General features: G+C 51.6%; 72 protein-coding genes across 72 annotated transcripts; 37 read left to right on the top strand and 35 right to left on the bottom strand.

The window, feature by feature from the left end:
* Positions 1-3771: 3771 nt before the first annotated feature.
* On the top strand, positions 3772-5175 carry PG985_005753 (uncharacterized protein; the record flags this gene model as incomplete). The annotated part of the gene is made up of 3 exons (XM_066825522.1): positions 3772-4126; positions 4192-4598; positions 4678-5175. 3 exons carry the CDS (start codon positions 3772-3774, stop codon positions 5173-5175), a joined length of 1260 nt encoding a protein of 419 aa, XP_066688682.1.
* A 1733-nt stretch (positions 5176-6908) lies between these two features.
* PG985_005752 (uncharacterized protein) lies at positions 6909-7570 on the top strand (the record flags this gene model as incomplete). Its single annotated transcript, XM_066825521.1, has 3 exons — positions 6909-7106; positions 7160-7243; positions 7294-7570. Coding segments are annotated over 3 exons (369 nt in total), but the record flags the coding sequence as incomplete, so codon positions are not given.
* Positions 7571-10974: 3404 nt separating this feature from the next.
* PG985_005751 (Chitinase) lies at positions 10975-12382 on the top strand (the record flags this gene model as incomplete). The annotated part of the gene is made up of 4 exons (XM_066825520.1): positions 10975-11093; positions 11147-11245; positions 11290-11339; positions 11394-12382. The coding sequence occupies 4 exons, from the start codon at positions 10975-10977 to the stop codon at positions 12380-12382; spliced, it is 1257 nt and encodes a 418-aa protein (XP_066688680.1).
* A 150-nt stretch (positions 12383-12532) lies between these two features.
* Positions 12533-15743, bottom strand: PG985_005750 (uncharacterized protein; the record flags this gene model as incomplete). The annotated part of the gene is made up of 5 exons (XM_066825519.1): positions 12533-13275; positions 13331-13522; positions 14299-15007; positions 15097-15593; positions 15698-15743. The coding sequence occupies 5 exons, from the start codon at positions 15741-15743 to the stop codon at positions 12533-12535; spliced, it is 2187 nt and encodes a 728-aa protein (XP_066688679.1).
* A 1325-nt stretch (positions 15744-17068) lies between these two features.
* On the bottom strand, positions 17069-19871 carry PG985_005749 (uncharacterized protein; the record flags this gene model as incomplete). Its single annotated transcript, XM_066825518.1, has 7 exons — positions 17069-17957; positions 18008-18034; positions 18080-18134; positions 18181-18531; positions 18586-18624; positions 18928-19146; positions 19193-19871. The coding sequence occupies 7 exons, from the start codon at positions 19869-19871 to the stop codon at positions 17069-17071; spliced, it is 2259 nt and encodes a 752-aa protein (XP_066688678.1).
* A 2992-nt stretch (positions 19872-22863) lies between these two features.
* PG985_005748 (uncharacterized protein) lies at positions 22864-24552 on the top strand (the record flags this gene model as incomplete). Its single annotated transcript, XM_066825517.1, has 3 exons — positions 22864-22938; positions 22995-23549; positions 23641-24552. 3 exons carry the CDS (start codon positions 22864-22866, stop codon positions 24550-24552), a joined length of 1542 nt encoding a protein of 513 aa, XP_066688677.1.
* A 7175-nt stretch (positions 24553-31727) lies between these two features.
* On the bottom strand, positions 31728-33313 carry PG985_005747 (uncharacterized protein; the record flags this gene model as incomplete). Its single annotated transcript, XM_066825516.1, has 2 exons — positions 31728-31853; positions 32561-33313. The coding sequence occupies 2 exons, from the start codon at positions 33311-33313 to the stop codon at positions 31728-31730; spliced, it is 879 nt and encodes a 292-aa protein (XP_066688676.1).
* A 2672-nt stretch (positions 33314-35985) lies between these two features.
* PG985_005746 (uncharacterized protein) lies at positions 35986-37862 on the bottom strand (the record flags this gene model as incomplete). Its single annotated transcript, XM_066825515.1, has 3 exons — positions 35986-36984; positions 37037-37723; positions 37776-37862. 3 exons carry the CDS (start codon positions 37860-37862, stop codon positions 35986-35988), a joined length of 1773 nt encoding a protein of 590 aa, XP_066688675.1.
* Positions 37863-42117: 4255 nt separating this feature from the next.
* On the top strand, positions 42118-43988 carry PG985_005745 (uncharacterized protein; the record flags this gene model as incomplete). The annotated part of the gene is made up of 4 exons (XM_066825514.1): positions 42118-42638; positions 43479-43612; positions 43725-43804; positions 43863-43988. The coding sequence occupies 4 exons, from the start codon at positions 42118-42120 to the stop codon at positions 43986-43988; spliced, it is 861 nt and encodes a 286-aa protein (XP_066688674.1).
* Positions 43989-44119: 131 nt separating this feature from the next.
* Positions 44120-44698, top strand: PG985_005744 (uncharacterized protein; the record flags this gene model as incomplete). Its single annotated transcript, XM_066825513.1, has 2 exons — positions 44120-44347; positions 44420-44698. The coding sequence occupies 2 exons, from the start codon at positions 44120-44122 to the stop codon at positions 44696-44698; spliced, it is 507 nt and encodes a 168-aa protein (XP_066688673.1).
* A 496-nt stretch (positions 44699-45194) lies between these two features.
* PG985_005743 (uncharacterized protein) lies at positions 45195-45706 on the top strand (the record flags this gene model as incomplete). Its single annotated transcript, XM_066825512.1, has 2 exons — positions 45195-45358; positions 45541-45706. 2 exons carry the CDS (start codon positions 45195-45197, stop codon positions 45704-45706), a joined length of 330 nt encoding a protein of 109 aa, XP_066688672.1.
* A 17-nt stretch (positions 45707-45723) lies between these two features.
* Positions 45724-45909, top strand: PG985_005742 (uncharacterized protein; the record flags this gene model as incomplete). Its single annotated transcript, XM_066825511.1, has 1 exon — positions 45724-45909. The coding sequence occupies one exon, from the start codon at positions 45724-45726 to the stop codon at positions 45907-45909; it is 186 nt and encodes a 61-aa protein (XP_066688671.1).
* Positions 45910-45971: 62 nt separating this feature from the next.
* Positions 45972-46394, bottom strand: PG985_005741 (orotidine 5'-phosphate decarboxylase; the record flags this gene model as incomplete). Its single annotated transcript, XM_066825510.1, has 1 exon — positions 45972-46394. One exon carries the CDS (start codon positions 46392-46394, stop codon positions 45972-45974), a length of 423 nt encoding a protein of 140 aa, XP_066688670.1.
* Positions 46395-47313: 919 nt separating this feature from the next.
* On the top strand, positions 47314-49000 carry PG985_005740 (uncharacterized protein; the record flags this gene model as incomplete). The annotated part of the gene is made up of 3 exons (XM_066825509.1): positions 47314-47430; positions 47689-48321; positions 48827-49000. 3 exons carry the CDS (start codon positions 47314-47316, stop codon positions 48998-49000), a joined length of 924 nt encoding a protein of 307 aa, XP_066688669.1.
* A 589-nt stretch (positions 49001-49589) lies between these two features.
* PG985_005739 (uncharacterized protein) lies at positions 49590-50967 on the bottom strand (the record flags this gene model as incomplete). The annotated part of the gene is made up of 5 exons (XM_066825508.1): positions 49590-50051; positions 50103-50289; positions 50340-50425; positions 50499-50619; positions 50750-50967. The coding sequence occupies 5 exons, from the start codon at positions 50965-50967 to the stop codon at positions 49590-49592; spliced, it is 1074 nt and encodes a 357-aa protein (XP_066688668.1).
* Positions 50968-54031: 3064 nt separating this feature from the next.
* Positions 54032-54781, top strand: PG985_005738 (uncharacterized protein; the record flags this gene model as incomplete). Its single annotated transcript, XM_066825507.1, has 4 exons — positions 54032-54107; positions 54161-54384; positions 54454-54727; positions 54777-54781. The coding sequence occupies 4 exons, from the start codon at positions 54032-54034 to the stop codon at positions 54779-54781; spliced, it is 579 nt and encodes a 192-aa protein (XP_066688667.1).
* Positions 54782-59534: 4753 nt separating this feature from the next.
* On the top strand, positions 59535-61483 carry PG985_005737 (uncharacterized protein; the record flags this gene model as incomplete). The annotated part of the gene is made up of 6 exons (XM_066825506.1): positions 59535-59634; positions 59700-59843; positions 59905-60080; positions 60162-60198; positions 60254-60321; positions 60386-61483. The coding sequence occupies 6 exons, from the start codon at positions 59535-59537 to the stop codon at positions 61481-61483; spliced, it is 1623 nt and encodes a 540-aa protein (XP_066688666.1).
* Positions 61484-64346: 2863 nt separating this feature from the next.
* On the top strand, positions 64347-64916 carry PG985_005736 (uncharacterized protein; the record flags this gene model as incomplete). Its single annotated transcript, XM_066825505.1, has 2 exons — positions 64347-64562; positions 64680-64916. Coding segments are annotated over 2 exons (453 nt in total), but the record flags the coding sequence as incomplete, so codon positions are not given.
* A 416-nt stretch (positions 64917-65332) lies between these two features.
* PG985_005735 (uncharacterized protein) lies at positions 65333-65949 on the bottom strand (the record flags this gene model as incomplete). The annotated part of the gene is made up of 5 exons (XM_066825504.1): positions 65333-65441; positions 65494-65514; positions 65569-65580; positions 65636-65734; positions 65786-65949. The coding sequence occupies 5 exons, from the start codon at positions 65947-65949 to the stop codon at positions 65333-65335; spliced, it is 405 nt and encodes a 134-aa protein (XP_066688664.1).
* Positions 65950-72308: 6359 nt separating this feature from the next.
* On the top strand, positions 72309-74173 carry PG985_005734 (uncharacterized protein; the record flags this gene model as incomplete). Its single annotated transcript, XM_066825503.1, has 5 exons — positions 72309-72424; positions 72492-72746; positions 72792-73668; positions 73720-74041; positions 74097-74173. 5 exons carry the CDS (start codon positions 72309-72311, stop codon positions 74171-74173), a joined length of 1647 nt encoding a protein of 548 aa, XP_066688663.1.
* Positions 74174-79305: 5132 nt separating this feature from the next.
* On the top strand, positions 79306-80523 carry PG985_005733 (alpha/beta-hydrolase; the record flags this gene model as incomplete). Its single annotated transcript, XM_066825502.1, has 1 exon — positions 79306-80523. One exon carries the CDS (start codon positions 79306-79308, stop codon positions 80521-80523), a length of 1218 nt encoding a protein of 405 aa, XP_066688662.1.
* A 1804-nt stretch (positions 80524-82327) lies between these two features.
* On the bottom strand, positions 82328-83902 carry PG985_005732 (uncharacterized protein; the record flags this gene model as incomplete). Its single annotated transcript, XM_066825501.1, has 2 exons — positions 82328-82755; positions 82819-83902. The coding sequence occupies 2 exons, from the start codon at positions 83900-83902 to the stop codon at positions 82328-82330; spliced, it is 1512 nt and encodes a 503-aa protein (XP_066688661.1).
* An 8872-nt stretch (positions 83903-92774) lies between these two features.
* PG985_005731 (phosphatase DCR2) lies at positions 92775-94471 on the top strand (the record flags this gene model as incomplete). Its single annotated transcript, XM_066825500.1, has 2 exons — positions 92775-93609; positions 93741-94471. 2 exons carry the CDS (start codon positions 92775-92777, stop codon positions 94469-94471), a joined length of 1566 nt encoding a protein of 521 aa, XP_066688660.1.
* Positions 94472-94603: 132 nt separating this feature from the next.
* Positions 94604-96433, bottom strand: PG985_005730 (tc5 transposase DNA-binding domain-containing protein; the record flags this gene model as incomplete). The annotated part of the gene is made up of 1 exon (XM_066825499.1): positions 94604-96433. The coding sequence occupies one exon, from the start codon at positions 96431-96433 to the stop codon at positions 94604-94606; it is 1830 nt and encodes a 609-aa protein (XP_066688659.1).
* A 2386-nt stretch (positions 96434-98819) lies between these two features.
* Positions 98820-100945, bottom strand: PG985_005729 (uncharacterized protein; the record flags this gene model as incomplete). Its single annotated transcript, XM_066825498.1, has 5 exons — positions 98820-99140; positions 99191-100019; positions 100071-100276; positions 100334-100804; positions 100856-100945. 5 exons carry the CDS (start codon positions 100943-100945, stop codon positions 98820-98822), a joined length of 1917 nt encoding a protein of 638 aa, XP_066688658.1.
* Positions 100946-102504: 1559 nt separating this feature from the next.
* PG985_005728 (uncharacterized protein) lies at positions 102505-103241 on the top strand (the record flags this gene model as incomplete). The annotated part of the gene is made up of 2 exons (XM_066825497.1): positions 102505-102591; positions 102636-103241. 2 exons carry the CDS (start codon positions 102505-102507, stop codon positions 103239-103241), a joined length of 693 nt encoding a protein of 230 aa, XP_066688657.1.
* Positions 103242-105851: 2610 nt separating this feature from the next.
* PG985_005727 (uncharacterized protein) lies at positions 105852-107500 on the top strand (the record flags this gene model as incomplete). Its single annotated transcript, XM_066825496.1, has 2 exons — positions 105852-106578; positions 106632-107500. 2 exons carry the CDS (start codon positions 105852-105854, stop codon positions 107498-107500), a joined length of 1596 nt encoding a protein of 531 aa, XP_066688656.1.
* A 1051-nt stretch (positions 107501-108551) lies between these two features.
* On the top strand, positions 108552-109733 carry PG985_005726 (uncharacterized protein; the record flags this gene model as incomplete). Its single annotated transcript, XM_066825495.1, has 2 exons — positions 108552-109481; positions 109635-109733. 2 exons carry the CDS (start codon positions 108552-108554, stop codon positions 109731-109733), a joined length of 1029 nt encoding a protein of 342 aa, XP_066688655.1.
* A 1989-nt stretch (positions 109734-111722) lies between these two features.
* PG985_005725 (uncharacterized protein) lies at positions 111723-112247 on the bottom strand (the record flags this gene model as incomplete). The annotated part of the gene is made up of 1 exon (XM_066825494.1): positions 111723-112247. One exon carries the CDS (start codon positions 112245-112247, stop codon positions 111723-111725), a length of 525 nt encoding a protein of 174 aa, XP_066688654.1.
* Positions 112248-113015: 768 nt separating this feature from the next.
* On the top strand, positions 113016-113474 carry PG985_005724 (uncharacterized protein; the record flags this gene model as incomplete). Its single annotated transcript, XM_066825493.1, has 1 exon — positions 113016-113474. One exon carries the CDS (start codon positions 113016-113018, stop codon positions 113472-113474), a length of 459 nt encoding a protein of 152 aa, XP_066688653.1.
* Positions 113475-115448: 1974 nt separating this feature from the next.
* On the top strand, positions 115449-116213 carry PG985_005723 (uncharacterized protein; the record flags this gene model as incomplete). Its single annotated transcript, XM_066825492.1, has 3 exons — positions 115449-115455; positions 115530-115657; positions 115740-116213. 3 exons carry the CDS (start codon positions 115449-115451, stop codon positions 116211-116213), a joined length of 609 nt encoding a protein of 202 aa, XP_066688652.1.
* Positions 116214-116219: 6 nt separating this feature from the next.
* PG985_005722 (uncharacterized protein) lies at positions 116220-118157 on the top strand (the record flags this gene model as incomplete). The annotated part of the gene is made up of 2 exons (XM_066825491.1): positions 116220-116486; positions 118143-118157. The coding sequence occupies 2 exons, from the start codon at positions 116220-116222 to the stop codon at positions 118155-118157; spliced, it is 282 nt and encodes a 93-aa protein (XP_066688651.1).
* Positions 118137-118863, bottom strand: PG985_005721 (uncharacterized protein; the record flags this gene model as incomplete). The annotated part of the gene is made up of 3 exons (XM_066825490.1): positions 118137-118244; positions 118303-118600; positions 118703-118863. 3 exons carry the CDS (start codon positions 118861-118863, stop codon positions 118137-118139), a joined length of 567 nt encoding a protein of 188 aa, XP_066688650.1.
* Positions 118864-128603: 9740 nt separating this feature from the next.
* PG985_005720 (uncharacterized protein) lies at positions 128604-128942 on the top strand (the record flags this gene model as incomplete). Its single annotated transcript, XM_066825489.1, has 1 exon — positions 128604-128942. One exon carries the CDS (start codon positions 128604-128606, stop codon positions 128940-128942), a length of 339 nt encoding a protein of 112 aa, XP_066688649.1.
* A 157-nt stretch (positions 128943-129099) lies between these two features.
* PG985_005719 (uncharacterized protein) lies at positions 129100-129393 on the bottom strand (the record flags this gene model as incomplete). The annotated part of the gene is made up of 1 exon (XM_066825488.1): positions 129100-129393. One exon carries the CDS (start codon positions 129391-129393, stop codon positions 129100-129102), a length of 294 nt encoding a protein of 97 aa, XP_066688648.1.
* A 2555-nt stretch (positions 129394-131948) lies between these two features.
* Positions 131949-133508, bottom strand: PG985_005718 (ankyrin repeat protein; the record flags this gene model as incomplete). Its single annotated transcript, XM_066825487.1, has 3 exons — positions 131949-132806; positions 132866-133384; positions 133440-133508. The coding sequence occupies 3 exons, from the start codon at positions 133506-133508 to the stop codon at positions 131949-131951; spliced, it is 1446 nt and encodes a 481-aa protein (XP_066688647.1).
* Positions 133509-135740: 2232 nt separating this feature from the next.
* Positions 135741-136142, top strand: PG985_005717 (uncharacterized protein; the record flags this gene model as incomplete). Its single annotated transcript, XM_066825486.1, has 1 exon — positions 135741-136142. One exon carries the CDS (start codon positions 135741-135743, stop codon positions 136140-136142), a length of 402 nt encoding a protein of 133 aa, XP_066688646.1.
* A 433-nt stretch (positions 136143-136575) lies between these two features.
* PG985_005716 (uncharacterized protein) lies at positions 136576-138033 on the bottom strand (the record flags this gene model as incomplete). The annotated part of the gene is made up of 1 exon (XM_066825485.1): positions 136576-138033. The coding sequence occupies one exon, from the start codon at positions 138031-138033 to the stop codon at positions 136576-136578; it is 1458 nt and encodes a 485-aa protein (XP_066688645.1).
* A 12-nt stretch (positions 138034-138045) lies between these two features.
* On the bottom strand, positions 138046-138453 carry PG985_005715 (uncharacterized protein; the record flags this gene model as incomplete). Its single annotated transcript, XM_066825484.1, has 1 exon — positions 138046-138453. The coding sequence occupies one exon, from the start codon at positions 138451-138453 to the stop codon at positions 138046-138048; it is 408 nt and encodes a 135-aa protein (XP_066688644.1).
* A 1231-nt stretch (positions 138454-139684) lies between these two features.
* PG985_005714 (uncharacterized protein) lies at positions 139685-141074 on the bottom strand (the record flags this gene model as incomplete). The annotated part of the gene is made up of 4 exons (XM_066825483.1): positions 139685-139845; positions 140437-140600; positions 140662-140826; positions 140878-141074. 4 exons carry the CDS (start codon positions 141072-141074, stop codon positions 139685-139687), a joined length of 687 nt encoding a protein of 228 aa, XP_066688643.1.
* Positions 141075-147383: 6309 nt separating this feature from the next.
* PG985_005713 (Conidiophore development regulator abaA) lies at positions 147384-150878 on the bottom strand (the record flags this gene model as incomplete). Its single annotated transcript, XM_066825482.1, has 3 exons — positions 147384-147791; positions 149035-150575; positions 150641-150878. 3 exons carry the CDS (start codon positions 150876-150878, stop codon positions 147384-147386), a joined length of 2187 nt encoding a protein of 728 aa, XP_066688642.1.
* A 2717-nt stretch (positions 150879-153595) lies between these two features.
* PG985_005712 (uncharacterized protein) lies at positions 153596-154135 on the top strand (the record flags this gene model as incomplete). The annotated part of the gene is made up of 1 exon (XM_066825481.1): positions 153596-154135. One exon carries the CDS (start codon positions 153596-153598, stop codon positions 154133-154135), a length of 540 nt encoding a protein of 179 aa, XP_066688641.1.
* Positions 154136-161897: 7762 nt separating this feature from the next.
* On the top strand, positions 161898-164174 carry PG985_005711 (Transcription factor; the record flags this gene model as incomplete). Its single annotated transcript, XM_066825480.1, has 3 exons — positions 161898-162057; positions 162126-162383; positions 162499-164174. The coding sequence occupies 3 exons, from the start codon at positions 161898-161900 to the stop codon at positions 164172-164174; spliced, it is 2094 nt and encodes a 697-aa protein (XP_066688640.1).
* A 5832-nt stretch (positions 164175-170006) lies between these two features.
* On the bottom strand, positions 170007-170955 carry PG985_005710 (uncharacterized protein; the record flags this gene model as incomplete). Its single annotated transcript, XM_066825479.1, has 3 exons — positions 170007-170591; positions 170649-170697; positions 170747-170955. The coding sequence occupies 3 exons, from the start codon at positions 170953-170955 to the stop codon at positions 170007-170009; spliced, it is 843 nt and encodes a 280-aa protein (XP_066688639.1).
* A 4723-nt stretch (positions 170956-175678) lies between these two features.
* On the top strand, positions 175679-176134 carry PG985_005709 (uncharacterized protein; the record flags this gene model as incomplete). The annotated part of the gene is made up of 2 exons (XM_066825478.1): positions 175679-175812; positions 175864-176134. 2 exons carry the CDS (start codon positions 175679-175681, stop codon positions 176132-176134), a joined length of 405 nt encoding a protein of 134 aa, XP_066688638.1.
* Positions 176135-176831: 697 nt separating this feature from the next.
* On the bottom strand, positions 176832-177098 carry PG985_005708 (uncharacterized protein; the record flags this gene model as incomplete). The annotated part of the gene is made up of 1 exon (XM_066825477.1): positions 176832-177098. One exon carries the CDS (start codon positions 177096-177098, stop codon positions 176832-176834), a length of 267 nt encoding a protein of 88 aa, XP_066688637.1.
* A 793-nt stretch (positions 177099-177891) lies between these two features.
* On the top strand, positions 177892-178353 carry PG985_005707 (uncharacterized protein; the record flags this gene model as incomplete). Its single annotated transcript, XM_066825476.1, has 1 exon — positions 177892-178353. The coding sequence occupies one exon, from the start codon at positions 177892-177894 to the stop codon at positions 178351-178353; it is 462 nt and encodes a 153-aa protein (XP_066688636.1).
* Positions 178354-179826: 1473 nt separating this feature from the next.
* Positions 179827-180413, top strand: PG985_005706 (uncharacterized protein; the record flags this gene model as incomplete). The annotated part of the gene is made up of 2 exons (XM_066825475.1): positions 179827-180330; positions 180390-180413. 2 exons carry the CDS (start codon positions 179827-179829, stop codon positions 180411-180413), a joined length of 528 nt encoding a protein of 175 aa, XP_066688635.1.
* A 1133-nt stretch (positions 180414-181546) lies between these two features.
* On the bottom strand, positions 181547-183206 carry PG985_005705 (uncharacterized protein; the record flags this gene model as incomplete). Its single annotated transcript, XM_066825474.1, has 4 exons — positions 181547-182197; positions 182260-182305; positions 182498-182561; positions 182612-183206. 4 exons carry the CDS (start codon positions 183204-183206, stop codon positions 181547-181549), a joined length of 1356 nt encoding a protein of 451 aa, XP_066688634.1.
* A 1025-nt stretch (positions 183207-184231) lies between these two features.
* Positions 184232-184555, bottom strand: PG985_005704 (uncharacterized protein; the record flags this gene model as incomplete). The annotated part of the gene is made up of 2 exons (XM_066825473.1): positions 184232-184516; positions 184550-184555. 2 exons carry the CDS (start codon positions 184553-184555, stop codon positions 184232-184234), a joined length of 291 nt encoding a protein of 96 aa, XP_066688633.1.
* A 2498-nt stretch (positions 184556-187053) lies between these two features.
* On the bottom strand, positions 187054-187668 carry PG985_005703 (uncharacterized protein; the record flags this gene model as incomplete). The annotated part of the gene is made up of 1 exon (XM_066825472.1): positions 187054-187668. One exon carries the CDS (start codon positions 187666-187668, stop codon positions 187054-187056), a length of 615 nt encoding a protein of 204 aa, XP_066688632.1.
* A 637-nt stretch (positions 187669-188305) lies between these two features.
* PG985_005702 (uncharacterized protein) lies at positions 188306-189957 on the top strand (the record flags this gene model as incomplete). The annotated part of the gene is made up of 2 exons (XM_066825471.1): positions 188306-188380; positions 189340-189957. The coding sequence occupies 2 exons, from the start codon at positions 188306-188308 to the stop codon at positions 189955-189957; spliced, it is 693 nt and encodes a 230-aa protein (XP_066688631.1).
* Positions 189958-189992: 35 nt separating this feature from the next.
* PG985_005701 (HET-domain-containing protein) lies at positions 189993-191561 on the bottom strand (the record flags this gene model as incomplete). Its single annotated transcript, XM_066825470.1, has 1 exon — positions 189993-191561. The coding sequence occupies one exon, from the start codon at positions 191559-191561 to the stop codon at positions 189993-189995; it is 1569 nt and encodes a 522-aa protein (XP_066688630.1).
* Positions 191562-195084: 3523 nt separating this feature from the next.
* On the top strand, positions 195085-195912 carry PG985_005700 (uncharacterized protein; the record flags this gene model as incomplete). Its single annotated transcript, XM_066825469.1, has 3 exons — positions 195085-195345; positions 195426-195685; positions 195744-195912. 3 exons carry the CDS (start codon positions 195085-195087, stop codon positions 195910-195912), a joined length of 690 nt encoding a protein of 229 aa, XP_066688629.1.
* A 378-nt stretch (positions 195913-196290) lies between these two features.
* On the bottom strand, positions 196291-196910 carry PG985_005699 (uncharacterized protein; the record flags this gene model as incomplete). Its single annotated transcript, XM_066825468.1, has 2 exons — positions 196291-196586; positions 196694-196910. 2 exons carry the CDS (start codon positions 196908-196910, stop codon positions 196291-196293), a joined length of 513 nt encoding a protein of 170 aa, XP_066688628.1.
* A 3902-nt stretch (positions 196911-200812) lies between these two features.
* Positions 200813-201166, top strand: PG985_005698 (P450 monooxygenase; the record flags this gene model as incomplete). Its single annotated transcript, XM_066825467.1, has 1 exon — positions 200813-201166. One exon carries the CDS (start codon positions 200813-200815, stop codon positions 201164-201166), a length of 354 nt encoding a protein of 117 aa, XP_066688627.1.
* Positions 201167-202295: 1129 nt separating this feature from the next.
* Positions 202296-203131, bottom strand: PG985_005697 (uncharacterized protein; the record flags this gene model as incomplete). Its single annotated transcript, XM_066825466.1, has 2 exons — positions 202296-202526; positions 202589-203131. 2 exons carry the CDS (start codon positions 203129-203131, stop codon positions 202296-202298), a joined length of 774 nt encoding a protein of 257 aa, XP_066688626.1.
* A 1933-nt stretch (positions 203132-205064) lies between these two features.
* PG985_005696 (uncharacterized protein) lies at positions 205065-206123 on the top strand (the record flags this gene model as incomplete). The annotated part of the gene is made up of 2 exons (XM_066825465.1): positions 205065-205335; positions 205432-206123. 2 exons carry the CDS (start codon positions 205065-205067, stop codon positions 206121-206123), a joined length of 963 nt encoding a protein of 320 aa, XP_066688625.1.
* A 1966-nt stretch (positions 206124-208089) lies between these two features.
* PG985_005695 (uncharacterized protein) lies at positions 208090-210361 on the bottom strand (the record flags this gene model as incomplete). Its single annotated transcript, XM_066825464.1, has 7 exons — positions 208090-208426; positions 208471-208881; positions 208945-209377; positions 209429-209471; positions 209523-209580; positions 209629-209752; positions 209812-210361. Coding segments are annotated over 7 exons (1956 nt in total), but the record flags the coding sequence as incomplete, so codon positions are not given.
* An 823-nt stretch (positions 210362-211184) lies between these two features.
* PG985_005694 (uncharacterized protein) lies at positions 211185-211637 on the bottom strand (the record flags this gene model as incomplete). The annotated part of the gene is made up of 1 exon (XM_066825463.1): positions 211185-211637. The coding sequence occupies one exon, from the start codon at positions 211635-211637 to the stop codon at positions 211185-211187; it is 453 nt and encodes a 150-aa protein (XP_066688623.1).
* A 1364-nt stretch (positions 211638-213001) lies between these two features.
* Positions 213002-222890, bottom strand: PG985_005693 (uncharacterized protein; the record flags this gene model as incomplete). The annotated part of the gene is given in 7 exon segments (XM_066825462.1): positions 213002-215430; positions 215534-216935; positions 216966-219117; positions 219175-219349; positions 219399-219498; positions 219562-220616; positions 220631-222890. The coding sequence occupies 7 exon segments, from the start codon at positions 222888-222890 to the stop codon at positions 213002-213004; spliced, it is 9573 nt and encodes a 3190-aa protein (XP_066688622.1).
* Positions 222891-226566: 3676 nt separating this feature from the next.
* PG985_005692 (uncharacterized protein) lies at positions 226567-226955 on the bottom strand (the record flags this gene model as incomplete). Its single annotated transcript, XM_066825461.1, has 4 exons — positions 226567-226675; positions 226728-226748; positions 226806-226817; positions 226879-226955. The coding sequence occupies 4 exons, from the start codon at positions 226953-226955 to the stop codon at positions 226567-226569; spliced, it is 219 nt and encodes a 72-aa protein (XP_066688621.1).
* Positions 226956-229341: 2386 nt separating this feature from the next.
* PG985_005691 (uncharacterized protein) lies at positions 229342-229625 on the top strand (the record flags this gene model as incomplete). Its single annotated transcript, XM_066825460.1, has 2 exons — positions 229342-229355; positions 229409-229625. 2 exons carry the CDS (start codon positions 229342-229344, stop codon positions 229623-229625), a joined length of 231 nt encoding a protein of 76 aa, XP_066688620.1.
* A 1927-nt stretch (positions 229626-231552) lies between these two features.
* PG985_005690 (uncharacterized protein) lies at positions 231553-233363 on the bottom strand (the record flags this gene model as incomplete). The annotated part of the gene is made up of 6 exons (XM_066825459.1): positions 231553-231842; positions 231950-232115; positions 232333-232479; positions 232536-232849; positions 232891-232945; positions 233184-233363. The coding sequence occupies 6 exons, from the start codon at positions 233361-233363 to the stop codon at positions 231553-231555; spliced, it is 1152 nt and encodes a 383-aa protein (XP_066688619.1).
* Positions 233364-234165: 802 nt separating this feature from the next.
* Positions 234166-234855, bottom strand: PG985_005689 (uncharacterized protein; the record flags this gene model as incomplete). Its single annotated transcript, XM_066825458.1, has 1 exon — positions 234166-234855. One exon carries the CDS (start codon positions 234853-234855, stop codon positions 234166-234168), a length of 690 nt encoding a protein of 229 aa, XP_066688618.1.
* A 1075-nt stretch (positions 234856-235930) lies between these two features.
* On the top strand, positions 235931-236386 carry PG985_005688 (uncharacterized protein; the record flags this gene model as incomplete). Its single annotated transcript, XM_066825457.1, has 1 exon — positions 235931-236386. The coding sequence occupies one exon, from the start codon at positions 235931-235933 to the stop codon at positions 236384-236386; it is 456 nt and encodes a 151-aa protein (XP_066688617.1).
* Positions 236387-238492: 2106 nt separating this feature from the next.
* Positions 238493-238804, bottom strand: PG985_005687 (uncharacterized protein; the record flags this gene model as incomplete). The annotated part of the gene is made up of 1 exon (XM_066825456.1): positions 238493-238804. One exon carries the CDS (start codon positions 238802-238804, stop codon positions 238493-238495), a length of 312 nt encoding a protein of 103 aa, XP_066688616.1.
* Positions 238805-239811: 1007 nt separating this feature from the next.
* On the top strand, positions 239812-241756 carry PG985_005686 (uncharacterized protein; the record flags this gene model as incomplete). Its single annotated transcript, XM_066825455.1, has 2 exons — positions 239812-240525; positions 240693-241756. The coding sequence occupies exons 1-2, from the start codon at positions 239937-239939 to the stop codon at positions 241754-241756; spliced, it is 1653 nt and encodes a 550-aa protein (XP_066688615.1). The 5' UTR covers positions 239812-239936.
* Positions 241757-243593: 1837 nt separating this feature from the next.
* PG985_005685 (uncharacterized protein) lies at positions 243594-244803 on the bottom strand (the record flags this gene model as incomplete). The annotated part of the gene is made up of 3 exons (XM_066825454.1): positions 243594-244379; positions 244548-244672; positions 244728-244803. 3 exons carry the CDS (start codon positions 244801-244803, stop codon positions 243594-243596), a joined length of 987 nt encoding a protein of 328 aa, XP_066688614.1.
* Positions 244804-245804: 1001 nt separating this feature from the next.
* Positions 245805-246179, top strand: PG985_005684 (uncharacterized protein; the record flags this gene model as incomplete). The annotated part of the gene is made up of 1 exon (XM_066825453.1): positions 245805-246179. One exon carries the CDS (start codon positions 245805-245807, stop codon positions 246177-246179), a length of 375 nt encoding a protein of 124 aa, XP_066688613.1.
* A 2846-nt stretch (positions 246180-249025) lies between these two features.
* On the bottom strand, positions 249026-249289 carry PG985_005683 (uncharacterized protein; the record flags this gene model as incomplete). Its single annotated transcript, XM_066825452.1, has 2 exons — positions 249026-249119; positions 249168-249289. 2 exons carry the CDS (start codon positions 249287-249289, stop codon positions 249026-249028), a joined length of 216 nt encoding a protein of 71 aa, XP_066688612.1.
* Positions 249290-254388: 5099 nt separating this feature from the next.
* Positions 254389-257205, top strand: PG985_005682 (insulin-degrading enzyme; the record flags this gene model as incomplete). Its single annotated transcript, XM_066825451.1, has 3 exons — positions 254389-255358; positions 256311-256790; positions 256886-257205. 3 exons carry the CDS (start codon positions 254389-254391, stop codon positions 257203-257205), a joined length of 1770 nt encoding a protein of 589 aa, XP_066688611.1.
* Positions 257206-264275: the final 7070 nt, after the last annotated feature.

Genomic DNA, 264275 nt, shown 5'->3' with positions numbered 1-264275 from the left:
TCGACCTTCTGTGTGCCGTTCGAGCACCTGTGGTCATATGTATACCTCGTTGCGACAGCGGGGGAGACCTACAAAGTCGTGACACTGGCGAGACGTGGGCGTGCGTGAGTAGAAGAGCCATGCCGTACGAGGGCAAAGGTAGACTTACTTCTTATTGTGTTGGGCCAGCTCGGACTGGACGGCGTTGAACTTTTCCAGCAGCTCATTCACTTTATGCAGCAATTCATGGGTATCGCCCGACGTTCTTCGTTTTCAGTACAACGCGCGGACTGGATGTGGAGGGGCCTACGGTGACGGGGAGCTGAAAGGGCCTGGGTCGAGGTCTTGTTGGTCATCAAAGAAGTTGGGAACGTCTGGAAAGGACAGTGGTTGTTGGCTCTGAGGCTGGAGCTTCGTTGCAGAGGGGGCGACGGTCTTGGGCGCAGTCGCAGGCGCGGTGGTGGCATGGCCTGCTGAAGGTCAGCCCTGCCGTGGTTGGCGCGAACGCTGCATACCGTGTCGTTGTGAAGGAAACATGCTGGTAGATGGAAGCGACGGTGAATAGAGGAAGTTGCAGGGGGGGGAGAGCACGACGGACGAAGGGTAATGGGATATGCAACCAACTGAGAGAGCCTCGACCCCACAACTGGTATTTATGTGGCCAAATTCGTGCGGTGCTGTAATGAAGCAGAAACATGGATGCCAGCCCGGCATGGTTGGTAGGCTGGCCTGTCAGACACGGAATTGGGCTTCACAGTTGGGAAGTACTGATCCATCACTTACACTTCTGGGTAGAGGCGAAGTTCTGGACGAAGCATGACTTGCCAAGCATAGCCATGCGTGGGTGAGCCGAGTTGGCAGCATCCGACTCAGAGCAGATGTGGCGGAGGGCCGAAGTGAGCCTACACCGAATATGTCAGCAGTATAAATTTGGGGGCTACTCTTGAGCAAGCGGCCCATCTGCAGCTGCCGTCAGTTCTAGACTCTATGTGTGGGACGTACTACCGTGTTCTGGTGTGGATTCTGACTCAGAGGCATTCTGCGTCCTACGGTCCTCCATTCGAGAGCCAGATCAGCAGAACGAGGTTGACCAAGGCTAGGATCAAGTTCTGTATTAGCACTGCTCCCCAGCCCTGAACTGTTCCAGCAGCGCTTCCGCCCTCGCGCGTGAACAGCCTAACACGCTCCAGGAGGCCACCGACGAGAGCACCAAGCTTGCCCAGAAGAAGGATAAGGGACGAGAAGGTGGTGGCCTCGATGGCGCCCTAGGGGGTGTAGGCAAGGCTGTCGGCAGTGTCACAGGTCCCAAGGACGCTACAGACAAGGTTGGTAACCCCTCAAGGGTACCATCGACACCACGGGTGGTGCTATCAAGATGCACAGCCTGTTCGTTCTAGTTAGCAAAAGGGAAGTTTTGTTTCCCTTAGAATCAAGATCAAAGCTCCCCGTCCGCGCATGGCCGTGAATAGAAAGGGTGTCATAAGAGGGAGCCCCATGAACTGCCTCCGTACCTGCTATCGCTGTCTACTGAAGTGCCGACAGTAGAGTAGGAGATGTCTTGTCGTCTGTCTCGTTCTGCCGCAATATCCACAAGCGAGACATCTTGCTGGCCGATGATGCGCGAGTCAATGGCATACTCCTGTCGATTGCGACATAACGTAACGTTACTCATAGTATGTTGTATCGCTCGAAACATGTGAGTGCATGAGCTATGACGGGAACGACTCCAGCAGAGTACATTCCATTACACGGCCAGCCCTCCTCTCCGTCTTTCAAACAAGACGTCAACCAAAGCTCACGGTCCCGCTTTTTGTGTTCATCATATGCTCCACATGAATCGCCAGGCCTATACATAAAGTGGTCGCATGTGCTTGTAAGCATATGGCTAGCACCCGAGTTGCGAGTGGCGTGGGGAGAGTTTGGTCAATTGGTGGAGAGCTTGGGCCGTATGGCAGCGACACTCGGACCCGGGGGAGGTCCTCAGCCAGAATGAATGACCTCGTCGCTATCGTGGCTTAGGGCCCAGGCAGGCAAAGGCCTGATATCGGGTGGGGGCCTCCTTCATGGACACCTTTCGCTAGAAGATTCACCCCTCATTATCATGATCACGGTCGATGTAGTTGATCTGCTGATGTTAACATCCTAGCCAAACCACCACGAGGGCCTCATGGGTTGACTCGCCGCCGGTGATATCGAGATGCGCGGACCTGGCCAATAGCTATTCACCGACAAGGCGGATTGGCAACACGGTAAAGTCCGTAGTGCTTGCCTCTAAGCTTCACTGAGCCAAGGCTTGGTTGCAACCTCGCGGGCGCCCGTGATTTATGTTCCTACTCAGGAGCATGTACTTTCACCTGCAAGACCAATGCCTAGGGCCATATTGTACATAATTTATGCCCTAACGGCAATGGATCCCGGCCCTCTGGGTGCGTGCTACACCTCCACGCTGAGCGCTTCTAGGCCATCATCGACCAACAGGGCCTGATCGAAGTCAAAGCGGCCGCCGGTGAACCTATCCTAGAATCTGCTGAATAAGGTGTAGCTTTTCTTGGGAGATCACAGACAGTCTGTTGTTTACCAGCGAGAACCCAGTGAGAACTAGCTCATAATTGGTTGGTGCAGGCCCATCTAGAAGCCGGCAGCTGTATTGCATTGAATGGAGCGAAATTGCGCATTCGCAAATGCCATACCGTTCTGGTGGGCCTTTTAACCCAACGGGATTTGAATCAGAGCATTAGTGAGAAGGCCGATGTTGAGCCCCGTTGCAACCTCTGATTCAGCACCCAAGGCGGAGGGTGGGGGTCGGACAGAGGCCGACCGCGTGGGCTCTCGAAGGCGTGACTTGTATAGAGTCACTACGTGCCAGATCTGGCCTACTGCAGTTAAACTCCTAAATTTGAAGGGTTAGTAGATAAGCGCCTCACACGTAACGTTAAAGGAATCCGGCGAATTGAACCAGTCATTTTGAGTAAACGAATGCACCGGCTCCTAGAGGTGCTGCAACATCTTCGGTGCATTGACGCATGGAAGCCCGGCTCTGCAATGCGTAGATAGGTTTGCGCGTATGCTGGCCAGCTGCCACTCTGCCGCCGTCCACGTAAGGCCTGCCTGACTGCAGAAGGCACGTGGCGCTATTTCGCAGCGAAATGGTTGCACCAGGCTGGCCATGAACGAAAAATAACCATTGCCGAGGTGATACTTCCATTCAAATCCGATGCAGAGATAGATCCGCTCCGTGTAAATTGTGACGGTTCAACGTCATTGTTCGTGAATGTCTCCAAGTCTTAGACCGCCCCGGAAGCCAATTAGCCTTCTGGTTGTCAGACACCATCCTAGCTCGGCCAGTCTGCAACCATAAATGATATTACTCTGGTGCAATAGCTGAGACAGGCCCCTTGTGTAACAAAACACATCCCAGCCTTGTGAAACATAATTCATCCTCGCAAGGGTACCGCGATTCATGAATCCCCATGGGGTTGCAAAGTCGAAGCTGACTCGCCATTGGTAGCGAATTCTGCCCTACTGGGCAAGCCCGTCCCGCAGCAAACTTAAGTAAATCTTAGGTATTCACGCGGAAGCGGGTGGGTATCAGAGGCCACTAATGGGGCGGACCAGCACTTGAATTCGTGAGCAGAAGGATGAAGATCTTTTGGTGGAGGTAAATAATTGCATCTATTCGATGACAAGAGCTGACTGTTATAAATATACTGCCAGTTGTTGGGCTCTGGAGCTGACCTACTTGTTAATCTTCGTCGTGCAACTGCGAAGTGACAGCCTTTTACAGAATCGAACATGAGCTTCGCGGCGCTTGACTATCCTCCCAAGCAGGTCACGACGGATCAATATGTCATTGCATCCGTGGTATTGGGTTTCACGCTCGGCTTCGTGTGGCTCACATCACGGGCCGCAGTACGACATACCTGGCACGTTTATAAGGAGCATGGTGTGGTTCGAAGCCCTTATGTATGGATGGTATGGGGCCAAATACTGACATGTGTGGGCTCGGCTATCCTATATTTCCTTTACTTGCGAAGTCTCGTTGTACCCTCGTTAGTACTCCCACCGTTTCCTGGGACTCTACCGGTCTTAATCTGTGAAGTAGCTGACATCAGCTTCGAACGAAGTTTTGCCTTTTATTTCTGCATCTGTACGTGACTACAACTTCTTCCACATCGAATCTTCTATCCTAACTAACGGCTGGTGCATTCTTAGTTACTCTATGGGCCCTACAGGTTCAATTTTTGCTTCAGATCATCGTTAGCCGGTGCTCTATACTCATGCACACCCAGCGGGCATTGCAGCTCACAATATCCGTGGCAGTGTTTATAACACTCGTACAACTAGTGGTATATGCCATTTGGATCCCCGCGAATCTCCGAATTTCGGAGCACTACATATGGATTAGCACCTGGTGGGATCGCTGCGAGAAATGCCTCTACTTTCTTACAGACGCGGCGCTTAACATCTACTTCATTGTGCTCGTCCAGCGCGAGCGGCAGCTTGTCGCTAACGAGATCGCCACACACAAACCCCTTGTGCGGTTCAATATCTTCATTATCGGCCTATCGCTGAGTATGGATTTACTCATTATTTGTTTGATGAATTCAAAAACCATGGTCGTGTGAGCTGCCTTGTCTACTACCTAGACGGACTAAAATTAATATTGCCTGCGCGCCGCGTATATCTAGCTACATACAGTTCCTACCTCTCGCATACATAGTGAAGCTCGACATCGAGATCTCCATGGCCAAGCTCATGGTCAAGATGGCCAGGCAGCGGCTGCGGGAGGTCGGACAGGGGGGTAACGAGGCCCTGTTCAATAGCTCGGCGCTTGGCAATCTGACATACGCAACGACGACCAATAGGTCGGACGAACGGTCTGACGCCTCACGGAACCGCGGTCTTAGACTCGTGCGCAAAGCGGTAGAATCAACGCTGCAGCGGACCAGGACCAGCAGCAGCCGCGATAGCGCTTGCTGGACCACGGAGCTTCCGAGTGGGGACCCGCGCCCACAGCAGGCCCCGCGCGCGATCATCTACCCGCGGCACTACTCCGGAGGGGGCGGCGATGGCAACGGCGGGCAAGAACGTGTGGGTGTTCATACGAGCCGAGAGTTTCGTGTTGAGTACGAGGCGAACCCTATGTACGCCGTGGCCCCGTGGACGGACCCGGCTTCTGACTGGCTCGTTTCCTAGGACGGAAAAGGTCAGCGAAAACGACCGTATCCGTAGAAAATGCCTTGGCCTTCCACTCCTACGCCCGACAACAGGCGGAAACTTTATAGACCGGATAGAAGTGGAGGCCATAGCTATAAGAGTTTATATACATCTGGAGTCTGGCAGACTTGTAGAGAAGTGCAGAGGGGCATCTCCCAACATAATGAGACACCCTTGGCTGATGAAAGCTTGTTTTGTTTTGTGCTTTAATTGAAGTAGTTGGAGGGAACTAAGACCACTAACGTTATCAGATGGTAAATCCATTGAGCATTCAGGGTTCCTTCCACCTGTCGTTACGATAAGCACATTCTCCACGTGCACTGCTATTGGCGTACAAGGGCAGGCAACGGGGAACCCAGTTACTAGCGCACTAACGGAACCAGCGGGCCAGGTCTGGAACCCACCGTTATTAGCATAGAGCTGTTTCCGCGAGCCCGCGTCATTTTAGAATCAATGAGTCGGCCCAGTAGACTTCCGCTAGAAAGCAGCGAAGACCGCTAGAATGACAGTGGAGTACTTTACGTTTCAATCCGTCCCATCTGGGGCCGTCCAGAAGATTAGGAGTTGTTACACAGACGAGAGTTGCGAACCGACTTTACGCTAATAATGATCCTTCTAGGGGGCCTGGTCCTGCTAGGTCTCGCTAGTGCGCCATTGCTACACTCCAACCAACAGGTCTGCAGGCAACTACGGAAGCCAGGACCGAAAACAGCCTGTGGGTATATTCGAGCTGATGCAGCAGAGAGACAGTACTGTATTTTACAGGGAAGGCAGCTGGCCATGTGGGGGCGGGCTTCTAGTTCAATTGCAGGCAGAGCTCAACACGGCGCCCGACTTCGACACTAGGGACGATGCTGTCGAGACGATGCTGTCGAGACGATGCTGTCGATGGAGACTCTTGCGACGGAGTGCACTGCTCAGCCCAGTCCTGCTGATAGATACTGATGTGGTTCCGAAGCCCATGTTGGCAAGATGGATTTCGGTCCTGCTTCTCTTCGGCGTGTCTTGAGAGGATAAGTTTTTGCGCAGCAGGAAGATTGGGCGGTTGGCACTAATGGCGCGGGGTCGCGAACCGGCTCCACGCTAATGGAGTTCAAGGGACCTGACCTGCTAGTCGCACTAGTGCGCTATTGCTACTCAGTAGGCGAGCAAGTGCGAGCAACTATGGAAGCCAGGACCAGAAACGGCTTGAGACTCTTGGAGCTGATGCAGAAAAAAGACAGTACTGTATGTTACTGAATGACTCTGGTTCCATTCGGAATCGGCGCACTTTGAAAAGGGTACAATGGCTATTATCATTTCTGCATACTACTCGGTGGGAATTGGAGACCTCAAAATGCCTCCTGTGAGCCAGCAAGTGCGTCACGGTCAACAACGGAACACAACAATATCGGCGCTGCTGTTCGCTGGCTTTGCTCATTTGGACCGGCGACCCCATCAGCAGCTCGGCACCCTGAGGTCGACATCTGCCCTACCGCAGCTTAACCAGTCTAGACTCTGTACGCCAGAAAGGCACATCAGAAAGAGTGCACACATGTCGCCCATGATCCAAATGTAGAGCTTGCTGAGATACCCTAGAACGGCTACGAAGTAGCATTTCCTACTCACGAGTTATCCTACTTTGCAAGGTTGAGCTGCGTGTATGTCGCACCGTACAGCCCGGCCCAGTGGCATTCTACATGGCCAAAGCTCCAAAAGCGCATACGGCAAAGACGTTCGACGGCGACGGCGACGTCTGGTTCAAGATTGCTCAGGAACAGCCAAACTTTGGCATCTCACAGCTGACGTGGCCGTCGGAGGGACGAACCGAACTGTCTGTCCGAATCCCCCAGTGTATAGTCGCTGGAGACTACTTGCTTCGAGTAGAGCACCTCGGTCTACATGGCGCCTACAATATTGGCGGTGCACAAGTAAGAACATTGTCTGTATCTTGCGGTGGCCTCTGCTTATAACTATGAGACAGTTCTTCCAAGCATGCGCTCAGCTCTCTGTGTCTGGGTCGGGCACTAGGGAGTTCCCTGGAGTCCATCTTCCTGGTGCCTATTCAGTAAGCAGAAGAAAATTGGTAGCATATCGTGATACCTAACGTGCTTGCAGGAGAATGACCCCGGTATCCATGTGAACTTGTGGTGGCCGGTACCTACAAACTACACGAATCCAGGTCCTGTGCCCATACAATGTTGATAGGTTCTTCAGCAAGAAAGATTCCACGCAATTTCTCGTAAGGCAGGGGAATGAAGCTTTTCGTTTCGCATACCGGTCATCATGAGTGAGGTTTTGGCGTTAAACTTGAATGGAAGGCGTGGAAGGAAGCTTTGTGTCTTGACGCTGTCTTGTTAGCATAACAATTACACGGGTGTTAGGGGAATAGCACACTATAAATACTCTACTCCTGTTATCTCCCAGTGATCTCTTTCTGTTCTTCCCATGCCGTTTGCTCTATTCCATTCAACAGCTTCCCTGCATATAAACAACCTCAAAGCATACCTTTACTCTAGTTTCTCTAGCTAGTACGCACCATGTCAACCATCAATACGACTATTTCGACTTCTCAGTCGATACTGGATTCAACAAAATCAATAGACTCTATTGCGCTCGCAGCAAGGAACGCCACCTACCTACCACCATTTCCAACCCCACCGTGTTCGAGAATGCCATCAAGTTTGACGCCACTTGGGAGCCAGTGTGGGTAGGTGCATACGAAATCAGCGGGGAGGGGGCTCCATATTTCTACGAGGCACAAAGACAGAGATGCGCATGACCACTGCTCTCGACAAGCTAAGCTGTTCCATTGATGAATCTATAGTATCTCGCTCTCCTAGAAATAACGAAACGCAGGATGCGTCTGTGGTGAAAGGTATATCCAGACCTGCATAGCCCTCTATGCGCTTCGTATGCTTTACCTGCTCCTATCCTCCGCCAAAATTGGCGACGCTGTCTGCTGTAGTACTAGCTCTTCCACGACCCCCATCGACTTCTGAAGCAGGATAAGTGCTTTATGTAGATTTGCAAGTAGCCTGTATAGATGTCCAACATCGGAGAACGATCGTTCCTCTGGAGGGGATCTCGGCGTGCTTGACTCACCCTCGTCATCGGTCGAGGGGCTGTGCTGCTCTGATATAGCGAAACTGCTTTCGTTTGAGGACGAGTCATCGATGAAGTCCTTGAGACTGCCTGGGCTGTCTAGCACGTCACTAGAGAGATTACTGCTGGTTCCTACATCAATTAGTTAATGAAAAGCCATCTTTTGCTTAACCATCGACTTACCTATGTCGTCTTCCGCTTCCGAATCATCAAGGAATGTGTTGCAGTGAGCTGACATTGCCGTGGCTGTCCTTCTCGATATGCTGTCTATATATACCAATTTCGTTTGCAAAGATGTTTTGAATGAGTAAAAAAAGCTCGGTTTCAATACGAAGGCTGATAGGAAGGTGAGGTGGAGTGATAGAAGCCTTATGAAGTTCTAATATACACACACACACACAATAGGTAATGCAATAGTCTGATCGAGTTATGGATTCGCAAGAAGATAACAAAGCCAAAAGTCCAGCTCTGTACCTGCGAGCATGGCGGGGTACATGTTGTCAGCAGCTACCCCTGCAAAGCCGGTTCGGAACGAGAACGATCAAAGAGTGGAAAGAGGACGTAGGTTTCGCTAGTGACTGTATTGAAGCCGAACTGTATGATGGCCAAAATGGAAGCGCAGTGTCATCAATCGTTCAGTTTCATGCTCTTGTCTCTTCGCTTAGGGAAATATGATCCTGCTCCAGAAGAAACTGATCCTCACTTTGCATCGGATGCCCTTTGCTTGCATACCTACAGCATTGTAGAATACATGGGCTACACGGTAGGTAGATATAGACTTCGGGAAGTGAAGAGTTGCTGATCCGCCGTTCACAGTAGAACCGGGGCTGACGATAACACTATACAGGCGCCAGTTCTTCAGAAGCGTGGACTGTGAAACACGTAACGTACGGCTTGTCTGGTGCAGCCCATGCCCGCCTGTTCCGGTTCCCGGAAGTACACCCAGAGGCAGCACACCTGAAGTGAAAGGAACGCATCAACTGCCTCCATCGTTCAGTGACGTCTTATTCGGGCTTACGGTCCTGAGTCACAACCGGTTATCACTTTTCGCCTCTTCAAATTGCAGCGAATAATATCTGTCTTGCTCAACGCTGTCCAACTTATCCCCGTTCTGGCTTCAGTTGCGATCCAACGCTAGCCACAATAATCGACGGCCACGACTTTCCGTTTCATCCTCGGCCCCCTTTGGCGTTTTCACTACTATAGAAACCTCTCCTATGCTCCCTTGTACCCAGCTGTATACCGAAACGAAGCAATGGTATAAAGTCTGTTTCCAATGTTTGTTGAATATTTGTCTGTGGTTATGCGCTAACTCCAGCGGATGTTATTACGATGCTATTTTGGGGGATAGAAATATAGAGAGTCGCTTCGTACGACATCTTGCACTTAGCATACGGAAAAGAAATATACAGTCCTACATACAATAAAGGCCGTATAAATGCGTGTCTAATACGATGGTTCATTGAATTGCTAGTCTTTTTTTGTGAAACAGGCGCCCTCTGATGTGTGAATTGGTAGTGATACTTGGATGCATCAAACTGCTTTCGAAACGAATCGTGGCCTCCTCTTTTGGTTCTGATGAGGCAATCAGAATTGCGGTTGAGCAGTCTACAGGGCTTTAATGAAGAAGTACGCAAATCATGCATGTTCTAACGGCGGCATACAATACGTTTGATGCATCTCCCTTAAGATCCTTCTCTAAAGATGATCCTCGTCTATACGCCTTATTGGCCCCTGTACCTTTGCCGGTTCGCCTAGGACTTGTCCATGCCTCTATGCGAAAGCTAACGAACCGCAAAACCCTCATCCCTATCTTTCGGACCATACTGCCAAGTGTCCACATGTGATGGTGGCAGCCGACTCTCAGCTTCTGTGGGTGCCCATCGACCGGGAGTTAGGTCGCGAGGCACTTCCCTGGGTCCGGTGACTTTGTTTGTGGAGTTACCGTTCAGTCCTTGTATTTGTAATGGGTGTACGTTGTTGGGCATCCACTGAACTGGCATTGGATCCTGTACATTTTGCGTTTTTCTCTGAGGTCTATCGATGGAATGATCGTTATTACCACCGTCTTTCTTAGCCAGCGGGTCTTCTAAGTTGCATGCGTTTGTATCGTTTTGACGCTTGGCATTCTTCAGAATAACAGAGACCAGAATTGCGCCTGTTAACAGAACTAGGGTAGTGACTCCAACGAGGAGACCTACCAACAGCCCAATTATGATGTTATCATTGGTTCCGCTGGCCTGGACTGTCAAAGGATAGTAAGAAACGTCTATTGGTGTAGATTCGTTCCCCATGGTGTAGTTGATACAACTCACCTGCGTGGAGTTATTCTAAACGCCAAATATCACAAACACAGAATGCTGGACCTATATATTTGACGCATTATAATACTCCCTTTTTGGACGAAGCATATAATCTACTAACTCTCTTTGTGGGCAGGTTCTTAGATCTCTTAACCGCGACTGAAGCCAATGTTGCTCTTGTTAGCCCGAGCCAAAAGAGCAGTTCCTGCGATTCTACATATGCTTCCATTTATGGACCTTTGTTACCAACGTTCGATCTGTTTCTGCCTTACGCTCTTTCCTTTATAGGTCCGTATCGTATAAAGCATTGTACCCTGTCGAAGATGGCCAAATGCTAGCTTTCTCATTGGGCCATTCACATCAATTTGTTCATCATCCTGAGGTTCTCAAGATGTTGGCAAACCTACTCAAGTACTTACTGGCGTGCTCCATTCTGCGCACTTCACTTAGCATTTCTCCTTTGGACAAACGGGTAGATGGCTACGAAAATTCTGCCTATTTTGCGAATTGGTTGGTACTATGATTCTCATTCAAAGTTTTCCCGCTAACGGATACTGGAATAGGGGTATCTATGCAAGGAATTATCGTCCTCAGCAGTTGCCCGCCGATGTTGTGACAAACATATACTATGCATTCGCAAACTTTCAAGACGACGGGACAGTGTAAGTAAGGTACATTCTAAGTCGCCTTCTCTAATGCGCTTCAGGTTCTCTTCCGATCCCTGGGCGGACACCCAGATACACTGGTCTAATGCTTGTAAGCTCATATAGTACCTAGCTGCCTCTTAAGGAACATACTGAGCCCCCCAAGCGACGCCAACCTCTGCAAGACATGCCTACGGCTGCGTCCAACAGCTTTATCTCCTCAAAAAGGCCCACCGGAATGCCAAAGTTCATCTATCAATTGGAGGGTGGACATATAGTCTGAACGGGCGGTTCGCCTCAGCTGTATCCACAGAGCCGAAGCGCATTCAGTTTGCTAAATCTTCGGTATCACTGATGAAGGATTGGGGCTTTGATGGGATTGATATTGATTGGGAATATCCTGCGAACGCCAACGAGGCGGCAGACTTTCTAGCATTGTTGAAGGCAATAAGAGCCGAACTGGACGACTACGCCGCCCGGTCCGTGCCGGGGTACCATTTTCACCTGACGGCTGCGATGCCGGCTGGCCCTGACAAGTACACGAAGCTGCCGCTGTTCGAAATGGCTGAGATAGTGGATGCGTTCAACCTCATGGCTTACGATTACGCAGGCTCTTTTTCTCCTGTGAGTGCGCACCAGGCCAATCTTTACCCCAACCCACAGAACCTGGGCTCGACTCCCTTCTCAACAGATGCAGCGATTACGGATTACCTTGCGGTCGGCGTCCCGAGATCGAAGATCATGCTTGGCATGCCCTTATACGGCCGGGCGTTTGAAAATACCTCTGGCCTTGGAAACCCTTATTTTGGTGTAGGTAAGGGGCCTTGGGAGAACGGAGTATGGGACTACAAAGTCTTGCCCCTTTCTCATCTAGACCAACAGAAGGATATCATCGCCGGGGCAACATACACACACGACAAAAATAGCCAGCAGCTGATATCTTACGACACACCTGGTATGGTCAAGGCGAAGATAGACTACTTGAGGTCCAAAGGTTTAGGAGGAGCCATGTTTTGGGAGGCTAGTGGGGACCGGAACGACGCTGAGAGCCTCATTCGAACAAGCTATTTGTCACTCGGTGCGCTTAGACAGAGCCAGAACAATCTGCAGTATCCGGACAGTACATATGCAAATATTGCTGCTGGCATGCCCTGATCGGGAGAAGCCAAGATACACGTGGTAGACTGCTACATACCAACCCCAAAGATTTATGACACTTAAATGACAGTTAAATTTTGTTGAATAATAATCAAGGTATTATCCTATCAAGAGCCCCATCAAAATAGAACCGCTAGCATAAGAGTGTTAGAATTCTCGGGCCGTGAGCCGTTTACACCATTCCCTCCAGTAGCTTCCCACTAAATTTACAGCTTCGATGCTCTCTTCCGGCTCCCAGGTGTATCTCTGCTCGAGAGGCCAGTCGCCTGCCCACATAACTAGGTATTCAGTGGATTCGTCACCGGAGTCGTCAATAATGCGGTGAGATACTAACAACTCTACGTCGTATGTTTCGCCGTTAGCATTAGGAGGGAGCCTCTCAGCTTGCGGTCGTAGCTTTACGCCGAGAATGTTAGCTTCCTGAAGTGTGGCCGGCATATGCCTTTTTCGTTTTGCGGGCCTCGGTCCAGGTCGAGGTAGTTGTGGAGGTTTCCTTTTGGGGGACTCGGCCTTATCCTTCCATTGGTAGGTAGTGATCGTAGGCATAGAGGTTCCGTGCTTTGCATTCCGCGAAGGTCTATGTCCAGTTGAAGTGTTTGCACCGCCAAGCAGGGGCAAAGCAGCAGCTTTCTTGTTGTTTTGGACGTTGATCATCTTATACAGTCCGTGTACGGTTGGGCCGCCTTCTTCAACCGTGCCGGTCATAGTGTTAGCCAAAGTATTGAAACTAGGCTTTGCTAATGGGGTTTCCGTAGCGTGTGTAGAAATTGCAACATCAAGATGAGCCAAGCTTCTGTTGAGATCTGAGCCGATGACGTGGTGGTGCTTTGTGTCTTGACTCGATGATGGCTTGGACCTATGAGGAGTTCTTTTGGCCGGTGAAAGATCGGCTGATATTGTGAAGGCATATCAGCAGGTTGCACAAAATCGTAAGAAGAGCCTTACATTGATATGGTTGCGTGCTATCAAAAGTATGGTTCGATTGTTTCATACCGTAGGCAGGGTCTGCGTGTTCTCCGTCGGCTTTTGGTCTGTAGAAAGGACCGTTAGGGGGGTTACGAAGGTATGTAACCTGTGGACCCGTTGGGCTTCTATTCCCAATCCCAGCGAAGGCGGTCTTAAATGCTTCTTTGTTAGCTTTTGCCATTTTATAGGTCTCTGGGCCTTTGGGCGGCTGGAATTGAAAGCTCGTCATGGAGTGTTGCGAGACCTGGAAGCAAATAAAAAAAGGTAAAGAAAATGTTAACGGGACGCGCGAGGGAGGGACCTTTTTATATTGAATATCCGTTTCAATTTGTAGACTACCCTTGTCGAGGGCTGACCGCAGTTGTTACCAGCAACTTTTAGTGGATCGAGGTAACCCATGTTTCTTTGTGGCGAGTAAACGTTTTGGAAGACTGTTAATTGGTTTGTGCTAACGCTGATCCGCGGTTTCCACCTCCAATATGTTGTATTATAAAGCACGGAAAGCGCTGAGGGAAGCATACGACCATGCGAACACCAGCTCGTACATAATTTATACTTTGCCATCGAGCGAGTGAGGTATCAAATTGAACAACAACATCGATTACTAGACAATAATACTGTGTACCGCTTCATTAATAAACTTTTATACTGTCTTCCAAATTAGTGTAGTTGGTGGTCTTAGTTGCATCCTACCCAAGTCGTTTGACCCAGCTCCGTATCCCACGATCGCAGCTTCGCACGTAATCGATATTCTTCAACGACCAAATAAAGTTAAGCAGAAAATTGTTAATCAATACCATTGTTCATTTCGCCATCCACAGTGGAATCAAGTTGGAGTGCAAATTTTAATTTTTGAAACACCTTGTCACCATTCAGTACCCTGGAATATTGGCTTCCATGCCTGTGTTTTATCCATCAGGACCTGCTAAACTCGTCCACCAACTTACTAAGCACAGTTGCATTCAAGTATAAACCCCTGCCTTCCCATGATGCACCGTTTCGTGCTAATACACGGGCGACGGCGAACCTTCCTTCTTTGATTGCCCACCAGATTGCACTATGTCCTTCCATCGGATGGTTGATGTCCTTGGAGGCTGTGTAAATTAGTTCGAGGACATCTTCCCAGTTTGATTCGCGGCTTGCGTTGCTCAAGAACCATGCTGTGGCTATCGCGAGGATGGGGGGGATCTGAGTGCCGCCGGGTAACGCATCCACCCGTGCGCCGGCTTTCAACAAGCGCCGTGCTATCTCGGGCCTATTGCTATTGATCGCCTCTGTCAGCAGAAGGTAGGTTTCGGTAGTTCCGTGTACCGTTCGTGTTGGGTTCGGGTCGGCCCCAGCGTCTAAAAGCGCCTCCACAATCTTGATATGGCCAAAGCGAATGGCAAAAGCAAGAGGAGAAATTTGTGGATCCTTGAGTGGCGAAGACACAGCGGCTCCTTCATCAATCAGGTATTGTATTGTAGAAAAGAGGTCTGGAATAATAACCCGTGGCCAGGCATCCCGCCACCCTCTATCATTGGGCGACGCAACTCGAAGACTTGCTACGGGCTGATATGACGCGTCAGCATCACATATCAAATTCACGAGGGGCCCGCTTCCATTATATTTCATGTTCCCGTTGACATCGGCTCCCAGTTGGACGAGAATGCGAGCCTAAATGCACGTTAGAATAAATTTGGATAAGCGAAGATCGAACCAAAAGAGTCACTTGACTTATGCCGCTAAGTCGAGGAGAGGCTTACAACAGAGTCGTTGACTGCGTAATGTATTGGAGTCCTTCCCAGCCCATCTAGGGAGTCCACATCAACACCATCCTCTTCCATCAGGAGCCCAGCAATATGAGTATTGGCACGGAAAGCGCAGATATGCATTAGAGTATAACGATTATTCCTGAGATGATAGTAGGGCACCGTCGAGCAAAGATGGCTTCGCGCCGGACATGCTCGGGAAACGAACAGTTGCAGTTTGCTGTTATCGAACAACTGGTTCAATACCTGTGGCGCGTTTTGTCCAGTATTTCGAATCGCAGCTATGGCCATCTCGTAGGTCTTCTGCATGCCGTACCAACAACTGAATTGAAGTGCAAACGGTACACTGTTCTGAGGGCAGCTAACGACGTCCTGTATATAGAACCGAGGTAAGATTCTTTCGCACATCATGCGACAAGTAGTAGCGAGTCTGATGCCATCTTGGGGGGATGCTTCGTCCAAGATGGAACCGAGCAGTTCGTTCGGGAGTTCTGTGATTGTGGTTTAGCATTTTGGAAGTCATAGTTAGTGGAGTGGTGTCTTGAGAAGTTGGGCTCGGAGAAAACACTACAGCACTATTCTCCCCATATCTCACCTTTTAACCAGCACTTTCCGATCGCATCTTGAGCAGTATGCGCCATACTGACTTTGATGCCACGGGAGCCAGTACTATATGCTATCAGACTGTTTAGTGAAGTAAGTTTCCAAACATCCCAAAAATGCTTTCCAATCTGTTGGACGTCGAACAAGGCGGAAGCGAATAGTGTATTTATAATTCACGCCACGCGGCCGTACATAAACTACGAGCATCCTGTTTTGGTTTTGCTGATTGTTGATGAACTTCAACACCACGCAGAAATTGAGTCCACTATGGAGGCTGGAGAAATGGGTCTTGATATGGCGCCGTTTTAGCTCTTGAACGTAAGTTATGGGTCTTAAAGGCCTTTGCTGTAGAGCTTGTTCCGTATATTGAACAGTCTGTCTGGAACAGTATCTCAATTTACCGTAATAATCAAGTCTAGTAGGGTAGGGTCTGCAATTCGAACTCAAAGGGCGAAAAACAACTTTTAGGCTCAGGGGGAGTTTTATCTGGGCTCATCGAGTTGTCGCTGCTGTTTTCAGGTGATGCAAGTTCAGTTCTGGTACAGCGTTTTCTTCACATTACTCACTTGAACTATGATCGCCCGGCGCCGGTTAGTGTTTCGACGCAAATACATTACCATAGAATACTGTCTAAGTGGAGCAGCTGAAGTACATATTAGCACGAAGGCAGTCACTTCCGCTGAATATGATCGGTATGAGAAGGAACTGAAGTTACGTCCGTATAACCTACCGCCTGAAACGAAAGCGCAAGATGTGCATCCACCACTCAAGGAAGAAGGAAAGGGAGGGAAAGGACACAAAGACATATATGAGAGGGGCTTTATATTCAAGTGGCCATAGCCGTGAATATACCAGGAAGTAAGGCATATATGGGATACAGTTCGTCATCGCACATCAGACCATGAAGATTACCAAAGTCAGCAACCGGAAAAGACAAGGTTGGCAGTTTAAGTGCAAGGCGATGCTCGCTAATTACATCAGTTCGTCAAGTAAAGTTCCTGTTAGGCATTGATTACTAACATTTTCAGCCTAGCACATTGGTGACAGATTAATCTACCCCAACTTCTTTTGATCACCACGGAAAAGGAGGCAACCGCTTGGAAACGCTTACCCGAGGGAGGATACCTCTTTGCAAAATCTAACCAACCTTGGAGCGTGAGCATGCAAAGATAAATACCGGATGCTTCTTGGAAGCTGTGCATTCACTGTACAGTGGTGAGGGAACCAGCCGTGTTGCAAGAGAATTATTATTATGCTTGAAGTACGAAGTAAACAGCTTTGCATTACAAAGGTCTTGTAGGATTTGCGATCTATTGCCACGCAGGACAACCCTTAGCCAATTGAAAATCTACAGTATTTTAATTCAATAACACGTCCTACGCCTTTTCGCAGGATTCGGGCTAGCCTTCTGGGCTTCTTCTCCTTCTTCTACAGGTCTTTTCCTGTGGTCAGCAGTCCCGAAGACGGCGTTAAGTTTCTGCAGTTCAGCAAGACCTTCCAGAGTGAAAGGTGATCCGCTAATATGACTGTGATAGTCACCGACAGCCAGGGATATGGAGAAAGGCCGGTCGCGGCTTTTAATCTGGAAGCTGACTTCCTGGTGGAATTGCTCTTGTGTGTTCAAAGTTGGGCTCCCCCAGACTCCCTTGATGGTGCGCTGATGGGCTACGTGAAGTGAGGCCGAGGATTGAGCAAGCTGGCACATAAATGCGCTATATTCTGGTGTTTTCGGCTGTAAGCGGCACAGAATCCTGCCCGCACAGAGATAGACCCCATTCTGAAATCGGAAAGGGGCATCTGGACTGAGCTCGAAGACAAACAGCTCCGCCTTGATACGGTGTATCAATGGTTCTAGGGATGGTGAATGAAGAATTTCGTCCCGGGCGAGCTTGGCCACATTTTGCATCCCTGCCACATCGTCGAGAGCGGGTACTGGGCCTTCAAACTCAATATCAAACCGGAAAAGGTTACTTTGGCTATCAGACTTGGTGTGGCGGAGTAGCTGTTGCCAGCTACTGCCTTGCCAAAATGCACGGAAAATACGCATCGGAAATGAGTCTTGCAGGAGCCGACGCGAGTCCCCAAGTACGGGGCTGCGTGTCTTCGCCGCGCCTGTCCCGAGCGACACGATGATACTAGGTTCAGCCCCTGACGCAAAGGCTTCTTGAACTGCTATCGCAGCAGGGTTGTTGAATGCAAGCCCGCCGTCTTGAAATGTGCCTAGCCCATCGATGCGCCTCGGCTTGAAATAGCTTAACATGCGTCAGTATATACATCGGCTGTGCGATCCTACAGTACTTACTAAGGTGCTGCGGTACTGCAGCGTATACTACAATTAGGTTAGCGATAGCCTCGCAGAGCGACATCAACTTACATTTCCCACAACGGAATCTGGCCAGTACTGCTTTGAGGCTTGAACACATGGTACTCTGCCTTAGGTTAGAATCATTGCATCCAAGGCGACTTTTCACATACCGGAATCTGCTCGTCGGTGTCCAACACCGTTATAAGTAGTGAAGATACATGCACTTGCATCCTGCGTCGTAGTTACTGTGATTCCGACTTTGGCTCCAAGTTCAGTAGCTGGAGAACAAGCCTGTATACTCTTCTCACCGAACACCTGGAGCAGCACGGCCTCTAGCGGTTTGTTCGAATACTGGCTGTCTAGTACCAGGGTAGCCAGGAGCTTGAAAATGGGCAACAGGATCGGTAAACGTGGCCACCACCATCGGGGTTGAAAGGCAACTTTGGCAAGATTTTCGAAGCTCGCAATGCATTCACCGGGAGACCACCCATTTATCCACAATGCTGCAGCCGTTATTGCACCTACACAGCCGTATATTAGTATAAAGAATCAGCTAAGCCTCCAACCCAACTTACCAGAGCTGGTCCCATAGATAAGGTCGAAATGTCGCTGGACTGGACAAGGTAACCCAATGCACTCTTGTAGAGTTTCAATGAATACAAGAGGGGCTATACCCCTAGTACCACCGCCGTCAATGCTCAAAACACGTACGCTCGCGGTGTCAGGCCTCATGCCAATTTCAATATCTCCTACGCTCTTACCGCAAAGTATGCAGGCTTTTAGACAAAACCCCCACGGGTTTTTTGTGCCTTGACCAAAGACCCTTACACAATTCTCACAGATCATGTGGCCGCAAGGGAGGCTGAACTGAGGCGGACGTCTAACGCAGCTGAAACAAGTGACATCTGAGAACAAACCAGAATACTCTTTGCGAAATTGGCTCAGATTGCTCCTGTGAAGCTCAGCAGCAGACTTGACACGTCGGAAATGTCTGTATTGTTCAAGGACATTGTTCTCCAGCAGGCTCAAGAAGGAAGCAGGCAACCGGAAACTAGTCTCATGTTGTGGCCATTCATCATAAATTCGTTCACTTGTACGTCGGTATAACGTGATGAAGACAGTTCGAGGATTGAAATCTGGAGATTATTAGCGGCTGTTACCTCGCAGGTGTCCGACACTTACGATGCATGCCAGGTGGGTAGTGGTCCAATATAAAACTTGATGTTATAATAGGGATTCCCAACGTCGTCACGGTCTCAGTGCTTCGCATACTTTTCAAAAAGGTAATGAGATGCGTTTCAAGGTCTGCTGCAACGGGCGTCTTTAGACGTGATGCCTCAACAACCTCGAGCGGTCGTTTTCCTGGATCTACGAACCGGTCGACAGCAGAACGAATAAAGCTAGAGAAGTGCGGGACCGAGAACAGCAAACCCTCACGTCTCCGACGTGAAGTGCTCGACAGAGACCAAATCTTGGCTTGGAGTCTGTTCCATGGCCTACTCTCGCATTTCTTAGTCGCTCTTGTTTCGCGCACGCTCTCTGCGATATTGAAAACTTGGTATCCGCGGAAGCGGGGTTTGATACCACCTTGCGTCCGAACAAGTTCACGTAGCATCAGTTGTTCGTCTACCTCCAGGTCTTTGCTTACGACGATAAGAAGCCATGGTTGAATTCCGGTCAAGGCAAATTGCTGATCCGGGTGTAGCCAACTTCGAAGGTGCTCGGTAACCTTCGCCATACCTCCGAGATCGTCGACAAAAAGACAGACTAGGTCGGAAAATGGAAGAAGCAACTGGTTGTATAGCCGAGTAACGGAATTTTCCATGCTCTCGAAGCCGAGAGACGACTGTACTTGGTACATGCTATTCTCATGGCATCTTGGATTTCCCCAAGCCTTGTTGAACTTCTCACGAGAGAAGAGGTCCCCATCAGCTACTAGCAGAGGATGGGTTACGGTGCCAGGAGCAGAAAATAGATGGATGTCCCCGGATGCCCTTTTCTCGCTAGAACCTGGGGGATTGATTCCGAGGCTTCTCAGCGCCAATGATTTATGCCGGGTGCCCAATAAAATGGCAAACCCGGGAAAACGATGGCTTGCAATTTGTTGACCATGTAGTCTCTCAAGTCTATCAGACACCTCCAGGTTTGCACCCTCATTGTTTCGTGATAGCTGAAGCCAGTGAGAATGGTTGCACTGCCGCATGTTTTCATGCTTGTATCACTCTCATCATCAGTATTAAGGATTCATGGCAACTTATATACGTTATCTTTTGGAGCCGTCTTTTGCGCACGAGGAAGTATGGCCGCCAGATCCATTTCTGACTAGAGTTATTCCTTTTTTGGACATTGTACCGTACTAGATTGCTTAAAGAAAACATAGGGCTGTTTGTCTAGTACTGGTCTTCCGCGATGTACTTTCGGATAGGTCTTTTTCGAGCTCTCAAACCGGTGTCTAATCGTTTCAAGCGGCCGCACGTGCTTCTACGTCAGACACGGTCCAATCCCAAACACTTTGTTTGCTATTTAACCTTCGTATACCCTTACCAAACTTCTGTTTGCTCTTTTGTCGCGTTAGCACCATCTGTTGTATACATCGTTGGAAGTCACACGTCACACTGCTAGTGCTTTGATGTCCATTATCGTGTCACTACGAAGCACCTACGAAGGCACAAACGACCATTTGCCATATCCGATAAATTATACTGCATGCGCTGCCGGGCCCCTACGGCCAACGTCTCAGGTAGTCCAGCCAATTAGCAACTGGAGCACCAACACAGCCTTATATCCTTCACAGCCAGTTGTCGGGCCTGCAGCTGGCAGCTCGTACCGAAATACCTCTTACGCTTATCATTCTCCAACACCAACAACAATCCCTGTCTTCACTAGCACTTGTTCGCGAACTCGCGCGGCATCACTAGCCATCGTTCTCGCTCTGCTCTGTTTACAATTTCTATGGGCTTTTCCCTGGCGAGTTCACATGCGATCTCAACATCTCGCTCGCGGTCCAATTAGGCCGCTATCCTACTATGTGCACAACGCCGAGAAGAGCGTCTAGTGTCTACTCTGAGGATGGTGCTTTCAGCCTGGAAGGAACGTTATTCCGTCTATCTTTACAAACGTCATTACAAGAAGGACGCGAAATATCTTTGCTGACAGAAGAAAACGAAAAACTCCGGCGGGAAATTACACATCTACGTTATGTCTGGAAATATATTTACAGAATTATGAAGGAGAGTAATGATGCATATCTGTATTTCACTCGGATCTTCCAAGAGGGCGAGATACGGATGGAGAAAGAACGTCAGAAATGGGTGGTGAACTGCACGGTGATATGAAGCTGGCATCATCTCTGGCAGAAGTGGGGGTGGCAGTGGTAACAGTCTTTATTGTTAGTTAGGTCATTAGAATCAAGACGCTGCGGACCGGACATGAGTCAATGCTAGAAAAGGTGTCCCACGATAAGCTGAAAGGCTACATCTACATTATGAAGCGCGTGGAATTTAAGAGTCACTCTTGTTCAGCTAGTGTCTAGCTGTAGCAGACACTGTTTAACAGTATAGTTATGACCCTGATGCGTACTGATTTGGAAAGGTGAAGAGCACAAGTCTGGTAACCAGGTAGATTTTAGCCCACTGCTTGTGAGATTGACAGCCAACAAAGTAAAGCTCCTTCCCACGGATTTTGTGAAGAGCTAGAGTATGTCCTATTCACCAGTGGTCGTGGAAAATGGCTCCCGTGAGAGAGTGGCTTATGAGCAGTGTCCGTAAATGCTGTCGCTATCCGGCAAAGCGTGGACAACATGGTAGGACATAGATTTGGCCATCTATACAGCTGGCAAAGGTCAAATTCAAGCCTAACACCGGCTGTACTCCAAAGACACCCATTACGTGTAGTACAGATACTTGGCACTACCTTGTTATCAAGAATCTCGGATTTAAATACGGACGCAAAACCTTGTTTTCGCAGTACTGTCAAATCCCATGTCCAGCGTCCGGATTCCACTCAAGAGTTCTTGTCATTGAGGTAGAGCGGGGTATTTGTACAGCGCGCAAAGGCTAAATCCTGTCCCACCACTAGCTGTACCTCAAAAACAGCTGTTACGCGCTGTACAGATACACCGCATTAGCTCGTTGTCAAGAATCTCAGATTGAATTGTGGACGCTTAACCTGGGTTTCACAGTACTAGGTTGGACGTTGTTTGAAACTCCTCGAGATACACTTGCGACCCTAAAGCATAACGGATAATCATTCGCTATAAGTCATATTCAGCTGAATCCGGCTTTGTCAAGTCGGAGTACAGCTAGTGTTGGGAGACAATTTGGCCTTTATCCGTTGTACTGATACCCCGCCCTGCCTCATTGACAAGAATCCTAGATTGGAATCCGGAAGCTGAACCTGGTTTTTACAGTATGGGGTTTAATACGACATTGGAATTGCTCGACTGAAAGATGAGTTTAGTCGAACAAACGAAATTTGAGCTACGGTATAACCGCAGCTTTTCGCATTGCCGATAAGTGCCATACTGTACCTCCTACCACAGTGCACGGTTTGACGAATGTTCAGGGGCCGTATTACTTTCGTCGCTGGGCCTTATGGATGGCTGGAATAGCAGCAGACCGGTAGCTTGAATAACTCAATGCACCGCGTCATTTGGATGCTTCTGGACTCAACTGAAACCTTTGCGATCCCACATTTCAATCCAACGAGCTGGAGAGGTATTTTCAGTAATAAATAGAGCCTTTTCCATATTAAGCCCTAATCCTAGCCAGCCGGCCTCGACTCCAACGTCATATCACTTGATACGGTGTCGTCCACTTGGTCAAACGTATACAGCTCGTAAATCATCTCACACCATGTTCACGCTACAGCCCCGCGACAACGACCCCGAGGACTTCCTTCAGTACATCCAGAGTCCATTCAATACACAGGTAGATATACTATCTCCTAAAAAAGATATTATTCCTAACTTTACCTCCTGTGACAGTTAACGACTAAAGCGTTCTGGTCGTCCTTCGGTTATTCAATAAGTGGCGCGTTGCTTTGCGCCGTGCTCTTCTGTATTCTACGACCTCACAATAAAGCAATATATGGACCTCGACTGAAGCATATCTCGGATGGAAAACGTGTCCCTCCAGCAATTTCAGATGGAGTATTTGACTGGGTCCAACCTGTGGTCAAGACCAGGGATCAGGCGCTTGTCGAAAAGATTGGCCAGGATGCAACTGTCTTTCTACGCTTCACCACAATGTGCCGCAACATCACGATTTTCCTATCTATCATTGGTTGTGGCGTATTTATACCGCTTAACATCGTCGAGAACAGCAAGAACCGCTCCTCTGATGGTTCCAATACGTTCATGAAATTCGCCCCCTATTCTGTCGGCGGGAGGGCATGTTGGGCATATGTCGCCACCTCGCATGCCTTCGACATTGTGATTTGCTATTTCTTGTGGACAAGCTCTAGGATCGTAGCAGGTATCAGGTGCGAGTATTTCGAGAGCTTTGAGTACCAAAACAAGGCGTTTTCTCGAACGCTCATGGTATGCAATATCTCGCTATATCCCCCCTTTCGACAAAGAATGCGTCGCTCCTCGGAGACCTAAAGGTGTTCCAATACTAAGCGTTGGTCAGGTGACTGACATTCCAGACCGATATCGCACCGATGCAGGCATTGTCGAACTTGTCCGTCCGTTTGCTACATCAAGGGATCTATCTGGTACCATTGCACATAGTCTCAAAGAACTCCCAGAGCTCATTGCAACGTACGAGGGAGCCGTTCGGGAACTAGAAACAGTGCTCTCAAAGTACTCGGGGCACCCGAAAAGGCTGCCAGCAAAACGCCCTACTTGCAAGGCTCGGGAAGGCGATGACACGTCGTTCGCCCCAGGTTCCAAAGTTGATGCTATTGAGTACTTAGTTTCGCGTACCGACAGGCTATCAGTCAAAATCCACGAAATGAGAAACGCGACAGTGGATAAGGAAGTGCTTCCGTACGGCTTTGCCACATGTCCAAATATGGAGCAGGCTCACGAGCTGGCGTATGCTGCGAGGAAGCAGCATCCTCGTGGGAGCAAAATCCAGCTTGCTCCCGGACCGAACGATGTGATCTGGAAGAACCTCTCGTTGCCTAAGGAAACTCGGCGCTGGCGAGTCTTTATGGGTCACGTCGCGGTATCTGCTCTGGTCGCCGTTTGGACGGTCCCTAATGCTCTTATTGCCGTCTTCCTAGCCGACTTGTCGAAACTTGGTGCTATATGGCCCACCTTTCAGGCCGAGCTCGAACGCCATCCACGAACATGGGGTGCAATACAAGGTATCCTCGCGCCCTTGGTTACAACGCTGTTCTACTTACTCCTGCCGACCATCTTCCGGCGTCTCTCCATCTATGCTGGCGATTTCTCCAAAACGGAACGCGAGAGAGGTGTAGCTCGCAAGCTCTATGTCTTCTTCATCTTTAACAACCTTATTGTCTTCTCGTTCTTTTCGGCCGGTTGGAAGTATGCCGCTGCGGTCATCCGAGCCCAGTCGAATCAGAATCTGTGATCGGCCATCAAGGATACTCAGCCATTCGAGAATCTCATGGGAGCTTTTTGCGATGTGTCACCCTTTTGGCTCAACTACTTGTTGCAGCGTAATCTCGGTGCGGCGCTGGACGTCTCACAGCTTGTCAAACTAGGAAGAGACTGGTTGTTGCGCAGGCTTTTGAATCTAACACCGCGGGAATTGCTCGACCTCACGGCGCCGCCTCCTTTCGATTACGCATCTCATTATAACAATTTCCTTTTTTACGTTACTATTGCATTGGTATTTGCTCCATTCCAGCCCTTGGTGCTTCCGGTAACCGCGTTTTACTTTACTACGGATAGCTACCTGAAAAAGTATCTGTTGATGTAATTTCGATATCTTTTACCTTGTTAGCGTGTCCACCGCTTACGTTCGGTTTTAGGTACGTATTTGCGACAAAACACGAATCCGGCGGCGGTTTCTGGGGGTTCATCGTTAATCGTGTCCTTACCGCGACGTTGCTCAGCAACGTCGTGGTGGCGATCTTTGTGATCGCTAGGAGGGAGTCGTATGTCCAGGTAATCCTCATGGCACCGCTATTTGCCATCCTTGGAGGATTCAAATATTTCTGCATCAAGACTTTCGACGATGATGAGTTGTTCTATAGTAAGAGGGGTAAAAAGGTAAGCGATGATGTAGTGATGGAGAAACGAAACGACGAAAGTGTGGACGTTCGGTTTGGACACCCCACTCTCTACAGCAAGTTGATTGTTCCAATGGTAAGCACCAGGGCGCAGGACATACTAAGGGATGCGCATGGGAACCGCTTAGATACTGGCCTAGGCAACATCCCTCAACAAAGAAGATAGCAACAACGTGAACGACATGTTGGAGCTGTAATTGGTCCAGGTATAACCACGATAGTGTTGGTTCATCTGCATATGAATATAGTTCAGCAGTACACCCGCTTCGTAGCCAGTCTAGTTCGCCAACACGTAGTACTGGAAGGTCTCGTTTGTTATATCCCTCCTTTGAGATAGAATCCTTGCCACTATTTATATATTCAATACTGCCTATTATATCCCATTTGATTCTTCGACATATGATAGGTGGTAGTGTGGTTCTATCTAAGACTACAGCTACGGGGGGTAGCAGACGGAACGAAGGTGCTTTGTGCTATTAGGCAAGCTTTTGGGGTGTTAGCGGTGGTAAGAATAAGGGTCGTCATTGCGTAGCATGTGATTTGAGACTGTTGAGTAATCGATTCCAGACAAAAATCACTTGCTGGCCTTATTACATAACACACACACTACAAGTGTACTAAGTTTCCATGTCATTTTGTTATTGCTGATAGACCTATGTACGATCCAACTACCGTCCCCATTTGGTCATGTACGTTAATAAGTGGCGCCACCTGCAACCAAATGCATCACCCCAAAAAGCTGCGCAAATGGCCTGATCCCGTTATACGGTAACTAGCATCTGCAGCCATGACCTATGACGGCCGGGATGTAACATCCGCTTACTGCTCTTCCAAGAGGAAACCGACGCCTAATTGGCTGTATTAGGACTCGACGTTTGGCTATAAGGGGCGCCGATGCCTCATTTAATTCCAGCGTGCCCTTGAGTCCTAATCCCAAGTCGACCCACATGTGCAACCTGTATACATACAACGGATTTGTGCCTGCATTTGGTTCGCTCCTCTAGAGCCGCGGAAGTCTTACGAGCTCTTGAAGTGCGACCAGTTATTGTGACTTCCAGCCAGAAATGCACAAAGGTTCTTCCTCGAGTACGCCGCTGTGTCATTGGGCCACAGCGCCGCATAGAACCCTCCGCCCCTCCCCCTAGAAACGAACATTTGGGTGTGGATGGAGGATCCAGAGTAGGCCTTGGATCATTGGGAAATCGCCTTGTCCACATTTGATGCAATCAAGCGTCAATTTCCATCAGCATTTACTGCAGTAGAGAAAAGAAGACTTAAGCATGTCACAGTAGCGTTAGGCCAAGATCAGTCTGGCATGGTCATAAGTAAAGTACGACAGAACCGGCGCCTAATAATGCGGGTCGCGAACCGACTCTCTAAGGGATCTGGCCCGCTAGTGGCGCTAGTGCGGCATAGCTACTCTTCTATCTCTACACAACAACTATGGACGCCAGGACAGAACTCAGCCCACGAAAATCTTCGAGCTCTCCACGGATGCAGCAGAAAAAGACTAACGTCGCCGGATTATTCTGAATCCAATATGACCCGGCCGTGTACGCCGAAATGGTACAAGCAGAGCGGTGGGAATATCAGACTTATAGCCCTAAACAGGTATGGACCACAAGTTGTATGTCCAGCGTCCATTTCCATCTCCTTATTTGACCGGTGTGATCAGCAAATCTTTACACCGCTAATCATACAGAAAATACGCGGCATAAATGAAGTTAACTAAATATCGAAGATTTCTAGTTTGCCGTACATACATGTTGCTTGTATGTATTGTTGAACCCAGGTCCAGCGTCCAGGTTCCAATCAAGGATTCTTGTTAATGAGTAGAGCGGGGTATCTGTACAACGGACAGATTCTGTCCCAACACTAGCTGTACTCCAGGAACGACCGTTACGCGCTGTACAGATACCCCGCACTACCTCGTTGTCAAGAATCTCAGATTGAAATGCGGACGCTGACCTGGTTTGCACCGTACAGATATCACTGTGCATGCAATATACACCTGCAACATACTGTAAACAAGAGTCAACAATGAACAATACGAACGCAGGATCGTTTTTTGGCTACCAAGGTGAATCGGCATCGGAAGCTCAACGTGATTTCAACAAAAAAAATCATTCCCTTCCCTCTAACGTGAAACCGAAGCAACGAGTGGCAGGGCAAACAATGTTAGCATACGTGCAACGCTAGCTGGCAACAAAAAGAAGCTAAAATTCTGTAACTGCACGAACACCCGATAAAGTAACGTTGACGGTAATCCACGGTCCAACTGAACACTTTCTTTCAACTCCATACAGTCTACATTTTATTCTTTATACTTCCACCACCTACGATGGTAGGCCAATGGAAAGAGAGCGATATTCAATTAGCGCTCTAAGTGCTTCGAAAAGACCCTAAATTAAGCGTACGATCCGCAGCACGAATATGCGATGTCTCCCATACAACCTTACGTCACCGGTATCGCGGTGGTATTTCACGACAGGATACGCAGTCGCCAACGCGAAGGCTTACGAATTCCGAAGAGCAATCAATCATACGATATATAATCGACTTAGATTCGCGATCGTTTCCTCCTTGGATAAGTGGTGTTAAAGATATAGCGAATCGACTGCTCAGTCTACGCGACGCGGAACGCGTCGGCGTCAACTGGGCCTCCAGCTTCGTACGACGACAACCAGTACCTCCAGACGCGTTTTAGTCGAAGAATCGACTATCAGAGAGTCCTCTGCGAAGATCCCGAGGCGTATCGCCCATGGTCTACCCTCGTACGGAATACAATTGATAAGTATAAGATTCAAGAGGAGGATATCTATAATTTCGACGAGACCGGCTTTCTAATGGGTCGAATCTCGTCCGAAACGGTCGTGACAACCTCCGATCGACGCGGAAGGCCTAGGGCAGTTCAGCAAGGGAACCAGGAATAGGTTACAGTTATCCGGGGCGTCGGGTTATGCACCGACTCGCTCTCTTAGAGGGTGAGGTAAGCGTACTACTAGGTGAGTAAGATGCTAAGCCGACGCCGCCGTACGAAAAAGAAACGGCTGCAGGATAGAGGATCACTTCGTATACAAGCTGGGGAAGACCTGCAGACTCAGAGGGACGTTAATGGGCAGTTACAGGATGAATCGCGCCGGAGCAATGGACGTACGAGGTGGCGTGAGACGCGCCCGCGACGCTATAGAATCTGCGGAGAGTCCGGGCGTAATGTGCGCACCTGTCAGAATGATATAGAAGCATCTAAAGATGATAATTCCGCTTGATTCTAATAAATTATATACGTGGTAGAATTAACTTCTACGTTATTGTACAAGGTCGTAGGAAGTGTTCAGTTGGACCGTAGAGTCCGTTATCAGGATACTGGAACATGGGACAGACTTTTACGTGAAGTCCCAAGTTGAATTTAGAACGCGACAAGTAACATCCAATCTATGCACATGCTTCTTCCAATATAGAGGTATAATAAGAATTTGAATTATTCTTATCAGAAAGCTTCGAAAGAACACTCCCACCATACCTATTCTAAACTTAAGAACTCCTCTTCAAGTAACTCATCCGCATTTTTGCCCATAGAGTCCTGCTCGATGACATCATCTAGCTTCGTCAACCAATCATCCATCTTTCTGTTGATATCTTCAAATCTATGAACCGGTTGAGTGTGTGCCTTGCGCAGAATATTTAGGACTGCCTACCCATTGTCGACTACCTGCTTGCTGTCGCAGAAACTCAGTGCTAGCCACAAGAAATAGGCATAAGCTACTTACAGGGTGTCAATACTGAATGGTTGATTAGTAAGAGTAAAGACTTGGTATCACGTAGCGTGAGCGAACTTTACCTTTGACCAAGCTGTTTCACTTGGATAGACTGTTCGTCAAGCTCGGATGATAGCCGGACTATAGCATCGGCAAGGGCTTTGGGATGGTCGGGTATACTAAGAGTATGTGGCAATTAGTAACAAGCCTGGCTGTGGCAGATATGCAGACCGTGTTGACTTGCTCTGGTAAATGGAAGTCACTTTGTGGATGTGTCTGTACAGTGGGGGCTGGCTGGAAGTTCGCTGCAGCTTGGAAGGTAAGGTTACGTTGCACAGGAGGCACTCGCACCTGGCGAGGTCTCCGAACAACAGGCGCTATCGGTTGCCGAGCCTTGTGCCTGGCTTGAAACATGGTGGGTAGCGTGGTAAGAATGATGGTATTTTGCTGGAAACAAGGCCTTATTTGTAGGTCACTCTCGTGTGTCAGACATCGCTGGCTCCTTGCCTTGGAAGATCAGTAAATAGCCGAAACTCTTTCGTACCGGAACTGGAGCTTGCTATGGATGCGAGAATACGTCCTAGGGCGTCTTTCGACAGACAGCAGATATTGGATAAACCTCGTACATACTTTGGAGGGATGAGGTGAAGAGGCTAAAGCAGCTTTCATGCCATGGTTCAGATAAATAGGCTCTATAGCCCATAGTGCAGCCCCTGCTCTACAACTCACTCAACTAGTTTGGACTATCATTCTTTAGCCAGGATATCATGGATTGCACTCAATCCTCTCATATATCAACACTGATGTTGCCTTTAAGCGTTTTAAGCGCCGCAGTCCAAGAGTTCGCGTTGCAACTTCAGAATAGTCAAGCCCATATCCAGAGACTATACGCAGACAGGTCTCAAATGCAGATGAGAGTAGCGGAACTCGTAAAGGAAATTGAAGAGATGCAGGCGGTTTACGATCTTCAAGAGCAGACGGTGCAGAGCCAGACAGAACTTATCCGGGCTTTGGAAAGCGAACAGATCTGTCCTAGCCCCTTCCTCAAACCAGCTGATGCATATTTGCCCCGACAAGCTACGCTGGAGCCTGCTTCCCCAACACAAGAGTATTTTATGAACAATACGAACGAAGCTCTTCAGCCGATACCAGGCATGTCGGAGGTGAACACAGCAGAATGAGCCGGAAGGGGAACAGAGCTTTTACTTGACTGGCAGTGAACAGTCAAGTCCCGATATGCTGTGGCGGGAAGATGAAGACGCCCTCAAACGTGAGAGAGAACTAGAGATACATATATCGATAGACTACGGTTTTGTTTGACACCGAAAACATGCATCTATTTCTTGCAACCTCGGTGAGCCGATCATGAGACCAATCTACTGTTTCAACTGTTAATACTTTTAGATTCATGTTCTTGACACCAACACAAATATATCAGTTCTACAGGCTCGACGGGAAAAGATGATTGACCGAATTAGCATAGATCAACAAGATGATTGCTTTTTGAACATCCGTCCATATGGCGAGAGCTGTGTGTTAATGAAGACTTCGCGTATCTAGGCATCTTTTGGGGGCTAGGTAAAATAAATCGTCCATAACATAACTACTAATTATGGAGGTTTCAATTTCAAATCGCATGGTCGCGGAACACCCCTTCCAATCCCAATAACAAAGACAGATATCCAGGGATCGAGCGTCAATCGATGCGTGGAGCCCGTATACTAACGTGTGACGGATTTAACCCTTGCATATATTGTGGTTGACTCTCTACCGGGGTCTAGTAGCCTGAAGTAGAGTATGAAAAGTACAGGACCAGCCTTGTCCATGGTATTGATCTGGCCTCTGGCCTCGCAATAGACGGAGTTGGGCGTATTGGCTACAAAGGCGTACTGCGCCAGTAGCAACTCAGCCTCTATTCTATCTCCATGATGTAGCTCTATTTAAATTATACCATTTTTCCCCATCGATTCTGCCTTGGCACCTGGGGACGTAACTTGACCATGGTTTTATACCCTCCGCTTCACATCCAAGCAAGTACTGTATAGTGCAATATGTGCAGAAGTACAGCATTGTACTGTACCTGAATTGGTCTTTGAGTAGGAATCAGAATATCCATGCGAGCCAATAATAAACTGTTGGGAGATACCTCTCCTCCCTTCTCTGCAAGTCTACCAGACTTGCAGAGAAGAAAGGAGAGGTATGTATCTAGATTCTTCTATAGACACTCTGTCTATTTTTGACTAGGTCTATAAAGACCTAGCCTGCAACCAGGCTTCAGGAGTGGAAGCCCAAGGCATTAGACAATACACTCCTTCACCCCCACTTACATAAACTGTACCACTGTTAAAGTAACGTTGCTGTGTGGTAGAGCCTCCTCTGGATCTGAATAACACAGTAGTTCAACATTGCATCCGCGTCCCCAGTTCGCCTGTTCCATTATAGTCTCAGTCGCAGCTATATTAGGTCGTCTTATATGTCTATCTGGTTAACTTAGCGCTTAGTTTAACTGCTATATGGGATAGGTCCAGAGCACCTGCCGGTCGATTTACTGTGTTAGAATCCCCAATCCATTGCCCATGCATTCTATCCAAGTTAATAAACCTAGGACCAAAGTTAACTTCCCGATATTGTGCTCTACTTGCAAGCAGCTACAAGCACAAGCAGCCGAGATCGAGGGACTTCGACAGCTGTGTTGGCGATTGGAGGTTGAGAAAGACGATTTGGGACTTCGCCTCTCTCAACTAGAGGAACAATTAGAAGAACAGAAATTGCGCCAGGAGATCACCGAGATAGAGCTTGACCAACACAAAGACGCCCTTGCGGAAAAGGTCAGAGCTCTCGACGAGAGAGACGACCTTGTCAGGGCCCAAGAGATTATTCTACACTGTTCCCAGGGCATGGAAAGGGACCTTTGTACGAGGGAGCGGGAGGAGAGGCCAATTGATGCATGTAACTCGCCCATTTAACATCACGATGAAAGAGGATCCTTAGCACTCTCATTGGAAAAGACACTATTACACTTCTTTGTACCTTCTCTATATAGCCTATCAATGGTCACGGTCGGATCCTCATATCACTATCTAAAATCATCGTAAGGCTTTTCCCATAGCCATCAAGCCACCCCATGACCTCCCACGAATATTTGCAGCAGACGAGGATCTTTCCCCGCCACCACACCGGCTACATTGTCTGGAGCTGGACTCACATCATCATAAGGAAACGAATACCCTTTCCCGTCGAGTTGGCATTGGTGTACGGCTCGGCTGTAGTGATTGGTTATTTTGCCCGGATAATATCTTGTACGGTCAACTGCAGGCTGGGTTTCGCCACCTTCGATGAGCAGGGTGGATCTTGTGAATGCAGCGCATAATCTAGGCACAACTGAGCGGTGCACGGCATTATCGTCGGCGAGGATCGCAAAAGGTCCAGTACTACAACTCCATATATCTGACGCGCTTGGCCGTGCGTATCCCCGATTGTCCCCGTCGCAAGAAAGAAGCCCGTCTCGACCAACGCGGCAAGTAACGGAACCCATGCTTGACTGCGTATCTATCACAAGATCACGAGACGTATACTTTGACCATACTTGATTGACATAGGGCGCGTAGTACCCCTGCGTGGCCCCCGGATGTACGCTCTCATAGAGGTTCGGCGAAAGAACACGCAATGGTCGACCGCTAGGTGCTGTGACGCACAGTTGGCCCCATGGTAGCCCGTCTAATCGACTTTGTTGTCGCAGCTGCTCGCAGACACTATAGACACCGTCACTTGCGAGACCAATAACCTTCTGCGCATCTCCTTGCTCGAGGGTCAGAGTGAGACTAAGGATCAAGCCGACAAAGTCCACGAAGGATAAGTTGGCATACAGCCCGTCTCTATCAGTGTGCGTAAGCTCGACAAATCCCCAGTCCACCGTGTTTGAAGTATTTGTGCTATCTAAAACGGAAGGCGGAACGAGATAAGGCGAGCCGCCGTCCGACGCCGCAACATGAAAGGGAAGGTGGCCCAAAGAAATCCAGATCCGTCCTGAAACAACACAGTCTTGAATCGTGACGGCGAAGACGTTGGGCTGCTCTGCAATTGGGATTGAGATCAAGGCCTGATCGATTGGCGAAAAACCTGCATCCTCTGCTACTGCGGGATAAAACCAAGTGCCCGATCTGGTGAGGAACTTCGTGGCCCCAACTTGATCGACGCCTGTTATATAGACAAACGGTTGGCTCCCTTTGATGTTGTTGATGACTTCGACTTTCAATGGCTTCAGCGCCATACAGTTATTGGAAATACCGGCGTTGATGCCGGAAGGATTCGTCACAATCGCTCCCTTGCTAGCTGTCATTGCAGCAATTTGTTGTCTTAGCTGAATGAAAAGAAATACACCAACAAAAGCAACGAATGATCGCACTGGCTGGAGAAAGAACATTCCCGATTGATGCTACGCAAGATTCATGGAGCGGTACTATAATCCCGACAGTGCTTGCGCCGTAAAACTGTGAAACGTGAGAGAAAAGTGAGCAGGCCGAAGAATACTTATTTGATCACGGTGACAAAAAGGGCCAATTCCTCCCGTAGGAATCTAATCTAGCACATCCTCCCAGAGATGCCCTGAGCCGCAACTCGACGCGCCAGAAATCCCCAATTGGGTACCACCCCATTTCGCAACCCCTTCAATGCACAAGAGATGCAAGCGGCGCATGTTGTTGTTGTTGATTTTGTTCCATTGTTTGACGTCTAGGAAAAGGTAGAGCCGCTTCGACCCCCCTGAGGGTAGGGGATTACAGTATCCGTCTACCATTCCCTAATAGTATTGCTGAATCCAAGTCTAGCGTCTAGATTCTAATCAATGATTTTTATCGTTGAGGTAGAGCGGGGTATCCGTACAGCGGACAAAGGCTAAATTCTGTCCCAACATGGGCTGTACTCCAGAAGGAGCCGTTACGTGCTGTACAGATACCCGCACTACCTCGTTGCCAAGAGTTGGTTTTCACGGTCTGCTGGGAATACTACTAACGGGACCCTACACAGGCACGTATTGACAGAGAGGAGCGACCGACAGAGAAATAGGGTATGGTCACAAGCGAAACCTACGTTCTCTTTCCACTCTTTGATAGGGACCCCCTTTGGCGGGGTAGCTGCTGACAACATGTACCCCGCCATGCTCGGAGGTACAGAGCTGGATTTTTGGCTTTGTTATCTTTTTCTTGTGTGTCCATAACTCGATCAGACTATTGCATTATCTTATCCCCGACGAAAAAGCTGCCGACAGGTGGTATACGAAACAGTTTTTTTGTCAGAATTTGCTCAGCGTTACAGTAATAACTCAACGCCGAAAACGACGTTGACCGGATTCTGTCAAAATATCTGTTTGTAGACGATTACAAGAACGATTGTAGTGCCATAAGGAGAGCATACGAATGCCAACAGCATCTAACTTTAGCTCTCATTGAGCATAAGTAACCCAAGAGTATAGTAATCGATTTATGGATGTACATGGGAAAGAGACGCAGAGGCAGAGATTGGCTCTGTACCTGGGAGCATGGCGGGGTACATAATGTCAACAGCTACCCCTGCAAAAAGGGTCTAAAACGGAAACTATCAAAGAGTGAAGAGAGGCGTAGGTTTCGCTAGTGGTTGTAACTGACTTCAATGATCTTCATCCACTCCGTTTGGGCCAGCTTAAGCAGCGCAATTTCGGAGTGCCGAAAAGCTTTTTCCTGCTGCTCGTTGTCGGCATGCAACTAGCTCCAATAGGTGTCCTTCTGGATTCACGTACGTTCGTCATTCTTGGGTAAAGGCGCTGCTTTCGTGCCCCTGTTAACCAAACCTTGAAGGCAGCTCCGCACAGCTCAGGCAGCCCAGGCGTGGCTCAGGCAACTCAGCTATTGCTTAGAAAGCTCACGTGAAGCTCAGGTAAGATCATCCGGCTACTCGTTTAAAGATATGAAATCCATGTAAAGACTACTGGACACCCATGCAACGATGGTATTTGTGATTGGTCTTGCATCTCACTCCCTCTTCTATTGGCTATTGTCAATACTAAAATCAGTAAGGCTCTGATGCTCGGCTCGAGGTCGCTGCTAGGTGTGCAATGCTAGCTAGTAAAGCTCCCAGACAGTCAGTTGAAGGAGGGCCATATTCCAGTGAATGTAGCTTCATACCCCTACGCGAATCTATATACTCTCTTGCCCGAATTTGCCAGTCGTATAATAGCAAGTGGACAGAAATGGTAGCTGATTGGGTCCAAATTTCGTAAAGTCTATCCAACTAGAATAAACTAGTCACTCGTGTGTTTCCCTTGCACGTAAAGAGGTCTAAGCATAGGACAGGAACGATACAAGCTTCAAACGTCAAGTAAACAACAACAGAGGAAAGAGGGTGCCCGGGCTTACATGTAATGAATGACGAAGACGGGATCGAACTGAGCCACGACATCAGAGGTTTACATGCAGGCGGAAGATGCAGAGATGTACTTCAAAAATGGATGCAAAAGTGTGATGCTCGTCGGCTTTGGGGCACAGGCAGCGGGATCGTAAGCACACAGATCGAAATCAGCCGCTACTTTTTACATGGAGGGTGTGATAGAAGGGTCAAACAATGAAGAAGGCGGTCAGAAGCATGAGGGAATAAGGAAGGCGGTCAGAAGCATAAGAGGATAGGGAAGGCGGTGAGCACTATGGGCGAAGATTGCGGGGTCTGGCTGCTCCTAGCATCATATCATAATTTGACGTGGAAGACTGCCCGAGAGGAAAAAAGAAACATTGAATTCAGACTTCACAAAGTGTTAGGTTGGCGATGCACTCCGCGAATCACCGGGCGCCAGATAAGTCAATCAAAGCACCGTGTTCAGAGCTAGCGACGGGCTGCGTGCTATGCTATTGCAATTCTGATTAGGCTAGCTAGCCCCGTTCTCAGCAAAGGTCATATTCAAGTAATCTCGTATCTTCAACCAACACCCGCCCTTGACCCTCAATGTGACACCTTCAAGCATCTTCGCCAAAGAAAGTAATCTATCTACAAGAGGATAGACGGCGAAAACTCAATGCCATGTCCGCGAGCCATGTGAGCTGTGAAATGTTCTGTCCCCCACAGAATAGCATTGCAATCATCATAAGGACAATCAAAAGATTCAGGCTGCTTAGCCAAATGCTGGCCACGAATATGCCTGGCCAGGCTATCTATCCGCCAAACCTTTTGCCGTTGGGCGTTGCCCACCTCATGATCGGCCCATTTGCAAAAGGGGCAAAATAGCATCGAGCGCGCGGCTGGGTGGCTGGGGCTTGTACCTATCCTGCTGGACTCCATATCCTCGGGTGGAGTCGGTATCATAGGACTTCCGGGAGGCTTTGTTGCTCCCTTTCTGTCCCCAGATTTGGGTTTCGCTTTCCGGCAAGGGCTCTCTCGTCGCTTCGAGAGCAGGGCTAGCGTATTAATAAGTCTTATACGTAGCTGATGTAGGCTGTCCCTGTTAGACACTTCGGCGGCCAGGGAAAACAAGCGAGCGACTTCGGCACGCTCAGGCAGATCATATTCAATAGACGGCGGAGCCAGCAGCGTGGATGGGCGGATACCATGGAGCTGTCTGGCAACCTCGTCCGAGTGGAATGTTTCGTGAAACTCCCTAATTGCGGTTTGAAACCGGTTGTGACGCAACTTCTTTGTCAAATTGTCAATCTCATTTTGAAGTACTTTCCGACGGCTATGCAGCTCCGGGATCTCAGCGTCCGGGGCGGCCTTGATACGATTGTTGATACCATCTCTTTCTGAGCGCAATTTGGCGAGCTGATGATCCTTATTGACTTCATACATCTGCTGATCGGTGAGCTTTGTCGGAGCGTGACTATTCCGGACGAGTCGGCCCATGAGATGCACGAAATCTGACTGCAGGTCGCCTCCAAACACAATAGCTTGTGTGTCTGCATCAATAAAGTGAGTCATGTAATATCGGGTGTAGGTTGACGAGTCTCCAAGTTTGTGTCCCATGGCCTTGTTCCTCTCTTCGGGGCTGAGCGCCTCTGCAGTGTGTCAGCAGCACATTCGTTTGAGCTTTGACGGAGGGTCTTACTGTGCAGTTTTTGCCAGATCCACGTCGAATGTCGTAGAACTCCAACCTTTTGGCATATCCCAGAGCGATCCCAAGCCGGACTAGATGATCGCGAACTTTCTTATACTTAAGAGCCTTTGTGAGTGATATCTTGACGCCGTTAGCTAACTCCACATCTCGGAAGATGGGGCGGTCTAGCCACTCCTCTTTCCACCGCAATTTAAGCCGATCGGACTCTGGCGGGACGACCAAATCGTAAATCCCCCCCACAAATCCGAACTGGTTGAAGAATGCATCGTCTGCAAAGGCTAACGACAGAATGTGAAGGACTGGATCATGCAGTAGCGTGTCTTCCTCGTGGAACCCAAACTTCTTAGGATCACGCGAGCCTCCTGTCTTCTTAACATTCACAAAGTCCACGACTAACCCCAGGCGAGACCGCTTTCCCCCGTCACCAGGGGGAAAGAGCTGGAAGAGTACATCTCTGTAACGCAGATTCCCAATCAATGCCTCAGGCCTAGTAGAAGTTGCACCGGCGATGATAAGAATGGCCGCCAGCTGGACACGTAATCGTTCGTGGGCATACACCTCTTCGTCTGTGACCCAGTGGTGATGCAGGATCAAATCCAAGTCAGAAACATAAAGACCTGCCTTCTCCTTTTTTGACGTGTCCAGATCGAACATGGGCGTAAGTTTGGCATGTACCCACTAAAGCTATGTTAGCAGTGGCGGATGAATAAGACAATAGCGATACGCTCACATTGTTGATATCATAAAGGATTCCACCGTCCATGTAACGTTTCGCCTCTCTCGCATAGAACATGCAGAGATTGTTCCAGTAGGTCATGATGGACGATTCTTTCTTGATCCCGCCTTTCGAGGATTTGACCCTCCAATGGAGATACCCCTTGAAGATAGCAGCATCGCAGGCTTCTAAGGTAGCTTTGGGTTCATGTCGGCCGCAACAATACGCCAGAGCAGGCGATTCTCTGCTATCACCGTTCGAAGACTCGACTTGGAGGCGAAAGGCATCCAAGAGATCATATGTCCCAAGATGAATCCGGCCTTGTACGAGAGCGGCCAGTTGGTCCGGCTACTACCTGGAGAGGAGTGGAGATGAGGCTAGGTGAGAGGTGCAAGTCTGGAAGGATGAGTATGAGAGCGTGCATATAAGTACGCGGCTAGGTGCGCTGCAGCGATCTGCAATACAGATGACGGATGGATGGATGAAAAGATGCGTTATAACACAAGGATGCTTCTTAATATCACTGGCAGAGTTGACTATCCGGTTGATGATCGTCAATAGTGTTTTGGACCAGTCTTCATTCTTCCGCGCTGGCCGACGCCCCTCATATAGCCAGGCCCGATCATGTCTCCTCTTCCCGTCTCTTCCCGTCTCTTCCCGCGCTCCTCGGGTCGCCTGGCGGATCCAGTCCAGTTATCTGGGCTTGTCCTTCCGGCAATGAACTCGACCGGCCGCTCCAAGCATTGTTCGTCCAATGACGACGCCGTTTGGAGATCGAAGGAAGAAGTAAAAACCCTGGGAAACACCAAAAGCGACTCAGTTCTTCAGTGACGTGACTGTCTGTTGGTCGACCCCTCCCCTGAGAGGAAAGCATACACAATAATTATGAAAAGGGAACGAGGACGAGAGGGAGCCTGGGAGTTTTGGAAAGGCGGAAAGCCCCGTCCATGCAGAGGCGAAGACTTCACGCTGCGCCCTACTCAAGACATTTACTCGGGGCTGAAGGGTGTTCGTTCATCCAGAATCCATCTCCCGCCCCTGTTCAACCCCAAAGGTTTCGATCAAGCATGACTGTGTCGAACGCGAGATGCGTGCTTTTCACGTGGTGGCCGTCAGCCCACATGGCTCTCACGAGGTGGGTAAACAGGCTCTGCGATGATGTGTGTGACTTGTCTTTTGATACAGTCAGAGAGAACAAGGGCACGAACCCCTGGACATGTGATAGTGGCACACGGAATCATCGAGAGACGGCTGGCGGAGGCGAATCCGACCAGAAATGGCTGGGTGCATGTCGTTAGTCTTTCTAGGCTGTGGTACTGTCGTTTCGCTTACTATTTTGGCCTTCTAAGCCCCATCGCTTGATGGGAGGGACCTACACAGTTGCAATGTGGACATCAATCTGAACCGAAGTCTCGATCAAGCACGACCGGAGGTCACAGCCAGCCATAGGAAGAAGCTGACTTGAACTTCAACCTGGCGCGAACAGATAGAGCGAGAAAGGTTGCAGTAGGTCGACGGGCATGGCGTTTGTGAAGGTCTGTGTAATTTCTCTGGAATAGGAGATCGAAGTTCTAGACTAGAGCATCGGTAGAGCGTCGGCCGGTAGAGGCTCGAGCTTGGTCGGCGAGGACCAAAGGTCTGAGTCCATGTCGCGCGCAATTCTCAACGAGTGCTGCTAGCAATCCTAGGGAAATGTTGACTGGTAATGTCCTAGCGCATTGCTTTGATTTCACCAACCTTAACCTACCAGCTCATGTTTGGAAGCTCAAGTCTTGACCCTATGGCTTGCCCTGACCAGTCTCGAATAGCGGACTTGCAGGTCATGATCTTTGCCCACTCATGTTGTGTTACTTGGAACTCACATCGGTCTTCGGCAGAACCAGAGCCACGGGATTTCATCGTTGATCGCCAAGGTGAAATGCGAATGCAAGGCTCGCTTTTTTGGGAAGCAATCTATCGAGGCTGGCAGATGAAAAGGCACTAAGGACGACTCCTCATTAGTTGGGCTGATACCTGATCTGACATATCGTTCGAGAGGCGTCCGAGATGACACACGGTGGCTCATTTATCGCCAACAGGCCCAATCACGACCGTTTCGACATGATAGCTGGCGAGTGCGCCCCCCTAAGACCTGCATGATATGGTGGTTTTGGCAAGCGATCGGCTCTTCAAGGTACATTGGGTTCCTAGGACCTTCGGATAATGCTCTACGATAATAGGTCGTCCGCTATTGAGTACTATTGATCTCGGTATGCACGATCATCACTTTCCGGCAACTTTGGACTAGAACCTGAGGATAACATCAGTCCATACATGCACGCTACTTGCTGATCGACTGGGCGACTCGAATCCGCCAGATATGTTGACAGTGCGCAGCCGTATGACGCAATGTGATGCCAGCCCTAGAAGGCACATACGTTGTTCCTCGAGAAAGAGAATCACGGGTTCTATGGTTGCGCTATCTTGGTAAACGTCAGAGAAGGCCAGCCAAGTTCAGATTCTTGTTTGTTGAGCTGCTGAAGCTTGCAGTCGATTACAATGTAGATTAGCCTGGCCTTCTGGATCGGCTTCGGGTCATCGATGCGAGTGGGGAATAAGGTAGCAACTGCCGCTGGGTCATGAGATCCAGATCAGTGTCGGGGACGAAGCGAAGAACAGTATCCGTCCGCATATGCGTCAATACCAGTGGGGATCGAACCGAAGTCGAGAATACAGAAGCATCATGTCGCATGCATAAATTTACATGTCTTTGTCACGAACAAAGTGACTGGGAGCCTTAACGGAAAGTAACCAGAGGCGGATTGACACCGGATGGGTCCGACGGTCAACGGGCGGGCGGAATTTCAGTGATGGTTGATGGATGGCATCGCCTTGTTAATCCTGGTGAGTTATTAATGCCGCCGAGTCGGCTGTATCATAACCGTAGGCAGAATTGCATATAGCGTAGTCAGGCGTAACGGCGCAGTGGTTAGTATGTAGTCCTACTGTACGCGTATTCTCGGTAACGTTCTGTTAGTTTCTATCAAAATTAACCAATCCTTCAGAATATTGGACTACCCTGTTTTGATGATGCTGGAGCGGGGGTTGCGGGTGATTGTGCAGACGGTACCGGCGATTCTGGGCGAGGCCTCCATGACATTCCAGTCATCTGGCCCCTCGAGTAAGCCTGGAGACAATGCATTATCGTAATAAGCGAGGGGACTTCCCCTTGGGGGCTAGCGGGCTGCTAACCTAATTGCAGACGGGTGACCGCAGCGCCCGCTGCCTGTTGCCTAGCCTTTTCCCTGGCCTTTTGACATTGCTAAGAGGCAGCTTTCAGGTTTCTTTGGTAGTCCTCTTCTGCCAGTTCCAGCTTTCTCTTCTCTCGATCGTCAGCATCACACTAGCGCTCTATCGTGTCTAACTCGGCCTGCCTCTAGGTAGCAGCTTCCCGTTTTTCGTCCCCCCCCCCCCACCTCTTTTTTAACATGCTCTCCTCACTACCTGCAATTCGTTGCATCGTATCCATTGGTCTGTGACGCAACCAATTGAAACGCTTTGACTATGAGCGAAGAAGAAAAGCAGGATGAAGAGTGCAGAAAAAGGGCGACGAAAAACCGAACCAGGCCGCACTCATGGCCGAGCTCGTTCGATGCAAGCAGCCGCTGCCTTGGGGATCAGCATCAAACGAATAGACATGTGGTCAGGCCTCCTAGTCGGTCTTCCTCTGGGCAGCCTGTTGCCGAAGTCCCAGTGGACCGACTGGTTTTGCGCACTTGGCACTGCTGCCACCCTGTACCCATCACTCCCGGCTCTTTGGCGACATTGCATTCCTCTCCCAGTCTCATTACTTGTTGACGACCACCATCCGTCACTATCGATAATGCGGCGCCGACGTTGACGGCGACAACCATTGCCCACCAAGACCCCGCGGCCGTGGCCCCACGACGACCGCACAAACCACGCTACGACGTTCGACGATCGACCCCACCGAGCTTTACGCAACGTGAAGAATATGGGAGCCTCTACCACGAGTCCCACGATTAAGCGTGATTCTCCGTATCGACTACCTGCTTCCGCCCCCGCATTGGCGTCCCCCAATTACTTCCACGAGCCGAGACGAATGGTGTAGAGTGTCAATACTAGTCATACTGCTATCAATAAACTTCAATTGGTTCGCGGCTCCAGATGAAAGGCATATAATCTCAACACTAGTTTTCACTGCTGCAGATCCCCACCTGCGAGCACAGATTAACTTCTACTGGAGTTCCGATTGACCCTCACTCTGTGCAGCCGATGGTCCTGCCGCGAGCCGTGATGGCCTCTATCTCCCCTCCTCCCCGACGGCGAGCAGAAGCACCATTACGACGGCCAACCCATGACCGATGTGGTCCTGCCTCAAGGCTTCCGGCAACCCCGCTACTGGCCCCAACGTGATGGACTTCCAATGACGTACCGTCTGTCCATATTACACAACGCCCATGTCAAGAAGCCCACCGCCTTCGAGTTTATGATAGAGTTTACGGTTCCGTACCCCAGCGTTGAAAGCAACAAGACATCTCCCCTTGAGTGGCAGCACTGTGTGGCTTCGAAAATGTGGAATCGTTTCTCTTTTTGTGGACTGTCACGGCAAGTGCGCTCGCGACTTCTGCCTCGCTACGGTTCTGACACACTTTCCCGAGCAGTGTCGACTGTGCTACAGCCTTGGTTCCAGCAGCTTCTCGAGGCCCGCGACCAGCAGCTCGCCCCCACCTGCATTAAGCACAAGGACGGAAGGAGATTTCAACCTATTGACATGACTCGGCTTGCTGCGCGTCACATAATGAATGACGCTGTAGGTGAAAGAGAGGAAAAGGCCGTTCTGCCCCCACCCCGGGGTCTACACCGCCGCCCTAATTCGTAAGCGCATTCCTCATCATACCTCAATGGCGGCGTGGTAGCTGATGGGGATATTTCTTATCTACTATTTTCCATGCGCGCGATTTAGAGCCACGCCAGTTCTATGCTAACCACCCATGCTCCGAAGAGCATGGTTTTGACAAAGAGCATCTGGGCTTCCTGCCCAAGAACTCGGCTCAAGTCTGTCTTATCATGGAACAATACGTCGAGCGTTGGTTCATTCAACCTTAGGACTACCACTTGGTTTCACTCGGGCGGTTGAACCCATCTTTCAACAGATATTCTCATGTCCATGAGCGTGGAAATAGAAGCACGCTCTAAGAAACAACCGCCAAAGCGTCGGCCCCTGCTACCCGTAACCCCGGCCCCCGGTGCTATCCAATCAGCGCAGCCCCCCCCCCCCAGTCGGAATCGTCCAGCGGCAAGACCAAGGGTAAGACCGAGCGCCCGGGCATGTGGATATCGAAGCGGAGGACACCGACGAGGCCACTACCCGAGAGGAGGCGCAACTCGAGGCACAGGTCGAGGCACAGGTCGAGGCACAGAGTGGAACCATCGAGCAGCTCCCCGGCCGCCTTCCCTCTCAGCGAGGGCGACAAAACATACCTTCTCAAGTATCCCCGAAACATCGCAGATGATACAACGCACATTCCCTGTCCCTGTTCCCGGCTGCCAGCGAGAAGAAAACGCCGGTAGGATCTAAAGACGCCTAGTTCCGCAGGGACAACCCTTTCTCAGCGCGAGGCATCGAGGGATTCGAGAACGAAGAGGACGAAGAGATGGACGTCAAGAAGAGCACCTAGCGAGTCGCCCAGGACAAGCGAACTGTCAACATCATAGCCATCTTGGGCTCCGGGCTACGCGATACAGATCCCTCGAAGATGCCGCCAAAGCCCTGGGCGTCGACGTGGAAGCAACCTTCGTTTGCAAATCCAATAAGCGGACCGGCCAACTCAAGCCGCATCGTCTCATTGGTAAAGCCTGCCCACAGCCTGGCGCGGATTTTTAGTGAAGTTGTATCCTTCTGTGAACTTATATTGGCAATATGGGTTCGTGCTGTTGCTTTTAAGATTGACACCTCTGCAGACGTGGACGCCGCGGCTACACTTGTACACGAGCATCTTAAAACCATGATCTTGACCAACGGATGCGGCACGGGCAAGACCGTAACTTACGGCGCCGCCATCGTCCACAGCTTCAAGCGCCTTGAAACCGAGCATCAAGGTGACTGGAAACCCCAAGTACCGGCCTATTGTCGAGCTCACCTTCGCCCAGCTGGCCATCAACACCTTCAAGGAGCTCCACGGACGGTTTGGAGCAGAGCTTGAAGTTTACGTGTTGCAGGCCTAGAAGAATGAAGACCATGACATTACACTTCACCGGGGCTGCAGGAACTGAAGCGAAAAGCTGCGGCGTTTGGACTCGTCGAACCCCGATGTGTATATGACCCTGGCTTTTTGGTGGAGGCGTAGGCCGGGCAAATGGTGTTCGTCTCCGCTTCCTCCACCTCCCACGCAACGTTCGTCAAGAACAGGAAGAGGATGCATGCCCGGGAGCTCACCGCGGTGCAGCGCTGGCAGGTCGAGTTACCGCTTTTCAAGGCTAGGGGCCAAGACGACAACCAGCTTTTCGAGGTGCTTGACCTCGATGGGGACTTCTCCCTGCTCATTTGCGACGAGTGCCACGTGCTGAAGAACGAGAACGGCGAAGTTCATCATATGGTCGCCCGTCTGCCCTGAGAGCCGCTTGCCATTGTCTCGGTCATGCCGATGCTCAACTAGCCACGGAATCTGAAGGCGGTCCTGTCGCTCGGCTTTCGCGACGTCATCGTGCCGCACATTCCCGCCAACATTGATCCCTTGTACCTGTACACCTACGAGATCCCGGTTCGGCTCCACAAGCCAAACCGGAAGGTTACCCTGCATCGCGGACTAGAACAAGCTCTGCTTCTCGCGAGACGCCCGTCCTTGTGCGACCCGGAGTCGCACGACCCCGGCGTGCGGTTTCTGGTAGAAGCTTCCAACGCGGATATACAACTCTGGAAGCTCTCTCACCCTTAACAAGGCCGTCGTCGACCGCCACCCGTCGGATTACAAGCGGTGTAAGATTGCCATCCAGAACATCCTGTGGCTTATCTACATGCGGCGGTCCATGGACACGCCGCTAAGAGAGGTGCGTAGCCGGCCTGGATGGCCCATGTTAATCCCGGCGTCATGCGGTTACTGGGCGTCCTGGCGTACAACTAAGGTCTCGCCAAGGGCCTCAACGTGCCGCAGGTGCTACTCAACCTGGCTTGCAGCATTGACCGGCGCCAAAACAAGACCGCGGAAAAACTGACCCTGGAAGAGCTTGATGTCTATCATCAGACACTATACCACTCCGAGCCCCGAGAGCCCTAACGGCTTTGCCCTTCTCTGGTCACGGGGGATAAGACCGGTAGCTTGGGCGTGGAGCAGTCGGAGAGAGCCTGCAGGAACCTGATTGGGGCTCGCAGCTTTCCGGCGCACGATAAGGGTCGACTCCCGCGTGCTTTCGTCGACTAACCGCCTTGCTACGATGAAGAACACCGCCTCTCGCAGTAGTCCGCTCGCCGTCGCCCTGCTGGAGACGTACGAGCGGTGCGACGAGCTCCCCGAGGCGGACCATGCCAACCGCGCCGTGACCATGGTGGACAGCTGTGGATCCATATGGAAGCCTCTCGCCGAATCCAATACAAGCTTGTAACTTTACTGGACTTCCGAACCCCCCAATTACCGACGCTTCTGTAGGCCGCAATGAATCGCTACTAGCGTGACCGTAAGGAGCTCAACATGGCCATCCAGCTCGCCGGCTTCGGCGTGATGAACCTCTGCGCTGCGTAGTCCGACACTGACCGAGCCAAGCTCGTGCATGACTTCAATAGGCCCCAGTCGAACAGCGACATGCTCAACAATATCCGGTGGCCGACTTCGGCTTCAGTCTACACCACTGCTGCCGCCGTGGCATACTGCTGGCGTGCCCTTCGAGCACTCATGTGGTGCTGCAGATCTTCGACCGTCTCACGCGGATTGACCAGCAGGGCGAGGTAATCTGAATCACTTTCACCATGCCTGGCACCATCTACGAAAAGTTCGAGGACACCTGGTGGGGCAAACACGCCATACAGTTCGCCAGCGAGACCACCGTCGGCAACATGAAGGGGCCGTGGGGAAACGCCGTCATGTTCGAGATCAATCGAATGCGATTAAGTCGGCCTTTTATCCGCTTCTTCTTCCACGGCAAAACTGGCTGAATACAGGCAAGCGATTCTGTATGCGATTTTCACCATCAGGTCAATGGTAATCCAATTGAATTTTATACCCTGCCAGGTATCATGTTCACGTTGATAATGTGGGCCCAGTCAATGATACGGGCGCTGCCGGCAGTGTACTGCATTTGCACCGTGTGTCCAATGTCGCAAAACTTGCGGTCTTCGAAAATGAGAAAGCCATGCTTCCTGGCTAAGGAGCCCAGCTTGGCACCGGTGCCGGTTTGAGGATCATAGTCCCATCCAACCAAGATATCATAGTGTGTCTTGAGGATAACGATCGAGGGGCCAATTTTGTCAACCAAGTGCAACAATTTGCGGGCGGACGTGACATCGGCGCTGAGGCACAGATTGGACTGCTTCAGTTCCATCAAGCGCAGGAGGTAGTTGGATAGAGGGTGCGAGGCGCCATTCGCTCTTTCGGCAAAGGTCGCCTTCAGCATTGGGTGTTTAGGACGATCGGCGCACATGGCGACGAGCTCGATCGTATTGGGGTTGTTTTGATGCGACAAAGAGCAGCTGAAGATTGGAGGTTAAGTCGTGCGAGCAACAGTTATAGCGGTAGAGGAGTTCGGAGTAAGTAGGACAGGACGATCTCGCCAACAACCTATGGGCTTGTATGTGATGCATCTTTGGTTTTAATAGGTACATGTTGTTATTGGGGACCATGGAAATATAATTCTTAATTTTCTGAGGCGGACGGTTCAAGAAACAAAGTTGCAGGGAGCTGGAGTGTAGTGTCATGCTAATGGGCTATATGCCAATGCGATCAATAAATTGGATTAGGGCAGGGATGGTCTACAGGGGAGCCAGTGCGGCAATGCTGATGGATAATATATAATAATAGGAAAGGAGCAGAAAAGGGGGTGTCGCCTGGCGGTGGGAATCCAGGGCTGAAAAGGGACAAGAGAGGCCGATAAGTCGCATCATGCCCTGCAGCAAGCAGACCGTTGTACCTGCCTACTGCACCTGCAAGCAGAGGCGAGTAGGGAGATAAGTGGGCCTCGGGTAAACGCCTCTTGAGCTATTCAAGGTGTTCATTCATTCTTGGCAATGAGGTAAAGCGGGAACCCGAATTCACTTTACATCGTGACCGGAGGGTAACAAGGTAAATAAATGTTCTAGTGGTAACTTATTCAACAGAAGCAGGTGCGGGATCTCAACAGAATTGTCTGTCTCATCTCCCCGTCACCGTTGCGTCGAGTTCATCCAACACCCTTGCTGACAGCAGTAGTTTCATTAATCGGTCGCCTACCATGCGAGACCGAGCCACGGTCAAGCGACACGATCTGTTTAATCGCCTCTTCTTGATATGTTCCTCTTAGTCGGAATCGGCCGTGGCGGCGCGGGAACCGGTGGTTGTGTCAGTGTCGGATTTGATTGTTGGGGATGAGGGCTACATCGAGTGTAGCGACGCCTGCGGCTTTTGTTTCTGGGTGGCGCGTCGGGGATGGCCTTGATCTTCATTGCTGGTTGAAGCTCGATGCTGGCGTAGAAGCCATACTCGTAAGTAGTTCTTAGAAAAGGTGTGGATGGCACAGTAAGTTGTAACAAAAACAAGAAAATGAACATATCAACAGATCAATAGACAAGAACTGGTCTCGCCGTGCTGGCATTCGTTTTCCAACTGCGAAAGCTCTCGTTTAGGATACAGTGGGGTCTTCACCCTGTGCACAGCTGGTCCATGTCGCACATTACAACAATCCACTTCATTGAGCTACACACGGGCCACCAAATCGGAGCACACTTTACCCACTGGCGCAGCCCAGCCCACATTTGATGTTCTCCATCACTGAACGCAGCTTCCTGGCACGGTGGTTCTCGACCCCACTTCAAACTCAGCAGCAAGCGATTAAAGTTATGGCCGGCGTTCTCGAAGTGATTTATCTCGGTACCCGAAAGATTGACAAACGAAGCTCAAGTCCTGTCCCACATCTGCCAACTGCCAACGAACAGACACCGCCGGTCGCTGAACGGAGTGTGCTTTCTTTGGGCGCTCGATCCACTCACGCGGCGCCCTCACGGAGCTCATCGCATCGCCCTACGCACCGCGCTGTTCGTGCCAGAGCAGAGACGGGTCGTACCCAAGCTCGACGCAAGACGGCGATACCTGGAGGAACGCCGATACCCCCCGAAATCGTGGATAAACTGGTCAAAGTAGGTTGTTCTCGGGGCTCGGCACGCACTCGACAGGGACAAGCGGCCTACGCCTATTTTAATCGTCGAGGTCGTTTCTACCATCAAGTCGGTCTCGATGTCATATCATCGCGCGACAAGATATCGTCGGACCATGTCGAATATACTTCGCGCCTTCGTGGGCTTCCGCGACGCCGAATCCGTACCACCGTCCTTGATATCTTGAAGAGGAGGTTTGGGCTATTCCTAGACGAAGATGAAGTGTGAAAACGAACACTGAAGTGGGGAGATACCTTCATGGGATGTCCATTGAGCAAGATGAGAACAGCCTCAGTGATGCATTCGTCGTTCACGAGGGCGCCAGCATGCCGCTAGACCTCCGTCTCCCCAGATATGACTCGCGCAACTTCAGCCTGTGCAGGTCATGTCGAAGGCCGCTCCGAACGATCGACTATCCTATGATGAAATACCAGGTCGGAGTCGGCTCATAGCTGTATTATATCATGACGGAAACGAAGGGGAATGAACTTTGTTTTACAGAGCGCCAAGCCAGTTACAGCAAGTCAAATACCGATTGGACAAAAGCCCCGTGTTCCCAATCCAACCAGTCTGGGTTTTGTGAGACCCATGAAGGGAGTCCTTGGTTTTCTTCAATTCGCGTGTGATTTTTGCCATGGTAGCAGAATGGGCTCTAGCTTCACTTAACTGTTTCAGGGTGTCGAAATCGTAGGGCTATCATAATGTCGAAGGCATTCTTGCATTGCAGAACGGTGCTCGTACCACCGATCACTGGGAGCTTGACGTCAATGCGCAACGCGGTTCGCACGGCACTGCCTTCCAGGCTGCCACATTCAGACGACACAAAGAGATCATCCAACTATCAATCGAGAAAGGTGCCGATATTGATACTCCAGGAGTGGAGTTCGGCAATGCCCTCTAGCCTGCTTGATATAGAAAATGCCAGGGGTCCCTCCCGCAGCTACTTGGCGCAGGCACCAATGCACCAGACTGCACCATATTCAATGTTGATCTAGATTATCGCAATTCGATAGGGCAGATTAGAAAGCGGTACCGTACCAACGCTCCTCCGCGTCTCGTACGACCCTAATGCACGTGATGGCCGTGTCCGAATAACGCTATCCAGTGCACGGATACGGGGCCGAGGAGGAGAAAGTCATTAGGTCAAGTGGCCCGGTGGGAGGAGCTGGCGCTTGGCCAGAAGCCCGTGAATGCGGTCAAAAGGAGGTGTCGGCCTCCTTGGTCAAGTCACGTCAGGCACATATTGATATGTTTCAGGAAGGCGACAACTCGCATTTTCAGCATTTCTATCTAGTCCAAACTCAAAAGAATATCGCGCGCGTTGGAGCCAGAGCGAGACGTTGCATAACTTTTGGGGGTTGGTTTTGTAAGACATTGTTTTTGATAAATTTGGTATAATGATAGATAGATGCTGGTGCGCAAAGACGCATCTATTAGCCGATTTAAGCTAATTAGAGCAAGTAGCTGTGCAATACCCGCTGGATCCCCATCTAAACAGCGTGAGGGCCCGCGTGGTTGGCGAGAGAGATCTCGTCCTCGGAAGAGTCGAATCGCGGCCTCATCGCCGGTGGCTTGCGGGCCGCCTCAGGGGCATCGTCGACGGTGACGTTGTAGTGCACCGTCTTCTGAATGCCGCCGACGAACCCGCTGTCGTCCGAGTTGGCGTCCAAGGCCGGGCGGGGGCCTTTGTTGTCGATGGTGCGCGTGTACGTCTGCAGATCGCGGTCCTGGTTGTGCCCGCGCCCGAAGCTCTCGGTGCCGTAGCCGTAGTGGTGCCCCGTCGTGTTGTGCGACCCGCTCTCTGGCCCGTCATAGTTGTTTTCCATCCGCGCCAGCTTGCGGATCAGGTTCGCCATGGCCATCTCGATGTTGAGCTTGACGATGTAGGTAACCGGGTGGAACTGCATGAAGACAGTCTGGTTCGGCAGGAACATGAGACCGATCAGCATCACCTGGAGCTGGGGTTAGCTCGGTGCCCACTGCAACTAATAGGATACACGTACGTCCATGCCAATCGAAAAGACCATCAGTTTCGCGTTCCACGACACCAGCGGGGCGTACTTCTTCAGGCCGTAGTACTTGACGAGGCGCTGCTTGACGGTGCGGAGGAAGTAATAGTTGAGGCCTGCGTCCACGAAGCAGATCAGGAACTTGGACGCCTTGTCCCAGTACTTGTTGACCTCGAAGAACCTGGAAGGAATTAGCCTGGTTCCATATAGCACGGAATGGATGCGACTTACGACCCAGGCGGATGGTCCAGATGCGCCGGAATGAAGATAATAAAGACGGCCATGTTGATGGAGGAGATGATCACCACAGTTCCCCACTGCGCCCAGCAAAATTAGTCAAGCTCGTCGAGATGGAGTGATATATCATATCGAAGTTACTGATGCACGTACTCGGATGTAGTTGACGGTCTGGGGGCTTTCGGAGATGACGGCGATTCGGTTGATGATGATTTGCATCAGCAGCTGGATTTCAAACAACCAGCACACCAGAATCATGAACCACAGAGGCACCCTATACGTCGCGTCCCGGTCAGTCTCAGTGTCGTCGCTCATTCCCAATTCGAGTACCCCCTATGGTCACGTGTGTGATGCATCATGCGCGTCTGCGGCGCAGTGCAGTGGATTTCAGGTACCGAACTTACCCCGCGGAAATGGTGCCATCGAGAAAGAGATAGGCGAGGATACCAAGGACCAGATTGGCGACGATCTCGCCCCAGATCATCCAGATGTAGGCGCTCCGGATGGGGTCCTTGTTGCGCCGGGTCTGCTTCGTCGCCTCCCAGACCGTGAGGATGCCGAAGCCCAGCGAGAAGCCCGCCGCCAGCGAGGCGACCTGGTAGTCGGTCTTGGTGTTCTCCATGCTTTCCCTCATATCGCTGCCCGGCTCAGTGACTGCTGTCGTTGGTCCCTAAAAGGCCTCCGGCCGATGACGATGATATATTGGAGCCCGGGAAAGATGGGCCTCGGTAGAGGCTCGCCGACTTTGTTTTTTGCGAGTCCCAGGTACTGATCTTTCTGGCTACCCGTGCATGGTCGGTGCGTAAAGCCAGGGGGGGTGGAGGTGTTCGTGGGCACGCCTCTTATGTATTATGTGCGTTTCTTCGTTTGAAGGGGAGTTCTTGGAGTCAGTGACGGCTTGGAGATCGAGTCAAGAAGAACCTCGGAGCAAACACTTATTAGATCTATATGCTGCACGGCTGCTAGAGCGATAGACAAGCTGAAAAAGACTACTGGCCGGAGGGCGGTTGGCGATCTATGCCGTGCCGCTTGGACCGGGTGAAGGCGCCTGTGCGACAGCTCTCTAGCGGGCCTGCTTGCCTAAGAAGGGCATGATCGCGGTCGGGGGTGGCGGAGCTGGCAGGTCACTAGTAGCTGTGTTCTGGGTGTGTCAAAGTTTGCCTAACACCCTAAATGTGTCGCGCGGCGGGGAGAATGCACCGCTTAGGGTTAGTGCTGGCAGCTGGCGGTCGCGACGCTAAGCCGGATGGCGCTCTGTCGGCCGGAGGGGAATACTGACTAAGTGCTAGTCTCGGGGCGGGAATAACACGGCGTGAAATTCCGTAAAAACAAAGCTCGGCAAGCAACTGACAGATCGAGGACTATTGACATCAGACTCGATTGTATCTTCGGCGCCTCACGAGACGAACGCTCACATCTTACTCGAATTGGAGCTGAAATCTGGCATTGAGGCGGGACGTGAGAAAAGCCTTAACGATAGCTTGCCAGCTTGCGGAAGCTTCATCGCAGGATTGGACCCTGATTTGAAAGTGACATCATAACAAAGATACTAGTGGGGTAGGTGCCGGGCTTCCGGACGCCTTCGGTGGACGTCTACTTATCAAAATCTTGATAGGAGGGCCGAAGAGCCATCTCCTTAAGAACAGCAAGATAAAAGAGATTATAGACGGTCTAAGCGATCGATCAGGTGTTGCCCAGCCCTGCAGTGCAACACTTTGAGACAAACCAGAAGCGCCAGAAGCGGAGGGCTCGTCGACCTGTGTTATGTGGCTAACAATTGTGGAGTCTTCATATGTAGTCCTTGGCAGATGATCTTAGTCCTATCCTAGCAGTCCGTTCGCATCTAGAGGCGCTATGAGTCTCCGCAGCGGAGCAGATCTTGCCAATTGAGCCTCTTATCGTTTCATCTCTTACCTCCCCCATTAACAGGGAATCGGCGCACTTCGGGAAGGTACACGGTCCCGCGGACCAGGATGGTAGTTTCGACTTCCAGTATCCTTTCTGCAACTACTCGGTGGGAATTGGAAAGACCCCGAGGTGCCTCGTGTGAGCCAGCAAGTACGCCACGACCAATAATGGACACCGAAATATCGGCGTCTCCTTAGGGTCCCCATTCACTCTAAGTTTGCTGCTGTCCGCTGGCTGAGGTTGGATCGGCGGCGCCATCAGCAGCTCTCTACCCTGAGGCCTACATCTGCCCTACCGCAGCCTAACCATTTTACACGCCTGTACGTCAGAAAGGGTACACAGCATAATGTTCATAATCAGAACGCAGAGCTTGGTGAGCCAGAGCCCCAGTTTGAATTAGTAGTTCAAACGAGAGTACGTCATTGCTGCTCTGCCGAGCCTTTATGGCTTATTTAGGGCACAGTAGGAAGCTCTATGGATCTGACACGAAAGCGGCTCAGGGGGGAAAGCTCACATGGTCCACTAGGGCCGATCCTGAAAGAGCGCTGCAGCCATTACCAGAAACCTCGCTGCGCTGCACCAGATCCTCCTGGATAACTTAATCGATCAACTCGCACAGAGTACAGTATACAAGCCGACGACCATCGTATTAGCAACTTGGTAGCTTCCTCAACGATGCCTCTAGCTTAGTTCAGAAGACATATACGGAAGATATGGTATATAACCACTGTCGCGTCATTCTTCAGCCCGATAAATATGCACAAATCGTTCTACTGACATCGAGTACAGGTTCCTGCATCGAACGCAAAGGCTCACGGGCTGGTTGTCGCAGGTGAAAGCACTGTCTGGGCGATTCGTCCCCGTTGTCGACACCAATCCCTTGGGCGACACCTTTTTCGATCAGGTATAAGGCTTGAGACTGGGAATGTCGGAGCGAATTGGGCCATTCGCAAACATGACGATCCCTTGGCGCGGAACCGTGTTGCCTTCTAGCATTGTATGAGCCAACCGCTAGTCTCCATTCCTTTGCCAATGCGCTGGCCTTTTGTAGCCTTGTCGACTCTTTTCGCTATGGGTTATGCAGTGTTGCTCGGCTGCCGGCCGGAGAACCGTCTGGTGGGATGCGTCTACCGTGCGATGATGTGTGTAGGTCGGTCATGGCAATGTGTATCACACTGGTCTCGTGGGGACTGGATAGCCTCGTTGGCCTCAAAGAGTCACTATATGCCGGCGTGCTTCGGGTTCGATGGTCATTGGAAACAGTGAATAACAACCGTGGTCGCTATGCTGTCGTCTCTTGTAACACAGAAGTGACGGTCACCTCAATTGGTATTCTTGGTAGCAACTGTTGTCATGATGCCGTGCCCAAGTCGGTTGTGTCCGCACCTGTTGTGCTCGCTGCCATGCAGTGTCGGATTTTGATCTATGTTGTCGGTTGTTGGTCGTCGGCGTACGTTATGCGGCATGTTGCCAGCGCGATAGAAGAATCGTCTTTTTCGTGCCTCCTAAATTACGTCGTTATGTCGGATAAGTTGACCATTTCATCGACCACACCAACGCCTGTGACTTTTCAACGAGTACTACTTTGGACCTCCTGAAGTACCTCACTATCTTTGGGATTTGGGGTCGCGAATTCTGCCTGGCCCAGCACTCCGTCTTTCTCATATGCTACACTCCCCATTCGTGGCTAGATCATCCATGCTTGCTGCTCTTTGCTGTATCTATACTCAACACATTGAGAGTACGGGGAAGGTAGCCACTGATCATCGGCCGTCGAGATGGCCGGCAACGCTTCAGTCTTTCCTTGTCCCGCGCCTTTTCTTAACGAGCTGGCGTTCCCGGCTACCGGTGGCTGTGAGTAAAAAGTTCCGAGCCCTAGATTATGTGCGACGCTAAAGATCTTACAGTTATTGACGGACGGTTGTGTCAACGATTCGGGCCCCTGTCGTGCTGCTTACCGTGTCCTATGACGGACTGGGCCGACCCTGATGGTTTCAAATCATCCAGCCAGGCCGCAGATTGGATCAATGTGGTGGGTGCGGTCTGCTGCGTCTTCTTGCTGGCATCATGGTCCTTCCTCGCAGCCGAGAAAGCACATCGCCATTACCTCAGTATTAGCCTCACCTGCGCCGTGAGCTTCATGAACGCAAGTTGACTCCAGTCCCGGGGTCGTGTGGAAATATCTTCTGATGTTTTATAGCTCGGCTTCATTATCCCCTTCGCAGGCAAGCCCGACCAGTGTTTCAACGAGATCACTCCACATGGCATGAACTCGAGCAGTTTATGCACGGCTTCTGGGGTGTTCTTGTTCGGGGGCGGCTGGGCCGGAGTCATGTGGGTTTTCCTGCGGACACTGTCATTGCATCTTCAGATATGCTGGCAGATCGTGGTTGGAAGAGGCTTCATGTGGCTTTCCCAGGTACTCGGCTGGGGTATCCCCATCATTGGTCTGGTCATCGCCTTGACCGTGAGCGGTGTGTCGTTCCGGTTTGGACAGACCTGCCACGTCAACCACCGTAATAGCCTAGCTGCTTTCTGGGTCCCCCTTTTGGTCTTCGCCGGTGTCACCGTCATTATGCAGTTCGCAACCTTCGGATACTGCATAAAGGTCTATCTGGCATCGCTGGCAAGCAACAGCGCCACGACAGAACGCTCCGAGCTACCGATGAAACCATTTACACTGAGAACCAGGTCCTGCTATGATACTGGAAGGGCTTCATGTTGCATATCTTGAAATTGATCATACACCCATTGACATGTTGTTTGCCAGCGGACGTCTGAAAACGGACATGGGTCATAGCCAGGAGTACCGAATGCTTCCAGTGCTGGTGGCGGTAGAAGTGCGCTTTCACGGTCGTGCCTGGTCGTTCACACTCGTCAAATTCTTTACTACGGCATCCTCGAGAGTCAGTATTTACGTTGCGGACATGCGAGATGTCCTCGGTGTCTGCTTGCCACGCCGTAGCTACCGCCATACTGCTCATACGACCCATAGGGCAGATGTAAACTCAGGCAGAGAACTGCTAATGGCGCCGCCGGTCCAAATGAGGAAAGCCAGCTCAGTAGTCTTGGAGCGAACGCGGACACCAAATAGACGCCGATACTGTTGAGTTACAATATTGTCATGGCACATTTATTAGCTCACACGAGGTGCTTTCGAGTCCCTCCAATTTCCGCCGAGTCGTGTGCAGCAAAACAACGTGGAGGCCGAACCAACTGTTCTGCTTCGCCCGACCGTAGTCTCCGACTGGACCGTTTTCCACGCATTCGCGATGGGACCATAATCATACACTGGTATACTATATTTTACTCTTTTGCTGTATCAGCTCGAAGAGTTTCACGGGCTGTTTCCGGTCCTGAGTTCTTCGTTGGACCGCAGCGTCGAAAGAGTAGCTATGGCGCAGTAGCGCGATTAGCGGGCCAGGTCCCCTAGAAAACAGCGTGGAGCCGGTCCGCGACCCCGCGCTATTTAGGGCCAACTGCCCAATCTTCCGCTGCGCAAAAACATATCCTCGTCAAGACACGCCGAAGAGAAGCAGGACCGAAATCCACCTTGCCAACATGGGTTCTGGAACCTCATCAGTAGGTACCAGCAGGACTGGGCTGAAAAGGACTGGGCTGAGCAGAAATGGACGCGCAGGAGAACTGGCAGTATGGTTGGATTGCGGGGAACCGTGCTTTGCAATTGAACTAGTACCCCGCCCCACGTAGCAGAGCCGCTTCCTCCTGCGGCTGACGAGACCAGCCACCCTTAAACCGCTTGTTTCACCGAACAACAATAGCTTTGATGCAATGGCCACAGTCACAACAGTCAACCTTCGATACAGGCAGCAAACCTTCGTTTTCTATATTCCCCGCCGTGTTTGGAGTACGTCCTATAATAGCGTTCCGCCATGGGAGCTTTGTGTTGTATTGGGCGCATTTGACTCTTCGAGCTTAAGCAGCAAAAAGACAGGACTGGATGTTACTGGATGATTCTGGTTTCATTCGGGATCGGCGTACCACGTCGATAAGGGCACAAGTGGATACTACGGTGGTGCGGACTAGAATGGGGTTTTGTTTTTTTTTTCTTCTTTTTTTTTTTTTTTTTCTTTTTTTTTCTTCTTTTTTTTTTTTGAATCAATTTTATTGTCCGTATGCAGCTATCTAGCTATGACAGACATGAAGTCGAACCTAGCCCTGATGAGGGCTTACGCCTCAACACAGAGGAGAGTATAGAAACATTGGTATATATGCCACCGCTCCGACGATAATGATCCTGAGACATTATCAAGTATATATTTAGGAGTACATTTGTAGCCTTAGTACGGCTTAGTCATTTCGTTATGTGACGACAATCGTCGTCGAGTCGTTGCGTTGTATTGTGGAGATTTATGGCGTCCACGAGCCATGCTATGGCTGTTATCGACTGCCATGAGCCGGGTCGGACCGCAGCAGGATTCGAACCTACTTGCATTCGTCGCCCACCAAGCTATTTGAAAGCCGGTGTTTGACTGATGCACTGCCAGACGCTTGACCACTGCGCCATGCGGGCACTAGAATGGTTGTTTGGCCTCCCATTATCATTTCTGCATACTACTCGGTGGGAATTAGAGAGGCCTGAAAATGCCTCGTGTGAGCCAGCAAGCGCGCCACGGCCAACAACGGAACTCAACAATATTGGGCTGCTGTTCGCTGGCTTTGCTCATTTGGACCGGCGGCGCCATCAGCAGCTCTGCATCCTGAGGCCTACATCTGCCCCACCGCAGCTTAGCCAGTCTAGACTCTGTAGTCAGAAAAAATGCCGCTTCGCAAGTTGAGCTGCGTCCAAGTTGCGTCCATACTGTACTATACCGGTCTCGTGTTGACGACGGTACATTGAGGTACGAGGCCACCAGGGCAGGAAGTCACTTTAGGTGGCATGGTCAGGAACAATGCAAAGGCCTGATGTACGATACATGACGCTCAAATGGCCTCAGCGTAGGAGGGCCGGCCATTTTCGGATCTACTTTGGTTGAATGCGATGACTATAAAACCTCGAGCTATATCATCAGCATTATCATTACGAGCTGTACGAAGATTCAACACCAACAGTACAACAGCAACATATGCTATGGCTGATAACGCAATGGACTATTCCTCCGCTCTTCTGGAGCCTAAAGATTTGTTTAAATTAAAGCAAGCCTTTCAAGGGTGGCCGACTATGGATCTCTGCTCTGGTTCGGACGAAGAGGCTGCCAGTCCCTGTGGGGGCAGTACCAGAAGCTCCAGAACCGAGCATTGGCCCTGATCACGGGAGCTTTCCCCAAGTCACCGACCAGGGCACTGGAGATCGAGGCGGCTCTACTTCCGCCGAAATGCAGGCATACGAAGCTCGCATACCAATATGCACTTCGTTTCACCAAGCTACCCCACAACCATCCCGTCGAGCAAGCCTTTTCCAACGGTCCACAAAACCAGCTTGTTCTAGGGGACAGCTACAACTGCGGGCTTCCTCAGTCCCCAACATCCTGCCCCACACAGCTCCAGTCCCTCATTCTCGTACTGAGAAGTCTCTCTAAATCACAGAACATAGAGAGGACAGACCAATCTTGGTTCCCGCCATGGTATAGCGCACCTCTCCGCCCGGTTATACTCAGTGTAGGGAAAGAGGAGGCAGCGAAGAGACATCGGGAACTCCTCCGAACGATCCCGCAGCACACAGCCATCATCTACACGGATGGCCCCTTCGACGCTCGAGGGAATATGACGAGGGCTGCAGTGGGCCTCTGTTCCTTTGCTCCGCACACGAGGTCGTATGAAGATCGATAACCGGAAGCATTGCAGTCGTGCGCAGGCGGGCTGCGCCAGCCGCAGAGGTCGGAGACGTGGCCGCGTGCCTGCAGAGGAAGGTACGTCTTGGAAGGGTCGCAATGGAATCCCCTATCGTTCGGGCCGACACTCGTAAGGAGATCATTTGCCAACCGGTCCATGAGGGTGCATTGGCCCATCGGGATCAGCAAATATCCGCCAGCAACATATTCTCCTGAGCTCGTGACCCCAAGCCTGCAAGTCGCAGCCCACCATTTTCGTATCCCCACTAAGTAATCAGCTCATCGATCCCGGCTTGAGACGACGCAAGATGATATGGTAGATATACGAGTCTAGTGAGCGTGTATATGAGTTATAACCTGCTTATCCGTCTGATGAGATGGAGTTCCCCGAGGTTCGTGAGGCCAACACTTATAGCGTGGATGGCTGAGAGATGCGGAAGCTAAAGACGGCACGCAGGGAACAGGTTCGTGTTATGGCTACTGGCCATCGACCATTTTTGAGGACCTGTTACCCACCGAGTTTCTGCGGGCGGTGTACGAGATTCTGGAGGCGATGGAGGAGAAAAGTGTCAAGAACAACCTGTGATGTATTTCCTTTTACGGTAGTGTAACCGTGAGAGGTATTGTTTTATGCAATCTCGTCTGAGGTAGTGCTAGTTTTATCCCAGTTAAATGTCCAAAGTCTTTTGATTTGCCATATAAGCAAGGAGATCTGCCGTCTGGTGGCTTCCTGGCTTCCCGCTCATTTCCTTCGCTAAAAGCTGCGCTTTTTGCCGCATGCTCGCACTGTCGGGACCTTCCAGCACGCATGAGAAGGCGTCACTCCCTTCCTGGGTTCAAACTACCGTGGGACCCCATAGCATCGACCTGCCAGCCATTTTAGGTGTTTCATGCAGCAATGGTTCGGAGGCTGTTGGGGTTTTATTTGACATGGTGAGTAGCACGACGACGGCGCGAAAACGCGGCAAGAGTTTGGAGCTAGGCCTGACGGGAGATCGGAGCCCGGATATGAATATGGGCCACCTGGTCCGCACTATTACGCTATATCTTAGATCACTATGTTTAGAGCGTCTAGGGCGCTTGACGCTAGTGACGACGGCCGTACGCGCCGTCGAGTCGCTGGCTGTTTGAAGCATAGAACCAAATAAATTAGAACCCGCAACCAGGGTGTGCTAAATCGCTGTAGGCCTCTCCTAAAACCCTCTTTCGCCGCAAAACTCGTGTCTAGTCGAGGCCATGGCCAGCGTCTGGCCTTGCCGTGAGCTACCGCACTGGCTAAAATCACCATCGTCCGGCCTTGCTAGCGGCCGCAGCTTTAAAAGAACATCTTTTTCCTTCGCAAGCTCTTTGCTTCATATGCTTTTCATTTCATGCTATATGTTGATTCATCAACCTTTCTTATGCGCGCGTTGCTGGTCAACTATAACGTCCCGGACCGGCCCGTTCTATTCTGTTTTATTGCGCTTCCCGCTTTTTTTCTTTCGCCATCATGAAGATTCTCGGCACGATCATTTTCATTGCCCTTGCCTTCTGCGGTATGGCATCCGCCAAAGGGCTGGCCGATAATGTTGCCGATCTTCCAAAATGTGGTGTGCGTCATGGTGAAACCACGCTCCGAAGATACTTATTGGAAAGAAGGATGCTGACAGTCAAGGGCAGCTGCAATGTGCCATGGATCTAATCCCCAGTTCTTCGTGCCATACCTTCACCAACTCCAGCTGCATTTGTTCTGATAGCAATCTTCGAGTCAGCATTGCACAATGCGTGTCTACGACATGCAGTGGTTTCGATACCTTCGGTATGGTTCCTTTCTGGACGTTAGCCAAAATGGCCCTTCCGCCAACCAAGTGTATTTGCAGAATTCGAGAAGGTCGCAGCCCAAGCGTGTGACTCCCCGGTCCGCTCGCGCAAAGTCGAGCTCTGGTCCTTCGTGCTGGCCGAGTTTTGTACGATTTTTTGTTCGCTCCTTCGCATCACCAGTCGAATCCTTTTGGGGAATTGGGATTTGGACGACTACTTGTTCTTTCCTATTTTTGTAAGTCGTTGCGACGAATCAAGCTATGAAACTGTTCATGATGCAAGTCTCGAAGCTGACGCAAACCTCTCCGACCAATAGCTACTTTTCCTTGCCTTCACGGGGATAGGACAATATGGTAAGCATTTCCCTTGTCACGGCTAGGCGATGGCCCGTTCCTGACCTAGAAACAGTACGCATTCTGGCATTCGGCGTCGATGTTTGGACCCTAGACCCTGAGACGGTTACCGTCGCTTTGAAGGTACGACTTGACTGCCCCCCAAGGTTCTATGTCTGTTGAGTGACCGGCCTCTAACAGATTACAGCTCTTTTTCATCGATGAGACGCTGTACCTTACCGCCTTTCCGTTGATCAAGGTGGCAATCCTCTGTTTCTACCTCCGCGTCTTCCCCCATGACCGGTTTCGCACGCTAGTCTATGTCACCATCGGGGTTGTTGTCGTATCCGCACTGGTCTTCCTGGCGCTGCAGATAGCCCAATGCATCCCAGTGTCACTCGTCTGGGAGGGTTGGAAAATGGCAGATTCCCACCTTCAAAAGTGCCTGAATATTAACATACTCACCACTGCGGCCGGCTATACCTCTATCGCCCAGGACGGAATCGTTCTGCTCCTCCCTCTACCGATTCTCGTATCACTGGAAACACCATTCATGCAGCGTCTCAAGATTTGCTGTCTTTTCAGTCTGGGCGTACTGGCCACCGCCGTCAGTTGTATTCGAATGAAATACATCCTACAGTTTCAGGCGACTACGAATCCGACCTGGGACCACACCGACAGCCTCATCTGGACCGCCCTCGAGGTCAATGTGGCCATCCTTGTTCTTTGCATGGTGCCAATTCGCCAGCTCTTCTCGCGCCTACAAATCGCGCCTGTGGACACTGGTAGCCTCAAAAAGCCAGGGTACTCGCCGCCAGGCAGTTCCGGGAGTGGCTGGCCAAGCTTGAAGGAAAACCTGCCCCAAATTCGCCAGACTAATCCCAAGCGCGACATATCTCTTCTGTTTTCGCGCGATGACAGCTTTTACGAGCCCAGTAGACCAAAGGAGACTGGGAAACGGGAAGGCCTCCAATTGGAAGAAGGAGATGGGCTGGAAAATGCACCAGCTGAAGCCAAAGTACATATGAAGTCGCCTACTGCGTTTTCTGCAACATCGCCTGTGAACTGGCCCTTGCCAGTTAAGTCGGAGATTAAATCGGACCGCCATTCTCTGAGCGTATACTCGGATCGGCATACCTCGAGCATTTACTCGGATCGGAATTTCCCGGTCGCCAAAGCTCCGATCCAAGTTGCCTATCCAACCCCATTGACACGGAACGAGGCTTTACAAGTTCTTAGTAGGAGACTGCCGGAGCAAGCTCTGCGACAGCAGCCCATTCACACATATCAGCAGGACTGGGTATAATATAAGAGAACAGATTATTTATTAAATTAGTTAATATGAATAATTCATACTTTATCTTGAGCAATGACTGCTTGCCAAGGCTGCCCTGCTCAGCCGTACTTTGGCAACTCCTATTATTCCTCCGAGCTGAATCATTGGCATTACAATTATGAACATCCCTCCGAGACTTTGGAAACAGTCATTGTCCTAGTTACTGTGCACTGCTGTGCACAATGCCAATAAATAGGGATCCTACCGTGGTGGCCCGGGTCACTACCACGAGTACGGTACAAGTTTGGTGCCGCTGCACAAGGGCATGGTACTCATGTTAATGTGAATGATGCTGGCATCAGGCGGAATGCGCAGAAGCACAACATGTATCTTGTGAAACAGGATAGACTGAGAACTGCCGCCCTTTGGCAACAATTGAAAGGGGTTAAGGGTAATTACCCTGCGACTGACCGTCAGCTGCTCAGGGGTTAGACCAGCTGGCAAACGTTCCAGTCCTTGGGGCATGTGGGGTAAGCTCAGCTGAACTCTTAAGCTTCTGACCAAGAAGATGGTGGGGTTGCTGGAGGACCTCCGGACGAGTCTCAGCGGTATGCCGTTTGGATAAAGAGGTGGACGTTGGTAAGGAAGATATCACAAGCGGCAGCTCGTCTATGCTTCTGTTGAACCATATTTCAGCTCCAGTCCATCAGCCAGTACTCTACACGCTACGTCGTATTTCCTGCTCTCGTGACTCTATGTTGCTAGCTTTCACGGCGATTCTGTTGTGGGGAAATTGTGCGCGGCGTACAGCCCTCTACCTATTCAAATTGGGATGACTCGGGGAACTCAAGAGGATCCTCCCGAGAGCTGTTCTTAGTATCTACATTGACTCGAAGTTAATCAATCTGTTTTCTGGAGGCGTTCCTCTTGCCCTGACCTCGCGATGGATCTAGTTACAAGGTGTGAGCTGGCTTCAAAGATGTCGCTATGTTTTGTGACCCGTTTTCCCTTTGGCGCTGACATTTACCTGTAAAACAGGACTAGGTGGACAAGTCTAGGTATGGCAGTCTGAAAATAGATCATCCATAACTCAACTCCGGATACACCGCCCCTGGCGCCATACGGCCACACTCTGCCGCCCAAGCCAGCGTGATGCGGTACGAACCCGAACAGCAGCACGGGAGATTCGGCCTACAGTGACCCTGAGCTGCTCCGCGACTACGTACGAGCGCCCAGATGCATTTCGGCTGCACTCAAACGCTGGTAGTATTCCGTAAGGACTGAATTAGCCCGGATGAGGAAAAGAAAGAACAATCGTCGATGGGGTGGGGAAGTGAATAATTCATAGGAGATAGTTTCGCCGTCAACCATATCATATCGTTCATAAATGGGAAAGATTATATATACCCGCTTTTCTTCCGTTGGTTGGAGCAACCAAACGAGGGCCTAGACAACGGCAATTGCCGGCACGAGCCGTAACGGAAAGTCACAGCACCACAGAGTCGCAGTGCGTACACAAGACCTTGGTGACGTAAAATCCTCAGGCAGCCGTTGCCCTTAAAAAGGCCGCAATCATATCACCTCATTTCTCGCACTTCCAGTCTTATCTTATCTTCCACATTTCACCTAACCCCAGCCTCAAATACTACCTGCTCGACACCTAGCAATGTTTTTGTAGTCCTGATTGATTATCTCTATACGCAAGCTAATAATAACACCTGCAGTATACTCTACTTGATGTTAAGTACGAACACAATAAAGGCGGCACGCGCCTCCAGGCACGCTTCTCTAAAGCGCAACCCCTCCACTCAAACCTTTACTCAAGCTTCTCCTGGCAACAAGGGTCATCCCAATCACTTTCATTTCTTCCGCAAATTGCCTAAGGAGCTGCAATTGATCTTCTGGTCGTTCTGGCGTGGGGACCACCCCGTTATACGCCACTACATGCATCTCTTCCAAAATATTCCGTTTTACGCGGCCCTTAATAGCGAAACCGGTGAATTTATTCGGACATATGCTCGCAGTATCAAGAGCAATGAAGAAGATCCACTGGAATCCTATGTAATACAGGATTCACTTCACAGGCGGTATCCACACAGTTCAGTGCGAAACCCGTAGCTCTCCGAGCTTGAATTGCGACTCGCCCCCCCCCCCCCAGAGGTGCACTACAGGCAGTTACACCGGCTTATGCCTGGGTTAACTTCGAAAAGGATATATTCTGCATTGGGAATATCGACCACCACTATCGTGGCCTATAACAGCAGGCCACGAGTCTGGGCTGAGCCCTGAGTCGTGCAGGCCTACTGTAAGCCATCAGAGGTGGGCAACTTTGAAAGGAGAGGAACGAGGTCTCCGCCAGAACCGTCACAAGCCCCAGAAGCGTTCGGCCACTTCCTGGATACAGCAAAGGCCTGTGTTCAATGCCTCACTGACAAATAACATACAGAAAGACGGCAGGGAAGCGGAAAAGACCTTGCACTTGCAGGACCGTATCGCGGAGCAGCATATGGTACAGCCACTACGAGCCTGGCGATTCCCATCACACCTATTGTGCTGCACTAAGGGTCGCCAAGCTACATTTGCAGCCGCTGAGATGGGACTGCTTATGCTGAGACTCAAAACCCTAGTGCATTTTTTGCGACCAAGACCCCCAAGGTTCGACCTATCCTTTTAAAATATTTATTCACATCTAGATCATTCCCTTTCGAACCGATCGTTTCAATCGGCACCTACCTACCACTGGCTACGATCAATACCCGCCCGTATCGATTGACTCTTCCCTTTGTCATCAAGCACCTAGGACGCAACTCGAGTCAATCTTATTGCATCTTCCAGGACGGACGTCCTATGCAACCGTCGCTTTACGACATATCATCCTCTCATAATCCAAAGGTCCGCATTGGCCTGGCGATTCATCCAGAGAACTGCCGAGATAGGCTACGCTAAGGCGAAGGCAGAGGGCGCGAAGACGGGCCAAAAGATTGTCGAAGGCATCAAGGAGAACCCTAGGGTTGCCACGGTTGGAGGCGCTGTTGTGGCGGGCGCCGCTACTGGAGGCCTATTGATGGGTCCCGTACTCGGAGCTATAGGATTTAGTAGCATCGGGCCAGTTGCCGGTATGCGAGAGCATTTCCTTATCTTTTTGATATCAGATATCGGTGGCAGAACCCAAAGTTGGATCCTGGCTCCCTTGTGCTATGCGTTACTGACGTCGACTGATTTTCAGGATCGATGGCCGCTGGCATCCAATCCGCTGGAGCTGCGGGTGCACTCTTCAGCGCATGCCAGAGCGCTGCAATGGGAGGTTTTGGCGTCGCAGCTGTTCTATCATCTTTCATTGGAGCAGGAGCAGCAGTTGCAGGCGGAGCCGCTGCGGCCACGGTTAGAGCATCATCCGACGATTCTCAAAGTGAAGGCGAAAACCAAGGTCAAGAAAAGAAAGCTGACCATGATGACGACAACCACGAGTCCGCTTCGGCCTCTCAGGAAAATGACAGCCCGCCATAGACTCTTGTTGTTCGGTTGGAGATTGGGAGCGCGAAATTCTGATAGTCCTACCCAACCAACGCTTGCCCCCCGATACGGCCAGTACCTCGCCGGCAGTACTACTGGTCCACACACCCCCATGGACACAACTTGGTGGGTGTGCCAGACCCAGCATCTTGGAGCACTCAGGATCTCGACAAGCAGAGACACAAATCACCTTCTTCCCACAATACAGTAAAATGGAGCACGAACTCGGTCAGCAAACCAGGCTAAGCCCGTCATTTTCAATGCGCATAAGATCTCGATCCGGAACTGCCCACCCCTAAGCCTCTTGGTAAACGGCTCCGTCCCTGGCAAGCCAAAACCCGCATGGTCGAGCCCTTGTGCGGTTTATTATACGTCGACTGCGTCGTCGCCTGTATCACTCGGTCCCATGGTCTCTACGATGATCTTCTTCAATTGCGACAGACAGCCCATCAATCTGCGTGTATGCTGCTGGAACCTAGATGTCGGTTAGATTTTCGTCTTCGTACCCTTACGCAATCGTGACGTACAGTTCCTGGTATGTTTGCTTCCTATCAAAAATAAACATCAGATCCACACTACTCCCATGAGTCCTGAGAACTTACCAGCGTTCTAACCTGGTGGATGTCAGTCGCTGATTCTTGCATAGCCGGGAGTCTCGAGCCCGCTTACTCTCCAGTATGACTCTTGAGCTCTGACAGGACCACATCCACCTTCTGGTGCAACATGTCGACTTTATACAGTAGCTCCTTCATCTGGTCCGCCGCCGTTCTGCATTATCGTTAACGTACTTGATTGGCTCCGCATGGGGCAGGAACTCACGCCGGTGGACTCGATCCGAGTATGCCTTGGTCTAGGTGGAAACCCGCATATGGTGGATGCTGAGTGGGAGGGAAGGTGGGATCCGGCGTAGTCGTATGCGCCGCGGCTCCCCAAAGCTGCAGTAGGCCAGGCTGGTTCGATGTTTCATACGGAGAGGAATACATGTCGCTCGCTCGAGTGAAAATCGCTAGGGGAATATGATACGATCGCGGTGAGAAGCATTAATATGCTCAGGATTGCGTAGGGTGATAATCGTACATAGCATTCCGTGGAACATCTATGTGGGCTTTCAGGCCTATAAGTATTGTAACAGTCGGTGCATCCAAGGTCGCCGACTTGTACACTCACTATGTTGCGCATCCTCGGTCCTCCTGCGAACACCCTAGCGGGAGCTGTACGGAGACGCAAGCCGCAGGGCAACTGCCAGACCACATACCACCTCTGCGACTTTCCTCAAGCCGAGCGAACCCATGTTCCAGAGAGGTGTTTCTTCAACTTAGCGATTGGATTCCTTGGCAGCGGTGCAGCCAACAGCGTGACGAATGTTTGCTGACGGCCAGTGGGAGGGCGACGGCCCGAACATTCGGGTCCAGGAACGAGTTATAGCGAGACGCCAAGTGACGCTCCACCTGACCAACTTGCCAAGAGCAGAGCCCCATCCTTGTCTATCGATCAATCGGTGGGTTCTCTGCAGAGAAACACCGAATCTTGCGGCGCACCAGATGAAACCCACCCTACCAGCGGGCTTTCTCGCGTCTATGCCTGAGCAAGGCAAGATAAGCGCCGCATGGGCAGGCCACTATTGCCAGCTGCTGACCTCCCTGCCGCATGGCATGGAATTTACCTGATCGGCACCCTATGTGGGAGCCTCCAATGTGGGGACGCCCATGCGCATTCCCCGCGGAAAGCTCCCCCGCTCCAGGCTCAGGTATGCGACTGTGGCATGCCCTAGTGACGCATGCAAGGGGGGCCCACCGACCAGGCAAGCCCTACTAACCATTACTTGGAACACCGATATAAGCGAATGCAGATCAAGAAGACTACACATTTCGATGTGCTTAAAAACACCGGATTATGGGCGAAGACGCAGGCAAGAGAGGGAAAAAAAGAAAGAAAGTCCAATTGCGAGCTTCTGCAATACGCCTACGTCTCGACAAGTCCCGACGCACCGCGCCTGGCGTCAGCACATTCCCAGAACACGCCTGCCGCCCTGGTAAAGCGCCCTGCGCATGACGTATACGAGCCAGCCCTTGGGAGCAACGCATCAGTCGCAATACCACCGATTTCTGTACGTCCTATCTTAGATTTTCGCAAACCAACTTCCTCAGCCCTTCCCAAAATGAGCGCAATATCTGCTAGCGCGGCATAAGGGTGGCATAAGCGTTGACACACCATCGAGAATCACACCATATCGGCAGGACGAGGGATAATCCAAGCCCGTGAGCATGCCTTTGCCCGGACCGAGAATCAATTGCATCGCTGCACCCATGCTGGGCATGTCTGCCACCACTCCCCCAACCCGGGTTTGCAGGCCTGCACGCTCCATCCTTTCATCCGCGAGGCATGGAACGCCGTTTGCCAACGCTAGCAGAGGCGAATGGACGGGGATAGCTTTCGCAAACTGCTCGTCAAGGGAGGGTCACCGTTCGTCACACTGAACGGGTCGTCGATGATGTAGTCCTTTCGATGGAACTCGTCAGCGCCATGGAACGTGCCTCAATCCTCAGTTCCGTCGGGTGAAGTTGATTGGCCCAGCTGCGGCATCTCGTCTCGGTGATGCACCATTCCTGCTAGCGTGCTGGTGATGTGATTGGCGGTTGCCCGGCATTCCAAAGGAAGGAATGTGTCCCGACAGTTTGGGTCAGTGAGACAGGGAAGCGAGGAAAGTAAGGGAGACAGGGTGGCCTTTATACCAGGAAATGGCCAAGCGGGCTAAGCATGGAGCTAACTCTAGGTCAGCTGGCTCCCCGCCCCACCCGGTGAGCCAATGACTGTTCGGCCTGTGCCCGCCAGGTGGTCGTAGCTGTTTTGGGCATCGTGCCAGTGCAAGACCAACTTCTGATTTCCTCGACGCCACGCGTCGCCCAATAGACAGGGAGTTCACCAGATGCGTCTGGATGGCATGTCGACATCCCTCATGCCCGCTGTGTCCTAGCATGGCACGGAGTCGCGGTGGATTGACTGTCACCTGCGGACCGTCACGCTCGAAGTCGGGAGCGGTCGAGCGGAATCTGAGTACTCTGGCAGAATAGTGGGGGACGACGGCTGTCTGTGCAGCTGAGTGATCGGTTCACCACCGTGGAGCCAGCAAGAGCTGGGCATGGGCGCACTACGAGAAAAGACGCAAGCCGCTTGAAGATCACTACTTCGTACCCTCTCAGCAGCCGTATTCTCAGCGGCGGTATCATCTCCACGCTGGCGGGTCAGGAATAGCAAGGTCTCCTGCCGTCAGCGTCCACTGTAGCAGCTAAAAGACCCCGCCAACTTGCACAGAGTGTGAGGATGGACATCCGCATCCACTTGGCCCCAGACCCTGGCCAGAAGCCGACGGTCGCGTAGATTGGCAAAGGTCTTTTCCCTTGCGTGGGCTAGTTCGGTTGCTACGACATATTCCCAGCGTCCGACGGGCAGCCGAAATGCATCTGCTGTTGGTCTTACACACTGTAGTCCCGGAGTCGCAGGGGATCACGGTACTCCGAATCTCTTGTGCTGCTGTTGTGGTTCGTACCGACCAGTATGATAAGGCGACAGCAACTCAGTTATCTGCATCTATTTCTGACCACGCTACCTGAAGCTACTTCCGGTCCCATTGGCTTGGTACCTCAAGGTACAGTCATCAAAAAGAGACGATGCAGTACTGACGGGTTGACTTACATGCAGTTCATCTTGCGATACGAGACTTTCGAGCAGGAAGCGCTTCTTCGTAGCCGGTGCGACGGTATCTTACCAAGTTCTACATTCGGGTTTATGCTGTGTGTACCCTTTCTGACGTACAGGAGTGTGCACTGGTTACGCTGCGGTATGATTGATGTAGGCATCAGGCCGTAGAGCTTCTGATGCCGCCGTCGGTCCAAATAAGCAAAGCCAGCGAACAGCAGCAAACCCGGAGCGAATGGGGATACAACCGAGCATCGATCCTGTCGCGTCCTGTTGTTGGTCGTGGCGCACTCGCTGCTCACACGCGTCACTTACGGGTACCTCCATCCCAGCGAGTAGATGCTATACAGAAAACAGAATGAGACTGGGAGGTTGAAACAACCATTCTGCTCCGCACAACCATAGTGTCCCATTGTATGCTTCTCGATGCACTGATTTCGAATGGACCAGAACCATCCAGTAACATGATGTGGTGCCTTTTGCTGCTTAAGCTCGAAGAGTCTCACTAGAGACGGGAATGGACGCCGGACGGACAGCTTGTACTGCAGCTCATACCTGTTCGGGTACGCAAGCCAGAGCTGGATGTTCCCACCGCTCCACTTGTACCATTCCGGCGTCACCTCGCCTAAATCATCCCTCAGCGTATCCTCTTTTTGTTGCATTTGTCCAGAGCTCGAAGATTCTCATGGGCTGTTTGCGATCCTGGCTTCCATAGTTGCTCGCAAACCTGTTGGCCCTACCGTTGGGTGCAGTAGCAATGGCGCACTAGCGCGACTAGCGCGGAGCTGATTCGCAACCCCGCGCCATTAGGGCCAACACCCAATCTTCTTGCTACGCGACAACTTCTCTTCGAGACACCGAAGAGAAGCTATGTAGGCCTGAAATCTGTTGGAAGCCTTTTCGCCAACATGGGTCCTGGAACTGGATCAGCAGCACCCCTGGCAAGGTTTGCCCAGCTCGAGCTCATCATGTCATCAACATTTCACACCCGCAAGCCGGCAGCTCGCTATATCTACCGTTCCGCGAGACGCTATTATAGCACCATGGCCACGCAGAAAGATGCTCCAAGAGGGTCCAGCACGTTGCCGAACCGTTTTGGCTAGCTAGGCCTCCGTCATGGCCCACACCAAGAGGCAGAAAGACAAGGTTCGCAAGAGCGGCTTGTCGCTGCAGAACAAGATACAAGACCTTGGGCGCTACTGCAACGTCTTCAGCGCGCTTGCGTACTGGAACCCGACGCACGAGCGGATGGAGACGGCGATGCACGTCCCACGCGGGCAACGCGTGCCGGACCTCAACAGGATTGTCCGTCCCCAGTCCCGGTTACCGTTCCGTCGAGTGTATCCAGCTCTGTTACTAACAGCCGCAGTTTCGACAATCAGCCGCGTGCCATGCGAGACCGAACCACGGCCGAGCGACACGATCGAGCCGCCTAGTCGAAGCCATCAATTTCGAGGCCCAGGTGGACGCCAGCGACGACGCGAATGCCGTTGCTGGCATAGGCAGCGACGCGGATGCCGAGTACGAAACCGATCCCGAGTATGTTGCAGCAGTTCCCGCTGCCGCGGCGGAGCCTCTGTCTGTCTACGACGTCATCCCCGACGAGGACGGCGGGACTGTCATTCCCAACAGTCCGATGAGACAGAAGGGTCTGAGGCAGCTGTCTTCGCCGCGAAGGCCGCGAGGTAAGCATGATTCTCGTCTACTGACTACATAGTCGACTGACTGTTGACGCTCATCATACAGCAGGCACTCCAGGTTCCCAACCGACAGTGGAGCGGCAGCCCGCCCGCACCGAGCCCAGCTCCACGACGAACACTGCACCAACCGCCGCGACGAATGCAGGTGCCCGGCCAGCACCCACAAGATACCCCAACCACGGCGCGATGGATGCGTCGCTGCAGAGAGCTGTATGTTGGAACAGCCGGGTGGCGGCTAGAAGGCCCTTGGCGCCGATTAGGACGACACAACCACGACAATGCCCTGCTAGAATGGGGGAAACGGCGTTACGCTGTCGCAGGCAGGCCGTCCAAGAGGATCTGTGCAAAATCCGGCGGGGCGCGTGTCAGATTACTACAAGGACTACAGGCGCAAGTTGCAGCGGGACACATTGGCGAAGAAGATGGTGGGAATGCTGGAGGACCTTCGAACGAGTCTCAGTGGTATACAGTTCGGGTGAAGACGCGGCACATGGTGATACGGTAGATATCACGAGCAACAGCTCTGTCTATGCTTATCTCGAAGCGTCTCGCCTGTGTATCCAAGTTAAATAGGAATTCCTGGTGCCTTGGCATCCAAGCACCAGCGGACCCACCACGTGCGACCCTCACTGCCATTGGACCCGTTTAAGCGCCCAGCAAACGGCCACGGCCTAAAATGGCCTAAAATATCGAGGCCAAGGGCGAAATGGCATTTCTTGCCCTAGGCCATCACCAATGAGCTCCCGCACCTCAGATGAAGGAGCTACTTCATATCTTTTGTAACAAAATATTCCCTAAGGAACGTCCCTAAGGAAGGGGAATTCGTGCGTCGATTATGATTTCTTCCTTTCTCCCGATCCTTTAGGAGCAAGATCAGCTTTTCATCATCCAGAGTTTTTGAGTGTTTCACCTCCGTCATATTTCGTCTTTTCCCGTCTGCCGCCCGCTGCTTGCTCTAACTCCTTACCTCTGCCGAAACACCCAAGACGGGTTCAGACTATCCAGCCTGGGAATCTTTCAAACGTATCTCGTCTCAACTCTTCAACCCATGAGCCGGTACCGCTACGGCAAATTGCAAGATATACTTAGTACTGCTAGGCTGAGGAGGAAAACGTTGAATACCGGATCTGTCTAATACCGCTAGAGTCGACTACGAAACCCGCCTTTGCGTCTGATCTTCCATACTATCGTCGTCTGTTCACCATCCCTGGTCATGCCTCATAGTTAAGTCATCTTATATTGATCTTATCTTCTGTCACTGTGCAAATAGTGGTGGTGGTTACTTCAAGTGGATAAAGAGGTTTCAAGCGCCGTTGGCATCTGTTCAAATTGGTTCCTCTTACTACTGCATTCGTGTCGGTGGGTCCCCATTTGTCGGCCGGTACCCAAGCAAGAAGACGGTTCATCGAGATGCCGGATCTCCATGAACTGACGCTTAGCGATATCCTGGCCCCCCATTGAGAATGAATCCTCTATCAACCCATCCTACCCCTGCCCAACTCAATCTAGCATCGTTCTTTGTGACTACCTGACGTCCCATCATACATCACCTGGCTTCCTTCTTTATTGCCTTGGTTGGCGAACTAGACGTAGACGTTTCTCGCTTTACAACAAGTCCGAGCTCTTCTAGTCCACCATTCTCTTCGTCCGCTGCTGGCTCAGAACGCTCTTTTAAACCCAATTACTTCTTGTTATTTTGTCCGTGTTGAATAATCGGCTCTTTTTTAATGAAGAAGTCAGCAAGGAAATGAAAACGAGATCGGCAAATATATCGCAAACATACGAAATCAAAGGAAAACGACGTCGTACCAATCGTTATTTGTTCGATACCGCTGGTCAACGACCTCTCTGGAGATAACTAGACCACACCAACTCGCTACTGTTATAAGACGACACTTGAATTAGGATTGAATACCAGCAGAGAGGTGGGAGTACCAACCGACAAGATGGGTAGCTCAGAGATGAGCCTCGGCATCTTACTGAAGAAGCAGTTTACTGGGAGCAAAATCGTATTTCACATCTTGTTCTGGGGACTGCACTGGGGCATGTTCGCGTTTGGATGGTAAGGCAGACCTCCTACTTCAGCCGGATTGGCCATGTACGTCAAAAACCAACTAACAAACCTTCAGGTATAAGCAATATGCCACGCCCGAGCTGGCTCCCTTGAACATTCTCAGATTTTCCGTATGGCTGTCAAGAGGAGCCGGACTGGTCCTCTCAATCGACGGAACTCTCATCTTACTACCCGTGTGCCGGACTATCATGAGATGGATCCGTCCCAAGGTCCGGTTTCTGCCTCTGGACGAGAACCTCTGGTTCCATCGTCAAGTCGCATACGCCATGTTGCTATTAACCGTCATCCACGTCTCAGCCCATTATGTCAAGTAAGTGGGATCATGCAACTCACACATTGTACTTAATGAAACAAGGCTAATAGCCATCTGTAATAGCTTCTATAATGTTGAAAAAACCCAGGTCCGACCCCAAACGGCTATCCAGATCCACTACACCCAGGCTGGTGGTGTCACAGGCCACACTATGTTGCTATGCATGCTGTTGATGTACACGACAGCGCATCATCGTATTAGACAGCAGTCGTTCGAGACTTTCTGGTACACTCACCATCTGTTTATTCCCTTCCTGTTGGGTCTTTACACCCACACCACCGGCTGCTTCATACGCGACACAGCTGACCCAATCTCTCCCTTCGCCGGTGACCAATTTTGGGACCATTGCCTCGGTTACGAAGGATGGCGATGGGAGCTCTTTGCCGGTGGCTTCTATCTGCTAGAGCGCTTATACCGTGAGATTCGCGCCAAGAAATCCACCAAGATCACCCGAGTCGTCCGCCACCCTTATGATGTCGTGGAGATCCAGTTCAACAAGCCCTCATTCAAGTACAAGGCCGGCCAGTGGCTCTTCCTACAGGTTCCCTCTATATCTACCTACCAGTGGCATCCCTTTACCATCACGTCCTGCCCTTACGACCCTTACATTTCCGTTCACGTCCGTCAAGTCGGTGATTTCACTCGCGCTCTTGGTGATGCTGTAGTTGCCGGCCAGGCCCAATCTAAGCTGTACGACGGAGTTGATCCCATGGGCATGTACGAAGTCGCTCTTCAGAATGGGCAGCAGATGCCCCTCCTCCGAATCGACGGGCCATATGGTGCTCCCGCCGAGGACGTCTTAGACAACGAAATTGCTGTGCTTATCGGAACTGGTATCGGTGTCACGCCTTGGGCCTCTATTCTGAAGAACATCTGGCACTCTCGTAACGGACCGAACCCGCCCAACCGACTTCGACGAGTGGAATTCATTTGGGTGTGCAAGGATACCGGCTCCTTCGAGTGATTCCAGATGCTTCTGGCATCTCTGGAGGAGCAAAGTGCGGAAGCTGCCAGGATTCCTGGTAGCAACGGCATTGAATTCTTGAACATCCACACCTACCTGACTCAGAAGCTGGATATAGACACCACGCAAAATATTGTACTCAACTCTGTTGGCGCCGAGGTCGATCCGCTCACGGCGCTTAAGTCTCGCACCAACTTTGGCCGCCCTGACTTCCGTCGTATGTTCGAGACCATGCGTGACGGTATTCTGGACCGTACGTATATCAACGGCTTGGAGAGCAGTATGCAGACTACTGTCGGTGTATACTTCTGTGGACCTACTGCAGCTGGTAAGTCCGAACAACGAGGCGCTCTTTACGTGATTCTGGCTAACCCATTCTTCAGCACGCGAGATCCAGAAGGCAGCCGGCACGGCGACGAGCCGCGAGGTGAAATTCCGTTTCTGGAAGGAACATTTCTAGATACATCCTAACAGTTTTAAAGAATTTGAGAACTTGAAGTTACACGAGACATAGACAGACGCAAATATAATCTGAAGCTCGGCCAACCAACCTAGTTGAAAGATTTTATCGAGATCCTTCACAACGTCATGTTTCAAACCATTTTCAGACGCCTCTTCCAACCGTCTGACGTCAATTCCAAACTTGATCCCACCACGAGTGTTACTTCCTGACTGAGGCAGTAGTGCTTTACGTTTTGCAGGTCTATCCTCTGAGGTTTTGGGTAGGAGAATGAGCTTGTCGTTCCCATATCACCCTAGTTGGAGGGTGGAGCTGGAGAGGAAAGAAGCAGAGCAAATAAGAAAGAGAAAACAAGTGATACAGAACAGCAACTGGCCAGTCAGCCGGTTGACGTGCGGTATTTCCGGCTTCGTCAACCCCTGCCTCAATACTGGCGCCGCCACATGGGCCCTTTACTACCGCGTCGTCTACTGCACCGGCGACCCGAATGATGATCCCTCCATCACAGTTGCTACGTCAAACATAAATTGCCGGCCCCAGCTTTAAGGCATCGGCTACCACGCAGAAAACAGCGCCGAGAACTCGGTCCCACCCTTAGCGCACCAGTGGCACGAAGACTCGGACCTGGACCCAACCACCTGCGTCACCATTCAGGACATCAAGCCGCCGGGCCTAGACGTGCCGCCTGAGGACTGACCTGGGTCTGCCTGGGTGTTTCTGTTCCACGAGACATGCTGGGTCCTGCTCGACCAGGCACCCAAGCCGGACGAAGTTGCTTCCAGCGGGAGGATGGTGGACATGGTCGATGCCCTCTGGCGCGTTCTCCAGTCGGCTCCTTGCGGCAGCGGGCAGCGCTTTTCTATGTGGGTTCGAAACGGCAGTCCAGAGTTGGACTAGATGCTGAGCCAGCAAACTACGGGCTTAGGTATCACCTCGGCGCCCTGGACCGTGATGGTGTCCGTCTCTACCATGTTGGAAGTGGATGAGCTCTGTTTTTCCACTTCGAAGGTCGCGCCCGCCTTGTCGGCTTTATCAACAGTTATCACAGGGCATCTTGGAGCACCCGGCATTTCTTCTTTGCTGACGTCGAGCTTGCTTCGAGGACGAAGTCGTCCATGTACGACAACTGCAGCGTGCCATTCTGTGCGGTGACAAAGCGGGCATACAGCAAGAAGAGGATCGGGGAGACAGGGAACCCTGTGGGAGCCCCGAGACCGCGTAGGATTCGAAAAGCTGCCCGTTGAACAGCAGTTTGATTTTGCGCCTGTAGAGGAAGTGGGCGACCCAGCGGGTCAGCTCGTCGGACAGATGGAGCTTCTGGAGGATCTGATTCAGGCTCCTTGTCCGCTCAGAACGCCTCCACACCTGCGCCTTCCACAGCCGCTAGCGACTCGGCGACTCGACCGCGACCCGTCGGCCCTAGCGGTGTTACCAGCGGGAATCCTTTTTCCTCCCCCACGCGCGCTACCAAAGCCCCGCCGGCGATAACACCTACGCCTCCTTCCTTTGCTATACCGCCGCCGCCAACCCTTGGTACTACGCTAGAACAGCCACCGGCACCTGCCCCTGGCCGTAAGGAAGACGACGACAGGTCTGTCACGGCCCTCATCTCGGGTACGTATCCTACCTGCTTTTGCTTGTCCCTATACCTAATCTTCGCTTCCTAGACGACGGTGGGTCGGATGTAGACGAACTTTTAAAGCATCAGCTTGCCTCGCCTTCCGACACCCCTTCCCGAAAAAGGCCGAGGCTAACGTCCCCCGAGCCTTCTACACCTAGCAGGGTGAAGCGGACGACGGCGGGAAAGAAAAAGCCACAGCTATACGAGTAACTGAATTAGTTAGGAGAGAATTCAATTGGGCTCAAAGGAGGGATAAACCGTACAATGGTTCAGTGGAGGACGGTGCGGAAATAAAACTCCTTTGACCTCTTGTCTGGTGCCATCTGGTGCAGCTGCTCTTACACCCCTGCACCACCTGTCTTCTATCTGCCAACACCTGCCGACTTCCTCAAGGCTCCTTTAGCGGGCGCGCAGCGTCCGGTCCCTCCTGTACCTCTTGTAAGCCAGCAGGTGCGCTATGGCCAAGACTGGGACGCGGCAGTATCGGCGCCCAGTTGTGTCCCCATTCGGCCCAAGTTTGCTGCTGTTCGCTGGCTTCGCTCATTTGGACAGGCGACACCGTTAGCAACTCTACATCCTGAGGTCTACATCTGCCCTGCCGTAGCTTAACTGGTTTACAATCCTGTACGTCCGAAAGGGTACGCACAGTATGAGGGCCACAATCCGAATGCCAAGCTTGGCGAGATACCTTTTAACCAGCTGCAAAACAGCACTTCCTAATCGAGGACTCTCTAGCGTCGCAAAATGAGCTACATATGAATCACACCCTCAGTACTGCACCGGTCTCTTTTTGACGACTGTACGGTGGGTACGAGGCCAATAGGGTCGAGATATCTTCAGGTAGCATGGCTAGAAATAGATGCCAGCAACTGCTCTATTGCCTTATGATACGGTAGGTATGAATCAGAAGAGCTGTATTGAGTATTTGGGGTATAACGAGCACATGCTACTGTACGAGTACTTTGAGAACCAGATGCGTTTCCGCTGCCTCTTGTGAATGGGCTTGGTCCGAACAACGAAGTCCAAGAAGCAGTTGGGTAGCTTACTGTTCTAGGGATTATAGACATACACCGGCTACCAAGAAGCACTTCCTTATCGAAATCGCGAGCTTCGACGAACTCTAAGTGGGCAAGTTTGAGTACTGCACTGTCCTACGCTGGCCACTTCTTAACGGCTGGGCCTCGAGATACGAAGCTTGGGATATCGGAATAGCTTTCCTTATCACGGTCAGGAAACAATGCAGAACGAGTGTGGTTTGCCTAGAGATACGGGTAAGTACGAATAATATGGGCAGCACTGAAGACGATGTACGAGTACGACTAAATGAGCTTCGCTGTCCGCCGCCCGCTGAGATTATGTCGTGATGGGACTGAACTAGCCCAAACAAGGAACTTGGCCAGAGCCATGAGACCGTCGGCTCCCGTTCAGGCCGTCTGGCTGGGTGAGCAATACGCTACAGGACTGGACAATACATTACGACACCCGTATGCAGAACCTGATCATCGTTTGGACCGGCTACGAGGAGCCTCTGCTTTTCAAACTGGCCCATCCATAGGTAGTAGGGTCAAGTATTGTGTCGGTCACATTTCGACGACGGTACCTTGCGATACGAAGGCAAGCTTATCGAAGCAGTGTTCAGGAGCATGGGGCAGAAACCGGTGCAGAGCATACGGACAGACTAGAGAGGTACAGGTGGGTAATGACCAGAAGAGCCGCATTGGAGATTCGGAGTACAGCGAGTGCGCGCTGCTCTCTGAGCCCTTATCCGTACTTGGGAGTACTGCAAGTTGGCCGGAGCTAGGATCGAGTTCGGGATTGGCTCGGATACTCTCCAGCACGGAACCGCCAGCTCGGACGACGGGTGGTTCCGGCGCGCGATGAATCACTTCAACAGCCGTGGCCTCGCCTTCATATATACCGGCCCTGAGGCTCGTCAAAACTGCTACTCGGCCTCCCCAAAGCTATAGCATGATACCGTACAGCACCGTTACAGTCCGATCCAAGACACGGGGGGAGGGTAGGCAAGTTATTGCCACAGCACACGAGCATTTCTCAGCGTCGCCATCCCGGCCGGCGAAAGCGTGGTTACGCGTTGTAAACAGGATGGATCCCTGGTAGCTGGACGGGAGACGCTGGAGCAGAGAAGGCTGACCAGTATCGCCGAAGACAAGCACTGTATCGTCCGCATGTGACTGGGTGGGGTCGTTACGAATCATCGCCAGGTGAAGCCTCTGACTACCATTTTTGGCTATAGCTGCCTAGCTCGCTCGCAAAAGCCCAGTGCATCGCAAGTGGAGTACGGCCTACGCAATGCTGGCAGAGCATAATGTCTTTATCCAGCAAACCAAGTCTCGGACCATCGTATCCCCAGTAGGAAAATCCGATCAGGCGGGGGTAGCACCCGTAGGAGTGGCGCCGAGCGCGAGGCTGATATCCGACCCAAGCTTGGAGGATTCGACCGCTGGGACAAATCGCACCTTTCTGGGTAAGGCCAAATTTCTCCATTTTCGTCTTTCCGACGCCATCAGTGTAGTGTCCAGCTGACGAAACCAACTCCATCCGTGGTTAGGTTGGCATAGTCAACCGCTGATCTGTTTAGTTCGCACATAATTGCCGGACGACCTTAGACAAGTAGAGTAGTAATAGTACTAGGGGCAAACTTAAAATATTAAATAATCCACTCGCACCCATTTGCCAGAAAGCAATGCCACACGGGCCGGATCGCAATAAGTGCATAATTCGGAGTTGGCCAGGTAAAATAATTTTCGCTCCGCGTAGCAAGCAGCATGGAGAAATAGTTTCAATTCAACTAATAATTCTTTATGGGTCGGAAGGGTCTATGGTCTCTCTCTTCCTTCCTTCTCAGCTTCGATGTCTCTTGTTTATACTCGAGTATCGTGGTTCCTTTGGGCTGCAACCCCTCCGTGAAACATGCAGTTGGTTGTGTATACAGAAACACTAGATACAGGTCGTGCCACTTCGCTTGAGGCGCTTAGGAATTAAAGGAGAGTTTGTCCTGTCATTGGCCTACAGGGCTAGAAAGATTACCCTGTGTGATACTCCTACTGCGGCTCTGTTATGCAGCGGATACATTGCACATTCGTTGACGGATACGCACAGATCCGCCATGCTGCCGGTCCAGGACCCAGAATGCCAAGACGTCGGTATTGGGCACGGGCGCGGGCTTGATTATAACACTCCGTGCCCGAGGTCCCCAGGCGATAAAAGAGGGATTGTCGAGTAGCAGAGTAGAACAGCTACCAACCAAAAGCATCAATAATAAGATCTCGCAATTACGTATTGCGTGAGAGGCACGAAAAGCCAATCTTTCAAAGAATTTCCCTAGGCGTACTCGAGTAATCAGGACGCCATATTCCATCTCTCCCATTTCGCAAACTGCGCTCGAACGTCAGCACGCCTTGACCCCCCCCCCCCCCGCGGGGCTCTACTCAGAACGCCCATTCCCTTCCGACCACCCTGAGAGAATTAGCTTATCGCCTCCAATCTTAATATGTCTGTGACGCCGTACAGGATCGACATCCCTGAGGACAAAATAGCTCGGCTCAAGCAGAAGCTGGCCGCTGCCGAGCTGCCTGATGAGCTCGAGGATGCCGGCTGGGACCTCGGGTGTCCGCTGGCCGATATCAAGCGCCTGTTAAGTTATTGGCGTGATGAGTTTGACTGGCGCCAGGCCGAGGCCGAGCTCAACCAGATGCCACAGTTCATGACAACTGTCCAGATTGACGGCTTCGATCCTATAGATCTGCACTTCGTCCATGCAAAGAGTCCCGTGCCTAACGCGGTGCCGCTGCTCTTTTGCCACGGGTGTCCCGGCTCCTTCGATGAGGCATCCAAGCTGATGCCTCTTCTAATGGACAGAGGCGACGATAAGCCCGCATTCGACGTCGTCGTTCCGTCTTTGCCCAATTTCGGCTTCTCGACGGGGCCTACGAAACGGGGCTTCTCACTACCCCAAATGGCTATGGTCCTCAACAAACTCATGGTCAACGTGCTAGGCTACCAGGAGTACGTTACCCAAGATGGGGATCTCGGTTACCCCATCACTAGGTACATTGAATACCTATACCCCGGGCACTGCAAGGCGAGCCATTACAACGTGACCATTCCCGAACCTCCCAGCGTGACGCACGTCCCAGAGCTGTACAAAGAAGACCAGGCTACACCACGAACACAGACAGAGCTTGACGGTCTCAAACGTACTAAGTGGTTCAACAAGGAGGGCAAGGGCTATATGGCTGAGCACATGACAAAGCCCCAGACCATTGGCTACAGCCTGAGTGACACGCCCGTCGGACTGCTGGCTTGGATATACGAGAAATTGCACGATTGGTCCGACAACTATCCGTATACCGACTATGAGGTGTGCAAATGGGTCAGTATATACTGGTTCAGTAAGGCAGGCCCAGCCGCAACACTGCGCATCTACTACGAACTGATGCATGACAAGAACCCCATGGCTGCGGCAATTAACAGTATGTATCTTAAGGGCATCAAGATTGGCAGCAGCCAATTCCCCAAAGATATATTTGTCTTTCCGCCCCTTTGGAACAAGGCTCTTGGCGACTTGGTGCTGAATAAGGTGCACCAATCGGGCGGCCATTTTGCGGCCTTCGAGAGACCCCGAGAGCTTGCCAGTGACTTGGAGGAGATGTTCGGCCGAAATTGCGGTGCCTATGGAGTCGTGAGTGGTAGGAAGGGGTATGCTTGAGCGTCAGAGGGCATGCATGTCTTTGTCCAGGCTAACGCTTGTGGACTCGATGTTTTGTAACTAATATCAATCACTATATTCATGGCTGGCAGCCGATACTACCAAGAGCAGCACGCCCCAATATAACTCGCTTCGCTGACATGTTTCGCGGCTCCTCAGAGTGTCAGTAGCTCACGCTGATCTGGCTTTTCGTACCAAGAAGAAAAGATGTCGCTCGCTCGAGTGGTCTCGCTGGATGGGTGTGACGCGATCGCGGTGAGCGTTGATTCTTAGAATTGCGTAGATTTGGCGTATGCAGCAGTTCGTTGACCACTTTTGTTACGAATAGACTAGCAGGTTGCATTGAGGTGATGGACGTAACGCTATCGTGATTTCGATCTTGTCTCAGGGAGGCTGCGGTTGATATGGAAGAGGCAGCCTGCTGCCAGGCTCCTAACCGATCAATTCGCAAATTAAGTATTATTCTAGGTTATCTATTGGAATGCGACCGCTGACCCTGAATATCAATACGCAAAACGACGCTGAAGATATCGTGACGACCCTGGGATGAATCGTTCTTCGGATGGAGGAGTAAGCCGCCTCAGAGCCATTCTATAATAGCCAGCAGAGTCCACCCGTGTGAGCATGTGTGTGCGAGTGGTTCTTGCCTTACTATGTCCTCGCGAAACGCCCATCAATCAAAACGCATCATGGCTCCCTGTCCCACTTTGCTTCTTGGCCATCACGGCGGCCGTCAAACGATCGAGAGTAATTCGACTGTTCTTTGGCACCTGTACCGTGTGTCCATTCCAGGGTCCACCAGCCAGGGCATATGTGTTTCACTTTATCCGATCCATTGCGGACACGGCCATGTGGTTGTGAAGTAAAATGATTTCCGTCCTCCGCATAATTCCACTCATGGTCAGGCAAGCTCCCGGAGTGATTTTCGGATGGCATGGTTTCCTAAGCAGTGAAGACGAAGCGAATAACAGCTGGCTTTCGATGGTGAACAAATCCCTACTTCTATAATGAACGGGCCACTGCTTGAAGCGTACTATACTGAGCAAGCACTTGGTGCCTCTCTTCAATTTTTATTGACAGTTCCCTCCATTTCCTGGATATCCTCAATGGTAGCGAGCTTTGAATTTGGGCTCAATCAGACCCTTTTCCTTTCCGCGGCTTTACAAGATCAGGCTTCGTTTTTAATGCTTGAATCCGGAGTTCTGCGTCCATAAGAAGGTAGTACTTCTCATCAAACCCGTCTTGGATCTTCCTGGACAATTGATACTGCGGAGGGAGGTCGGTTTGTTGAATCTGGTGGAAGCGCTACTCTCGGAAGAAAGTGACAATGGAGCAGAGACATAACGATAGTGAAACAGGCTTACAGCAATTTCAGCACCTTCAAAGCTTGGTTTTCTGGCTTAATGCTTTCATATCATCACCCAAATCAAAAACTCTTGCCCTAACCACCTGCGAGCCATTTGGGTTGAATGCAACGCTATTTCTCGCAAGTTTTTATAAAGACCACAATGCATTCATCAGAGTGCCCGTAACATTTGAGTCGATGTGAAGCTTAAGGGGTTCTGGAGTATCCTGGTTAGTGACGGCTCTCAACGCACTGAGATGTTGGCCACATGGCTCTAGAAGACCTTGCATTCGCCCGCGAGTAATATAGCAACTTCACCAAGGCCCCGATGTGCTGCGCTAAGTCTGGATCGAGAAGCTTAGGGCCTTATAACCACCAAAAATAAATACACATATAGGGAGCGGGCACTGGCTATTGAAATCGGAAGCGCTACGCATGCAAGCAAAACATTGCGGTCATTCAAGATAACATGCCCGCCGCTGCTTTGTCAACCCTCTTCACCTCGAGTTGGACCCTGGGGTTGACCATGGCATAGAAGCCCATTTGTAGGGGTCTCGGATTATCGCAGCCCTGGCCTAACTGGATGTCGTATTTGAGGAGAATATGGGCCAGCGTAAGTTTCAGCTCGTTGTTGGCGAAAAAACGACCGGGACAGATGTGCCGGCCTCCGCCAAACACGTGGAAGTCCTGGCCGGACTGGACGAACTGGCTGGAGACGTTGCCTTCTTCCCTCTTACGGAAAAACCGGTACCCGTCAAACTCAGATGGGGAAGGATAGACCGCGGGGTCCCACAAGTCGGTGGAGTCGACCATGATGTGAGAGCCGGCGGGGATCGTTTGGCCGGTGGGAAGGACTGTGTCTCGGAGGGCTGCACGCTCGAGTACGACTGGACAAAGGAAAAATCAGTATACCAAAACGCTGATAGGTTATGAAGGACATAAGCACATACCCAAGCCGGCGCTTTCTCTTTGAGACTCTTTCATGAAGCTGTCTAGCAGGACCATGTTGTTCAAAGCAGTAAGGGAGACTCCATGTGCGGAAAGCTCTCGCGAGACCTCGCTTCGTAGGGGCTCGACGAACTCGGGATGACAAGCCAGCTCGATCAAGATCTGGCGGAACATCTCGGTCGTGGTAAACATGGCGGCCATGGCCAAGGAGAGCTGTAGCCCACCCATGTCGATGTTGCCGCCCGTAGCAGGTTGGGCCCAGGCAATGACGTCATTGTACTCGGGTGCTTTCTTGCCTTCCTGCTCTGCCCTCCTCGCCTCTTCTTGCCTCTTGCTGACGACTTCTTGCATGATGGCGCGCGCTTGGGGCACCGCCTTGCGACAGGCAGCGGCACTGGGCAAGAACCAGTGCACGAGGGACCGCGACCAGGCCGGATACCCGTGCAGCTCGCTGACGGCCGCGAAGTAGGACAGGACGTAACCCTGGATGAGGTCAAGCCACTCTGCATCGTCGGCCTTCTCCGGGCCGACGAAGATGGAAGACGCGACGCGGGCGATGAGGCCCATGGTGTCGCTGTGCCAGTCGATGGTGCGCCAGGCCCTGACGTCTTCGCCCCAGAGCGCTTGCAGGCCGCGGGCAACACTGGCGTTCATCTGGGACAGTGTGCTCTCGTTCTGACCCAGCTTTGTGGCTATGATGCGCTTAGGTGTCTCGTCGGCGTCGTGCAACATGCTCTGGGCCTCGAAGCCGGGGACGCTGGCGAAAAAGTCCTCCTTGACTAGCTTCTTGTGGTCGAGGTCCTTGTTAGACTTGACCCAGCTGGCGAGCGAGGCCGGCAGCACAATCTTCTGCTGCCCCTGAGGGAGCACGATGGTTACGGGGCCCTTGTGTTTGGCGAGGCCCTCGGTGATCAGCGTGCGGGCATTCTCGCGGACCTCACGGCGTGCCCTGCAACCCAAGATGTCACCGGGATAGCTATTGACGACGGGAAAGGGGCTCTTCCGTTTGAGGCGGAAGAAGTATGCGCCGGTCAGAATGACCAAAGCCGTCCACACACGAGTACTTAAAAGAAGATCCGCTAGCATAACTAATGGTTTGAACAATATGAAAGCTGCTTCGAGATGTTTTTACCCTTTCACTTGATTGAGAAAGGATATATGTGTATTGCATTATTGAAGATTTTATAAACTACTCTTTGGACGTAGACGGCCGTAAATGGGTGGGTCGAAAGCAGGGGTCCCGAAGAAAACCATTATGAATCATAATGACGAAGGGTGTTGAAGGTTTATGATATTCGGCCTAACGTAGTCCACAAGCGAGCTGCGCACCTTGACAATTAATTAGGTGTTACAATATACTACTCATTTCAACCACAACGAATAAAACCAGTTGAAATCAATCTGGATCCTCATCTTCACATACTTCAACATCATTCTGACAGGTTTGTTCACCCTTTAAAAGAGCGAGCCGGTGTATAACCTGCGTTGTACCTTTCATAATCTGGTCAAGCCCAGCTAAAATGGACGTTTTGAGAGCTATCTTGATGCCGTACAATTCGGTTCCGAACGTATTAGGTTTGGGATTGGGCCTCAACTGGGTTGTTTGGGGTCTTTGATTCCCAGGATATAGGTAGCTGGAAGAGGTCGCCGCAGGCGTTGGAGGCGTCGGCGTATGTAGCTTCACGTCCAATTGTGAAATAACAGATTACTGATCGTACGGTACAAGGCCCGCCTCTCGAGAACCTCCGTGTATATTCGAGACGGTGAAAATCGCCTGGAACCCTTTCAAAACCGTTGGTAGGAAGTCTCCTCTGAGATGTGGGTCATGTGCGCCCGAGTAGCTTTGCTCCTGCACTTTGCTCTCTAGGCAGTATTCGCTCCCAATGACTAAAACTAGCGAGCGGGCGCCGCAAAGCCGAAACAACCATTCTGGTCCGACCGTAGTATCCAATTGTACTCTTATCGACGTGGTACGACGATTCAGTGGCATACCGTACTCTCTTTTTGCTGCGTAAGCTCGAAAAGTCTCACGGGCTGTTTTCGGTCCTGAGTTCGGTTGGCCCTTACTGTGAAGCAGAACGGGAACCCTCGCGCAAGTGGAGCTGAGAGAATGGACGCCAGACGGACAGCTTGTGATGCAACCCATGTTCTAGTGCGCAGGACAGAGCCTGATGTTTCCCCCGCCACGCTTGTACCATTCCGGCCTAGAGGCCGGTCGCCTCGGACCTGAATCACCCAGCAGCGTATTCTCTATCGCCGCATCCGTCAAGAGCTCGAAGATCCTCGCGCGCTGTTTCCGGTCCTGGCTTCGTAGTTGCCTGCAGCCCTGTTGGCCTTACTGTTGGAGTGCAGGGTTGGAAGAGTAGCAATGGCGCACTGGCGCGACCAGCGGGCCAACTCCACGGCCTCTCTGGACTACCCTCGTCAAGACCCGCCGAAGGCAAGCTGGGCCAGAAATCATTCTCGCTAACATGCGTTCTCGTGTCAGAACAGCAGCTACACAGGCGAAGCCACCTTCGCCCAACTGGCATCTGAAATCACGCCCCATGGGCGCCAGGAGCGTTGCAGCTGGTGCAGCCCTTCAGTTCCCACCTGGAAATCCAACTATCTCCCGTGCGCTGTTTCTATCGCCGTGATCCAATTCCACATTGATCCGCAATAGAAGCAAGGCGAAAGCCGCGCGCTAGAACATGGATTACTCTCAAGCACTGCAGCTGGCAAGACACAAGGACTCGAAAATACGTATATACATACCTTTCACTGGCGCGACTGTATCACGCCGTCTTTGTGATACTCTCCAGTGATATCCCCCCAAATCCACTCCGATGGCATCTGCCCAAGCTCAAAGGAGATGCTCATTTCCCTCCGAGAGCCTACACAAGGTACAACAGATTAACACGAATGTTGCTTTGGGGGACTACAGGAAGCAACTAGACGCATTTCTTGAAAATACACTGGTACGGCTGCCACATTTAGTAGCACTGCATTTTCTCTAACTAGACGTTCACAGAAGATGAACGAGGACAGGAGAGGGTGGGCGAACTCTAGTCATAAGTCGTTGCAAGGTAACGCAATAGCTCTACTGGACCACTTGCCGAGAAGTGCGAAAGGAGATCGGGGACCAAAAAGAGTCAAGCATAGGAAAGAGGATGAGTACGAGGAAACACCGAACAGAGCAGGACTGGGCACTAATTGGGAATGAAGGTGTACGCGACACTAAGCGAACAAGACTTGAGACTCAATTCACTTTTGATATGTCCCTGCAGACTTTCGTGACATGCCTGACTGTCGATGCGCCTAGAGGAGCCAGGTTAACGCAGCGTGCCATCCGCATCATCGGGTTGAAAAAGCCATGACAGAAGCAGGTCACCCCAGGAGACGGCTGATAAAGCATCGACTGATGATCGCCCTGGCGCAACGGGCTAGGCGGCGAAGGGGACGACGGTAGAAAGCACGCGGCCTCTAAGGCACTGGCGCCCACTTACTTGTATTTCATATTTCACATCGCACGTGATAAAGGTGCTAAAATGTATTGAATTTATGTTTTTCTTCGTAGCTCGGCGTTTGCCTCGAAGTTTCCTTCTGCGCCATCTACGCCGGCTGCAGACGATTGTAGAGCAGGCCACGCTTCCGAGAACAACCCTCGAGCCGATCCGCACCATGCTTCCTCTTCCTCCTGACCGCAGACACCTGCCGGTGTTTGGGCGCTGGCCGGAGCACGGCTTGGTCAAAGTCAATCACCATGACACGCCCGCGTTCCACGTTCCACAGCAGGTTGGCATCGCGCAGGTCGCCGTGGTCCACCCCCGCCGCCCACACCGCCTCCAACGAGCGACCCCTCTGCGCCTCCAGCTCCGCTGCCCTCCATGCCCGCGTCCGCCGCTGTCTCGCCGCCCCACGACATGAGCATCATGTGCACCACCCTCCTCCCCCCCGGTAGCACGTACCCCCAATCCAGGTGCACCAGGCCCAGGTGCACAGGCACCACCCAGCCCTCGAGCGTCGCCAGCCGCGCGTAGACCCGGCACTCGTGCTGCAGCTGCTCGAGGCCACCCGACAGTGTCCCCTTGCCGACAAAGGTGTAGCCGTATGGTCCAAGTTCCACTTTGAATAGCACGCCTGTCGCACCCCTCTTACCCCACCCACCTAGCCCTAGGCAACCTCGGTATGGACTGTCGCGCAGCTGCTCACTGACCAGGCGTGTGAACTCGTCGGCCGTGACAGGGTGCCGCAGGCCATCTCCCGCGACACGATGCGCGAACACATTCGGACAGCCGTCGTCGAGGTCCCAGCCCCTCTTGAGGCCTAGCAGGCACGCCTGCGAGCAGTATTGCCGGGTAGGCGCTGAGTGGCGCGTTTCATCTTCCTCGGAGCTGCTATGCGATGGGCCGCCCTTCCGCTTTTCCACCGACCTTGTCCATGGCGGCGGCAAGTCATCTTCCGGCCCGTCCTCGTCCTCGCCCTCGTCATCCCGGCGAGACGACGACGACGGCCTACAGGACGGCCTCGGCCGCAAGGCGACTTTCCGGCCAATGGGGCTTTCGTCGGGTACAAAATCTGGATCGGCTCGTCGTGCAGGGGACGATGACGCCGCCTGCGACGACTCCGTCTCCTCCGCGGAGAACTGCGCGGCATCCTCGTACGGCTCGGCCCATGTCTTCAAGACCGCCTTCGCGCTCTTCAGAGCGGCGTCGAGAAAAGGTCCCTGAAGCGCATCCGATTGGAGACTCAACATACAAAAGCTGCTGAGCTGCGCCACGGCCGTGTAGATCCGTTGTTCCGCCCAGTTTTCGCACGATGCGTCGCCCACATCTTTGCTGGGCACACACGGGTGGCAGAACAGCGTTTGTGGATCGGCCCGGTCGACGTGGAGCAGCAGCAGCGACTCGCCCGCTGCCACATAGCCATACCCAACCCCGTAGGTGACCATGTAGTCAAAGACTTGGGTGAGCGCCATGGCAAGCCGTGCTTCGGCTTCGGATTGCACCTGCGTGGCACCCGTCCTCGATGTAGTCCTGTTCACTTGTTCAACGACTTCCATAAACAAGGTTTCCTTCGAAATGGCCAGCTTCACATGATCGGCCGCAATTTTGTGAGCGGCCTTGTAGTCATATACAAACGCCAGGCTTTCGTCCCCGCCGGGCCGCGTTCGGAGCCCGGCTCCATCCGGGTTTGTCGATCGAGGCTTCCTTCTCAGCTCGGATGCTGCTCGTTTGTTCGGCCCGGCCCTCCGCCGCTCTGGCTCTTCGGTATCCAGGCCCTCCTCGTTCGGCAGTGGGGTTCCGCCGCTCGCATGCGTGATTTCGCGATGGTTGTCGCTGAACCGTAGCCGGCTGAATCCGTATTTCGCACGTATGGCTTCCTGGCCACCCAAATGCCGGAGAATAGCAAAGACAGGATCCTCGACTGCGACCTTTTCAAAAGAAGCGACCGCGTTCTCGTTGCCCGCCAGCTTGTGGGAATTGGTGCTCCCTATGTCTCGGGTTGTGCTTTCTTGGTGGAAGAGTCGCTCACCTCCACAGGCGTCCACGATGACGTCAAACTGTTGTTGGCGGAGAGAGTCGGCAAACTGGGTCCAAGGACGAAGCCATTTCGGGTAGAACTTGCCGTCGACTTTTGTGAATCCCGTAGAAGATACAGACTTGTCAGCGAGCTTGAAGCTTTTATAGAGGAGGGTGTGGCAGTTCCGTAGGTATTCATCCAGCGTAGTCGGTTGGTTTTCGTGTCTGAGCTGCTCCTTCTCGCGTCGCTCTTGTTCCTTCTCGCGTCGCTCTTGTTCCTTCTCGCGTCGCTCTTGTTCCTTCTCGCGTCGCTCTTGTTCCTTCTCGCGTCGCTCTTGTTTCTCTCGTGCCTCTGCCGCCTCCCTCTCGCGTCGCTCTTGTTCCTCCCGTGCCTCTGCCGCCTCTCTAGCGCGTCGCTCTTGCTCCTCTCGTGCCTCTGCCGCCTCTCTCGCGTGCGTGAGCTCTTCGATTTCGCGTCGGAGCCGTGTAATCTCCGAATCAGACATTGGGAACGTAGTAAAGCTGCGGGGGTTGATCGGCAAATCCTCGCTGTCAAGGATGGTCTTTGTGACACAGGTCTGGTTCGAACTTAGAAACTGCGGAAGAATTGGAGACGAGACCTGGGGGTCGCTCGCAGGATCATGAAAGCTCAAGTTCAGGAGATTGGAGAGCACGGAAGGAAGGACATAATGGCTGGTGGTAGTATTTGCAATGGCCGGTTGGTGTGTTAAGGTAGAGTAGTTGCGAAAGGAAGAGGTGATGACGAGAAGGAGAGTGGTGTTTGCCTTTCACGGTGACGCGGTTTGCTCGCATACGCTTATGCGCAAACTAATGCAAGACAAAGCCATCCACGCAATTAGAGACTCCCAGGCCCGCTCAGTGTCGGGGCGCAATAGCTGCTGCTCTAGTTCTGTACCCGAAGATCCAAAGGAATTTGTATCCAACCATTTGTCCATGTGCAGCTACGTAATATATTGCTAGGAAAGACCTTAAGCCAAGCGGCGCGGTGATGAGGGCTTCCTATGAGAATCGGAAGATACAAATTCAAAATTCCAACGCTAAAAGAACAAGAGGAGCCGAGCAATTCGACTTCTTCAGGGTCACAACTGCCGCTAATAGGTGTTAAATCAAGGGAGCCGATTTCGACTCAGCGCCTCCTAAGCTAGCGCTGAGGCGACGGCCGCCAATGGCAACCAACCCCACAACAAATTTCGCCTCGTCCAAACTGCCTCGACCTACACCTTCTCCAAAGCATCCCTGATTACGCCACGCAACCCAGACAGAGATGGAGTACGAGCGTCCAGTTACGAAGCATGGCAATTGCGCTGCCGAGCGCGCAAAGCGGCTCAAATGATTTCAGGGGTCGATTTTGAGCTGGCACGCACGCCGACAATGCCCTATGCTGGGTATACTTTACGCCGATTATAAAGCCCAAACGCAGGGCCTCGTCCGGCTCAAGGCAATCAGACTCATCACCCTCGTTCTACCCACCCGAAATCGCCATTCAGAAAGATGCGATCCATGGCACTCTACGGCATGGCCGACAGCTGTTACGAATACGATGCTAGCGACGAAGAGGTGTGCGTCAGTCCCGAGCCTCGGGCGCCACGGCCACGCCTTCCGCAACATGATGAAGCCCGACACGTTCTCGACACAACCGCGGAAATCAGCGCGATATTGATGCAAAAGCTCGAGGGTTTTCAAGAAGACTTGCGGTTATACCAGTGGGAGATGAGCCGTAGCCGTGATGAGTTACAAAACATGAAGAACGCGATGATGCAGGAGCTGTGCATGGCCAAGGAACAGATGCTGGAAGAGCTCGCGTCCGCAACGATGGCGAGGATGGAGGGAGTTGAGGCGTGCCTGCCACAGTCGCCATTAGAACCTCGACCGCGACCGCCATCTCCACGACAGCCAGGGTCTCACGCAGAGCCGAGGAAAGTGACGGAGTATGTGTCGGAGGCTGCACCAGCGACGGATCCGCTGCAGTGGATTTGCCGCCAAGCGCCAAGTTGGCGTCTCAAATCGCGCCGAGCAGATGTTACATGCACAACAAGCGGGAGACAGACAGAATACGGAAGTCTGGGGAATCTCTACAGCGAAAGGTCCTGGCGCTCGGAGAGATGTGCAATGTATTCAGCTTGACAATGTACTGGAACATTGTCCATGGCCGGATGGACGTGGCCATGTACGTTCCCGAAGGCCAGAAAATCCCCGATCTCGGCCAAGTGGTGAGTGCGCCCGCTCCTTGCGGTGTGTTCCTGCCCCGACTGACGAGCATACTAGATCCGGAGCCTGCGCGGCCGGCAGGCTCGCGTAACGCAACGGGCCCGGGTTTTTCAGACGTCGAGGCGAGTGCAGAAGCCGTCTTCCAATCTCAGCCGTGCGAGAGATACGGGGCGAGGCTCGGCAGTCCGACCGCTGCGATCCCAGCGGCGGCACAGTGCTGGAACAGGCCATCTAAGCCCGCAGCCGATGTCAGGTTTGACGGGATGCCTGTCGTCGGCAAAGGATGCTGATGGTGGGACCTTTGCCGTGCAACAGGGAACACCGACCACCCGCCAGCCCAGCGATCAAGGTGGCCAAGGAATCGCCGAGAGAATTGGTGACAGGGTCTGCTGTGGATTATGACCCTTCGAGGTTCGACACGCTGGCTGGTAACACGCGGGCTGGTAGCGGGCTGGCTGGTGTCGCCAGTGGCTTGGAAGGCGCAGACGCCGCGATCGGAAATGGCGCGGTAGCAACGCCAGGCGGCTCGCAGCCCACGCCGCTGGGACCCGGACACTGCCAGCCACTTGATGGGGAGCAAGATATGTGCGACAGCAGTCTGGGCTTTTTCCCAAATGCTGAGTTCGAGATGTCTGGCTCAAGTTATGGGGAGGACGTCGGCTGGCAGCAGGAAATGGAAGGGCTGCATGACCAAGACGGGGACGCTGGGCACCCCTCAAAAGAGATGTCCGATATGCTCTCCGCAACAGTTGTGGCACAGGAGGTTGCAGGTGGCCCCGCTACAGAAGGCTCTCAGCGTGCTCAGCCTCGGTCTAGGAGCCCCTCCGCTGGATATCCTGCTCAGATCGCGTCGCCTGCTCTAAGCTTTTCCCAAGGGCCGGCCATGGATTCAGCCAAGGATCGGGGGCAGCATGGGGTATCAATGGATGCATGCTGGCCACAACATCAGGCAAAGGGGAGTTTGGATTACATCTTGCTGTAGGGATGCTGGGGCCGATGCGGAGATTAGGACTGTAAGGATCGATGAATCCAGCTCACACCTTGCATCTAGGTTCATCGCAAGGTCATGATAGGAGGAATTACTCCTGAAAGCAAACTAGTAGACTTCGAGTCAGTGTAGATATCGAGGATGCTATCTGAAGCATGGTTTGACATAAGCACGGACAAGCTGCCGCTTGTGATATCTTCCGCATCAACATCCACGTCTTCACCCGAACGGCATACCGCTGAGACTCATTCGAAGATCCTCCAGCATTCCCACCATCTTCTTTGCCAAGGTGTCCCGCTGCAATTTGCGTCTGTCGTCCTTGTAGTAGTCTGACGAGCGCCTCGCCGCATTCTGCACAGACCCTCTTGGACGGCCTGCCTGTGACAGCTGTACACCGTTTCCCACCATTCTGGGAGGGCACTGCCGTGGTTGAGTCGACATGATCGGCGCCAAGGGTCTTCTGGTCGCCACCCGGCTATTCCAACGTACCGCTCTCTGCAGCGACGCATCCATCGTGCCGTGGCCGGGGTATCTTGTGGGTGCTGGCCGGGCGCCTGCATTCGTCACGGCGGTTGGTGCAGTGTTCGTCGTGGGGTTGTATTTGGCTGGCTGCGCGTCGTAACCAGCCAGCCACCAGAGGCTTGAATGCCAATGTATTTGGGATGCGGTGGATTCCCGAGTAAGTCTTCCGCCTGGCTATGAGCGATCACCAAAACGAAGCTTGAATGTCGGTAGGCTTGGGAAGCTCGGAACAAGGGTAGCTAGAGGGCACTGCAACAAATAGCAGCGGTGGAAATATCCCTAGGTTCATTTGAGGAGCAGTGCTTGTTGCATAGGAGCCTCCGTGCGCATGCCTTAACTTGGGGCGACAAGTACTGGCGGTCATCGTAATAGGCCTGAGTCTTGTGGTGCTGGCAGCGACCGGACTCCCAAGAATGTAGGGACATCTGCGACGAAGGGTTGGGCTCGGAGAAACTGATATTGTCGGAGGTGGTAGTGGTGGTGGTGAGGATGTGGTTGCACGAGTTGGTAGTAGTGTATATCGACGACGCAGAAAACCGGACGAGGCTCGTCGAGGAGTTCTCGTGTTGGTCTGTGCGGTGAGGCTCCTACTTTGTGTCCTACCCCGCTATGGAACATTTGACATTGTAGGTACACCAACATTTTCCGTGACTCTCTCTTTGCAATTTTACATTGGCGAGAGGTTTACCGCCCTTTATTTCAGGAAATATACCTCAAAATGGCAACATCGTCCACTCCCCTGGCCGTTGTCCCAGATTCAGTTGTCACAGATCTGACCATATGCGTCTTTCAGACTGTTTCTTCCCCCGTCTACAAACCAGACTCGCGAATATGGCACCGCATAGAGAAAGATCTCAATCTGTATACATCTCCCCAAAGTGCATGGCTGTATGTAGCAGTAGCGAATAAAGAAGAGCTTGCAGCTGAAGACCTGCTGGTTGTGGATATCAGCGTCGGCGATCCTCCTACCAACCCTGGCTCAGGTCGTTCATGGGAGAGTCGACCTGGTGGAATATGGGTGCTCAGAAGCAGCTTCTCTGATATAATTGACCAGGCTGTGACAGAGGTGGATGTTCTATTTGGTATCGATGCCATCGACCCACGACCACAATGGACTCTCATGCCATCATCTCTCCAACTTGACTGTCAGTCTGAGGTACCAGTTGCAAGACTTAGCGTACTGCATGGCAGGGTCAAGCCGAGACCAGATGCATGGGCAACTCTAAGAGTCAAGGAGGATGGCAAATTCAAGATTGTCCAGATCTCTGATACGCATATGGTCACCGGTGTCGGGGTATGCAAAGATGCTATTGATGCCCATGGGAAATATCTGCCAGAGAGCGAGGCTGATCCACTTACGGTTGATTTCATTGGAAGGATCTTGGATGTCGAGAAACCAGACCTTGTGGTTCTCACTGGAGATCAGTTGCACCACGACATCCCCGACAGCAAATCTGCCCTCTTCAAAGTGGTTGCTCCTATGATCAAGCGTTCAATCCCATTCACAGCCATCTTTGGCAACCATGATAGTGAGGGCATCCACGCATTATCACGTGAGTACTTTTTTCATACAGTAGCCAGTACAACGAGCTAGCGATCACAATCGCACTCTTGCAAACGGTGTAAACGGTGTAGACGGCGTTACTCCCAAGGATAGTCATACATTCCCTAATAAGCATTACAGGCGCGGCACAGATGTCACTACTTCAGAATCTGCCTTTCAGCCTCTGCGAGCCAGGCCCAGAGCATGTTGACGGTATAGGTAACTTCTACCTTGAGATCTTGGCTCCTGCGCCGTCGCAGCTCCCGCTATCGACTTTATATTTCCTGGATTCGCACGGTCAAATAAAGAGCAAGATACGCAATCCCGACTATGACCCTATCAAGCAAAGCCAAATTGACTGGTTCACGTCCACTTCCCAAGCACAACGAAGCATGCGTGGGAAGGACGGTAACGGCAACCGCTTTCATCTGTCTCTAGCTTTCCTACACATCCCTCTTCCCGAGTTCGGTGACCGCCACCTTAATTTACGCAACGGCCACCGAAGGGAACCGTCCGAAAGTCCCAGCTTCAATTCCCGCTTCTACGACGCTCTGGTCAAAGCAGGCATATCAGCATTAGGCTGTGGCCACGATCACGTGAATGACTTTTGCGCTCTGCTGCCACAACAAACGCAGCAAGACGGCGAAAAAACCCCTCAACCGGGCCCTTGGCTATGCTATGGAAGTGGTAGTGGATTCGGGGGATATTGTTCATATGGTGGAATGCGATTTCACCGACGAATGCGGGTTTGGGAGATCGATACGAGTACCGGGAGCTTGAAGACTTGGAAGCGAGTCGAATATGCCATGGACAGAGTGGACGAGCTGTTGCTTGTGGAAAATGGAATGGTGGTTGATCCTCTGGGGAAGTAAACGATCGCAAAATCTACGTAGTGGGTGGAAACTGATATCGCTAAATAATGCAGCACACTCAACCTTGAGCACAACTCTCAGTTACCTAAATAAAACAACAGAAAGTAAGTATAGGGGTCTCAGTCATGAGGATCAGTCGATTCCATCCTTCCCTATTAACCCTTCTATTTCCCTTCGTGCTATGTTAGCATCCTCCTCCCGGCCCCAAATTCGAAGCCAGCCCTCCAGAACGATCATGAATTCAGGGACCCAAGAATGTTGATTTCCCCACTGATCCACAATCATCCGTATCGCCTCTCGCATGGTCCACTCTGCTTCTGAATCCCTCCCTTGGTTAAACTGGCAGAGAGAAATGATTTTCAAAGATTCTATTCTCTCAACAACTCTCCCACTATATGTCATTTGTGTTTGGAGCAGCGAACAGACTTGCAGCGCCATGTCCTCCGCTTCGTTATAGCGTCCCTGTCTATTCAAATTATGCGCCAGATTGAGCATCACCCGCGGGGTCGGGAGTCTAGGAATGCCTCTGAACTGAGCAAGGAGATCACGAAGAAGCCGTTCTTCTTCAAGATGGGTAGTGATCACGCGCTTCATGTAATCGAGACGAACAGCCACAGCAAGTCGACTGGACGTCCCGAGTTCGCTATTGAAGATATCAATAGTGCATTTCCAAATTTGCGCCATGGCTTGATCAAAAGACTCAAAGTCCAGCTCACCGAGAAGCCGACAGATCTCACCCCAAGGATGCCCCTTCCTTGTGACTGTTGCGGACATTTCTTTGATATAGTAACGGAGATAGGTAGTTACATCAGGGAACCCTGTTTGTATGAGGTGGATGAACACTTCGAGAAAGCAGGCTAGGGTTCGAGGATGCTCAGCTCGGAGGATTTCTTCGATAAGAGAGTAGGCTTTAGACAGTGCTTGGCGAAACTCGATAACCAACCCCTTTTTCATAACCATGGTAGCAGTGAAGCAGTACGAGTCGAAATCGCTGCATAGGGCATTATCCAGCTTGACGCCATCCGGAGTGAGGAGGTTCTCATGGTCGTCGAATTGCATTCTTCGACAGGAGTTTTCGAAATATACCCTAATGTTATAAAGCAATTCCTCAGAGATCCACAGAGCTTGAGGTGGTAATGGTGAATGCGGGTCGGAAACGAATCTTCGGACATCATTACGATTGAGATGGAAAACGAATTCGTTGTTGGTGAATGGGGCTTTCTTAGCGCATCGTGAGTAGGATAAGGAGACACGGGAGTTCGGCCTGGTGATAGGGCCTGCACTGCTTGGAGTCCTTGGTGGCTGCAAGAGCATGTGTGTCTTGTTGAAGACCAATGACGAAGAGGGCTGACCCAGGTTTGTCGGCGGAAAAGCTGGATGCTCCAATGCAATCTCTAGAGCATCACGATCCGAGATGTCGTGTATTTGTCCCAACTGTGCTTGTATGCTTGACGTTGTTGATGTTGCCGATTGAAGTGCGTTCGTCATATCTGTATGATGTACTCTCTTCGAGGTTGAGGCAATGCCGTGGCTTGTGGAAGATAAGACAAGGTCGGCAGATGCTGCTGAATTGGGATCTCCAGCGGGAGTTAACTGCTGGCGATATCGTCTGAAGAAGCGCAGGTACCAGTTTCCGCCAACGGTTGGTGGAGGGTAATTGCCAGTGTGGCTGCTTTGAAGGATTTGATTTGCGGTTTGTTCGATGCTACAGCGATCAACTTGGGAGATCCGCTTGAGTAACCCTTTCTCTTGCTGTTTGGTGAGCCTTTTACCAGCTGGCTTGCGAGTGCTACGCGAATGCCTGCCGTAATAACGCGATCGAAGGCGATAGTAGGGGACGTTGAATTTCTTCGCTAATTCATTAAGATTCGTTTCAGAATTCGTGCTAATTGAATTAAGGGCTTCAGTGATTTTCAATTCTGTCGCTCTATATTGAGAGGCTGACACTGAGTTTGAAGGCATTTTGAGGGATTATTTGCGTTGGGACGTTCTCATTGGGCGTCCTTGGGACTTAGATGTCCTTTTCACTGAGGAGTCCTTTGTGACTACATCAGCTGCCGTAAGGAGCCGAGCCTTGGCACGCTAGCCAAATCCAGCACGCTTTGTTTGCATTGAGGTGTCTTGCATTGAGGTGTCTTGCATTGAGGTGTCTTGCACTGAGGTGTCTTGCATTGAGGTGTCCTGCATTGCAGAAATGCTGACAACCCCCGGCACCCATGGTCATCCAATTGGAATCCAAGCCTGACCTCGTCTGGGGAACTCATTGAGGCCCTTTACCATGACGTAGCCCCTTTGGATGATCGCTGCTCGAAGAATCCGTTCTGCTGGTATAGCGACTTCTCTAAGCGGTTCGTTCGGCCATCATGATTGCTCAGGATGCTTTGGCCACGATCCCGAATGGGTTCCTCATGCCTCCCGGACCAGAGGACACAGTTGGGTTCAATTTTCCGTAGCATGCTAAAGAGTTCCTGGTTCTAGTATTAGGCTAATGCAAGACCGACCTGCCAACTAGCCCTGACCGTACCCTTGATCACGCCGGTGTTACTGGTCTGTTTCTGTCAGGTATTAGGGAATATGATGATTATGAACTTCGTCCCAGTGATACCCAGTCGATGTGTGCTAAACGGCATTATGACCCCTGACTGTAGCGCTGACCTCCCTGTTTTCATGCAAGCCATCATTCCACCATTAACCTCCGCCATCCAGAGATTACGCCAGATTGTTGCTTCATGGCTAGGTTTAAATAAAAAAAGAACAAGTAGCAAGGTCCGTGTAGCGTAAATGATACCAATGGCCAGCCGGTCGAACCGCAACGTCTGCGTATGTATCCGCAAGTCACCCATTGACTTCTCTAGCCCCATGATATGCGCCCTACAGTAATCATCCCAACAGCACACCGGACAAAGACGTTGAGCAGGCTCCCCGGTTAAGACATCTCCGGCGAGGCCTCGCTATGTCTTGTTCCGTATTTCCTGCAGGCCAAATCATGGCAACCCTTGGCTAACAAGACCACCCAATTAGAAGCTTGAAATCCATCGTTACTGTGGTCTCCGCAGAATGCTGTTGAGGTTGTCGGCTATGGTCCTGGCCGTGAAGCTGCCTCTTTACGTGTTACAACCGCTAGGAGTTATGATATCAGCGACCTGATCGGTCAGCCCTTGTAGCATGGCAGCCCAGACTCGACCGGCCAGACCCCCTGGACAGGCCGCCAGGCATCTCCAACCAGGTTGTATAGGAAGTTCACCCCTTATCATTCCGTACTTTTGCCGAGAAAGTAAAAAGAAACAAAAAAGCATCCAAACTGTTGGCAACTCTTAGCCTACATGAGCATCCAATTGTAGCCTGTCCCGCCTTCTAGATACCCGTGGATATCCCTGGCCATGACGAAGCTCTTGATGTGACCTATGCTCGAGGCATCTGCTAAGATCGTAGTGTTACTTGCTTCAAGCCGCTCCAGGGCGCATACATCACGCTCTTCGAGGATTCTCGCACGAAGTTGGGTCCGACTATCCGTAGCATGCTATTGGGCGGCTTATTCTGGTTCCGGCTCATGCAAGATAGACCTGTTGTCTGGTCCCTGACGGCGAAGCTGCCCCTTCACGTGAATTATTGGAACTAGTCTGTCCAGTAGCTTGTCTGTTGCATCCTCCAAGTCATCCAAATAATGCTTCGCTTACCCAATTAAGTTACTTTCCGATGACCTTGTCTCCCCATACATCAACCATGCTTCCATACAAGATGCTGATGGTTGATCTTTACTGGGGGTATGTCGACCGGTACCTGCATTATCTAAGGGTTGTAATTGTTGATATCAGAAAATCATACCCCAACAGTGTGCCATGATATGTGTTTGACTATAGATTTCGTAGGTACGATTACCGCTGAAGTCAACATAACGATCCGGTAATCTATATAAGCTCTATGGGACTACCATGGCGGTCACTTGGTTCGACTAGTTCTCCGCCTATCAAACCATTTCAGTCATCTTCTCTTTCTGAAACGACTCTACAAGCCGTCAATGTTAGTTTGTCAATGAAAGGAACCCAGTAAAACATCACAGACTGAGACCAACTCAAGCTGGTCCTCAGAATAAACACCTGAACGTGGCAGTGAGCCTATTCCTCCCTATCGTGAGTCGTTTCAGGGTCTTCTTCTCAGTAGCAGTACTGACGATACTAGAAGATTCAGCCAGGATGTACGACGCTGTGACATATTATAGTGAGGAGCAAGGAGCGGATACTGGTGATGTCAAGGGTAACGGCCCAACGGGACCAGTGAAGGGCACGAGTAGGCCTGCTTAATTATCATCATCTTGTGTGGCTGGCTTGGTTATAAGATTGAAGAGATACTATTCTTTCCCATCCACCCAATCCCAATCCTTCTCGGTGAAAAACTTTATCCAGACGAAACGCTCCTCCTCTTCATCTGTTGTGGTTATACACATATCTTCCTCTATGATAGATAGATGTAGCCGATTATCCGACTGGAAATACTCATCTGTCCTGTCCCTGACAAAACGTGGCAGAGTCTGATCTGATTGAGTCCTTAAAAGATGCATGACAGCGCTGATACGGGCCTTGAATTCATCTTTCGGGGCACCAGACTGTAGCGACAATGCTACGGAGTTGAAGCGTAGAGGTTGATTAACTCGCTTCTCGAGAATTGGGTGCTATTCAAGTATGTAAGCGAAGCTTCTTAGCTCTGTAGGAAGCTGCTTACAATGAATTCTCCGACATCAGACACTAGGTCAACGAGTTCGGGAGGAAACTGTTCAGCTATTTGTGCCACTAGCTTTCCCCTTTTCAACGGCTTCTTTGGGCATCCGTTCCAATCGAGCCGCCAGGTGCCTTTCCAACGTTCTTCCAGATCCCTCCGTAGAGGTATAAACGTTGGCTGATTGACATATACGAAACTCTCGAAGTCGAAAGCCTCAGGTCCTACCGCACACATGGATTGACTCGGAGTAGCACTCGAGTGAAGGTGTGCACTGCCCCCTGAGTTTGCTAAGTGAAGAAGGCTTTGAGCTCCATCAGAAACGTCGTCCCTTCCATATCCACCCGGGATCCCAGGTATGGCAGGCCTCACACCAGAGTCGTGATTGGGCAGGTCTGCTGTCCTCCTATTGCCTGTATGAGTTGCAGCGGTAGAAAGGTTCGCTACATTAAGTGGCAGATTGAACGTGTTGTCCGCTGGACTCCCGTCTTCACAAGAGGGGCCCTTCTGCGATCCTAGAGCCAAGCTTGGAGTTACTCTACCAGCAGGGAGCTCACTCCACTGTTGCTGATTGGTAAGCCGAACGGCATCGTTGCATCCCAGATTTTGCGCAAGCCATAGTTCCCAAGATTGGCTTGTTAAAACATAGGATTCTCCATTTGGCCTCGGCTCGGATGCATATTCCTGCGCTTTCTCAAAAAGATGGCCTAAAAGGACCACGGTGAGTCCTTTGAACTGGCCAGCAGCTGTATGAATCCCCCGCTGCTCCAGGGACGTGATCAGATTCTTGCGATGATCGTCATATCCATCTGCCAGGGGCCAATGTTCTTCTAGCCTGGACATCCGTTGGATTAGTGCGGATGATCTTGACGTAGTGAGGACTTACGTTGACTTTGGGATGTCGCGGTTCGAGAACGCTATTAGTATATCAAGGTTTCCAAGGTCGGATAGGAAGCGGCAGTAGCGTTTACCCTTGCGAACTTCCGATTCGGAAATTTGGTTCCCGTTTGTCAGCGAAGCGGGGACATCGTCACGCCCAAATATAGTTGCCAACATATACATGCCTATCAGCCCAACACGCCTTTGTCTCAGCTGCACTTCCTTCGCCAATACATCGGAGCGGACTTATCCCATGTGCTGTCCCTGGACTAAGCGGAGGAGGACAGATGGGAAGTCATCTTCTGGTTCTGTTGGACATGGGTCGAGGCTTTGGCAGGCTTGCCTGCGAAAGAATGTATTGGGGTCCTGCGCCCAGAGGCGGGTGAAAGGCAGAAGCTCTTGAACAGGAACTATAGGAGTGTTGTTTTCTTGGACTCGTCCTAAACGGGTTTTCGCGGTGTCACCAGGTATTAGGGCACGGTCTCGCGTAGTCGATGGTGTAATGGGTCTCGGAGCTCCATCGATGGTAGTTGTAGATATGGGGTCTTGAGCCTTGGGCGGCGTTCGTCTGCGAGCAGGCCCTGAGCATTCGCCGGTAACCTCCGAGAGAGTCCGTTTTCGTGTCTTCGATGGCGGTTTCGTGATAGTAGGGTTTGGGGTTTGATCTACGGGCTCCGTGATGCATCTTCGCCTCGCTGGGGGTAGCGTGTGGAAGAGGGAGCGAATAATGCCGATGAACTCCTACAGACAGAGTAAGCACCTGAAAACAATGTATATATCCTGGCGACTTACCGGTGCCTCCAAAAGTTCTTCCCTTCTATCATACTCGTGGCAGATGCTTGTGAGTCGGGCTGCCAGAAGTCGAAACTCTGTCATTTCCATGATGGTTATCTGATGACAATGCGACATCTCGTCCGATAACAGATTCAATGCTTATCAATAGAGTGGATCACGCTACGTCCAATCTTGTCACGTGAAGTATGGAAGAACCATCCATGGGCGAATTTCATTCCACAATCTCCCCGCTGAGCTCTCGGCTACCTTTTCTCAATGTCTCAACGTACAAGCACATCTTTAAGGACCTGGATGACAGCATTACATGCACTACACCTACTCTGTGAATTTTTCAAAATTGAAACCCCGAAAGTTAATTTCTATTCCGATAGTCTCCTAGGATGATTTCTTCCACCTAGATGCAAAGCTTGTTGTTCTCCATGAGAAAGCCCCAGATACTGGGCTTGCACTACATGAAAGCACGAGTGGTGCGACCGAATCATAGATCCCTCAGAGTGAAGTATCGATCTACGACATTTGACCAAATGTTGTGGAAATTCGCTCAAAACGGCAAGCAGGTTTCAGCACGGACCAAGTTGTCTCCATATGCCATATTGCTATCTGCGATTTTTCCTTTGTGCACTTCTTATGTACTGCGGACCGTGCAAGGCTTCTATCGGTGTTGTCTCATCACATTTCCAACATCTACTCTTGATAGCTAATGCTGATGCGTATTTGGTAAGCCATTGTCCGACGAGATAGTTTACGGCGCACCCACTCATCCAAGCATGCATGCAACTCTTCTCTCTGAAAACCCCCACCAACCCAACATCACAATCCACCAACATGTTTGTCCCAAGGAGTTTCGACATCATTAAACCAATCTTCCAAGACGCCAGGCCAATCGGTTGGATGTACTCGGGACTAGCTGATATGTAACCCATCACTCGGCCATCAGAATCCAACCCGCCAGGTCCTGTTCCGGCACCTGTATTGGATGCCTTCCAGGGATGGAAGGTGAGTGGGCAAGCTCGGGTGAATGGCCAGATGGGAAAAGGAAAGTACAACGGCGGCTGGATGATCATTTGGGACCCCTGTACATGAACATGTTTTCGGAACACCCTCAGGACCACCGTAGCAACCTCCTCTCTTTGCGATATCTGGGTACTTCCGTGCTGTGCTGACCTTGGCTTGCAGGGTTAGGAACGAACCATGCCGCCGCCCAGTCTTCGCGTCTGCCTCTGTCACACTCGACTAGTGATATCTGTAGGGGTGATTTTATCTCCACACTTCCTCCTTCCCCCCCTGGTACTTCCGACCGTGCATGATGTCCTCGTCCCGGATGGCCCGCGGTGGTTTGGACGCCACTATTGCTGATGTGTGGGACAGAACCTCCACTCTTCTCTTTACCATAGTAGGAGGTTGCCCTCATATTATGCACTATTGGAACTGTTCAGAGCTCAGGTACCTGGCCGTTGTTACGCTTGGACTCCAGAACAACCTTGTTGGGTCGCGGTAAGGAACTCAGTCGATCTCATCTCCGAGGGACGTGTCGGAAGTCTGGACCCCTGATCATGACTGCTTGTCAAAACGCTGCAACATCTATATAAGTCCCGAGTTTTTCTGCATGGCTATGTATCCTGCAAACTTATGCCATCCTATTAGCCATGGATTCGAATTTTGTTGACCGCCTGATCTTCAGGGGGGCGTGCCACACCTCTCGCGGTCGTCTTGCCTCAGCCGTTTTTCTTTTCGTAAGTGATCCAACCATTCTACTTACACCAACTAACTGTTGCAGATATGTGCCCTCTCTTGCGCTGTCCTGCTCCGTCTTTGGAGACGCCGTATCCAATATGGCAACCTTGAAGCCGATCTTGAGAAGAACACTTCCCATCATATCTCTCTGGTCCTGTTGGGCGATGCATGCGTTGGAAAGTCGACACTTGTGGCACGATTTCTGAGACACAAACCGGAGTCGAAGTCCGAAGCAACTATTGAGGACATATATCACTTCACACTGAAGGGAGGCGACACTGTCAAACTCACAGACACAGCTGGCGTCGACTTGTATCCTTCGTTACGAAATGAAGCTATTCGGAAGGCAGACTGCTTCATGTTGGTGTTCGACGTGAGGGATAGAAATAGCTTCGTCTACCTGGAAGCAGTAATAGCGAGCGTGCAAGAGGAGCGCAAGAACGTGCTGCCCATGTTGTTTGTGGGCAACCGGGCCAGCGAGAGAGGGGACAGGGTGATCACAAAGAAAGAAGGAGAGAAATTGGCGCTAAAATTTGGTGGAGAATATATGGAAGTGTCTGACGACCAAGAGTATGTGGGTGATGTCTTCTCTGCGGCCTCTTCAACGAAACAAAAGCCTAAGAACCCTCTTGAGAAGAATGTGTATTAGCATTATGTCGCTTTACTTTTGGCGGATTCATCGCCGCAGTTCGTAGTTATCGAAGTTGAGGGTGATTCTCTTTCGTCAAGGGGTTCATCTCGTGGTTAGGAGTTTCTCGTGACACCTGTTCTTGCAATGTGCCCTTGTCGACCCACCAATTCCCCGGTCGTGCATGCCCCACACAGTTCCCTCTCGGATCAGGCAGGTACCTGGGCCGAGTGTGTCGATGCACCCCACGCTACGTCCCGAGAGTGTGTGGGGTGCCACTAGCGCCGATTTTCAACGTCCTTCCTTGGCGCACCAACCCAAGGGACGATCGCGATGTCTGGCCGCTCCTACGAGAGCTGGGCCGCGCCCCTTGGTTGTGTTCTCCTGGAAGACAATGGGGCTAGTCGCTTGCTGTGAGTCTACTTATACGGGCTGGTCGCCTTTCAGGCAACCACAGCCTCTTCCCATGCAGCACCCTTTGGTTGCCTGACTCTCCCATCTCGCGTATCAGATCGATCTCGTTCCTGCCCGTCATGTGCGACTACACCCAGGTAGGACGGAAGCCTTGCTGGGTGATCTGGTGCTGACCGTTTCCAGGTCGAGTACTCGTGCGGCCATTTCCGCTTTCGCGTGCAACGTTGGTGCGCCCATTACGAGCGCACTCACCACGTGTGCCCACCCAACATCACCACCGGAGAGCTGAGGTGAGTGGCTGACTTGCGCTACCACAGTGCGGCGCTGACCGTGACATAGGGGCGATGAGCTGTGCACCGACTGTCGGCCTCACAAGGAACCGTCATGGATGGACATGATTCGGCGATCGATGCGCGCGGGGCAGTATGTCTAGTGGAGTTCTTGTACGTAGTGTCACAATTTGGGTTGCGGTGGTGTCTATAAATTGACTTTCCCTCCATATCAATTCTCATGGTGTCTTTCCCGTCGATTCCTACGTGATCTCAATAAGTCGAGGCCAAGGAGGATCCTTCCAGTTTGGCGTAGGATGGAGTTGGAGCTACGTTCAGCTACCCGCCCTTACAACTTCCTTGTATACGGATTTTATATGGATTTGCAAGTAATACCTAAAACTACCACCACCCGGGAATGAAGATCGCCACAGCCCCTGGCGCTGCACCGCCGACACCTTCGTACTTCTTTCAAACTGTGCTTATATGATGGCGTCCTCGAACCAGCTGCTGCCGAGAGCTCGGCGAATCCGATCTTGACAGGAGCTGCGCAGCATGGGAGTCAAGCGTAGACAGGACCAGTCCATCGTCCACGTACAGCGGCCGTGACTCTCGACGTGACGTCGGTATCTGGTGGCTGCCGCAGCAATCAAGGTCTTGCCAGTCTCGGGATCTTCGATACAACACTGACCACAAAGTGGGAGGTACACTACGTCAGTAACAGCGGACGTCCAACTGGAACGAGTGCTCTCCCGAGCCATCATATGATGGCCATGCGGGCTTACGGCGTTGTGGGAGGGCAGAGGAACGTCGGTTAGTAGGCCTCTGCCATAGCATACCCTCCATGGTAGGGTGCGTGTCATGCCATGGGGCTCCACACCCATCGCAACGGATGGGATCCTATACGTCAATGCAACGACAGTAAAAGAAAGCCTCCCCCAAGGGGCTGCTGCTGCAGCGGCCGTCCCGGCTGAAACTTTGTCACAAATGGCCGACGGCATACTTCCCTCATTGGCCTAGCCTATAACAAGAGCGCTGAGATGCCGTAGTGCGCACCGCACAGGTAGGAGTCTACGCTCTCTTCCTTGATTCAGCTCGGCTTCCAGTGACTTCCCCCAAACGGCTCGTACTCCGTTTCGTTCCCTTATCATTTCTTTTTCCCAGTTTCCTCTTCTTTTTGCGAAATGAGACTTCCTGGTGGTTGATCAATACGACACTGGCGCACCTGTTGCCACTAATTGGCCAGACAAACACACCAGAGACTGATCAATCCCAAGACAGAAGCTACGTCGCATAGTTCAATCCCTCGCTACCCCTGTACCTCTGTTGAAACCCCGCCCCGGACCCCTTATGCCTGTTCCCTCTCTGCTGTCTTAGCTTTATCCCCTCATCAACGACGACCTTCCAGAAGACGATGCCCTGTGTTTCGCTACACGCTCCTCCCGCTCGTTTGCCAAGCTGAGGAGATCGCTGTGGAGATGGGAGAGATGGTAGACCCACGACAGAGTCGGGGATGGCGACGACTTCTTCTGATGGCCACTGCCTTCGCATCTTGAACGTCGTCACACATTTGCTCCCACTTGGCAAGGAGTGTACCAGCTTCATCTTCCCGTGCGATCCCTGTCAACGCTCCGAGACATGCATGCACAAGTCCATCGCAAGGTAACTCAGGGCCCCCGGACACACGCCCACTCAGGGGCACCCTTGTTCCTTCGTCCTGATCTCTCACTTCATAAATATGCAACCAGTCGCCCCCAGACTTCGAGGGCAGTGTCTACGTCAGTATCGAACCGGGACCTTCTGCAATTTTGGCACTCACGGCCCTTTGCCTTTGTCATACCATTGGCCAATCAGTGCTTCCGTTTCGGACCATACTTGAGACCTTCCACACGTATCCCGCTACACTTACCACCGCAGCTGCTTTCGACTCGGAGAATCCAAAATCACCATGCCTGGCAGACCTGAAGGATTGGTCCTGACCGTGGACCCAAATGTCATCCACAATGTTGACACTGCCAATGCTCAAAACCTCTTCAACATATGGACAGCTACGTTTACTTACACGATACTGGTGCAGCCCGGGCTGGCACTAACTCTCTCGGAAGTCTTCTCTAGATGCGCGGACTCCGTCGAGCGAGGCCGCAGGTTAGAAAACCTCAGCTGGAGACTGTGGAATCGCGAGACCTTTTGCTGCAACGTCACCGAGGGCAACCTACGGCAAGCAAAGCCCACTCCCATCGCCCCCTCCACAGCTCCCAAAGACGATCCCGATGTACGAATACCACAGGTCCCTCAACTGTCTGTCAGCGTCGACTCTGCCGCTGAAGACGACGGGGCGATCGAGCCCAGCTCCGAGTTCGAACCGATGGAGGTTTCCCGACCCAGGATTCTGCGACAAGACTCGAGCGCGAGCAATCGCAGCCGCGGTCGCGAGCGCCACATTACCTCAGACCACTTGGAGAAGATGGTCGCCTCGATAATACAAGACAAGGAGCTGGCCGATATGTCCTCACCATCGCTCGAGCCCGGGTCGGACGTCCCCCAGCCAGCTGATTCCTCCCAGGATGTTCAACAGACACCCGACCCACCCACAACACCGGCGGCTGAGCACTCGTCTTTGGAGGCACCGTACGTTGTCTCTGTTTCCGTGGCGTCAGGTATTGCTTCCAGCAGTAGTGAGCGCACTCCAAGCCGCACCACTGTCATCCGCGGCTTCTCCCCTCCCAAGTCTCCATCCCTGCCCCGCAGCTTCGCAGCCAGGAACCAATGAAGCAACTCGCCCTCGGCAAAATCCCTGAACCCCAAGCTGCCCCCACCTACCGGCCGGTCCAGCTTAGGAAACAACGCGCCAAATCCGCCCTTGGTGGCTCCCAATCTAGCGACGAACAATCGGACAGCTATATCGATGAGAGTGCCATTGGCGACGACGAAGATGGCTCGGAATGGGAGGACTCGATTGAGGAGGGTGGTAAGGAAAGCATGGATGACCCGGTCACCTTAAAGCGCGTGCCATCCAAGCCCAACCTGACCTCTCACCGGTCGAACCTCAGCCTAATGTTTGCCGCTGGACAAGAACAACAGTGCTCTCGCAGTTTGGATGGCGCCAATGCCTCGCAGTCTACCTCGACGACGCGGCAAACCGCACGAACTCTTCAAAAAATCCCCACAATGAAGGCTACTTCGCCCAATGATTCCGATGACAGTGGTTTGGAAATCAAGGGTGGCATGGGTCGGACTCCGTTGAGGCCTATCAAGGAGATCCCTCGCAGCACTGCTCAGCCTATTATGACCAATGCCAACGCTGATCAACGGCAACCAGCATTGTCACCCCGAACTACGAGACGCAACATGCTGCACCATGAATTGACGGAGTCCCTCCGCCGACAGCTGCTTTGGGAGCGTCAGCAAAAGACATCTACCGCCAACGCTGTGCTCAAGAGGCGGCAGACATCCCACGACATGGCCAACCTGAAGCAGTATCCCGAGAAGGTCTACATGAACAAGACCAAGAAGAATAACGAGGAGCCCAATGCGACCAGCTGGAACCAGTACCTGGAGCGTGACGCCGTTGGCGGGTACCACGCTCAGGGATGGTGAGCGCCCTGCAAGCAGCCAGACTGAACGGTTTTGTATTTATTGCATTGCGAGACGGGTGGTTCCGGAAGAGGGTGAAAGCATATGGTTGGCGTTTTGTCGGCGCGGGTGCATTGTTGCATCTTGCTTCATAGCGCAAGGACCCCTATATCCATGGCAACACTGGGGAAGAAATGGCTTCCCTTTGCCGCAACTTCCGCACAATTTCTGCCACGAATGGGAGATGGGCATTCCGAAAGCGCTTCGTTTTCTGTTCCACGTACTCGTAAATCACCTCATCTGTCTGCATTCGTAGATGGTGGTTCTTTTAGTGATAGCCTTGATGGATGCACAGCACGCGCCCTCGCTTATGGCGTCCCTTTCTGGTGACACAAAGAGAGATCCACAGCTTTCCCTTTTACCTCGCAGCTTCCAAAACTGAAGTCTCAGGTGGTGTTCCGATAGTTGAATTCTATTGGAGAACCGTACATGCAGCCCAGGTAAACCTGCTAAGTTTATGCCAAGGGAAAGGTGGCAATGGAAAATGAGCTACGAATGCCTATAAGCTAAATGCAAGCTGCAATACGGAGGGTCCAAGGTCGTTCCAGGTAGTCAGAAAAAGAGAACGAGGAAAGCCCCAGGAGATTGCCGTTCCGCCGCCAACGCAGTCAGGAATTTGAATCGATAGTGAAGTCTAGGATCTTCGGTTTAATGCGCACAAGGATCATGTATCTCAGCCACTGTCAAACCTGTACTATACTCAATGATGTACTGCTCAATCAAATGGCGTCGGAGATGACCCTTATGGCTTTTCTTTTTCTTCTGTCTTCCATTTTACCACGATATCTAGAGCCAATCGAAGAAACAACAGTGTGTATGAAGCCCCAGCCTGCTCTATATCTCCCACCTCCCCTAACACCCTGTCCCCCGTCGCTCACGTTCCGTTCTTTCAGGGTATCGATCACCCCCCAACCAAAACCACGCCCGCAGGAAGCCGCTGTCATTTCTCGATCCCAAGTATATCACCACACACTGAGAAATCTGTCGACTTTGGAGCCTCAACCTATCAATATCAATGGCGATTGAGGAATACAATATTGTGATCGTTCGCCACGCCGGTGCGAATTCCGCTGTGGACGTTGAGAAAGATGGCGGACCCGAAACAGAGTTGGAGCTTCACAAGATACTCGACGGCATAAACCCCACAGTAGGGAACGGCGATTACTTCCTGGACGGTCTGACCAAGGAAGGGCTTCAAGGATTGGAAGAATTCTGCTACCCGCTTGCTCAGCTCCCAAATTCGGACGTCGCCACGGTGTTATGCTCGACCTCGACCAGAAGCGTCCAGACGGCCCTGGCGATTGCAACCGCTTGTCATCTCTCGCCAACCGAGGTACGCCCTATCGATGAACTCCGAGAGATCACACCGTGGCCCCATGACCAATCGGCCCTGCACCAGGAAGACGACGGCAAACGATACATAAAATACATGATGCTAAGAGGAGGCAGTCTCGAGGACGCGGGAGAGGTCGTCGGCGAAAAAGAAGTCGACATCAGCGACCTCAGTTGGCCAGATGTGGGTCGGGAAACCAGGACGCGAAATGTGACACACCCACGCAGCCGGGAAGAGCTTGAAGCCACAGTGACTAGAGGTCGACAGTTAATCCGAGATGTTGCAAACGGCTTGAGCACTGACAAGCGGACTATCATCGTCGTCACGCACGGCGGTGTCTTCAATGTCTTGCTTGGCAAGTACTACTGCGACATGAAGGACGGAAAACTAGCCAGCTCGACAATATTGAAGAACCTAGATGCAGTTCTTTGCTTCTTTCCCTCTGCTGACGATCCCGAAGCGAGGCTACAGGAAAAGAGGTGGGATCAGGAATGGGCTGACCAGTTTGGAAAGCACTACCGGAACCTCAGCGGCGAATTTGGACAGTCTGGGCAGGGTGATAGTAACTACGAGAAAGACTACTGGAAGTTCAATCGAGAGGCAGGAGACGAGGTAAAGGGGAAGGACCAAGGTTTGATTCAGCTGCTACTTGCGTGGCCGCATACAGAGAAAGTGGCTGGGCCGAAAAGTGTTTTTAGCTAGTTCGATAACTTACCTTTTGCGAGGGTCTTCTCTTATGGGTGCGGGCCAGTGACTGATGCGCAGGAATTATTTAGGCGGTCCGAGGACCAGCTGTTCGACGAGTTCACAGTCGATACGACGGTGGCGACCGAGCACTACGTGGGCTCGGTAAATGACGGTTGAAATGGGAGTTGATGCCAGAAACGAAGGGCGTCAAAACGGTTTTCAGAATGCATTAATCATGCTACATTATTGTTGCGTCGCCATATAGAACTGAGAAATTCCTATGCGAGAGGCAACCTGAATTTGTTCGTCTGCGGTGTCATCCTCTCGGCTTGGAGATAGGGGACAGCATGGGAGGTAGAAGCTGCACTCGCATCTCAAGGAAGACTAGGTTTAGCATGATGCCGTTAGCAAAAGACAGTAGAAAACGAGGGTAACTTACAATTCAGGCTATGCTCTTCGTGGCCTCTCGATCACTAAGTAGTATGTTGTGAAGGACCTTGCTGGACTTACTGCTCCTAGCCATGGTGTTAATGTACGTGTCGGCAAAGGTCTCTTCTCCGTCTGAGCGAGGTCATTACCGTAAACTAGCAGTCCACCCATGTTCTAGCAGTCTTATGATACAAGGCCCGGTTCCGTCGACAACCCCCCTCCCCTAGTACATTGCGATCGCCACGTCGACGCCCCTCGACCTTGGCCAATACGACTCGAAGTGACTGCCCCGACTCAGGCCCACCGGAGGCGACCACTATCGACGCAATTCAGAGCAGGTGCACCAGAACGAATCGGAAACGCCCCATTGAGCCGAGGAAGCACGAAGACGCAGGGTAAACTTGTGCAATCTGACCTACCGCGATCTCTGCTTCCATCAGCATTCGACAGATCGCACGCCACCTTTGCGCCTGCGTCGATCTTCTTTCCTGATCCTCGAGTTTTGTCGCACACCTAGTGCATCTGGAAAGTCTGCCTCTTGGCCTCCACAACGTAGCCTGCCAACGTACCAATACCCTAAGATCAATCATGATCTGTCACGACGCCGTTGAGGGGCCATTGCGGAATAGAAAAGGGGTAATCTGTAATCTCAAGTACATGCAGCTATCCGCTAGTGCCAGTCTCCCATAGCACGTCTTATTTGCTATGCTATGCATGGCGTAGATGGGCCCTGCGAACACAACACTGAGATGCAACGATTGCACACGGGCCAGCAAGGGAAATTGATGCATGGCAGCGCTCTATAAAGCCGTGGAACCCTACCGGGAGGTCATGCCGCCTTCTCCCAACACCTCGCCCTCTCTTTTCAACACCTCTGTTCATCGACCTTAGTCCATTCCAATAACGAAAACCATGGCAGTCGCCAACAACTGCGCCCACTCTTTCAAGATGATCAAGTCCAACAGCACGCTGATCCAATGGACTTGCAACCTGTGCCACGTAGGCCCCTCTTGGTGGATCTTCGAGTGCCGGTACTGCAAGCTCCACGCCTGCCGACCCTGCGTTCACAATATCTAGTGAAGGGCCCTCTGGTGAGTGCAGAACATTGTGGGCGACCAGCGGATAGTTAACACGCAATCCAGGCAGCAGATGGCATATGGGGCGGCGGGTTGTGCGCGAAAGGTAGGAAGTCAAGGTTGACTTTCACTGTTATTAGCCAATTTCTCTTATCAAATCAGTTGTCCTTGGGACAGATCTTTCGCAAACTTCCCTTGCTCGTCAGCGTCGTGTTCCATGATGAGATGCAGAGTCCCCCTTGCTACCCATGCTTTCCCATGCCGTTTCGTCGATCCTCCCAGTCATACATTCTTCTGTTCCGCTCTTCCTGTATCAGTCAGTGATACTTCGCCTGAAGCTCCACTCCAATACCCGTTGCCTCCGCTGGATCGATCGACAGCCAGACGTGAGATTCGCTTTGAAGAGCTCCCTTGGCAACTCACGTGGCTGAGTCATCGTCTCATCGTATACTGTCGTCGATCTCGGCATCGCACGAGTACGACCTAGATATACTGCCTAAGTAGGTGCTTTTCCATGGCTCTGTCAGTCCAGGCCCAGCGACTAGTCCCTTCGATAGAGGTAGACGTACTAGCCAGTGATAGTTAAAAGAGAAAGGAGAAAGGAGAAAGACTAGCAAATCAGACCTGCTGTTTCCATGGTCCCCCACGTCAATCTGTCATTCTACTGGGCCAAGACAGGAGCCTTTAATGTTCCGAGCACTTTATTCAACATTTCAGCGAGTTCTTCCACCTGTCCTCGCAAACGCAACACTTCAGAATCTTCCAACTGTTTTTTCGAATGGGTTTTATCGTCGTCTGCCCAAATTCTTCTTGTGCCAATCTTCTTCTTTCCATGCGTCTTCTTGCTAGTCCCCGTTTCGCTGTGGGGTTTCTCGAATATGATCCCTTTACCCTCGCAGATAGCAATAGCCGAGTCACCAAAACCTTTCTGATAGCATATTGCTGTACTACGGCTGGCGACTCGAAAGACATTCGTACCCTTAAATTGGAGGAGGCAATAGATTGTTGGGTACGCCTTTTCTGATCCTCCACCTTTCGACCAGGCATCCTGAATCCCGGTAATCTCGGCCTTTTCGTAATGATGGACTGTTTTGAGATACTCGTATTCCGGATGCATCTCGGGGAAGTTAATAAATTCTGAATCATATGCGTCGATATCCTCGCAAAGGAGTCCATGAGGTGTCATCAGGAAGATTTTGTCTTTTTTATCTGACACTGTGGATATGAAGAGGTTACTGAAATGGAGGGGCACGAAGACTTGTAGACCAAGCCAACTCAGTACTATTCCTCACCCCCAGCGACAAAAGAAAGTCAACCTCTAGAATCTGGAGAAAGGACTGCCTACCTATTGAACAGGCGGGGAAAAAAGACAAAAAGGAAGCAGTTCTTCTGTTGACAGAAGAGCGTGGTAATCTCAGTGATGAGAGCTGTTGACAGAAGAGCGTGGTAATCTCAGTGATGAGAGTGGGATTCGAACCCACGCGGATTGCTCCACCAGGATGAAGATATTAAGGTGACCTTAACCTGACGCCATAACCAACTCGGCCATCTCACCGGTTGCTTGTTGAAGACAGGGGGGTTTATCGGCTATCTAGTCCACTGGGCCGACCCCACTAAGGCTCTGTTGTCTCTTCGACGGAGAAACTCCCTAATCTTGCCCTCCCACAATTCAAAGGGTGTGAGCCTTTTTCTTCACATCGTCAACGGGCGCCCATTTCTTACATTGAATTATACTTATTCCAGGGGACACCTTTTCCCTTGGCGTGCATTTTATTATTTTGCCGAGAACCATTGAATGACTCGGAGTAAACTTACCGATGTGTCAGAATACCTGAACCTTCAACGTTGTCTACGATGAAAAGAACAAGCCCAGTTTCTATCTGGTTTCCAGCGCCAAAGGTATTTGACCGCTCCTGTGCGATTTTGTATGTCATGTTGACCACTCGTGCACTGTATGAGTTTAGGTGTCGGCGGCGGCAGCGAGCAATGGGAATACAGCATTGTCCAGACCGCGGTCCAGATGCTGGAAGAGGACCGAGGCCGCCGCCTACCCTCCAGCATCAAAGGCAAGATCTTCGACGACTTCAACAGGAGCAAGCGCAACCTGGGGCCCGCCTGCACCCGCAAGTGGTACACCTTCGAGGGCCTCGACGAGAACCGGGACGCCATCACGGTCCCCTTCAGCCCGGACACCATCGAGCGCCACTTCGACGCGGCCATGAAGCGGCCGCTGGACCTGGCGCGCGAGCGGATCGAGGAGCTCAGGGGGGTCAAGGACATCACGCCCCGCGTGGTGGTTTCGGGCGGGACGTCCCGCCGTGAGGGCCTGAAGGACAAGTTGCGGCAGATGTGTAGGGATAACCAGATCGCGCCGCCCCTGTTCACCGACGAATGGAATATGAACTATGAGTGAGTCTCCTTTCTATCACCACCATCGTCGTCGCCTCTCATCTGTCTGCTATTTAGCTCCATGAAGATCGCCCGAGGCACTGCGTATGCTGCTGGTGCTCGCATCACCGTCGAGCAGTTCTTCGAACGAGGGGCCGCGATCGGCGTACAGAGACAGCAGCGCGGGACCAACGGCAACGAAAACAAGAAGGGATACTGGGACAACGAGGCCGTATTCGCGCTGAGCAAGGTATGTTTTGCCCAAATCGCCCTCCACCACCCTATACATACATGCTTATCCACCCGAACCGATTTCCGGCCTAACCAGTCTGAACCAAACAGGACCGCCGCGTAGTCTGGCAAGACTTCTCGACCGGCCGGGACCGCCTCAAGCTCGTCTGTCACCCCTTCTACGAGCGCCAGACCCCGCCCAAGAAGCTCGACTACTTCCGGTGCTACGACCTGCTTGGCCTCGGCATGCCCACGCGGGGCCACTGGGACATCGCGCTCTCGCTCGCGGGGAGCGGCGACGACGTACGGCTCGTCATGGAGCGCTCCCACGCCTACCCGAAGAAGAAGGGGTTTCTGCCCCCGCCGGTGCCCTTCGACACGCGCGAGTTCCCGCTCTACTACAACAGCGGCGAGAACTGCATCCACGTCGGGCAGGAGGGGCAGGAGGATGACGAGGCGATGCTGGAGGCGGTTACGGTGTACAGAAAAAGGAGAAGGTACGGGTAGAAAAAGGAGCGAGGCCGCGGGCCCGCAAAGTTGGCAAGAAGGTCCGGAAGAGCAGGGGGGCGCCGGCGAGGAAAACAAGGCGGAGAGGTGGGCGGGCGGCCGAGGGTGGGATTGAAGGCCGCAGCAGCACAGCGGGTGCTCAGACGGAAGCAACAACAGCAACACTACCGAAAGATCCCGTCCATATTTACATGCAGAAGACCTCGGTCGAAATGATCAGCCACGAGGAGGTCGACTTGCGATTCCGCCGCGCCATTGAGAAGAGTCCACACTGTGATAGCAGTACCATCAGCACCATTCCCACTCTGATCCCGAGCGAGTCACCACCAAACTTTCCGGTCATGCAAGACACCGACCGGCTCTCCGCCACTGTATCGTCGACTACGACCTTGTCCTGCACCCCGGAAGGGAGAAGAGCTACTCAAGTGCCGAAAGCATGTTCCTTGGACTTCGATAAGGGGGAATGTTGGGCTGATGTGTTCTCGCTGTCCCCGTACTGAGGTTGGGGTTTTCAAAGTTCACTGTGATTCTGGGAGGCGGGGAACTGGTTGTCAATGGCAGGCTGGGCTTTGGCGACGGTTGGTTTAGTCTTTCATTTCGAGGGTGTTTCCTTGCCATAGTAACATAGTAGCGAATCATACATGCAGATCTAATACGAGCGAATGCGAAATGAAAGCCCACAACTCAGAGGATTGTCATTTGGCTGTTGCTCGCCTGAGTGGAAGGCATATCCAACGAGCTACAGATACGAGGTTGCATCACTGACGACGCTCTTAACCAGGTTGATGATGATAAAGGTTTGCTTTTCTCGCAAGATATGCCGGTATCGACCACCACCAGCGGGCCCCGATTGGCACGCTTGTACGACGATACCCACACTGAACGATGCGGGGTGCAGGTCGGGTGTGGGGGATCATCTGTCAAAATGCAACCTTACTTTACTCCTCACGGCTGAGGACGGGATATTCCCTCCGAATACTTTGGTTTAGTGCAGCTATACGAGGGCACTCTCGGGTGGTCATCGAACCAGATATTGGTGGATCTTGGCAGAGTCGTGCAAGCCCGTCAATCAGCTGGGTGTGCCTCTTGCCCTTTCTGGAACTCGGTGTGGCTTTTGATTGGTGGACCAATTGTCGGAGAGTTTGTCCAGATTGATTGCCCCATTATGGCGTGGCGACCAGAGTCGAACCACAAGTACGGGTCTCAGATATATATACATATAGACTTCCAACGAATCTCATCTCGTGTCTTGGGATCCTAAATGGATAGTTTCCTGTCTCATGCTGTTTGGTTTCGGCAATGATGCACTGAACTATCGCCAACTGTCTGGCCTTGGCTTTAGTGGGAACGTGGGCGCCGCTGGTTACGGGGCAGGCAGCACCCATCGTCACGGGCGACATCGGCGTCGTGGCGCATGCCTTTGATATCAGCCAGGTCACTCTGAACGACGGCCGGGTGCAGGAGAACCAGGTGAGTACCGCATATGTCCACCACCATCGGGGAAGTGACCGCTCGACGCGACACCATGCTAGATACTAAGGCCAATGTTTAGAACCGAACGCTGAGCTACCTGAAATCGGTCGGCACGAACCGCCTCCTGTACAACTTCCGCGCCACGCATAAGCTCTCCACCAACGGCGCCCAGAGGAACGGGGGCTGGGACGCGCCCGATTTCCCCTTCCGCTCGCACGTGCAGGGCCACTTCCTGAGCGCGTGGTCGCAGTGCTACGCCTCGCTCAAAGACGACGAGTGCCGCACGCGCGCGACGGGCTTCGTGGCCGAGCTGCGCAAGTGCCAGGCCAACAGCCAGGCGGCGGGCTTCGCGGCGGGCTACCTCAGCGGGTTCCCCGAGTCCCAGTTCGACAAGGTCGAGAACGGGCAGAGCACCACGGTCGTCTACTACGCCCTGCACAAGACCATGGCGGGCCTGCTGGACGTCTGGAGGAACATCGGCGACCCGACGGCCAAGACGGTCCTTTTAGATATGGCGGCCTGGGTCGACGCCCGCACGGGCCGGCTGAGCTAGGACAAGATGCAGTCCGTCCTCAACGTCGAGTACGGCGGCATGCAGGACGTCCTGGCGGAGCTGTACCGGCAGACGGGGGACCAGCGCTGGCTGAAGGTGGCGCAGCGCTTCGACCAGGCCTCGACGTTCGACTGGCTGGCGCGCGGCGAGGACCGGCTCAACGGCAACCACGCCAACACCAACATCCCCAAGTGGGTCGGCGCCGCGCACGAGTACAAGGCGACGGGCACGCAAAAGTACCGCGACGTGGCCAGCCACGCCTGGGACATGGTCGTCGGCGCCCACAGCTACGCCATCGGCGGCAACAGCCAGAACGAGCACTTCCGCCCGCCCAACGCCATCGCCGGGTACCTCACCAAGGACACGGCGGAGCACTGCAACACGTACAACAACTTCGCCTCTGGCCATAAGTGTAAGTTATGCATCAGTACTTCCCAACTGGAAAGACCAGTTCCGCGCCTGACAACCCAGCCTACAAAGAGCGTGCTGTTATCCAGCCCTACTTCACCACAGTATCGCAGAATTATGTCCACATAGATACCAGTTGTTAGGGCCAATCTCAGCTACCATTATCCTTCGTCCGCCTTGCTCTCCTCCACCTGTAACCTCTATTCATCCACCGCTTCTATCCACGCCGAAATGCTCCCTTCGCAGCGATACGGAGCGCAGCGTCCCCGCCAGCCACGGCAGGGCCGACCATCAGCAGGCCACGCCACCACTGCGCCCGCGACTGCACCCGCAACTGCGTCTGCGCCCAAGACCGTCGCTCCTTCTGCAACGCAGCTCCAGCCTCCAAACCAACAACCACTGTCCTTTCCAGACGTTCCCAACTTCTTTGATGGCCAACAAGACCTCGACCCAGGCCCTTTCAGCTCCCCGTCACCGTAGGTCCCCCCACATCCAGTCCGCGCGTTGTACTGAAAAGGAAGAACGTCGGGCGATACCCAAGAACTGCCGGACAAGGTGGATGAGTTGCTGGGCAAGTTCGAGGCTGTGCAGTCTGAGCTGGCCCACCACAACGAAAAGTAAGTATACCACCGCCCAACTACCGGTTGAGGCCTCCGACTTACGCACGCCCACACATTACCAGTTTCACGACTTTGTAGGCCTTCCGCGCCATCGCAACGATGTGCACGTCTAATCACAGGTGCCCGAACAGCACACAGAAGCTCGTTGGCTCGGGTCTCCATGAATCACGTAGTGGTGCTCGGAAGTCGGGTGGCACTCGTCGGTGGGATGCGTCTATCGCGCGATGCATGCAGGTCGGTCGTGGCAATTCTATCACGCTGGTCTCGTGGGGACTGGGTAGCCCCGTTGGCCTCAAGGAGTCACTCTGTGCCGGCGTGCTTCGGGCTCGATGGCCATTCGAAACAGTGAATAAGAACCGTGGCCGCTATGCTATCGTCTCTTAATTGTCGCCATGCTGCCTTGCTCAAGTCGCGAGCTTGTCCCCGCTCCTGTTATGCTCGCCGCCATGCTGTGTCGGGTTTCGACTCATGTTGTCGGTCGTCGGTAGTCGGCGTACGCTATGCGGCGCGTTGCCAGCGCGATACGAAGAATCGTCTTTTTCGTGCCTCCTAAATTACGTCGTTATGTCGGATAAGTTGATCATGGCATTTGTTGCTGTTTCGAGCACTGACTACAATTGAACTGGAAGCGCGCCCCCACGTAGCGCAGCCGCCTTCTCCTGTGGCTGACACCAGCCACCCTGTTAACCCGCTTCTTCCATCGTCCAATATTCATGCTCTCTTGGCACGTGAGCCGAATAGCTTCCATGCAATGGTCACAATCGCAACAATCCTTCAATCCAGTAGTAAACTTTCATTACTTGGAGCATAGTGATGGCGCTTTGGGCCAGTTCATCAAGATACTATGGAAAGCACTTCGAGTTTTGGGTGAGAGCGGTATGTCGTTTGACCGCGTCTAAAGGGTGTCAAGGAATAGGGTGATATCTTCAGGCGTAGTTTGTTGCTTTACGAAGGTTTGTTCGAGTGAGAGATTGCATTTAGTTGCTAGTGCACCAGCGATGAACTAGACCCGTTGATTAGTGGTCAGGAAGCCTGCATGTTCAGATGGAGAAACGACTCACCCCAGAGATCTCCGCAATAGGTCCCGTTTTGTCCTTCTCGGCAAATGCGAGCCGCCAATGTTTTTGATTCGCGCGATCCTGCTTCCTCTTTCGATGAAGCACGGTATTATCGGCCTTTACGACCAAATACTTCCACACCTCTGCGAGTGTGACAGCATAGGTAACCTCTCGTTTCCACTTATGCTCGTCTGGGCCCAGACAGATTTCCCATCGACCAGAGTTCTGGCGATGCCACAATAGAAATATTTTGCAGTGTTTTTTCGCCTCGTCGGCATCGTCGCAAAGTTCGAGCCATATGCTTTCCAGATCGATTTACGTCTTGTATTGGGAGGGGTATACAGTACGGCAAAAGCCGAAATGCTATTAGCAAAGGACTGTGTATAGGTACCAGCTAACTCACCTGTTCCACTTGCCCATTACACGTTCTCTTGCAGCCTTCATGCGAGCCGATACCTCTCGCATGTCACTGGAAGGTGCAGCAGCGAATTTCTCAAACTCTAGGAACTGCTCGGCAAGTTTATCTTGAGAGAAGGTTTCGTTCAACCGATTTCGCTGCCTCATGATTTCTGCTGTGCGTATCTTGATGAGAACCGAGAGAAGGATAATCTGCTAAAGAGAATAGAAAAGGGGGAGGAAAGGAGAAGGGAATGCCCGAGGCAACCAAAGACAGCGGACGCCATGATTGTTTCGGTGACTCTCACAGCTAACTCCCTTGTAGATAACAGCCAATCCTGTAAGACTCTTAGAGCCGACGTGGTTGGTTGGTTGGTTTGGTTGGTAAACTGGTGATCTTTTCAATTGCCCGTTGAATAGATGCCTATCTGATTAAATATAACACCTAACCTTAGGGAAAAGAGTATACCCTACATAACCGGCCTCCTGACAATGAATCTCCTTGTGAACGTCAGGCATGCGGTCAGAGTTCACTATGTTCTGATCTACTTCACTTGTAATGAAGCAGCAAGCATGGATGCGAGCCCAGCACAGTTTGGTGGCTAGGCTGGCAGGCGCGGAGCTGGGCTTTCCAGTTGGGAAGTACTGATCCATAGCCTACACTTATGGGCAGAGGCTAAGTTCTGGAAGAAGTACGACTTGTGAGGCATAGCTATGCAAGAGCCGATTAGCAGCATCCGACTCGGAGCAGACGAGGCGGAGGGTCGAAGTGAGCCTGCACCAAAAGCGGCCGACAGCATGTGATTTCGCATCTTTGGCCTATTCGTGAGCAAGCAGCTCATCTGCAGCTACCGTCAGTCCCGGATCCTATGTGTGAGGCGTAGCACCGTGTTCTGGCGTGGATTCTGACTCAGAGGCGTTATCCGTCCTGCGGTCCTGCACTGGAGAAGCAGATCAGCAAAACGAGGTCGACCGGGCTAGGATCCGGTTCTGGATTAGCGCTGCTCCCCAGCCGTGAACTGCCCCAGCACCGCTTCCGCCCTCGCGTGAACATCCCTTTCGGTGCTGGTTCTGGCCCGCCCATTCAGACGCTGGATGGTTTCGGCGCGCCACTGACAGTCCCGCCCCTGAGCCAGTCTCGGTGCTGCAGACTGGGCGACATTGTGACCAAGGGCCGGAAACAGCGCGTGAGAGAGTTCAAGGCCTTGAAGGGCGACGCAGCAAGATCTCGCATCCTCGTGGACAGTTCTGGGGTGCTCCATTCTGGCGAACCCATTCTGGCGTACGTCCATTCTAGTGTCGCCAATACGACTTTTCGGCCTGCTCAAAACCAGCCGCAGTTGACCCCAGATGCAAGCGGGACATATTGCACTGACGAATTAGCACGAGCGGTTTTGGCGGCGGCACGTCCACCGCATTACGCCTTGACAAGTACGTGTTGCCAAACCACCTGGGGGATCTGTACAGTTGATGCTATAGCACGAGAGGGAGTGGTCGCATAGGCGCAGAACCAAGGCGCAGGAGTGGGAAAGCTACGGGCAGCGGCGACGATCTGCCATGCAAGAAGTACAAGAGAAAGTGCGTGGAGTGTTATGTATGTACGTAAGTATTCGCCAATATATTGTATTCATCTATTCTATTCGCGTCTCTGCATTGGCTCTGCTCGCGGGGTCGGGACTGCCCAATCCGCGCGAACAGGTTCGTAGCCAGCACCACGTACAGGCGCAGAGGCCGGCTTCGCTGGCCGCACTGCCACTAGCAGGTGCAGGGAAAAACCTCGGTACATGAGATGCTCGAATGTAGGAGGAAAACCCGGGTGGCAAAGGCGGCAGGAGATGACTCGAACTGCGGACGCCAGAGCCAGGCCCGATACCCCTCCGCAGGAGATGACTCGACCGCAGGAGGGAGACGGAGCAAAAAGACCATCAACCAGCCCGACAGGAGTCAGTTCAAGCTTCTGGACAACACAAGCGGGAGTCAGTTCAAGCTCTTGGACAACACAAGCGGGAGTCAGTTCAAGCCCCTGATCGACGCGAGCGGGAGTCTGTTCAAGCTCTCGGACAACACAGGCGGGAGTCAGACAAGCTGCAAGCAGGAGTCAGTTCAAGCCGCAGGGCGCCGAGAGGAGTCTGTTCAAGCCGCAAGGCCTCCAGGGGGAGTCTGTTCAAGCCGCAGGGCGCCGAGAGGAGTCTGTTCAAGCCGCAGGGCGCCGAGAGGAGTCTGTTCAAGCCGCAAGGCCTCCAGGAGGAGTCTGTTCAAGCTGCAAGGGTGGCCGGCGCTCCGGGCGGAGGCGCGAAGAAGGAAGAGAAAACTACTGACAATGGTGGGAGGCAGGTCACCCTTATATACCCGCAGCGCGCCGCCAAGACCCACGGGTCGGTGGCCCTGTCCGTCACGAGCTACTATCCATGCGCTGGCTTTGGACCGATTCTGGTGCTGCTTGTCGGGGGGCCGGGGGTCCAGGGAAGCCCAGCCCCCATACGGCGCAAACGGTACCCTCCTGGTTATCCGGGTGATCAGGTTCGACCGTTTCAGCGCGGGCGGCCGTTGGGACTCTTTCTCGCCTCCCCTTGACCGCATTTGGGCGTGGGTAGACAAAGCTGCTCTTTCGCCTGCTTCCGGTCCAGGATCTATTCCTGCATCTATGCCTCTTCTTCGCCTTCCTGGGCCATGTTTGTCCCTCCCCTCTTTCACACCTTTCGTCACCTTCACTTCCTCCCTTACTTCCTCCCTTACTTCCTCCTTACTTCCTCTCGCTCCCTTGCTTCGCTCTCGCTCCCTTTCTCGCTCCCGCCCCCCTCTCGCCCATTCCCTCGCCCTCTCTCGTTCCGTCGCCCTCTCTCGTTCCGTCGCCCTCTCTCGTTCCCCGTCCCTCTCGTTCCCCGTCTCTCTCGTTCCCCGTCTCTCTCGTTCCCTCGTCTCTCTCGTGCCCTCGTCTCTCTCGTTCCCCGTCTGTCTCGTGCCCTCACCCTCTCTCGCCCTCTTTTGTTCCCCCCCCCCCCCCCGTCCCCTCTCTCGTCCCCTCTCCTCCCACTTCCCCTCGTTCCGCCTCTCTCTTTTCTCTGCCCTTCTTTGCTTCACATCAATCTTTTGCTGCCACTACGCTTACCTACTTTATGCTCAGTGTCTGATACACCTCACTCTCGTATTCCATCATTAGGCTACTCCACCATCACATTATCAGCCAGCGAAATAGGCCCGCCGTCGCACGATGGGCTTAACGCCGGCTGCGTGATTCGAATTCCCCAACAGTATCCGGCCGCAATCCCTACAACCTCGAGGCGCGACGGCCGCCATTTCTCGGCCGCAACGGAACGGAATACATTCTACGCGGGGGATTTGATCGGAGGCCGCAAGGCCACAGCCACCATGGTCCGGCTGTTCACATACCAGGGCGAGTGACCCAATGTCTAAGTAGCAATGCAGGAGATTTGGCCAGCTACGCAGGAGTTCGCATTTTACTCTGCTATCCCTCTACTAGCGCCCTTCGAAGATGCCGCATGGCGTCCTACCCATTTTGCTCGGCTCTTCTGCCATAGTGACGGCAAGTAGACCAATGGCTGGCTGAACGGACTGGGGTGACTGGCTCCGATGTTGGCTCGTTCTGATTCCTAACTAATGCACCTTGACGGCCGATTTCTCTGCGATTTGTTTCCTAGAGTATCCAAGCGCCTGCATTGATTGACTAGTGGCGATGGGTACAATGGGGCTTCTGGATGCTCCATTTACCCCGGCCATGGCTTGCTAGTGAGACTTGTCGCGACCCATAAGATAGCCCTGCCGGCAAACCAGTCGCCCCGCACCCAAATGGGTCGGTCAGAGCTGGAGCCGGCCCAGTTAACTCTAATGCAACTTCCATTCTCTCGCCTCCAACATAGTGACGAAATAACAACAATGACAGCGCGGATGATGAACAGTCGAGCAGCTGCTGAGGGTGAAGCTCCAAGCCGCTTCGTTAGTGTTCTACTCGTACAGTGCCATACCGCAACACGATGATCGACCCAATGATTGATCGTCACTGGATGCAGGCATAACCGTGACGGCCGCTGATTGGGTTCCGGCTACGTGGAACGCAATTTCGCGGCCAGCATCAGCGTGCCACTATTTCCGGCTGGCTCGGCCTGGAAGGATTCCAGCTTATCTTGGCACGATGAAACCATGACCATACGGGAGAAAACAATACTCGGCACGAGTCGTGCGAAAGAGATAACCGGAATGCCGCTGCTGCATGTCCTACGTACCCAACGCTTGCTTACCGATACGGCCTAATAATTCACCGGCAGCGCTACGGTATGACGCCCCAGGCTACCACACCTGTGGGTGTGCCAGACCCGGCATTAGCGTATGGTCTTTTTCCTTTTTTAGTCCAGTCAACCTCGGGACTCCGTATCTCGACAAGTGAGGGCACAGATACACCGGATACACCCGACAAGATACGGTAAGGTGGTTAAGGTAGGGCACGAACTTGACCAACAAACAAGCTAGGTCGGTCATCTTGAATGTACACAGCATCTAAGTACAGGGAGCTTCCCCGCTCAAGGTCCAGGTAGGTGACTGGGGCACGGGTACCGCATAGAAGGCAGATCCAGCGTAAGAGGGCAACCAAGCAATAGGGCCAAGCCCGTGCTTGGAACACCAATTCAAGTGAATGCAGACCAAGACCACACCTCTCATGACACAGTGGTCAGATTACGGACGAAAGCACAGGTAAGCGAATAAGCATCGAATTGAACATCTGCAACGCGCCTACGCGCCTACGTCTCGAAAAGTCCCGAAGCACCGCGTCTAGCATCAGCACCCCACACCCTGGGCAAGACCAGATACGAGCCCTCCATGAAGACGGCACATCAGCGGCGATCCCACCGATTGTTGTACGTCCTATCCTTGGTTTTCGCGAGCCAACTTCCCAAACCCTTCCCAACATAAGCGTGATCTCTGCTAGCGCGACACAAGCGCTGACACACCATTGAAAATCACACCATAATCGGTAGGAAGAGTAACCCAGACCCGTCGAGGCGCCTTCGTTCGGACCGAGCAGGAGTTGGCTCGCCGCATACCCTGGACCAGCATTTCGCCATAGCCATCCTCGTCAAGCCGCCCTACGAGCGCTGGCAACCAGCGCGAGGTTCCGTGCCTCCCGACGAGACATTCGAACGTGCAGGCCTGTGCGAAAGCGGCTTCGAGGGCTGCGATAGATATGCCTACCATAGGACACCCATTCGTCGCACTGAACTGTCGTCGATGAAGTGGTCCCTTCCATATAATCGGTCAGCTATGAACCGTGTCACAACCCTAACTCCGTCGGTGGTCAAGTCGCTGCGTCTCGTCTCGGCGATGCATGTTGCTACTGCTCGATTGTCGGGTGCTTGTCGGTTGCTCGGGATCCCGAAGGGAGGAATGTGTCCCGACAGATTGGGTCGCCCGGCAAGGGAAGCAAAGTGGCCTTTATAACAGCAGGAAAGGTCCAACGAAATGGGCGGAGCATGGCGCTAATTCGACGTCAGCTGGTGCTAGCCTCACCCGATGGGCCAATGGGTGTTCGGTCTATCCCTGCCAAGCAAGCGGTCGTAGCTGCTTTGGGAATCGTGCCAGTGCGCGAGACCGCCTTTGATTGTCCTACCCATAATCAAGTCGATTGACTGCCACTGTCAGAGGACCGTCACACTCGAAGTCGTCCGGAGCGGTCTTTCTGAACCCAATGAGCTTGGCGGAGGTCAGACTTGGGCGACGACAACTGTCGCCGTAGTCGCTGTAGTCGCTTGGTTGGCTCGCAGTTGTGATCGAGCCACCATGAGCAAAAACGCAAGCCGCTTCAAGATTACTGTACCGTACCGAGCTTGTACTACTCACTGCTTCGTATCTTCTCAGCGTCGGTGTCGCCTCTACCTGCCAGCCAGGAATAGCGGGGTTTCCTGGAAGCCAGCGTCTACCGTGGCGGCTGGAAGTGACCCGGCCAACTTGCGGAGAGGCTGAGGAGCGAATCCGCATCCGCTCGACCAGAGAAGTTGAACGGGAGCCGACAGTACGAGAGAACTAGGAGTTGCGATGATTCAGAGCCTTGACAAAAGGGGCCTTGTCACCGTAGTCTCCAAGTAGCCAGTTTTTGACGTATTCGCAATGGAGCCAGAATTACTCAGTGGCAAACCGTACTCTCTTTTTGCTGCATCAGCGCAAAGAGGCCCACGGGTTGTTTCCAGTCCTAAGTTCTGTTGGCCCTTACTGTCGCATGGATGTGGAAAAGCTCTTTTTCTCTTGCTTGGGCTAGTCCAGTCCTTATGACGTACTCCCGACGTTCAAGGGCAGCCGAAATGCATCTGGTCGTACTCGTATGTCGTTCTGGAGTAGTACGAGGTCACTGTACGCCGAATCTCTCGTGCTGCTGTTCTGGTTCGTACTTTCCCGTATCTCTGGGTAAGGCACACCCATTTGGCGTCGTTTCCTGACGATACTACCGAAAGCTACTCTGATATTCCAGGCTTCGTACCTCGAGGTCCAGTAACCAGAAGTGGCCAGCACGATACAGTACAGTATCCAACCTACCATTGAAGGGTTGGTCATCTTGCGAAGCTACCGATTTCTCGATTAGGAAGTGCTTCTTGGCAGCCGGTCTCACCATGTTGCGTCAAATTCCATGCCGGCGTGGCTATGGTCCCGTATGGGCCCCTCGTAGTTGCCGAAGTGCTTCTATGACTCTGCGGTTTGGGCTAGACCGGTCCTGTTCACGACAGGCAGCCGAAACGCATCTGGTTCCCCCAGGTACTCAAATAGTAGCATGTGCTCATTGTACCCGAAAGCCTCAATGCAGCTCTTCTGGTTCGTACCTACCAGTATCATAGCTCAGCTATCTGCATCTGTTTCTGGCCATGCTACCTAAAGCTACTTCCAGTCCTATTGGGTTCGTACCTCAAGGTACGGTCGTCAAAAGAGGCCGGTGCAGTACTGACGGTGTGACTTATCTGCAGTTCATCTTGCGAAGCTAGACTCTCGATCAGGAAATGCTTTTTCGTAGTCGGTTCAAAGTTTTCTCTCCAGCTCTGCGTCGTTAAGCGGCGCTAGGGCAGATGTCGACCTCAGGATGCAGAGCTGCTGATGGCGCCGCCGGACCAAATGGGCAAAGCCAGGGGACAGCAGCGCCGATATTGTTGTGTTCCATTGTTGGCCGTGTCGCACTTGCTGGCTCACACGAGGCACTCTGGGTGTCCTCCAATTCCCACCGAGTAGTATGCAGAAATGATACTGGGAGGCCCAACTACCATCCTGGTCCGCACGACCGTAGTCTCTTATTGAACCTTCCCGAAGTGCGCCGATTTCAAATGGAACCAGAGCCTGATGTTCCCCCGCTCCGCTTGTACTGTTCCGGCGCAGGGAGGCAGGTGACCTTGGAGCCAGTGCATCCAGCGGCTGCTTTCTTTCTGCTGCATTCCGTCGAGATTCGAATACTCTCCTGGGCTGTTGCAGGTCCTGGCTTCCATCGTTGCCCGCCTGTTGGCGTACAATTGGGGTGCAGAGCCGGAAGAGTAGCAATGGCGCACTAGTGCGACTAGCGGGTCAGGTCCCTTGAACACACCATCATTAGCGTGGCGCCGTTTCGCGACCCCGCGCCTTCAGGGCCAACTGCCCAATCTTCCTGCTGCGCAAGAACTTCTCAAGACACGCCGAAGAGAAGTTGGCTCGGGATCCTCTCGCCAACATGGGTTCGGAACCGGAATAGCAGCTCCCCTGGCGACGCTCGCCCAACTCGAGCTCATTATGCCATCCCATTTGACATCCGCAAGCCAGCACTTGCTATATCTACCGTTCAGCGGGACGCTATTGTAGCTCTATGGATACGCCACGAATATACCCCAAGAAGGTCCAGCAAGTGGCCGAACCATAGTAGGTAGCTAGGCCTCCGCCATGGCCCACACCAAGGCGCAGAAAGACAAGGTTCGAAAGAGCGGCTTGTCGCTGCAGAACAAGACAAAAGACCTCGGACGGTACTGCGACGTCTTCAGCGCGCTTGCGTACTGGAACCCGACACACGAGCGGATGGAGACGGCGATGCACGTCCCACGCGGGCAGCGCGTGCCGGACCTCAACAGGATTGTCCGTCCCCATGTCCCGGTTACCGTTCCGTCGAGTGTATCCAGCTCTGTTACTAACAGCCGCAGTTTCGACGATCAGCCGCGTGCCATGCGAGACCGAGCCACGGCCGAGCGACGCGGTCGAGCGGCCAAGTCGAAGCCATCCCTTTCGAGGCCCAGGCGGACGCCAGCGACGCGGATGCCGAGTACGAAACCGATCCCGAGTATGTTGCAGCAGTTCCCGCTGCCGTGGCGGAGCCTCTGTCTGTCTACGACGTCATCCCCGACGAGGATGGCGGGACTGTCATTCCCAACAGTCCGATGAGACAGAAGGGTCCGAGGCAGCTGCCTTCGCCGCGAAGGCCGCAAGGTACGCATGATTCTCGTCTATTGACTACATAGTCGACTGACCGTTGACGCTCATCATACAGCAGGCACTCCAGGTTCCCAACCGACGGTGGAGCGGCAGCCCGCCCGTACCGAGCCCAGCTCCACGACGAACACTGCACTAACCGCGGCGACGAATGCAGGGGCCCGGCCAGCACCCACAAGATACCCCGACCACGGCGCGATGGATGCGTTGCTGCAGAGAGTTGCACGTTGGAATAGCCGGGTGACGGCCAGAAGATCCTTGGCGACGATTATGACGACACAACCACGACATCGCCCTGCTAGAATGGGGGAAACGGTGTTAAGCTGTCGCAGGCAGACTGTCCAAGAGGATCTGTGCAAAATTCGGCGGGCGATAGCTTCAATGCCGCATGAGGGGATTATACAACCAGTATCGATAGGTGGAGATGGGGCCGATAAAGATCACGGAATAGGCAGAAATGTTCAAGGCAATACACGGAAGTGTTTTGAAATCTCAATACGTGCTCCAATTCAATATGTTCAGTCTTTTCGGTCCACACAACTTGACGGCACGCATCGCTGTGGGATGAAAACACGGACAGGAGAAAATGAATTCTCAGACTAAACCCTGGGCAATAGAAGAAGTAATGTTCTATCACCGATTTATCAGGAATCACCTTGCCCCAAATCCAACATCACTTTAGAATTAAACGTGTCCCCAAAGTTCCTAGCAGAACGGCAAATCTTGCTTCGTCGGTGATGGACAAGTAGCCATGGAGGGGATGGCTTCGTGTTCAGAAGTGTTCGAATACAAATCTTGAACAGGAACCGCTCTGGAAGAGCTGAGTAGACAGTGAGTCAACCAATACGGAGTAAGGCTCAACTGAATGTTGGTGTATGAACCCTTGACTTTTGCTTACCTGTTGCTAACTTTGTGGCATCTTGGACAACCTTCAGGCCATCCGTAATCACCACAGGTTGTACAAGGCATAGTTGAGATTGATGGCGCGGTTAGTTTAGGTTGATTTGCACTGGAACATGTTTGTCGTATATTCAGAGCAGAAGATGGTGGTTACCATGATTGAATATACTAGAATTTGACGGCCCAACAGGCTCCATAAGGCAGCCACCGCTTCAAAGCATCGGAAAAACTTCGGTGCGTTCCTCATATATTGAGGGGATAACTCCGCTTTTGCCATTGGAGTAAGAAGGCTCCATCCTAATTATCGCAACATGCCAGACACCCGACAACACTCCACACCAAATGGTGCAGCCTCATGCCCATCCGACGGGTGTTTCAAATTGTGTAGCAATAAGGCAGAACTTGAAAAACATTTTGGAATCCGTATTTTCCATGTTCTTGCTTCTAAAGTACGCCTCTGACAGTTTGCTACAGATGTCAATTGCCCTAAGGTCTGCGTAGGCTGTACTATAGTCTGCGGCACGGCATCGAAATTCATCTATCATGCCGACCATTGTCCCTCGAAAAGCCAAATGGACGAAATTGATCAGCTTTATATGAGGGAGAAGAAGGCGAAATGGGAAGGTATTGTCCTTGAAGAATTGGGCCAAACACAATCCCGCAATATGTCCCCCCTAGCTGAACGGAGACGCATCGAGGACGTTCTGGGCGGATACCTGGCCGGAAACGTACTATCAGAAGTCATAGAGAAAATAAGGCCAACCAACAATGCCAGTTCCAAGAGAGCGCTTGAGAACGATTGTATGGAACGTGAGGGTAAACGGCAACGGGTTGATATGAGCGAGACACAGAGTGGCAGCATGCAGCCTGGAGTTGATATGGGCAAGATACAGAGTGTCGGCGGCACATGAAACAATCTTTGCTGTATTGTGTCCAAAAGAACCCAGTAAGCTGGCGGCATGTTCATTCTCGATAACTTGATCAGAGGTCCGAACGTCTAGGACAGCCCTATTCAACGAGAAGTGCAGCATACTCCATCTACGGTACTTCAACGTTTCAACAAATCATCTAGAGCATACCTTCACCGTAAGCACCCATAAGCTGTCGTTTGTTGTCCCAGAAATCCACAGTGGTCTCGCTGCCCCTAACCATGAATTTGGACAGCGAGTGGTTGACTCCAATTTCGCGGTTCGTCCAGTCTGACCACCCCGTATTAGACGAATCCTCCCACAGCCCAAAGCCGATGCTCAGTAACTCGGCCGCGTCGATGTCTGTACCAAGGCGTGTGAGCATCAACCTAGGTCCTATCCCTAGTATCTTGGCCCTTGACACTGGGCCGACTCCCACCGTAGCCCCGTCCATGACCGCCGTGCCGCCAGCAACGAACTATATCATCCCCGGGACTAGTAAGACAGCCACGACAGGAGCAATATCCGCAGCAGCTGAGGTCGGCATTGGGGTCGGAGCTGGGGTCGGGGGGCTGGCGCTGATTACCCTGGGCGTATTGTTGACCTTTAGGTGGCATAAGAAGAAAGTCAATTCCAGACGGATGAGCCCACCGAGGTAGATACCTTCTGTCATTAGGGTACATGATTAGGTCGTGCGGTTTGGGAGAGATGAATAACATTGCTTCAATGACCTTTTCATCTCATCCTCTTCCACGAGTCTTCCCAGTATGATACTCTGCATAGTGCCTCGCCTGTGAGTACCCTGATTCCACGTAATGGGTAGTTGTTTCGGTTGGGAGTATTTCACGACTATAGGATGGAGACCTTCCTCAACGACGACAACAACGGGGACAGGGATGGAATCAGGACCAAGTTGCTCGAGGAAGCTAATATGTTTCGTCGGAAGTCCTCAACCTAATGACCACTTAATCACCTACTACCTAATTGTCAAAAACCACACCGACATTCGGATTGCTGAACAATGTGGATAACTCATCCTTCCCAAAACTGACCCGTTTTTTGTTCATAGAACCCGATCCGATGAAACGCTTTGCAGCATCATCCCAAGAGACATCAATCGGAAACCAGAGACCATTTGGCCGCAACCGTAACGAGGAACAAGACAAATTTCCCAGTACATGGTATTTAAGAGGCTCACCCTTCCATTTACAAGCCTTTGACGTGTCGATCCATACACCGCGACGCCGGTTCCACTTCAGCTGCTTCATTCCGCCTTCAGCATAAACAGTCACTTGTTCAAGGCGAAGATTGAATCCGCTCCTAGCAGTGCTTTCCTGTGTGTGTTGTTTCGCTCGTTTGGGCGAGTTTTCTGAGTATGACTGTGTTGATTTCCTCTTCGGGCAAGGACCTCTCGCCACCTCTGTCAGAGGGTTGGGCTGCCTCTCCTCGTCGGTATCCAGTGGCGTGGCACTGTCTATTCGATGGTTGGGATATTTTGTTGGTGAAGCTGTAGATGACTCTGCGACAGGGGGCCTCTGGGTGGCTGTCCTATAATGGTTTCCCTCTCCAATCAGACGCGATGAGTCTGTCGACTTTTCCAAGCCAGTGGAGAAAGGGGAGCCTGGTGTTGGCGGGCTATGTGAGGCTGTCGTTGGATTTTCGTTCGTAGAGACGAAGGGCTGTGCGTCACTGGCCGTGAATACTTCATCGAGACTTGCTTCCAGCGCTGTACTGGGTGCTCCTGGAACTTGGGGAAGCTGGAAAGAGTTGAGTAGTTCGTCCCAAAGTAAGTCCTCGACCGAGTTTGCTTCAGTAAAACCTTCGTAAAAACTTTCGTAGATACTAGGGCAAAGACAAAACGCAGTGTCAAACGACTTGCAACCGTCGAAGCCTGCCACCCCGTCTTCCGGTGACTGTAATGCAACGGCTGGGCTTTCGGCATCAGCTTCGCTTCCGAAGTCGATAGAGAGTTTGGGGTCGAAGAGGCCATAACACAAGGAATTCGTCCATAGATTCGCGAGCGCACTGCTGTATTGTCGTGGGTCCATAGCTAACGGCAGTTCATATGCTTTGTAATCGTAGCTTTGTGGATGATAGATAGATGAGGACACTTTGGTATGCTTGTAGTAGAGCAGATTTTAGAAGGGGTGGAAAGAAAGGAGAAAGGCAGACATATATCATTGGGGGACGACCGCCTTTTATAGTCTGACCGAACCACAAACCCCCTCCCCTCCTCCTCCCCCTTTCATGTCCCTCTTCCCTCGGATCAACTCAGGTCGGCGTGGCCGTGCATGAATGTTACAAGTTTTGAATGGAACTGACCCAAAGAATGTCACCATTGGTGTGCAGTAGGGCGGCATTCCAGATGAACCCAAGTAAATACAATCGCTTCCTGGAGATTCCGTTTCCCCGAATAGTCTTGATTGCACCCTGGGTGATCCTAGTTTGTTAGTGGGTATCCGAAGGAGGCCACTGAATGAGAAGATCTCATGACATGCACGTATGCAGACATGGATGGTACACCGGACGGAAGCTATGATTTGCTCTCTGCAAGGCGAGCGACCTGTATTTCGAAGCGTAGCACCGCTAGCTATCCAAGAGAGCACTGTGCTCCACCACAGAGTTAGCACCAAAGCGGCCGCCGCGTTTTGGGAAGGTAGCTCGCGAACACCAAGGATAGGACGTACAACAATCGGTAGGATCGCCGCCGATATGTTGTCCTTATGTCGGGTTCGTATCCGGTATTGCCCAGGATTAAGATGCATCGACATGGCAGGCGGAGTATGGAATAACCGGCAAGTTTCCAGTGTATTATTGATAGTATATGTTCTGTATCTATAATTAGAGTGATCTGAGTATCACGCAGGGTCCTATTCTTTGACTCAGGCGATTTTTGATTTCAACAGTCTTAGTGATACGGTCAATATCAACCAAGCATGGATGTGCAAAAGCAAACAAGACGGACAAAGATACTCCAGGCACCGCAAGGATACGAGAAGTAACGTCGGATCAGGAACGATTGTTCCTACCAAACGTACCTCTGAGCCAGTGCAGAGGACCACTGCCATCTCTGTCGGCAAATGGAGCCCTGAGAGGTCCGGAGGTCGAGCGGCGACTTGGAGGCGAAGGGCCTCTGACTCTTGAGGGCTGCGGCAAAGGCGGATCCATAGACGGAGAGATCGAGTTATGCCATTGCGAACCACTTCGTTCATCGGAACCGCCCCCAGCAGCCCGAACCGAGTCGATTAGGGACACCAGCAGGTCCCACGGCCTTTGACGCAGGTTCGACCTATGCCGTCCCGCATCACTTGAACGGGGCGTCGGGGATAGCCCTACCTCCAAACCTGGTGCTGCCTCGGTCCTCTGAGACTGGCCTGCCCGCTCTCCCTCGACCGAGGCTCTGCATATCGGGCAGGTGTTGTGCTCCTTAAGCCATAATTCAACACATTCGTCATGGAACCAGTGCTTACACGGTAACATGACGACTTCATCACCCAAGCCTACGTCGTCAATGCAGACTGTACACTCCCCTTTGGCTTCAGGTCCCAGCATCCCCTCATCCAGCTTTTTCCTGGGTAGCCTGGATATCGTCTCGTGGGACGCAGGAGGCGCGGCGTTCGACTGGGGATAACCCTCCATAAGACTTGTGATGATACGATCCAAGGCCTCCAGGGAGTGGACTGCACCACCATGGACAGCGTTCGGGTTGTGCACTGTCAAAAGCAGATGATGTAGAATAGCAGAGAGGTCCATTCTGACATCGCCGGGGCTGCTAATACCACCCGGGAACCTCGGACCGCCGAATCCTTCTTGGTCAACCAAGCGTGGGTTTGGACGGTTGGGGAGCGGGGGACAGACGGTCCATGACTGAATATATCTTCAAAGGCCCTGTGAGTTCTATCAGCACAGGTTGACGTGAAAGACACCAAAGTAACCGCAAGATCCCGGATGGGGGGCGAAGAGATATCGTACGATTGGAAAGGATCATCTGGTGGGCCAATGTTGGCACCAGGTCGGAATGTTCGACGGCTGCCACTGGTTATGGTGAAGCTGCTCACTCCAGAGTGTCCCGACTGAAATCTGGCCACGCGGACTTGCGGACCTGCCACATCCTCTCCGGTCCCTCCAAGGATGGGCTGGGGGCCATTCCGACGGATCACACCTGTCCCGTTTATGGTGCCCAATAGTTCCGGAGACCTTCTTATTGCATACTCGCTGCTGTCCGGCCTAGCAGGTCCTTGAGTGCGGCGGCCTTGTCCGCCTGGAGAACGGAAGATTGAGCGGTGTCTGAAGCTACCACCTAATACATACTGTATATACTCTTCAATATCATCTTCGTCATGATCTGACTCAGCGCCGCGGAGATTGAGACGGTGGAAGGGATAGATTGAACCTAAACCAGGTACTTCACCATGCTCTTCTCTGGGACCATTATCTGGATCAATCTGGGAGGATAGCCGTTAGCTTTGACGTAACCCAATGCCCGGAAAGCATACATACTATTTCGGTGGCATCGCGTGCTGCCAAAGAACCAATATGCCGAGCCTCCGTGGGAGCGTTGGGTGCCATGACTTGCTACCTCTCGTCTGCGGCCGCTCTAGGGAATGGTGTATTAATGATACGAGGGTTCGGTCCAGTTGTTACGAACTCTAGTGTGGCGTGCAGGGATCTAACCGAATGATGTCCTCGTCTCGACTCTTTTGTTGTAGTTAAAATCGTGGTAAGATGGCTTGTTACTCTGTGTGCAATTGAGTCAAATTTGGTAATCATCGTTTTTCATGCTTGTTGTCGCAAGGTGGACTTTGGTAGAAGCAAATCACGCCGGACAGAACTTGAAACGGTATGATGAAAACTTTCAACCGAATCATTCCAAGTTGGCAAACCAACTTAGGACTGGCATGCAACTGACTAAGCCGCAACCAAGATGTATGGGAGACTAGGGGTTGCGATAATTCAGAACCATGACAAAAGAGGCCTTGTAGAGTCTAACCTAGCAAGCTGCTCAAATACTTCTGGGTGCTTTTTGGTCTGAACTAAGTCTGCCTATTCACGATAGGTAGCCGAAACGCATCTGGTTGTTTTCTTAAGTATCAAATACATAGTAGCATGCGCTCATTGTATCCCAAATCTTGAAGACTGCTCTACTGGTTCGTACCCGTATCATAAGGAAATAAGAGAGTAATTTGCATCTGTTTCTGACAAAGTTACGGTACCTGAAGCTAATTCCGGTCCTATTGTCTTCGTAACTCAAGGTACAGTCGTCAGGAGAGACCGGAAGTACTGGCGGGTTGACTTATAAGCAGTTCATCTTGCGGTGCTAGACTCTTGATCAGGAAGTGCTTTTCCCAACGTTGCAAAGGTATCTCTCCAGGCTGGGGAGCTTGTGGAGTTGGCCCTAATGGCGCGGGGTCGCGAATTGAGACTGTGCTTATGTTGCCCACTATTGCGCTAGTGTGCCATTGCTACTCTTCCGACCCTTCGCCCCTACAGCAGCAGGGACCAACAGTAGTCAGGGCCGGAAACAGCCGTACTGTATGCTACTGGATGATTCTCGCTTCATTCGAATCGGCGCGCTACGTCGGAAAGGGTGAAATTGGAGACTACGGTCGTGCGGACCAGAATGATTGTTTCGGCCCCGCACCATCACTTGAGACTTGGAGGGACCCGAAAGTGAGCATCGACCGGCCTCTAGGTCGGAATGGTACAAGCGGAGCGGGCGAAACATCAGGCTCTGTCCTGCGCATCAGAACATGTGCTGCATCACAAGCTGTCCGTCCGGCGTCCATTCCGTCTCTCAGTGTCACTTGCGCAACGGTTCCTATTCTACATCACAGTAAGGGCCAACATTACTCAGGACCGAAAACAGCCCGTGAGACTCTTCGAGCTTACGCAGCAAAAGACAGTACTGTATGTTACTGGATGACTCTGGTCCCATTCGGAATCGGCGCACTTCGGTAAGGGTGCAATGGGAGACTACGGTGGTGCGGACCAGAATGGTAGTTTGGCCTCCCATTATCATTTCTGCATACTACTCGTTGGGAATCGGAGAAGTGCTGAAGATGGTTGCGTACACGAGAAGTTGATCAGTGAGCATCTACTACAGGAGGAAACGCAGCCTGGAATGGCGAAGGCTGTGTAACCTGGATCCTGGTTGTTTGATAAACGGTATCTGGACTATCTCCTTGATTGAAACGCGTAGCTATGTCTCTACTGTCTCCCACTCCTGGTGCAGCCGTTTCTCGCTTCGTATGCTCCCGACGAGAACGGTGCGACTTAGTGCACCATAGCGAACCAGTAAGGACCAGGATGATAAGCGACGGCTTAAATATGGACTTTCCAAGTCCACTACTGATCTGCTGCAATTTGAATTTGTCGGTTTGAGTCGCTGTATTAATCGTACGTTCAAACGCAGTTTCCAAAAGGCAGGACCTTTGGCATGACGGTGGCATGTTCCCGCGCAACTTTTCAACCTGCAATCGGGGTATATGCCTTTAGACAACGTACGAAATAGAGTCGAGTTTTCATGAATGCTCAGAACTGCGTCAAGGGTTTACTTACTATGGCTTGCATTTTACATATGCTCATGTATCCCAGAGTCCAATACAAATTACCTACAGTGTTACCGGTGCCGATCTATTCCATCTTGAGCTGTTCTGGGACGACCCTGACCGGATCCTCCACACGATGTACAGTACTTAATAGAGCAGTCTCCCAAAAGTACTGATGGACAGATCCGCGAGGTATGTCGCCCATCCAAGAACCAATCAAGATCCTGCTGCCCTTGTTCTTGGCCACTTCACTATGCCATATCGCAGGGGCCATCTTGGGCAGCTGGTATCCGCTCGAGGGCCGCGTGTTGTCGACCTCAGGGGCGCTCCTCTACCGATTCTGGTTGGTTCGGGAATGGGCTGGGCTTCTTCGTGGCACTATTCAGGAACCAATCCGACACCCTATCATTTGGCATCTCCTTATCCGCGTGGCAGCGTTTGGGGTTTGCATACTGGGGTACCAGTCAAGTTCGGGATGGTCACAGCTCCACGTACTTTCTTCCAGCAATCGCCTTCACGAATCTACACACTGACCGATAAGATTCTCTCAGGCACGTACACCATCACTGAGCTCCTTGCTTGCATGAGCCCGTTGGTGGGCAAACTAGTCCGTACGGGGACGGAAGAAGATCTTGAGTTCATAGAACTTCAGTGAAGGAGAGCCGCTCTTGGCGTTTGGACAACATCATGGCAGATTCAGGATTTATATGGCAGTAAAAAGTCAGGCATACATAATGGGAGACGTTTTTGGGTGAGAATAATCCGAACGAGGACAAGAATCTACACTAGGACTAATTCCAACTAATTCTTCCAAGGATAATTAATACTTGTACGAAAAAGGAAATCTTATCCAGTAACGCCCAGTTTTTCTTTCTGATAAATAGTGAATGAAGCTTGATATCGGAACTAGTAAAGAGCCACGAATATTCAGAGGCGAAGCTGATCGCGCTTCATCCTGTGTGCAGGACGGCGTGAACGGCTTCGCCTCTGCTGACTCATAAGGCCAGCCTCCGCGAGCATTTTACCCCCGAAGCCTTCAATGTCTGGACGGTCTCTTTACTTTGTCCCAGTAAGAAGCTGTGCACGCCTCAGATACCCAAAGCGTGGCTCAACTCCATGCCATTGTAACCGCCAAGATAGATCAGCGGCGACCACACTCTCCAGTGAATAAGGCCAAGATGCGCCAGCCTGGCGGCTATGTCTTCTATTCCTCTTTTCTCGCGGGGTTCTTGGGTTGAGATGCCTATTGCATTACTGGACATAGGATGAGCGCTTGGCCCTCCCCATCGTCCATGGTTACGGAGACCTACAGCTGCCGAGAAAAGACCGAGACTGCCAAGGGGTTTGAGCATCCCGACACGTTCTTGAAGCTCCGCGATGAGAAGGATCCAGAAGTGCGATTCAACGTCTTGGAAGAGTTGCGAATTAGGCTGGTAGAGATGTTGGCCAAGCTCTTCCTCGACTTGATGAAGCGCCTCTGTAGGCGCATTCGTGGAGCGGAAGATCTCAACTGCGAAAGACTCCCTCATCAGCTTCCTTTCGCTAGCAGACCCGGCGCTAGCTGGGGCGGTCGGCAGCAGGTTTGTGAGGGCGTTGTAGAGGTTATAGTGGCTCCTTTCCGTGTCTTGCGCGTATAACTTATCTTGGCGTAACATATGGTTTGATGAGCGGCAAGGTGACTTTATCGTCTCGGGTGCCGCCACGGAGAGTGAACCCGATGAACTCGTAATGGAGGCGAAACCAGTAGCTTGCCCGTGGCTCCTAGCGTAGATGGAGCCAGGAGTGACTGGACTCGATGTGTTTAGGGTTGGGGCAGGGACAGAGGTAGGGATGAGGGTACTTGCTCCTCTCGGATTTCGGTACATACTCTCGAGCTTGCTGGACAGGCGCATGCATATTTCCAGGTAGATGCCATTGATTAAGTCGCTGCGCAGCTTTGTTATTTGCTTCTCGTCAAAGGCGAACGTATTCGGGAGTTGCTGGGAGCTTGAAGGAAGGATCAACCTGGATAAAGCCTCGAAAAATATTGTCATATCGCCGAAAGCAGACGCGGACCCGGGACTGAGGCCAATATCCCTGGTGGCTGTGACGTACCATTGATTTGCTGGATGAGGGTCGAGCCTGCCGCTCTGGATCTTCTTATAGAAGAAACGTCTTTCGACATTTACAGTGTCCTCGATTAGAGCGGATTTCCAACAGCGAATAGAATGATTTGCAAGGTCGAGCTTCATCCCTTCCAGTACGTTCAAGAGATTACGCAGTCCCTGAACCAAATCTCTCATGTCTTTCCTTCGGTTACCGTTTGCCAGCTTGTTGTACATTTCGTCCACCAACATATCCCTCCCAGGAGCACAGTAGGTTTTGAGCACGCTTGAAAGCCACGATGCTAGTTTCTCCAGGTCGACGGTCCCTTTGTAGAACTGCTGCATGATCAGCTCCACATTGAACCCCTCATCCAGGTAGACTCGATCCTGAGAGGGAACAAGAGTGGGGAGAATCTCCTTCACTTCCTTCAACAAGACTGGAAGACACCAGTCGCGGTCCATTCCGAGGCGTTGCTAGGATGATGCGGGAGCCGTAATGAACTCGTGCAATTGATCACTAAGATTGGCCCAGAATTCATCCGCCTTGGCCTGCTTCTTCCTGCCCTTCTCGCCATCCCAGTTCGGTCGGAATTGCAGGTCCCGGTCGAAATTGAGGTCATGGCGTAGTCTATGGTTGTTGGGGATCCTGTCAATGTCCAACTCGCTCAATTTGGCTTCCGTTACCGGGGGACTTGCATTGTGCGATCTGTACAAGTCTGTCAACGGGTTCCCTGAAGCCATCCCAGGGTGGTGGTTGTTCTGGCAAGACTGGCTCAGCTTCTTTGCTTCCAGGCACGATGGCTCTGCGCTCGGCTCTAGACCCCAGGTCTCACGTGTATCTACACTAGATTCCGGGCGTTGTTGTGGTTTCTTTCCTCCCATCCCGTTACAAATAATTTGGTCCCTTGTTTTGCTAAGTTTTGCAGGGAACGAATAATCAACAGAATAAATAAAAATAGTTAGTCAGCCTCAGAGCATAAAGGTGAAGTTTGCGGAAAATTTTTCTGGAAGTTGACCTAGGCAAAATTCGCAAGGATAATAAGCAATCAAAGTTCAGCCAGAAAAGGACTAGAATAAAGTAAAGCCAGGTAGTCTCTACCAAGCGAAAGTGGCGTACATTTATTTCCCAACACGCCCAGTCCCTATTATTTGCCACCGTAGGCTACATGGGCCGAGCAGGTGAGAAGCACCAGCTGCTATGTCCAAAAAGGCCCTTACCATGCAGGAAGGTGTCAGGTAGGCCTCGACAGCTCAGGATTGATACCTGCGCGTGAGTTGGTAGCCCGCCCCACATGACACAGCCGCGTTTTCCTGTGGCCCACCCCCTTCACCTTCTCCCACCTCCCTCCAAGCTTCATGCGCTTCTGGCACGTGGGCTGAGCGACAACAACTTCCATGCAAGGGTCACGGTCAACATAATCAACCTTCAGTACAGGTAGTAAGTCTTGATTTTCAATAATCTATCAACAATTTTACGGCTGGTCGTACGGTTTCCCATACTACATGACACGTCCCGTGCTAGCTTGTCGAGATCTTCAAGTGCTGCAATGATCATGCGCATCTCTGCCGTCTGTCCTCTCCATGCAGGGTCTGGCTCGCCTCTCGCTTGCCATTACTTCCCTCATAGCTTTTGTCACACCTCAGCGGTTACAACTTGATGCTTTTACTAGTGGGTTGATGAAGACGTCGAAGTCGTGGCTAAAAGCACCCTGTTATCTAACTCAGCCCCCATGCATCGAGCGAGCGGGCTGATTATTTGTAGGTCTTGGTACATCCACCTCTACCATACTGGACTGCAACGAGTTGAGTTGGCATGAGGCCACCTGCACATTTTCAATCGATGTGTCATTCGATGTTGGTCAAGGATTCGGTAAGGACTGCGAACCAGGAGTGACGGCAATATTGCAAAGCTTGTGGTTGTCAACGTCAGATTCACCTGTATATTGGAATGTGCTGCCTGAGAACAACGAAATGAAACAGGGCTCCAAATGAGGTTACTTACCATACGTCGCAAAGAGTGGCTCAAACCAGTCTTGTCAGCTTCATACCCCGCGCTGAGTTGCGCGAGTTCTGCCTGTATAGCCTTGTACTTGGTGTCGACCATGCGTAGCTCTTAGGCGATCCTATCCTTCTCTTCCTGAAGCGCTTCCGCTTCTTTTGCGAAGCTACCCTTCTTCTCCTCGTACGTCGCCTTGAGAACACGCCTTCGGTTGTAGTTCTCCAACAGGGTTGCAGTCTCAGGCGAGTCTTCGCGGTCGCAGTCGGGCATCATTGCTGAAGGCTCGAGTTGCGAGGATTATAGGCTGCTGCTGGCTAAATAACGAGCGTGAGGTGCTTGAAAGACTTCATCCAGTCAGGATCGAACTTCAATGCGGTGTACAATCGAGGCAAGCTTATATACGAGGACCCATCATGAAAGCACATTTTTTCTCTATTGTCGTCGTACTTGCATCCTGATACCACCTAAATGTCGGTATCGTCTGTCTCGCGTCCGGATGTTACCTACTTGTGAGATTTCAATTCCGTTTATGCATAGATTCTTCCTGCCGTGAAAACCGGCGCGAGCGATCATGCACTTGGTTGTATCTCATCTATCCCCGTGGCACTTCATGCACCCGGCCTATGATTGAATTGGAGGCGTAGGCTGCATCATGCTGACCCGTTTGTATCCACCCCTGCATGTGGCCTCGGACGCTCTCTAGATTGTGCTGCACCGAGGGACCTTATGGCCTGGATTAATATTGGTGTGTACGTGGCTGTAACACTAAGAACCATTGTGAGTCTTGAGCTGATGCGAGGCAAATGACTGACGCCGCATGAAGGAATATGTTGCTCGCTACAGGGGCACCGTCCAGCTACCCTAACAGATCCGACCCCATGCTTCAGTTGTCCACCATCCCTTGGCTTTGCCATCATTCGTGTTACGCTGATTGCCGTCCTTGTTACCGCTTTTCTCGTCGTCCTCCTTGTCGTCTTTCCTGTCTTTCTTGTCATCTTTCTTGTTGACCCTATGAACATTGGCGCTGAACCTGGATCTACGTAGTCTGCATTGGTCAGCTTACTCCTTGCCGTCAAACAGTGGTGCTTGACTCACGCAAAACTTCACCGGCAGTCGTTAAATCAGGGTACTCATAGGGTGATGGCGTGACAGTGGTATAGGTGAATGGGAAGGTAGGCAAGATGTTTGGGGAGAGATGAGTTTGGAGTGGGATCTCGATCGCTACAAGGGCAACATAGTGTCTGAAGTGCATGATCCTATATGTGATAATGGTCTAGCCTCGTATGTCTGCACCAGTCGACGTCCACCTGCCCTTTTGTGTACGTAGGCACTTTCCGCCAAATTTGCTAGCCACGCTGTCAACCGCCACCAACGCATGTCTTACTTGTCCGGGAGCAGCATATTCCTTAGTCTCAGCATCATAGATCTGGGGTTTTGTGATAATCATGGATATTGATTCAGGTCCATAGTCGCACAGGGTCGGTCTCATAGGATAATACAACATGGTGGTGGACAAAGTGGTGGCTCATCCATGATTCTCACATCGTCGACGTATGCGCATTCTAAACACCGTTTGTGCTCACAATTCCGGCATTGACGCACGATTTTCTGCATATCCAACCTTTTCTTCTCCGCTCTCTTGTTCGGGTGTTTTTCAAGTAACGCATTCCAGCATTTGCACTACTTCTAATTAGATTTCACCTTGATGCGTTGCATATAGGAATACTTACACAGGCATAATAGCCCGCACGACTGTGAAGTTCTACTCTTCGGCCTCGGCTATGATTTACCATCACGTCGCGTGATAGCTGGCCTTGCTCGTTATGGCCATCTGTATAGATCCATTCATATGGCATTGTGGAAAGACTAGATCGATCGGAGTGAAGATGGGAGTAACAGTGGAATAAATTATTTCCTGCAGTAACTCGATCAATGTCTCTGTGTCTTGAAGGGGTTCTTATACACCCACGTAACCAATCTACCCGAAATATTGCCGTTGGTGGCGCGTATTGCAGAGCAGCTGGGGGCAGTGCTAGACCGCCCATTCTATCAGCGTCCAGTGTCAAAGATACAATCAGCTGCCTTTAGGCTATATTCAAACTTCCTAGCTCCTAGTCACGAAATGCCATTGCCTTAGCGCTAGACCTGCATGCCAGGCTTCTTAGGCACACAATACTCGTAAGCAGCAGCAGACCCAGGGCGGATGGGCATACCGGCGCCAGCTTCGACGTGCCATTGTTGATCGTGATCCACTTGCGGCTGGTACTCATTTGCCAGTACTTTGGAATTCTCAACGCTCCGCTTGTACCGTTTCTATTGGCTTTGTACTGTACAGTACCACAAGATACATTCATCAAACAGAAACCAGCGTGGTACTTGGTGGTACAGTCACTAGCGAAACCTCCGTCCTCTCTCCACTCTTTGATAGTTTCCGGTTTAAACCCTTTTTGCAGGTGTAGCTGCTGCACCATATACCCCGTCATGGTCCCAGGTACAGAGACGATATTTGGCTTTGTTCTCTTTTCGTATGCATCCATAACCCGATCACAAGGCTATTGAATTACTTTATGCTCGACGAGAGAAGCTGCTGACAGGTGATATATGCTCAACCTAGCACTGCAATCATTCCTGTAAGCGTCCACAAACAGATGTTTTGACAGGATTTGGTCAGCATTACTGTAATAACTCAACGCTAAAAACGACGTTGACCGGATTTGTGGTCAAAACATCTGTTTACAAACCTTACAGGAATGATTGTAGTGCCATAAGGGAAGCATACGGCTGTCAGCAGGTTCTAGCTCTAGCTCTCGTTGCGATGCCTTGCAAAACGGCCTGAAAAAGGACTGTGGGATGCAATAGGTGCGAGGAGCTTTAGGATCTAGGGGGTGCGTGCATGGAGGTGTATACGATATTATATATGACAAGGGTGGGTGGCAGCCCGATGAGCGGTAATACTAATGGATAGTTGTAGGACTAAGCTACCTCGAGTACTCCATGATAGATCAAGGTAGGGGAAATAAGGTGAATATCCCTTTTCTCCCGTGTGCTCTCATCCAACAAACGTTCCTCGTGATTCTTTCGCTTCAACGTATCAATCCTACCTTCTCTCATAGCCTGGGCAATGGCTATCTACCCGGGCGTAACGCAATGCCTGACGCTAATGGTGTCTAGCTTCTAAGGACAAAACATTACACCAATCGATGAGCTTTTAAGGTAGCCGAGCTAGGTTGCACATCAGGACAGTATCATTGTTCCACCTGTTGCATAGCCCCCTGCCGTTATATCTGCCCTGGCCCTGTAATCTTTGTACAGTGAAGACGTCCTTCCTTATCAACCTCCCCTTGCCTTCGCGGAACGCGGCTTCGGCTTGGAGGACTGATGTTGCCAATATGTCACACATTAATTTCGAGGGAGAGCCGAGCGCCAGCGTCGATATGAGTGGATCTGTCGTGCTGAGTGCGAAATCGACCCCGAGTATATCCGCATGAAGGCTGCTGATGGTTGAGTTGAGACAGGAGGCGTCCCGACAAGAACAGCGCTAGACGGACACATACCTAGATACGGGAGTACCGCCTTACGCTATTCCTGATACGGCATGAAGATTCTGACTATGTCATGTTACCGCTCCAAGTTTGTGGGGATTCACAACAGACTAAGTCCCGGAAAGGAGGATCCCCTTCACATTATACCACGGGCCCCAATGCCGTCAAAGCAAGCGACCGGCACGAATTGCGGCTAGAAGCTAATGAAACTATGAGAATCGCAAGCGGAGATCAGTTGGACAGCGTTGAGCAAGACGGCCACTATTCGGTGCCATTATTCGGTGCAATTTAGAAGAGGCGAAAAGTGATAACCCGTTGTGACTCAAGACGATAAGCCCGAATGAGACGTCACTAAACCATGGAAGCAGTTGATGTGTTCCTTTCAGTTCAAGTGTGCTGCCTCAGGGGGCACTTGCGGGAACCAGAACAGGCGGACATGGGCTGCACCAGACAAGCCGTACGTTATGTATGCGTCTCCCAATCCACGCTTCTGAAGGACCGGCGCCTGTATAGTGTTATCGTCCGGTCCGGTTCTGCTGCTGTGAACACCGCCTGAATCACCGTGGATGGGACTGCGTGCATATCCGTTTGCACAGCCCATCACAGGGGCCTCGGATGAATTTAGTAATCCCCTACTCCATTTACCTGTGAGATTCGCGGCCGGATCGAACGAGTGCCAAACAAGGACTTGTAGGGAGCCCCAGTTACCCTAGTGACGTAGACCAGCGATCGTTCGTCGTCTGCCGCAGAGATACTCCCTTGATGGCCCTAGGGGTTCGTAAGGTAATATAAATAACCGTTCCAAGGTCGGATCAGAACAGCAGTTTCCAAGCTCTCCTGGCCACGATGACATGGTTATGCTCTTCCTCTGCCTCTTCTTCTCCCTGTGGCCTTGACCCCTTGAGTTTGTCGACGTTTCTGGAAGCTCCAAAGATGGTGGTGTTATCTTTTCGCCAACCCGTATGCGTAGTTGCTGTGTAGGCCCGAAAGTGGGTTTTGCTCAGACCAAATATAGTTACATCATAACCAGCATGGATTGGTAATCGTGCTGGCGGACGCATGTAGTTTGGATTGCTACTCGACTTTACTAGTATTGATTCCTGAGCAAAAGCCCGGACCATCAAAACCATTTTCTCTATTCGACTCTGGAACGAGTCTTGGACCCGGATCTTTCTTCAGCTCCCCTACGATCGCGGCTATGTCAACTTCTTTCTTTGCTTGCTGGAGCATCTCCAGTCTTAGACGGGCCGACCTTCCTCGCAATATCCTCAGCAGGCGATCAGTTATCCCTAGATGACTGTTTGTGTTGACTTAGAGTTCGGACAGCTGGGTTGTTACTGGGTCTTCACCCCGAAGGATGCAGGCTCCCTTGCTTGCTTCAATTGTGGGTACCTGGATGGGGCGATAGCGACTCTGGAAACAGCCGTCAACGCGTAAGGCTCACTGGCAGCAACGGTCCCCTCGCTCGTGGGATGTCGGTTTCGAGCCGTTCACGACAGGCAGCAGAAACGCATCTGTTCTCCCAAATACTCAAACCGTACAGTAACATGTGCTCATTTTACCCTAAAGCCTCAATTCAGCTCTTCTGGTTCGTACCTACCCGTCATAAGGTGACAACTCAGTTATCTGCACCTGTTTCTGACCATGCTACCTAAAGCTACTTCCGGTGCTATTGGGTTCGTGCCTCAAGGTACAGTAGGATATTTCGTGAGTAGGAAGTGTTACTTCGTAGCCGTTCTATGGTATCTCAGCAAGCTCTGCATTTGGATCATGGGCATCATGGGTGCACTCTTTCTAATGTGCCTTTCTGACGTATAGAGCCTAGACTGGTTAATCTGCGGTAGGGCAGATGTAGACCTCACGATGCAGAGCTGCCGGTCCAAATGAGCAGAGCCAGCGAACAGCAGCGCCTATATTGTTGTGTGCCGTTGTTGGCCGTGGCGCACTTGCTGGCTCACAAGAGCATACTTTGGGGTCCCTGCAGTTCCCACCGAGGAGTATGCAGAAATTATACTGGGAAGCCAAACTACCATTCTGGTCCGCACCATCGTAGTCTCCCGTTGTACCGTTTTCGAAGCGCGTCAATTCTGAATGATGCCAGAATCATCCAGTAACATAGAGTACTGTATTTTTGCTGCTTAAGTTCGATCCTGAGTTTTTTTTGGCCCTTACTTTGAAGAAGAATGGGAACGAGCCGTCGCGAAAGTGGCAATGAGAGACGGAATGGACGCCAGACGGAGAGCTTGTGATGCAGCTGTTCTGGTGCGCAGGACTGAGCCTGATGTTTCCACGCTCCGGTTGTACCGTTCCGACCTAGATCGCTGGTCGCCTCAGAGCCAATCATATAGCAGCGTATTCTCCTTTCGCTGCATCTGTCGAGAGCTCGAAGGTCCTCGCGCGCTATTTCCAGTCCTGGCTTCATAGCCTGCAGACATGTTGGCCCTACAATTGGAGTGCAGCGTCGGAAAAGTAGCAATGGCGCACTAGCGCACTAGCGCACTAGCGCACTAGCGCAACCAGCGGGCCAGGTCTAGAACCCACCATTATTAGCGTAGATGGGTTGATGCTCACTTTCGGGTCCCTTCAATTCTTAAGTGATGGTGAGGGGTCGAAACAAGCATTCTGGTCTGCACGACCGACCGTAATCTCCAATTTCACCCTTTTCGACGTGGTGCGCTGATTCGAATGGAGCGAGACTCATCCAAGTAACATACAGTACTGCTTTCTGCTGCATCAGCTCGAATACACCCACGGGCTGTTTCCGGTCCTGACTACTGTTGGCCCCTGCTGCTGTAGGGGCGCAGGGTCGGACGAGTAGCAATGGCGCACTAGCGCAATTGTTTGCAACATAAGCACCGAGTCAATTCTCGACCTTTCGCCATTAGGGCCAACTGCACAACCTCCCCGGACCGCGCAAGAATTTATCCTCGCCAAGACACGCCGAAGATAAGCTGGCTCGAAATCCATCTTGTCAACATGGGTTCTGGAACCCGATCAGCAAGTGCCACGTACGTTTCGCTAGTAACTGTACATGATATTACAAAATAGAGCCATGGAACCCATATTTATCGAGGCCCCATAGAGCGCATCCTGTTCCGTACGCCCTCGGGGCAAACGAGCAATAATGGCCGACGTCCGGAACCAGACAGCCGTGGATGTACTTAAGGACCGCTGTCGCGCAGTACCATCATTCCTCGGGGTCTGGTCAAGATGAGATTGTCCATCCCCATCTTGCTCGCTCCCGTTGTGGGTGTTAGGCTTGGAAGTATCCCCTGGGGACATTGTCAAGTTCGAGTTCCAGGTGGGAACGCTCAAAGCCATAGGCTCCCTAGAGTTCGAGCCTGATTACTGCCCCCACACACAAAGCTCGCTGCAACAAACGACGACAACTACTGAGAGTTCCTTGGATGCCCCGGCAACCAACGCCAACACAGGCGAGGCTCAACGTATCACGAGAACTAATACAAACTGTGTTTGTCACCATCACGGATTCCACTCCCAACCCAACTACAGTCCTGCACTCTGACTCGGTCCGAACTGCAAGCGCCAATTGGACAGGTAGCGTAAATGGGACAACCCGCACTATGGGTACCATTGGTACGGACATCAGTCTCATGCCAACTAACAGCACGTTCGCCACTGTCTCTTTTATTCGCTCGCGGGCCCCTAAGGCGGGTCTAACGGTCACTTCAGATGGAAATACTCTAAGTCAGCCAGTCTGGTACTATTTTACGATGTTGATAATTGCAAGCAGTGTCTTAGGTATCTAGATAGTCCATAGTAGCATACGCGGGAAACCACGAGTAGCTTAAGCTACATTGAGGTGCATGTGGAGTGCTAACAATTGCATTGAAGGCCCTAGGAAGTGGAGGGATGTGGGGAGTCTAGATAGAGAGTGGATAAACGATAAACAAATAGATGCCATAAGGATTAGTTCAATCCTTAAGATCCGTGCGCGACTAACGGGAACATTTGGATTATGATTAATCCGTATAGGGTGAGGCTTATCGGCCAATGGGCATTAAGAATCATGATGCGATGCGAATGCCGCCCATGGAAAGGTGCGAGTACACCTGAGGTTTTGAATAAGGATGTTCCGGGCCAGCCCCTCAAGTGGGGATTTGTACCACGTCGAACACGATGGAGCATAGCCCTGTAAGTTGAACAATATAACTAGTCCTACGCCGAACAATTACAAGCATGACTTGATAGCTGTGAGTATTCGGTCAGCATAGTAGGTTCTGAGAGGCGGGTGTTCAAAGCCTTGGTTTTCAGTAGCCGGCGTTCAGCGCTCGCCGCGGTATCCACCCATAAAGCTCGGGCCTGAACCCCCCGTGCCTTCTGGTGGTGCTTTGCGAATAGCCCCGCTCACGACGAGCTCGCTTGAAATGATCCAAATCCAAATCCAACTCCACATATCCCTCGTCCCCCGGAGCGAGGCTCTCGCTGCTGTCGTCCGGGGTGCGCTTTCTCTTTTCTCCTACCATGGTCGTTGGACGATGTTCTTCCCGAGGAGGTAGCGTCGCGACGATCACGGTCAAGCCCAGATAAACCTTTGCACCCGTCTCCCGTTCCTCCTCCATGCCCGGTCCCATCTCCACCATCACCCGCTGCCATGCGAACACGTAATGGCCGAGACCGAGAACGCATACGCGCTTACGCCCATGAACAGACATGAGCTAGACCCTAATGGCGATCGTCTCTGTGGGATGGTCGTGCGCACATGCGATAGTTGAGGAGGCTACTGAGAGGCCGTCGGCCGGGGTCTTCTTTTCGTTCATGGAGGATTCTCTTGAGGTCTGCCAGTCCCCCTCTCTATCTGGACTCTCAACCGAAGTGGCCTTATACACCCAGAGCCGAGTCGAATTCCGACCACGCGGGTGACGACATATGCGACCTGCCAGGCAGGCATCCTGGCTCCAGTCCTGCCTAATAGTCTGTTTTCTGGCGTCTTCGTCTTGTCGTTATCTTGCGATAGATCTAGATGCAGTGTGAGGTTTATTCGATCCTTTCAGTAGCTTTCGGTAGCATCGTCAGGAAAGGATGAAAATGAGTGCGCGTTGCCTAGAGATACGGGAAAGTACGAACTAGAAGAGCAGCACGGGATATTGGGGGTACAGTAACTCCGTGCTCCTCCGGGACTACGTATAAGTAGACCAGATGCATTTCGGCAGCGGTCAAGGGAGTGGTGTAAACCTTTTCATACCATGTGTACAGTCCAGGTTTTGTACGGTGGAAGTGGTTGACGCCATGAAGCCAAAGCTGGATGTCGGAGCAGGATTCGGGGACGGAATTTGGACGAAGTATGGATGTTCGTGGGTCGTGTCAGGCGATGTTGGGAAAGGATATAGGCTCATGATTAGAAAATCAAGAATCTATCAACATCTATTGACCGAAGTGAATCAAGTGCCAGCGTTCGTGTTTGGCAGAATCGGCATACCTTACCTATTCTGTTCAAGATCAATCGCCTTGATTGTATCAACCAGGGCAGAAGAACATATTGTCTTAATCAATTTTATTGTCCGTATACAGCTATCTAGATATGACAGACATTGTGAAAAACCTAGCCCCTGAACAGGGTTTACTCCATTGCGACCAGGAGGGTACAAATCCAGAAATCCCATCGCTCAACTTGCTATCATGTCGACTCAGCCACGGCAATGCCCTCCCAGACTGGGAGTAATCGCTGCAAAAACTGCAGGCGCCGCTTCAGTTGCCGAGGATAGGTTGCTGGATACTTGAAGAGTGTCCTTCAAGCTGGGCTATTGGGAAAACTACTAACGGGACTCTTCACAAGCATGTTGGCTAGTTTGCCGATGGAGCGGTCATGGCCGACCAAAAGGGGCTAGTATTCCGATCGTCAACCATTCTCATGGCCAGCTGTGACGCTACTAGCCCCTGGAGGGAGTCAGATATAAGAACTGCTGCCGTGTCACCCGTGGGTCCATCAGATGTGTAGCTGTTTTGTGGCTTCAGACTGTCATCGTTCTCGATAATAGAGCTGCCGCAGCTCTGACCATAGCTTGAGTGGAGGTACGATGTAGGTAGCGGCGCAGTCAGACCATTCGAGATACCACCTAGCATGTTCAAATTGGTGGGGTGTATATTAGTTTCCTGTAGCTGGTATGGAGGGTCGAGGTTCGCCACGTCGTAAAAGCTTCCAGAGTTCGTATGCATCACGGCCCCGAGGTGGTGCTGACTGCCTACATTTGGCGTTATGATACTAGGAACGTTTGGACTGCCAGGAAGATACGCCCGTTGCTGATGATATTGCGATGTGGGATCTAGCTTCGACAAGAACCTCCAGGTTGTGCCAGCCGTCTCCCTGGTCTCCTTCTTGGGCTGCTTGCCTCTGACGCGTTCTGCTTTGTCGCGTATATCGGAAAATGTCCAGAGTAATACGCATCGGCGTTTCCACACAGGTTTGCTTGAGCCCTCGCTAGGTGCCGAGAAGATTTCTTGGTACATAGCAATCTGCTGTAGCATATCAGACGGCGTAGGTAGGTCTGCACCGTGATTGCTACATTCCCTTTGGGCTCTTTGCTCAAGGACCGTTTCCATCCTTTTCCCCTCCTTTCTCTCGCGCTCTGCCGTGACATACTCGGAAAGCCGATAGAAGGTACTGGCCCAGCTGGCAGCCGGAAAGGGGACCTCGATCGTGTTGCCGCGGCGCGAAGGACGACACGTAGATTTGTAGTCCCATAAGAGAGGGTCTGATGCGTTAAGATACAACTCTCGAGGTTTGACAACGCAGGTCGAGCAACGCCACATGTGGTGCGCAAGCTCTAGGCGGCTGACGTTGAACTCAACACAACCATCCAGGTGGGTTCCTATTGGGAAATGACCTGTCCCATGCAAGTCCAGAACAACTTTCATATGGATGATATCACAGGGCCCCATAACGCTGCGCGCCGTACCCGTGTGTGGGTCGTCGAGGGCCGACCTGAGCTTCTCACGCAGCTTAGGGAATTGGTGGTCCCACTTGGCCGAGATACCCCGCACAGAATTGGATTCCGTTTGGGTAATAGACTCGGTATATTCATGAAGCAAGTAGGTCCGCGGCTCATCTCGGTCACCGTGGTGGACATCATGGTGGAAAGCCCTTTTCCTGTTCTTTCGTAGATGCGGGAAATCGCCCTGGAGCTCGAGCCGAGTACCATCCGGGGCGTAGGCATCGGCATGCAAACACGTCCCATCTGCAGTAAAGGCTTTTCCGAAATCCTCGCTCAAGGTCAGTTCTGAGTGGGATGTATAGATATGGCAAGTTTCTGGCCGCAGAAAGACTTCATCATCGGCTGCGAGAAGATGGGCAAAATAAGCGTAATTCGGCCGCTCCTGTGGCAGGAGTCCCTCCGCTAGCGCAGCAAGGACGGAGCCGTGTTGAATCGGCTTGGTCTGGCCTCCCTCTCCCAGTCTACCGTCCACGTCATCCTCGTCGTTCTTCCGTGGGAAGAAGAAGTGTACTGTCAGTCGCCGTTAGCTAAACGTAGTGGGGTGATAATCGACGTTACTTGTTGGGTATACTAACAGAGGGGCAGTGTTTTGAAGAGTTCTTTCAACACTTGGATGTGGCTTGAGACTTGCTTTCTTGTTCGGTACTTTGGGTGAGCCGGATGCCCGGGTCTCTTCTCACGATCCTTACCCATAGGGATTTCCTCCCCCGGGTTAGGTGGGTAGAGGATCCAGTGGCATATCCACAAGTATTCGCTGATTAACATATTGCGCCCATACAATGTATCTCTGGAATTGTACTTTCGCTTATCCATTATTGGCACAAGGAGGATTGCTTGTTACCAGTTAGTGGTTGCCTTTGTAGACAGTAAAGTTCAGCTGGCTTGGCTTACCGTCAAGGAACGCTCTTTCAAGGTACAAAGGCCACGTCAGCTCCAGGTCTTCCCTTTGCCTTTGAGCTACCCTAGCCCGATAGTCATGGAAGTATTTCGAATCATAGAGAGGGTCCTGGTTGCATCCTAAGTGAGCCATCGGAGTGTCCTGCGGTGATATATCTCAATGAAGCAAGGCGTATATTTCCTCGGAGGCAATCGCGTGTATTGACCTGTTTTGGACTGGACAGATATCTAGTAGTATCTTATGGTACGTCCAATGCCAAAGCAACGATCGTTCGACGCTAGATGTCTGTGAAGTGACCTAGGAGAGTACTTGATTCAATGCTTAAGACGATGGAGTGCTGGTGAACAGTTCTGAATTCCAATACTTACCTTAAGTTGGATTGAAATTCCAAGTGTCTGGATCAGATACATGTAAGGTGGAATGGTAGTGGTAGCGTCGTTACTAATCCTCATCAGCTCTACCTACTTCCACTGGATTGAAAGTGGATACTATAATGGTTGCTTCGGAAGTGGCTCACAGAGATCAGTAGTATTAGCAGGGGCTGAAGAGAAGCTCAGTGCAGAAGAGCAGTAGTAATCTTAGTCAGTTCAAGCCCCTGATCGACACGAGCTGCAAATAAGCTTTTTGTAGCTGAGACCATATGCATATACGGCTTTTTGTCACGTAGCGCAGTTAGGAGACGGGTCAGTCAGGGGCTTGAACTGACTCCCGATTGTGTTGTCCGAGAGCTTGAACTGACTCCCGCTCGTGTCGATCAGGAGCTTGAAATGACTCCTGCTTGTGTTGTCCGGCAGCTTGAACTGACTCCCGCCGGCGTCCTGCAGCTTGAACTGTCTGCTGCCTGAGTCCACGCTGCCTTCTAGGGGAGACCTGGCCCGCTAGTCACCCTAGTGCGCCAATGCTACTCTTCTGACTCTGTAGGCCAACAGGTGCGAGCAACTATGAAAGCCAGGACCGGAAACAGCTCGAGACTCTTCGAGCTGATGCAGCAGAAAGACAATAATGTATGTTACTGGATGATTCTCGCTCCATTCGAATCGGCGCACCACGTCGAAAAGGGTGAAATTGGAGACTACGGTCATGCGGACCAGAATGGTTGTTTCGGCCCCCACCATCACTTAAGAATTGGAGGAGCATCTGTATATCATCTCCACCAGCTTAAAATTATATGTAATATGTGCCAAGTAGAACACAGTCAACTCATGTTAGATTTAATTAGTATAGTATAGTCACTAGCGAAACCTACGTCCTCTTTCCACTCTTTGGTAGTTTTCGTTCTGGTTCCACTTTGGCGGGGTAGCTGTTGACACCATGTACCCCGTCATGCTCGCAAGTACAGAGCCAATTTCTGCCTTTGCGTCTCTTTCCCATGTACATCCATAAATCGATTGCAATACTATTGAGTGTATTTACCCTCGACGAGAGAAGCTGCTGACAGGTGGTATATGCTCTACCTGGCGCTGCAATCGGTCTTGTAAGCGTCTACAAACAGATGTTTTGACAGAAACTGGTCAGCGTTACTATAATAACTCAACGCCGAAAACGACGCTGGCCGGATTCTGTCAAACATCTGTTTGTAGACGCTTACAGGAACCATTGTAGTGCCATAAGGAAAGCATATGACTGCCAACAGTTTCTAGCTCTAGCTCTCGTCGAGCAAAAGTAACCCAAGAGTAAGTATAGTAATCGATTTATGGATCTACAAGTGAAGGAGTAGCAAAGGCAGAGATTGGCTCTGTACATGCGAGCATGGCGGGGTACATGGCGTCAACAGCTACCCCTGCAAAAGGGTCTAAAACGGAAACTATCAAAGAGTGGAGAGAGGATGCTGATTTCGCTAGTGACGGTATCACGGCTTGCAATGATGCAATGTGCAGTTTACATATACATATACATGTATTGTTGATGCAGAGAAACACTGGGATTTTGACGCAACATAAGTACATGAAAAAGCGCTCACGGTACGTCACTTCTGTATCTTTGAGCTTCTTCTCACATCAAATAGGGGCAAGGGGGCGGTGCTAGGAATTATGCTCGGACAACTGCTGATCTAGGCCTGGAATCCATCTCAGCGGGTCAAATTTCTTGCCCACCTTCTCTTCAGAATCCTTGACGAAAATAAACTTTTAAGTGTCCAGTAATGCTGGCGAGTTGGTTCTGATAGCAAGATGCCTTCTGAGGGATCTATAGCCGCTGCATCCTTACAGTTGGGGCCCAACACTCTGCCGGCAATTGTTCAACCCACTTTTGGGGAAGCAAGGCCGAAAACAGTCCATGAGAATCCCCAGGGCCTCAATGAATGCAACAGAAAGAGAATACGCTACTTGGACTCTAGGTTCGTTGTGGATCGAGCTTCTTACGTACAGTACTCATCATCCACATATATCTGAGCTTGAAGTCTCGAAGCAGCGCTTAGTGGTGGTAAGGACACTTCTGTTTCGAGATGAAAGTGATACTAGACCAGCTGATTACTAGAGAAGTCTATAACTAGATCTTCCGGTTTGGCATCCAAACGTGCAGACCGATCGGGCGAGATGTGGAGCTACATTTCACTATATAAACAAATACAGCGAGCCAATCGATATCAACAGCAAGCTTCACAAATCGAAACGGCTTACCTATATAAAGCAAAATGCGTCTAGCTACTAGTATCATCTACTTACTTGGGCTTGCAGCTGCCAAGGGCCTAAAAAGGCAGGCAAACAACAGAAACGTCAGTGTTGAATATGGCAGCTTCCGAAACGCGGCAGATATATGCGACGATACTAGCTGGAACGACGAGACAATCCCCGAGAAGTCTCCCACCATCTCCGACTGCGAGCAGTTAAGACTTGATATGGAGAATGATCGCCGAACACGTAACATGATGTTCCGGGTGAAGAAGGGAGGATTCGACCAGTCGAACCTTCGCGTCGTAGGCGTCACGAGCTATGGGAGTTGCACTTTTGCTTTTTCCCCCAATCCAGGGTCGCATATCAATTGGGACTTTTCCAAGTTCAGTGTGGGGGCTGGTGACGTTGCCGGTATCCTCAATACCACGATCCATGAGCACAACCACAATGGTCGTACTGGCACTTCTGGGGTTATGAGATGCCATGACAAATCCAAAGGTCATGGTGATTCTGATATTTTTTGGAAGATCTATAACCCTGAGGCTGAGAGGCACGATTAAGCAATGGGATAACAACAGCGCTACGGTCTGTGTCTTCACTCAAGGATAATTGATATCCAGCCTCTTGTGGTGCGACAGACGGGAAGTAGGATGTGTTTGCGGACGGCAACGAGGGCTCGTGGGTGCTAATTCCTCCATGGGTGCTGGTCAGTGGCACAGCCACTTTTGTCACTGTGGCTAGTGTGCTTAGCCACCCCCTTAGACTCGGTGTGAATGCCTGAATGAATTAGCTGCCGGTTCATTCTTCACTCAACCTGGATAATATTGCTGAGAATGAATATTGCTTTTTTCGAGCTTAGGCCTCGGAACACATTCTGCTTGTGAAGCTTTCTTGGCTTCTACATGATTAACTGCTGTCCAATCTACCAGCTCTAGGTTGCGGACAGTAGACTGGGTGAGATGTACAGTCAATGAAGGTTTGATGGTTCAGCTAAAGACCCCTCGTTACAGTCGACTCAAGAGCTTCTGGATCGCTTTGATTGGTCCTGTCGAAGACTAATCCGATCAGTGTGGGTTTGTTTACCGATTGCTTTATCCTGTTTTATTCCCGAAGCTAACATTTCTGCTTGTGACAAGCCCGAAGTTGGTCCTACCGTCCGATCAGGTTGTATACCGAATTCCTCCTTTCAGCCGTACCACCTAAAAACGGTGGAAGCTACCAGCCTTGCCGTCCTAGATCTTGCAATCTACCAACAGAGTCTGAAGGTCGAGCAGCCGGGCCCAGCCGCTTCCCTGAAGGATATAGCGGCTAAGGAGCAAAAAGGGGCCTAAAGGGTACCAAATAAAGTGTATTTAAGCCTGACGAATTACCCTCCTATAAAGAAGACGGAGGTAGAGAGACCAGAGCCCCTAGAAGTGCCATAGTCAATTATTAGCTGAATCAGACCCAAGCCCTTACTGCCCTTGTCACATACGCGCGCTTTCAGTACCACGCTGAGCGACTGGTAGCCTCGGCCATCACGCAGACATACCACTACATGATGCAAAGTGGACTTGAGTATGGTCTGCTCACCACAGGCGAGACGATTGTGTATCTCAAAGTCAACTGGGCCGAACCCCAGACCCAATTGAACTGGAAGCCCGGCCCCACGTAGCACAGCCACCTTCTCCCGTGGCTGATACCAGCCGCCCCCTTAACCCGCTTCTTCCACCGTCCAATATCCAGGCTGCAGTCTCTGTAGTCTCTGTTGCAAAAAGATGTTTGTTGATTGGACCCCAAAATTGGTGGTCAGAACACATTCCTCATCGTAGCTTTTCATCCACCCAGCACCCATTCATCGCCCCTTTCATAGAATGGCTACTTTGAAAATTTCTTACGAAACCAAGTTTCAGTCTCCCTCTACCTATCGTTGAGGCTTCGGAGCTCTCGTGCACGGAGGATGTTTATTTCGACGTCCACACCAGCACCCACACCACTCCGCAAAATTCTCAGTCTAATGTGATAGCCTGGTCCAAAGATGGGATGTCTCGCCATATCGGCTGGAATCCTCGATATTCGGTATATCTTTATCGCCTTTCTCGGCTTTGCCCATTGCTTTGTTGCCGGCTAAATATGGGACAAGCGTGGACGCTCGTGACAGGTTGAGCTCGGAGACCATGCCGATTTCGGTATTAACAATCATGATATTGATACCCTGTTCGAATCGAGAAGGGACAGAAAACTGGTGAGATTTGTCGTCATAAAGCAGCCACTTGCCATGCCGCGCAATAGAAATGCCGAGCCAAAGAACCCTCTCCTTTCGCTCATCTGTCATAGAGGCGACCTCGAAATACTTCTCGTCATCATCAATCTTGTTAGTGGAGAACCAATCGGGCGGGAAGTACTTGTCGGCCCAAACTAAACCCCGGAGGGCGAAGTCTTCTGGGAGTGGTCTGGGTGATTGTTTGACCGGCCTCGGGAACTCGTCACTTTGAATTCTCTCATATTCGTGGTACGAATGCAGAAAAGAATTGAGAAGCGCTGATACCAGTTTCCAAGGGAACGTTGTCTCGAGCAGACCAATAGCTGATGGGAAAAGAATCAGATAGCGATGGAATACGAGTATGGTATGTAAGTAAGGCAAAATATTAGGGTCGGCAAATCTGGAGAGAACCTTGTTGTACGTCCCGTCGGCAAGATAACGAGCTTGTTCCAGGGCCTTTGCGTTGTCAGGGTGGTTGGGGTCGGGGATCTCCCTGTTCTTGTATTGCTCGTCATCTTCCTTGCGGGAGCCTGATTTCCTTCTGGTCCGGATGGTCTCGTAGATGGAACTGCTACTCTCCTTGCCCCAATATAACAAGGCGAAGCAATTGGAGATTCCAATGTAGTAACTGTTCACTGTCAACTATTGCACGGCATCCGAAGTGCGTGAATCACTTACCCGCTTTCCATCCAGTTTCGAGTACTTCTGCTAATGTGGTTATCAAGGTTGCCGAGGAAGTCTGTTACTGAAGTTTGATATTCATCGCCACGTTTGCCGCTGAACATAATACCTTGAGCCTTAACAAAGCGAAGTCGATAGGTAGGAGACGCGAGCGTTGACTATCAGAGCCAAGCAACGGATCAAACAAAGTCATGATCGATTCCCAGGCCGATTCAAAGGGCTCCAAAGCGGAAAGGGCCTTTGAATAGTAAAACAGCTGCTGGAGCGCATTCGGGCGTGCCAGAATGGCGAGGTGATGATATAAACGACCAGTCCCTGAAACGACATCGGAGGCTTTCGAGTACCAACATTTGCCTCTTTTGAGGCGTCAAAATTTGAGAGGAAGCATTGAAACAGTGCTCGTTTTAAGCCTCCCTTTCAGTACGGTTCCACAAACATGCTTCTAAGACCTTATAATAATAAAGAACATAGATGGAAAAAATGTCCCACCTAAGCTCCTCTGTCATGAGACATATTGTAAGGTCTTAATATCAAAAGCTGCACATCACTGCAAACTTTTGGCGAGGGTTTGTAACGTTCACAATACTTATGCCCGACGAAGGCGGTTATCAAGGGCTTAAGGTATTGACGCATGTCCGTCCATGCTGCCTCTCGATTTGCGCTTAATGAGGCTTAGAATGGTATATTCGAACCTCAGCCCAAGGAACAACGAAACAACAAGTCTACTACCTACGTTTAGGAGGGAACAGCTAACAACTGCACGCAAAAGCTGATAACCCAAACTAAAAGGGGTGGTAAAACAAGTAAAATAGTTGTTTCAAAGGTCGGCAATAGTTGTTGAAAAAGAAAGATATATCATGGAAAACCACCTTACTGAGATGCAACTAAATGATATATTCCTGCGTAGTAAGGTACACAAGAAGGTACTAAACTCTGGATTCCAGAGAATACCTGCTATCTCTTCAATGGATCTAAAGCTTGGCCGGGTTAATGAGCTGCTTAAAGAAGCTGGTATAACTAGAAAAATGCCCTCCGAATTTATAATAACCCCTCACTCAAATAAGGAAATGAATAAATATCTATACTATCAAATAGGTAGATTGAAAAAATTAAAAAAGGAGGGTCAAACAAGGAAGTTCTGATTTATTGCCTGATCTCTAATGAAATCTTCAACCGCTTTCAAAGTGAGTGCATTCCACAGGATATTTCCTAAATGATATAAAAATATGCCAATGAAATATGTATTCGCTATTCTAAATAAGGTTGAAAAGATCTTCAAAAAGAACTTGGATGATTTAGAATACAAAAGAGTATACATCCCCAAAGCAAACGGAAAACTAAGACCTTTAGGATTCCCAAAACATGCTTGAAGGGTGGCACTTCATATGCATGCCTCGTTCCTCCAACCCTTCCTCTCTGGTAAAATCTCCTCAAATCAACATGCTTATCAAAACCGTAAAGGTACAAAAACCGCGTGAGGGGACCTACTAACCAAGATACACAAGTACAAATTTATTTACGAAATAGATTTTGAAAACTGTTTCAACGAAATAAACAGTGCTTGAGTAAGTGAAAAGTTAAAAGAATTAGGGGTTCCGCCAAAATACTATTATCTATTGGAAAATTTAAACAGGTGTGTACCCTTTTTCAGCACAAAAGATGAAATAGATGAAAGTGTACTTCGAGATCGTGAAGAAATACACAAGCTATCAAAGGCAAGTATGCCACTTAGAGAAACGAGTACATTCGACACATACAACGAGATGTCATCTGAAGATCAGCTAGTAGTAAATCAAATGGCCACTGAGGAAGGAATGTCTTTAGAGGAGTTCATACAACTACAAAGAGCCCTTCTAGATGAACACACTCCAACTTCTATAGGTAACTCCCACCGGGGTCTTCCAAAAGGAAGTGCACTAAGCCCTATTCTAACTATACTAGTTTTAGATGAATTTACCAAGCAAACCGAAGCGAGTGTATTATATGCAGACGACGGTCTTTTTTTCAGCAATAAAGAATTTGAAATAAAATACAATCTGGATAAGGGTATAATCTTAGCCCAGGAGAAATGTAAATGAATAAAATTCGATGGTAAATGAAAGTCTCCAATCAAATTCCTAGGAACAAAATGAGAGAACAACAAACTTTCTGGATATACACAAGGAAAGGTAGTCGTTTAGAAATCTCAGGAAACATCAAAAGAATTCTAAGATTTCTAACCTGTATATCACCTCAATACGCCACAACCGAGGGAATTTTTAACCACACCTCTCTTGGTGGAAATATAATGAGCAAAATGTACAATGACTCTTGAGAGACAAAGATTCATGACTCAAAACTAAGTTTTACAGGAATAAAAAACTCTTGAATAAAACTTAGAAACAAAAGAGACAATTAAGTTACCACCTCATCTGAAGCATGCCAGGCCCTCGGTCAAATAATAAGAACACGAAGAGTTCCCTTTCTAAAACCAGCGAATATAAGAAAGATAACTAAAACAAATATCAAACCTCCAAAATACATATTTTGAAGACGCCATAAAAAATAGTTATCTGAGGAATTAATCAACCCTCTATTATTATACTCATAATAATAATAATAATGGTACTGGTGTCGTGGAATCCATCAACGACACACAATGGCGTATGATCTTCGCCACGCACCCGTACATGGGGGACGAGACTACATTCCGAGAAATACCTGTCGAGTTCTACGTCTCGTCCAGGGAGCACTATCGCATTATCCTCCTGCTCTCAGAAGATAGTTACGGCGTTATTCAAGAGAGGAAGCCTATTGAAGCCCCCGAGGCTTTTGTTGATGGACTGCTCTCCTTCTCTCCACGTCATGGCGAGGATGCACTGGACGCACAAGCCACTAAGCAAGACGATGACTCTGAGCAGAGACGAGGGAACGAGAGAGACGAGGGAAAGAGAGACGAGAGGGGGCGAGCGGATCGAGAAAGGGAGCCAGAGGGACGCAAGGGAGAAAAAGAGGAAAGAGAGGGAGGGACAAACATGGCCCAGGAGGCGAAGAGGGGGGCATAGATGCAGGAATAGATCCTGGAGCCGTGACACTGGCAGAAGGGACCAGAAAACACTCCCTGAGAGGCGCATAGCCAGCTTTGCAGGAGAGTCACTCATGTCGCCGGTTGTGCCGTAGCGGTGGCTGGGATGGCAGTGGACGTCTGTAGAGGAGCCGAAACGCCAGACGGAAGACATGGGCAGGAACCACACACAGCATATACGTAGCGGCCCACCTTGACAGACCTTGGCCGTCGACACGACTATATAAAGGCGATCTTCTCCAGCGCAGTCAATGTTTCTTTTCTTCTTTCTTTCCTTGTGCATCCTTTTGGATCACCCCCTTCCCTCCAGCGACTTACTACCTCCTGGGGTTGGGTTTGCCTTTCAGAGACTTATTACCTCCTGGGGCAGCCCTCCCTTCAACGACTTTCCTCTTGGGGTTGGGTTTTTCGTTGGGCTCCGGCAGTCCGAGTCATCTCCTGCCGGCTAATCCAACGGGCTCTGCCACTCATCCAGTCGAGCATCTCCTGCGGAGTGGTATCGGGCTGGCTCTGGCGTCTGCGGTTCGAGTCATCTCCCGCCGCCTTGGCCACCCGGGTTTTCCTCCTACATTCGAGCATCTCATGTACCGAGGTTTTTCCCTGCACCTGCTAGTGGCAGTGCGGCCAGCGAAGCCGGCCTCTGCGCCTGTACGTGGTGCTGGCTACGAACCTGTTCGCGCGGATCGGGCTGTCCCGACCCCGTGAGCAGAGCCAATGCAGAGACGCGAATAGAATAGATGAATATAATGTATTGGTGGATACTTACGTACATACATAGCACTTTACCCTTTCCTTCGCCGTGCTTCTTGAATGGCAAATCGTCGCCGCCGCCCGTAGTTTTCCATGACCCTGCGCCCTGATTCTGCGCTCATGCGGTCACTCGCTCTCGTATTGTAGCACGGACTGCATAGATCTATGTGGTTTGGCAACACGTACTCGTCAAGGCGTATTGCGGTGGACCCGTGCCGCCGCCGAAACCGCTCGTGCTCGTTCGCCAGCAATGTCTGCCTGTGTTCATCTGGGGTGAAAACGACTGTGCTTGGCTCTGAGGAGGCCGAAAAGTCGTATTGACGCCCACCAGAAGGGAAGTCCACCAGAATGGACGTTCGCCAGAATGGACGTTCGCCAGAATGGACGCACCCCAGAACTGGTCCACAACGATGCGAGACCTTGCTGCTTCGCCTCTCCGAGGGTATGAACATCCTCACGCGCTCTTTCCGGTCCTTGATCACAATGTCGTCCATGCAATTCTGCAGACATCTAGACTGGCTCAGGAACGGGTCAGTCAGTGGCGCGCCGAAACCATCCAGCGTCTAAATCGGCGACCCCGAACCAGCACCGAAAGGGCTGTTCACGCGCAGGGGCGGAAGCGGTGCTGGAGCCGTTCAGGTGTGGGAAGCAGTGCTAATCCAGAACCGGATCCCCGGTCGATCTCGTTCTGCTGATCTGGCTCTCGAGTAGAGGGCCGTAGGATGCAGAATGCTTTGAGCCAGAATCTACGCCAGAAAACGGTGGTACGTCCCACACGTAGAGTCCGACTGACGGCAGCTGCAGATGAGCCGCTTGCTCACGAATAGGTCAAAGATCCGAAATCACATACTGTCGGCTGCTTTCGGTGCAGGCTCACTTCGACCCTCCGCCACGTCTGCTCCGAGTCGGATGCTGCTAATCGGCTCTTGCATGGCTATGCTTCACAAGTCGTACTTTGTCCAGAACGTCGCCTCTGCCCATACGTGTAGGTTATGGATCAGTACTTCCCAACTGGAAAGCCCAACTCCGCGCCTGACAGCCCAGCCACCAAACCGTGCTGGGCTCACATGCATGCTTGCTGCTTCAGTATTACTGCTCTTCTGCACTAAGCTTTTATACACCCCCTATTAGTGCTACCAACTCTCGCGAGCCAGATGCGATGTATGCAATCGTAACCATTACAATGGATATTAGTAACGGCACTGCCACTGCCATTTTATCCTACATAAATATTTCACTCTGATGCTCAGAGGTCATAGCCCAACTCAAGGTGCATATTCGGATTCTGGAATGTTCAACAGTGCTCCGTTGTCGTGTGGGCCGACTATCAAGGACACTCTTCAAAAATACTCACTAGTAGCGACTACCTTGATCAACCCTGTCATCTGTGGAAATTCTGCGACTCAGGGCAGTACAACTATCAAATTCTTTCCTGGGCTACTTCACAGACATCCAACGTCGGACCGGCTTTGGTATTGGACGCACCATGAGGTACTACTGACTGTCTGTCCAATCCAGAACAAATTAACACATTCGATTCCCCTAACAGGAAATATCTTGAAAGTTAGGCTTTCGCTCCGTCGAGATGTTACCACGAGGCACTCTGACCGGTCACTTAGGAGGCAGCCAGAATCCTCTCTGCGCCTCGAAATACTTTCATGACTATCATACCATGGTAGCTAAGAAGGAAAGGGAAGGCACAGAGCCGACATGGCCCCTGGAACATGAAGGGGCATTCCTTGACGGTAAGGCTAGTCAGCTAATGCCTCCCGTCTGGAAAATATATAGAGGCGAACACTAATTCGGACACAAGCACTCCTCCTAGTGCCGATAATGGACAAGCAGAAGTACAAGTCGAAGAAGAACTTGTATGGGCGAAATATGCTAATAAGCGAATACTTGTGGATATACCACTGGATCCTTGACCCACCCGGTCCTGGAGAGGAAATCCCCATGGGTAAGGATCGTGAGAAGCGCCCTGGGCGCCCGGCTCACCAAAAGTACCCAACGAGGAAGCAAATCTCAAGCCACATTCAAGTTTTGAAAGAACTCTTCAAACCACTGCCCCTCTGTCAGTATCCCCTATATGTAGTACAAACTGTCGTTCCCCTCCCTATAGCTAATTGTGACTGACAGTACATTTTTTCTTCACACGAAAGAACGAGGTGGATGGTAAGAACGGAAAGGTAGACGAGGGGGGCAGACCAAGTCGTTTCAGAAAAGCCCCGTCCTTGCTGCGTTGATGGAAGGACGTCTGCCAGAGGAACGTCCAAACTACGCTTACTTTGCGGGTCTTCTCGCAGCCGACAATGAAGTCTTTCTACAACCAACAAGATGCCATATCTACACATCCCACCCCGAACTCACCTTGAGCGAGGACTGCGGAAAAGCCTTCACTGAAGATGGGACGTGTTTGCAAGCCGATGCCTATGCTCCTGATGGGACGCGGTTAGAAGCCCAAGGCGATTTTCCGCATCTGAGAAAGAACAGTAATAAGGATTTCCTCAATGATTTACAGCATGGCGATCGAGAAGCACGTACCTACTTGCTTCATGAATATACCGAATCTCTTACCCAAACGGAATCCAATTCCGTGCGTGGTATCTCGGCCAAGTGGGGCCAACAATTCCCTGAGCTGAACAGGAGGCTTACGTCGGCTCTCAACGACACGCATTCCTCACACACGAGTACGGCACGCAGAGTTATGGGACCTTGCGATATAATCCACATGGACGTTGTTTTGGACATGCATGGGACAGGTCGGTTCCCAGCAGGTACCCATCTGGATGGGTGTGTCGAGTTCCACATCAACCGGCCGGAGCTTGCTCATCATATGTGGCGCTGCTCGACGTATGTCGTTAAGCCTCGAGAGTTGTACCTCGACTCATCGGAGCCTCTCATATGGGACTACAGAGCCACATGTCGTCCTTCACCACATGGCGGCTCTTGCGACATGATCACGGTCGACTTCCCGGCTGCGAGTTGGGCCAACACCTTCTTCCGGCTTGCTCAATACGACGGGGCGGAGCGAACCAAACGAGAGCGTGACAGCAAAGGCGAAAAGCTGCCTACGCAGTCCGATATGCTACAACGAATTGCTATGTATCAAGAAATCATGTCGGCACCCGACGAGGGTTCGGGCAAACCTGCCTGGAGACGCCGATGCGTAGTACTCTGGACCTTTTCTGATGTCAGTAAAAAAACGGATATGGTTAGAGGCAAGCAGTCCAAAAAGCGAACTAGGGCGACGGCTGGCACAGCCTGGCGATTCTTGTCAAAGCTGGATCCAATGTCACAAGATCACCAGCAACGGACCTATCTTCCCAGCAGCCCAAACATCCCTATCACCACAACGCCGAATGCGGCCAATCAGCACCACCTCGAAGCCACCATGCCTGGGAATTCTGGCAGCCTATATGGCCTTACGAATCTCGCCCTTCCATACCAGCTACAAGAACAGAATACACACCCGGTCTACTTGAACATGCTAGGTGGTATTCCAAATGGCCTGGCTGTGCCCCTGCCTACAGCATGCCTCGATTCGAGCTTCGGCAATGCCATAACCGAGAGCACTAACAGCCTAAAGCCGCATAGCAGCTATGAATATGATGGATATAGGGGCGACGTGGCAACAGAGCCTACCGAAATACTCCTGTCGGATCTCAGTATGTCTTCGCGCACCTCTCTGGGCAACATTTGCCCGGCAGCGACAGCAGTCTTGACTGCGGAGTCCCTGCAGGGTCTGGGAGCACCAACGTGGGCCACGCCGTTGCTTGATGGTCAGGGAACAAGCCTCAACTGGTCTACCATGACTGTCCCGATGGATGTGGATGACATATCGTCGATGGGGGATGGACTGTAGCAGGCTACGAGCATTCTCATATCCTCTTGGGCTATCCAGCCCCTCCAACAAGTTGTCCAACATAGGCGCCGATACTTTCAGAGCACTGTGCCAAGAAATCAGGCAGCTCATCAATTGGAGGAGCTCAGGCGTGGAGATTGGGAATGATGAATGTTATGCTTGCGGGCTCCTAATATATAGCGGCACAAAATCCTATCCTCGTTTCCAAATTTAGAAGAACTTTCAACATAAATGAAATTAGATAGCTAGTATGCCCGACCCGCACCCACTTCTTAGTTTTATTTAAGGCCTGAGCGACCTCCAATATGATTGTAATGCACCTTCAACTATTTGACATACTCTTCTTTTCTGCTAACAGTGTATCCGAGGCCGTAGGAAGCAGAGGAACTTAATGTAGTCGAGTTAACCCACATTCCATATTAAACATGAATTTAAACCAAATTGTGTAACTCTACCATCCTCGGTACATATATTGTTGTTAAAGTAGCCTGTACTATGTCCTGTTACCTGCATTTCTAGACGCCGCGTAGATCACCGCCGCTAACAGCGACCTCGCCAGGGGCTGCGAAGGCCCGGACGGCACCAAGGTCCGTCAATTACAAGGAGGGGGTGGGCAATTACGTGGTGATGTACGTTACGCCCAGAGAAGAAATCATTGGGCGCCTCGTACAAAACGCCATACAGCAAAGAGAAAGTCCATGGTATCTCAAATCTAAACAATTCTCCCAAAGGACCTGTGTAGAAACAAGCATACTGAGAATATTGACAATCAGTCATCAGTACTTCTCTTACAAATGCTAGGGTATTTCGGAGCTTCCAATTGAAGTTAGGATGAATTGTTTGTCTTTGGCCTTGAAACAGTATTGGTCACCAACAGACTCGGATTGGACCTCGGCCGTATGCAATTTCCATTCTGTATCCCCGAAATACAATAGTGGAATGGCAAGGGCCCCTGCATCTGTTTTCTTGATGTAATGCCCGAGATCTCTGACAACAATCCTCCCATCCTGGCCTGGAGGGGCGGCATGTAGACGAATCAGCGGATTTAGGATTGTAGCTTCGCAATTAAAGTGAAATCTGCGCGGATTCATTTGTATCCCTGCTTCGGAAGTCCATGAGAGGATGATAGGCAACGGTGATGGCGCAGTAATCGACATCCCAAAGAGCCCGTTGTACAGATATTCGACGCCTATACCCATTGCAAATATGTCCCCTTTATCATGGATAGGGCTTCTCATCGCACTATATTGGGCTTGCAGAAGTATCTTCCAGAAGTTGAGGTGCTGCGCGTGCCGAAATGTACGGGGGTTCAACGCCAAACCGGCCTTGGCTGCCGGGACCAGTGTAGCCGGGTCGAGATTTTCGGTTATTAGTTGTTGCATCTCAGAAGGTACATGGCAATGTACTGGCTTTAGGCTATTGGCCATAGCCTCTCCAACCGCGGTAGAAACATGCGAAAGTGTTTCTGGTGGCATGTTTTCGCGCATAGTCTTGTGTTGAAGCAGGGGCAAACATCTTATGTCTTTGATCTCCCCGTACTCCCCGCTCGGTCCAGCGAAACCAATTACTTCTTTCAAATTGTTTTCCAGCTGACATGTACAAGCATCTCGGGCCAGGTAGAACATCCTCATCGCGGCTACTCCCCAGAGTGTGGTAAAAAATAAAAATTGACCCCCGGCGTTTACGCAGCCGAATGTACCATCTGCGTCGGGAGCTCCACAGCACATCGCACTCTCAGTTAGACCGACCTGCTCGGTACTTTTTAACAATCTTGAATCTGCTGGGGTAGCTCCGGTCGTGCCGCCAAGCGCATATTCGCCAATGTTAAGTTCGATGTTTGAGTCTGGAATCACGATACAATGTCTGCCTTCTGCTGACCATCCCCAAGGTCTTAAGCATTGAAAAAACAGCCGGAGTAGGGGGTACCCGTCACTAAACTGGCTTGGCCAAAGACATGGATCTCTTTTAGCTGCTAGGCCTATGGCAATATACGCGGGGTCATTGGATTCGCAGATGGGTGCGTTAGAGTTCAGCTTCAGGATATCTATGCCGTAAAAAAGGATGGTGAGGCCTAATTTCTCCATTTCAAGCCTCCATTTGTTGTTGCAAAGACTTTGTCCATGAGATTGTCAATATTCTTTGAAATACGACGCTGCTGAGCTAGCCCCGGAAGTCCCGTAGAATCATTCATCATAGAGGGTACGATTAGGTGTGTATGTACAGTGAATAATAGATACGAGGACTGTTGGGTATTAAGGGTTTATATAGCCACCCTGGGTCTAGTGTCGGCTCTAAAACCGATGCTGCACGCCAAAATACTCGCTAGCGAAACCTGCGTCCTCTCTCCACTCTTTGATAGTTCCCGTTTTAGACCCGCTTTTGAGGGTACAGGGCCAGTTTCTGCCTTTGCGTCTCTTTCCCATGTACATCCATAAATCGATTACTATGCCCTTGGATATTTTTTGAATCAAATTTATTGTCCGTATGCAGCTACAGTACCTAGCTATGACAGACATTATGGCAAACCTAGTCCTTGATGGGAGATCTGTGGACACCGATATACTTGACAGCTGGCGCAAAGGACCTATCGCTGATCAGCGTGGTTCAACGTGGGGATCCTCAAGACGTACACATCGGCAATGCTCCAGAACATAGCAGACCTCGGCAGTTTGCTCATCGCTTGCAATAACGGCGCGGCAACGACGACAATTGAGTACGTTGACTGTGAGGTCGATCAAAGCCGTCGCCCCGTTGATCATCGGGATTCGAGCTCTGAGCCTCTCCGTATGTCGGTAACGATCCCAACCGTAAAAAGAGCGCGGGTGGGAGCGTCTGCTGAGTTTCGAGCCCCTCGTTACTGAGACAGTGGTCGTTCCATGCAATTAAGAGAGGAGGATAAGACGACGCCTACGGAACCACCAAGCAGGAAGAGTGAGTGGCTACGAAAGAAGATAAAAAGAACGGAAGCAAAGTATTTAAGGTATGGGGAGAGACTACAGAGCGCCTATAGTCTCTATGATACAGTACGTACGACCGTGTGCATTGTACAATATATGTTGTAAGCACAGTGAAGCATCATCAAGAGAGCAAGTGACTTGCCACGTGAGTGCGCTAGTGCCTGTGTGATCTCCACCATCCACGGGTCTGCTGCTGTTCGCCAATATGGAGTGGCGGCGTCATCAACACCTCTATCCATTCTGGGGTCTATATCTAGCCTGCTGTAACATATGGATCTTGTCGTCCTGTACCTCATAAACGCGCGATCATACAGTCCGATGTCCGTAATCCGAATGCAGTTGGAAACAAGATGCATGTGAGTCGGCTACAAAAAAAGCGCTTCCTCCTCGAGGAATCGCTAGCTTCGCAACATGGCCTACTAGCAGCTGATACCTGAAAAACCGGCGCCTGTGTAGTGTTATCGTCCGTCGCGGTTCTGCTGCTATGAATGACGGATCAGCAACTCTCCACATCCTAAGGTCTATATCTACCCTACTGTAGCTTATGCATCTTACAATTCTGTATGTATGCAAAAGGCACCCGGTGCAAATGTAGGATCCGTCTCTTCTGGAACAGGGTTACAGTTCCTGAGTGAATCACCGCTTCATGTTCTTGATGCCTACAGTATCAATGTTTCTACAATGTAAGCGAATAAAAAGCGAAAAGAGCAAGAAGGTGAAAGATTGATGACACTGCGCTTTCATTTTGGCCGTACATATAGTTCGGCTTTAGTATATATGTCTAGTAAAGTAGTGATTGTAGTATAGTAGAACTTCACAAGGCTTCCGTCACTCCGCCTCTCCTTCCTATCAGCCTTCGCATTGAAACTGAGCTTTTTGTTACTTACCCGAAACATCTTTGCAAATGAAATTTGCATGTATAGACAGCATACCCAGAAGGACAGCCACGGCAATGTCAGCTCACTGCAACACATTCCTTGATTCGGAGGCGGAAGACGACGACATAGGTAAGTCGATGGCTAAGCAAAAGATGGCTTTTCATTAGCTAATTGATTTAGGAACCAACAGTAATTTCTCTAGTGATGTGCTAGACAGCCCAGGCAGTCTCAAGGACTTTATCGATGACTCGGCCTCGAACGATAGCAGTTTCGCTAAATCAGAGCAGCACAGTCCCTCGACCGGTGACGAGGGTGAGTCCAGCACGTCGAGATCCCCCCAGAGGAGCGATTGTCCTCCGAAGCTGGAAATCTCTACAGGCTACTTGCAAATATACATAAAGCACTTGTCCTGCTTCAGAGGTCGATGGGGGTCGTGGAAGAGCTAGTACTACAGCAGACAGCGTCGCCAATTTTGGCGGAGGATAAGAGCAGGTAAAGCATACGAGGCGCATAGAGGGCCCTGCAGGTCTGGATATTCCTTTACAAAGACACATCCTGCGTTTTCGTTACTTTTAGGAGAGCGAGATACTATAGATTCATCAATGGAACAGCTTAGAAAATTCATTGTAGAAGAACCTTGGGAAGTTGCCACACATATCTGTCGTGTTTTGGCCGCTCCCTGATCCCTGATCTTTATACTTTGGTCTCAGTGTAGCCCACGAGTTTCCTGTGCGTCGGCGTGCTTTGGGGCTCGTTGGTCATTCGAAATAGTATAGTTGGATCGAGCTCGGTCTCGTAAAATGACTGCGAAACTTGCGTGGGCCGAGTTGAGAATCGCAATGGCTAGCGAGAGGAGAGTTAGGAAGAAGATGGAAATCCGAGTCCGAATCATATATTTGGAAGACATCTTCAGGTCTCTGAATGCTGTTGGCAGATTGCGTGGCTAGGTGAAATCCGGTTGTTCCAGCAGACTTGTTGTAGAGTAGAAATAGTTGAGGCAGGGAGTGAAGTGCGAGGAGTGAAGTGTGAGGAGTGAAGTGTGAGGAGTGAAGTGTGAGGAATGAGATATGAGGAGATTGAGGACTCTATGCCGCTCTTTTTATATAAATATTCCTCGCTATATTTGGCTGGCTACTTCCTCTGGACGCTTCTCATAATGCCACGATTGGTTTGTCATGCTGTCCATGGTCGTGGCTATGCAACTTAAGGAAACCTCTGTAGCTTGCATGGGTCCTCTTCTAATAATCACGGTTACCCATATATTGGTCAACTCTACCCCTATTAACATATCCCATTGTCAAACAGGGCAAAAGCTCTATGAGAATCTGCCTCGCCTTAGCTTGAGCAACAGCCTCCCATGTCGCTCCGCCACTTTCGCCTCCACTGCCACGTTGACAGAGGCTGACCGAGGCAGTATTCCTAGGGGACCCAGAAACCGCGAGAGCAGAAAGGGGCTGCTTTTATTCTTGCGTCTCAGGCGACTTATGGGAAGAAACAATTTGTAGAACCTCTCAGCCTCATGACAGGTGAATGTTACTGATCTAGGCAACCGCAGCCACGACCATCTAAGGAAGAATTTTCAAGTTGAGACTACTTAACTTGCTGCCGTCTAGTCTATTGCTGGCTCGATCGTTTGAGAACCTCGCGAATGTTGCGTCGGGCTTGATTCAAGAGTCCCCAACGCAGACAAAGCGGCGTAGGGCTCTACTAAGCGAAACTCTCTTTTTGAAGCTAATCATAAGTATTCCGGGTTTCAGAGGGTTCCTTCTCTGGCCAGTCAGGAGGATTGGAGATTTTGCCCTGTCGCGATCAGTCACTCAGGTCCTCCACCGTAATGAAAACCGCCTGAATGTTGCATGTGGACCCCTACTTTCACTGTCGAACTGGCTAAAAAGATGAAGAAGAGGCAAACTCGAGACGAAGCAGTAGGATTTTAGGATAGGTACGTGCCTCCAGAGCGCCGTGCAGGGGTGTATATAAGCGCCTTTTCACGGCTTCTATCCACTAGTCGTCAACTCTTCTGGTTGGGCAGCTACCCGACACATAACGCGGCACCGCCCCCGTTTTGCACCTTTAGTCCTCGAAGTGCTAAATACGTAATCTGGAAAAGCGGTCTTGTGGTTCTTCTTCTCAATCTCTGCCCATTGTTTGAACCGCATACGGGTTTCTGCTGGCTCGAGCAGCCAAAGCTCACCACATATCTTGGAGAAATTTGGCTTGGGGTTCCTGTCGAAATACAAGGCTTTGATCGAGTTATGATAGGCCTTGCGCCACAGCATGAACGCGTTCTGGGGCCGCTTAACCCTGCCACCGTTCGAGGCCTGCGGCTGCTCTTGCCGTCGTATCACCGTGGAACGTTGCACCCAGGCTTCAATGTCGAAAGGAGGAGCGCCTTCAGCTACTCCATCCCAACGTTTCTTAAGTGAAACGGTGTCTCCTGGTGACCTATTTTCTGGAAGAGATGGTGGCTGCCCGAATATCACTTCATCCCATGCCTTCATTTCGGTGTCCAGCTGGACACTGTCCAGTCGGGCGCAAGGAAGCATAGGAGAAACATCTATGGTAGGGGAGGGCGGGGAACTCTAGATCGCAACAAGTCAGATTGTGTGGCCGGTGTTACTGCAACAATGGTTACATACTGGGCTATTGCGATCAAAACCTGTATCCCAGCTAGAGAAGTCGAAAAGGCTGTTGATGCTATCAAGTGACTGCTGCTAAGATTAGTACCGAAGCTAACCGCAAGGTTGTTTCTTCACTACCGGCAAGCCATACGTATCCTTCTTCGTCCTTTGTATAGGTGCTTGTAATTGGTGGATGATACAGGGGCGTCGGGAAGAGAGGATAGAGAATCGGCATTGCAGGATCGCAGTGCAACAGTAGCCCATCAGTCTCTTGTTCTATGTCCTCGCCTTTATCGTGATGAGCCAATGGCTGCATATGGTGCATCGTGAACGGCAATACCTAGCCACTTGGAGAAAAGAATGTTCTAATTATGTCAGCCTTGTTTTGTGGTTTACTGAGCTTTGTCTTCTGCAGAGCGCCTGCTTTATTTGTATGCAGCACAACGAATACATATAAACGGTCACAGTGTGGCTATTCTACCTACGTACTCGCAAACAGGCTTAAATGACAACACGATGTAGGTGGACAACTCTCCGAAGGGCATAAGTGATCGTTCTGGCTTCATCGTTTCTTCCTTTCCGATGCTACCCTATTTTACTGTACGTCCAACGTCTCACATGATTGTCCGCTAATAACACCAATCCTGGCGCCGAGCCTCTATGTGCTCCTCATGTGTGCACTGGTTTCCGCGTATCGTAGAATCTAAAACTTCTCAGCCGCTCCGCAAGTGCCATTCTCCACCGATCCAAAAGGGCAGCAGTACCTCGACTATTCTTAATTAGCCATCTGGTTCCGCTGAGTACCGTAGCATCCGGGAATGCCTTCCTCTGTGTTGCAACCCTGTTTGCTCAGGCTGTATTGGAAGCTATTGTACATACGGGTAATAGAGGTTGGTCTCCAATTCTTCCACGGTGTACCGGGGCAAGGACCGAATCCTCTCGTTTCTGACACAGATTCAACGTCCCCTATTATGGTGTCCCATCCTGGTAGGCACGGGCCGTCTTAGCGGCAGCCATCTACAATACCGCACAGCACCTGTCGGCGTCTTCTTGGAAACTGCTTAGGCTGGCGATGGCTAGATTCTAGTTCATTGGAAGCTTCGAAGTGGCCCCTATCTCCCTTCACTATGCCCAATTTGAGCACATAGCGCATATAGGACCCACTAACCTTGGGACTGCGCGCAGTTTATGGAACATATCGACAAGTCCGGTTGCAGCGCTCCTCGATGTAGTCGTAACATACACATATATATTCATGAGGCCGTTAGTCTACATGCGCTTAACAATTTCCGACACCCCAAATCTTCAACATCATAGCATTGCAATAACATGGATGGAAATCGCCACCGCAAGCGACCAGTATGCCTTCCACTGCAGACCGCTAAGCTGAGCCGGCAAAGCACACGCGGTAAGGTCCGAGACCAATACATAGCTGTGCCCGCCGGCTCTTTCCCAAATTCTCATCAATATCTGCGATTAGTGGATCACGACCAGTCTATCGCTTCTACCAAAGAGACCTCGACTCCCACTTCGAAAGTAGCAGTCGCAACCCTGGCCGACCCACTATCGGTAGCGGGGTGCCGGTCGGGATCATCTCCCTCGGCATTCAAGTAACGCAATCACTTTTCTACAGTATTCGAGTTACGGATGCATAGAGGAGAGATAAGCAAAGCCAAAAATTGACTGTACCTGTGAGCATGCCGGGGCAAATAGCGTCAACAGCTACCCTTGTAAGATCTAAAACGGAAACTATCAAAGAGTGGAAAGAGGATCGCTAGTCACAGTACTGTTTCCTAGCCGCATAAAGTCATTATTTGATCAAATTCTGGCCAGCTTGTACGATCGGGAGGGTTCAACGTCCCTCGAAGCATCCCTTCCGCGAGAGCACTGCGCATGGTCTCGCCCCAGCCCTGCTGTAGCAGTGCCGATGGAGCAGGCCACCTCAGAAGTACCTGGGGCGAAGCTTTCAGGAACCCCACGTCGAAAGCGGAAGGGAAGACAGACAGATAGCCCAAGGCCACCCAAACGTGCAAGTGGCTGTCCGGCTGGATCTATCTGGCAATAACGAGTCTGTGCGCCTAGTCGAGGTCGTCTCCAGGATTACGCCGGATGCCCAAAGCTTCTGTGGAATCGACGACGTGCATTGTGGTATGATGGCCCTGGGCAAGAATCGTGGAGCAGCGAGGACCTTTCGTCCTATATCTTGGCAGGTCTGCCTTTCCTGTCGTTTGTTGTGCGGCCGGGCCGCTATGGGTTCCCAGTACCGCTTGTTTGGGACGAATGGTCGCAGAGGTTCAGCGGGCATAATTCAATGAATCGAAATGGGTGCGTATAACATGTGACGAAATGGCTAGGATGTTGGAGAACCCAGAGGTCGGGGTGATGATCCGCAATAGGAAGTGAGTAGCGTACTGGCCTGCGGGGTGTGCGTTGGCAGGAGTTGAAACTCGAAGCCTCACGCCCTTGGCGGTAAAGTTGCTGGTAGAATATAGAAAACGAAGCTTTACTACGTGTATTTAAGGTTGACTGTCGAACCTGTGACCATTGCATTAAGCTATTGTAGTTCAAAATGACGTGCCAAAAGAGTATGAATACTCGAGGGAGGTGGAAGAAGCGGGTTAAAGGGGATGGCTATTCTTATCAGCCACAGGAGAAAGCAGGTGGGACCGGGCTCCTCGTGCAATTGCAGGCAGAGCTCTGTTCTATCCGACATAACTGAGCAGTCACGTACTTGACGGCCCTTCCAAAACACGCTTTATAGAATACGCCCGACGACCGACAACATGAGTTGATATCCGACCCAACATGGCAGCGAGTACAACAGGTGTGGGCACAAGCCTCCGAGGTCACTCGCTTGGACAAGTCACGCCGCTCCTAGCTGAGCTTTTTCTTTTTCTCTGTCAGATCATACCTTTCGCCAACTGTTGCTTTGCCAATGGAAGTTTCCGGGGCTTGATTTTGCTCCTCTCTTCCTTGTACTTCAAGACCGCCCCAAAATGAAAGTTTGTCCGCGCCGCGGGGCGGTTAGGCTCCGTGTGGAGCCTCAGGTGCTGCATCCAATTGTCTTTCCGGTTAAATTTCCTGCCACAGAAGTCACACTTCGCCTCTGTTCCAAGGCCATGTTTCCTACAGTAGGCTGTCAGCAGTGGGCATCACGGGAAAGTGCAGCTGACGTCGTACGTGTTCTGGTGTCTCTGAAGGTGCTCGCGACTCTTGAAAGCCGTCTTATTCTTACATCCCGGAAAGCTACACACATGAACCGATTTCGGGATTTTGGCCACGGAGATTTGTGCGTCATCCATATAGCCTACCCCTTCACATTGCTTCGTGCAGATGTCAGCGAATCCACCCTCATATCTCTGTGGGCACGTATGGACGATGGATCGGCTATACCGTGAACGTCCATGGCGTGGCTGTCGACCATTTCCGGCCGTAGTGAAAGTTGCTCATAGCCCTGGGCGGAAGCCGTAGTAAAGAATTTGACGAGCGCCACCATGACGACCGCGGAAGCGCACTTCGAACGCCACCAGCACTGGAGGCGTTCGGTACTCTGGCTACTGTATTGCGCTGGTCTCTTCTGGAGACTGGGCCTCGAGGTACGAAGCCTGGAATATTGGGGTAGCTTTCGGTAGCATGGTCAAGAAACGAGACAAAATGAGCGTGCTTTACCCAGAGATACGGGAAAGTACGAACCAGAACAGCAGCACGGAAGGTTGGGCGTGCAGTGACCCTGTACTACTCCAGGACTACATACTAATACGGCCAGATGCATTTCGACTGCCCTCGAACGCTGGGAGTATGTCGTAAGGGCTGAACTAGCTTACACAAAAAAGAACCTTTGTCAAACATATGCGACCGTCGGCTCCTGTTAAGCTTGTCTGGCCGAGTGGATGCGGATTTCACTCCTCATGCTCTCTGCGGCTTGACCGGGTCGCTTCTAGCTGCCACTGATGCTAGCTGCGATGAAACCTTGCAATCCCTAACCTGACAGTATAGTGACGATACCGCTGCTCAGAGGGTACGAAACAGTGAGTAGCACAGGTCAGGCACGATACAGTGATCTTGAAGCCGCTTGCGTGTTTGCTCGTGGTGTGCCCATGCCTTGACTGAAAGCTTGTACGGTACCTTTTCTAGCAAAGGTGTAGCCATAGGCGAGGAGAGTTACTCTGAATAGTACACTCCGCGCACCACCTTCGCCTAGTGGCGTGATTCCATCGTCAAGAGACTGTTGTAGCTGTTCTCCAAGAAGGCGAATCCACTCTGCATGATTGATCGGATGATGCTCACGGTCGCCTGCGCATCTCTGTCTGGGTTGCGTAGGCGTAATCAGGGATGCTTTGGAGAAGGTGTAGTTCGAGGCAGTTTGGACTCTGGGCATCTGTTGTGGGGTTGGTTGGCATTGGCGGCCGTCGCCTCAGCGTTAGCTTAGGAGGCGCTGAGTCGAAATAGAAAGACCAAAGGCAGATGCAGTAAGGACCTTGCACGGGAACAGTCACACCAACCAATTGTGCTGTTTTCAAGCATATTCGGTGTACTGCGTGGACTGGGCACCCAAAAATAAGAGTGTGTAACCAAAACAGTGAACTTGGCGCCCAGTTGGGCATTAATCATCCATCCTCAAGAACCCGACGAGAGCCCGCACAAATTTATATAGCTGAACCAACCTCCCCCTCACGCTGGGACGCAAGCATTGCCCTTTTCACAACTGGCTTGCCCACGTTATTATAGTCAGCACAATCATCATCAGCAGTAATCTAGCCAAGCCACTTAGCTAAAGATTCAATGACCACGAATGGCTCTATAATCACCCCGCCTGCGCCACTACCACTGACTCTCCATTTCGCAGTATGGGAAAGAATAAGGAGTACTATGCCGTATGAGAAGGACGCGTTGAACGGCCCACAATCTTCTCATCATGGTTCGCATATACTGTATAGTGTTGAGGTATCCACTGACTTATTTCAAATAGGGGCGACGCACATCCACGCGTGACGGGTTGCAAAGCGGAGTTTTGTGCATTCTATGAGCTTCACGAAGCTCGTGAAAAAATGAGAGAGTGGGAAGTGGAAGATTACGAAGTAATAATCAAGGATGGCGCTGGAGATACGACTCCCCTTCGTAAATCTAAGGCTTTCTATGTTGTTGCGTACGGGAAAAAGTGCGGCACATTATCTTACTGGAGGTAGGAAATTTCATCCAGAAGCATCCCTATGCAGCGCTGATGAGCCTTTAGCGAGACAAAGCCCAAAACAGAAGAGTATTCTGGTGCCTGCCCCAAGCATTTCAGAACATACGATCAGGCTAAGGCTTTCATCCAGGATTGGAATCAGTCCTATGCCGAAGCCTACGAAATAGTGCTGAAGCAGAAACTGGATCCGAACCTGAAGCCTCAAGATTTAGGGATGAAACTGGAAAATTTGCCACGAAAGCCTATGGCTGTGGCTGAAAGTAAAGATTGCGTGGATGATCTGGGGTTGGATGGGCTAGCTATCACGGATGAGTGATGCGGCTTTGTTTCTGAAGCGTCAAGGACCATGGGTTTCCTCTCGGAATTATGTATTAAAGGCACGTCTGCAGATTGAACACTTTAAATGGGCCAGGCGTTAGTCAAGGGCCAGCTTTGGAAGCGAGATTGGGTTCGAATGTGACTGAATGTTGTATCGACACCGGTTGCCAAACGGCCTCACCGAGGAAAGGTTGACAGATTTCAGATTACATCTTCTGGGCGAATATGACCCTTGGGGACTTCAGTTACAGAAGCGATTTCAGGAAGCGGACATCGGGTGGCATCTGCTAGATAGTACCCTCGACTCGTTGCGATGGGACTCCAATCACGTCGCCTCAAGCGCGCGCGGTCTTGGCCCGCTTCGAGATGGCTACCTATATGTTTTCGTTGCCAGCTACCTACAAGCCTAGATCACCTCTACCCAAACAAAGGAAATAGAAACAAAGCGGAACGAAATAGACAGGGCTAATGCCGAGCTCGCTTGTTTCAGTCTCTCCATATCCACGCTTCTCTTTCTCTCCTTCCTGCGCCCTTCATCCGAGCCCTCTATCAATATCGGCGTTTGCTTGACAACCTTTGGACGATCTCCTCGCCCACAATAAAGCCGGCCGAGGCTATCACGCCCTTGATTACTTCCCACAACATGGGACCAATCAAACCCCCATCGTTCGGGGGACGCCGTCAATTTCGTCGACCTATATGTACTTCTTAGCACGGACGCCTTGAAGGTGACGGCGCGGGCCCAGCGGGATCCGCAACTTGTGCAACCGGTGCGGGCTGCGCTGGGCCAAGACGCGCCGCGGCTCGGGCGGCTCGCGCTCCACCAGTAGCAGTCTGTTGGGCTCGCCGAGCGTCGCGGCGTCGTCGACGTACGCGACGAGCACACGGGCGAGCTTGGATATGTAGCCGCTGGCTGGACGCCCGAGCCCTGCCAGAAGAGACTCCTCCGAGTACCGTCGCATCACCGCCGTTCGCCATGAGCGCGCATGCGAGTATTGATACGGAAAAGTCGGTCGATTTCGGGTTCAAGATACCAAGGGGAAACGGATGAATGACTATTGACTATACCACCATACACTGCTGTACCTTCCTTAAGCATGTCTCCGATTACTTCAAGTATCCAACTCTGTGATGCAACCCATGTTCTGGTGCGCAGGACAGAGCCTGATGTTTCCCCGCCCCGCTTGTACAATTCCGATTAGAGGCCGGTCGCCTTGGAGCCTAAATCATCCAGCAGCGTATTCCCCTTTCGCTGCATCCGTTGAGAGCTAGAAGATCCTCGCGCGCTGTTTCCGCTCTTGACTTCATAGTTGCCTGCAGACCTGTTGGCCCTACTGTTGGAGTGCAGAGTCGGAAGAGTAGCGGCTCGTTTGGTAGCTTCAGCAAAACTGCAATTGGGCCCCTTGTGATGATCCGAGGAGCTAGTTAGAGATCCACTTAGCAGAAAAATTTGAGCATAGAGTACTAGTACAGACGTAGCTTACCGCTTTTGGGATTTTGAACGCACCCCAGAAGGCTGGAGCATGATCACTTCCGCACTGAGCGAGAGCATCAGGCCATTGTGCGTACATCGCGTAGAGACAGTGGTGTGTTTGCTGACCTAGGGAGGTGTAAGGGGAATCAGGCCGGCTGAAGAGGCAGGTTACGAACATAACTCATGAGGTGGTTGTAGCACACGTAGTCACGTGATTACATGTTGTGTAGTTGCTCAGATGGCAAAGTCGGGCTTCTACATCTTCATGGGCGGCCGAGGGCATGGTCTGGGTCGACGCTGAGTCCCGTTGCGTCACCATCTTCGCGGACCGGTCGCAGATCAGCGCCTCTTTCAACCCATCTGCGCCGGCTTCCCACGGACCCGGTTCGTCTTCAAGCAGTTCGCGACGTCACATTGGTCACCACGGCAGTAGCAGAAGTAGCAGCCGACATAGCCGTAGCAGCACCAGCTCCAGCAATGGAAACGACAGAAACTTCATCGCCGAGATGGACCTGCGCTCAGGCAAGATCCGGCAGCACGTCATGGTGCCCGATAGCGAGCAGCAGGACGCCGAGTCCGGCTTGGTGACCTTCTCGAGCCCGGCAATTCGCTTCGCGAGCCGTCAGTCCAGCGATGAGATGCCCGTCGTCGCCGTCGAGGGGGACCCCATCGTTGTGGCCATCCGGCACAAGTTCGGCGTCAGAACTATTTATTTCACGTCACGCAACGTCATGTTGATCTAGTAGTGCCTTGTCTTAGGCAGGTGCGGACAGCAGGCGGATCGGGAGTGGGGGTTTCTCCTATCGTTTTTTGGAATTAAGTTACGACTTACACGCAGCTCAACTTAGGAAGTAGGATATTTCGTGAGTAGGAAGTGCTACTTCGTAGCCCTTCTAGGGTATCTCAGCAAGCTCTGCATTTGGATCATGGCCTATTCGGCTAGTTTTCTATTTGATCTTTCGATAACTCACCTGTGAATAGTCTTCTCCAGACGCGCCTCCACAGTCGTCAGTCGCATGTGCAGGTTGTTTCTCTGCCGCCGTTCGTTTCGCGGTCGGGACTTCTCCATCATTAGTAAATGATCCTGCTTATGGACGTCATGACAGCATGAAGACAATTGCTTCTAGTTATAAAAGAAAGCTACGCCGTATTCGAGGAAGAACAGGATTAGGGGGTGGCTGAGCACGTCAGCCACAAGTGGTTGTGCTACGGCTCAGGCATATGGCTGCCAAGAATCTCGTCTTTAAAAAGCGAGGCACCTTGATGACCGATGCTGTACGAAGCTTATATAGTAGAGGCTGTATATAGATGATGTCTAAACTCTTCCTTCTATAGCGTATTTAGGTGCTGCAGCCTAGAACCTGATGTGCAGAAAACGAATCGGTATGCTTCCAGTACGTGAACCGAATAGTTTCCATGCATTGGTCACAATCACAACAATCCTTCAATCCAGGTAGTAAACCCATCGATATCATCAGAAGTCGCCCCTGAGCCATCCTTGCGTGGGGCTCTTGAATCGAGATCACTTTCACGTGCTGTACATCTTCGTCGTTGATGAGGCTGTCTTGTACGGGCCCTTGCTAGCTGTCCGTACAGTATTACCACTGCGTCCACCAATACAGAGGTCCGTTTCCACCCAATTTCGAGAGCAGAGACCCGGCATTGTTGTGCCTTCACCGGACAACGCCACCTTGTCAATTGGAGTGCCGGGCAAGAGCTACTTACACTATGCATATACAACTTTGCAGATACGCTGGCCCTGCGATGAGATGGTGAGGGCCTATAGAAAGACCGAGCTGGGGCCAACTCAACCGAGGTACGCGACGCGAGAAGGAGCAGTCCGGCACGCCCTTATGCCCTCGGGAGGCTTGGAGTGAGCTGACCAGCGCAGCCCTCCCTTGGCGTGAAATTATAAATCAATCAAATCAACCATGTACTGCGTCATGATCCGAGGTGGCTTGGGATTCATAGTGCGAGATAACTATTCCACCGCCGGGCCAGCGCCTGTTTCTTCAGGCTTCCAGGGCTGTTCCATATCAGGCCGCCTAGGCAGGGAATCGCACAGAATAAAAATACCTGCGCCATTCCTATCCTCTCACCAACTTTCTTCTTCCTCTTCCTCCCATCTTATCGCCCCATTTTCTTCATTCAATATATTCCCGTGCACACATATAACCTGAGAATATTTATCCCAGCTTCTCTGGGTACCAATTACCATGCCATCCTCCAACGGGACAGTTTCGACTGCCCAGTCCGTTGATATGGGATTTAACAAAATCGATGGCCTCTTTTACGGTCCCATCAAGGAGCGTGACCGCTTGATCGAAACCATCGCCAACCCAACCTTGATAAATGGTGCCATCATGTTTGACGTCACCTGGAAGCCAATGTGGGTAGATGCACACGATATTATGGGGGAAGGTGTCCCGTACCTCTACGAAGCTTTGTATCTACGCACTGGCTTCCAAAAGGACACGAGATGGTCGCGTCAGCTCAAGTTGGGTGCAACAAAGACTGGGGGGACTCTCCCGGTCAGGGTCATGCAATCAGAGGTAGTCGAGGTTGACGGATGCACCAAAGATTGCATTTTGGTGTCATTTACGGACTCCAAGGTCGACCTCCAAAATCTGCATGGTCACTGGCTTGAATACGGCCAGAATCTTGCTATGAGCCAACTCGGGAAAGCTGGTTTGCTCTCAAAGGAGGTGGAGGTTCCATTCGTCAATACAGAGACCCAAAAGCCCACCGCCACCAATACGTGCCACTCTGCGGATATCAGGGAGAGCAGGCTCGCTTTAGCTGACCATGGCCCTTCGTATGCAGAACGATCATCCCCAGCACGTAAGCAAAGCCGCCGCAGTTCTTCAATCATTCGGCACGCGCTGCCCGCGTGGGACGTGCATCGCCGTCTCCATCCGCTCGTGTGTCGGGTTCCAGTACGCAAGCGCGCTGAAGACGTCGCAGTACCGTCCGAGGTCTTTTGTCTTGTTCTGCAGCGACAAGCCGCTCTTTCGAACCTTGTCTTTCTGCGCCTTGGTGTGGGCCATGGCGGAGGCCTAGCTACCTATTATGGTTCGGCCACTTGCTGGACCTTCTTGGGGTATATTCGTGGCGTGTCCATAGAGCTACAATAGCGTCCCGCTGAACGGTAGATATAGCAAGTGCTGGCTTGCGGATGTCAAATGGGATGGCATAATGAGCTCGAGTTGGGCGAGCGTCGCCAGGGGAGCTGCTATTCCGGTTCCGAACCCATGTTGGCGAGAGGATCCCGAGCCAACTTCTCTTCGGCGTGTCTTGAGAAGTTCTTGCGCAGCAGGAAGATTGGGCAGTTGGCCCTGAAGGCGCGGGGTCGCGAAACGGCGCCACGCTAATGATGGTGTGTTCAAGGGACCTGACCCGCTAGTCGCACTAGTGCGCCATTGCTACTCTTCCGGTTCTGCACCCCAATTGTACGCCAACAGGCGGGCAACGATGGAAGCCAGGACCTGCAACAGCCCAGGAGAGTATTCGAATCTCGACGGAATGCAGCAGAAAGAAAGCAGCCGCGGGATGACACTGGCTCCAAGGTAACCTGCCACCCTGCGCCGGAACAGTACAAGCGGAGCGGGGGAACATCAGGCTCTGGTTCCATTTGAAATCGAGAAGCGAAGGCGATTGTACTGAATAATATGTGATCAAAGTAAAGCTATCCGCAAACTCGCCAGCGCAATGCCGCTTACTCAAAATCCGAACCCGAACTGGGAAGCTCTATGTCCTCAATACTAAAGGCTTTAGACCAAGCTTCGCGAGAGAAAACGAGGGAAGAGTTGGAGGGGACAGGAAAGCAATTGTGGCATTTCCTCTCAGTTGCCGTAGATACATATTATTTGCAATCTACCAGCCTCCAATAATTATATATAACGACGTGATGGTACGGTTACAACTATTAATTTGGCGCTAGTTAGAGTCCTCCGGAATCATGACGTGGCGGGGTTCGTGTTCCTCTTCCTCATCCTCGGATCCATGGTCGTCGATATCATGGGCTCCGTTGGTACGATAGACACCGTTGGACTGCGTAGCCTTCTTGGCTATGCCATTCCGACTCCCTCCGACGGCCGCGAACAGGTAATGGTCAGCAGCGGGAGTGCGGCCCTGACAGAGGTAGCCCATCGGGGTGTGTAAAATGTCCTGGCCACGGCGCCGGAGGGTAAGCCAGTCCAGGAGGAATGCCGTAGGGTTGGTGGCTGTGATCGTACCTGCGAGCCCCGGCTCTTCGCCATTCGAGTCGGCCTCTGGGTAGACGTCTAGCATTCCATCTCGGATCGCTGCATAATCGCCATAATCGATATAGAGCCGACCGGCAAAGACGCCGAGCTCGATGGCAAGCCACCTGGGCACCGTGTAGCCAGCCGGCAGCTCAGGCACCACGTAAAACGTCAGGTCTCCAAGGCTACGCATAGATTTGTTGGCGGGAGCTGCGTATAGTATGAGATGAACGTTTGGTCTTTCTTGCCGTCGGATGGTCTCCAACAGGATCTCGGCCTCCTCTGGAATTACAACCAGGGCCAACTTGTCAGACGGGTTCCAGAGTATCCATTCCACCGGCCGCTACAGTAAAAGTTAGCCGTATCTCTAGAATAGCCTGACTTACGTGTGATATTTCGACTTACTAAAAAGTTATCGTTCAGCTGACCTGGTGCAAGATGGATGGTCCTCCTGAATTCGTCGGACACGTAGAGGCGGCACGAAGTTAGTTAATTTTGTATATTAATTAGACCAAAAGCAACAACTATAGCACAGTTCAAGCCGAAGACAGACAGCAAACGTCGCCCCGGTACTAATAGCTACGAAGTAGAATGCCAATTCGAAACAACCACAATACTAAGTAAACGTAAAAAAGGCACTCACGAACATGGGTAAGGTAGGTAAATCTTATAGCTCAGATCAGAGAGGCCATGCTCGGCAACAACTCCTGAAGACTTCCAAACTTATTGGCCAAATCCTTCAAGTCCACCTCAATACTAGAGTCATTTTCCAACACCCCGGATTCGTGAGCAAAAGCCCGGACCATCGAAATCATTTCCTGTATCCGCTCCTGGAACGAGACTCGGACTTGGGTCACTTTCTTCAGCTGCTCTTCGATCGCGGCTATGTCAACTTCTTTCTCTGCTTGCTGGAGCATCTCCAATTCTAGACGGGCCGATCTCTCTCGCAATATCTTAAACAGGCGATTAGTTGCCTCGGTATTCGCTACGTCGTCGGCATGGTGGCTTAGTCTGGGACGCTTCCTAGGAACTGGATGGCTGCCTCTATTGACTTGGAGTTCGGGCAGCTTGATTGTTGCTGGGTCTTCACCGTGGAGGACAGCAAGTTCTCTTGCTTTTTTCAATTGTGGGTTCTTGAATGGGGCGATGCCAACTGAGGAAACGACCTTCGGATCATAATTAGGCCCACTGAGAGCGACGGTCCCTTCACTCATGGAATCCTCGTCCGCCTCTGGGAGTGTCGGGGAATATGCGGCTATAGCTGATTGATAGGCATTGAGGCTGCTCTGGTGTACCTGAGATGGACTGCTCCCATACGGGAGATGGTTCTGGCTGCCTTCGACTGGTTGCATGCTTATTATGGTGAACAGTTGAGGGATAGGTATAGAGGGTAGTAGGGGTAGGTAAGCGGTTCAGAGAAGAAAAATGGGAGGAAGATGGGAGAAAGAAGGAGAAAAAAGGATAACGGGAAAGGCAGGAGGATGGCACCCTTTTATACTTCGTTTTCTCACCTATTTCGGTATTGATGAGCTCTTTCCGGAGCTGTGGGATCTGGCTACGTTGGCGAGACACAGCTGGTTCGGTGAAAGGAATGCTGAACTCCGGTTGTCGATAAGTCCGGCTTAGTTCCTGGTGCGGGCTTGCATTCACCCCTAGACACCAGCCAAATTCACCACACCTTGCGATTTCGGCTCGGACATCCTTGTCCGCCCCTTTCACGTTCGCCTCCTGGAATTTGCTGCAATTAGCATCCTTATCCTATTCGTCCCCCGGTCCTAAAACAAAACCTAACGATTCGCCATCCTACTTTAGCGACTCCAGTTTTACTTCTCTCCTCTTTGTCTATCCATTCTTACTTACCTTATCGCGTTATCACCGGTTAGCATTACAACTCACAAACCCAAGAATCCTACAAGAGACGACTTTACCGCTGAAATGTGGGATTAATAAGCACAGGGCAAGGATCCTTCCGGTAGGTAGAAGAAACAACCAAAGCAGCCTAGCAGCGAGTCTTTAGCATTTTAAAGAGCAACGTCGCTATACCCTTTAAATATTGTATAGTCTAGAGAATATTATATACGGAGCACTATATACCAGCGATATAAGTCTTAAGTAGCTATCATTTTGCACGCTAAACAGTAACTAACCGGGAAGTAAACTTGGTATCCAGAGTATACCAGCTATATGCTGGAAATTTTAGCAAATCCTATGCGGCATTCAGCAGGAACTTATACAATCCACTTCCGCGAACTCGCCGAAGAAGTCCAAACGCGGGCACTAAAAGCGTCAGCCGTTCGCCCAAGGTCTAAATAATTATCTTCCCTAAAATACCCGTACCGGCTAAATAGCAGTTGAGTACAATGGCATAACTGGATACTTAATTCGAATCGTGGCGGTCCAGAGGTGCGCTATTGGTTAATAGGGAGTGGAGAGGGTAAGGCGGTAGAGATGTTCGATACTTCTTGAATTTGTTGACCCACTGCCGCTTCAGCCGCTCGATCTGCGACGTGTGTACGACGCGGCTAATAGCATCGACGGGCTTCTTGTTGACGAGCAGCTGCAGCTTGACCAGGCTCGATCGCTTCGACCCGGTGTCCTCGTAGTTGAGCGTCGCGTAGCCCTTAGTTGCGCCCTTGAGCTTGCCGAAGAGGCCGTCGACCAGCTACGCCGTCGGCAGCCGGTATTTGATGATGACCGGCATGCTATAAGAACTTCACCCTTATACCCCTTATTACCCATCATTGGGAACGCGACCACCTTGACTACTTCTCCTGGATCCTCAGCTGGGCCTGACGAAGTGAGCCAGGTGTATTACAATGGTCCTGCCTCCTGCACCTCGGACATACAACCGACTCCGCTCTCTCGCTTGCCCATAAGCCACCTCGCTGCAGCAGGTCTTTGTTCTCCCAGGCTCCAGCCAGATGCGGTCCCTGATAACGAGAGAGCGGCTGGACGTCAACACCACTGTGACCAAGCCACTGCGCCACTGCCTCTCCCTGGTCACGTTCGGGACCAGTCGAACGAAGAATCAGGGGTAGCCATCAAGCCATTATGTGATGCGCAGATTCTTGGACTTGACCAGGGGCTATGAGAAGCATCAGCTCCCCACTCACTGCCCCAAGGAGACCGACAGGACCAGCAACATGCATCCAGATCCTTTAATGAGTCTCGTGTTGATGATCACCCTGAGCAAGGCCAAGAAACCGCCTCGCCCCCTCCTTCTGACCGTCTCCTTAACCGGTGCAATAACTTACCAAGAGGCGTTAGCGCTCCAACCATTGGTAATGATTGTCAACTCAAACAGGGACCAGAAACCGGTCAACGCCCTACCCCTCACGAAGTCGGCCTTACCGACACCCCTTATGATGGCGGCCAGATCGATCCAGTGATTGTTTCGCCCCTTACCCCTCACGAGGGAAGCCACTTGACTCGAGAGGTCGAGGAGGAAGACTTCCCCGATAATGACGAGACCAGCAAGGGACAGAAGGTCGTCACTCCGCTTCCCTTGCCGCTCGCTAGAGACTAATCGGAGAGGCCATTTGACGGGATCTGCTCAGGAAACGACCCCTGTGATGGTGATCAACTAGAGAAGGGGCCAGAACCTGTCTTGCCCCTTATCACTCCCAGTCAGAGCCTGTCAAACCCTACATCCGAGGTGGCCAACCTTCCCGATGATGACCAGGCTAGCCAGGGACTGGCCTTCACCAAGCCCCCTGACCTGTCAACCCTTGGTGACGAGTCGGATAAGCCACCCAATATGATCAGTCCACTGAACGACCGCTGTAATGGTGGCCAACCTGAGCAAGGGTCAAAGCCTGTTTTGCCTCTTTTCCCTCGTAGAGGCAGTCAGTTAGACGCTGTGCCCAAGAAGACCACATCCACTTACTTGTCTCCCTTGGTGACCAGTCGGATCGATGTCCCATGCAGATCAGCGTCTCGAGAAGTATCTGGGATGATGGTCAGCTCCCGCAGGAAGTTCCAACGACTTATTCGTATGCAACTGACCAGCCGAATCAGAGGTCTGCTATGCCTAACTTGTCGGGGTTAGAGTTTATGACCGGCGATCAACCGGATGAGGACCTTGAGCATGCGTCACACATCCGCAATAACCAGAGAGGGTTGAAGTCAGACTGTGGCCCTTGAATGGGGGTACCCATCTGCATGAGACCGAAGACGAGCCGCCCAGTGGAAGTACTACTCCTGGTTGTTCAACTTCATCCTTGTCGGCCCTGGGGCTTTCCCAAAAGCGCCCATATGACGACCAACCTACAGCGCAACCCAGGAAGAAGAGAAAACGAGAACTTCAACCCACTTCAGACCATGAATGCTGGGACGGGGGCTGTAATGGCCTCCTAGCTTGGTTAGATGGGCGCCCTAATGACGAACGCGTGGATTTGTTGCTTCATATAATCCGGGAATTTGCTGGCTGTGAGACGAGTCGATCGATCGTTCAAACCCAGTCCCTTCCCCGGTGCGCCCGAACTGACATATTCATTCACCTCCTCTTCATTCACCTCCTCCTCAGTCTGAGTGATAAGGACGAACTTACAGATAATCCAGCTCCAGCATGGTTTCGATCAGTCCTTCGTAGAGGACGCACCGTTTCTGAGGCGTTAGAGGGTCGATCACGCACTCGAGCGGGGAGTGTGCTTCGACCAGCGCCTAGTAAGAGGCCTTCTTTCTCGTCTTGACTAGTGTCCTCGTCTTTCGTCTTTGGATGCTTTGGGAATGGATACGAATTAATCTTTGGTAGTGTTTAGGCTGGTGCTTATTCGCTTAATAGCTATGTTGCTTGATGAATCTTTCAATGGGAATACAAAACTAGGATATACTATGGCGTAGGACGATCGAAAAGAACAGAAAATAGGAGAATAGAAACACACAAATAGCCTGGTAATCACATTAACTACCAGAGCTGTGAAACGATGGTTAGTTTAGCTTGTATTCCCAATCTTCCTTTAGTTCGCTATTGTAACATGGTTAGACCGGCTGCCAAGAAGCAGTGCGCTTCTGTCCCCTACAACCTCACAATAAAACAACCTATGCGCCTCGGCTCAAGTATATCTCGGATGGGAAGTGTGTTTCCTCCATCAGTTTCAAATTCCTATCCTAAACAGGCATCACTCCCCATTATTCTTGTGCGGCCCTCTTTTCTCGCTCTCCTAACACCGCAATATTCAGGCCTTTATTTAGCACAACTTAAACCCGGGATGATTCTCTCCCGCGGTTATCGGCCGCTGCTGCCTCTCTTGCTGCTTCTTCCACCCGTTCTTGCTTCTTCTCGCAATGAGCAGATACAAAGCAGAAGACAGCCACAGTGATAGCAAAGAGGATCAGAACCGACCCGTAACCCGCCTGAGCGGCGCCTCCATAGTACATCATGGAGTAATACGGGACGGCATCGTTAGCACTGAACCTTTTGAAGGACGGCTGGAATCCCTGGACTTGATCGGCAAGGTAGCCCCCGGTCCCGATCATGACGAAGGCTAGGACTAGCTGAGAGGTCGCGTACGTAGGTAAGATGCTTTCGTGGTCGTGCAGCCACCTCGTGTGAGCCACTATCACGGCGCCGTAAATAGCAAACGCAGCTGTGGCGAGTACCGTAATGACTGTATCAATGATAATGTTGCTTTGCAAGGACAAAAGCTTATTGTCTAGAATAGCAGCCGTAGTGTTGACATAGTCGGACCGAGCTCGGTCTCGTAAAATGACTGCGAAACGTGCTTGGGCCGAGTTGAGAATTGCAATGGCTAGCGAGAGGAGAGTGAGGAAGAAGATAGAAATCCGAATCCGAATCATATATTCGGAAGACATCTTAGGTATCTGAATGTTGTTGGCAAATTGCGTGGCTAAGTGAAACTCGGTTGTTGCAGCAGACTTGTTGTAGAGTAGAAATAGTTAAGGCAGGCAGTGAAGTGTGAGGAGTGAATCGTGAGGAATGAGGCATGAGGAGACTGAGGACTCTATGTCGGCCTCTTTATATAAATATTCCTCACTACATTTGGCTGACTACTTCCTCTGGATGCTTCTCATAATGTCACGTTTGGTTTGCCATGCTGTCCATGGTCGTGGCTATGAAACTTAGGGAAACCTCTGTAGCTTGCATGGGTCGTCTTCTAGTGATCACGGTTGCCCATATATTGGTCAACTTTACCCCTATTAGCGTTACCCATCGTCAAACAGGGTAAAGGCCCCATTAGAATCTGCCTCGCCTTAGCCTGAGTAATAGCCTCCCACGTCGCTTCGCCACTTTCGCCTCCACTGCCACGTTGACAGAGACTGGCAGAAAGTATTTCTAGGGGACCCAGAAACGGCGAGAGCAGAAAGGGGTTGCTTTCATTCTTCCTCCTCAAGCGACTTATGGGAAGAAAGAATTCGTGGAACCTCTCAGCCTCATGACAGGTGAATGATACTGATCTAGTCAACCGCAGCCACGACCATCTAAGGAAGAATGTCCAAGTTGAGACTACTTAACTTGCTGCTGTCTAGGCTATTGCTGGCTCGATCGTTTGAGAACCTCGCGAATGTTGCCTCGGGCTTGATTCAAGAGCCCCCAATGTATATAAAGCGGCGTAGGGCTCTACTAATTCTCACGATAGCAAATTACGTTCACTTACAGGAGCAGCTCTGGACTCGTGATCATTATGATTACGTACATGAAGGCAGCCGGGTGGACAGTGCCAATTTGCTCAACACTCACTGCTTCACGTCAGCAAGGCCGAAGTCGGATAGCAGCTCCGAAGTTGTCGAAACGCACCATTCAGCGCCTACAAGGCAATACTGTTCGCAGGCATGCCTGTTAGGCCTCAAGAAGGGCGGGACCTCGACGACAGCTGCCCTAATGTGCTCTTGCATCGTAACGCGGGCGGAGGTGGTAGGGCGGCACCCTATTACTGCCGACCAGTTCACCCGCCTAGTGGGCGAGAGGCTGCGTCAAAATCCGTACCAAGACTGCTCTGCGCTAGACGGATGGGGTAAAAGGGGAGCGATAGGCGTGTTGTTCAGACTGGAACTTAAGCCATACGGCTACACGTTTGTCGGCAAGGGGACACTATCAGATAATCTCGAGCATCTGCAGCACGAGTGTCGCGTCTACGCGCGGTTGGATACGCTCCGGGGCTACGTGGTGCCGGTCCACCTGGGCCTGGTGCAGCTGGATAAGGGGTACGTTCTACCGGGCGGGAAGAGGGCGGTTCACATGATGTTTATGTATTGGGGCGGCGAGACAGCGGCAGACGCAGGCATAGAGACGGCGGACTTGAAGGCGCAGTGGCATCGCTCGTCGCGGGATGTCTGGGCCGTGGGTGTCGACCACCGCGACGAGCGCGATGCCAACCTGCTTTGGAATGCCGAGCGCCACCGTGTCATGCTTATTGATTTTGACCGCGCTGTCCCGCCGACGGCCCGGCCCCCGTCCAACGGCGCGACTGGATGCCGGTCGAAGGCAACGACCCGTTCCACAACGGCACGTCCCCCTTCGCCAAGCGCGACTACGAGGGCATCGGGCCCGGCCTCGAAGCGGAGCTGTACGTGAGCGACGACCCCGAGGTGCAGGAACAGCTGCAGGAATTTACCGTCGGCGATCGCGTCGGCGGCGGCTACGACGGCTCCGTCTACAAGATCGAGTTCAGTGGCAAGTCCGGAGAGGAAGAGGACCTCCGCGTCGCCGCCTGGAAGTGCGGCGCCTGGGTTATCAAGAAACACGAAAAGGTCTACGACTGCGACCGCGAGTACAAAGCCTACGCGGCGTTCGAGGAGCACGACATCGCGCCGCGGTTCGGGGCCTCGGCGATAGACCCGGATAAGGATATACGGGTCGGGCTGATCCTCGAGTTCGTCCCGGCGCGCGCCCCGAACCCGGCCAGCCGGGAGGACGCGCGGGGCGCCATGGCGGCGCTGAAGCGGATGCACGCGCTCGGCTGGGTACACGGGGATCTGCACATCGAGGGCAACGTCTTGGTTCGGGCGGCGGACGGCAAGGTCTTCCTGATCGATTTCACGCACGCCGAGCAGTCGAGCTCGGCCTCGGCGAGGGGCCTCGACGTCGATTCGCTCAAGGGCCACTTCCGCGGCGTGCAGTGGGATGGGGATATGGTGTTGTAGTAGCTTGGTCCATTCATCATCGCCTGTCAGATAGCTTAATTAAGAACTAGAGACACCTGCTCGTGTTCCAGCTTGTCCCAGGCCTCCGCCTGCACGCACCCGCTCGCCAGGCGGTACGCGACGCCTTCCTTCCACTCCACCCACAGGACCGAGTACCGCTCCGACCTCCTGACCGGGGGCCCAATGACCCGCGTCTCCTTGCCTACAGAAAACTCGTGTACTCGGGATTTGCATACCACTACGAGCTCCACCTTTAACCCCTTCTCGCCATCACCAGCGCCCCTCGGGAAAGCGCCGAGATACGAGCGGTTGGGCAGGTAAAGCTCGCCCACCTCGTCCCCCGAGCCGTCGTAGAGCTTTAATTGGTTTCCATTGCCCGCTGGGCGGCCCCACAGCCACGCCCGCACCGTCTCGCAGAAGAGATACGGCGTTTGTTCCGGCATGATCCCCGGAGCGTCCACCTCGGGAACTGGGAACGGGTAATTCCAGCTGTCACTAGGACCGACCTCGGCATCCGGCTCGGGCATAGCCTCGTGTCGGAAGACGTATTCGCCGCACCCGTCCGGGTACAGGCGCGGCCGACCGAAGTGGTCGGTCTTGGGGGCCGCGTGGCGTGTCCAGCCGGGGGGAAGCGGACGGTTGATGTCTTTGTACTTCTCCCGATCCGCATACCACGTCGAGCTGATCTCCCGCCTCTCTAACGGGTCGCTGTCGGGGGAGCGGCCGGTATACCACGTAGTAATGGGCACCGTTTCCTCGATCTCGTGACTTCGGTGGTTGATCCGGGCCGCTTCGCTGCCGCGGCATATGGTCGTCCGGCCCTGCCAACCGACCCATGACCAGGAAGGAAGGCCAGGCATTGACGATGATGATGGCTGGCCTTTTCCGTCTGGACGACCCGAGGGGCTACGCCGCCGGAGCTCCGTAAGCGATAGCGCTGGTTTCCATCCCAGCCCCCGTTCGAAGAGCAGTTCGGGTATACCGTAAAGGAACCCACCGGGAAACGCGCGGCTCAGCACCATCAGTAGCCCCGAGATGGCGGGCAGAGCCTCTTCGTCATACCGGAGAACCCGCTCATTGTAGCGCTCGATGACGGCGTCCAAGGCTCCGAGGTCGGGGAACCCAGCCAGCAGGATAGACATGTTCGGGTACATGTACTTCTCGACCTCGGCGGGCTGGACCTGCTCCTCGTGCAGGATGTGGCAGGAGCACTCCCAGTGCAGCTCCTTTTCGTGGAAGTAGACCTTGCGCGGCGACAGCAGCCGCTCTTGGTAGGTCCAGGCGCGCTGGTAGTAGGGGAAATAGGTCGAGCTGCCGTGGAATCTGTAGACTTGCGATTTGCGCACGACGAGGTTGTCTTCGCCGAAGGGGATGACTCTTTGGCACAGGGCTCGGGGCTCGGAAATGCCTCGGAGGCCCGGGAGTCCCTTTTCGACGTCGCCGTCTGCGGCGATGATGGTCACGACCGCGTTCGCGTATATGGCTCCCATCTGCATCAGTTGCTCCTTCGCAAAGGTCGGGTCGCCGTTTGGGATACACAGCAGGTCAACCCATAAGTAGCGCTCACCCATGCACGAAGTTAGGCCTATGGCGTGCTTGACCATGGGCGGAACATATTTTGCGTTCTCTGGTAGACCCAATGTGTTCGCTTGTTGAAGCTCGACCAGTGTCTCGGCGCTGATCCTCGGCGCCACGTAGTTCCCATAGGTGTAACTCAACGCCACGTAGAGAGCCTCTGCTGCCGAGCCGGGCACCAGACACTAAATCGACGACATCTTCAAGGGCAGGGAAGAGGTCGTCAGGCCGTGGCGGTCACCCACAAACACTCAGCTACGGAGCTCACACTTCCACAACCAATATGGCGACATGCCCTTGGGGACTAAACTACTGTTATGGTCTTCTATTGTTTTTTCTTTTCTTTTTTTTACTTTTTTACCTGTACTCTATCTTTAGTCTGTATCAAGTTTTAGTTACAACGCTACGGACAAGCCGAAGTGACTAGTCACCAGAACCAGGGGTTGTCTACTCGAACATGGCTCTGGACACTAGGTTACGCTCTGGATAGCTAAAGGCGCCACAGCGGGTGGCGGTCCTACTGAACACATCGCCATGCTTCTGGCGCCGGAGCGATCACTTCATCTTGGGAGTCACCATGGTAGCCTACTTAGCACCAATACAAGCGGAAATTGTCATAAGCAGCGGTTGTAAGCAGCAGATACATGTTACTGATCCCGCCCAAATAGTCAATGAGGAAGTGAGAAAGGAAGGACGTCAAATAGATGGGGCTTTTGCAGATCAGTTGCTCCACAATCGGGGCATCTCCGCCAAACCGGGTTCGGGTTTCCGACCGTATATCCACCTTTGACATGGTCAATAATTTGCACTCCCCCTATTATAGCCAGAGCAAAACGAAAGAGGCCCAGGAAGATACTCCGGGCACTGCAAGGATACGAGAAGACACGGAGCCCAGATAATTTATCTACCCCTGGAGTGGATACCGAGGACGGGCCGAGCCGTCCTCGGAGTCGAGTTCAATTGCAGGCAGAGCTCCAAACCGCCTAGACGACAAATCGACTTTTCCCCTGCTTTCGTGTTTACCCATGATCAGGTTGATTGACTGCCACTGTCAGAGGGCCGTCACACTCGAAGTCATCCGGAACGGTCTATCTGAGTCTAATGACCTTGGCGGAGGTTAGACGACAACTTTCTCTGTAGTCAGTCTCTGTAGTCTATAGTCGCTTGGCTTCTCGTTCAATTGTAGGCAGAGAACAATTGTAATGGCTAAGTTCTAAGTATCCGATAAATGAAACTGCCACAAAAAGGACGATTCTTCCTAACGCGCCGGCACCGCTTGACGACCGATACCATGAGCCGAAGCTCCGACAGCATGGAAGAAGCGAGCACAGCAGTTGCAGTGATAAGCTCTCGATTTAGTCATGGCAGGATGAAGACCTATTCCGACAACTGTACAAGTGCTACTTCTTTAGGCAATCTGGATACCGCTGAGACTCGTCCGTAGGTCCTCCAGCATTCCCACCATCTTCTTCGCCAGGGTGCCCCGCTGCAGCTTGCGTCTGTAGTCATTAGGATAGTCTGGTGCGCGCCTCGCCACATTCTGCACATCCCTTCCTTGGCGGATGATCTGTGACAGCTTTGTATTATTTCTCACCATTATGGGAGGGCATTGTCGTGGTTGTGCCGTCATAATCGGCGCCAAGGGCCTTCTAGCCGGCTCCCGGCTGTTCCAACGTACAGCTCTCTGCAGCGACGCATCCATCGCGCCGTGGTCGGCGTATCTTGTGGGTGCTGGCCGGGCACCTGCATTCGTCGCGGCGGTTGGTGCAGTGTTCGTCGTGGGGTTGGGCTCGGTGCGGACGGGTTGCGCCACTGTCTGTCGGGGATCTCGGCGGCCTGCTTAATGATTAGCGTCACGTGGTCACTAGCCGAGAAGCCGTACTCACCTTGCGGCGTTCGTGGTGGAGGCAGCTGTCTCGGACCCACCTGTCTCGTGAGACTGTTGGGAATGACAGTCCCGCCATCCTCGTCGGGGATGACGTCGTAGACAGACAGAGGCTCCATCGCGGCAGCGGGAACTGCTGCAACATACTCGGGATCGGTTTCGTATTCGGCATCCGCGTCGCTGCCTATGCCAGCAACGGCATTCGCGTCGTTTCTGGCGTCCGCCTGGGCCTCGAAATTGATGGCTTCGACTTGGCGACTCGATCGTGTCGCTCGGCCGTGGCTCGGTCTCGCATGGCACGCGGCTGATCGTCGAAACTGCGGCTGTTAGTAACAGAGCTGAATACACTCGATGGAACGGTAAGTGGGACTGGGGACGGACAATCCTGTTGAGGTCCGGCACGCGCTGCCCGCGTGGGACGTGCATCGCCGTCTCCATCCGCTCGTGCGTCGGGTTCCAGTACGCAAGCGCGCTGAAGACATCGCAGTACCGCCCGAGGTCTTTTGTCTTGTTCTGCAGCGACAAGCCGCTCTTGCGAACCTTGTCTTTCTGCGCCTTGGTGTGGGCCATGACGGAGGCCTAGCTACTAATACGGTTCGGGTAACTTGCTGGACCCTCCTAGGGTATATTCCTGGAGTGCCCATTGAGCTACAATAGCTTCCCGCGTAACGGTAGATATAGCAAGTGCTGGTTTGCGGGTGCGAAACGTTGATGACATGATGAGCTCGAGTTGGGCGAGCGTCGCCAGGGGGGCTGCTGATCCGGTTCCGAACCCATGTTGGCGAGAGCAATCTCGGGCCAGCTTCTCTTCGACGTGTCTCAAGAAGTTCTTGCGCAGTTCAGGAGGATTGGGCAGTTGGTCCTAAAATGACGCGGGGTCGCGAACCAGCTCTACGCTAATAACGGTGTGTTTGCGCTAGTGCGCCATTGCTACTCTTCCGACGCTGCACTCCAACAGTAGGGCCAACATGTCTGCAGGCTATGAAGCCAGGACCGGAAACAACGCGCGAGTATCTTCGAGCTCTCCACGGATGCTGCGAAAAGAGAATATGCTGATGGATGATTCAGGTCCAAGGCGAACGGCCTCTACGCCGGAACGATACAAGCGGAGCGAGGGAACATCAGGCTCTGGTCCTGCGCACCAGAACAGGCACGGGCTGCACCACGAGCTGTCCGTCCGGCGTTCCCTCCCGTCTCTTAGTGCCACTTGAGCGACGGTTCCGATTCTGCATCACAGTAAGGGCACAGAAGTCACCGGAAACAGCTCGTGAGACTCTTCGAGCTGATGCAGTAGAAACTCCCGGCTTACGGCTTGATACGAGCCACTGGACGCTGGCTAAGACTCTTTCTTGGTTATACCGCCGCACGAACCATTGGCGTTCCCAGGGTCTTGTCGCGCTGTGTATGCTAAGGGCGAACGGACGCCTAGCGACCGATTAACTAATATGCGTACATCTGGGCCCACCAAAGCCACCAGACCTACTTGGTTGAGGGCCCCGCTCCATGCATTGCTTCCAAGGTCGTCAATCTACATCTAACTTCCCGCAATTCACGTTGCAGACAACCCGTCATCCGCAGCTCCCCTTATGTCTTTCGAGTAGGAATATTCGGAGCGCGTCCAATAGCTCGCTTTTAACCGGCTCACCACCGCCTGTAGCCGAGAAATTATGAAGAAGACTGTGTGGCCTATATCAAGCTTGACTAGGAACGTGATAGCTAGACTCCGCCGGCTGGTGTCAACACCCATAGAACCAACGACACATGCTCTGGTAGCCGTAGAACCTGTAGGCTCCTCTACAGCCCCCCAACTCTCACAGTCCTCATGCACCCCCTACTCCGCCGCGGCACACTTTTTGCGATACGGGCAACCCGACGTCGACGAGCCGCTTTTCCCCGCGTCCTTTGGGGCCAAGATAGCGAACTGTGAGGTAAGCGCGCCCACGCCGCATTAGGAAACGACCAGCTACTACATATGCTAAGACTGGGCACGCTCAATACCGAATCGTAGGAGATCCTAGGCTACACCTTCAAGTGCAAGCCCCTCCTCGCCGAGGCCTTGACCCCGGAGGGCGGCGAGGTCTACCATCTCGGCAGCGGGCGCAGGTGCGTGACGCACGTGAGCAGCCGCCTCGCCATCTACGGCGACGCTCTTATGCGGGCTTATATGGCGCGGCAGTGGCTGCGGTGCTCGCCGCCGGCAGAGGCGACAAGCTTGAACCTCAGCTGGGACCGTGCGAGTTCCTATCACCTCAGCAACCGCTCTCTTGCGTCCGCGGCTCAGAGACTGGAGCTCTCTGAGTGCATGCGCGCGAAGACGCGGGTCCAGGGATTGCCGGGGGGCTGGGCCCAAGGCGCAGACCGTCGAGGCCCTCGCGGCGGCGGCGTATCTGGACGACGGCGATCGTGCGCTTGTCCAGCTGATGAGGATCCTAGGATTAGATGGGGTATTCAACGGAAGCGACTCGGCACTCGGGTCTTCCGAGGGTCAGCAGTGAAAGAGGAGTGCAGTCGATGTACGGAACAAGGTCGACCCGGCGATTCGAGCGGATCATGCCATGCAGGACCAGTCCGATGATGAGGAGTTGGTGGATTAGATGATCTAAGACCGAGGTATAAACATGGCGTGTGTATTTGGATCACTTATATCGGCGGGAGTTCAGATATTCAGGCATATATTTCTTGGTGCTCTGTCGCAATTGGAATAGGGGCTCATTTGTATAATTAACTACTCTCTAGGGTAGCACTTCACTACACATCATTTGCTCAATACTATCTTGACATCTGCCTTCTGCTGGTTAAGTTATAGGAGTAGTTCGAAATTGAAGGCACTGCCTTTCCATTCCCGGGCTCGTACCGTTTCTAAATTGCATTCCTCACTTTTCTTCCTCACGTTCAGACGCTTCGTGCTTGTCCTCATCATGCGCAACTTTCCGTTCTAAAACTTGGTTTTCGCCTGGACTTTGAAGATCGTCGGATGATGTCCCAGCTGTGGCCGCAGCGGCTCCGCCTGCGACTGCTGCTCCTGCTCCAATGAAAAATGATAGAACAGCTGCGACGCCATAACCTCCCATTGCAGCGCTCTGAAATGCACTGAAGAGTGCACCCGCAGCTCCAGCGGATTGGATGCCAGCGGCCATCGATCCTGAAACGCAGTCGACGTCAGTAACGCCTTTCGGCATGACCATATATGACTGGAGCACAAGGGAGCCAGAGTCCCAACTTTGGGTTCTGCTACCGATATCTGATATCAAAAGACAAGGAAAGTCTATTGCATACCGGCGACTGGCCCGATGCTACTAAATCCTATAGCTCCGAGTACAGGACCCATCAATAGGCCTCCAGTAGCGGCGCCGGCCACAACAGCGCCTCCAACTGAGGCAACCTTAGGGTTCTCCTTAATGCCTTCGGCAATCTTCTGGCCCGCCTTCACGCCCTCCGCCTTCGCATTGGCGTAGCCAATCTCGGCAGTTCTCTGGATTAATCGCCAGGCCATAGTGGAACTATGGATTATGAGAGGATGATATGTTGTAAACGGCGGTTGTAAAGAACGTCCGTCAGGGAAGATGCAATAAGAACGACGCGAGTTGCGTCCTAGCTGTTGGATGACAAAGAGGAAAATCAATCGAGAAGAGCAGGCATTGATCGTAGCCAGTGGTAGGTAGGTGCCGATTGGAATGATCGGCTCGAAAGGGGGTGATCTAGATGTGAATAAATATTTCAAGAGGATAGGTCGAATTTTGGGGGTTTTGGTTGCAGAAAATGCACTTGGGTTTCAAGTCTCAACATAGCAGATCCAGTCTCAGCAGCTGCAAATGTAGATTAGCGGCCCTTAGCGCAGCACAATAGGGGTGATGGGAATCACTAGGCTCATAGTGGCTGTATCTTATGCTGCTCCGCGATACGGCCCTGCAAGTGCAATGTCTTTTCCGCTTCCCTGCCGTCTTTCTGCGTGCTTTTTGCCAGTGAAGTATTGAAAACAGGTCTTTTCCGTAGCCAGGGAGTGGCCAAATGCTTCTGGGGCTTGTGACGGTTCTGGCGGAGACCTCGTTCCTCTACTTTCAAAGTTGCCCACCTCTAGTGGCTTGCAGTAGGCCTGTAAGACTCAGGGTTCAGCCCAGACTCGTGGCCTGCTGTTATAGGCCCGTCTCAGGAATCAAGAGAGGGGGGAAGAGGGGAAAGGGTGAGGTCTGCGACATGCAGCGCTGTTAGCGTCCAGCATCATGTATCCACGGACCAAGTGGTTTATTCCATTTTCGCTTCTTCATTATCTCTGTTTAAGGCACACAAAGGGGCACTGTGGGTCTCGACGCATTCCCCGAGGAGGGATGAGATTTGAACGATGCAAGCTAAGGGTTAACGCCTTCTTGGCCCCAGCAATAGGATACAGGCTTCGGGCCTGCTGATACAGTGACAATTTCGAAGGCTCGCAGCAAGCAATTGGGGGTAAGTGCATGACGTGGTTTCAAAATTGGATGCTACATCCACCAACCAACTTCTCTACTAACTGGGGGACAACTATAAATCACGGCCAGCCGCTGAGGCTATCCCCTCGTTGGCATAGCCTGACAATCAAGCTGGCTGAGAACCTAGTACAGCAGCATACATTGGCTTTGAAAAGTGCCTTAAACACTGGGGTGATCGCCATGAAGTTACTTGTAACAGACTGGACACTCCCATGTTGGTATAGGCCGTGACATGCAGGCTAGAGTGCGCAGTCGAAGTACACTGAAATTGACGTTCAATCGCCCCACATGGACGAAGTACTCGCTTGAGAGCGGGTCAACAGGCGGCAGGGCCCGTGGGGTGTCAGACCTCTCCCGCAGGGGGCAATAGTACAGAATGCGGCCCTAAAGCCTTAAGGGGGGTTTGAGACGGGCTGGCCCGCAGCTTGATTTATGTTTGAGTATAATACGTAAGAACGCTAATGCATGCACTCGGGTAGTCCTTCCACTAGTAAGATTGCCCTGCCCTCTGAGTAGAGAAAGATGGAATTGGAGTTAAACAAATGGTTGTTCCGTAGCGGAATTCGCCAGGCACAAGTCGCATCTCGAGCATCAGACATACATGAGTTGATCAGTCCTTTCGTTGGTTGTTCTGATGGTAGTAGAGTGCACTTGGCGGTGCGATCGGAAACTTCACCCCTGAAGGGAGCAAGGTATAATTACTCCAACTCAGCCATGAATGTGCTTGCTGTTCTGCCTCCTCATCTGACATGCATGGTGGGATCAATTGACTTCCGTAGAAAGTGAGACGATGTCTTTCACTTTTTCCAGGAATAAGCGGGATTGTATGCAAGTTGGCGCAGTAATTATCCACTGCAGCTGTTTCGTGTCCCCTGTTTAAAAGGCCTGGTAGACGAATTTGGAAAGGGAGGCTAGCTCTGAGCGCACTTCCTACCTGTGCAAGGCGAAACTCTGTGAGTACCTGGGAGAACAACCAGATGCGTGTCGGCAGCTATTTAAGCCTACACATCAACATCGGGAGCGGTGGTATGCGAGTCGTCGACGAAGTCCAGACACGGATCAGGATTCGTGCCAGTCGTGCCAGCATACAGTAACCCACGCCCAATCCTTCAACTCTGCAGACCGTTGGACTTCGTGTTCAGAAAGAGGCACAGGCTGTATGTTGTATGAGCAGTACTATGCCGATAGCTAGTTATGGCGTGGCAAGCAGACACCGAGGACATCTCACATGTTAATCAAGTGACTAATTTGGAGAAGGCCGTTAGAAAAGGGCTTCACAAGCGCAGAGGACATGATGAACGTTCCGTCTTTTCAACAGGTTCTGCTAGCCGCACATTGTTTTACTATTCAATTCAATAGATCGTATCTGGCCCTCAGGTGGGATCTCGTAGTTTGCTTTCCTTAAGATCAAATTTTGCTTTCGACGGTGGGCCTCCCACCTTGGCCTTGCAGCTTCTGATGATGTGGCTTGCGTCTGGTGTTGAACAAACAAACGGAAGAAGAAAAATACAGGATATTCCAGTGCATTTGAGGTTCCGAGCTGATGTAGGTCGGCCTGAATTTAAATGAAGGGCACCAACAGAATTCCTACAGCTCATATCTGCCGCGAATGGTCGCGGGATCTCCATGGCACCGCTCTCGCTTTGTTTTTCTGCTGTTGGTATTCCATCCTATTTGCTCCCGACCACTTCCGTATGCTCAATTCCTTGGTTGTACATGAAAAGAGGTAGTTGGTTCAAACTCTGTTTCCCACCTTATGGTCAGTTCATATACCCTAAACAAGCTCCTCTCGACGCAGAAACAAAACATACATATAGGGAAATAGGTTTTTCAATGCCCTGTGCTGGAAAAGAATTTCCAGAGACTTAGGGCGTACATAGTACACCGAACACCTCCCGCCAAACCACTCACCAAAGTCCAAATGTGGATTATAATCCTCGTTGCTATTCTTTCCTTCCTTGTGCGCTATCGGCCCGCTATATTCTCTAGACTGGTCTACCATCATACGGTTTATAGGGTCAACGCTGCTAGAGATACCATCAACTTCAGGCGATTCAATATCCGTACTCTCGGTGAAAGGTTACTACTTAGAGCTCTGCCCAACCGGCGACTCACCGCCGCATTTGGGATCAACAACGCATTCACTACCACCGACCCCCGGGTGTACAAGAACTTTATCCGTTATGCCACCCACGTAATCAATCGAGTAAACACCGACAACGAAGAGTGGCGACAACTCTCATCGCTTGGGCAAGATACTTTATGGCGCCATCTTTCTGACTTGGGGCACAAGCCCTGGGACCAACACCAACAACTGCATCTGACATCGACCGTACGGATCTTGTGTTTCGTCGTGGTTCTGCACTTCTTGTTTCCAGGAGCGCAAAACATTGATCTCCAAGCTGCTCGCGACGTCACCGAGGATATCAACCGTCTCTGGGTACAGTCCAAGAATGCATTAGATCCCGTGTCCAAGCGTGAACAGAACCGTCTTGTGGCCAGAATCCGACAGATGCTCCCTACCACAGAACAAGTACATAGCTATACAAGTTTTGAAGAGCAGACCAACCCGCTTGAAATCATTCTGCCGGCTTATGAAACACTGTGGAGAGTCGTCCTCTTGACCTATGTCCATCTCGCCTTCAGGGGTATCAGTTCAGATGGTCCCAGGGTCAAGACGGAATCGCTGGCGCGGGAAATCCTTGCCGGGTTGACGACCCACTTGGGTACAGGAACCGAAGAGGAATCTACCATATTGATGATATCTAAGGTAAGTACCGGCTTCTTTCGTTCCGACGCTTGTGCCACTGATGTGACTCACGTCAGGGGCGATATTTTGCATAGACTAACGACTTTTCCACAGGAGGCTCTCAGGCTCTACCCACCGACAAAACGGATACACCGAGCCACCCCCTCTGAGCTCCACACCGCAATGTCCACTCCAACGCCAATCATCGTTGCCGCAGACATAGAATCTCTCCACCGCGATAGATTCATCTGGGGCCACAACGCCCACGACTTTTTCCTCCCACGTATGAGCCAAGGGTTGACACAGCACCAGAAGGATGCCTATATGCCCTTCGGCCTAGCCCCTCACCTATGCCCCGCGTCCAACAAGTTCGGCGAGCGGATGGTCGCGATGCTGATCGGCACGCTGTTCCATGGCCTAGGCACGAGCGGAACTGGCACGACGATCGAGTACGGAGACGGGCAGCTGGACGGTGATCGCCATGCCTCTTTACCCACGGGCCGCGAGGATGCTGAAGGTTGGTACATCTTTCTTTAACTCTGGCACACCGGGGTTCTCGGGACATTTGTAAATACCCCTAAACGTGAGTGGACATTCTGCACAGCCCACAACACTTGACCAAACTTCTTGCTAAGAGTACTGCTCCAAGTGGTGGAAATGTTCGGTCTCGGATCCGCCACTCCGGACACGTGGGTACTCATGCCCGCGCAATGGCTCTGATGTGGCGCAGGTGTTTGTATGATGCTTAGCCAGGTATCCGTAGTGCACATACGGTACGAAACTGGCTTCCAAAACTGGCAAAGGCGAGGTTATCCAGAGGCGGTAAATGGGAGACACCCAAGAGTCATAGGCACTGAACGACAAGTGTTGGCGATGACAAGAACGAGAGTGCGTATACTATTGAGGATACATTTCCGCACTTCTCTACAAGCCCACCAGACTTCAGATGTATCTAAAGTATTCTATATTTACATGGCATGACTGAGTGCATAAAGACCTCGCCTGTTATTAGACTTCCGAGGAAGGCCAAGGCATTTTAACAAAACACTCCTTCACCACACCTACATACTGATCTTACATAGCACCGTGGAGTAGACGAAACTCAACAAGCCGTCAATTACGGTAGCCACCAGTCTGAGACCCATAGGGACTTGACCATATTGATATTCCGCTTGGCCATGTTTGCGGTTCGCTTTCTTCATATTCCTGGCTTAATTAGCGGTTGGTCTTTTGTCCTAGTTGGCAATGGGATAACAACAGCGCTACGGTCTGTGTCTTCACTCAAGGACAATGGATATCCAGCCTCTTGCGGTGCGACAGATGGGAAGTAGGATGTGTTTGTGGACGGCAACGAAGGCTCGTGGGTGCTAATTCCTCCATGGGTGCTGGGCAGTGGCACAGCCACTTTTGTCCATGTGGCTAGTATGCTTAGCCACCCCCTTAGACTCGGTGTAAATGCCTGAATGAATTCGCTGCCTGTTCATTCTTCACTCAACCTGGATACTGCTGAGAATGAATGTTGCTTTTTCGAGCTTATGCCTCGGAACACATTCTGCTTGTGAAGCTTTCCTCGGCTTTTACATGATTAACTGCTGTCCAATCTACCAGCTCTAGGTTGCGGACAGTAGGACTGGGTGAGATGTACAGTCAGTGAAGGCTTGATGGTTCAGCTAAGACCCCTCGTAGGACTAACCGGCGTTAGTCCAGATTCGCCTTCTTCCTTAGAGGAGTCACAAGACAACATTTCATGGCCACGGTGGTCCCTCGAATCCGTACACGCCTCAACAAACGCGGACTCAGCACGGACTCCTGTCGGCATGCCAATGCCAAATATTTCGACCCAGCCCGTCACCATAGACCAGCGCCCGAGGAGGCAGAGCAGCCAAATCCCATTCATCTGCTGGACTGTCAGTCGCCATGCGCTTCTATTGGGACCGTAATGCGTTAGGCGTCGCTTACAGCAAGGAGGACGAGAACAGCCACTACTGTTCGGAGTGGAACGACAAGGTCCTCGGCATATTGCAGACATCTGTTCTTCTTGTCCATCTTCTCCATCGCAAGACACTCGACCCAGGGTCGAGCCTTATCACTCGTCTTGGCTGACTGGACCACGTTGTCCTGGAAGACGAAGACGACGGCGAAGAATATGACGTCACAAATGATGATCAGTACAATGGCAATACCACGCCACTGCAGCTGGATGGCGCGCCTGATCCGATGATCGGCTTGCCTTGGGGCCATGGTGCGAACACTGGCTGTGTAGGACGATATCTCGGAGCGTTCGGTTGGGGCGCTGTTGTTTGCCAGCGATGCCAGATAGACCTTTACACAGTATCCAAACGTCGCAAACTGCATAATGACGGTGAGACCGGCGAAGACCAAAAGAGGGACCCAGAAAGCAGCTAGGCTATTACGGTGGTTGACGTGGCAGGTCTGTCCAAACCGGAACGACACACCGCTCACAGTCAAGGCGATGACCAGACCAATGATGGGGACGTCCATGCGGACGTGTTGTCCATATATAGCGCGATATGTCAGTGTTGCGAGCTCCAAGGCAGCCGGCTGGGGAAATTTTGTGCCACAGGCGTTAACATGCCATGGTACCTCCGGAAGAAGTTTTTGGACAGATACTAATGGGCCTTCGATCTGAATCCTCACTGGCTTATTGCATGGCGGTGGGTGGTAGAAATGAGGAGGGTTCTGAATGCAATGCGGAATGTACAGCGGAAGAGCCATGATAAGAGGGTGAACTAAGATCGCCAGTAACTGGTTCGGAGGAGGTCATTAAGAGGAAGCAATAGTAGATGTAAGGCTGAATGGCCAGCGTTTCCAAATGGCGAGGATCACATGCAATATGCAAAGCCCTGATTCTGGAATTCGACCCCGCACCTTAAACTTTGTTATTTTGAAACATTACTATCTCTCTCTTTGTTTCTCTTGCATCAAACAAACAGCATTATCAAACCACAACAATCGTACTTCGCCGCCGCTTTGTTGAAGCGAACTTTCACCAGCCAGTTTCACTGTTGAATCTCCTAGTCATATATTCCAGCATACCCCATCTTGTATAGAGACTCGTGAGTCTAAATTGTTGTACGGGAATAGTATGTTATCTAACTAGAATCAAAGAAATCTGCACCATCTACACGGACTACTACAACTGCGGCCACAAGGTGGAGCAGACTAGGACTGAATCTTGTGCGAATCCAGACACCTGTATTAAGAGCTACGTGGATGGGAGAACGCTCAACCGTCACTGCGGAGATATGAGATGTAACACCCCGCCATTATCGGACTAGGGAAGCTTTCTGGGCAGGGGCACGAGGAGTTTGTAGCGGCACATTCCTAATCTTGGACCGGTAGAGTTGCGGATAATAGCGATTCCTCATGTCTATTCCGGCTCGCATGCCCATTAGAGTGAGAAATTCCCAACTGTCATGATGTACCTAACCCATACGTATCGCACGAATCTTTAGGCGCACGCCCACATCACACTCTCTCACAATTGAGCAAAATCAAGTGCGAAAACAACAACAACATAATGGTATAATGAGCTCGAGTTGGGAACCTCGCCAGGGCAGCTGCTGATCTGGTTCCAGACCCATGTTGGCGTTGGTAGTTTCTTCTTTTCGGCGTGTCTTGACGAGGATAAGTTCTTGCGCTGGCGCACTAGCGTGACTAGATCTCCCCTAAAAAGCAGCGTGGAGCTGGTTCGCGACCCCGCGCCATTAGGGTCAACTGCCCCACTGTAGGCCAACAGGTGCGGGCAACTAAAAGCTATTATAGCTCAAATGGTCACTCCAGGAATACGGGTCCAGCAAGTTGGCAGAGCCGTCTGGAATAGCTAGACCTCCGCCATGGCCCATACCAAGACAAGGTTCGCAAGAGCGACTTGTCGCTGCACAACAAAACACGGGACCTCAGGCGGTACTGCGGCATCTTCAGCGCGCTTGCGTGGAACCCGACGCACGAGCGAATGGGAACGGCGATGCACGTCCCGCGAGGGCAGCGGGTGCCGGACCTGAACAGGATTGTCTGTCCCCATGTTCCAGTTACTTCCCCGTCGAGTTCCTCCTACTCCGTTTCTGACAGCCATAGTTTCGTCAATCAATCGCCTGCCATACGAGATCGAGCGGCCAAGTCGAAGCGATCGATTTCAAGGCCCCGCCGGGCAGCGGCGACGACGCGAATGCCGTTGTCGACGTGGATAACGACGCGGATAGCTACACGGATAGCGACGCGGATAGCGAGGATGAAACCGACCCCGAGTATACTGCAACAGCCCCCTCTGGCACAGTAGACACCGCACCTCTGTCTTCGACATCGTCCCCGACGAGGATGGCGTGACTGTCATTCCTAATAATCCCATGGATCTGGACCTAGAGCGGCTCGAGGGGAAATGTTTGGATGATTTACTGGGGCCGAATCTAAAACGATGCGAACGAGCCACTACCAGTACCTGCTCGAGATGCGGGCTTCGAATTGCCGCGACTTGCTAGAAGTCCGTCGCAAGGGATTGGGCTTGGAAATCCAGCCTCGGATGGACCGAGCCTCGGTGTGTGATTTGGGGTCGGGGGTGGCGAGAGCTGATATACCCAACACCGTGCCATCCGTCGTGCCATTCCCGTACGATGAACCGATCCCGAGACCATCCGCCACGGCTATTCCACCTGCTACGGTTACCCCGCTAGCCACATTAATTCCACGTGCCACAGCTATTCTACCCGTCACTGCCAGGTCATCGCCCACTTTCGTCACAGCCATCTAGTATTTCTCTCCGCACTCTCTGAGACAACTCAAAGCCCTCGCCACGGACCAACTTCGATCGGTCGCGGCCGACGTACCCTGGGTGTCCACTGGTGACATTCTGACGGCCCTACTATGGAGCGCCGCCGCAGCGGCCGAATCTCCTCCGACACCGTCAACCAAGCATAATACGATCTCACCAACATCGACGATATTCATCCCCGTCAATTTTCGCGCCCGCTGCGAGCCGCCCCTGGACCCCAGGTATCTCGGCGCCGCCTTTGGCCGGGCCATCGTATCGGCTCCCGCTCATGAGCTGCTGTCGCTGGCCGATGCCGCCAAGTCCCAAGACCATCACGGCGTCACAGATGGCACGCTCCTGGCGAAGACCGCTGCAGCAATCCGCAGGGCGATAGCGGGCCAGGTCAACGCGCAGAGCATCCGCGCCGCGATGGCCTACCTGGCGGCTCATCCGAATCTAGACCCCAGTGGACGCCGGCGTTCGGACGCGATCTCCATGGTCTCGTGGGCCGACCAAGGCGTCTGCGCGCTCAACTGGGGCCCGTCGGTCGGTCGGTGCGAGGCCGTGAGGCTGTCGGAGATGACGGGGCGGCGGTACCCCATCGTGCTGCCGTGGCTGGCTGATGGGGGGCTGGAGGTCATCTTGAGTCTGGAGGCGGCAGCGATGGAGAGATTTGGGAACAGTGCGTTGGTGCGGGGGTTTGGGGAGGTGCGGTGCAATGGTTGAAAGGAAAAACGTCTTGTGGTCCGACATGGTCCATGGTGGATCGTGGAAGAAGATACTCTGATATTCTCGGCTTACGCAGGAACTTCGGATTACTCACTGTTCGAACACAGAACACAGACATGGTTCAACAGGTCTGTTTCAGGGGAGGTCATATACATGGTCTTTGTTGCTAGATGCAACGGGGGTCAGCAGGACATGTCGAATGTGTCCTGAGTAACATCCATCACGTTCTGTTGGCATGCTCAAGCAATCAGACCTGAGTCATTTTACATATAAGGCACTATCCCCCCCCCCCTCTCATGTCGCTTCTAAGAATATACTCCAACGGTTTACTACCTTGTCCATCGATACGACACCATGACAGACAGCACGGCTTCCAGGCAAGAAGCAGGCTCCGCCTCTCCTAGCCCAGATGTTTCCGGCAGCGCCGAAAAGACGCCCCAGACCGAGTCCTGGCCGACGTGGTGCTCGACATGCCAGGCCCTCAGGGCGGGTGAACACGCATGCGAGGGGCCCGAGTCCGCAGCGGCGGAGGAGATCGCAAAGCCAGAGCCGGTTTACCAGCATAGACTGCCCCACGAGACTGGGACGCTTAGAATAGATAGAGAGAGGAAGGATGCTTAGACACTTAAGTAGAAAGTAACAATCAATATGGCCTACTAGTAGCTGATACCTCTGAAGAACCGGCGCCTGTGTAGTGTTATCGTCCGTTGCGGTTCTGCTGCTATGAACGACGGATCAGCAACTCTCCCCATCATGAGGTCTATATCTACCCTACTGTAGCCTATGCATCTTGCAATCCAGTATCTATGCAAAGGGCACCCGGTGCAAATGTAGGATCCGCCTCTTCTGGAACAGGATTACGGTCCCTGGCTGAATCACCGCTTCATGTTCTTGATGCCTACAGTACCAATCTTTCTACAATGTAAGCGGCTAAAAAGCGAAAAGAGCAAGAAGCTGAACGATTGATGACACTGGGCTTTCATTTTGGCCGTACATACAGTTCGGCTTCAGTATATATGTCTAGTAAAGTAATGATTGTAGTATAGTAGAACTTCAAGGCTTCCACCACTCCACCTTTCCTTACTACCTGAGCTTTTTTTACTCATCCAAAACATCTTTGCAAACGAAATTGGCATATATAGACATCATATCTATAAGGACAGCTACGGCAATGTCAGCTCACTGCAACACATTCCTTGATGATTCGGAAGCGGAAGACGACGACATAGGTAAGTCGATGGTTAAGCAAAAGATGGCTTTCCATTAACTAATTGATGTAGGAACCAACAGTAATTTCTCCAGTGATGTGCTAGACAGCCCAGGCAGTCTCAAGGACTTTATCGATGACTCGGCCTCAAACGATAGCAGTTTCGCTATATCAGAGCAGCACAGCCCCTCGACCGGTGACGAGGGTGAGTCCAGCACGTCGAGATCCCCCCCAGAGGAGCGATCGTCCTCCGATGTTGGACATCTCTACAGGCTACTTGCAAACCTACATAAAGCACTTGTCCTGCTCCAGAAGTCGGTGGGGGTCGTGGAAGAGCTAGTACTCCAGCAGACAGCGTCGCCAATTTTGGCGGAGGATAAGAGCAGGTAAAACATACGAAGCGCATAGAGGGCCATGCAGGTCTGGCTTCTAGTTCAATTGCAGTCGGAGTCGCCAAAACACGACAGATATGGGTGACAACTTCCCAAGGCTCTTCTGCGATGAATTTTCTAAGCTGTTCCATTGAGGAATTTATATTATCTCGCTCTCCTAGAAGTAACGAAAACGCAGGATGTGTCTGTGGTGAAAGGTATATCCAGACCTGCATGGCCCTCTATGCGCTTCGTATGTTTTACCTGCTCTTATCCTCCGCCAAGAAATCACCCGATGGTGAACAGGTACAACCAGAGTATGGCGGTCGGGTTCAGCCACAACCACGACATCACCCTTATCCTAACACGGTCGATGGGGCTGCCGTTAATGTGGTACACCTGTAACGCTACGAAGCTTAGCGCGCCGATGTGGAAGCGGCTGGCGATCGCGTCCGAGCTCCTCACGCTGATCGACCAGCAGCAAGGGCGGGTGAGCGGGCCGGCAGGTGGGATGCATGAGGAGACGCTGTCGTTCTTCCGCCAGCTCTCGAACCGGGTTTTTTCTAGCCGGGAGTTGTCGCAGCCCGAAGTTCTCACATACCTGCTCGGTTTCGGCACCGACTTGAGCAGTGTACGCCACTGGACGTGGACCCATCTCTACTCGCTCTACTGGGCCTGCGCGCGTCAGTGGGCTTGTTGGCTGAGGGCATCGCCGAATGCCACTGTACAGATCCATGGCCTATGACAGGGGGCCCCGGGTGCTCACGTATCCTGCCTCCCAACCATATTGTAGGTCGGGCGCTTGCTGAAGGGACCATGCAGCATTTCAAGCAGGACGGCACTGAGCAAAGCGCGGTCCGAATCCGCGCTATGCGGGGTGGTCAGAAGGTAGCTGCTATGGAAGTTTGGCAGGGACTGCTCCGCCGTTGACAGATTCTCCGTGTCGCCTATCGTAGCTTCTGGATCGGTTCGCCATTTTTCAAGCTGCGAGTAAATCGAGGCCAGTTGCTTGTGGAATTCGGCTGCAGCCACATCGAGGCTACCGCAAAACTTGAGCACGTGCAAGCAATGCGCGGCTTCCGTAAGCTCTTTTTCCCATTGACGACCTACGAATGCGTGGGCCTGTTTCTGTGCGACATAGTGTAACAGAATTACACATGACGTGTATGCTTGGAAGCTGCAGCAATGTATGTTAATACAGACTGGAACTACCAAACACGAAGAAAGGATGTAAGCTTACACAATAAGCCAGCAGCGCTTCGAGACATTGTTGTCTTTGAGAAGCCAATCCATTATCCTCGCAGATGTCGCAGCCGCGACCACAGCCCGCTCGCAATGGCCCTGAAGTACGCTCATGTGTTGTTCCGAGAAAGCAGTATGACGTGATTCTCGTGTAAAAGATTGGTTTATTTCGGCGGCGACGCGGCGGTAGCCCAACATTATGCTACCAAGATGTAGCAAGTGAACATGGCAGCCAGAGACCCGGATACTCCGGTCTTGTTCCGAACGCATGACATCCACAAGCCGCATCTGCCGCGGCAGCTTACTATACCAAGTCTGGAGGTCCTCCATAATAGAGAGTAGGGAGCCTGGAGCGAGCTCCTTGGATACTAGGTGCATCCGCATGACTTTCGCCTTTAACAGGGCTATCTTTGCCATTTCATTCGGAATAGCTGTGTAGCGTTAGTATTGGTAGATCTTACCGTGGGGAGAGTGCGGCCTACTTTCTGTGGTGCTGGCAGATGTGTTGATTTCAAGGTCTGAGAGCTTTAGGTCGATCAGTCCCAGTACAAATTTCCTTCAAGCCGAACCACATACCTGACTCTCTATTAGCAGTCTTTCGTCCGGTATATTGCCTAGAGAGGCAGATAGCCAACTGAATGCTGTCAGTAATGCACCCATTACGAAATTCGACGCGCATTACCTCGATAAGAATACTAGGGTACGCCATGCCTTGCGACATTCAACCAATGGAGCTTCTGTAGCTCCTGGATATGAGGACCCCTTGTAATGTAGTCTAAACCTTTCGTATGTCTCAATACCCGTCTCTGGGTATACGTTCAGAAAATCGTCTTCACCGAAAGGCTCTAGGAATGAGTTGACTTACCAAGGTATGCAACAGCCACAGTTGTCTTATGTATGATATTATACATACAAAGTAACGCATAAGTTTTCATGACGTCGACAGGCCGCAGCTGGATGACGGCCTCGAGATGATGTCGAGCGATGTCGTAGAATATGTGTTGTGCTTCCACATCAACTACCTCATTGTCATACTGGGCACCAACGGCAGCTACAATCATCAAACAGCAGACGGTGGCCTTGTGGTCCAGACTATTGCCTTTTGAGGGTAGGAAAGCAGCCTTGCAGCTTTGGACCATCTGTTCCTGGGAGAAGACGTGGAATATGTTCGCGGTGCTACTGAAAAATCGATCCACGAACCGGCTGGTAAGTTCGGGCGAAGGCAGCCAGAGCGAAGCTTGGCGCCAAGGGGAGCCGATAGAAGAGGCGGTATGGGAACAAGGTGAAAAAAGTGTCGACGCCTGTGACCTAAAGGTGCGCAAGGGTGCGGGATGCCCCTGGACATGAATCGCGTCCTGTACAGTGCCCTGTATTGCAAACCCCGTCGTAACACATGCGGATGGATTTTGGATAGACGAACTGGTAAGAGGGTTTTTAGCTGCGTCCAGTAGCTTTTGGACCGAAGCGATCTGGCCATTGCTGTCTCTCCAAGTTTGCAGCAATTGACCAGCCTGGGCGATTAGAGTAGGTTTTTGGTGGAAAAGCCTACGCTAATCGCTCAAAGACGCATGCCATCGAGCCCACTGAGGAGTGCAATTGTACCAGATTACCGTGCAACTCTTTCAACAAGCTACATTTACTACCATCATGGTGGGAAGTTTTTCGCCCTTCATAACAGTAACACGCATTGATGTAATCATAACCACCTATTGCATTTCACATCATTGCATTACAGATAGGGATCATGCACGCGGCTGGAGTTCCGCACAGCCTGTAGCTTGACACATCTTTGAAGGCAAGCACGGTGGCTGCGGATTGCATTCTTCCAAAATAGAAAAGTCTGCCTAGAATGTGGAATAAACTACGTAAAACATGAGAATTCTAGAATAGCAACTCATCCAATCGGGTGCTGTCGGTGAAGATAAAACGCCAGCATATTCACCCACACATCCACTTTCCAGCTTGTATCAAACTTCCTCTTACCAAGAGCTCTATCAACCGAGAACATGGTAATCACTTCGAGTCTCCGCAACATCATTCGTTCGTTCATATCATGGCTTTCTCAGCTACGACGGACTCTTCCGGTTAATTTCGCTGGTACGTGGTCTTCCTAACCAGTTAACCAACTCTACCCCCACTAGTTGTGGACATCGAGTATTTACGGGACCTACCGCAAAGATGTTCTCCTATCAAGCTGGCTGGGATAATAACTAGCTGCGTACTCCGGTAATCCTCCGCCTAGACCGCATAAGGGCGGCCGGCGTGGTTGGCGAGCGAGATCTCGTCCTCGGAGCGCTGCACCGGCGGTAGCTTGCGGGCGGCATTGGGCGCGTCGTCGACGGTGACATTGTAGTGCGTCGTCTTCTGGATGCCACTGACGAAAGCGCTGTCGTCCGAGGCGGCGTCGGACGCCAGCCGGGGCCCCTTGTTGTCAATGGTGCGCGTGTAGGTCTGCAGCTCGTGGTCCTGGTTGTGCCCGCGCCCGCGCCCGAGCCCGAAGCTCTCGGCGCCGTAACCATAGCGGTGGGTGCCCCCAGACCCGCTCTCGGGCTCGTTATTCATCGTCCTCGCCAGTTTCCGAATCATGTTCGCCATGGCCATCTCGATGTTGAGCTTGACGATGTAGGTGACGGGGTGGAACTGGATGAAGACGACCTGGTTTGGCAGGAACATGAGCCGCGTTACTCCCATGATACTGACAACCATGCAGCCCCCCTAAATCATGTTCTCCAATATCGATATCAGGTGGCCATGGCACATCATCAAGACTGAATTCATTAGCCTCGATACTTGCTGCCGGGTCCCATGAACAAATCTGGCTGTAATTCTGGCCTGAAGAAACACGGTCTTGTTCAAAGACCACCCAAGACCGTTTGATCACATGGCTTCGAGAAGGGTCTTCCACCGAGTATTTGAAAACGACGAATACAGCATGGTTCCGCTCCGGTTGCTGTGGGTAGACCACCACCTCCTTTGTTGATGTAACATCAGGGCCTCTTGTAGTGACGACGACTGTGGGCCTAATCGTGACAGCTTCATCCGGAGTTGAAGATATTTGGGATGGTGCGGGTGAAACAGGGTATATCTGTGTTGTTATTGATGTGGTAGATGATAATGTAGATAATGTAGGGATAGAGAGTTTGTGGGAGCATACAGCCATTGCGGAAACTACAGGACCACAGCCCAGGTTAGGTAGGAATTAATAAGATATGCAGCTTATATATAAAAATAACAGCCGCTATGTACTGTACTGGTCTTTCAGCTCGGTGGGCTTCTCTACCAGCCCTAGAACTCTCCCCGCACGCTCGTCCAATGCGCCCAATACAACGCAAAGCTCCCACGGCGGAACGCCATTAGTACTGCCTGTATCGAAGTCTGACTGTTGTGACTGGGACCATTGCATCGAGGCTATTGTTGTTCGGTGAAAAACGCGGTTTAAGGGGCTCACACGAAGCACTTTCAGGCCTCTCCAATTCCCACCGAGTAGTATGCAGAAAGGATACTGGGAGGCCCAACTACCATTCTGGTCCGCCCGACCGTAGTCTCTTATTGAACCTTCCCGAAGTGCGCCGATTTCAAATGGAAACAGAGCCTGATGTTCCCCCGCTCCGCTTGTACTGTTCCGGCGCAGGGAGGCAGGTGACCTTGGAGCCTAAAGCACGCCGGCGCACAGGAACCTCGTTGGCTACACTGAGACCAAAGTATGAAGATCAGGGTGTGGCCAAAAGAAGACGGATATGTGTGACAACTTCCCAAGGCTCTTCTGCAATGAATCTTCTAAACTGTTCCATTGATGAATCTATTGTATCTCGCTCTCCTAAAAGTAACGAAAACGCAGGATGTGTCTGTGTAAAGGGAATATCTAGATCTGCATGGCCCTCTATGCGCTTCGCCTGCTTTACCTGCTCCTATGCTCCGCCAAAATTAGCCACGCTTTCTGCTATAGTACTAGCTCTTCCACGACCCCCATTTCTCCATCAATCCTAATCCGTCATATTAAACATACAATGATATAGCAGTTCTATAGGAAGTTGTAGGCGCCGGTCACGACAATATCAGTCCTTATCTTGATACTTGTCCTCCTCATCGTACTCGATGTCTTCATGGGATTCATCATCCCGCAATTCAGCTTCCGCATCATAGATTCCCACATCCATCTCTTCGTCACGGCCAGCAGGGATAGGAGCACCATCTGGGACTAGCACGGCGGCAGGCACGGGCGCAAATGATGCCGTAGTCACGCCAACTTCCTCTCTAGGACGTCGAAAGAATGGCAGGTCGGCGTGAAGGGGCTTCCCGCTGGCGATGAAGCCCATGGGGCTGTGGGCGATGTCCTGGCCTCGTCGACGTACTGATAGCCACTCTCGCGTGAATGTAAACGGCTTCGAAGTGAAACCACTCGGTTCTTGCTCTTTGTGACCATTTCGACTAGGCTTTGCCTCGACAGATTCATCTACAGCTGGGATCGACGTATCAGTCGAGCTCTCTGCTATAGATGTCGTCTCCTGCTCAGTCATGACGTCGAAATCCTCCGTCGTGGCCATGCTTTCGTCGATTCCCATGGTTCTGCAAACGGCTGAATACTCATCCCAATCAAAGTATAATCTACCGGCAAACAGTCCAAGCTCTACTACCAGTTCAGTGGGCGCTTTCCAGCTCTCGGGTAATGACGGGATGCTGAAGAACCTGAGCGAGTTGAAGCAAGCCATGCGTCTTGTAACTGGCGCAGCATATGTGAGCAGGTATGTGGCGGCCTCTGCACCCCTCAGCATGGGTATAAGGTTCTCGGCCTCTTCGGGCGTGACCACGGCAGCTGTGGGAGGCGATGGCGAGTAGAGAACCCACTGAACGGGCCTCATGAACTGGTCGCTATAGGACTCCACGACAACCTTTACTGTCTTTTCGAACTCGCCTGATAGGTAAAGTGGAAACCCGACGTGATGCCGACGCACCCGATATTTCCTTCCAAGCCCAGTCCGAGAGAGGGCACGGAACATGGGCACAAACCAATCAGAGCCTCCCGGCATACGGCCCGTTCTGGCAAAGATTTCCAAGTCTCGATAAAGTCCTGGAAACTGGTAGGGTGAATATGACGGTAGTCTTTTTACTTGTCGGACAAGTTCAATCTCATATTCGGTCTCCCTTTCTTGCTCTACCTCCTGCAAAGCCGAAGCGTGTACTGCAGCACCCGTATCCTGGAACCCTTTCCGGCGGGCTTCCAGCTCTCTCATGTATGGTGCCAGTCGTGATTTTCCTCGTATCTCCGCGACAGTTAATTTCCCCTTCTTCTGTGGCCCGTACAGGTGCTGCAGCGTTTGGCGTTCGTTCTGCTTGATGGCAGAGACATACGCGTTTCGTTCATCATCGTCGCTCACGAAACGGGGATAATCTAGCTCAGCCTGTATACGGCGACAATAATCTGTCCCCTGCGCGTAGTACAATGGTTGCAATAGTTCGATGCCATCACACGTATTGTTCATAAGCCACTGTAATACATCGGGTGATTGGATCCGCTCGTAGTCCTTCTTCCTGCATATATCGCGGATACTTCGGTCAACCTCGGGTGGAGCGTAAAAGGTTACCAGCTGAGTCGTGCCAAGCTGGCGTAGTCTCATGGCAGCTTGAACCGTTTTGTCTTTGGTTTGCGAAAGTCCAAGAGTGACGGCGCCGCGAGCGTCAGGACCAAATTTGAGATCCGTTCCGCGCGTATGGACTTCGTCCAAGTAAACAAGGACCTCATCAAGGTTGTCGACATACGGCGTTGCAAGTAGTGGTGTCTTGGCGCCCTGCTTGGAGACGATCATTGGCTTGTCACCTTCAAAAAAAAGTGCAGCGCTGGCAAAATTGTCGACTTGAAGCCACGTAATTGCCAATGTGTAGTTGTCCATTTCTAGGATGCTAGCACCAGCGTCGATAAGGATTCGGTACCGGTGCCTGCTCAGCATTCGCAGGAATTCGACCTCTGGCAGGCGATTTCCGTTCCGATCTGCGATCATGAAGTACTTTCTAGATCTTGGTTGCAAAAGGTAGGTCAGGACTTCCGCATTGGTGTGAGAGAGTGGTTCCAGATCTTCCTGTTTGATGTTTAACGGGAGAAGGGTCTTGTTATCGTTCGTGCCTGAAAATCCAGTCGTGCCCTTGAATCGTACGCTCTCTCCTACACCTGAACGGGAAGCTGTGAGCGGAAGATCCCATCCATTGCTTTGGATCTTGACCTTGAACTGTTTGGCATGTCGGGGGAACACAAATGTGTTGAGGTAGTAATCTATGACGGCAACACGGTAGCGAACGCAGGACCATATCTGGGTTAGCTGTTGGGGGTCGTCGACATTCAAACTCTGCCAATCTCGCAGGCATTCGGGCAACGTTTCATCAATCCATTTCTCGTACAAGCTGGCTGGGTCGTCTGACTTGAGCACTTGCTCGATGGCTTCGCGGGTCTGGTCCTGGGTCAGTCCGCCGTGGTAAAAGGACAAACATGTAACTGTAGGGTAGATCATGAGGTCAGTACAACATTGCATCATCGGGTGAATACAGGGCCCGCCTTGGGAAGTTTATGAAAGAGCGGACTTCCATGAACCACTCACGTAATATCGCGACATCACAATGGCCGTACTCGGACTGTTCACTTGGTACGCCTTTAGCAAGGTATGGAACTGCAATAGGATCTCTGGCCGGATGGAGTCCATATTCAACGTTCCATCGCTTCCTTAGCGTCGAGAACAATATTCGTTGACAGAGCAATCCTCTGAGAAGGTAGACTGTTTGTCGGATATGGATCTGATCGGGACAAAGTTTGTTAACGCGGTCAACTGATTGTGGCCGCATCTTGCCGCCCGAGAGGAATTCTCGGATTGCAAGTCTGTCCTCCGGCCCGAGCAACTCCACAGGCAAGATACTCATTCGCCCTTGGAGAATGTCGCTGGTCAGGCGGCGAATCAGCTCTTCCTCAACGTCCCATCGTAGCAGGTAAATTCGCAGAGGAAAGCCACCTTGCGGTCGTCTAACAACCTGTACGGAATGGTTGAAATTATTGGCGAGAGTGTAAAGGTGCATGTCCACCAAAGCAAGAACAGCTTCTATTATCAACCACCGGGTCGGGTGGCCGTCGACTGAACAAAGGCTGCCAGAAGGATATATAAGCTGCGTCTTCACCGCGAGAATGTGATCGCTCTCGTCCATTATATCTCGTGAGGTTATATTCAACCGTTCTTGTGTTCTCAGCATAACAGTTGCCTCTGGAACCCTCTGGTCCAGCAACCGCTGCTGCCCACTCAACATAAATGAGAGGTTGTGTTCAGGGACGCACAACATTATACCACTCTGCCTCTGAATTTCGCGGTGCAGCGAGCGGTATAGCTTGATGACGTCTTCTTTTGTCGATGTTCTGCGTGAAAATGGGATATGGCGGACTTGCCGACCAAGCAGACCGCCAACACTGGTCGACAGAAGTTGGGCGGTTTGGTGGAGGAGAGCCTTGGGTACAATCACTCGCACCAGATTTTTCGTATCTGCAAGCATTGTCGCAACCATTGGAATCACACAGGATGTCTTTCCTTGGCCCATGTTCATTTGCAAAACACTGTTCCCAGCCTTTGGGGTGGCAATCGCTCGAGCAACATCGACTTGCGTTTCTCGGATCAAGATCTCTGACTCAATCTCGAGTAGGAGCCAGTCGGTGTGCTCATACGGGGACCAGTTCGAGTGTCCAAAGTTCTTCGCTTCCTCTTCAACAAGAGAATCCTGCTTGGCCCGATAATACTTCTCAATACGTTTGCCACGTTGTAAGGCAGTTATTGATAGTCCCATATTGACAATACTTTCTTTCAACCCAGTTCCGAATGTCACCTTCGAACTTGAGCGCAACTGCTCGAGGAGAGTGATTAGCGTCACAATCGGCCAAAGTCGACCGCTTGTAAGCCATTGGATCTGCGCTGCTGTCACCAACCGATTTGGTTGGCGTAGCATGACATCGATAGCATGGAATCGCTGGCTGATACAGCTTTTAATATCACTCACTCCTGGTAGGGCTCGAATATCCATAGTAGCTTCTGTCTCCCTATGAGATCTCAAAGCCTTGATACTGCCCCGAAGGTCTTTTGCATAGGCTGCCGAAATGACTGATCCGGGGATATCGATGCGTCGGATAATATCTTCCAATTCCTTTCTGATGGCTAAGTCTCGCTGCGCGACAGCTGGAATATGTTTGGCATTCTTTCTTGTTAAGCACAAGACAGATTGGACAACACTATCAGCATGAACAGAAGGACCATATGCAGCTGTCTTCATCAAATCTTTACCGAGTCGCGGTATGACGTATCGCCCAGGCGGCCTACTGAACACATCGTCGTTTACCACGAAACATCGCCTCGAAATGGCAGCGTCTGAAAATCTGACGCTCAACAGCTTCTGCACGCTTTCAAGGTGCTGCACGAAAACATGGTTGTCGTGTAATCTCCGCCAATCAGGAAGTACTGCCAAAAGAGCCGCCTGTGTGTCCAACAGACTTGACTCTTTGAGTCCTGCGAGTATAGGTTTTTGACATGGCCATTGTCGGATAAGGTGCTCAGCAAACCCTGTGCATTTTTGGTCCGCTTTTTCCTTATGGGAAGCCCGAGCTTGGAAAAGCTTTTTCTTTGCCTTTGCACTGGCAAACTCCATCAGAGGTAGATCTGCTGGACCAGACACCCGGAATGGCTCAATCAATCGCAATATACTCTCAACTGTAGGTCTCTGGCCCGGGTTAAAGTGCTTGTACTCCAAGGCCAAGGGGTAGTCGAGAGATCGTAACTCTTGGTAAAGGAAGAATGCAGCGATTGTGCGTAACAGTGCCATAGGTGCGTTGACTCGGAACGAAATAGTAGCCAAGAGGAATATCACCTCGTACTCGCATCTTGATCGTCGTACTTGATTGACCAAGGGCCCCCAAAATTTGCACACATCTATTTCAAGCCGTTCGCTAAGAGTAAGATGTTTCGATTCTTCCGAATAGCCGTGTATGGAAGCGCGTTGTGCGAAGGCTCCAGGAAGATCCTGCACAGTGGCCATCGTAGGACGTCTTGCCCTCACTAGTTCCACTATTCCGTAGACGTTATTGTATTTGATGCTAGTATCACTTGGAGTACCACGAGATCTATATCTCAGATCCTCCACATCTCTCAGCTGTGGGAGTGATTCAATCGATCTTTCGTGAAGATGCCGACGAATTAAAGATCGCTTTGCTAAGTGAGGGTCATCCGACACAGGTTTGGTTACTGCCGTGGTATTGACAGACCCAAAGACTGCTAAATTTGCCGACTTTTGGAGTATAATTTCCACTAGTGGTCGGAAAGCCTCATGTTGGTTCAACACTGGATGCCGTGCATCCCAATGCTCACGTTTCATCGTCCTTTTGTCTTCGGGGTACCACTCGCGCCTGGGCGATAATTTCGCCAGAGATTGCAGAATCGACAGGGGAGTTGTACCAATTGAAGTCCAAGGTTGACTGGTACCCGAGGCCAGGAGGTCCAGTGCCTCTTCTGTACCAGTTCTGCCTGTGAGAGGGTCCGCTTGAAAACTGCATGAGGTGAACGCGTGAACTTCGGCCTTTTTGTATATCATAGTTGGCTCACAAGCGCATTCAAGTCGTCCCAACGTGTCGTTTATTGAGTACTTCAAGTAATGCACATTCGGTGTGACGATTGGTTTCACGAAGACATGGACGTGGCATCCCCGCTTTGAAATCTCCAGATCTCCCAATGGTATGATGATCGATCGTTGGGCCGGGTCTTGAGTATCTCTGCAGACAAGCTTGCTGTCAAAACCGTACCAGGTACCAGCATCCTGATTTGTATCGATCTCAATTCGAAGTTGGTTGGATTGCAATCTTTGATCCTTGTTGACATAAAATCGCATGTTCATTCTCTTCAGGTCGACGGTGATGGGGAAATTCTCAGGCTGATAGACGGTGAGGTGCCTTCGCAGCTCGAACTTGTGAAAAATGCGAGTGACGCGACCAAATAGATCAGAATATGGATCTACCAAGGTTTCTTTGGCGCCTTGGGGAAATCTTCTAGTTGGTGGGGTCATTCGGCTGCACGTCCAGTCCTTCATATCGAGAATCCAGTTGCGATCTTGGTGAGACCAAGGACTGGTACATGGCCGTACTTCCAATTTGCCAGATTTCACGTTCCTATAAGGGACGAGTTAGCCGGGAAGATGCGTTGGGCTATCCGTGACGGAAACTTACAACCAATGGATACAGTCATCCAGTAGTGATGCTGGAAGGTCAAAGCTGCTACCCTGTTGAAAAACCTCACGTGGGATGTATTGCAGGACCACACCCTGTTTGGTGATTCGGATGATTGTTGATCCACCGTGGTAACCTATATGAGTCTGCCATCCATCGATTTGAACGCAGAGTGCTGTGGGAGAATAGGTTAGTCAAGTTGCGAATTGGTTGGCAGCACTCACTGTAGGACATCCCCGGTTTCATCGATGGAAACTTCATAAGACTTTGGTTTCCAAATAGATAGGTCAGAATCGCGGAGCTTTTTTCGTCGATGGATAATCTCTGGAACCTGCATTAGCAGGTGACGCGGTCGTAGAAATTCACTCGTGGTAAATCGTAGCTTACCCCTAGTGGTTGGCTATCCACCAGTAAAGATCCATGGACAAAGTTGTAGTTGACTAACTGAAAGTCCTCCTGATCCCCTTCGATATCTTGAAGGCGGATCGACACCCAATCGTCCCCATCGTCGGAGAACTCAATGACCTTCTTGGTTTCCGACGCGGGCCAAGTAGTGTGGAGGGACTGAGCAAGGTTATGGCCATGGTCTGAGGTTAATAGGTCTCGCAATTTATCCCGAATACCATGCATCAATCTCAAGTCTCTGACAACGTATCCTCGGGCCGATTTGGGAAGCTCCTGGAAGTTCTCTGGCATATTGTCATGGAGGACAATGCAGGCTTCAATAAAGGCTGTTGTGACCAAATCAGACGGCTGCTCGACCTCCAGCAACTTCGAACAGGCGCGTTTGCAGAGCAGGGCGGCTAACATGAGGTAGAACTGGCAATTCTTTGCTGACTTGGAGTCTGATGCTTGCTGTGTCTCTGCTCTCAATTTCCGAACCCACATCGTTGTCACCTCCCGTATCCTGTCAAGAATACGAAAGGGCGCTATCTGTTTATCCCGGAGAGACAAGTGACTGGATAGGCTTTGCGTCAGGGTGATCAATCGAAGCGCGATTGTGAGTATGATTTCCATCAAATTTGTTTCTCTCCAGTTCGAGACGATGGATTCTAGCTTAAGTTGAAGCTGTGTCAAAAGACCATCGCAAAAAGAGGCGTCTGAGAAAATGGAATGCAGAGTGCCATGAGGCCAACAGTCGTTAGCTCCATTCTCACACCAAGGCCCAAGTTGCGATGTTATGTGGCCGACCAACGATACGACTGGCTCGGTCGAGAAGTTCAGATTGGAGGATGCCAGCTCCGTCAAAAGTGTAACCCACCTTCTAGCCTTCCCGGATGTTAAAGACTGGAACGCCATGTATTCGTGAATGTTGATTCCTGGCGGGCAAGAAGACTGGCTTGCCACGATCTCGTAGGATGAGGGGCCTTCCCTGCCAGCTTCAAAGCTCGGCAACTCCATGAGGGAAGCGTATGTCGATTTTTGGGGAGTAACAGGCGGCACTGGTGTGCAAAACTTGGGTTGAGCCGTTTTCGTCCTGGCCAGCATTTGGAAGTGCGGTCGTAGTAGCCAAATGACAACGCATTTGGTTGAAATATCTGGCTTTGGTCTACTGGAAATCGATGGGTCGCGTAGTGGGTGCGGAGAAAAGATTTCGATGTCGATGCAAGCGACACACTCCCGGTCGAGGTGTGATATGGCTCAAGCTCGCTGTAATCCCTAAGCTCAATTCTGGGCTCAACACTTGATCCCAGACTTTCGACACCTAATTGGACCGCGATGGCCCAAGTCGTATCCCTGTATGCCGCAAAGGGTTTCGGACAAGCCAGTTCGAAGACCACGGCCCTCTTCATCACTTCCACCGCTGGCAGTGGTTCTTCGAACGAACGAATTCTTAGATGTTGTCTGTCCCTGGTTTTATCACACTTGCTGCAATGGTGACAGTGTATCGTACGGTTGCCATAAATGCCTTGGATGTAAACACAAGATGTCTCGTCAATCTCTCGAGATAATCTATGGTACTCCTCCGTCTTGGCCTCCCACTCCTTGGTTTTGTCTTGGCGTTCCTTTTCGGCTTTGATCTCAATGGCAGACAACAAATCTTGGAGCTCAGGCGACTCCTCATAGAATCTTTCAGCAAAACACCCTTTCACCGGATCATCGAATACAGTCATTAGACTGCTCATCTGAGTCCGTTGCTGAAGATAAAGCTCAATTCTTCGGGCGCGTTTCATATCGTCGGCCATAGGGATATGTAGGACTTCGAGGATACGAAAGGAGAAGAGAGGACGGTAATCTCTCAATAACGGATACTGGAGGCAAGCCGCTTTGTCTAGCTCCATCCATGCTTGCATTACACTCAGCAGCATCATCGATTTCTGTTCCGTATTGTCGTCGTAAAGACCGCGAGCCTTTCTGATATGGTCCTTGATGAGTATTGATAAATCAAGAAGGTCATATGATTGACCCATCTCATTTTCGCTCTGAAACAGGATGAAGTAAAGCTTAGTCATAGACTCGATGGGCTTGCACGACGCGTCAACGTTTTGCAATCGTTCTAGTCGCGTGGTGTTTGTGGTGGAAATCTTGCGGCACGCTTCCCGCAGGTGTTGGTGGCTGCAATGCATGCGCATCACGAGATCTTGGAAGGGATGAGCCTTTCGTGGAACGGGTAGGATGAGCTTGGCCCAGCCGGACTTCTCACTGTGCCAGACGAGACCGATCTGGCGCGTTGCTGCTCGGGTCGTGTTGAGAATCCGGGCCGACACAACTCTCAGGGTCGAGCTAGCCCGCCCTTGAACCTCTGGCGGAGCTCCTGCTATGTCACCCTCCAGTTTAAACATGCGTCGGGAGAGTTTTTTGACGAGAAATGACTGGCTCTCGTAGCTCACTGCATCACTGCACTCTTTAAGGACATGTTCCATCAGAGTTGCGATCATCAACTTGTAGTGTAACCTTCCAAGTTCTTCACCGAGGGCCATGGTTAGATATCTTTCCAAGGCCACTTTCAAGACTAGCCAGTAAGGCAGCCGACGGAATGGGACCTCAGCATTTTGCCAGCAAACATCATCACGAACTCGCTTTCGTAGGAGCTTTGGTGCTATTCGAGTGCCGTTGGCCTCCAGGATAGCGGCAAGAAGAGAAGTGATGACGGAGGGATCACGAGTCTCGCGGTTCTCCCATACTGCTGTTCCTGCCTTGGTTGCAAACTCGAAGTTCTTGGTAGACTCGATGGATGCCTGTTCGAGGAAAAGTCCGATTTGATCAAGGAATGCCTCATTCAGCAGCAGCGCCTTGGGGATTTGAATGGCAATGCCTGGAAAGTCCCATTGAAGTGCGCCTTTGGAAGCAAGCACATCCTCTCGCTTGGCCGATGCCTCGAACATCTCAAAAACAACCGATTGTTCATTGTATTTGCGAATCAGAATAGCAGCGTTCTGAGCTGCGACATGAAGGATCAGGAACTCGCCATCATCCGTAGCGAACTGACGTAGCTGCGATTGAAGCCGGGATCGCTCCAGTCGCCCGGCCGGATTGGTGACTTTTGTTGCCGTCTGCAGCGTGCGGCGGATATTATGCCAGATGGCGCGTATGAATTCATTCTGCTCTGCGATTTGCATTTGACGCGTTGAGATGATCAGACGATCCACAAGAGCGGCCTCGAGCTGTGGGATGTTGGTGTCCTCGCGTTGTGGCAGTTGTATGGGGAAGGCCACATGGTTGAAGAGTGACCCAAGAAGCCGCAGTTGCACGCTCCTCGCCTTGTCTTCGTTCATGGTGACCAGCTAGAAGAAAGGTTGGAACAGTAATTGATAGAAAGAATGGGCCAAAGCCACAAAAATCAGACGGAAGGAAATTTAGACGGCAAGGATTTGGCGTGATACGGAAGGTGGGAAGATGTGAGGGTGGGCCGATTGGAAGATGGGCAAGAACCTTCACTGGAATGGACTGAACCAACTACTTTATCAACAGCGTAAACGGAATTGGCATCGTACGAAAGTGGTAGGCCTCGTCGGCAGCCAACGACTGGCTTGCAGATGCCCGCCTGTATCAGTTGGTGCGAGTGTAGCTGCCTTACCTGTCCAAATGCACAACGTGGACCAATCAAATTGTGTGCTGGCTCATAAACAGGCTTCCAAAAAGGCATGCACCGCCAGCTATTGCCTCATCCTTGTTGCAACATTCTATGAAGTTCGTTGATTGGTTTGAGCTGAAAATAAGGAAAGAGTTGCATTCAGTTGTGTTACCACCCGCCGAAACATAAGGGGTGGAAATCACCATCACCGCCAGTATATCTACATTACTGCCGGTGTGGGGATTACCTAAACAATCACGATAGGCTTCTGAAGTTGTATACGTTCAGTGCATTGGGCGTACCCCAAAGAGTACCTGGAGAAATGTTTCATGTTTAATGACTTTACATGCATCTAAGGGCATGTTCCCTTGGCTGAACGTTTCCAGCGTTTCCCGCCTAGTGGGTGCATCGCCAACAGCCGCCTGAAAGACACTGTCGGCGATGCGTGCAGTTGGGAACTTCCTCCACTCGGCTGCGAATCCGGGCCGCCAAGTGCCCCGAACGCTCGATACAGTTTTTTGCAGCCAATACTGCTTCCACCAGGCACAAGAGTTGTACCATCCCGCTGTGTGCGAAACTCCGAATGTCCAACTTGGGAGTCGGAGGTAATTTCAAGTCTCAACAAACCTTTAACTGCGGTAGAGAAAAGCAAAGTGGCTATCAGTTATTACTTTCCAAACGACGAGTGATTGGAAGAAATGTTTTGAGGTACCGGTAACCTGCATAATGTTGAGGTGGCTGGCGGTTAGATCAATGACTGACGTTCGTTTCGGCATCTAATCAGCGGGGTTCGATGCGGGAGGCCTGACAAGTCGGGGTTGTTCCAAGTGAACAGCCTTTTACAAGTATGCAGTTAGGCGCCCAGCCCGAACAAGCGCCGGGGCCTCTCGTACACTTTATGAAGTTCCACTAGCACAATCAGTCCCAGCTTAAAGTTTGACGAAGCTACTCGCTGGAATGGGCATAAGAGACGTAGTAGTCGCCGCGCAACTTTACTGTATCGCAAATGAGCAGACGCCACAGTCAGTCAAGAATGCAAAGTATCCAGTCCAGATATATAGGTAGAAAGGGGCAATGGCGTTACTCAATAGCCATCAGCCCCATCTGTCTTCGCTGGCTTGGCAGTAAACCGCAAATGGTCATAAGAGAGTTCTGTATGCAGCCGAAGGGCCCCAGGAAAGCTAGTGGACGCTTACAGGAGTGTAAAGAGGTTTCGAGCAGAGGGCTTAGTCTCCTGTTCCGGTCCGAAAGGAACGGCGGAGACAGAAGGGTAGCATCGATGCACCACTTCCCCCTTCAAGGCCTGAGAAGCAGAACGAACGCTCGTATTTCTTCTGGATCGGACTCGTACATCTTCCGTCTGGCAATTCGGCTCCTCTACAGACGTCCACTGCCATCCCAGCCACCGCTACGGCACAACCGGCGACATGAGTGACTCTCCTCCAAAGCTGGCTATGCACCTCTCGGGGAGTGTTTTCTGGTCCCTTCTGCGAGTGTCACGGCTCCAGGTCTATTCCTGCATCTATGCCCCCCTCTTCACCTCCTGGGCCATGTTTGTCCCTCCCTCTCTTTCCTCTTTTTCTCCCTTGCTTCCCTCTCGCTCCCTCTCGTTCTCTCCCTCTCACTCTCCTTCCACTTCCCCTCGTTCTCTCTCTCCCTCTCCTTCCACTTCCCCTCCTTCCGCCTCTCTCTTCTCCCCCCCTCCTTCGCTTCCCATCTCCTCTTGCTGCCACTACGCATAACTACTTTACGCTCCTTGTCTGATACCCCCTCGCTCGTATTCCATCATTAGACTACTCCACCGTCACATTACCAGTCAACGAATATGCCCGCCGTCGCACGATGCGCTCAACGCCGACCTCGTGACTCGAATTCCCCAACAGTATCCGGCCGCAATCCCTACAACCTCGAGGCGCGACTGCCACCATTTCGAGGCCACAACGGAGGCCACAACGGAACGGCCGTCACATAGTAAACGTACCTGGTCGTGCATGGCCAGGAAGCACGCTATCGGCGTTTGGACCTCCAAGACGCAGGCAGTGGGGATTGCCTATAATACTACGCGGAGGATTCGATCTGAGGGCGCAAGGCCAGCGACTACCATGGCCCGGCTATCCATGCAACAGGACCAGCGCAGGAGGCTCTGCGAGCCACGGAAGAGTTCCAATTTAGCATTTGGGCCCACCCACGCAATTGCTCCCAATACCAACCGGCGGTCGGCTTTGGCCTACTGGCAGCGCCCGACGAAGACGTCGCATAACTCCTAACAGTTTTCTCGGCTGTTCTGGCGTAGTTACGGCAAGTGGACAAATGGCTGGCTGGACGGAATGGCGGAGACTGGCTCCGATGTTCGTAGGCTCCTTCTACTTCCCAACGAATGCGCCATGATGGCCGACTTCTTGCGATTTGTTTCCTAAAGTATCCGAGCGCCTGCATTGATTGACTAGTGGCAATAAGTACGATGGGGCTTCTGTGTGCTCCATTTACCCCGGCCATTGCTCGCTAGTGAGACTTGTCGCGACCCATACGAGAGCCCTGCAGTAAGACCAGTCGCTCCACACCCAAATGGGTCGGTCAGAGCAGAAGCCGGCCCGAGTAGTCCAGGTAACTCTAATGCGACTTCCATTCTCTTGCCTCCAACATTGTAGCGAAATAACAACAATGACAGCCCGGACGATGAACAATCGAGTACGGGGCGGTGACGCTCGAAGTCTCTTCGTTGGTTTTCTCTTCCCGTGCAGTGCCATACCCCGCAGCACGATGATTGACCGTCACTGGACGCAGGCATGACCGTGATGGCCGCTGATTGGGTTCCGACTACATGGACCGCAATTTCGCGTTCAGCAGAATGCCACTATTGTTCCGGCTAGGCTCGGCGTGGCAGCATTCCGGCTTGCGCTTGGCGCAATGAATCATGCGCCTCTGCTGTTGGTTGGTTACCTACGGTCGGGAGAGAACAAGACTCGGGACGAGTCATGCAAAGGAGGCAACCGGAATGCCGCCAGGTTGCTATCGCCTACCCAACTCTTGCCTACCGATGCGGCCTAATAATTCACCGGCAGCACTACACGGTATGACGCCCCAGGCTGCCGCAGCTAGGTGGGTGTGCCAGACCCAGCATCAGCGTCTTCAGGATTTCTTTCAGCAGTCAATATCGGAGCACTCGGTAACTCGACAAGTGAGGACACAGGTACACCGTACACAAGATGCAGTAAAAAAAGGCTACGAACTCGGCCAACAAACAGGCTAGGCCCATCAATTTGAATAGGCATGATATCTATCCTGAGCCCAATCCCTAAATCACCAGCACACAGCCGTCTCTAGCAAAGCTAAATGGTAACACCGTATTAACCTAGTCCTTGTAGTATACTTTATTGTTACACCTCGTCTGAGTCGTCGTGTGCGCCGCCCGGTGCGATAACTTCGAGGATCATCATCTTCATTTGCGATAGGTAGCCCATGAACCTGCGTGTCTGCTGTTGGACTCTAGATGCCGGTCAGACTTCTGTTTCCCTAGGCCTACGCGCTCATGATTTACAGTTCCTGGTATGTTTTCTTGCTGCCGAAGCCCAACGTCAGACCCGTTCACCAATATCAACAAGTCCAGAAAACTTACAAGTGTTCTATCCTAGTTAGCTGTCAGTCGTTGTCGCTGCTTCTTGTGGAATCGTGAGTTTAAGTCCACTTACTCTCCAGTATGGCTCCTAAGCTCTGACAAAATGTCATCTAACTTTCGGTTCAGCACCTCAAGTTTGCATTCCAGCATCTCCAGCTGGCCTGCTCTGGACTAGCGTTAATGTACTTGATCGGCTCAAAACGGGCGAAGAGCTCACGCGGACGGCAGACTCGATCCGAGTATGCCTTGGTTTGGGTGGAAACCCGCATGTGGTGGAGCATGAGTTGGAGGGAAGGTGTGACCTGGCGTAGTGGTGTGTACCGCAGCTCCCCAAAGCGGCAGTAGCCCAGGCTGATTCGACATCTCGTACGAAGAGGAAAACATGTCGCTGCCTCGAATGGAATCGCTGTGCGGATGTGAAACGATCGGGAGAGTATCGATGGTCTTAGGATTGCGTAGAGTCAATGATTGTACGTAGCAGTTCGCTGAACCCCTATGTGGGCTTTTATACCTATAAATATTGTGGCAACAAGTGTATAGAAGGGGGCGCAAGTCGTAGAGTAACTGCTAGACTACATACCACCTCTGCGGCCGTTCCCCAAATCGAGCAAATCTATGTTCCAAGGACGTGATTGCCCTACCGATTCGGCATGCCGAGCATGCTTGAACTCATATCTTGAGTAGCGGTCCTGTGTTTGTTTGTTTGTTTGTTTGTCACTCCAAGCCTCCCGGGGGCAGGAGGGCATGCTTGGCTAAACTAACTATTCTATCCCTAAGTATAGAACAAGGGAGGATCATCCGGCAGAATCGGTTAGGCTTTCACCATTTTTATGGCAGCTTTCTCCTGAGTAGCAGTCCTGCGTGATGGCTGGCGGCCAAAGCCGGGTGGGAGGTTACGGTTCAACGTTCGGGTCAAGGAACGAGTTTTAACCATCGATCGGTGAGATTCTCGGCAGAAAAACACCTAATCTCCTAGTTGGGCTGGCCCTACGACGTAGGCGACTTGCGGCGCAGGAGTGAAGTCCATCTAACCAGCTAGCTTGATGGGCACCACATGGAACTCCCTCTTGCGAAACAAGTAACCGGGTGGGCATCGGATTGACCTACAACTGTTGCGCAGCATCTACCCCGGCTACTATCGCCAGCTACTGACCTTTCCTGCCGCATGAAATTATGTTCACCTGATCGCACCCAATGTGGGAGCATTCAATGTGGGATCGTTCATGCGCATCCCAAGGGTTCCAATGGATGCCAAGGTTGCGGAGAGCTTCCCCGCTCATAGTCCAAGTATGTGACTGGCACGCCCTGGTGACGCATGCAAGGCGGATCCAGTGTCCAAGGGACAACCAAGCAACAAGGTCTAGCCCTTAGAACACCAGTGCAAGCGAATGCAGACCAAGAGGACTACACCTCTCGACCCCAGAAGCGCCGAATCACGAGCAAAGACACAGGTAAGTAGGCAAAATATCCAATTGAACTTCTGCAATGCGCCTACGTCTCGAAAAGTTCCGATGCACCGCGTCTCGTCAGCACTCCTAGAGCACATCTGCCGTACCCTGGTAAAGCACCCTGGGCAAGGCCGGACGTCACCAGCGACCTATTGATTGTTGCACGTCCTATCCTTGATTTCGCGAACCAACTTCCCAAACCCTTCCCCAAGTAAGCGTAATCTCTGCTAGCGCGACATAAGTGCTAACACACCATTGGAAATCGCACCACATTCGGTAGGAAGAGGGGTAACCCAGCCCCCTCGAACACGCCAGCTTGAGCTTGTCGAAGACAGGAGTGACCTCTGTGCGGACCTTATTCTGTGCAGTGATGGCGTTGTGGGAGTGGAAGAAGGGACCATCCAAGGGTCGACAGGTGTCGTCAAGCCAGCGGTGGTAGTTTGCCAAGATGTCATGGTTGCCCGCTATTTTGTGAAGCTTCAAAAAAGCACGGGGTCAAAGCCGCGTCTTTGAATTCATCGGCATGCCGTCTGTCTTCCCTCTCCATTTGCCGGCATTCCACGATTGCTAATATTTCGCAGAGCCGGTCCTCGCAAGGTAGCGTCAGTCTGTTACTGGCTCTTGAAAGGTGGGAGGAACAGAAATCCATATCACCGAACTTTCTTCCCGTGGCAACCGAGCTTCCATCCTCCGCTAGCTCTAGCAGTGACCAGGTTCAAAAAACCCGTTTTGGCACACAAAATGTGTTCACACCGCTTGTCGCCCAGCCTTTACGGATAGGCGTTACCCCGGCAGAGATGAAAGTCAACTCGCGGGCGCCGAGTCTGGCGTCACTTATTAGGCGCAGTGAGAGAACTCACGACAAGAGGTTTCTGCTCGTGGACGACAACAGGATAAACCTGCAGGTAGTACTGCCAAAAAGCCCCTTTTGTGGCATTCGTGCTGACTTCTAGTAGATCTTGGTGGCTTTTATGAAAAAACTGAAGACGTCGTATGAGACAGCCAGCAATGGACTGGAAGCATATGACGCGTACAAAAGCGATCCGGCGATTTACTGTTGCATCCTGATGGATATATCCATGCCCGTCATGGACGGTTTACAGTGAGTTCGTTCTTGTTTTCTCTCCCCATCAGCGTATTGCTCGCGAAAGACAGCTTGTCTGATATTGTTCCCCTCCCATTCCGCAGATCAACCCGTAGAATACGAGAACTGGAGAAGGACATGGCACTTCCTGCCGCCAGGATCATTTCTCTCACTGGTTTGGCCGGTGCAGACACGAAGAAGGAGGCCTTTGCGAGCGGGATCGACGTATACATGACGAAGCCCGCCCAACTCAAGCGCCTCTCTGAGACGTTGGCGGCGCTGTTCTAGAGCAACTTGAACTAAATACCCAGCTCGTGACCGGTACAAGGGGGATGATTAAAGAAGCCGTCGGGTATCCCATTATCCATACTTTGGTCTTTCCGGGCAATGCGTTGTCCCTGACCGCCAAATAAACACCCAGGTAGCCAATGGCATTATTTTATTTCATTTTTCGAATCACTTTTATTGTCCGTATGCAGCTTCCTAGGTAATGAAAGACAATGAGACAAACCTAGCCATGATGAGGGCTTACTCCTCTAAGCCGGAAGAGTAATAGTCCAGAAATCCTAACGCTCAGTCAGTTACTCATACACTGCTTGTTCAGTGAAGTTAGCAAAAGGGAAGCTTTGTTTACCCTAGAAACGAGAGCAGTGCTTCCCTTCCGCATTTGGTGGTGAAGAGGACGGCTATCGTGAGAGAGAGCCCCATGAGCTGCCTCCGTAACTACTGCTGCTGTCTGCCGAAGTGCCGACAGGAGTGGAAAAGATGAATTCGTACTGCAGTCGCTCGAGACCATCCGACAGTGTCCCCTTGCTGACGAAGGTGTAGCCGTATGGTCGATGTTCCACTTTGAACATCAGTAAGCTGCAGCGAAGGATCGGCGGGTTTAGCACAATCGGGCTCGGGGGCTGGGGATGATGGAGAATTGCACTACAGGTCCCCTAGAACATACCATTATTAACGTGGAGCTGGATCGCGCCCACGTGCGCCATTAGGGTCAACTATCCAATATCCCTACTACCCAGGAACTTCTCTGTGAAAAATAGCTTGTTCGGATGAGGCTCTCAGCGTCGTTCCGGTCCCCACTGTCACGGTCATCGGTTTCCGAGCGCAACGGCTGTTCGGATTGACTCTATGGACGAAGATTCTAGTCTAAGGAGGAAAAGAGAAGAAATATTGAAGCTATCGTAGGCTGGTCGGAACTAGATAGCTTCAGCGTGCATTGCCACTCTGTGGCCCAGTCGTTCTGTGGGTCATGGCTCGTGGTTGCTGTCGCGTCCCTCACTCGTCACATTAGGAATCAGAACGAGCCAACATCAGAGCCAGTCTCCCCCAGTCCGTTCAGCCAGCCATTTATCTACTTGCCGCAACTATGCCAGAACAGCCGAGCGAAATGGGTAGGACGCCACACGACATCTTCGAAGGGCGCTAGTAGACGGATAGCAGAGTAAAATGCGAACTCCTGCGTCGCTGGCCAAATCTCCTGCATTGCTACTTAGACATTGGGTCACTCGCCCTGGTACGTGAACAGCCGGACCATGGTGGCTGTGGCCTTGCGGCCTCCGATCAAATCTCCCGCGTAGAATGTATTCTGTTCCGTTGCGGCCGAGAAATGGCGGCCGTCGCGCCTCGAGGTTGTAGGGATTTCGGCCGGATACTGTTGGGGAATTCGAGTCACGCAGCCGGCGTTGAGCGCATCGTGCGACGGCGGGCCTATTTCGCTGGTTGATACTGTGATGGTGGAGTAGCCTAATGATGGAACACGAGAGTGAGGTGTATCAGGCACTGAGCGTAAAGTAGGTAAGCGTAGTGGCAGCAAAAAATTGATGTGAAGTAAAGAAGGGCAGAGAAAAGAGAGAGGCGGAACGAGGGGAAGTGGGAGGAGAGGGAACGAGAGAGGGAAGGAGAGAGGGGACGAGGGGAGGGAACAAAAGAGGGCGAGAGAGGGCGAAGCCTGTTTGTGGTCGCAACTATCCATCGCCTTTCTCTCACGGAGGCCTCCCTCGATATTGTGTGCCGTTTAATGGAGATGTGGCATGACTAGGTGCCGTATTGTCAGCCTCTGATCTAAACAGGTACTGCTGCGGGTGACTGATCAGTCCCGTTCATGTCCTGTGACGTCTAATCTAGTATAAGGTGAGATAAAGCGCATCTGCTTGCACGTATGGTGCTTGCACGTTGTGGTAGTATGATAGGAGCTGATTAAGTGAGAAATCTACTTCTTGCCATCGCCCTTATTGTTCTGCCAAGTAATGGTACCAACAACACTACCAAGACCAAGACCGTCGAGAACCTTGTTTAGACCCAATCCGCCGAGCACGACATTCACCGACCCACCGAGGCCAAGGGCATTCAGCAGCTTGCCAACCAGTCCCAAGACACCGGAGAGCGGCAAACCCACAGCCGCGATGATCTGGAATAAAAGTTGCGCTAGGCCACAAAGCGCGTTGAGCTCCTTCTTGGCGTACTGCATGTCCTCGAGCTTGGGCTTAGTGATCTCGATGCCTTGGTGACGGTGCCCATGAACTCCTCTGGGAGACCCGCGAGGTCGCACATCTCGGCGTTGGCCTCATAGGCGGCGGCCCGGACCTAGGCGTTGCCCGCGACGCAACCGTCTGGGCCAAGACTGTGGATGACGCCGTTGGCTTCCGTGGGATTCCTGCCGCCCTTGATCCGAGGTTTGGTGGTCTTGATGAGATTCTCCTCACTGCGCTCCTCCTCAGGCTGGCGCTCGACGCGGTCAATGTTCTCTGTCATCATCTTGCGGATGGGGTAGATCTTGCCGAGCAAGTACTCAAAATGCAGATACGCCTGGCGATCTCACGATCCTGCTTTGATGCGCAGGCGCTTCAGCGTATCCTCGGACTCCTCGGTTTCAAGCTCCGGCACGGGGATATCATTGACCAGGGCCCCGTGGCCCAGAATGCTGCCCTTTCAGTCGACGATGTCGCCGTTCTCATCCACGACGTTTGCCCTTCGTGTTTGCCATGCGGACGGCCATGGAGCTGTCGGTCTTGGGCTGCTCCTCGGGCTTTCCGCGCTCGATGTGGCCTAGATGGTTGCCCATCTTGTCGACGACGTTGCCCATCTTGTTGATGGACAGGCCCTCAAGGATGGAGGTGTTGGGCAGGTTCTGCTCGGCCTGCTCCTTGACTTGGCTATCGTTGAACGCCGTGAAGGGCCTTCGAATATGTCGACGACCTTGACCTTGATAGGGGCGTTCTCGTCAAGCTCTTCGGCTTGCTCTTCAGCACCCTTAACAGTCTCACTGGCCACGTCGACAGCGCCTTCGTCTTCAGTACCCTCGGCAGTCCCCTCGGCATCGCCAATGGTCTCGCCAACCTTGCCGGTGGCGCCACCAGTAGCATCACCAGCGGTCTCGTCGCCGACGGTCCTAGTAGCACCCTCAGCAATGCCACCCGCGGTATCGATAGTACCCTGGACGGTGTTACCAACCTTGTCTGTGGCGTCCTTGGTACCTGTGGCATTGCCGATAGCCTTGCCGACACCCCCTAGGGCGCCATCGAGACCACCGCCTTCTTGGACCCGCCACCTTCTTGTCCCTCCGTCTTCTCCTGGGCAAGCTTGGTGGCCTCCTCAGTGGCCTCCTTGGAGCGGGTCGTGTAGTCCAGCTCCTAGGCGACGTCCTCGAGGGGCTAGGCCTTGCCGTCAAGGACGCCGCCCTCTTGGGCGATGATGAAGCGGACGAAGTCCTCAGCGCTGTCGTCGTTAATGACCTAGCCCTTCTGGTTAATGCGGCCAGCAGCCGGCAGCATCTCACCTCGTACCCTTCGTGAGTCGAGGGACCCAGGTCGTCATATCAACCTCATCGTCAATTTGTTATACGGAGTCTTTGACTTTGTCGGTGTTTTTGGAGGAGCCATGTCGGGCATGCTGCACGGTTCGTCGGCTGGCTTGGTCCTTGGCGTCGCCGGCAGTCTTCCGTGTTTGCTTGGTCGCTTGTCGGCGTTGTCGACGGCTTGGATGTAGTTGATGCTGTACAGCTGGATACAGTAGGAGCAGCATTATTATTAATAGCGAAAATGGTGTCTTGCACCATTGAAAATACCAACGACGAGGGTGAGGTTATCTCAGGAATAGAAGATGGTGCCGGCCCCGAGCATCCTCACCCACAAGGCACAAGGATTGCAAGTTGACCAGACGTACCCTGCGAGTGTGGAAAAGTGGGATCTGAGTGGCCAGGCCTAGGGAATATTTCCAAGGCCCTGGTTCGCAGCGTTGAGGTCGAATTACGGATCATGGACTGCACCGAGGCGCGATCGCGATGACACGCGCAATGGGCTTGCAGCGACTGTAAGCGATACCTGCACTCGACGGCTTCCAGATTGGTTCTTGAGGGTCTCGTCCATGTACCGTGCCCGGATATTTCTGTCAATACACTTACGATCGAACATGCGCATAGTGGAGATTCGTACGGATCAAGTACAGTGGGGTCGGATCGTTCCGTCAGTTGCAGGGCATTAGATACGCTCGCCCTTGGTGCAGAGCCGCTTCTTTTGGGCGGTAGTGAGGTCCAGGGCGAAAATCAGAGTCATCCTTACCCATTAACCTGGTGCCGATATCGACTGGTTCCTTATGAAGCAGCTTGGCCGAGGCTATGGCAGACTGTAGCTTGGGACGAGCCACGGTTATTTAGTGTGGGATGGGAGCAGGGAAATAGCAATTGGCACTTTATTTGTTCAGATCCGGGTTGGTATGTGGGCTCCGGGCATCTTTGTGCAAGTTACAAATGGTGTTGGCACGCAGCATAGCCATACAGGCCTGGACTAACCTCTTGATGCTGTTGTCAGGCGACAAAGACGACATGTCAAGCGACTGCTTCATAGAGTCCGCAGCATCCTGTCCGCAGAGTCTGCTCTGTCGCTGAGGATGCCGATTCCCGCGTCTGAGCGTCCAAGTCCTGTCTCAACTTCGGTGTGTTGTTCTCGTCCCGTCGCTTTGGGCTTCGACCCTGACAGGGCTTCTTGCGGATCCCCACCCTGCTCCTTTCCGTGTATAATCGTCCACTTCGCGTTCGGAACTTCAGCTTCCACTCCTGGAGAAGCTTCGCCATGTCCACCAGATTGCTATCAGGTTCAAAGGTCGGCTCCCACTGGACCCTATAGTAAATCGCACCGTCCACCACTTCTTCTCCAATGATAGTACCCAGCCACTGGTCACACCGCTGTAGCACCACATGACTTTCCAAGACAGAGTGATTAGAAGGAACCAAACTGTCCATCTCGTCCCGCCACGCTTGAAGCAGCGTTGTGCTTATTTCTGCTTCAGGCACAAGAGTAGGTTTCCAGCTGATCAAATAGTATGTCTTCTCGCCGACGACTTTCTCGTCCAGGATTTCCTGAGCCTCCCATTCATCAGGAAGCCGGAAGTTAGTTTCCCGCGTCTTTGACATAGTTGAGCTGGTATCTTGGGAGCATAACGGGTTATGTCTTCCTGTGGGTGTGGGTATTGGCAAGTCCTGTGAACGGTGTGCCATAGAGAACTTCATCGAGCCCATGTGGGACTTGTGGGTTACGGCGGGTTAACATATATCCCATAGAGTGGGCGTGGAGGGGATAGCTGAAATGTAGATGTCTACAGCTGATTGCTTATGTAGCCTGGGTGTCCCACATTCAATTGACTAAGAATTCATGGCACACTGCATGGCGGGCAATGAGATATGATACTGTATCCATGTAGTGACAACAAAATGACATCTGATATGGTGCAGATAGGCAGACATGGACAGTTCTAATTCTCCGGAGGAGGCTACAGTGAAAGAATTGACGATCGTGAACGTAGTGCGCCATGCATCCCTCCAATGTGTACCAACGGAAGTCAGGGCCGGAAACAGCCCGTGAGAGTCTTCGAGCTGACGCGGCAAAACGGCAGCACACTGGGTGATCCTGATTCCATTCGGACTCGGTGCGCCACGTTGGAAACGGCACAATCGGAGAGCACAGTCGTGCGCCCAGAATGCCTGTTTCGGTCTCAGTATCACTTTCCACGCGCTGCTTAGTGCGAATCGAAGGGCCCGAAGTGCCTCTTGTAAGCCAGCAGGTGCGCCACGGCCGACAGTGGGACGCGACAGTATCGGCGCATGATCGTGTCCCTCCCCGCTCCCAAGCCTGCCGCTGTTCGCTGCCTTTGCTCATTTGGAGCGGCCCACCGAGTGGCAAACTATACAGTACTCTCTTTCTGCTGCATCCGTCAGTCTAAAGCAGGCCCTGTATCGCATCGCTAGGACCAGCAATGGCTCGGTTAAGTTGTAGCCAGGTCACAGCATGCGTGAAACGTCCAAAAGTTGACCCTCTGTCACTTACAGCTCTACGGGGACCCGATCAATCTCAACACAAGGGGTGAGCTTATAACGCCTTGAGAGTGAGCCGATGCCTTGAGCCGAGGGCCAAGGCTTTGCAAGAAATAGGCCACGCATCACCCTCTTGATAAATCCATACGGAATTAGATAGTAGGACTCGATCTACTGTAGCTTGCAAATCAAAGACCATGACCTCCGATCAGATCTCTCCGTACCTCACGTCAAAGCAGTCGCGAAACACCGACCTACATGCCGCCTGAATACTGGACTACGGATGTCTGTTAATGCAGTTCAGAATTTTTCGATAAAAGAATTGGCCTTTGGTACTCCGAGTGACACACGCTCAACCACGCCGGGTCAGATGCAATGTGACGAGTGGTATGAGCCAACTGTGGCATCTAGCCGCCAGCAGCATGCTGCTAGTAATGTAGCGACTCGGCGAGACGACAGACCTCAAGTCATCGCCGTTGGCGGTGCTACAAGCTGCCGCACCTGGCATGTTGTCGGACAACGTGGAGTAAGCTATGCGCAAGTAAGAGTCCGCCCTCTGAGCAGCTTTTACCACGAGGTTAGCAGCGCCGAGCCGGCTCAGTACCAAAGCGAGCTTGACGATATCAACGGCTTGATCGAGATTTTGAGCCGGGATTTCGAAATCAAGGAAAGCGAGCACGGGCTTCAACACAATAGAAGACACCGGCGGTCTGCGCGAATCGCGGCTAGGAGCTACTGAAGCTAATGCGAATTGACGGAATGGTGTCCATTCAGCCAACCGGAGGCCTTCAGGGAATCGGTAGAATGGACAACCTACGGGCTACCAGATATCAAGAGACCACACCACAGTACTGATCAGAGATAGGGGTATAGAGATGGAGGAAATCGGTTGGTGTATTATGCAAATACTGCGGCAACATTATAAAAGTCTAAGCGAGTTGGGAGTGGCGAGTGGAACATCGTACTTTTCCGTGCCCAGAGCATAGTGGCGTGCTTGTAGAAGGAGAGCTGGATTGCATGCATAGTAAGAGAGGGAAGTGGATTCACTAGCTGTTAAAGGCAGTGACTGATCATGTTGGACACTGTCACACATCGATGGAGAAGAGCGCAAAGAGCACAATGAATTAGAAAACTGAACTGAATTATGGAGCAACTGCTAAAAACGCGTCTCGTCAACGCTGGCCTGAGTGCTGCCCACAATCTCCCGGCTGGCTCTGGCTGTTTCGTCGAAAAGGAAATACCTCCTATGGCGTCCATATCCCACTCTTCGTACCAATGAACCCCCTTTTACTTGATCTCTATGGTGCGTAGTTGGCTTTGGAAGCGTCACTTCCATCCCAATATTCCACATGCGGCAAATGCGACGAGGGTGTCGAAGGGGCAGATTACGCCACTCAGTCCGGCATGTTGGACATGCAGCCGAGTACATACGGTTCAGTGCCACGCATCGACAGCAAAATGTGTGTCCTTTCCCATGTTAGCTACGTTCGACATGGGGAAATACAGCATACCACACGGCAGCCTGTCCGGAGCCTTCATCCACTGCCAGCATATCTCACACGTCCCGAGCCGGAATGTCTTCAAAGGCCTTTGAGACCCACAAAGTCCTTGATGGGAGATCTGTGGACACCGATATACTTGACAGCTGGCGCAAAGGACCTATCGCTGATCAGCGTGGTTCAACGTGGGGATCCTCAAGACGTACACATCGGCAACGCTCAAGAACATAGCAGACTTCGGCAGTTTGCTCATCGCTTGAAATAACGGCGCGGCAACGACGACAATTGAGTACGTTGACTGTGAGGTCGATTAAAGCCGTCGCCCCGTTGATCATCGGGATTCGAGCTCTGAGCCTCTCCGTATGTCGGTAACGATCCCAAACTTAAAAAGCGCTTCCGTGGGAGCCGTCTGCTGAGTTTCGGGCTTCTCTTTAATTAGACAGTGGTCGTTCCCTGCAATTAAGGGGGGGAGGATAAGACGACGCCTACGGTACCACCAAGGAGGAAGAGTGAGGGGCTACGAGAGAAGATAAAAGAACGGAAACAAAGTATGTAAGGTATGGGGAGAGACTACAGAGCGCTTATAGTCTCTATGATACAGTACGTACGACCGTGTGCATTGTACAATATATGTTGTAAGCACAGTGAAGCAGCATCAAGAGAGCAAGTGACTTGCCACGTGAGTGTGATGGTGCCTGTATGATCTCCACCATCCACGGGTCTGCTGCTGTTCGCCAATATGGAGTGGCGGCGTCATCAACACTTCTATACCTCTATCCATTCTGGGGTCTATATCTAGCCTATTGTAACATATGGATCTTATCGTTCTGTACGCCATAAACGCGCGATCATACAGCCCGGTGTCCATAATCCGAATGCAGTTGGGAACAAGATGCATGTGAGTCGGCTACAAAAAAGCGCTTCCTCCTCGAGGAATCGCTAGCTTCGCAACATGGCCTACTAGCAGCTGATACCTCTGAAGAACCGGCGCCTGTGTAATGTTATCGTCCGTCGCGGTTCTGCTGCTATGAATGACGGATCAGCAACTCTCCACATCTTGAGGTCTATATCTACCCTACTGTAGCTTATGCATCTTGCAATCCAGTATCTATGCAAAGGGCAGACGCTCCGGGTTAATATAATTCCCCACTGCCTTCTACAGTAATCAAAGCAGCATATATTCGACGTCAGCTCTGCTTTTGTAGTCGCACTTCTCTCACAGTGTACGCAAAACTACTTGCAGCTCGATCCAATTTCGCGTGCTGCAGTGATTCCGCCTCTGATTACTCAATCCCACCTAGTCCAGAGTTGAAGAGTCCTCCAGGGAGCCACTTCTGCCAAAATCTTCACGAATTCTTCCTCTTGTCAAAATAAGGGTCCATCGTCGTAGGTGCCACTGTGAAGTTCGAATCCTTCTGAGGTACTGGCGCTTCGAAGGCGACCATGGCACGACCAATGGTTTGCTTGGCTTTGCGGAGCAGAGGCTTGTATGGTTGCTGCTGAGTTCTGATGGGATTGATATCTTCGGCAGTTATGGACACACCAGGTGCCGTATTAGCTTCTGGATGCCTCAAGGACGTGGTGCGGAAGGCGAAGGACACAGGAAACCCAGTGTCAAAATCCACGGCCTTTTTGATGTTAGCAGGTGCGGAAGCCATCGTGTTGTACGATGAAGAATAATATGAGGTACATAATAGGCAGTGTCGGACGGATAAACAGTGGCAATGTGCCACCTATCCGGGGAATAGAAACAAAAGCGAATGACCCTACAGTACCTCGTAGAGGTAATTGAGGCTAGTTGCTACGTAGGAAGCCGCTCATGGGGTCCATTACCACCGTCGCCAGTGTGACACACGAAAACTACAATGGGGTCCCTTATTAGCTGTGTGGGGATACCTTCTATCGTGATCTAAAAATGTACTAAGAGGCCAAGGAGCTGAACTAAACTTGGGCACCCAGTAAGCCATTAAATTCCTTTGTTGGTCTACTCCAGTTAGTACTGCGAAGTGACTAATACTAGCTTGTTCCGTTGTTGAGCCTGATCTGAAGACCGTCGCATATAGGCCGAGCCAGGAATGCCTGCAACCGCATCACTAGTAGACTCGTGTCGCAATGAATGTCAGTACACTAGTTCGAGCTCTGCCGTATTATCGAATGCCGAGAGCTCAAATGAGCGCCCACCGACCTCCATCCACCACGCGAACGCCTGTGACTTTTCAATGAGTACTATCCCGGACCTCCTGAAGTACTTCACTACCGTTGGGATTTGGGGTCACCAATGCTGCCTGGCCCAGTACCCCGTCTTTCTCATATGCTACGCTCTCCACTCATGGCTAGATCATCCATACCTGCTGTTCCTTACTATACCTATATGCAACGCATTGAGACCTCAGGATGCCGAGCTGCTTGCTGGTGGGCAATTCGGATAATCTCAGAAGCTGAAGCAAACGACCCAGGGCAGATGTAGGCCTCAGGACGTAGAGTTGTTGATGGCGCCGCCGGTCCAAAGGAGCAAACCTAGCGAACAGCAGCGCCGATATAGTTGTATCCACTATTGGGCGTGGCGCACTTGCTGGCTCACACGAGGCACTCTGGGGCCCTCCAATTCCCACCGAGTAGTCGGGGCACATAACGTAAACAGCTACCCCTGTAAGATCTAAAACGGAAACTATCAAAGAGTGGAAAGAGGATCGCTAGTCACAGTACTATTTCCTAACCACATAAAGGCATTATTTGATCAAATTCTGGCCAGTGCCTCAATTGTCTTGTAGGTGTCGCCAAAAAGCCGAAATGCAATCTTTGCCTTTAAGAGTTCAGTCAATATTGGCCGTCTCATCTTTCTTCAAAGTTTATTTTCGAAGCAAACCTGATTATAAATGTTGGTGTTGGCAAGGCCCCTCACCTCCTGTTTCCTGCCATCCTCACATCCAACCCCCAAATAATACAATGCCAGCCGGTAAAAACAACGAAAAGCCGCTCCAACCTCCCCACTTAGCAGATCCTAAGGCTAAAATAACAAAATCCCCAGCTAAGAAGGCAGCAAAGAAAGTGCAGGCAAAAGCACTTCAGGCAGTTTCAAGTACCGAGAAGAAGCCGGATGATGGTATGGAGGGGAAGCTGGATGATTGTATGGATATAGATAGCGACGGTGACGACGGCAACGAGGATGCAAAACAAGGCAATCCAGTTTTAGCAAGAATTCAGCAAGAGTTTGACTCGGAAAATTCGAATTACTATACCCTTTTCGACTTGGCACCCCCGAAAGGCTCGGAGGAGCCTTTAGATACCGACAGTCTATCTCACGTCCAAAAAAGGGGGGTGGAATATTTGGCAGCTGTGAACGGGAGTGACGTTCAGAATAAGGAGGAGTGGGTCAGGTGTAAGTCGGCAAGTAGGAGTGGGCGAGATACAGCGTACTAATAGGAGACTTAGTCATCAAAGCCGCGACTGCTACGCTCTCACAACCGGACAAGAAAAGGATATAGGACGAAGAACGCGTGAGACGGAATGCGGCTGAAATGGGAGGACAGAAAAATAGCAATTCAGGCCTCTTCATGCCCAGCGATAAGCAAACGGACCTGCTAGAACTTTATAATGGGATCACCACAGACTTGAAAGCTTACCTCGATAAGGCCGATGATCCTAACAAGACGCCTGAAGAGCTTGCGAATGAGAATTACGAGCCACTCGATCGATTCAACGACAAGCTTGTGACGGATTATGGAGAGGAATACGGCAGAGAACATGCGCTCCCGTACTCCTATTTGAAAGCCAAACTCCGGGAGGTCTCTGGGCTGGAGAAACGGATCGAGACAGCGGGTGACGCAGACAAGGAGAAACTTTCTAGAGAACTCGAAACCCTTCAAAGGACAATTCAAGGATACCTGGTAAAAAGAAATCTCCCTGGAAACTGGGCATCCCTGCTGCATACCCCGCCCCCGCCAGCCAATTTTGATACGTCGATTGATTCCAAGTGGGATCATTGCTACAGTAAATACCCCAGAAGCAAGAATGGAGATAGGATCTTCATCGCGTGGAAGGGAAAGTCGAACGCGGTGTCAGACAAAACAGACAAAATCTTCTTGATGACACCTCAGGGACTCCTTTGCGAGGATATCGGCGCACCTGATTCAGAAGAACATAACTTCATGACGGAGCATCCAGAATACGAGTATCTCAAAAGCGTCCACCATTACGAAAAGGCCGACATTAGCGGGATTCAGGATGCTTGGTCGCAAGGTGGAAGATCAAAAAAGGCGTACCCAACAATCTATTGCCTCCTCCAGTTTAAGGGTACGAACGTCTTTCGAGTCGCCAGCCGTAGTACAGCAATGCGCTATCAGAAAGGTTTTGGTGACTCAGCTATTGCTATCTGCGAGGGTAAAGGGATCATATTCGAGAAACCCCACAGCGAAACGGGGACTAGCAAGAAGACGCATGGAGAGAAGGAAGTTGGCACAAGAAGAGTTTGGACAGACGACGATAAAACCCATTTGAAAAAACAGTTGGAAGATACTGAAGTGTTGCGTTTGCGAACACAGGTGGAAGAACTCGCTGAAAGGTTGAATAAAGTGCTCGGAACATTCAAGGCTCCTGTCATGGCCCAGTAGAATGACAGATTGACGCGGGGGACCATGGAAACAGCAGGTCTGATTTGCTAGTCTTTCCCACATTTTCCCTTTCTCCTTTCTCCTTTCTCCTTTCCCCTTTCTCCTTTCTCTCTTCCTTAGATACGTAGTCAAACTCAATTAATTCATCGACTTGTTTGATTGAATATACGTAGTGTGTTGGCGGGACAAGGATGCTATACACACACACACACACAATTTATTAACAGAAAGGAAGTAAAATAATGGATAAGAGATTCGGGCTGCCGTACTTATATTGGACCAGACTTAAGATCCCGACGGCCAGTTAGATTGATGCGTGCGCTATGGATTAGCCATGGTTCTTGGAAGCACATTGATAGGTGGGAAATCGCATCTGCCTTGCTGCAATCGGTCATGGCGACTCTACCCAGTTCTATCCGACTAGGCCGCTATGACGAACGACTGGCGCTTTTCTGCTAGTGGCCCTCTAGGCTTCTGGGAAGTCCATGCCTACCACGGAAGCACCGTCATGCTTGTGTCATTTCGGTTATGGGTAGCGTGTGAATGGATGGTTTATTCTCAGAAAAAGCACCAGACGAAAGGACTGCGTCTTCATGGATGCGTTTCTTCTTTCGTTGATGGTCGTAGCCGGTGCTATGGGTATTATGTGTGTCAAAGATTGGCGTATTCTTCCTGTACTTAGACTCTACATGCTACTGGTGAGTGGTGCTCTATCCCATATGAAAATGAATAATCTGACAAATTAGGTCATCTCTGTTGGCTATGGACTAGAAGACCTCTTGGTCGCGATTTGGGCAATCCGGTATCAGAATGGCAGCGAGGAATGATCTGATAATCCGAGACCAGTTGATCCCTGGTCTCCAGTAACGGCTTGAGATATGCTATTTGGGGCATAGTCATGGCGCTTTGGGCCAGTTCATCAAGATACTCTGTTCCCATGGCTCAGTTATCGATCGTAGTTTTCGAGCCTATACTGCGGCAACTGCATTCTAAAATATATAACGCTACTTAAGCAACAGTTCAAAATGACGTGCCAAAAGAGTATGAATATTGGAGGGAGGTGGAAGAAGTGGGTTAAGGGAGGTGGCTATTCTTACCAGCCACATGAGAAAGCAGGTGTGGCCGGGCTCCTCGTGCAATTGCAGGCAGAGCTCTGTTCTATCCGAAGGTCCTTCCAAAACACGCTTTATAGCATACGCCCGACGGCCGGCAACATGAGCTGATATCCGACCCAGCATGGCAGCGAGTACAACAGATTTGGGCACAGGGGAAATCATGCTCACCTTACGCCGCTTGCGGTGAAGGTAACTGCCTCGCGCCCATTTCTCTCCTGGGACTGTGACTACTAACTATATGGTATAAACAACATGAACTGTGCCACTAAAACTGTAAACTGGGATCGGTGACTTGCTGCTCGGCCCACAGCTTACTCCGCGTTTGCCGTAACAGTGCTTCGTTTTCCCAGCTTTCTTAAGCTGCTTGCTGGGGGCTCTCTAGCGAGAAACGTGATCGCGAGTGCGTTTGGTATCACACCGCTGCTCGTCTAGATATTCAGGCGTATGTCGTCCACTGCTCGTAGGACTAACCGGCGTTAGTCTAGATTCGCCTTCTTCCTTAGAGGAGTCACAAGACAACAGTTCATGGCCACGGTGGTCCCTCGAATCCATACACGGCTCAACAGACGCGGACACCGCACGGACTCCTGTCGGCATGCCAATGCCAAATACTTCGACCCAGCCCGTCACCATAGACCACCGCCCGAGGAGGCAGAGCAGCCAAATCCCATTCATCTGCTGGTCTGTCAGTCGCCATGTGCTTCTATTGGGACCGTAATGCGTTAGGAGTCGCTTACGGCAAGGAGGACGAGAACAGCCACTACTGTTCGGAGTGGAACGACAAGGTCCTCCGCATATTGCAGACATCTGTTCTTCTTGTCCATCTTCTCCATCGCAAGACACTCGACCCAGGGTCGAGCCTTATCACTCGTCTTGGCTGACTGAACCACGTTGTCCTGGAAGACAAAGACGACGGCGAAGAAGATGACGTCACAAATGATGATCAGTACAATAGCAATACCACGCCACTGTAGCTGGATGACGCGCCTAATCCGATGATAGGCTTGCCTTGGGGACATGGTGCGAACACTGGCTGAGTAGGGCGGTAGCTCGGAGCGTTCTGTCGTGGCGCTATTGCTTGCCAGCGATGCCAGATAGACCTTTATACAGTATCCGAAGGTCGCGAACTGCATGATGACGGTGACACCGGCGAAGACCAAAAGAGGGACCCAGAACGCAGCTAGGCTATTACGGTGGTTGACGTGGCAGGTCTGTCCAAACCGGAACGACACACCGCTCACAGTCAAGGCGATGACCAGACCAATGATGGGGATACCCCAGCCGAGTAGCTGGGAAAGCCACATGAAGCCTCTTCCAACCACGATCTGCCAGCATATCTGGAGATGCAATGACAGAGTCCGCAGGAAAACCCACATGACTCCGGCCCAGCCACCCCCGATCAAGAAGACCCCAGAAGCCGTGCATAAACTGCTCGAGTTCATGCCATGAGGAGTGATCTCGTTGAAACACTGGTCGGGCTTGCCTGCGAGGGGGATAATGAAGCCGAGCTATAAAACATCAGAAGATATTTCCATACGACCCCGGGACTGGAGGCAACTTGCGTTCATGAAGCTCACGGCGCAGGTGAGGCTAATACTGAGGTAATGGCGATGTGTTTTCTCGGCTGCGAGGAAGGACCATGATGCCAGCAAGAAGACGCAGCAGACCGCACCCACCACATTGATCCAATTTGCGACCTGGCTAGATGGGTTGAAACCATCAGGGTATGCCCAGTCCGCCATAGGGCACGGTAAGCAGCACGACAAAGGCCCGAATCGTTGACATAACCGTCCATCAACAACTGCAAGATCTTTAGCAACATGGATAGTATGCGGTTCCACTTTCTTTTTACTTACAGCCACCGGTAGCCGGGAACGCCAGCTCATTTAGGAAAGGTGCAGGACAAGGAAAGATAGACGCGTTGCCGGCCATCTCGACAGACGATGATCGATATTTACCCTTTCCCTGTGCTCTCAATGCGTTGCATATAGGTATAGTAAGGAGCAGCAGGTATGGATGATCTAGCCACGAGTGGAAAGCGTAGCATATGAGAAAGACGGGGTGCTAGGCCAGGCAGTATTCGTGACCCCAAATCCCAACGGAAGTGAAGTACTTCAGGAGGCCCGGGATAGTACTCATTGAAAAGTCACAGGCGTTCGCGTGGTGGATGGAGGTCGGTGGGCGCTCATTTGAGCTCTCGGCATTCGATAATACGGCAGAGCTCGAACTAGTGTACTGACATTCATTGCGACACGAGTCTACTAGTGATGCGGTTGCAGGCATTCCTGGCTCGGCCTATTTGCGACGGTCTTCAGATCAGGCTCAACAACAGAACAAGCTAGTGTTAGTCACTTCGCAGTACTAACTGGAGTAGACCAACAAAGGAATTTAATGGCTTACTGGGTGCCCAAGTTTAGTTCAGCTCCTTGGCCTCTTAGTGAATTTTTAGATCACGATAGAAGGTATTCTCACACAGCTAATAAGGGACCCCATTGTAGTTCTCGTATGTCACACTGACGACGGTGGTAATGGATCCCAGGAGCGGCTTCTCCCGTGCGTTAGTAGTGTTCCCTAGCAAGCCAGCTTCAAGGCTCCTCTTCAAGTGCTGTAGTCATCAGCAAACAGCCAATGCCTATCCAAACCCCGTAACCACCGTACAGTAAATTAACAGGAACACAATCGGAACTTAGAGCAGCTCCTTTCTAGGACTTAAAACGGGAAATGTGTATATAGGACCCATCCTCAGGTCGTTACAGTATGTACTAAAACATGATTTCCATTCCTCTTTGCATTCCTCCACCATGTCTGGCTCAACCACTGTCATCACTCCCGACCAAAAGTTTCTATTCCCCGGATAGGTGGCACATTGCCACTGTTTATCCGTCCGACACTGCCTATTATGTACCTCATATTATTTTTCATCGTACAACACGATGGCTTCCGCGCCTGCTAACATCAAAAAGGCCGTGGATTTCGACACCGGGTTTCCTGTGTCCTTCGCCTTCCACACCACGTCCTTGAGGCATCCAGAAGCTAATACGGCACCTGGTGTGTCCATAACTGCCGAAGATATCAATCCCATCACAACTCAAGAGCAATCATACAAGCCTCTACTCCGCAAAGCCAAGCATACCATTGGTCGTGCCATGGTCGCCTTCGAAGCGCCAGTACCTCAGAAGGATTCGAACTTTACAGTGGCACCTGCGACGAAGGACACTGATCTTGGCAAGAGGAAGAATTCGCGAAGGTTTTGGGAGAAGTGGCTCCCTGGAGGGCTCTTCAACTCTGGACCAGGTGGGATGGAGTAATCAGAGGCGGAATCACTGCAGTACGCGAAGTTGGATCGAGCTGCAAGTAGTTTTGCGTACACTGTGAGAGAAGTGCGACTACAAAAGCAGAGCTGACGTCGAATATATGCTGCTTTGATTACTGTAGAAGGCAGTGGGGGATTATATTAACCCGGAGCCTCTCCGGGATCCCAGATTGTTCGAAATGGAGACATGAACGGGGACGTTCTATATAGTATGGGGAGAAACCGTAGGGACTGCCGTAGAATTATTGGTAGAGTATCGAAAATGATAGTTCACTACTGGATTGAAGGATTGTTGTAATTGTGACCATTGCATGGAAGCTATTCGGTTCACGCGCTAAAAGAGCATGAATATTGGACGATAGAAGAAGGCATAAGTGGTAAATTCGATTGTTTGGTAAATTCGCTTGTATTCGGCTCATCTACTGAACAGAAAAACATCGACGTCTATTCCCTTATATCCAGGCAGGATATCAATTCAGGGAACCTTTTAAGCCGGATATTGATAGGGCATCGTCACCAACTACAACGATGTACTCAACCCATTCTTCAAGGACCGAGTGTTCCAGAACAGACCGCTCACGGTGGTGCATAGCATGAACGATCTACAGTATTCTTCGGCTCCACTAGTCAACTGTGATAGAGGTAGAGTCGAGGACTGAGACGACAGCATGATTCATCCCAGCCCCTGCACGTCGGGATAAACGTGTACGAGAACACCTAGTCCTCAAACTTAAGAAAACTTGCCACTATCGCCTCATAGCGCTCACAGCGCTCACAGCGCATGTCCAAGTACATGAGATTCCAATGATCACCAACGCTATCTTGCTAAGCTACCGTCCTCACCTTGGCTGTCCACCCGAGCTTCGTCATGATGCAAATGAGTACCTGACAGAATCACTGCCTTACATTCAGGTGCACCATTAATATGGCATAAACCCTGGTACGTGCAAAGGATAGGTGCATAGTGTGTCGTTACAGAGCATACAGCATACCAACACCAGCAAGGGTGTAGTAAGGGTATAGTGGAGGGAAGGTTCGATGACACCCAGCAGGGTGGCACATTAGCCAATAGGAACACGCAGCACAAAGCGGCAAGTGACTTAATAAACGAGGAGATATAGAGGGAATCAGCAGACTCCAAGGATACGGTGACACCACATTCGCGTAACTCCCACTCAGACCATATTCTCGCAACATAAGTAAAAATACGTGTATGTACTCAGAAACGAAATATTCGCTTCCTTGTATACTCGCTACTCTAAGCTCGGTCGTAGGTACTGGGAGATTGGACCCATGGACTACGGAAGGCCATGGCCCCTGGTTATTCTGCATAGGGAGCGTGTTCCTTCATCACCATTGTTTTGATCGTTTCAAATGCATCCCTCCCTGTAATTATGGCGATGCCGTCCCGTAAACCTAGGACATGGGTTGGCCCCCCTGAACTCGCGGGCTCACTCTGCCCCCTTTTACAGGTCTCTGGTTTCAGGAAACATCTCTTGCTTTTATGCGTATGTTTAGCAGCTATTAAAAGGGGTGTACTATCCTCGTCCTTCCACAAGTTCCAGCATCCCAACACAATCCCATACCTACACAAACATACCCAAATACCATATTTACTGCCTACCATTTATTCACGGTCCCCAAAAACTCTGGCAACAGACCGCCGCCATCATGAGTATTGTTGAAACTATCCTAGAGCAGGCTCAACTGCTCAAACCATCCCAGGTCCCAAATCGTACCCTCAACCCCACGAAAGCCGCGGTGCTTCAGGATGTTCTCTCAGCGGGTCAGTTCGAACAAAGAGCGCTGACCGAAGAAGAAAAGAAGGAGTTAAATGCCGAGATTGACAATTTAACACGCTAGACACCACTTGATCTTCAGCTGGATGTTGCTCTGGGCGGCGTTTTCGACAACAGCTGCCAGTTCGCGTACCACTCATTTCACTCTTGCTTCTGGTTCTGTTACTCTGCTTTGGTACAATTTCGATGGCACAGGGGTTCTCCTTGGACATTTGGCTGCTCCGTTTAAAAATGGGTTTAGTTTGTTGGTACACGTTAACGACGAAGCTTGTTAACCCGATTTCTGGATATATTGCGTTCTGCACGGGTTACCACTGCAACTTGGTAGAGCAGCAACGCCACTTATAAGGCTCTTATATCTTTGCTTGTTTCAGAATCGCTGGCATAAGAGGCAGCCGGCAGCCTTCAACCAGTCATTGTTCGCGAAATGGAGAATTTATCATCCAAGGGTCGTGGTCTTCATAGCTTATGGTACTATAGAAGAATACAATATATCTAGAGCCTTGGAAGCTTACATCTTTCAGTTATGTAGAAAGTAATCATCAACAGCTCCTGATATACTCTCTCCGTCATCCGTTTATCACGGACACATCAACGGCTATGCGATGGTGCGATTGAGAATTTACTCTGAACAAGAGGGAAATAGCCCCTTCGATTACGAAAACGTGATCTAGCGAGTCGCTTCCGAGATTTTTACAACAGTCGTCGAACCGATTATTGCAGCGCTCTCCGTCCTTGTCAGTGTCCAGAAGCCTCAGCGCCCAGCGTCAAACGGAATCTGGTTACCTTAGCAGGGTATTAGGGGCGACGGCTGTCTGTCTGCAGTCGGGTGCTCGACTCACGACCGTGGAGCCAGCAACGGCCTGGGTATGGGTGCACCACGAGCAAACACGCCAGCCGCTTCAAGACTACTGTATCGTGCCCGACCTTTTGGGACGATCCACTTACGCGGCAGCCTCTTCGCCACTCAGAAGCCGATCGGGCATGAATACCGTATTCTTTATTCAACCAGTATGGTTTAGCGAGATTGACGATTGGAGCACTAGGTTTTCTTCAGTTTGCGTGTGATCTTTGCCATGGCAGCAAAGTGTACCCTAGTGTCACTAGATTGTTTCAAGAAGTCGAAAGGGACAGGGCTGTTATAATGTTGAAGACCTTGCTGCATTGCAGAACGGTGCTCGTACCACCGATCAATGAGAGCCTGCTCAGCAGTTCTAGCAGCACCAACGACGTCATCAGCCGGTTCTGGCTCCAATAACAGCTTGCGACTATGGCTCATGGGTTTTGAAGAACGGTTGCGATCCATTTTCCGGCTCTTGACCAGGACAGAGGTTAGGCCACGTTTAGAAAAGGACAAGCCACTTTGGGAGTTGATCAACGCTCCGTGACCGCTGTGGACACGTCTTGTCTGGTCTCTTAAGTTCCAGTTGCGAGAGAATTTTTCTCAGGCACGGCACGGATACAGCCTTCGTAAGAGCAAGCATCGGGCTTGTCTCCATGGCCGTGCAAGGCGTGGGCTTCCTCTCAACTATCGGTTACAAATCTGCCGAGAAATATGTCTAGGACCTCAGTAGCCGCCTTGCAGGGTATTTGAACTACTTATGCGAAACCAAACTAATACTCCATCAGACTTCTATTCCACATACAACTTTACATTAATGAAATGGATGCATGCTGGACGAAACTGCCACTCTATGGGTTCGACTGGCGAGCTCGGTTAGATCAGCGTTATTTACTTCTGCTCACTTGTTCCCTTCTCCCATGCTCCATGTGGCCGCAGGAGGCCTAAATTGTCATGGTCGCAGGCTGCACAGACCTTCAGTAAATCTTGACTGACGAAAAACCAATCACCCTGCGGCCTGAGTTGATCTCGGCAAAAACTCATAAATCAAAGGAGCCACTTCAATATCGCCCTGCATTTGACAAGAGTGCTTCAAGGCCTACAAATGGTGTAGACACAGGTATACGTAATATTCGGCTTCATCGGTTCATCACAACTGCTGTACTCAAGAGAGCTTTTGTCTAAGGCAGGTGCAAGACGACTTACGGGTGAAATTATGACTGGTACTCTGCATGAGGTTGAAGAAGTGAGACATAACCCGGATGGTAATTTGTCAGACTACCAAGAGCGAGCCGTTGCTAACTAACAAGGCAGATCGTCCTCTCGGGCGGCAGCTACATATCACCCGGCATGGATACAAGGATTTGGATTCAACTTGATTAAAAAAAGGATTTGGAATGATAGTTCAATAGAAAGCCTTAGCGAGGTAGTGATAGCGCCGAGTCCTTCGCCACAGGGCAACCTGTTAGTCTGTTCGTCACCGTAGCAATGCCTGCTCATGTGGCGTGAATAAAGATACTGAACAGACTGTTCTCTGGCAATAGACGTATCCAAGGTCGGTCATCATCGGCATCCCATATTTGCTCGCTGTTCTCCGGTCAATGTACTAAAAGGCCCTCAGTTTTGGCGTGTTGGCCAAAAAGAGGTACTCTAAGGCTGGATCAGATACAAACAATGCCAGGCGCCCTGCAACCTCTTTTCCGCTAAGACCCTGCTTCTAATCTACCAATGGGATTAGCCGGGGACGAGCCGGAGGTCAACTCGAGGCCTAGTCCAACATTTTAGCTCGTGAGAAGCAATATTCTTCTCGCCTAAGTAAGTTGTAGGCGTTATCCCCAAAGGGTGGTTTTCGTATATGCATAGGTGATGGCATCGGAGCTCTGGTCCAGGGGCCTCCCACCCCAATTTCATCTCTCAAATAGGCAGACTCTTGAACCGACATGGATCTCCGCTTTGAAATGTTGCAATTGGAATGCACTGTATCTTCGATGACACCGCCTTAACAACATATTGGTCTGCAAATACCGTGAGTCAGTTTCATGTAGAGACCATCGCTTAGTAGCCCACAGATCATCACTCGCACTACTTCATCTGAGAATAATAAGGATAGATGCGCCCAGGTAGCCATCGCAGAATAGCCCCGCTCGAACCATTTATATCGCCTTCTGCCCAAGTCCAGAGGTTCTAGTTCGCGCCAGTTGACTCTGAAATGGACGGAGCGTCGGGTCAGGCCCGGTTTGGAGTGTCGGCGGCCGTATATGAGCTACGGTGCTGACAGACGTGAACCATCCAAGGTCCGATCTGATACATAGACTGCTGGCCGCATTGGGTACAGGCTTCCTTTAGTTCTTCCCCCGAATGGTAGATGTGAGCCAGTAGTATACTAACATGCAGTACCGGCCCATAGTCCGAATGCAGAGCTGGGAGCAAGATACGTTTGACTGGGCTACGAAGAAGCACTTCCTAACTGGGATGTCCGTTAGTTTCGCAGAGGCTAATTTGTAATTGACAGGCTGCAGTACAGTACTGTGTTGTGCTATTTCGTTTCAAAGCACCACTGCGGTGGCTCTAGACCTCACAGAACGGCTCACGTCGCATGCGGCCCTTACCTCAGGCGATAGTTGCGGCACCAGCGGTATGCAAGTGGCATAATCCACCACCCATCTATGCAATGTATATAATCTCCGTAGTGTGAAGTTCAAAGTAATGGTGCCTGACGGCAATCATGTCTCTCAAGCGCATGCCAGACTTCTGCCGTGACCGCAACCTTGTGACGGTCCGGGCTCTACCAGAACGGTACAAGCGGAGCGGGGGAACATCAGGCTCTGGCCCTGCGCATAAGAACAGGTATGAGTATGGGCTGCATCACAAGCCGTCCGTCCAGCGTCAATTCCGTCTCTCAGTGCCACTTGCGCAACGGTTCCCATTTTGCTTCGCAGTAAGGGCCAACAAAACTCAGGACCGAAAACAGCCCGTGAGACTCTTCCAGCTTACGCAGCAAAAATACAGTACTGTATGTTACTGGATGATTCCGGTTCTATTCGGAATTGGCGCACTTCGATAAGGGTGCAATGGGAGACTACGGTGGTGCGGACCAAAATGGTAGTTTGGCCTCCCATTATCGTTTCTGCATACTACTCGTTGGGAATTGGAGAGACCTGGAAGTGCCTCGTGTGAGCCAGCAAGTGCGCCACAACCAACAATGGAACACCACAATATCGGCGCTGCTGTCCGCTAGCTTTGCTCCTTTGGACCGGCGGCGCCATCATCAGCTCTGCATCCTGAGATCTGCATCTGCCCTACCGCAGCTTAGCCAGTCTAGACTCTGTAGTCAGAAAGAATGTCGCTTCGCAAGTTGAGCTGCGTCTAAGTCGCGCCCGTACTGTACTACACCGGTCTCTTGTTGACGACTGTACCTTGAGGTACGAGGCCACCAGGGCAGGAAGTCGCTTTAGGGGGCATGGTCAGAAACAGATGCAAAGGCCTGATGTACGATACATGACACTCAAATGGCCGCAGCGTAGGAGGGCCGGCCATTTTCGGATTTACTTTGGTTTAATGTGATGACTATAAAACCTCGAGCTATATCAGCATTAGCATTACGAGCTATAAGAAAATTCAACACCAACAGTACAACAGCAACACATACTATGGCTGATAACGCAATGGACTATTTCTCCGCTCTTCTGGAGCCTGGAGATTTGTTTACATTAAAGCAAGCCTTTCAAGGACAGGGAAATGCTATGCTGATTGGCTACGATCTTCCCCGGCTCGATTGTACAGCTCTAAGCACCCCAGCAGACGAATCGTCCCCGATACACCTTATCTTGACTTGGTACGGAGAGGGGCACAGCCTCTTCCTGAATCCCAACCTGAAACATAAGATGGTCATGTCATTTCGCAACGTTCGCGTAGTGCTATGGATAGCTCCGCCATCCGACCTCTTTATCTTCAATGTTGACAAGTACTCCAATTACGTCAGGAACGACCGCTCGACAAACTTAGTTTACTTATTTGACGAGGCGCCCGGGCTTCGCGATATCAAAGTGACGCATGTGGAGGACTGTTGGCTGGGTCGGTTTAACCTCCTTTTCAAAGTGGACAACTTACGTATGCCTAAATTTGAAAGCACTTGGTGGACGCTCTCATCCCCTCAACCGCACAGGAATGGTGCATAGTAGAGGATTGGGTGATGGAAGTTTAGCAGCTAGATATTGTGTTGTACGTTAGAAAATATTCGTATTTACTTGCTGCGGAAAGAGCCGGCGGACGCAGCATAACTCGCAATTTCCTCAAATGTAGCCTGAAATAAGGCTGATCCAACCCCAGCTGATCCCAAGTAATCACGAACACTAATTATGGATCTGAAATCTGAGGTTCTATTGTGACAGGCCTCGAAAAATCAACGATTCAGAGAGTCAACGGCAGATTCGGAACACACTGGTGGATACTGTTTTCAAGAACTATGCAAAAACGTGCGAAAAATGATAATGGGGCTTATACATGGACACGTCTTTCAGAGATGAAAAATGCGTTCAAGAGTATTTGGTCGCATTTCAACAATCAGAATTGGGTTGTGCTGAGAACTGAGTTCAGGGCTCAAAATTAGCTCCAGCTTGGGACTTTCCATACTCTAGAAAACTTTCTGGATAACGTAATAGAATCAGATCCAGATATCCAGCTTTCCAGGAAACGCAAAGCATCACCAGGCGGAAGTATACCAACAGGGGAAACATTCGCACGAAATCCGCCCAAGCTATTACGTTCCGCAGTGTTGAATAAGATTGATTGCCAGGATCTGCAGAAGCTTTTGATCGCGATCCAAGTAGTGACGCTAACGGAAAGGGAGTATAACTTCTAGCGAATGGGTTAAAGTACCTTGAGGAAGGCGAGTATGAGCTATACATCCTGCACCTGTGGCATTTCACTAGGACCATCCATGACCCGACAATAAAGCAATCCGCCGTGTTAACGTTTGAGTGCCTTTGCAAGAGTTTTACGAATGGCTATCCTATTTTAATAGGACTAGAGAAGACCAGTCCATTTGTTTCAGGGTTACAGCAAAGTTCATCAAGCAGAATAAAGAACTCATAAGGAAACAGTGTTTTCCTTTGTTACTTCTCTCTTCTTTCTAGCTAGCACTTTATGAGACTCTACCTCCTATCTCCTTCTGCTCTGTATGATGCGACATTAAAAAAACAAAAACAGAAAAAATAAAACAAAGCCTGATCCCTTTAAAATGAAAATATCATTCAAGGGTGCTGCGCTGGGGGGCGCGTTGGTAGTGTCCTTTTTTTGTCGCCCACCTGGTGGCAAGTGGTCTATGAAACGGGCCGTACGGTGGCAGGGATAACCGGCGGGGCCTTTTAACAGTGGTGGCACAGTGCACCATGGTGTCATGTCTGCATCTCCTACATCGGTTTCTACGAATCACAATGAGCATATATATTATCGAGGCTCTTCGGGTGTACCTTGCGAGCTCTTGTTTACCCCAAGACGCCATGACTAAAGCGTGTGCACCGTATTCTGCCGCTGTTATGGTTCAAGAACTCGAAACGTAGGACATGATGTCCAACGCTCAGCGCATGACTGTTGGCGGGCTTCGCTTGCCCGGGTGGAGGCACTCGATCCACCCGACGCGAGTCCGCAAGTGGGTTAAGACAGCGAGAAGAACGACAAGGCGTTGCAAGACGATCGAAACGACTCCAGCGCCCTATCCCACACCTCCATCTTCCCCGGAATGCGACAAGCCAATTCATGATCAGATCCACATATCCGTGCCCGATGACGCGAAACCAAGCGATGGCGGTAGCAGCACGGCTCGGGTCATTCGACTTATGTCGGCCCCCCACAATGAGAACGCCAAATCTCCGATGCGAAGACAGTGTATAATCCTGATTCGAATAAATCCCGAGAGGCTCGTGGACCGGCCCATTATACCCCCGGATACTTTCCGACGGCGCAGCACTCGCGCGCGAGCAGCACTGCCAGCGTCGCTGAGGGGGGTGGATTTTTGTAACTGCACCGACAACTGCAACAGCACGAAGTGCATTAACCGCAGCACGTATATGGAGTGCCACCCTGACAACTGCGCACTTCCGCGGTGTGACAACCGGCTGTTCAGCGACCCGCCCAAACGCGTGCTTCGCAACTTTGACACGCGCTCGCCACGCGGCCAGGGCCTGCGCACCGAGGAGGACCTACCGGAGAGCGCCGTCGTGATCGAGTACCGTGGCCGCAAGTGCGCCGTCCGGGATCCCGCATTATGGGTCTGCGGCTCGCAGTACCGCATGGACCTGGGCGGCGGGTTTGTGCTCGACGCCGAGCATGAAGATAACCCAGCGCGCTACATCAACCACTCGTGCGAGCCCAACTGCAAGGTGTCATTGTGGGACGGCGCCGATGGCGAGAGGCACCCCGTCATCTCCACGATCAATCCCGTTCAAGCTGGCACCGAGCTGACCATCGACTACAACAGCACCAAAGCGAGTGGAGGATGGAAGGCGAAAATATCCTCAGAGGAGGCGCAGTCGTGTCTGTGCGGAACGGAAAAATGTCGTGGGCGACTGTGGGGGAACCGGTAACCACAAAGCGTCATTTCTTCTACGGGACACCATTTCTAAGTAGCTTCCTCCTTGATCAGTCACAGAGTCAAGCCATATCTCGGAGCGAGAGGATAGGGTGTCTTAGCTACCTCATCGCCATGACAGTTGACCTAGAGACCGAAAGCTGTTGTCTATATCCCTTTTCGATTTTCTTACTGGAATCTGACAGAACCTAGATTTACGTCGTACTTATGAATCGGAAGGTCGTGACGTGATTCTTAGATGGCCTTTGCCCCCTCCCCCCTGGTCGCGACAGAAATTGGCGCAGTAACGAATATAAACATTGTTAGTTTGATTGAGCCCTTCTTATTGTCATCCTGAATTCAAGAAAAGGAGCCGCCCTAGAAGGGCGCGAGCTTCGACTGGCTTAGAAGCCCGGACGTGAACTGACCGGTCCAAGGAAAAATGGCTTGGCAACACCTAATGTAGGCGAACCTGTTTCGCTGGCGCAGGAATTAGGACACCCGAAATCTCTCCCATTTCGTTTAGCAATCACCTGTACCTGTTTTGTTTATAAACATAGTACTGCTTTTTTATCTCTTCTCGGCCTCTCATTGCTCCTCATGACAGGATTTCAGGTTAAACTGGCCGTCGGCTCGATTTCCTTCTCCAGTTCTGTGAGATTTATTGCTACTGTGAAGCAAAAGGAGGACAGTGTGTCAACCTGTATATTGGCGCTAGCTCTTGATCTAGAAAGGAATGTCTGAATGAAGCCATACAGGCTTCTGAAGGTGGTCTATATACACGTAGTGAGAGAATGTTCCCGAATAGGCATTATGGGTACAATGCTTCTAGATGTTTCTCTGGTGAAGATGTGTCTCCAGCGGTGATCACGTGATCGTGTAAGTCCCTGAAATCCAACACGTTCCTTGCGGAGATAGCAAAGGCCGCCAGTGCTGATGCCAAAGCGCGTTTGCCTCAATTTCATCTGCCGCACAAGAACCAGTTCATCCCGACCAAGCTGGAAGTCGAAAAGAAGGAAGTCAAAGAGCCGGCCTTGACGCCGCGTCTACTACGGAACGACAACGCGGCCAGAACATGGTTAAAGAAAGATGACACCTTCTGGGTGCCGAAGGCGAACCTAGTGGTCAGCTGCAAGAACCCCATCATCTTTGCCACGGCAGAGAACTCGGTGAAGGCCAAGTTGTATACGGACCTTGTCCGGGATGCTCTGGAGTACTCCTATGATGCGGACCTGGCAGGCTTGCAGTACAACGTCACTCTGGACTCCCGGGGCCTCTTTGTCGAAGTGTTGGGTTACAATGACAAGCTCCCAGTTTTGCTAGAACAGGTTTTGATAACCATGCGCGATCTGGAGATCCGTGATGCGCGCTTCGATATCGTCAAAGAACGGTTGTCGCGTGGGTACAAGAACTGGGAGCTCCAACAACCATTCACACATGGCTCACCTCGGAGCATGAATTCGTCGTGGACCAACTTGAGGCGGAGCTCCCAGGCATTACCGTTGAAGCTACACGGGCTTTACACAAGCAACTCATCTCCCAAATGCATATCGAAGCTTACGTACACGGCCACTTGTACAAGGAGAATGCCCTGAAACTGACGCTGAAGCCCCGCGTGCTCCCCAAGGACCAGCTATTAGCGCAAGAAGATGCCACTCATATGAAGCAACTGACCAAGTCTGACATGATGGAGTTCTACTCGAACCACATCCTACCCTCGTCGCCTACGAGGGCTAAGGTGGTGGTGGACTTGGAGGCCCAAGACACAGGAGGCAGCCTCGGCCGACAAGGAAGCCGATACAGTACCAAATAGCGGGACTGTGCCCTATATGATTACCGACGTCAGAGAGTATAAGTCTCAACTGGTCGCCAGCTCAGGGGCACGCCCGACACGGGAGCTTGCCGAGATTGAGGATTTTGATTACAAACTGTGAGCTCCGCATTGAGGAATGCGTGTTGTGGTTCTTCATCGCGGCCCCAAATGGGCGATTTCAAGTTTGAGGGACTTTATAGCAGATTCGCCAAGGTATACGAAATTGAGATTAATATGGTACTGGATCTTCTTTAAAACGGACACTGCAAGTATTTTTCATTTATGTATCTTGATTCGCTAGTTAGTTAGTCTTTTATTGGAACATTTAAGAGGTAATTAAATACTAGGTGTATGCAAATAAAGCCCATGAATGTTGCCGATCTCTTTAGCCACGGCCCAGTTGTATTCACAACATCCGTGTGAATACTGCATCGCAGACAGCCGTCATTGCAGCGTATGTGTTGGGAGACTTCGTGCCCTAAAGGGACGGGCGTTGCAGGAGGTCGGCAGTGGTATGTGCCTGCCTCAAAGATGAGGATGATCATTTCCATGCCGTCGCCGCCGGTGCTCACTTGGGCGGCTTGGTGGTGTCCGCCGAATCGGCCGCTGCGATCACGAAAGAGCTGGACCGAATAGTGCTCCTCAACCCGGCTCTCGAACCATTTCGTGCCAAGATATATCACTTGGGTACGGCCCGAATTACCAGCAAGTCGAGGTCAAAGCCCAGCCGCCATCCCACATCGCGTCAATCTCCCGACGCCCAATTTCGATACCGCTTTTCGTGGCAACCCCATCGATCTCGCCACCCTTTGCGGCGCCCTCGACTTTCTAGCCGCTTGTCGCAGCCAATCTGAGGAGTGTTAGGCGATGGTCTGTTGGGGTGGATCGAGGGCTCCAGTCGATCCTCTGGTTGTCGTCTGACGCGTTTGATAACGATTCGGTTGCGTCGGACCCGGGAGAGTCAGTCTCTTCTTGTCGTGGGCCTCATCGTTCTGGTCGCTCAGAGGTCGCTTTGTCGAAGCCAGGTCAATAATTTGCTTATCCATGTATCAAACGATCCACAGCTCGCTGATTTCCAGGAGATTGACCAGCTCATCCTCAGGTTTGTAGTCTCTCCGGAAGTGTTCCTCCACCTTGTCTTTCAACTTTTCTGTGGTTTGACTATAGCCGACCGCAATGATCAGTGGCGGATGTCGGTAGCGTGCATCGCGGCAAGAAGATGGAAGGGGCCGCCGTGGCCGCAAAAGGCGACGAGAATGCTGACGTGTCAGGTGCTGATGAAACCCATCCTTTACGCACCACCCCATGGAAAACGAGACCACATCGTAGGCGTCTTGTTGTGGAGCTTGGGGTTGTCGGCAACATACGCCACGCCCTTCTCCATATATTAAAGGGAAATATAGTAAGAGGAGGCTATTGGGGCGGTCTGGTAGAGCTTCTGCGGACTCTCGTCCTGCTCGAATACTTATGAGGGCTGCCCCCGGGACAAATCTGCCAGTCCGCCTAGTACGAGCACCAGACGGAACAGGTTTCGGAAGCACGAATGGGCGGATAGTTGCTCGGCACAGCCGTCCAAGCGGGTAGAGAAGCTGGCTCACCAGCAGCTGACAAGGGACACGGGGAGTCTTGGCGAGCTCCCGCTCCGTGTGGCCTTTGTACTACCGCTGAACGGAGTATCGAAGACTCGAGGGCGACGGCCTATGGTACGCGACGATGAAGATGGTGAGCTATTTGTCGTCGCGGCGAACCAGACGCCTGTTTGGGGCCCTGTCCGCAATCGATCTACTAGTGCATACGAAAGGGCAAATCTTGGGATTCATAATCACCAACAGCAACAACAGCAGTACTCGGCCAATCTGAATGATGTACTAAACGACCAAGCTACGCCGTCTCCCACACACTGCCTCTGTCCGACCTGCACAGGAGCCATCGAAGAATTGCCCTTCTATAATTCGTCAAACGAGCCCTGGCGGGAACCGGTAACTATGTGTGCGGGGGGGCCTTCACAAGAGATGGATTTGTTCGCTGTGCGAGTCGAAAAAATGGATTACAATCGAGGATGTTGTTTGTTGGCTTGTTTGCTTGGTTGTTGGCTAACCAATGCAGCAGGAATGCTGCCGATTCGTGCGTCTGTTTGTTTGTTTGTAGCTCGTTCGTTCTCCATCCACCCATCCATCGCCGGTAGCCGTCCGGCGAGGAGGTTTGCCGTTGGCTGTCATCAGCAGCCAACAACCAAGCCTTGACGGTGTTAGGCCTTAGCCGTGAAAGAGAGGCTGTGTTCCCAATGCCACCGGATGCCAGAGCAGGACAAGACAAAGCTTGATGTAGGTTACGCACGTATGGCTTGGAATTGAGCAACTCGGCTTAACCTCGGTCCACGCTGTATTACCTGTACGCGCCACAGCTGATTAAATGCCTACCAATTTGTTCGCTCCTTTATTTTGCTATTTGTAGAAGATCCGACGGCGCCCAGAATACATACATAATAACTCCACGGTTGTTATCAATTTTATCATAGATCATATGTCGCCCTGGGAGCTACACCAGTCGAAGCGGCCACGTGTTCAATAGGACTGAGTAGGTACATCCTGCAAGCAGAGCCGACTCCTTCGATGTCTTGGTCGACTTAACACCTCACATATCAGGTATGTAGTACCCACCCCTGTCCAAAGCAGAAAGAAGCTACACTCTATTACTTTGTGCGAATCATCTGCACAAATGCCTTATGTACTAGGTGTGTACAAACACGAAAATGCCTCATGTCCAATTCCTCCTTTCCCGGATCGTAGGATGCAGGCTTTCTTGCGTTTTTTCCCAGGGTTGTAAGCGTGGTAGACAAGCCCAGGGGTTTATCTAGTGGCTGAAGGCTGGTGTGAATTGCTGGGCACATCGAGCCGACCCTCCACTACGTTCCAAGGGACGGTGAGAATGTAAAATTGATTATTGGCCGTCATTGTTGGCGTCACAGCGTACAATGCTGGCGTGAAAGAGAGATTCATCAATCTTGAGCGACAACAAACCAAACGACCCCTGGGGTCTGAGTTGCTTTCGGTAGAGAGTCAGAGATCTAAGGAGCCACGTCAACATTACTCTGCATGAGATACGAAGACTTAAATGTCTATATACGGTCTAGATTATACCCCCTTGATGGTATCTCAAGCCGTGTTTCTGGCTAATCTGAAAATTATGTATCAATATTCGGCTTCACCGGTCCATCAAAACCGCTGCACGCACGAGTATTGACGTGCTATTGTCAGACATCTGCAGGATACCCCCCTCAAGGATAGAATGGAAGACTGGTATCCTTTATCAAGTTGGAAAAGCGAGATACAACCCGCCTTGCAGGAACGAGACATGGGCAAATAACAAAGCGGACCGCCTTCTCAGGCGACAGGTACGTATCATATGTCTTATGGTACAATACAAGGATCCGGATTCATAGTTCGAGAGCCTTAGCGAGGTGGTGAGGGCGCTACGTTCCTCGCCTCACAGCAGCCGCCTGTTCGTCACAGTAGTAATGCCAACTTATCTGGCGTGTCTGAAGCTACCGAACAGACTCTTCTTTGGTATGAGAAGCGTCCATGGTCAGTCATCGTTGGCACTCCGTATTCACTTGCTGTTCTCCGACCCAAGCTCTTGGTTTATAGCGTGCTGGCCACATTAGAGACTGAGGCTGGAGCAAATATGAAAAAGCGTGAGCTAGCCAGTTTCAGGCGTCCTGCAACACCTTTCACACTAACCAATGGGATTGGCCGGGGACAGGCCGGATGTCGACTCGAGGCCGTATCCTAAATCCTGGCTCATGAGAAGCAACTTCCCTCACACAAGTAACATTGCAGGCATCATCCTCCAAGGGTGGTTATCGTATATGCATATGTGGCATGGGAGTTCTGGTCCAGTCCCCCGCCGCAATTTCCACAGCCCAACTTCATCTCGCAAAGAGGCAGGCTCTTGAACCGACACGTTACTCCGCTTCGAAAAGTCGGTGTTGAGATGTGGGATGCACTGTATTTTCGATGGCATCCACCTTGACAAGCTGTTAGTCTGCAAAAACGGTGAGTCAGTTTCATGTAGGATCATCGTCTAGTATCGTATGAGTCATTGCTCATATTCTCGTATTACTTCATCTGGGAATAACAAAAGCGTATATACAGGCCGTATGTATTGTCGATATCTGCAACCGAGTTCATATTCTCCCTGTTCTGAATCAGCTTCGCCTATTTATGATTCCATTGCCCCGACACATCTTATTTATTGCGAGGTAGCATTCCACTCAACTCCGCCATGGACTCACTACCCCCTGGGAGCCTCGCAAGAGTGACCCAAAGTTATTCCGTGTTCCAGGCATTCATGAATTCACCTTGTTCTGTCTCCCTGCTTCCACTCATTATTGGGGAAGAATTCTCCGTGAGCTTGGAAATCAAATAGATCCCGATTGCGACGTTAGAAATCACGACAGCGGCATTGGCATGCGCAGCCTCAATGGTCGCCTCATGTTTATCTCCCTGGTCGTCAAGATAGATTCTTTGCGTCAGTACATTTGGCTAAGCAGCAATTTCTACTGGGTTGTTGTGGCCCATGGCAAGTTCTGGTAAGTCTAACTGTGTTGATTCCAGTAACTTCACCTGAGTTTGTTGGGTAGCGTGATATCTGCGGATCCTCCGCCTCCTCTGTGTTGGCTGTGTTGGCACACAAGTCTATCCTGACCCTTCGTTTAGGCACGATTATAGCCCGATCGGCCCTCCGTTCCCATGGTATCCGCCTCGATGCTGTTATATCCTGACCGACCCTTCACCCCGACGCGGTTATATCCAGACCTTCCGTCTGCTTCAGCCTTTCCAATCTGATCATACCCAGACCAGTCCTTTGTCCTATTGGCAGGGCCACCAACTCACCTTACCTATGAAGCAGGAACCCATGGTCTGAGTCAAAGAAGTTTATAATCACGGTATAGAGTCAGCTCCGTATTAATGGTTGGCTGTCCACGTACTCTTGATGAAAGCCAAATGACCCCCTACTAGCCATGAACATAGATCAAGCGAAACAGTACATGATGGCCCCTTGCTATCGCCCGGCTCGTGTGGCCTTCTCGCTTTGTTTCACCCTGATTGCACTCGGGCCATGGAATAGCCATCAAGCCAACAGATGCAGGAACGTTCATCGCTAGAAGCAGTCGACCCAAACTGAGTACACCGCTTCTACCTTACAAGTTATGTGAAGACACCAATGGAGGTCCATCGCTCATGCAATGGAATACACTTCATGGGTGGTCCCACTAACACCACCACCTTCTTCACCTCTCCTATTTCTCATCAGTCCCCACTCAAGCCCGTGCACCATCCCATTGGAGGAAACTTCAACCGCGTTCTGCAAACTTCACCATATCCCATGTTTGACCAGGCCTCCTTGATGAAACACTCTCGAGTCTTTTAATAAAAGAGTATTCTGGCCAATAGACTTGTCATTGAATCAAGTTCACCAAGGTCAGGGCGACTTGCCGAGCAAAGAAAGAAAAAGAAGCTACCTATGTGTCAAACGTTCAACCCCCAGTCTAACACGCCACCCTGCTTCGGCCCTTTGCAATAGACAGACAGGCAGACGGACAATAATCTGCTCCGTCGCTCGGGTTCTTCCACCTCTCTCTCGACTGCGGCCCCAGATTAAGAACGACATCAGCTCCGTTGACGACGGGCATCAGCACAACACGAGCACCGGCGGCTACATTGTCCTTTTTGCCGGTATTATTTTATTTCTATATGCTTTAGTATCGGGGATGTGACGACGCTGTCTCTCCCTCTTGTTCAGAGGACCGACCGAAACCCTTGACTAACACACCATTTACTCTCTCGCTTCCTCTCACCCCATCCGAGCCCCCCTTTTAAACACGTACCATTTTTGTATATTACCACGCACTTGGCCACCCGCGCGCGCGCATTCATGAAGGGTGCCAGCCGAAGGAGAACACAACGAACAATAAAAGAGAGAGGAAACCTTCTCCCCTTCTATTTCACATTGGTCGCTCCGGCATGCTACGCGCCCAGTGAAGCAAGCCGGCGATACAGTCACGCTTACCCGCCGCATCCCCTTGGCTACCTTGAACGGCGCTACCCTCACCACCACCTGTGCTCCCACCACGACACGCGCCTCTCCAAGACCATGGTCGAGCGAGACGACAATGCTCCGCGCAAGAGGGCCGCCGTCGCTGTAAGTTTGGCGAAAGAAAAGCAATAATACACTATTATCGACTACCATTATTTCTTTGCCCTGAGTCATCCTCCTCAAGAACCTTGGACACTCCACCTAGCCAATGGATATCTGAAGTCCTGTACTTCCAACTGTAACCAGTTCCTTGGATATTCAGTTCTATAGGGAAAAGTAATTAGTGCGGGAGGGGCGCTTGCTTTGTTGCTCAAGGTAGGTTTTTAATGCTGAACGCAACTTGCTATCTATAACATCGTTATTAAGGAAAATGGTGGACCCCTTCCTTGCCTACATAAATAAGATAGATTGATCACATGTCCCATGATACTCCCAAAATCGTGCATATACGATCCCGACTGCCAGCTTAACTAGACCTCCGAGGTGCATGACAATATCCTGACTACAGCCTGAACCCCAGGTGACGTTCTACCTTCAAGCTAGATTCTGCCTCCCAATAACTGCGGCCAGTGCCCCAGGCCTCAGCGTTGATCTGGGGGGTACCATTGCCATCCAACCCCAGCCACAGCCAGAATATAGTAAGTTCCCGTAGGAACCCAGTCCAGGCTGTCCTGCATCGATCAGGCCCCATTCACCCCTAAGGCAGCCTGGCAGTAGACCCCGTTATTCTTTGTAACCAGTCGGAAGTCCCGCAGTCAAAATTTTGCAACCAACACCAGCAGGAAAGTTGGGTTACATTTCATGCATGAAACTACCATGAGCAGGCTGTAGCCAAGGAGCCTTTGTAAGTACCCGTACGTACTCAATTCTTTTGCTTGACAGGCCTGCGGCTGACCAAGTCAATCCCCGGCTTGCCAATAGGAAGCGACCCGGGCATGTAGTAAACGTTTCGCGCATGGCGCCGGTGGCTC

Source organism: Apiospora marii, assembly GCF_038362585.1.
Source record: "Apiospora marii strain CBS 49790 chromosome Unknown utg000003l_segment0_segment0, whole genome shotgun sequence".
NCBI lineage: Eukaryota > Fungi > Ascomycota > Sordariomycetes > Amphisphaeriales > Apiosporaceae > Apiospora > Apiospora marii.
Note: the sequence above shows the minus strand (reverse complement) of the source record. Positions and strands in the feature narration are given on the sequence as shown.